The sequence below is a fragment of the Crocodylus siamensis genome, chromosome 4 (genome assembly GCF_052110815.1).
Source record: "Crocodylus siamensis isolate JL-2025a chromosome 4, ASM5211081v1, whole genome shotgun sequence".
NCBI classification, from domain to species: domain Eukaryota; kingdom Metazoa; phylum Chordata; order Crocodylia; family Crocodylidae; genus Crocodylus; species Crocodylus siamensis.
Genome location: NC_143398.1, coordinates 19,599,476 through 19,827,306, shown reverse-complemented (window position 1 = coordinate 19,827,306; position 227,831 = coordinate 19,599,476). Strand labels below are relative to the sequence as shown.

Here is a 227,831-nt window from a genome sequence, read left to right as displayed (position 1 = left end):
ATGGCTTCATTCAGATTCTTAGATTCATAGATGTTAGGGTTGGAAGGGACCTCAGTAGGTGATTAAGTCTGGCCCCCTGTCCTGGGCAGGAAAGTACACTGGGATCAGATGACCCCAGCTAAGTGCTTGTCCAGTCTCCCCTTGAAGACCCCCAAGGTAGGAGAGAGCACCACCTGCCTTGGAGCAACCCTTATCATAAGAAGTTCTTTCTAATGTCCAACCTAAATCTGCTGTCTGTCACTTGTGGCTATTGTTTCTAGTTACTCCGGGGTGCCCTAGTAAATAGAGAATATCCTATTCCCTGCTGCCTTCCCCTGATGAATTTTTGTTCAGGGCATTGGCAAAAATAGTAGCAGCAAAATTCGTGCCGCTAATTTTGCCACGGCGCACTTCCCCGTACACATGCTTTGTTGAGGGATGGATTGTCCCATTTTGGGGAAACTGCCCTTACTCAGCTCCTCCAGGCTCCTAGTGTTCTGGAGGATCTGGGGCACAACTGAAGAAATGGATGTGCTCTGGCCAGAAGGCAGAACATTTCCTTGGAGGACCAAGCCTCTGTGTCTTCTGGTGCATGCTCCTGCCACATGCTTTGTGCCGTGTTTTTTCTCCGTGCTTTTTTTTTTGCTACTAGGATGTCCTGGTTGGAAATGTTGGCCCTGTGCTGCAAATTTGTAATGCAGGGCACATTTTAACATTCCCCAAGTACAGATTGTGACACCACAAAGAAATAGTGGCACCCCTGCTTGTCTGGATGTGGCCAGTGTCTTCACATTTTCAGTAAGTATATCAGGATTAGCAGTACTGAAGACTTTGCAGTTACACTGAGGTAAAATTAGCATAAAAAGAAAATCAGGCCCCCAAAACTGCTGTTGTTATTGTTGTTCATAGAAGCATAGACGAGTAGGACTGGAAGAGGCCTCAAGAAATTATCTAGTTTAGTCCTTGTTTAAATATAAAAGATCTCCCAGAATTTTTTTTTCTAGCTTGCTTTTAAGCATCCAGTGATGCATATTCCATAACCTCAGAGGTAGGTTGGATATAACTTTTCTTGACAAGCAACCCCAGGGGCCCCCAGTGCAGTCCCCGGCTGACCCAGAAGTGGACCGGAAGTACTTCTGGTCCATTTCCAGATTCACCACCAAGCATGAGGGGGTCCCCCCGCACTCCTGTGGGATGCTCCATCTGCCCCAGCATTGCAGCATTCACAAGCTCTGCCTGGTACCTGGAGGTGTGTAGAAAAAACATTTAAAGCTGTGTCTATGGCTGAATTGCTGATTCTCTGAATCAGCATCGAAGCTTCAGATTTGGATTTGGTCAAATTGAATTGGGACAGTGATCCAAATCAACAAATCAAATCACTGTTCCTGATTTGGGCCAAATCCAAATCCAAATCCAAATTGAATAGGGCCCGTTTTGCATACCCCTAGTTCCCAGCACAGCCCCAGGTCTGCGAAAGCCCCACTGCCAGCCCCAGCTCTGTGGCTGTGCTTTCCCTACCTTCTCCCTGGCACCAGGCTATCTCTAGCTCCTCCATCCCCTCTCCTTCACCCCCCAGATGGATAACCTTCCCACCCCCAGCCCACCAAACTCCCCATCCCACAAGCCATTCCCAGTGCCAGATTTACCTGTGCTTGCCAGTGCCAGGAACTGAGCAAGTAAGTGCTCAGGTAGATGGGATTGGGGAGGGGGATGGGTTCTGTACCGTTCACACTTAGATCCACCTAACTAGTCTCAGGTCAGCACCTGGGGAAACTAAGTTAGATCAAGTGGCCATATTAAACCTGATCTAACTTCTCTATAGCTTCCCTGAATGTCTGTGTGCAGCCCAGATGTAACAAGAAGCTTTTCAAAATGAAATGCTTCCAAATAGTTGCTGTTACATCCATAGTTATACTCAGAATGCATTAGCCATTTTTGGAGCACTGCATAGGGCATGTCATTAAGCCTACTTGCCTTTAGACATGCTTCAAATGGTGTGTTGTTTATCCAGGGACAAAGAGAGGTAAACACCTTTGTGCACATCCACACATGCAAGCACATGCGCTTGCAGCAGCTCAAACAGAAGCAGTGCAAATTTAAGCTGGGGCTTTTTTCCTCAGTGCAGGTACCTAGACATGCACTTTGTTGTGGAGCAAATTGTGCCACTTGGGGCAATGCCTGGCTCCTTCTGGATCTGCAGCCAGGGGGAGCTAGAGTCCAGGGCCAGCACCTGTGCTGTCCCCATCAGTACAAAAAGCTGCCCTGCTAAGTAGCTCAGGGCTCCTAGCTCTCAGGAGCTTCTGGGGCCCATCCAACTGGTACCTGGGGACACTACCCCTTGTGCCAGCTGCACTGCTGAAGCAGCCCTGAGAGTTCCCTGCACCCTCTACCCACTGCAGCAGTCTGGCAGTGGGGGCTACTTCCTGGCTGTGACCTGCTGCGCATCTGCCAGACCCGGATGGCGACTGCACAGCCAGTAGCCAGTGGACTGTGGCTGCAAAGTTGGCCTTTGTCTGGCACTATTGCCAGATGTGCCCCCTGCCCAGCCATCTTGGCAGCTATCACACGGAAGATGTTCCCAGTGTGGTGGCCTGCTTTGAACTGTAAAAGGATTCCTCCTGACTCCAACTGGCCAGGAGGTCGGCCACAGCCAGCTGGGCCCAAGGTGCCAGCTCTGAGCAGACAGGGTCCTGCCACTATCTTCCCTAGCAGGAATTGTGGTGGTTCCTACTGGAAAACTGAAAAATCCCTGATAAAAAAATCCCAAAGTCACTCTACTCACTGTGGTAGCAGGGGCTGGGGGGGGGGGGGGGGGGGCTGGGATCTCCTGACAGAGCCCCCAGTGCAGCACGGGGTAGTGTGGTGCAGAAGGGTATGGGCTGGGGCTGCTGGGGCTGTCACCCAGCCCTGTGCTGTGCCCAGTGACCCTGACAGCAGCTGCTTCTGCTGGTGAGTGCTTGCGGGGGGGGGCTGTTTTTTTTCCCTCCTTGCTGAGATGCTGGGGGGGCAGAGATCGGGGGTCTCTGGAGGGCTGGGGGGGATGGGGCCTGGTGGGGAAGAGACTCAGGGGTCTCAGGGGATGGGGTCAGGCAGGGCAGGGATCGGGAGGTGGGGCTCAGGAGTGTCTGGGGCTGTGGGGAGCAAGGATCCAGGGGGCTGGGGGAGCAGGCAGGGCCAAAAGGGATGCCTTCCATGGTCCCCTCCCCACTCCTCCAGCCCCCCCACCTCTTACTTACCTGCAGTGGAGCCTGGGTCCAGCTCCCTGCAGCTGGCATGCTGCCTGCCCTGCATGAAGTCCTTGAGCACCAAGGTGAGAACTAACCATAAAGATGCTTTGGCTGCAACCAGACAGTCTCTGTGAAGGACGCAGCCTCCGGTTGCCTCCTGCCCGGCTTTTTTCCTCTGCAGGTTTTTTTGACCCCTGTATATCCAGGGGTCTAATTTTTCCTTGTGGGGAACATTTTCTCATTCCTGCATGTGCCTCTTGCAGCATCTCAAAGGAGTTAGAGATGCTGCAAGAGGCACACGTGGGCTTGTCTGGATATACCTTTTGAGTCTATCCTGTTCCTTTGCAAAGCTAAACCTTGAAGATTTTGGAAAGGAGAACAGAGATTAAAACTCTCTTGCATGCACCATCTTTTCCAAGGTTTCTTCATAAAAACAAAACATTGTGCTGATGAAATCCAAAGACCTTGGAATTTGTAAACTTTTTTGCTACTAGCATTCCATGATTAAGCTTTAATAAGCAGTTTATGCAGTGAGCACTAGATGGCAACACAAGATTTAAAGCTAAGATATGTGTTTCATTAAAAGCATATACAGGCAGGATTGCAGGATTGCTTCACTGCAATTCAGTTAGGGTGGAACCACTTGGAAATAGGCCCTGATTTTTTTTTGGAATTAACCCTAGTCCGTAAAAAAAATATTGCAACATCACCTCATACATAATAGTAATGTTGCAATAATTGCACAATTTGTCTGTATTTTCCTGTTAGTGTATACAGGCTACAAGATATAAAGGCTGTTTATTATTAGGAGTGTGTTTTACAGAATTGCATTTTGGCTTCTGACACATTATAAACTATTTGAATGCAGACAGATCTCATGTTTGCACATCCTAGGAGCTATATATAAGTTATCCCTGGCACCGCCTTATGCAATAATCCAAGAACTGAAAGCCAATTATACCCAACATCCATTCATCTATCTGTCTGTCTGTCTCTGTCTAGATTATCTATCTGTCCATTCATCCAATACACCTTATTTCACTGTCTTGGATGACTTCTGAGGAAAGACATCAATATAGAAATAACAATTTTAAAAATCACTTTTCCATTGCTACACCCAGTTGAATTTTTTCTAATAAAAAGGGTTTGTCTCCCTTAAAACAACTGCTTTTTGGTGAAAAAAATGTTGACATTTCTTTTTGTTTACAATATTTGTGTGTATATATGATGGTTTTCTACTTATTTGTCAGATCTAGGTCTAATACGTAAGAGGGGAAACACTCTGGTCACATAAATAAATCTTCTCTCATTGATATGCATCATAGAAGTATCTGCGATAGCATCAGGATTAGGGTGCTCATTCCTTCATATATTTACAAATAGGGACATAAATTTTTGTGGGGTTTGTTCCTCCCCCCAGCCCAAAAATAGATAACCAATTGCTGTGACACTTCAATTCTTATGCTTTTTGTTCAATGTAGTTTTTCATGGTTTTGTCTCCATAGATTTTGAATAGGAAAGCTAGACTTTAGGCTCTGGTTTTTCTTTGACAGTATTGCTTTTCATTGGAGAGTAATCTCTTTGCAAATGTTTTTTCCATATACATAGAACTTGGCATAGACGTGGCCCTTGCAAGAAAACTGCAAGAATTAAGTTTTTTTTAAAATTATTATTATAAATATTGAAGTTAGGATAATTATGATAATGAGTTTGAAATGTTTAATTGGTAGGAAGTTGTGAACACAGAAGTCTGGATTATCTGCTGAGAGCAAAGCACACTCAAGCTGTCTGGTTGATGGGCAGGAGACCAAACCCAATTAGATGAGACAAGCAAGCCTGACTGATGGATCTGGAAGATGGGGAGAGGAGCACATGCATATATTACTGAGCGCATATAACACACTCCATAAGGAGCTGAGACACAGAAGGCTCTTACTAAGTTACTGCTTGACTACTGACTCGTGAGGGACACACTCAACTTACGCTATATATAGCCTTTGACCTTGGTACATGTGGCCCCAAAAGCCTGCCTCATTCAGCAGTTACTGCCTCATCTTTCAACTAGGCATTAAAAACAAAGTCTTTTCTATCAAAACTTACAAGACTTCACTGTGACGACTATTACTAAGTGGACTTAGGCGCCTAAGCATGATCTATCCCAGACCCTGAAAATTAATACATTTCTTTTTTGTAACTTGATATCATCTTAGCCTTAACTCATTAAAAAGCACCTTTTGTATTAACAGTGTCTAGGGACCTGAGCTGGGTGAAATAGGAGCCACTATTTGAATTTAGGTCCACAATCCAAATCTATTTGGATTTAGATGTCCAAATCCACTTAGGTGGACTAATACGTGGCCCTAGGTATCTAGTTGTTATGGGCACTGATGGCCCTTGAAAATGTGACTTGGGTGTAACTGGGGTGAGATCTGCCAAGTTTGTTGGACTTGTAACAAAAGCTGAGAAAGTTTACCCAGAACTAAAGCAACGGGGTAGCGTGGTCTGTGTAAACAGTAGGCTCCACAGCTCTGCGTGAGTCATTGTTGTGTGTGTGCTTGACAGGTTTGCCTATGAATTTTTGGCAACAATGGAAGTCTTTCCAGTGACATTCGTAGGTACTGGCTCAGAAGAATTACTGACTGGAAATCTGACAGCACTCACAAACTATTGGAGAGCTCTTCTGCTCTCCTCTATCTGTTTGGTTCAAAGTTAAATGTTGGGAACTAATAGATCTGAACCTGTCATTTAGTAACATTTTGAATAAGGCTCCAGGAGAAAAACTGCTCTCGTGTGCCTGTTTTTCTCCTGGAGTATGCATTGGTATTTGGCTAAAAGTTAATAAATGTACCAGCTTTCAGCATCTGGAAGGAAGTTAGTCCAAAACAAATTGTACGCTTCACGTATTGTTTAGCTCTGCTGTAGTCATTTGATTCCTGAGAAATGAACACATTTTGCAGGACAAACCTTTCCCCTTAACAATCACAAGTTAGCAAACACCAGCTGTAAAGGGCTTAAGCCAATAGAGAAGGGGGTGGAAAGAGGGGGAGAAAGAGGATAGGAGAAGGTAGCCCACTATTTACAGCTGCATTAGCATTTACTAATATGATTTTTTTCAAATACAGAATAAAACTGGCCTGTAAGAGTAGCAAACTTGGTCCTCAAGCACTGAACATGGCCTGATTTCTGATTATGAAAAGCTGTGATATAAATCAGGTTTTACCCCTCCAATGCTCATCAGGCCTTTGGCCAGGAGCAGCAGCTCTGTTTGGTCACCATGCTTGCTCCAGCAGACCATAAATCTGTTCCTGTGAGGTTTGATATGACAGCAAAGCTTATGCATGTTTTCAGTGTACAGAAACGTGCCTCAGACCACCAGATTGTGTCATGGCTAAAGGAGCTCCGTTCCTTACTGCCTGGCTCATGACAACTCTTGGTGAGCTGAAACACTGCCAGCATATACAGATGCAGTCACTTATTGATTGGCTCTGCAGATTGTTACAGAAAATGGCATTTATATGCTTTCCTTCTTAATTACTTAATGAAATCCCCTTGGGTGGAAATAATTTCTGCACTGAAGTGGGTGAATCAGCTCTGGGTGTATTGCATGGAACTGAAGCAATCTCCCTAAAAGCTGTTATATGAAAGCTTGAGGCCAAGGGAAGTTTTGTGAGTGAATTGAATGATATTAAAAGCTATATGGAGGTTAGAGAGATGTGCTGAGTAGCTTGATTCACTGAGACAGGAGAAATGAAGCTAAGGCTATAATGACTGGGGACAGGAAAGATGAGGAAGATGATGGATGAAGAAGAACTGCAGGAAAGAAATAGTGAGGCTGTCTCACAGAAAGAGGCATCGTTAGCTGTGTTAGTCTGAAGTCAAGTACAAAGCGTGGGAAAGGCAAGTGAGGCAAGGGACTTGTGTTTGCAGTTCTGCCATGGACTTAATGTGAGACCTTAGGAAATCAATTCACTTCTGTTTCCCTTCCCCCTTGCCCTTACCTGCCTGGTTTATTTAAACTGTTAAGTCAGGCACTTTATCAGTGATTTTCATTTATAATACATTTGTACTGGCATGGCCTCAGTATTGTTTGGGGCTTCTAAGTGTTACTATAATACAAACAGTAATAAAGAGCTTGAAAGAGGATGCACTTTGTAAAGGGTCTTTTCTCTCTCTAGGCAGGTCCTTGGGTGGAGGGTCACAGTGATGCAGCCAGTGTCAGGGGCTGGGGCAGTCAGGATCCCAGCTCCTGGCAGTCTCTGGATGAGGTCCAGGAGCAGCCAGTGTGCTTCCCGAGGTGGTGTGTGGCATTGCAGGTTTGGCTCCACAGAGAGGTGAAGTCTTTGCTGTCTTGGCCAAACTCACCCTCCAGAGAGCCTCTCAGAAAGAAGGCTACATGGCAATCCTCCTGCAGATGGTCTCCATTAGGACACTGGCAGCAGTGCTGCTCACTGTCTCATCTGGGCAGGTCAGAAGGCAGAAGGCATGGGTGACCACCACGATGTCACAGAGGTTGCCCACGTGCAGATGTTGGCATTTTCCTGCTGGTAGAGGATGTGCAGGATCCTGTTGCAGGCCTGGAGCGGCAGGTGCATCCACGTCCTTAGCAGCTGCTTCAGATCATTGTCTACCTTCTCGGGCACTGCCAAGCCTCCCTGACAAATGAAATGTGGGAGATAAGGAAAATGTTTACTGCACTGACCAGGGGGCCAACAGGGATGAGGCCAGCTTGTGGGCATCCTTCACGATCCCACAGATGATTTCCTCCAGCGTCTGCTTTGCCTGGTGACCAGTGGGCATTTCCAGGTGGAGGTAGGTCTCGTTGCCCCTCAGATGCCTCACTTGCTTGCCCTAGATGGTAATGGTGGATGGTCCAAGACGGTGCTTTTCTTCCTGCAGTCTATGTGCAGAGAGGTGCACTTGGGGGCGTTGAAGCAGGGCTCCATTCACTCAGCTGCCTTGCAGATGATGTCCAGCATCTTCTGCAGCTGCTTGGGATCACTGTCAAGAAGAATGAGATCGTTAATATAGTCCAGGATGCTCAGTTTCCATCTAGGGCTGGGTCCTCCACGGCTTTCTGCCACCACTTGGAGGACCAGTTGCATTTGGTAAAGGATATTAAAGTAGTGACATAGCCAAAAGGGACAGGAGGGAGAGAAATAGAGTATGTGTGCATGCATGACTCAATTCCCTAGTGAAGTGGGAGAAGGAAAGACTAGAACTCCTCTCACAAAGTATTGTAACACCCAAATGCTTTCATAGTTAGCCCACAGTCCCCTTCTAGCCTTTGCTCCCACTGTCATATGAAAGAGTGAAAAAAATGGTCCTAAAATAATAAGCTAATAACTCCCAAATTCAAGTGACAATTTCTCATTGCAAAAGCTTGTGGGGCTTCTCATCCAGAATTAGCATTATAAGTTTATGTGAAATGATTTTTTCCAGAAGAGGTATTGCTTTCTCAGTTTAGTTGCCTATAAACAGCTGCATCAATCAATATTTATCTTAAAAGAGACTTGTTTACCCTGTATCATTTCTCCTCTTTGTTGACAATTGCTGGATTGACATCTGGAAAGAAAGGACTTTTGATTTCTTCGAATTTTGCATCTTATATAATTTGTTTTATTATAGATAGACACACAAACAGAGGAAAATAATACATAGGGGAACTACAAACAGGATTCTGTTTCTAATGTTTCAAAGTGATTGGGTGGATATTGCTGACTGTTTTTTTTATTGCAGAGGTCTAATGGGTATCTGACAAGTTTCTCATCCAGCCCAATCAAACAGTAACAGCAAGAAGTTTTCCTGCCTACAGAGACATTCAAGTTAAAAATCACTGTATTTGAAGGCACAAGCCTTACATGCTGCAACTTTTTTCTACCTGTTCTAAATGTCTTCTTTACCCGTGTGAAGTTATTAGTGAGCAATGCGAGGGGCAAGGGATACAAAGGAGGCAAACTATCTTATGCATCCTATGAAACTTGCTTTTTCACTTCAGCTATATCAGTGCTAGTGTCCATGGTACCTGTCAGAGTAACAAAGTATGAAGTCAGAGCTGCTTTACCCTCTAATTTATCTTGATTTGCTCCCGATTGCCTGACTGACTAAATGAAAAGCAATGACCCCAAACGTCGAGTACCTCTCCAGCTCTTTCATGTCATTCTTTTTAGTTTCTCTGTGTGGATGAGCACAATAATCAAAGAGGTGGTAAACTAACAGGAGAACCAAACTGTACAGTGATCCAGTGCAATTAGAATGCTTAGGACTGGTGACAACAGAGATTTCATTGATTTCATAGACATTAAGGCTGGAAGGGACCTCGTAAGATCATCGGGTTCAGCCCCTTGCCCAAAGGGCAGGAAGTCAGCTGCGGTCAAAAGATCCCAGCAAGAGAAATGTCCAAATGTTTCTTGAAAGTGTCCAGAGTAGTTGCTTGCACCATGTCTGGGAAGGCAGGACAGGAATCTACTCCAGGCCTTGGTGGCTTGGACAGTGAAGTTTTTCCTTATGTCCAACCTAAAACAATCTTGGAGGAGTTTGTGGCCGTTGGTCCTTATCTTCCCTTGGGGCGCTGTGGTGAACAAGCATTCCCCCAGATCCTGATGCACACCCCTAATATACTAATAGGCTGCCACGAAGTCACCCCTGAGCCTGCACTTCTCCAGGCTGAAGAGTCCCATGGCGCTCAACCTTTCTTCATTAGGCCCGTTCTCTTGTCCTCTAATCATGGCTCTCCTCTGGACTCTTTCACTTGATTAAATACTAGTAACAATGGAAATTCTTACGGTGAGAAATAAGCTATAAGATAGAGGAAAAAATGGTGGGATACAGCCAAGCAGCCTACCCATCACATTGAACTGAGGGTTTTTTTTAACCTTACATCCTTAAAACTGTCTTAATATTAATGTCGTCAAAAACTATTTGTAGCTGGAAAGAAGATGTGCAACAGGGAAGGCAAAGTTGATTAATAGGAGGGCAATTACTTTAAGAACTATGGGACATAGTGTAAGACACTGGTGCTCAATGTTTTGGCCCTGCGAGCTGAGGAGTGCCACAGGGCTGGTCCACAGCCCTCATGGGGTCAGTGTGCAGTGGGCCTTGCACGCCCAGAATGGGCACCATGACACCTTGGCTCTGCCCTACAATGTCCCAACACAGTGCATCCAATCTAGCTTGCAGGACTATGCTATCTGGCCCACCATGCTCTCCAGGGGCCCAGGAATTGCCATTGTTACCACTTCACCATTTCCAAATTTCTGGACCCATGGGGGATCAGCAGGTGAGATGAAATGAATCCATGGGCTGCATCTGGCCCATGAGCTGGGGGTCAAGTCCCCTGGTAGAGAAAAATGGAAAACACAGTTGTCTAACTGGCAGCCAGAAGGTTTGATCTGTGCTTCAGTGCAGAGATGCTTCAGTGCATGTCTGTTGTAGCACTGTTTAATCCAACTCTAGGAAAACCTTGCAGAAGCAAAGACGACCGAATTGACCCTTAACAGAAAAATCTGGTCACAGTGAATTCTTTCCCAAATAAAGAAAACTGTTCATGAGAGAGAACTTTTGCTAAAGTAAAAGAGGAATTGGGGAAGTTATGAACCATTTATTTGTAAAATCAAGTCTTTTGGAAGACAGAAAAGAGAAAATTGATTGTAGCGCATAGAATGACTACAGTTACAATCAAGACTTGTCAGAGGATCTCAGAAGTAGACATGTTTTAACTATTGGTTTGTTCCATGATCTCATCAAATTTTAACAATGTTAGAGAACAGGCTATGGTCTTGACCTCTGAATCTCACTTATGGGGGCCAATTTTGCTATAGTTAAGTGAAGAGGCAACTTATCCAACCATTTTTAGACCTTCTGTTTTTGTGATATCATGACTCCTGGAAAAAAGGATATGAAGAGAAGCTTTTCCATAGCCATCACACTTGCAACGAGTATAAAGCATTCCATTTCAGGTGTGAGAAGGAGCTGCAGGGTTTTAAAGGTGAAAACCTTGGCACAGAGAAAACGAGACTGAGACTCATGAGAATGTCATATCCTGATGATCTTACTGAGTGCTTACTCACACACTGGGATGCCAATGGGAGGTTTCACTAAGAATGGCAGAACCCAGCTTTAGAAATGGAAAATTGAAATGGGTAGGACAACACCTTTTTCAGTATTTTTCCAGTACAGCTGCCAGAAAAGTGTTGTAAATCATGAATGTCCGAATCAGAGTGAATTCCATTGTGCCGTGTACTTATTTAAGCTGCAGGTTGGGGTCTGAGGCTGTAGTGAGCAGAGCAGTGTTTTGTCTTGATCAAAAACTCAGAGTAACAGACCAGCTTCACTGGTGCCCTATGTCTACTTTGCACACTCTAGTGATGAAAAGCAGCTGTGAACCCAATTTAACCACCCAGTTAAATAGTGTTTATGGCTGCTTTGGGTTGCTAGAGCATCACAAATAGCTGGAGCATACCAAGAAATAAACTTATGGTCTCCAGATTGAGTGTGACTGCTTGGAAGCGTCTGTACTTTCACCCTGCTCTGAAGTAGCACATTTCTGAGGTTTAAGGGTAACAATATGCTCCTGCCTATGACAAGGAAGACAAAAGCTGGTCTCAGTCGGTAAACTCAGCATCTGGGCTGGCATGGCACCATTTGCTACAATCTGCTCTGCCTTCACCAGCAAGTAACAGCTCAGTCAACAGCAATTACTTCAGAAGGTTTCCCTCTGAGTGAGATTTATTCTTGGCATGCAACCGGTGTGCTCTCCACACAAAATGACTTGTACAGTTTCCAGGATTGCTTCTGGCTGACTTTAGAGTTGGCTGGAGGAAAGTTTCTGTTCAGCTTAAGGTTTTTTTTTTTTGCCATGGCATTGTTAGCTCCTTTCAAAATAACAGATTGCCTCCTTGATAGTAGAGGATAAACTGGCGAAGCAGATTTTTCTCTGTTATTCCCTAACCAATCTTCAGTTTTTCTAAGAGCCTCTTGGCCACAATACATATTGCATCACAACAGCTCTGGTGGCAGGAGTCAGGACCAGCTGATACTCCATAGTATCAGCTGGTCACCAAATGATGTCAAGCAATACTCCCTCCTACTATAGCACTGTGGAAATAACCAAGTGTTTCATTGTTTACTTTAGCCTTCTCCTGAAAGGTCAGCCACCACACATTGCTAAAGGCAGGGTGTGTAACTTGATGGACCAATATGGTCCCTGTGTCTGTGTGCCCCCCTAAATCCTAGAGGGGTAAAGGTTTTTTTTGCTACTTTAAAAGAGACAGTCAAAGGAGAAGCCTCTGCATATGTTGCTAGGGAGACAAATGAGGTAAGGTCTTAGGTTTTTGCAGTAAATAATCACAGCTGGTATATAGATAGTGCCAGAAGGTCCTAGGTACTTTTCCAGCTTGTTCAGTGAAAACTTTTTTATGATAAAGGCTGCATGGCTGCCTCTCAGAGATCTTGAGGGTTGACAGTGGTCTGCTGGGACCAGAGTTTTGGAAAGCACTGCTATAAGGAAAAGAGGCAGTAATCTGTGTGTGCATCATAGTTTAGACTATGTTTATTTGCAGTTTTGGATGCTTATCTGAATTGTGCCCATTCTGATTATCTAGCTATCCCTAGGAATCAGATTGGTCCAGTATAATTCACATAGTCTATTCTTAAATAGTTTAACTGGTCTGGTCTAATCTGTTTATATGCTTCCCCAGACACCACCACCACATTATCTAAAATGCCCAACAAAATCAACACAATCCATTTTGTGCTTTCTTCAGGAAACTTGTAACAGGCATGGAGCAAGTCATGCTCTGTAGCTCCAGTATAATACAATAAATGACAGCAATATTCTTGTGCTGAGGAAAACAGAACTGAATTTTGGTTCAAAAGGTCTTTTCACCAGGAAGGTATAAGAATACATTTAAGGCAATAACACAGCTTTGATATTTAATCACAGACCTGAAAGCTCCATGCTCCTTGAAAGTGGTTCCTTCAGCTTGTTGATAAAAAATGGCACAAAAAGGGTAATTTCAGTAAAGTAGGGAATATCCTCCCAGAGATGCAGCAGCTGTTCAAGTTATAATGGGCAACTGGGTTGAGAGTGGTATGATAACTTGGATATGTAATTAAAGTAAATTAGCACTGTTGGGATTAATAACTACCTGATTAGGAAGGAAAAGGGATTAAAGAAGGAAGCCTACAAGAAGGGAAGACCCTTAGAAAAAAAGAGAGCTATGGAAGGAAACAAGTAGAAACATTTACAACAGAAACAGAGAGAAGCATGAAAACTTCTCAAGAACAGGGAGAGAAAAGGGGAAACTTTCATTGTAGTCGGTGAACAGACATTTATTTCATTAAGATTTGGATTTACCCTTAGGGAGATGATTCAGGAGATCTAGAACTGTCAAAGAATGAAAAAATACAGTATTCAATACAAAATGCTCTAACCCTAGCAACATAAAATATTAGGACTTTTCTTCTAGAATATTGCATTGCACTTTCAGTCTGTTTGCATGGCTTTCTTCCTGTTTGTTTGCTTGTTTAAACCTGATGCAAGATTACTCTGCCAAGCACCATATAAATGCAGTGTTTTAGAAAGAGACTATAGAGAATGCTAATGTTATTTCTGTCAACACTGAGTTACGTCCAGAAGGACAAATGGTACCGTAGACAAAGGAGGAGATGCATAACTTTGGAAGCAAACATCGTACCTCTGTCTATGAGGGGCCTTTGAAAGGGGAAAAAATAGCGGGGTAATGGTGAAGAGAACTGGAGCAAAGGGTTCCAGCTCTCGGAAGACCGTCTGTCTGTGAGAGCTGCAGGCTTGAAGTTAAATGTGCTTGTTGTTTACTTTTGCGCATGCTGCACTTTGTTTGATCAAGGGAGGGGGAAGAGTCCAAGACACCTCCCAGAGACCGCGCTTGTCAAACTTTAATGTGCTTTTTACTTGTTCTGACCAGATCTCGTCAAGAACTTTTCGGGTATTCAAAAATGTCGGAAGCCTTCAAACTCTCCTGGCCTAACCTCCTCAGATACAAAGCTCCACAAACATTCGGTTTCATTTATGACCCTGGTGTTCAAATGAAATGTAATGAAGCTGATACAGTTCTGAGAAAATGTAAAACATTGTTTGCTCTGTGGGCTACAGATAGTGAACCCTGGACACAGAACAGTCTATCGCCCTAATGTAATTACATGTCGACTGCTGAACCAGCTGTGTTGAATTTGTCTCTTGGAGGAGCTCAGAGCTCCAAAGCATCCTTAAATCTCTGGCCTTTGTTTAGATTTAAGTTTGTTAAGTGATAGCACATTTTGATTTCTTATAGTGAGCTACAGTTGGCTAATAGTAGAAAAGAGTTCTTCATCTTCAGAAATTCACCAATTCCAAGGGGTATAGAAAAAATCAAAGTAGAAAGGCAACCGTGTAGAGGAAATGCTTAGTGGCCAGTTTACTTGGCTGCTTGAAATTCTTTCACTGAAGTTAATGGGTGCTCTGCCTGCTGAGCTGTTCAAGGTGTGGGACCTCAGACCTCGTTTCACTTCCATTAAAACAATGGAAAGATCCCCATTGCCAGCAGTAGAAGCAGGATCCCCTCTTTCCCACGCACCTATGCTCTTTCTAGTGCTATGAATCTTGCAGTCATTTCCACACAGTGGCCAAGACTCAAGACGTGAAGTGGTAGAATATGACACTGCATTGAGAAGTCGGTCTGGTGACTGGTTAACACTAGCCAGCACTTCTGGAGGGAAGTGAAATGTAGATGATGAACTGAAACTGGATCTATTGAGGTAATTGCCATTTATGCCAGACAGCTGCAGCTCAAAGCTGTGTCTGAGAGGCAAAAATCATATGATTTCAGTCCTGAGAGATGATGATTCAAATATCAGGTCCTGGAGTGGGGCACTTAAAAAGAGGCCAAAAGGGTCAGATGTATATTGAATTCAGAAGGTGCGATGCAAGGAATCTGAGGGGAGACTATAGATTTCAATTCAGCATGACTAAATCAACCAAGATCCCCTCAATTAAGGGTCAAATTCACTTGCATTGTTTTAGGTGATTTGGTGAACCCAATATGGTTCTTTTGCTTTGATAAGGCCACTGCTAACGGTATTTGGTACTATTGTATTGACATAAGAAACCTCCTTTTCCTTGCAACCACATAATGGTAGATTTTCTCTTTTTGTTTCTCCCTTGTGCAGCCTCTCTAGAAATGCAACTTCTGATGCATTTAAGGATGCAGTTTCTCTCTAGAAATGTTATTTTTGATGCATTTAAGGATACAGATTTAAGGATGCTTTGGACAGCAGGCTTGCTGGGATATCTATTCTCTCTACAACCTTACAAATAGGCAGGTATTGGGAGGAGAAGTATGAGCAGGGAATGTGAAGCTATCTAAGCTGAACAGCTGGTACAAGTCCCACTATAATTTGAGGTGTTTGTAGGGTATCATGCAGGTTTTCCTGTGTTTATTTTACTGATATGGTGTATGGTTTTCTTGAAAAGCCAATGTAATGCTGTATTCACTTTTGTCGCTTCTATCACTGTATGGATGAAGTTGTGGTATCTTTATACATCTGTATGATTTTGGATATGGTTTGGCCAAAGTAATAGAGGGATGAATACTTAAGGAGAAGGAAGCAGGCCAAACTGTGGAGTATCTCTTGCCATTGTGTTAAGGTAGTAATTGCCGCTCCCAATCGCAGGCAGAAGCAGCTGTTGTTAGGGTGGGTACCCAAGGTATTATCAGCCTGTAACGTGAAAATCAACCCTCAAAAAAATGAGCCAGTAGCCAGAGGAATTCCAGATGCACCAGGCAGGAAAGGCTGTCTATGAGATGGACTCTCTCAAAGCCTGGAAAAAATCTAAAGACCAGGTCTAATTCCCCGGAGGTCAGGGCTGGCAGGAGCATCAGAAAGGCTGATCTCTGTAAATACTGGCAGGGCTCTCAGAGGGCTAGGTCGTAAGAAAGGGTAAGCAACTTCACTTGAATTTGTGTTCTGTCTTCAGACTATATGGTCAGTTTCTCTTGTGCCATTATTTCTCCTATATAATACATCCTTTTGCTAATTTATGTCCTTACTGAGCGTCCGTGACAAAAAGAGATCTCAGGGCGATTGATACTCCAGGCTAATCCATTCTATGGAAAGGAGGATCTAAAATTCTTTCACGTCGAAGGGGAAGCCACTTGGAGCTGGCAGAGATTTCTCTGCTGCAGCTGTGAGGTCCAGTATAAGGGCAGTGGAGCTGAAGCTTGTGGGGATAAAGAGTTATCCCAGGATAAATGTGGTCTGTTTCTTGGGGCTTCTGCGGTATCCTGTTGATGGGTTTGTGACAGCCAGTGCTTACACAGAATGGAGAAATGAGTGTGCTAGAGGCGAGGGCCAGATTAGTTCACACTAGGCATGGAGATGTTGGAGTTCCAGTTCCAGGGCTGTGTCTTATGCAGAGCTGTTGAAAAATACTACATATATGATATGAAGAAATTCACACCAAATGAGGATACTAAAAAAAAAAATCCCATAGAAATGCTTACAGCTTTCCATTTAAATAAAAAGCAAACAAAACAACTTTTACCATCTGATTTTTGGCCTTTTGTTTTGATATCCTTTACTGCTAATTTTTTGTTGTTAAATCGGGATATTTGGAACAAACCAGAAATTTTCTATTCATTTAGACTTTCCATTGAAAAGTGTTTTTTTTTTTTGTTGTGAAAGAAAAATGTTCTAATAATAATAATAATAATAATAAAAAAGATCTAGGCTTTGGCACTCTGTGAGGGGGGCAAACGCTGGTGTGTTATAAAAACTGAAACCTCCCAAGCAATGTTTTTCACTGCAAAAATGAATGAAGTGGGTCTTCTTTTGAGAAACAATAAAGTTCCTGGTTTTATATAAATGAAAAAGCAAAACTGATTCTGAGATTGTTTCAACACACTTTTATTTTGTCAGGCAAATAATATTTTAGGTATCCAATTAAATAGTACTGTGTTAAACTACATTTTGTTCTTTCTTACCTAAGATATAATGAATATTCACTGTAATGACAGCTTCATCATGCTAGGAGCTATACACATACCTATACTTTTCAAAAAGTGTTTTCTTAATAAAACACGCATATCTACAGCACTAACAATTGCAAGGAATACAATGTTAAAACAGGGTTTCAGCGAACTTTACAAACTACACAAAATAAAAACAGCAACAAAAATTACACTGACAAAGAACTTGGGGAACTTTACATTTGGAGAAGTTAGGTCTAGAAGGTGTTTCTTTTTTCTTTTTTTCTTTAAGGAATAAAATTATATACATTATTTAGTAATCCTCAAAATAGAAAGGTATTAAATAAGACAAACAATATTACAGTCCTAAATATCTGTGTTACCTACAAGGAGGGGGGAGGACAACTTTTAACAAATAAAAATTGTATGTCTATTCTGTACATTTAGGGCCAAATTCTCAGCAAGTGCAAATCACTGAAGCATCATAGAAGTTACACTGACTTATCCCAGTTGAGAATCTGATCCCTAGCTAATCTATAGGGGGAGGTCTGCTAAAGCATAAAAGTTTGGACTAGTACACAATAACAGAAGCTTATATATATATGCTTTGTATGCAGAAAATGTTAGTTTAAGTGTAATCCCTTAAACAGTCATACCATAATAACTGGATATGAAGCAGCTTAAAAAATATTATTTTATGTCATAAGAAATTCAGAGAGGCTGATTTTTTTTAAAAACTGAATCCCATATTGCCAATATTCTGTTAGAAAATAACATAGCTATGATTTTTGAGGCCCAATGGGGGCATATTAAAATATTACTCTTTTCAACTATTCAAAGAAATAAACTGTACCCTTATATGCCCATTAATTGCCATGTTTCATCTGGAAGCAATTATGATGCTCACAAAAAAGACATTAACATTATACTAATTGTGCAAGTGAACGTGCTGGATAAACTAGGAAGAACAACTGCAGCATACAGAGTATATGCACTAATGTCAGTCTAGGAGGTAGCTTTATAGTGTGGAGCCCAAAATAACTTTTTGGTTTGTAACGTAAGTGCTGATTCTTCAGGAGTCTCCCATGGTCAGATACAGAGACTTGCTGCACTGAAAGACACCTGGGGAAAAAAACCTGATTTTTCATTTTTCATATTATTTTTATTTAATCTTTGTAGACTCTGCTCTGCCAGTTCTTGGGTGAATCGTCCCATTGGCCTCCATAGACTTCGTGTCAGGCCCTCAGATACCAGTATACACAGGTCATTAATACGCATATAGGCCTTGATTCAGAAAATCCCTTAAGTGACTGTTCACATGAGCAATCCCATCCCTTTCAAGCAAAGCCAGAACCAGTAAACAGCACTAAATATGCAGCTCAGTATGTGAGTGGTCCCATTGTAGTCAATGGGACTTAGACTCATATTTAAGTGACATGCTCAATCAGGGCCTATTTTCCCAGCTCTTCCTGCACTGAACAGCAAAAAAATCAATATGCCTGATACCACATGTATCAGCTTGAAATCAGTTTAAAACCACTGCACCCAAAATTCTGATTTCTATCACATTGGTGCCAATCTAAAGTAGATTCATTGCCCTCAGCACAGCTACTCCTGACTGAAACCAATGGAAGTGGGATCAGAATAATGCCCAAAGCACTTTGGCTAGCAACCTTAAAAGCAATAAAGTTAACATAACAATAAATAGATGCTGTATTTCAAATCCTCATCTTATTTAAATTTTATTTTATTCATTTAAAATTATTATCCTCATCTCTAGGTTCAGAAGTTATTTTTATTCAATCCTCATAATATTTTTTTTTTGCTAAGCTGAATATATTATTTATTTCATTAGCTTATTTTGTTTAAAAATTATTGTAAAATAAAATATTGTCATCCAAAATTTGACATTCTGTGGTACCGTACACAATTGTTCCTTTTTTGAATTATGTTAGATGAGCCATATCAGATCAATGGTAAGAGAAACCAGCAGATATTCACCATGTTTCTAACCATTTAGCATTGTATAGAGCCCAAATTTCAGTAGAGGCTTCCGGAAAAAATTGTTTTAAAAATGAAAATGTATATTAAAAATATCCTATATTTGGTAAAATATTGTTTTCATTTTCTTTTTTTCTCTCCTTCCTCTTTCCTTCCCTTTTCAATAACTTGATAGCAAAATAGACAAGGGTTAAAAACAAGTCAAAAAGAAGAATGGAGGTAAAAAGAAAAACAGAAAACTTTTGAAACCCAACACTTTTGTAAAGTGTTTAAAAATATAACTGTTCTGGAAAACGTTGAACATACCTTTTAAAAAAACAACCCTGAAATATTCTTGATTCCCTCCTCCACATGTTTTTTAATCAGCTCTAACTTTAATCATTTGGGACACCTTAAATGAAATCACTGGATGGAGTTTTTGAGTGTATATTGTACAGTACGTATTGTGGTCACTTGCAAGTCTTGGAAGGATAACATTTCAAAATTACCTAAGTGACTTAGATGTCTAACCAACATTCTCATGTTAGATTTGTACTGCTTGTAAAGTGGTATATTGTTACATAATATACTATTATAATATACTGTTATAATAATATACTATTTGAAGTCCATATGAGCATTAGGTTTTTGTAAATTAAATCCCAGAAACTTTTTAATTTATTACAATTTATACTGTGAACTATACTCAGTGTTTCTTGAATAAAATATAAAAACAAGCCCACTTTGCTTTTTGTCCTACTTTTTCCTTCATTGGACCTTCTGTATATTTCTGAATTAACCACTTCTTTTACTGTACTTTAATTTTGCCAGCACCTTTGCTGCATGCATTCACGCGACTTGTACAATGTGTAAAAGCTGTAAACCCAGTATTGAACAGTAAACAATTAGAAACTCGTATTTGCAAATGCGGTGCAAGGTGTTACCTTCATAACACTCTCATTGGAACATCTATCTTAACCCAAATTCTTTCTTTACTTTTCTGTTCTGCTCGGTTCCAGGGTTGCAAGTTAATGCATCAAGTTTTATTTTCTTTCCAAACGCATGTAAATGTCAAGATGTGACCACTGAATCTGGGTTAAGATATATATTCATACATGCTGCTAATATGCACAAAGAAATGCTCTTAACCTTTATCTTTAGATGTAACGTTACACTGCATTTTATTGGGAGAAACATCTTTTTCTCAGGCTTGCTTTACTAGTTTTACTTTTTTATCACGTTGTTTCCTCAAAATACGCTCTCAGCAGACATAAAAAAGCCCCCTACGGTGAAGACAAAGACATTTGATCCTCCAAAGCAAAAATTAAGATCCTGGTAACTGATTCCTTCTGTTCCTACTTTTCCTGCTATTGATGAGGGCCTTTAACTTGCCATAGTCCCCTTTCATCTTCTGGGATTCATCTCTCTGCTGCCCTTGCTGCCTACTGTCTTTGCAGTACTGGTTAATCATTTGCATTTCCGAGTGGCTGAAAGCTGCAACAAAGTCTTTTGGGTGGAACTGCAGGGCTCGTACAGAACTGGCCCATGTCCAGGGGGACCACTTATCAGTCATAAAGGCCACCATTTCTGAATCTAACACTTTCAAGTTGATCTTTGCCAAGGTTTGCTTGAAGCTGTTTTCTGTTGCAATGCAGTGGTAAAGTCCTCGATCACTGTCTTGGACGGAGCGAATGAGGAGTCCCTGCTCAGTCGCAATGATCCTTTCATTAAGTTTGACCTAGAGGAACAAAAGGCAAAATACACTTCCTAAAAAATGTGATGGAGCAGTACATTATATACAATAAGGCAAATGTAATACCCCTTAGCGATTCTCTTTTTTCTTCCAGGGAATGTCTTCTTTTAATAGTTTGCCTAAACATTTCTCTTTTTCACAAATCTCAAGAGTGACTGTCTGCATTTGAGAAGATCAAGCTACAGGCCCAAACGTAGGCTCCTTTCAGGAGCCACATAAGACAGAAGTCTCCATTACTTTCACGCAGGGGAGATGAGTAGAAGGAGACTTTCTCTGCTGTATCTATAAATGTAGAAGGTCCCCTATGACATTTGATAAAAAGAAAGTGCGGGAGATTGAGAACCAGGGGCTGTCTTTCACTGCACTTCCCATGTCATTTCTACATCTTGCTTGGGCTGTGGTACGGGAGGGGAATTTTGTACAGAATTATTTTCCTCAGGGGCCTTCCCACAGGACATGGGAAATCAAGAAAGAACATTCTGTGTTGAGTACTGGAGCAATTTAGAGAAATGTCACCAAAGACTAATACCTCATTGAATATCTGATTTCAGAGCTGTGATACTTGGAGAAAAATTTTCACCATGCTGTTATCAAGTGACTTGATAATTTGGTACTGCACTTTACATCATGCTTGACAAAAATCTGCTATAAGCAAGTTTTTTCTTGTGAAATTTCCAACCCAGATTTTCAAGCAAAGGCTTGCAGAATTTACAGAAGTTCGGCTAAGCTGAAATGAAACAAACTGAGTCTGATGTCCTCCCATCACTATTACAGCATATTCTATTTGTAGCATACTCTATCTCATATTGTATATTGTAGCATTTTGTTTGAGTGAGAAGTGATGCATTAAGATTTAATCCTTTACAAAGTGCATCTGAGAAATGGTATGTTTTACTTAATAAAAAGTTTATAAATTCTCCTTCTCATTTCAAAGGATTGCCTGTCATGAGGGTAAGGCTTTCTATTATTTATAACTAACATCAGGCACCGTTTTGCTGACATCCTTATAACAGAAGGTCCTTTTTCATAGTGTATTAGATCTGAAATGGAAATATAGTTTTCCCTTTTCATATCACTTAAGGAAGGCACGCTCCCCATAAACAATTTTCCTGAAAGAAGCCCTGGAGAATGCAGTAAAGGAAAATATGATTCCACCACTATGAAGAAAATGCTTGCCTCCATGTTTTTAGCTCAAATTAATATCTTGCTAATGAAAACTTCCATACCCCACTCCCCCCGCCCCCCCAAAAAAACACAATATAAGTTTATTTTGTACTTAGGCTTAGCTCCTGGATTTTAGTCAGCTCCCATTAAAAAGTCAGTAGGAGTGAGGTGCCTGTCTTATGACTCTAAAAAACCCCTCAAGGATAATTTATAATGAAAGCTGGCCTTCTCTATGCCCAAACACTAAGATGTGTTCATGATACTTTACCAAACTACATCATAACCATCGTGTCTGAGCCATTTGACTGAATGCAGTTTTCCTCATATATCAATTGGTACTTCAACATTGCAATACTTACCTCTTTCCTTCTGTCATTGTCTTTCTGTAAAAGCCATTTAATGGAAGCCTGGGGGGATTTCGGGGTGCACTCAAGGAAGGTGGTGTTGTTTTTCACTCCATATTGAATTATTTCTGCTGCATTTCTGTATGCTAGAAAGCAAGATAAGGTAGATGAAGCCACCATAGGATGGATGCTTGATTCTTCCTTAAAAAGCAAATATGTTTGCAAAACCGACAACAAAGCCTGAAGCACCACTCAGCTGAAGCACAGATGTTCAAGGATGCAAAGCCTGATGATGTCTATGAATCAGTAATTCAGGGCAAAGAGCATTATAAGAAAAGAAATAAAGTTTGGAGAAGGCTGTGAGCACAGTCTGTTCTGAGAAATTAGGACACGTGCCTGCTGAGTATATAGCAAATGTATCTGTATACATTTCTAAGGGGCAGGTCCTCCCCTGTTTGCACTCTATAATAGGAGATGACAGTTGATTTAGTGCTCCAAGACAGGAACAGAGCATGGCACCTTTCCAAGGGTTCCCAAACAAGGGTAAACTTATTTAGCAAGCCTCTTGCTGCTCCACAGCCACTGCTCTGCAGATGTGGCTAGGCTTACAGCTGTAAACTGCATGTGTGCTTAAATGTGCTATCTTCTCTTAGACTTCTTTCACTCTTATCCACCAAGAGCAGTTACTCACCTAGCAAGAGCAGGCCTTTGCCCTAAACTTAAAATGCAATGATCAGATTAGAGAGCAATGAAAATGCCCACCTTTCTAAAGACTCATGACTGATGAACAGCACTCCAGCAACACTTTGGCAGACATTGAGCATGCCTGATCACCCAGACTTGTACTGTTTTATAGTCTTCAGAGATGAATGATTGCTTGTTACAGTTAACAGGTGCTCAGACTGTTTTTTTAAATTAATTTGGTCATATAATAATATTGGCCAAACCTTTATATTTTAACATTACCTTACATATGAAATGCAATTTCTATTTTTGAGATAATAGTGGCCGTGTTTACATGTGTGCTTAACACTGAGTAGACTAATTTGCTGAGGAGTAAAGAGTAAAGCTGTGGTGTAAAGTGTACACATGCATCAATATTAGCCATAGTAAACTAATTAACACTGCCATAAAATAGTAGTGCTGGAGACAGTACTATCTTACAGTGGGGTAATTAACTGCAATTAAACAGATATGGAGACACTGACCTTGGGTGTAAATTGTGCCTGCCCATCTCTGGCAGCAGGGGGACACATGGCTTTGCACTTTCAGCTTTTTTGTGCCCCAGTCAGCCCCACCGCTGCCCAACACTGCCACTGAGAGCCCTGGCCTGACCCCCAACACCTCTGGCCAGCCTGGGCTAAGCAGGGCAGGAGTGGCCTGGGTGTAAACTGCTCCACCCTGGCTCAACATATTACTGTTCTGGGCTTACGTGTAGACGCTCCACCCAGGAGTAGTTTACCCCAACTCAAACTGCTCTGGATCTTATTGTTTCAAATGAATTGCATGTGTTGATGTGCCCAGTAAGAGTTAAAAAAGAGGGGAAAACCCTTTAAATTAAATCATAGATTATATGTACATTATAGATATGTACATGGTTAAATCATATAATCATATATTCATGTGATCATGCAACTGTAAGTCTGCTCCCAACTTTTATGCTAATTTACCAAGTCATACCTAAAATTGGAGTCTAAATCACTGAGGAAAGGATGAATGAATTTTCATTGGGTCTGTGAAGTACACTTTGTCAAATACTTCAGAGGTTGTATTGACAACAACAACAGTTGGACCAAATCTATAGTTTGGAGAGATTTGAGGAAAGCTTTCAGACACAAAGTGACCTGAGGAAGGCTCATTTTGTGTTTGAAAGCTTGTCTCCCTTCCCAATATACATTTGATCCAATAAAGAATATCACCAAAAATCATTGGCTAAGAATAATATTGTAATTTTTAGGGAAAGAGTGCTGAATTCAAAGGCTGATTAGGCAAAGATCTGTATGTGGGCAGGCCACAACACTCATTTGCATCTCATTGCAAGAGCGGAGTCAAAGAGTTTGGATTATATGTGCAACAGATCTTACAGGAATATCCCTCATGCAGTATGAGCATCTGTCTGTGTCTCTGTTTATCACCTGAAGACATACGTTTCCTATGGTTCTAAAGGTTTTCTATAGTTCCCAATCCTGTTAAATAGAAATGTTTCTATCCTTTTCTCAAACATTTATCTGTAGATCTAATGCATACTACTATTACTTTTTAAATGTGCTTTATATGAGAGAGAAAAAAACCAGAACAAATGCTTTTACATAATAGTCCTAAAAGCTAACATTAATTTAACAATGCTAAAAGCCTTTACAGATCATCTATAAAGTGATCGTAGAAACCTATTTGTGCTTCACACTCTGCTTCAAGAATAGCATTGTTTAAAAATGTTAATGCTTCACATATTAAGAATGCTGAGGCATGGAACATAGCAGGTATGATGCCTTTGTTTCAAAAATTTGGTTTGTTATAAATTTCAATGAATTTCTAATATGTCTGACTCACAGATCTTTTGTCTCTTTAATGGCAATTCATTGTTTTTTTTCACTGTGCTAATTTGTTATAAAGTGGCATAAATCCTGAATTATGTTTTGAGAGAGTCCAAATCATATCTTATTTATTATTTTTAATACAGTATGGAAAATGGCTGAATCATCATTTAGTTGTATCCTATATAAGACCTGCACCAAACTAACATTTACAGGGGCTGGCTGGAAAACATGAATTTTGTTTCATAAAACATTTCAAGGTTTCAAAATGTGTTTGTTTTCCATCAGACTGAAGATAAGATGTGTTAATATTTTTCAAGAAAATGTGGGAGATGCACATTAAATTAGCCAATAGTCCAAAGGGCACATCTCAGGTCAAATGCCCCTACTGTTTCATCCGGAGTATGGACCTGAATGTGAGTTCCTCACTACCCACATGAATGCCCCACTCATAATTATTAGCTTTTCAAACAGCTCTTCTTCCAAAGGCGCAGGGCATTTTTACATGTGTTCTGGGATGTGGCACCAGGCACATTAACTGACTAGCTGCCAGAGTGTGTCAATGTCCGTGCTCCAGCAGACGTGATCAATTGTGTCTGCTCTGACATGCTAGATTTCCAGCGCATCACAGCAGGCTCCCCACAAGTCTGTAGGAGCCCCCTATCCTGTTCCAAGAGAACATCTCAAAGAAGTTGTCATTGAAAACAATAGGTTTCTGCCAACATTTCTGGTTTTGAGAAACTGGTATTTTTTGCCAGAAAATAACTGAATAGATAAATTCCCAATCAGCTTTACTACAAAATCCCTGGTACTAAGTGAAGTATAGTTCAAAACAGCATAGAAATAAGGGGAAAATAGTTCTAATATAATCTGTCAATTTGTATGATTTCCAGAGAGCTCGTTTGTCACCATCCTTTTTCAGTCATACAGGATAGGAAAATTCCCAGCCTCTTTGGATTGTGACCCTGGCTATGATGAGCGATAAGGGAGTATTTAACTGATGTAGTACATGGGAAGGAGGCTGGGATTGGGAAGAGCCTTGGCTTCACTGTCTCACCTCACTGGTTAGACTAATAGAGCAGGAAATAATATACTCCCCCCTCAGTATGGGTATGTAGATAGAGGGGATTGTGCATTACAGGGGTATCACAGTCATGGGGCTTCTTGGGATTATGCCTACTGTGATGCAGATTATGCCCCACATAATTGTACAGGACTATACACAAAAGCACTGACCTGCCCCAAATGTTCAGCATTACTAGGCTCAAGGTCAGGGCAGATGAGTTAGGTGGCCTTGGCATTCATTTGGGGGAACAAATGAGCCAGCCCATGACTAGCCTACATCTAAGCTCAAGTCAGTGTTGTTAGCTTCTTGTTTTCATAAACATAGTCATTCATCCTATAAAGGCACATTTTATATCAAGTGCTAGGAAATTCTGCTAAAAAAAGTTAAGACAAGCTTGAAAAATGACCGCTTTCTGGGCTGCATTACCAGTAAATGACATACGTGGTATACAGGATGAGTTAAGTACTTTTTATAGAGTGTGTCTGTCTTTCAATTACAGTACCTTTCAGGTTAAATCCTCTGCACTGAGTCATAGGGTTTCCATGTCTCACATCCTGTCTCCGACTTCTCCTGAAATATTCGGGAAATACAGAATATAATCCAAGACGGCCACACACGGTAAATAAGCTTTTTACCAGATCAAATATCAGTAGCAGTTTTCATGAGTAGCTGTGAATATAGTTTACAGTTGGAAGAACACTAACGTCCAGATCGTCTTCCCATCTCTATCAATGGAGTGAGACTCCCTTTTTTACCAAGCCCAACACTGGGGTAGACAAGTTACAAGACAATGGCAGCAGTATTGTGGGAACAACAGGAACAGACCTGGGTGGTAAACCTGACCATATTTACAAACAAAAAGAAAAAAAGTCTAAACATTTTGAACCTCATGTTATTAAGCATGATTGCAGTTGATTGGCATATTATCCATAATTGTTCAGTATGAACTAGATGATCTCGCGAGGTCACTTCCAGCCCTAATGTGTATGAAATCTATGAAATTTATGAAGTATAATGCACAATATCCTTCCAACAAATATTTATTACATGAAAAGTGGAACAAGTTCAATAGGAGAAAATGACCCCCCTTCCTCATCATCTATCTGGTTGTTATAGACCTATTCTTGGAGGTGGAAAATAAGGATTCAAATCCCCTCAAGGAATTAAATCAGTGCTTCTCACATCCTGGATGGATATCGTAACCATTGAGATACTGGATGAAATACAGAGCTCCTACCTATTCTTCAAAGTGCTTTTTGTGTGCTCGGAGAACCCCTTTCTGGAAGTGAAATAGTATAAGAATGCCTACTTTGTGCATTTCCTCTGAGCTTAGTGCTAAGCAGATCAGTATTATCTAGAGCAAAGCACTTCTGAGCATGTACAGAAAACAACCTCTAGGGATTTTTTTACTCATGCAGGGGTTGGGGAAAGGTGGCGGGGGTGTTGAATTTGTATTGTTCTGACTTCCCAGTGCAGTGCTTGTATTATCATTTTGCACCTTAAGCATTATCTAGGCCTCTCTCTAGTACGCCTTTTCAGGCTGAACCACTGCACCTCCAGTCCACCCACCCCCACTCCAGCACAGGCTGGGCAAACCCTAGCCTGAGCTCCCTCCCCTTCCTTTCCCTCCCACTCCACACAGCACTGGAGCTGGCAGGCGGAGGGAGGGCAGGGCTAAGGGAGAGAAGCTGCAGGCACACAGCTCCCCCTGGATCATCTCCAAAGTAGAACTGATACCCCACTCTCCCAACCCAACATCAAACATCTATTGGGTCTAAGGAGTCAGTCTAACTCATGGTGCTTTCTATGAAGCACCATGAGTTAGACAGGGGAAGTACACATCTTTTAACACCCACATTTACTAGTTATTAGAGAAAATGAATGGATAAAAGTGCAATCAGAAAGCTTCCACTCCACTGAGAGCAAGTAACTAAGCTATGATATAGGGCTTACTCCCTTACAAGACAGTATCCATTTCACTGAGCCTGGCTTGTTCTCTTGCTCTTGGCTCCACATATGTCCCAATTCCAGGAGTTCAAGAGCCCAACTTCAAAAGGAGTGCTGGAGAAGCTTCTATATAATGCTTACCCTGCAGCCTGATATTTAGAGTAGTGTGCTAGGAAATCAAAAACCTGCAACCACACAAAGAAATCAAGAAAGTTGCTTGGAGGCCCATTAGAATCAGTACTTCAGTAGAATGTCTTGGTTTCAACTACACTTACAGTGTTTAATACATGAAGATTGCAAACCTGAACTGTTATTCTCCATGGAAAAGTCACACGTGCTTTGTAAAGATTCCAACCACTGAAGAGCAAAAGGCAATGCTATTATTTATTATAAGAAGGTGAGTGCAAAAATTCACTGCTAATAAACTCTCAGCCAGACAGATGTTGCTTGAATTTTTAACACTCATTTTTCAATTATGTGCTAATGACTAAATAGATTAGAAGCTCAATAGATCCCTGAGGCACCAGTTTTGCTGAGTGAAGTGTGGCTTACTCTAGAGAGAGTGCAAAGGGGATTTCATCAGCTTTTCCACATGACAGGGACTGGCTGAATTAGCGTTCCATATATAGGCTTAAAAGATTAACGGGTGAAGAGTATAAGCATAGTGTCAGAATTACACTGTCCCAAGTGGTTACAGGTATCTGTGCAAAATATGTACAAGGCTTGCAATAAGAGGCAATACAGGCAGTGATGTAGGAAATTTGGGTTCTAGTCCTGACTGTTATTGAGTTGCTGTGTGACACTGGGCAAATCACTTCTTTCTCTCATACAGTCTTTAGAAGTTGAGCTCTCCAGAGCAGCCTCTTACAAGGTGTTTGCATAGTATTAGCTGGATAAGATTGCACCCCTGCTGTGTCTACAAGACACTAATGAAACATTATTATTACTGATACAAAATACCACTAATGTCATCCTGTGGCCAGAGTTCCAATTTTGGGCTGTTTTCCCCCAGTTTTGGGGTAAAAGCGAGTCTTGAAGCACAAAATATTTAATTTAGAATAAGACAAAATGAAATATGACTAATACAAGCAGAGGGAGGCAAAATGTTTGGGTGACTGAAAACTGGTAAATTTTATCATCAATCCCATAGCTGTAGGACAACTGGAGTTGAACTCATTGGGAGAGAGAGCAATAATAATCAATCTAACCCTAGATAGTTCAGTTTTACAAAGTGCGGAGTAAGTACATGCATGCCAGTAATTTGACTGGGATATTAGAGCTTTCAGCCCTTCTAATCAGCATTAATACTTACGTATTAAAAGAAAAATCCTGGAGCCAAATTCTGCTCTCAGATACAGCATCCAAGCAACTCCTGCTATCCAATGGATGTTGGGGGCTCTTACTGTTATTATAAGAATATTAGGAAGCCTTAGCTGATTGTATTGTCTCATTATACCCCACGCTGTATAGATAAATATTGAAAGAGAACCCGATCCAAGTAACTTAGAAACTTGTATAATTTAATGCCTCTCTATTTTTGTTTTAAAAGAAACATTTTTGAAGGATAAATTTGTCAAATGTGGTGACTTCAGTTTTTAGAACTAATTTTTATACTTCACATTGCACACATAGCTGAAGCTATTTAACTTTTCCAACCTATTCCTACCTGAGAGGGAATATTATATGATTATTATATGAATATTATATGCTTTTCCTGTAGATTTTAGAAAATATCTGGTTGCATATCCCAATAAGGCATGATCTATTGTCCTCTCTGAGATGCTATGTACCTGCCCTACTAAAGGGAATGCATCCTCATCATTCATTATTTGTCCAGAATGGAGAAGTGGCAACATATATTTGAGGTGGTAGTATCTGTGGATGTATTCAGGCAATATGGACATGGGCAGGTGTTCTGAGGTTTTTCAGTGTGGGATGAGGCACCGCAATAATCCATAGGGCAGAGATGTGGTTATAGAAGAATTGAACAAATACCACGTAGAAAGATTTACTGTCTAGGCTTCAGGATTTGGTTCTGATTACTGATGTTTTCTCCACCATACTCTGTGTCTTTAGATAAAGGAAAAACTCATTTCCCTAATATATGAAAACCAGATTTTTGCATAGTCTTTTAGGTGTTTATTTTGCTCTGCCATATAAAATACATTACAAATAAAATGTCAGCACCACAGCAAATCCCAGTGGAGACAATGTGAATGTCCAGGATGGAAAAGGTAAAGAACTATACTATTTCATCATACAATTATACTTTTCAGCTATGCAATGCAAGAGCTGGAAACTGAGGGGGGCAGCACCAGATTGGCCTGTTTCCACCCTCCTATACTTGCTTGATGCAGGAAAATTATATGGCCCAAAGACCCTAGGTAAGAGGCTGAATATTGCAAACTGAAAGGAAACACAGTGAAGTATCTGCACCATGAATCTGGGGTGGAAGAGCTACAGCATAAAGCATCCTTTAATTGGTTAGGACTAGCTTGTATATATATTTAACTCCACCTAGGAGTAGCCTGTATCTACTTCACTTCAGCAGAAGCTGTTGTCTCCCGCAACTCGCAGGACAGTAATTAGTTTGCCGGTTCATTGGAGGATGGATCCAAGGCTCCATCCACTGGTCTCTCTTGCCTCCTTGTGTACAGGCACAGGGGGAAGTATTACATGCATGATCCTGAGTCTCTTCCTTTCAGCTGTGATGCAGGGAGATTGTATAGAGGAACGTGTGCTGTATTACCCAGCACACGTTAGGCTAACACCTAGCTTGTGAACAAAAGGTTTAACATGCCTGCGATAACACTCCACTCAATTTTTGTTAGCTATTCTTTAGACTTATTTGTGCAAGTTGTGAAATCCTAGTCACGTGAGACTGCACTGAAGCCTGCTGCTATTAACTGTTTCCCCAAGAAGTAAAAAAAAGGCTGCTTTTTTGTATAACAATTAGGGGTTGTGCTATTACCTCTGCTATAAACTAGGGGTAAATTGCCTGCCACATCTTCTTTAATAAACTCCACCTTGAAAATCCGAAGTTAGCAGGTATTATGTGATAATCAACTTGGCCTTAACTGTTCTGTTTCCCTAAAATTGGCCCTGTTCAGTTAGGAACAACAAGGAAGAAAACGATAAATGGTTTAATCTCTCAGATCTGCTCTCAGATACTTACTGGGCAAAGTGGATACTGCTATGGCTACAGCAAACAACCATATTTAAACAAGCGCAGCATTTGGTATGCTAGGTATCAACTTTTTTTCCTTATAGCAGGATTATCCTAATCCATTAACTTTGTTGTGAATAGCTGACATGAGAAAAAGTTTTAGGACTTTGTTAAAACCATAACAATAACTTTATTTAATAATACATAGGTCTAAATATTTAAAAAATGTGATTGCTTTAGCAGATGCTTTGAGGCTATATACAATGCCAAGTACAACAGGTACTTAGAAATTATTTTTAAAGAAGCTAGCACTGAAAAGCATCCCCTTCCGCTATCACATTACATAGCCCTTGATGGAATAACATGAGCAAAATCCTGTGCTCTCTTTGCAAATCTCATCAGATTTTCTCACCTTTTCCCCGTTGGGTAGAACCTGGAGCAGGAATTGCCATCCCAGGCACAGTAAGGATCTCTGGCCAGGCAGCAGTCAGCACAGGCTGTTCCATAGACATGGCAGCGATGCAAGGATACCTGGGTGACCCCTTCATCTGAGCTCACATATAACTGTTGCTGTAGAAGGAAATGGAAAGATTTATTTCAGTAGGGAGCTTAGAGGAGGAGTTTTGACCAGAACTCAGCTAAAAGACCCCAAAGCCCTTCAATTCATTTTGGAATTAACACAGTACCAAGAAGGGAAGCACTAATGGCTGCAAAGCCAAAATAAATAGAAATCTCTTAGGTTAATATACCTATAATATTACCACCTTCCTGATGGAAAACACTAAGTACACTATGGAGAATACTAATGCTCCTTTGAACATTGAGGCTCATTGTTCCATTCTGGGGAAACCAAATTGAGCTAACATTTCAGATTTAAAAGCCTTTGAACTAAGGAATTTCTCTGCATATAGTTTGTTAAAAAAATAAAGTGCAAATATTTTACTTGGATTTCTCTAGTGCAGACTTTCCAGAAGCACAAAACTGCGGATTCCATTACGGTAATCAAGGCAAAATTTTCATACCTTTACTAACCTTGAACAGTACCATATGCTAAGCCAATGGGATCAATGAAGTCCATGATCCCACATATGAAGCAATAATGAAAGAGTCTTAGAATCCACACCAAAATGACAGAATACCCAGAAAAGAGATCAAGTATATTATCTATAGCTGAAATGAACCCTGAAATTAAACCCTGAACTGGATTCAATAACTGTTTTTGGCCTCATCTCACCTCTGTTGTGAAGCTGACCAATTTCACTAAATTTAATTTGATAAATAGTAACTAATGCTAATGAAAATAATAAACAGCAAACAAGCACTTCTGTCCTAATGTAATGAAATTCAGTGGAGCTACCACATATTCTACCAGTTGGAGAGTCTGCTGTTCCTATTTTACATTTTGTCCTTAATCCTGTCTTCAGTTATTAACTGTTAAGTGAGTGTTCTAGTTTTCTTTACCTTTTTAGAAGAAATCTTCATTGTTGTTATGGGAGCATTATTCTGAAAGACAGAATTCCAGATCTTATTTGTATGTCCTCCTTTTGATTCATATAGTCACAGCACTCTGACTTTCTAAGTTCAGCCCTTTCTAAATAAACAGGGTTCCCCCGCCCCCCCCACCGGCAAAGATATCATTCACACTTAATTTTTTTTTTGCCACAGGTCAACATGTATGATAGATATCCAGGGTTTGACTCAGTAAGTATATTGGCTGCATGAACTTGTAGACTTGACTCTGTCATATTTCAGCATATATACTAACAAATTCTTGCACACTTGTAGCTGACTTGCATTTAAGAGCTGTCTCGCTACTACTGACAACTAGTATGCACTTTCAAACCATCATTCTCACATTCTTTGAAGATGATAGCATGCAGAAATCACTTTATAGCTCATATGTAATTAGTGCATGTTCAGGAGAAGAACATGTCATATTTCTTCTCCACTGTGTCTACAGTGAATAGACTTTGGTTACTGTCCAACACATGGTTTGTAGATTATCAAGAAGAAACTTCAGCATTAAAAATGAAGTGTTGTGGTACAAATTTTTTTTTTGTTTTTACTCAGATGATACCTCAAGTCATGGTAGGACATTTTTAGTCTTTTATCTGTGTCTGACTGAATGTCAAAGAATTCCCATAGGAGTTACTGTACCCATTGCCTTACATTAATGAAACAATCCATTATTCTTATCCAAATTATTGTATCAGTGATACCAATAATACTGACCATCATAACTTTGGAGATTGACCATTTTCTACTGCAATCATCAGAAAAATGCTGTTACAGTATACTATCAGACTGGAATAGCAGAGGGGCTACCATTTGGTTTGGCACTGTGTGGCTCCTAGTTTCCCACAGGAGCTAGGAGCCATGCAGCACCGTGACTGGGGAGCTCTCTGCTTCCCTGCTCAGCTGGGGGCTCCCCATCAGCTGTTCTGCTTGTGTGGCAGCTGCTACGAGCCCTGGGCAAGAGTTTTCTGCCCAGCAAGGAGCTGGCTGGGAGCTGTCCCAGCCCAGCCATGGGCTCACCAGCAGTTGCCCCACAAGCAGGACAGCTTCCAGCTAGGCCCCTGCTGTGTAAAAAATCCCTGCCCCACTGGAGGCTCACTGGCTGCTGCACCAGAGTGGGACAGCTTCCAGCCGGAGCCATCTGCTTGGCAGGGAGTCTTCACTGGGCACCTGGCTCCCTGGCAGCTGTGTCCCCCAATGTGCATGGGGCCAGGAGAGCTCTGCTGGCTGCAGTGACAGCTGTCTTCCAGTCCCATGCACATCAGGACCCCTCCCAATGTGCACAGGACCAGGAGACAGCTGCTGCTGTAGCTAGCATAGCTCCCCTGGCCATGTGCATTGGGACCAGCACCTGGGCTACCAACATAGAGGAGCCTGGAGCTCCCCTGGCTGTGGTCAGATTCATTCCCTACAAGGTGCACCTGTAGATGTGCTCCCGGGGAAAGCTTACTGAGCCATATTTTACTGTGCAGTATCTTACTTCCCAGTGAGCCTATATTGCAGCAATAACACAGAGGCACCCTGTAGGATTCATTTTAAATCTTTACTATTAGTAAGTCTGTGTATCCTTCTCTCTAAGTTTGAGGGTCATCAGGGTGAGCCCCAACTCAAACCTTGTAGCAGAGGTAAAGACCTTAAGGGCTCAAACTAGAATTCTGGGTCATTAGAATGCTATACACGGGACTGAGAGTTAGTATTTTTGACAAATACCGCCCATGAGAGCTTCCTATCCATACCAGTTTTCCCTTCTTCAAAGAATACTTCCAGTGAAAGGTTTAATGTACGTGTGTGTGTGTGTGTGTGTGTGTGTGTGTGTGTGTATAGCCTCAGTATTCACTCAAACTTAAGAAGAACATGCATGCTCACAAGGAACACAGCCTGGTGCATGGGAGGACTGCACAATATGGTTGGGCCATATTGCAGCGGATAACAGAACAGCATTGGTGGGGGATAACAGAGGCAACACTCCTTGCATTGCTTGCTCAAGGAACTATCACAGCTGTTGTCCAAACACAGAGCAGAATAGCGCCTGCTCTTTCTGTGCCCCGAAAGAAAAGGCTGAAAAGATGGGCCAGGACCTTCCTAATGTCACAGTTGCCATTCTGCCACCCCCAAAGACAGCAGGCTGGAGGACCTCTTTGTGCTGCAGGCTGAGCTTCCTTTGCAATGATATATCTAAGCACTGGTCCCTATTCAGGATTGCAGCTCAGTATCAGTAATTGCCTTGAATCTGTACAATAAATAGCAGTCTACTCAGAGAATTTAAAGGACCTTTTTAACTGCAGGGTGAACAATTGTTTGAAGTACTAATGTGCAGCTATGTGCTAAGTGTGCTTGACAGTGCCTGAATAATTATTTAAAAAATACATTTTTCCTGAATTGTTTATACTTCATGTCACCTTTAGGGTGATTTAAGTGTAAAGCTCTCTAACTCCCGTGTCATCTGGCATTGAGAAACTGGATGTAAGTATAAAAAAATCCTAATTTGCTTCAATCTGTAGTCAGAAATCAGAAAGCTTATCAAAAAAATCAAAGAAATAAAAAATCTCAGATTCCAGCTTCAAACAGGGCTTAGGACAGGGATTGGAGCAGTTTCAATATGATAAAAGCCTACACTTGGCAGTCATGATAACTGACCTCTTAAAATGTGATTATTTAAATACTTTGAGCAAGGATGACAACAAAAATGTGATTTAAATGCAACTCAAAGAAGATTTAAGTCTACCATGGCTCACAGTACATAACGCATCACCTACCCTTTGCTTAGAGGGTATAGTGCTCAAATGCATTTGATCATTTATCAAGTGCTAGCCCCCTTGCCAAAGTCTTTAAATCAAGGTATTTGTGTGAACACATATGGTGGAAGAGTGGAAAGCAAGGGAATCTAACCTGAAAAACTTCCAGTTCTTCTAAAATTAATTCTCCACTTGCTGAGAAGTTGGTGGGAAGGACGACAACTTTCTGCACAGTGCCCTGGTCTGAAAGAGAGCAAAAGAACAGATGAATTCTTAGTATCCAAGACAAATATTAAAGAAGAAAACCGCATTGGACAGAAAGTTCAAATGATTTTCATAGATCCATAGTATATAAGGCCAGATCTAGTATGGCCTGTATAACACATGGTATGAAATTTTATCCTGCTGTTCCTATAAGGAGTCCAGTAACTTATGTATACGATTTTAAATAACATCTAGTAATTTTAGCTGTGCAAGGCTTCAGACCCTGCTTCAGATCTGGAGAAGCTCTGGATGGTACTGCAGACCTGGCTGCTAAGCTACTGTGTTACCAGTTACCAACCAGTCATGATTCACTCAGGGACTAGTTCAATACACAGTTGCTAGCTAGTGTAACCAGTTAATTAGCAACAATTAACACCTAAAAAACCAGAGACAGACTAAGGAGAGGAAATAATCAATACAGACAATCAACTGCCCCAAGACAGACACAGTCTGTTGCACAAGCACCCTTGTCATGAGTTTTGTCTGTCAGCAGCCAGGGGTGCAGGGCCCCAGAACCCCGCTGCACCTATCTCCTCTACAGCTGGCAGGTGTCATGGCTGCTACAGGGGCTACCATCCCTGCAGCTTCCACCCTCCTGCACCTTAACACACACAGGGGCACCCATGGCATGAGTTTTGTGTTCACCCCCCTGTGGTGTAACACGTACACGTGACATTAGTTTTGCTTCCAAGAATTTAGGGTACAGTTCCTCCCAAACTCCTGCACCGATCTTCTTGAAACTTGGCATGCTTCACACTCTTAGCAGGGGCTACAATCCCTGTAAGTTTCATCCAAATCAGACAAAAAACAATAACGTTATATATATTCCATTGATTCCCCATTATACCTTATGGCCAGATCTCTGAGGCGGCTCCGAAGCTTCAGAGCCATTTTGGCTGGATCGAAGCAGAAACCTGGTCCAGAGCTCCAGATCAGATTGCTGGCATCTGATGTGGCTGTATCCAAAGCCAGTTCAAATAGCTGCCTACTTGCACAGGCCTACTAGTAATAACTTTCTTATTAAAAATCACAGCAGATATATCATTAGGTAGTATTTTCCCCCAATATTTTTCAGCCTTCATTTATACAGACTCTATTGACTCTGTATCAACTATCCATCACATGACATGACATGACAAGGCCATGTGATACCTTAAGGCTCATGAAAGAATCTAGCTTTTCCCTACTTGTTTGGTGAAGGTCTAAATGGAGGATGAGGAATGCAGATCAGTCACTTTTGAAGCCAACTGCTTAATGTTTTGGGTACTTTAAAGATTAGTTCAGGGATGGAAGTTCCTGTATAATGGGAAGCATAGAAAAGAAAGTATAGTGCAACACAGTGGATGCATCTACATGTTCACTAATAGGGCTGTCTGAAGCTTTGGGTGGTGATTCAATTTGGAGGAGATTTGGCCTCATTTGGTGGCTGAATCTCTGAATCCGAGTTGAATTAGGGGACCAGTTTAAAGGTTCAAATAGATTCAAAGCTCTCCAGATCTTCAGAAAAGATTCAAAGAGCTCTGCTGATGCGGGCAGTCCCCAGTGGCTGCGGCAGGGAGCTGCAGCTGATTCTGAAATGGTAAGTACTAGGGGCACAGGAGGGGTGGCTGGTGAGGGGAGCATGGGGGGACCCCTGCCAGCCCCCCGGACCCTCCCCACGTCTTTCCCCCACTGCATGGTGCTGCATAGGGAGCTCTCCCATGAGCCCCCCTTTCCCCCCCTTCCCCCAGCTTCCGCACGGGTGCCCCTCCTGAGCCAGCTCTGGCCCTTTAAGAAAAAAATAACTGAGAGAAGCCCTGGGGACTCATCACTCCTGCAATGGCCTTAGGGCTTCAGGGGCTCATGCAGAGAACCCCACAATGTGTAAGGTAGCGGGAGGCAGCAAGGATCACATCCCACTGGCAGGAGTGGTGAATCCCAGGGCTTTTTTTCTTAAAGGGCCAGAGCTGGCTCATGCTGGGCACCCAGCATGAAGGGGCTGGGGGAGCAAGGGGGGGGCATTGGGGGGCAACAGGGATTGCCCCTGCCCAGCAGCACCCAGTGAGCCAGGGATTTTTTTTTTTTTTAATAAGTGCCGGGAGCTGGGGCAGCCATTGCCAGGCTGGGAGAGGAGTGGGGGATGGGCCTGGTCTGGCTGATTCAGTGATTTGGAGATTCAGCAGGTGCCAAATCTCCGAATCAGATTTGGCTGAATTGAATCAGGACAGTGATTCGAATCACCAAATCAAATACTATCCTCTGAGTCGGCTGAATCCGAAGCAACTACTAGCTGCTTCACACAGGCCTATTCACTAATGCACCGTAGTTACTGCACATTAACTTTAGTACTTGGATAACCAAGTACTAAATCAATGCAGAGTAACGGGCACCTCTGCACAGTAGTGCAGATGCATGGGTTCTTACAGATGCTGACTGTGCAGCGGTCTGACGTGACTGTGCATATTAGTATGGGTTTGCCCAACATGATACTGCACAGTGTTATTATGCTACTGCAGCATTAGCATCTTGTGTAGATGCACCCAGAATGTATCAAGAATATGTGGGAAGTACTGTACTCCAAAAGGTCTTAAAGAGTAGGATAAAATTATTGTACTTGGTATGATAGAAAAGGCGAAGTCAGAGGAAAGGCAGAGAGGATGCTACGGGAATGGTAAGGAGGTCAGATCAAGATGATCTTGTGTGCTAGCGTTCTGCTGCTCCTCCAGTGGCTCTTTAGACACTTTGCAGTTGCTTTGGATGAAGAAAGGGGCTTGGCAGCAAGGACTGGGACTGGTTATAGTTACATTTTGATCTCTATTGGCCCAGAGGAATAAAACCACAGAATATGCATTCTCGTTCGGTGCGTCAAGAATTATTTTGAATTGTTCAGTGACTAAATGCTAGAATTACAGTGCCTGTGTAATTTCTGTGAATTTTTTACTTCAAGGAGCTTAACATCTGGCACTCTGTGATGCTGGCAGGGGAAACCAAAAAGTTGGAGTTTTCCGATTTTATTTTCAAGGTCAGTGACTAAATTCCATGGTTGGGGCTAAAAGGCAAGTTACTTACTATAAATAATTTAAATCCTTATTTTTCTTGAGAGTAAAGAGATAGGTAGGCATACTTTGACTTCAGAAGTAAAGGATTACAGTTGAGATACTCATGCAAGTTAACTGTAACACATACCTCAACCACATTGCGGTGTTTTTTGTTTTTTTTTATTTTAAAATAAAAGAAATTGAAAGCAGCTGAAAATATAACATTTATACAGGTATCAACTGTACGTGCTCAGCAAATATTAGCCTTGCATTTTTCATGAGGATTTGTTCTATGGATAACATTTATCCTTATTATTCATTGACATGATAAATCCATTCCTTCTGAAGAAATGTTATTGAAGCTAAATCCTATGACAACATTACTGTGGTCCGGACTGCCAAGATTAGCAAAGCTGTGAGGACCTGAAAAAGATATATTAGTTGCCAGGGCCTACACAAGTGCTGAACTGATTACTGCAGAATATCTCTCTATACTTCTTGGGAGAACAATGTGGGTATGTGGAGGAAGGATAACAGAGTAGGGGTATAATGCACAAAAAAGGACTTCTAACAAAGGAAATCAAAGGCTCACAGATAGGTACCACTTACAGTCAGCTTGCATCTACTTGCTTTCCTTCCTTTTACCAATGATCTACATTCCCCCAGTTTTAAACCAGACTGCATGATGTCCATGGCAGGCAATTCTGAAGGGATAGAGTTTCAACCGGCCATGATTTTTGCAGTAAAAAATCTCAACTTCTAGTAAATATTCTATCAGAGTCCTTTGAACCTCACTTACAGAATGTAAAGTATTCAGTTATGTTGTCTCATTATGGCATCAAGGAATTGGTCCCAGTCTCACTTCAGGCCTGCTCTAACAGCCGTTTCTGGTCAACTCGGCTATAAATGAATAGAGGACTCAAAGACAACATAGCTCCCTAGCATGCTGCTGGCTAAAGAGAATGGTGTGCATTAACCCCATTAGTCCAATGGGCTATCTAGTCTTGGTTGTCTTTCAGCCTGCTTGGCAACCTGGATATGCATCTGAGTCATGTAGCTGTAAGTCTATTTCAGCTATGTAGTAATGCACATTTAAAACTGGTAGTAGGTCAGCAGTGCACAAACGGACATTGGGCTGAAATTAGAACTCACACCAGAAACACTTTCCATCATCATCAATTGCTGATCTGGGTGCACAAGTGCCATCATCATTTCCAAACAGGTTACCCCCATCTGAAAAAAATGGGTTCTTGTCTCATTAGCAGTTACAATACCTTGAGAAAATGCAAGCAATTAAAGGAATGTGTTTATTGCTGTATTTATTTATTTCTTATTAAAAAATATTTTAACATTACAGGCCAGATTCTTGTCTCTGGATACATGGCTTCCATTGGGGAATCCCCTTTGGGTTACCATATTTACTAGTCCTGGTGTATTCTCAGGGTACATTTATGCAGGATGAAATATAATAATGGAAGACAGTTCATTAAAAAACACTTTAAAGATTCATAGACATTAGGGCTGGACAGGACCTTGGAAGATCATCGAGTCCAGCCCCCTGCCCCAGGGGCAGGAAGTCAGCAGGGATCATAGGATCCCAGCAAGATAAACATCCAAATGTCTCTTGAAGGCGTTGAAAGTAGGCGCTTGAACCGCTTCTGGTGGCAGTCTATTCCAATTAGGAGCTCAGACAGTAAAGAAGTTCTTTCTTATGTCCAGCGTAAAACAGTCCTGGAGGAGTTTGTGGCCATTCAATCTTGTCATCCTTTGGGGCACTCTGGTGAACATATGTTTCCCCAGATCCTGGTGAGCACCCCTGATAAACTTATAGGTGGCCACCAGATCACCCCTGAGCCTGCACTTTTCCAGGCTGAAAAGTCCCATGATCTCAGCCTCTCATCATAAGGTCTCTTTTCCTGACCTCTGATCATGCGTGTGGCTCTCCTCTGGATTCTCTCAAGCTTCTCCACATCCTTTTTGAATTGTGGAGCCCAAAATTGGATGCAGTACTCCAGCTGCGGCCTCACCAAGGCCGAGTGCAACAGGAGAATGAAATCCTGGGATTTACTTGAGAAGCATCTATGGATGGAGTCCAGTGTTTTGCTCACTTTACTAGCTGCAGCATCACATTGAAGGCTCGTGTTCATCTTGTGATCAGTCATGACCCCCAAGTCCATTTCGTCTGTAGTGCTAGCCAGTGTAGCACTGCTGAGCCTATAAGGATGCTGCAGGTTTTTCCTCCCAAGGTGAAGAACCTTGCATTTTTCAGTGTTAAACACCACCAGGTTCTCATTCGCCCATTTCCTGAGCCTGTCAAGGTCTGCCTATATCACCCTTCTGTCCTCAGGTGTGGATGATTTACCCCAAAGTTTGGTGTCATCAACAAACTTGGCCACTCCACTGCTGACACCAATGTCCACATCATTGATGAGGATGTTAACTAGTATAGGCCCAAGGACAGAGCCTTGAGGGACCCCACTGATCACAGCTCACCAAGACGATTGGCTCCTGTCAACCATCACCCTCTGGATCTTACCACAGAGCCAATTCCCCAGCCAGCAGATCGTGGTGACACTGAGGCCACAGTTGGTCAGTTTTGCCAAGAGGTGATCATGGGATACCAGGTTGAAACCTTTTTTAAAGTCAAGATATATGACATCAATCTCTTCTCCCTTGTTCAGGTGATAGGTCACCTGGTCATAAAAGGAAATGAGATTGGTCAATCAAGACCTACCTGCAACAAACCTGTGCTGGCTATCCCTCGGGATGTTGCCGTCAGACAGTGTGTTAAGGATGGCCTTTTTGAAAATCTTTTCCAGGACCTTCCCTGGGATAGAGGTCAGGCTGATGGACCTGTAGTTTGCTGCATCTACTTTCCTCCCTGTTTTGAAGATAGGTACCACATTGCCCTTTTTCCAGTCATCGGTCCCTTCACCAGAGCGCCAATGCAAAGTACCCATTTAGCAAGTTTGCTTTTTCCTGGATGTCAGTTGTCCCATCTGCTTTAGCAGGCAACCAATGTTGCCCTTGCTTTTCCTCTGGTTCCCCACATATCCAAAAAAAGGACTTTTTATTGTCCTTGATACTTGTAGCTAGCTGGAGCTCCGTCACAGCTTTGGTTATCCTGGTTTGCTCTCTGCAGGTCTGGACCAGCGGAGAGTATTTTTCCTTGGTGGTGGATCCAGTACTCCATCCTTTGTAGGTTTCCTTTTAAGATGCAGGAGGTCTGCTAGTTCCCTGGAGAGCCAGGGGGGCTGCTGTGCCCTTTTGCTGCCTTTCCTCTGAGACAGAATTGACTTTGCTTGTGCATCCAGGATTGCTCCCTTGAGAAGCAACCACTCATCCTGGACTCCCCTCCCCTTTGGGTTGTAGCTCTTTAGGGCCTTACTGACAAGCCTTCTCAGCTTGTCAAAGTCAGCTTCTCTATTACTGACTGACTTGCCAGCTTTATGGCAGATAGTGAAGGTGATCAGCTCATGGTCGCTGTCACTCAGCTTCCCTTTGATCATTAGGTCACTGATTAGGTCAATCCTGGTTGCCAGTACCAGGTCAAGCAGTGCTTTACCTCTTGCTGGCCCATAGGCTTCCTGTGTCATATAGACATCATCCATGCATGAGAGAAAGCTTTGCAACCACTTGGATTTGGCCCAGTGCTCTTCTCACAAGATGTCTGGGTAATTGAAATTTCCCATGATAACCATGCACTGGGAGCGTGTGGCCTTAGCCAATTTGCTGGCAAACTCCTGGTCAAGGTCTTGACCCTGGGTAGAGGGTCTGTAGTAGACTCCCCTGTAACGTGTTCCCCACGGATTTTCACCTAGAGAGTCCCAAGTCGTTCACCCTGGGCGCCAATGTCAGCTTGCGGGGATGCATAGCTTTCCTTGATATAGAGAGCTACACCCCCGCCCTTTTTGTCTGCTTTCTCTCTCCTGTACAGGGTATAGCCATCTATGCTAGGAAACAACTTGGTTTGGTGTATTCCCTACCAAAACATGGTATATGGACTTTACCCCAAAAGACTTAATAACAATAGTTTTCCTATTGTTATACCGTGTCTTTGTTGTAAATGAAGCACAAATAATTGTCCCAAAATTGATTTGCCCCTTCCTTTCTCTTTTATGTTCAACTCTGTAGACTATAAGTGCAGTAGCTGTCAAACCAAGTCATTTTTATATGTTCAACTTAGAAAAGTTACATCTGAGTTTCTTTGCAAATCTTATATTTTCACTTCCCTTAATGGTTAGGTAGTGCATTAAATTTATGGATCAAAGGGAAGGTTGGAAAGGATGCAGTAATGGATGCAAGATGTATGCAAAACTATACTTTCTGAGACATTTCCCAGTATATTTCACAATAAATATCTATTATATTGCAAGCCAGGTTTGCAAGGTCACAGAATGAGTATAAGTCACATTTGTTCAGGTTTAGGGCAAATGATTAAATTACTGAATCCTACAATGCTGAGATACACAGAGGGGATGGTTTCCTTCCTGATGTAGCTCCACTGAATTCAAGGGAGTGTCTCGAGGGACGCTTTTAGAATGCGACAGTTCTAAATCAGGAAACCAGCTACTGTGCCTGTAAATGAAAGCCCAGCCCCAAAATGTAGCCAGAAGGACAGTTTATGCTATCTATTGGCCTGACTCAACATAAAGCTATAGGTGGTTGAAACCTTGATTCAAACAGGTGATCTGTTATTACAGCTCTGGAGCAGATTAACTAAAATGACTCTCTCCCTTGCAGAAACAATAGAGCTATAATCTGTTAAGCATCTGACATGTAGAAGTAACCCTTTACAGCAAAAAATGAAGATAATTTAACTTCTAACTCACTGCTTCTTTCTTTTTTCCTCTACGTAGCTTCACATTTACTTATTCTTTTTCTCTGTAATTGTCATTTGGGTCCCCTGCTATGGCTCCTTAACCCTGAGATCTTCAGCTTCCCATCCAAACTGTTTTTGTTATTTATTTTTCTCCTCATCTTCTTCCTATTACATACATTTCTGAGAGGGGCTGAGCACCTGCAGCTTCCTTTGGAAGGATCTGACAGCTGTGTCCTCTCCTTAGCCCTTTTGTGCTACAACATGTATCTTATACTGTTACCTATTCTTACAAGGTCCAATCCTGAATACTAAATTATTTGGAGTTCAGGTAAAGCCCTCAGAATGATACATTTGAATAAGCCCCTAATCAATATTTCAACCTAATCAGTGCCTTAATTAGGTTTTTATTACTAATTACTGGCATTTACCTTTTCTTTAGCTGCTTCAGCTTATGAAGAAGACAGCTGTATTCACTCTCTGCACCATTATTAGTACGCTAACTATCAGCATTCATTAGTATTATACAACACACTGGTTAATGTGTTATATATACCCCCTTGAGACTGTTTCACAAAAAGTAAGAGTCTGTTCCAGCTGTGCTTATGGCACTTGGTTTTGTGCTCGTGTCATAGGGACTCAAGGTTTGCAAATGCATGATTTGGCAGATGCCTGGTTAACCAGTAGAGCTGCCAATATAATGGCAGTTCTGGGAAAAAGCACTTCCCAACATCAAGCACCATCCTTGCTTAGACAGTACATGCAGTTCTGAGTGAAACCTGCTGATTTTTAATGAAGTTTGCATTGCTCACTCCTGGGCACATCTATACATAAAATTAATGCAGACTAGTAAACTCCAGAGCTTATTGCTCCAGAGCTTTTTACTCTGGGGCAGACCTTATAAACATGTGCCCTGGAGCAAAAAACTCTGGAGTAAATTGCTCCAGAATTTATTTGTGTGCACCACATGGAGCCCAGTCATAATGGTCTGAGCTGACAAGGGGATTGAGGGCATCAGCCTGTCAGCCCAAGGCTGATCTGGCCAAGCTCCATGACCTGCAGGGGAGGTGGGTGCTGGCTGGAGCACAGGGTGCTTCAATGCAGGGCTAGTTGGCAGACAGCCCCCACGCTGAGGCACACTGCACCCCAGCTAGGCACAGAGTGGCACGTGGGGACAGGGGAGCAGGCAGCCCAGGGCCCTGTCTCCACATGGTGTGGAGTGGCTGGCTGAGGTGCGGGGTGCCTCTGTGCAGGGGCTGCCTGCTGGCTAGCCCTGTGCTCAGGCACCCCATACCCTAGCCAGCCTGGGTAGTGTCTACTCTGGGGCAGCATGAAAAAACTCCACAGCAGTATAGTACTTTTATGGTAGAAGATCACCCTGCTGTGGAATTTATTTGTTTTTTGTACCTTAATAGTCTCGTGTAGATGCTAGGACATTTACTGTGCCGGTAACTGGTCAACTATGCAGTAAACATCTCGTGTAGATGTGCTCCCTGAATCCTACTCTGAGTTTGGGTTTAAATTTGAAGCCAAAGTTATAAAATAAATTCTGAAATGATTTGGAACCATTTCCTGGTCCGTAGCCCACTGTAGTCAACGTAAAGACTTCAGCAGGCTTGGTAACAGGCCACTAACTAACCTACATAGTTGCATGATCTTGTACTGTTGAACTCATCACCCCATTCTGCTTCTCTCCCATTGTTTTTCACACTCACTTATGGTACAGATCATGGGGTTTTCTATCCTGACTGTATTTAGATGACTGTAGCTCAAATAACTAATCAGTGAATGCAATTTCTTTCATTTCAAACCTATTCAAACAATATGGTTTTTCCAGCTTGACTTGGAGTCAAATGTTATTGGGACCACATTTCTCCCATGAGTGACTGGAATGACCAAACAGTAAGAGGGGGAAGAGCAAACATCTAATAGGCTGAGAAATGGAGCGGAGAGTAGGCAGGGTGGAAAACAAATAAAGAGGGACTATGAAGCAAGGAAGTAAGTGAGAAAGGAATTAAAAAAATAACTAAATACAAAATAAACATTGTGCAGGATTCTCCATGCATATGAAGCAACGTAGCCCCTAGGAAGACATTTCAATTGTTCCTGCTTGCATCAGTCGATAATCTGGCCAAGAGCATATAATAGAGGAGGTGAGTAAAAACAGATCAAGAGCAATATAAGTTGCAAAGATATTTAGCTGAAATGCAGGCGCTTGAGCTTAACTCTCTCTTTCCAAATTTCTACTAACTACTGTGTTCCCAGCTCAAAGCAAACACTGTCCACTTCAAAGGAAGACTTTAAAAAAGAGACCCCACACAAAACAACAACTTCTCCAAGGGCTGGCTGTCCACATCATAAAAACCACCATCAGAGCAACACCAACAGCTGCCCTGCTGACAGTCTCACAGAGTGGTCTCCTGAGAAGTGGCCCTTTCTGTTTCTGCATAAGTGAAAGTGATGGAGCACATAAGAAAACGTGCACTGCTTTTGTCCACGTGGGACCTGAAATGACCTCAAATAGCACTTCAGGGTTCATGTTTTCAGGTTTCTGAATGGGCTTATTCTGTGGAGCTCTCAAATGCCTTGTGTGCAATGAATATATATAAAAAAAAGACAACGAAAGAAAAAAGGCTTTCCATTGTAACTAAATTTTGAGTGAATCGTTTTCTGTTACAGGAAGCCCATATAATTCAGAAGGGAGAGGGTCTGGAATGAAAGCAGCTAAAGCCAGGAACTTATAATCACGACTCCTGGACTTCATTTCTGACTCTGGCTATTTTACTCTAAAACCCCTGCCAAAGCCATGTTAATCATTCTGTGTATCAGTTTACCCAGCTTTCAAATGGGTAAAATGCTTCTAGGGTAGCTGTGAACCTTATTTTGTAAAATGCTCTGTGTAGACTGTAAAATATTGTAAAAGAACAGTTTGCCAGCACAAAGAACTGTTGTGCTGAATACCTTGGCCCACTCAGTCTTTGCTTAGGAAAGCTCCTAGTTTGCATGCATAGGGATCTCAGGAGCTTAGGGTAAACCTGCCACTCCTGGGGGCAGGAAAAACACCTCCCAAGATGTGTGTAGAAAAGCTCTGAAGGAGATGATCATTGTAGGGCTTAGAACAATTGCTTGAGAAGACCAGGGAAACTAGTCTGCCTGTTCTATCATTTCTGTGCAGCTCCAGCTTCTGCAGTATGGACACAAAGCACAAACTCGTGAAACCAAAGGGAAGTTTACTTTTTGGAACAGATAATTTAGCTGTTACGATCTGTAGCTCATTTCATGTTATTGGCCTTTCTGTTACTACTGTTGTCAGGAAGGGACAGACTTTTAAAAAGACAGTCATTCTGTAACACCACAAAAGCAGCAGTCCAGGGATTCAGTCGCTTACATGACACCCTATTACAACCTTATGCTCTGAAAACACTTAGAGCAACCAACCTTTCAAATGGAGGGTTCAAGCCATTGGACTGGAGAGGGAAAGATAATAAGATAGTAACACTGATCAAGCTTGCAGAACGTTTGATGCTGGAGACAAAACCAAACACATGAGACACACATGAGCCATATGAAATTGCATTAAATCATCCTGCAATGTGAAACACCCATCCACAATAGTAGCTCAGCTCCCTTTCTAAAAACCGTATAACATTATGACATGTAGGAGCTGAGGAAAAAAAAATCAGATAGCTAGTGGCTGCTGCACATGGTGAAACCTTATCCAGACACTCAAATATTTTCATAGCCCCAACAGCAATAAAGAAAACATGCATAGTCTCCAGATTGTGCAATTGGGGTGTGCTTTATCCAAAGGCTTGTACATTGCAAACAGTATGTGGCATGATTAAAAAATAAATATTAATCTCAGGAACATGCCTGCATGCTGCTTTATTGCTTTTCCTAAGACAAACATGGAAAACAACCTCTCAAAAGAGAATAGGGATTTTTTTTTTACTTAATTTCTTTAGGCCTAACTGATGAGAATTGTTATTAAAGTTCAAGGGAAATAAAATGCTTGATGATCCGCAAAGTTGTGGAGACTTACTATGGGGAATGTTGGGGGCGTGCAGGGCATGAAAAAGAGCCCTAAATTCAGGGTCCTGACCAGACCCATTCCACAGGGGGAGGGACATCAGCCTTCTTGTTATTCTCAAATGCAGAAATGGGTAATTACCATGTGCTTACCCAAATTACTCCTCTGGTTCCTATTGGGAAGATAAGGAATTCTTTACTTGTTTAGCATGGCTATCTACTGTTAAGCACTTGCTGCTTTTCACCCCAGAGGCAGCTCTATTTCAGTGGCACATGAAGAGATCCCTTTTGTGCTGAGTGCGGGTATCAGCCTGGCAAGTTTTGTAAAGTGTTTTGGGAGTCTTCAGGATGAAAGGCGTACAGTAAATGTGTGATTGTTATCACTTGAAAAGCTGGGCAGGAACAATGTCTGACTATGGGATTTATTTTGCTAGTTGTGCAGCCTAGAAAAAAAGAAGGGGCTGTGCTGATTTTAACTCTTGGCAAGGAACAGTCTCTGTGAGCTTGACACTTGGCTGGGGTTGCAAAGAAGATATTGCATTTATTTCACATTAAATATAAGGGGAAAAGAGAAAAAATAGAGGTGGCTGCCTGTGCCCTTTCTGTGCTGCGGCTATTTGATTAAAAACCCTGGGGTTCCTAGTGCCTTATACAAAGCCCTATATTGCTGTTTTTCTTCACTTGTATTCAGGAACTGATTTATTACAGAGGCTGCAGAAGAGGAGAGGGGAAGCTAAACATTTGTGTGTTCTGCATCTGGCAAGACATAAAACACTCCCATCTGAGGCATAAGACAGGTCACTGACAGTGACAGACATGGCTGGCAACATCTCAGTTTGGAAACAGTTGTTCATCATGAGAGGCTGACTGTAATTGTCACCAGGTGTCAAGTCCCATTCTCCATGGCTAGGGGTAACAGGCTCAAGGCTCCTGAGAAATTATCAAAAAACCCTCAGTCATACAGTGTGGTTTTGCATTCACCAGATTGAACCAGCACAAAAGCAATTCCCCTCTGAAATTCCTTTGACAGTTAATACCTTTGTTGAATGCTCTTGAGTCTAGCAGAAGGTACAGAGCAAAGGGAAAGGGTAAAGAATTCTTACAGTGACAGAAACTTGATCTCTTTTTTTTTTTTATAAGATCTGAGAAACACTGAGCCTATGATGCATCTATTTATTTTAAGCCTGGGCCTGGGAAGCTATTAGTATCTTACGATGACTATCAAACTGCACCCCCAAACTGTTCCCCGCAAATGCCCCAAGCTTCCATGGAGTAATAGAAATTATAAAAATTGTGTATCACAGCAATGGTTGCTTTGATAGCATAGCACCTAGGATGTTCTGCTATGGATCTTGAGCTTGTTGCGAGTTAAGCCTCTCTTCTCCTTGCTGTGCTGAAGGCCATCCCCAGTTAATCCACCTATAAATGCATACCTGGTTGTTCAGGTTGTAGGTCATAGGAGTGAATGCCAGTTGTACCACTTCCTTGTGTCCCTTTGACTACAGAAACCAATGTGTCTTCAACCAACCATGAACCAGTATAACAAAGTGGCAGGACCCCAAGAGGCTTCTACCCACAGGGGCAGCCCAACTTTCAGCTGTTGCTACTGCTGCAATCGCAATCACAATCACCATCACATGGCTTTAGCAAAGGCCTTTTTTCATTCCTCAGTTCTATCACCCACTCTTTGGGACTGAGCAGCAAATTGGACCTGACATATCTAAACAGATAAATGTGCCAAGTTCCTGTGCAATAAATGGTCTCATAATGGATCCTCTGCTGGTAGATCAGATCAGGTGTATAACACATATAACCAAGTAGACTACGTTAACATTGTGAATAAACCATGGGCTTATTGTGAGGTCAAGGATGTAACTTAACCTTTGTGTTATCTAAGCAACCAATTCAATGAGATTGCATATCCTCAATTACTCAGCATTTTTAATGCAGCTTTGTATGGAGTAATTTGTTAATATTTAATAGTTGACTGAGCCTTGAAACCTGATCCAACAAGCCAGTCTGGGGGGACTATTTCCATTAATTCTGGTAAGACTTAGAGTAGACATTAACTTATATAATATTTAGAAAAAATAGGCAACGGCATTAATAAGACTTAATACAGGGGTGGGCAAAATATGGACCACAGGCCACATCAAGCCCATCAGGCCATTCTATCCAGTCCACGGGTACCCTACAAAATTTAGAAAATTAATATTTATCTGCCTTTGGCTGCCTGTCAAAGATGACAAGACACCAGGGGCAGTAGGACGCAGGGGGAGCCAGCGGCAGGACCCAGCAGCCACAGCAGTAAAGCCCACCCACCCCGCACTGCACCCTGAGTCCCTTCCATCCCCAACTGGAAGCCTTTGCCTAGCAGAGCCTTCTGGCCTGGGACAATTGGGCTGTTCCTGCCTCCCTCTGCCAGAGACAGAAATTCAGATAAGGAGGATGGGGGGAGACAGGGGAGGACCGCGGGCAATCACCCCAGTCCTCAGGGCTAGGTTGACTCCTGCAGTCCTGGTGCTGCTAGGAACCATGTGGTACCAGGGCAGCAGGCAGGGGGGTGGAGAGCAGCAGCAGTGGTGGTAGGTAGGAAAGTGGGGAAATGGAGGTAGCAGGCAGAGGGGAAGTGGCAGTGAGTGGAAGTGAGACAGCTGGGTGGAAACGCAGGGCCCACATCAGTGCACCAGGGCCAGCAGTAGTGGGAGCCCAGAATGGGATGGCAGGAGTGCAGGGCCCAGGCTTGCAGCGGTTAGCGGTTGTATGGAATAAGGATGGCTCCCCTTCTCCCTGCTGGGACAGCACAGCCCAGCTCCATAGAGCCCCTACTGGCCCATGGCCCATGATCCTGCTGCCCCACTTTAGGCCCCTGCCAGCACTGGCCCCAGTGCACCAGCATGGGCCCTGTGCTCCTGCCCAGCTGTCACTGAACTCCTGCATGGCCACTCACTACCACTTCTCCACCACCTACTGCCATTTCCCCGCTTTACTGCCTGCTGCCGTCACTGTTCATCTCCACCCTCTCACCCGTTCCCCACACACCCATGTGCTCCCCTACCCCATATACACCTCCCACCCCCATGCCTATCCACACCCCACAAACCCCCCCCACACCCTACATACCCACACACCCACAGCTCCCAAGAAACTATATTCACCCATCCATACCTCCTACCCCCCATATACCTCAACAGCTTGCCAAAACTTGGTAGATGGCCCCCCACTTGAAATAATTACCTGCTCCTGGCTTAATATTTTTAGAAAACATTGGGATTTCTAAATGAAAATGCTAAAATGCAAAAAATTCACTGTTTTGTAGTGGAAGGAAAATATAAAGCTTTTAATAAGTACAGGGAATGTTGATATTTTTATACTCTGTAATTACTATAACAGGTACTCTGTGTTCATTGGCACATCTAGGATTTTGAAAAGAGGGGTGCAGATAGTGTGGTGCATCATCACATATAACACAATATATATTTTTTTCCAGTTTAAAAGCAACTAGAAGTTCTATTATATGCCAAGAGCCTCAGGCTATGTTGTTCAGTTTAAGAACAAAAAACACCATAAATTAGGCAAAAATAATCTAAAGATGCTGCTTCATTAGTCCTGTAGTCATTAAAATTAAAATGTACATCTCTTTTCTTTCAGGTTCATACAACAAATCTAGCCTTCATGAGTATCTTGATAGTGCATCCAATGCTTCACTGAAAGTTATCTCTACACCTGAGTTAACACATCTAGCTACACTTAAAAATGGTTTGCAGGTCTGTGAAATAGGAGCTCCATTACCAGGACCCACAAGGAGACAGCAGAATGGCAGAAGGAAAGATAGTTTTATTAGTGGACATTAAGACCATTAAAAAAGAGAGCGAGCAGGAATGTACAATGAAGGGTTTAGAAGGGACCAGGTAGCTTTCAATGAACCAGGAATTCAAGTGACCACCTCACTGCTGCCTGAATAGAAATGCTGTTGGCACTAACAGGCAGTTGTTATTAAGCTTTGGATGAGCCAAGACTCAAACTGCACCACTGCACCCCATTGGATCTGTCTCTGCCTATGTTAGCTGCAGAACTTGTTTGCCTTGTCTCCTTAGGGAATCTTTACTAGGCTTTTTCTCCATTTAAACTTACATGTATACAGAATCTTTGAACAGTGAAACCAAGACAAAATTATACTGACTTTAAAATATTTATTTGAAAGCTCTGTTCTTGCTTGCCAAGGTATCTGCATGGTTTAAGACAGTGAATTGGCAAGCAGAGAGAATGCTTGTTGGGAGAAAAAAAAAACTTTTTTTTTTTTATAGAGACACAGTAGTGGCAGAACAATGTTAGCTGGAAGTAGGGATGGAATGAACTAACACTGCTCCAGGGATTTGCACAGTAGCACACACATCATCTTTGTTTTTGCTGTAGAAGAGGAAAAACATGTTACCCATTGTGTCAGATTAAACTCTGACAGGTACAGATATCCAGATTTGTATCTGGAGTCTTTTAGACTTACAGTCACTTGCTGTAACTTCTGTAAATTACATTTAGTGTAGAGGTTGATAGCTTCTGATGACCTTATCAGTACAGTGAAAACAAAAAGGATATCAAGAAAATATAAAAACTAAACTTATCATCAGGCAGTCATGAAAAATAAAAATGTCCGGATCCGAAACTGACTAAATTCCTAATGTAATTCATTATCTAAAGATTTATGTATCGTCTATCATAACCATCTTATATTGATGTTTCTAGACACTGGCAAGACAGAATGTCACCCTAATGAATCAGAATATCATCAGTAGAGTCCATGGATAAACGTTTGCCATGGGAAAATAACAGAGCCCTTCTGTACTCTGATTTCCTTTGGTGGTTGGGGAGCTTGCTTTAAGAAAGTGAAGAGAGGTTCTTTTAATCCCAACAACATGAAAGCATAGTGTACTTGAAAGATTTTTAGCCTCAGCTTCCTGAGTCTCATGCAAGCATGGTTATTTCTGAGATCACATGACTAAAGTAGTAGTTTGCCAGGAGAAACAGTAATTCCACAGCTAGATGCTTCCAGAACCTTAGTATTAAATACGATGTGTGTAAGTCCTGCCTGATGTTCAAACTTTTGTTCAGGGGGCTACCTTATTTAGCTACAGGTTACACAACACTGGTAATAAACAAACTAAGGCTGGAGATACAGCCTACTGAGGCCCAAGTCCTCCATCGATACAACCCTACCTAAATCAATGAGAATTTTAGATGGTAAGGACTTGGGGAATCTAGCATAGGTCACCCACTCCAGCCAGTCTCCCTGTCATTGCTGGAATGTCTCATGCAGTCATCATGCAGCATAAATCATAACCCAGTAATTTTGAAAAGTAAATGTGATCGTTATTCTCAAAGTTGCCAGGTCTAGATGAAAATCATTAGATCTATTTAAATGTTACACAAGTGGAGTTATTTGTCTAATCCTGGGTAGATCCAACCTCATTTGAACCAGTTCAGATTCATATGAGTGGAGCTAGACAGACTTTGGTTCTTTTGGGCATCTGTACACACCATGGGGTTTAATCCTCATTAAATTAAATAGGTTTATAAAATTTAAACTTGTTTATTATGGAGCATCACATCAGTGTTTGCATGCACTAGGTTTTTGAATGAATTAAGCCCTGTCCCAAGCTGGTGCCACAGGACAGCAAAATTGTCCAGCCCTGCACCCCCACCCCCGGCCCAAGGCCCTCCACCCCATGACCTGCCACATAGCTATGGGAGCAGGGAGCCGGGAAGTAGTACAAGAAAAAAAAGTTGCAGTGACATCTGGTGGATAAAGAGGCTCACTATATGTCTTTGAGTGCCTTTTAGGGGTGTGCCAAATGGTCCTTATTCGATTCAGATTTGGATTTGGCCTGAATCAGGGAAAGTGATTCGATTAATTGATTCAGATCACTGTCCCTGATTCGATTCAGCCAAATCTGAATCTGAAGATTCAATGGTGATTCAGAGAATCAGCAATTTGGATGCAGACAGAGCTTTAAATGTTTTTTCTGTGTACCATGAAGTATCGGCGCGGCTTGTGAATGTGATGGTGGGGCAGATGGAGCATCCCGCAGGAGCATGGGGGTGGGGGGCCTTCACATGCTCAGCAGCGAACCCAGAAGTGGACCAGAAGTAGTTCTGGTCCACTTCTGGGTCTGTTGGGGAGTGTGCGCCCCCCCGCCCCAGCTCAGTGGTTGGCAGTGGGGGGACATTGGGTGCCCCCCCAGACACAGGAGGCATCAGTTGCTGAGGCGGGGGGGGTGCAGGGGCGGGACCCCCATACTCCTGGAAGTGGACCAGAAGTGCTTCTGGTCTACTTCCAGGTCTGCTGCTGAAGATACTGGAGAGCCCCCCACACTCCAGTGGGACGCTCCATGTACCCCAGCTTTTGTGTTTGCATGCAACACATCCATGGACACAATGCTTTAATTCATGGTGAGCCAAGTAAATTACATCAGAGGAGTTTTACTTTAATGCATTGGAAAGACTTTTAAACTGTTTGGAAAACATGCTCGTGCAAACAGTCATGTCATTGCAGTGCAAGAAAAGGCAAAAAGTATGGCGTGTACAAACACCTTTCAATTATAAAGAAAATATTTTTAAATGAACCGGTTAAAGAAATAAGTGTACTACGTGGTGGAGCTTGGACCTATAATAATTTCTTTCCCTCCCCTATTGCTACAATTACTTTGTATCTTTTTACTTCATACTGGCTACATCTACATGAGACACTGACTGTGCACTTATTACTGTGCAGTCTTTTGATACTTGCATACATAAGTACTAAATGACCATGCAATAACTGGTGTTACTGCACAGTAGTATCCCCAAAAGGCTTTCTGGTGATGCTGACTGTGCAGAAGCTCACTACTACCGTGCAGTAGCATAGCATCATGTTTTATGCCACATGACATTAGTGTTCAGTAGTAGTGAGCTACTGTGCAGTGGTAATGAGCTACTGTGCAGTCAGTATCTCGTGTAGTTGTGTCCACTGAAGCATTATTCTCATCCTGTAACTTCTTAGCTATGATACCAATCTCTTTTCTGGAAGCTTACATGAGAGACATTAACAAATATTAATCCTGCCAGGTGATAATGATATGAGCGAATGATAATACAAAGATGGATTGTAGTATTCTCCCTCACTTAGGCTGTAACTTGAGGGACTTAAGGTACCAGAATCACTCTTATTCTTGCAATAGGATGTTACTCAGTAAGAGTATCAGAATCTAGCTCAGAGTTCATATGTCAATGTCAGCATCTGTCTCTGATAACACACGTCAATACATTGCCCTTTTAAAAATAAATAATCATTTGCATATTTTCTCTGCATTGTACTATATAATGCAGTACAGGAACATTTCTGCAATAAATCATGTCTGATGTCAGGTATGGCTTACCCGTTCCAAGAAACAATACATGGTATCTCCCATCAGCTGCACTGACTCGATCCACGGCAATCTTTGTATACTTATAATTTGTTCCTGTCCGAATGATTAATGGCCTCTTATGTATAGGATAAATGGGATTAAACATCAAGGGATGATTCCGGATAAAGGTCACAACATCATCTGGGAACTCCTTGGTTGTCCGGATGTTCGGTGTGAATGCTCCTCCTGGACACTGTGAAGAAAAGTATTATTCATAATACTACTTAACAGTACTTTAGGCTATCAACAGCTTTTCATCATCAAACTGTTTACAAACACTGACTGAAGCAACCGAATCAAGCTTTTGAAGCCACACTTCATTCTCCATCTGAAAATGATTATATTGAAATAACAAAGAGCTCTACTGGAATAGTTTTGTCTACAAACTGCCCTTAATTGATACAAAACAAATGCAAACATTTGTGTGTTGTTAAATCTGGGCTGATGGCAAAGATCCATATTGTTTGGGCCTAATCTTGTGTTCCTTGTACTTCTTATTGCAAAGAATGTAAGTGATTGACATGGGAAAGATACAAAGAACTTTCCCTGATTAGTACAAATACATAGGCCAAAATATTGAGTTGGATGTCTAATTGCAGAAACCTATGTGGAATAGGCTGTCTGCACGCTCTATCATGCAGGGTGTATGTGCCTGCATTTGGACAAATCCAGTGCAAAAGCACAAGGAAAGGAGATGATACAAAGCAACTTTCCAGATCTCTTCAGACTCTACGCTGGTCTTATACAATCTCATTTCTTGTACTCTGATGGTATAACTTCACTGGAGGGTAATCAGAACACAGAATTTAGTACACAGGTTCAAGGTCCTCACTACTGCCATGCACATTCATTTGTTTTGCCAGAGCTTCTAGGCCCATATGCAAAGGTTCTCAGTGCAGCGATTTGCCAAGTCACTCAGGGAAAAATCCTACTTCATTTTATGTACCCAAATGGCAGTAACTCAGTTCTGTGACTGCCATTGTTGGCCCTTACGCATCGTTTATAATACTACTTTATGTGCAGCATGGACAGATAAGCATGCACAGTAGTACGCAGCTACACAAGAGCCTGCCCAAGGTGAATATAGGTCACAAAACTGTACTCAGCAAAAACCCAGGAAGGGTAGGCAGGCTAGATTTGCACCTTATTGGAGATCAGATTTAAGTTAGACACTGGGAAGAACTTGTTTACAGTAAGGGTTGCCAGAATCTGGAATGGGCTTCCAAGGGAAGTGGTTTTTTTCCCCTATCTTGGGGGTCTTTACAAGAAATGTAGACATGCTCTTAACCCTAGCACTTTTTCCTGCCCAGGGCAGGGGGTCAGACTCGATGTTCTACTGAAGTCCCTTCTGACCCTAGCATCTATGAATCTTATAGACTAATTAAACCAGAGACGGATAGCATAAAATGTTGTGAGTCTGAGCTAACCATGCAATATACATAGAGTGGGGCCCACCCATGTAGTAATTAAGACATTCACCCAGGAAATGAGATACCCAGGTTTTAGGGCCCCCCTCACCCAGCATGAATTTGAATCTACATCCCTTTGACTTTACAACACAGTGCTTGAGCTACTGCAGGTTAGGCACTACCAAGTTGCTCTGCAGCCCTCCTCTTGGAGCTAGGGTTGCCAACCCTGCAGGATTGCCCTGGAGTCTCCAGGAATTAGATATAATCTCCAGGAGAGAGCTGAGAGTCACCCAGGAGTTAAATGATCGGACATTCATTAAAATAAATATTAAATGTTGAATCCAATTTATACAGTAGTCCAATGGGTTTTTAAAATGTAATAATAATGTACATTTGCTTTCCTGATTACAGTACAGTAGATCAGTCATTAACGTCATTACATCTTGTTATGAAACCTCCTGGAATAGATTCAAACAGAGTTGTAACCCTACTTGGAGATGGTCCCATGGGCAGCTAGGAGAGAGAAATAAGTGGGGCCATGAAAAATAAAACATGGTTCAGTGAGACAGATACTTCTCTAGAAGGGTGACAGCCTTAGGTCGTAGCTGGGACCCTGTAACAGTACTGGGCCCCAAGGGTGGCCATAGTGCAGGTAGTTCCTGCTCAGCTGCTTACTACAAATTTTCCTTAAAGTAATAGAAGTCCCTGGCTCCCTGTTCAGACCCATTTTCCTGGTGGGGCAGAAACTTCCTCACTGCCCTCCACCCAATTTATCCAATTAATATTAAATACAAGGTACACCAGCTTAGCGTGTCCGCACTGCATATAGACTGGGATCGATGACTGCCATTTGGTTATGTAACGTGAAATAGGATTCTGCTCTCTGTGACTGCTGGTGAACTATGAGAGAACATGTCTATTCTGAGTAGAAATGGGGAATTATGAAAAGGCCATGGAGACATGGTATCAACATTCAACACTTAAGTGATTTAACTGGCACCTTTATGGCAAAGAGGGCAAGTTCGCACTCTAGAGAAACTGGCAGTCATACTCTAGCTTGTAACCTCAGCCAAACAGCTTTACTAGGCTTAAAGCAATACCAGACCTAAGTGAGAGAATTTTGTATATGAACAGGATGGGACTGGGTGGGTCAGATTAGAAGCGCTAGTCACCCAATTTAGAGTCCACGCTAATGCTGAAATAAAGACACAGTTGAGGGTGTATGACTGTAGAATCCATGTACAAACAGAGCTACTAAAAATGCTGGTAGGTTTGGGAGAGTAGATTCAGGGTCCCATCCTGAAACTGTCTGAGAACCATTGTGAACTTGCTCTTCCCCATACTTGTGTTTGGAGTCATTTATTTATGAAGGTCCTGGGACAAACATAATACTGTCTAGCTCTGGAGACTTTTGCTCATTGCATCTAGCTTAATTCTTAAAGTTTGGGCACATAAGCATGTTGCCATGAGGCAAAATAAGGTGTGACTTTATTGTATCCCCTACTCTGCAGTAACAGTCCAGGTTACTATGCCAAAGCAGTGTGCATGACCTGGCATTAGGCAATGCTGTACAAGTTGAAACCCCAACTTTCCTCTCAGTAACTTGTGCATGTGTCTATAATCTGAGCTGTCTAGCATCTAAAAGCAAAAGTGCTCATTCAAATGCCAAGCCACACTTTAAGCAGGTGCCATAGAGCGACAGCAGAGCTTCCTGCCTTGCAGAGTCATCCCTTAGATTGTGAGAAGATGAGAAAGTCCCAGAGGCAGGCAACGTATTTCAAATAAACTATATCTTAGGGTAGAAAAGGAAGATCTTTTACCAGTTGGAAAGCAAGTTCCTTTCGATACTTCCCCACATATATCGCAGTCAGGAATAATAGAGTCCCACGGTGTGACAGAGCACAGTTGGGGTGCTCGCCATGTGACTTGGACTGCAGTGGGCTGGAGAAGAGCCAGCAGGGAAGGCAGCTGGGAGATACCCCAAGTATCATTTGTTTAGTGGGGGAGGTGTGTGGTGGAGCACCAGTGGAGTGCTCACCACTCAGGAGCAGTAACGAGCTCTGTGAGAGCTTGCTTGCAGAGCAGCAGGGAAAAACTTCCCCCAAGAACCAGTTTAAGGAAGAAGGTAGGTGGCAGAACACATCGGGTGTCTGCCACTTTAGGAGCTGGTAGCAGGTGTTGCCCCTGCTCTGATGAGCAGCCATTTTAGATCCAGGCCAGCAAAGTGGGAGGCAGCAGGTTTGCTACCTGATGCTGAGGAAAGAATATCTCCCAGTGGAGCTGCTGATAGTGCTACAACTAGGAGTTAAGGGCAGAAGTTTATGGGGATGGCTAGAAGGCTTCTGATCCTGGGCACCCTGCCAGTGAAGGGTGCCCTGATGGGGCTCATAGTGGCATGGGAACCTCCAGGAAATGCCAGGCCAGTTACCTCATCAGTGAAAGGCAAAAAGGGGCACCTTAACTTCAGCCTCTGCCTTCAGGTGTGTTATTTAACATCAGAGGCAGTAGAGGGCGAGACATGGCTGTGGCCACCTGAGCCCGTGTGGGGTACAAGACCCCGGAGACTGAGAATTGTGGGCCAGGCATGCTGACGAGTGGCACCTGAGCCTGTGGGGGGTCTTTCGCCCCAAACCTCAGTGTGGGGGGCAAAGTATTTGCCTCAGTGGAGGTGGGGGTGCAAAATGGGGTGCAGAGGGGCACCAAATGCAGTTGGGAGGCCCTGGAGAGAGGGGTGACTAGAGAGTGGTAGTAGTGAGGCTGTGCGACACAGGGGCCTGAGATGAGACCCTGTGAGAAAGGGGTGTGAAGTAGGCCCCAGTGAGCAGGGGGCTTGAGGGTAGGTCCTGCTAACATGGGGGCCTAGTTAGGTCCAGGTAAGCCTTCGGGCACCTAAGGCCATTGGTGGGCTGGAAACCGATTGGGTGGGAAGGCTGAGGAAAAGCTGCAAGTAAACAATAGGGTGAGTCAGGAGCCCCTGATGGAGGGCAGTTGGGTGAGTGACATGGTGAGAGACCAGAGGTAGAGTGAGACCAGTGTTCTGCAAACTGCCCAGTGCTCACTCAGATTACTAGCAGTGGGAGGTGTCCAAAAGACTTGCTGGTCAGGGGGTGTAGGGAAACAAAGCCAAGGACCCTCCGGTGTGGTCCCACAAGGGGCAGTATAGAAGAGACTGTGTGAGAAGAGGTGGAGTAAGAGAGGCCTCAGTGAGAGGGAAACAGTGTGAGTGCAGCCCATAATAGGGCAGAACACAAGAGGCTTAACACTGTACTGAGCTGGGCCCGGACTCAGGCCGGAGGAGAGTACAGCTGTTAGGAACATCTGTGATGCTTGGGGTGCAGTACAGGGGTGGTTGGAGCTGCATACATAGGCCCGGGAGAATAGGGCATTCAATGGGCAGCCTTCTGCCTAATTAAGACCCTAATCATTTAATAGCACGGTGTCGCAGTCGAGAATGGTGGGTGGCATGCCCAGAGACATGTGGAAGGCTAGCACTGTGGCTGGTTGGGGAGTTCCCAGTTTGTCACCCACTCATAGCTATATATTATTCTGTATTTGGCAAGCAACCATACTTGTGACTGATCAGAAGATCTATCTGTCCCATTGGGTTCTCGTAAGGCAGCTACTCCAGCCTTAGAATACACAAGTGTACCCTACGTTGAAATGGGAAGAAGAAAGACATAGTGAGGAGAAATCAGGCCCAATATAGAGGGCTAAGCAGAAGACAATGCAACCCCATTACACCAGGTTAACTCACTTTTTCCTGGCTACTCCAAAGCACTGTTTTCTCCCTTTTCTGGACCTCATAGACCTTTCCCCTAGTTATTTCCAGGACTTAGTAAAAAGCAAGCAAACAAAAAATACAGTTCTTATGTATAAAAAGAAAATGATGTATCAGGGAAACTGATTTTTGTGTGTGTGTGCTCAGACATTCAGGTGTCAAAGGGAAGGATCTTTAGGATGAAGTTACATGTTACACATAGACCATGCTAAATCTGTGCAACGTTAAATGGTGCTAAAGTCAGAACACGCTTCAAGCGGTCACATATCAAGAGTTAATATCTTGTCTGACTTGTCACTGTGCTGTAAGCAGGGGTGTGACTAGGTGCCAGGATATCCCTGGGTGGTGGAGGGCCGGGAGTAGTACAGCCTGGGATGCTGGGGGACTGCAAATTGCTTGCTTTATCAGTTTTCAGCCCGCTGGTATTTACAGAATCTCTTGGAGCATGGTTTAGAGTTTGCCTGTAAAGTCTCACTTCTGAATCACACAAAGTTGAGGCTGGAATCTGGGCCTTCCATATCCCAACCACTGATTGACGATTCTGTTCTTTTTCATTTTTCATGAAACATTTTCCAAGGCTTCAGTCCCATTAGGATAAGAAATGAAATCAACTGGGGAAACCTCATCCTTTCCCAGAAAAAAGAATTCTTGTTTTCTTGCCAGTCCTACTGAATCCTACTGAATCCTTCTCTCTGTGGAGCCAACTTGTATGACCCTCCATGAAATCCACAGCTGGTAGCTGCAGAGATTTTTATACAGGAGTAAACAAGTTTGACTACAGGCTGTTGGTGGGCCAAGAAAGAGCTCTCTAGTTCTAAGTAACACTCCCAAATCAAGGTCAGAGCTCCAGCTCCATTTCTACCTGCCTCTTAGATCAAAGTCACACCATTCTTGCACCCCAGCTTTAGATAAATCACCCTCTTTCCTGTCTTCAGATTCCCTATCCTCTAAGTCAGTGTTTCTGAACTTTCTTTCTGTAATTCCCCACCCAAGAGATGGTTCAGTCACAATATGCACAGAACATACTGCACAGGTGGATATGCCATAAATTAGAGATGAAATAAGTAGGGGAAGAAAAATTTGATTTGCTGTATATTCTCCAACTTGCTGTAGGTAGAAAAGACTGTTTCCAGACAATCTGAAAAATGGGAACAACCTTAGACATCCTTGGATTTAGTTGGAGACTACCAATTATGTCATAAACACTTCTTCACCAGTAATTTTAGCTCATGAAAGAGTTATCACACTATCATCACATCATAGCAAACAGCAAAAGACTGCAGAGACTAGATGTAGCCAAGTAAATTTATTACTTTGCTGTGCTGGAGCCTTTGTGCAATATATGTTCCTTTACATTGAAATGTTTAATGCAAATTACTTTTTACACAGGTAGAACATAGCTGTTGCTATGCTGCATCTGACAGCTTTCCCCATGCAGGCTGGCCTTCTGGTAAAGGTCAGTAACTGATGTTCCATAAGAAAGAAACACCTGACCGCTGAGCTAGGGACAGGCATTACAGATAAACTGGTTTAAGTGATCGGAAACTGGTGTATACCTGTAACAGAACAGATGTTCAGTGTACATAAACCAGCTTGAAAATGGCTGAAACTGGTTTGAGATAAACCTAGTTGAATGTAGTACCAAACTTAACTGATTTGGTTCAAACCAGTTTATGCAATGCCTGTCCCAGACCCCTTGCTGGTTTAAGATATATCAGACTCCCCCAGCATCCCAGCATGCTCCCTGGGCTGGGTGGGGCTCTCTGATCCACAGCAGGGATGGCCCCACCCCTGTGCTCCCTGGCTGCAGCTCTAGCAGAGACTTGCAGGCACAGAGCATCTGCCTGGCTTCTCCCTGCTAATTAGGCATTATTCCCCCATCCCCTCTGCCTTATGCAGACACCTCAGCATTAGCTAGCAGACCACATGCTGGCTACAGTCCATGCTGTGGGGTAGACAGGCTTTTTGGAACTAATCAACAGGTAGTTTCATGTCCTTGTTTGGAAAAGCTGTTTAAGAAGAGGTCCATTAGTTAATGGAGAGAAGCTTTGTTTTCTTAATGGCTTGATGCACACTGAGTTTGGGGTGATAAATATTCCCTGCTGGGCTGGTCAGGAGGAAGGGAGGGGGCAGAATAAGCAGCGAGTGTCCTGCCAGGGCCTCTCCATGCCTCCCTCAGCTTAGGATTGTGGAAATGAAGGGAGGGCTGCTCTAGCACCCCACAGCTTCTAGCCTGAGCCACTGCAGGCATGTCCCTGCATTTATGGAATGAAAAGGTAATGTTTATCCACCTCCAAATTAGACTATCCTGCAAAGAATGAATCGATTTAGGCTTGGGCTTTTTTACTGCCTTTTTCTAGCCATAAGAAACTTTTATTCATAGTTTTCAAGTTTGAATGCCCCAAATTATGCATCTGAATATGCATTGAATCAGTTCATTGCAAACTGCTTTCTTTTTTAAAGTGCTGTATAAATACATTGGTATCAATAAGAAACATAATTACACCCTAATCATGCAAGAGGGAGGGAGGGAACCTTCAGACAGTTAAAAAAAAGCACAGCCAAGATGTAGAAATCTTATCTCAGAAGATATTTCTTAAGGGACTTGGGTGCAGCTGAGTGTTTTCTAAAGAAGCACTGGGAAATCAGGACATCATAGCCATAAAGCAGCTTTCAATTATATGAGTATAGAGGCAAGTTGGATGAAATCCTTGTTCTGATTTGGATTGGACTGGAATATGCAGAACAGTGAAGGGCTGGCTAGACCCATAGCTTGACAACTGGAGGTCAATGACACACTTATTTGTAAAGACTTTGCAAACAAGACTTTTGGGGAGAAGAATGTGAACTCTAATAATGTCTTCAGAATTCTCCAAATGATTTCTTTTCATAGATATTGGCAGCAATCATGCAAAAAAAATAGGCAGAACATACACTATGGGGTGATTTGGAGAGTTGTTTTTATGAAACTTTGGCCTTATCTGAAATGGTCTAGAAAAACAGGCCATTTAAGGATTTGAATGTGATCTTAGGAAAATAAAATTTAGCATGAGTTCCAGTCAGGAGACTTAGATCCAATTCTCTGTTTCATTTGGTGTTTTGGTTCCAGTCTTGAACTCTAACTAAATATTCCTTATATCAAGCTTTGTTAAAAAAAAATATTTCTATTTATGTACCAAACCATCTCATTGGCATTGTTTTTCAGCCATAATTTCACACTGAACTCAATTTTTGCTAAGGTGTTCTAGAAGATCCGTAAGAATAAGGGGTCAGCAACCTTCACCAGTATGGACTACCCTTTGTGACCTGGCCCCGACCACAGGACGCAAGTCTCCATGTGGCAGGAAACCTTTGGCTCCTGCCACTTTAAGAGACTTAAGCAGGCTGTGGAGCAGCCAGCAGATGTGATGCAGCCTAATGAGGCAGTCACATGACTGTGGGAGGGCTCCTGGATTAGTGGATAGGGCTGAGAAGCCACAATATAAATCCAGGCCCTCAGAGCTGAGCTGGCAGTTGCTGCAGGGAGCTTTGGGAAGAACATTGCCCAGCCAGAGCTGCTGCTCCCAAAACAGCTGGAGGTTCAGGGTACGAACTATGGAGGAGGTTCCTGGTCCTGGGGAATGACCTAACACTACACTCTGCTAGGGTAGGATAGTGTGGCAGGGCTGCCTGTGGCAGGGTGATCCCCAGGAAATGCCACATCAGTCCTTCACTAGTGAAAGGTGAGTATGGTGCTCCATATAGCCTCAGTCCTCGTGACCTGGTGGGTTACCCCATAGAGGGGACAGGCAAGGAGTCCCAGGCATCATCAGACCTGAGGCCCAAGGGGCGTAAGGCCTGAGAGCCCCAGTGAGGGTGCTGTAGTAGTCCCAGTGAGGGGGACTACTACTCCAGTATAGCCCCCAGTGAGGGAGCATGTTAGAGTGATTGACTGGGCTGCGTAGAGTCTGCATGGGAGGGCCTGAAGGACTGCACATAGGCTGGCCTGAGTAGAGTGAGATGTGTTAGGATGTGCCCTAGAAGGCAGACCCATATGGGAATGTGAGGGCAAGTAGCTCAGTACCTACTTGGAATAACCTTGCTGGCCCATGCTGGGACCAGGACCAGATGGGTTGAAGGGCCAGAGCACCCACAATGAGGAATGGCCAAGGCTAGAGGTTGGGGGTCCCAACTGGGGAGGCTGGGGTAGTGAAGCCAAAAGTCCTGGAGGGGGCCACAGCCATGAGGAAAAAAGGGCTTAGGAAGTTTGGCAGCCCAGTATGAGGGCAGAGATTAGACCACCTGAAGAAGAGGCATGCAGATGGGGTCCAAATGCCAGGCAGGCATAGAATGAGGTCTATTGTGGGGCCAGATCCACATAATGAAGCCATCTGCGACGCATGGGACATGGTATAAGGGGAGGTTTAGAACTGCGTATTACACCCTTGGCATCGGGCAGTAAATGGGCAGCCTCAAGGGCATAGCAGGCAAGGCAGGTGGGAGAACTGCCCTAGATAAGTGGGTGGGCCAATGGTTTGACTGGCCGTGAGACAGCACCCTGTCATACTCCACTGCTTGGAGTGGCCACCTGTCTGTATTTGCCCTTGCCACTCATCCCCATCCCCTTTGCTAGTAGGGTAATTGAAGACACAATAGAGAAGCAGGCTCATTAGGGGAAGCACATGGAGCAAGTAGGCAGCATGGCATAGATCTGCGCCATTGCTCCAGTGTCAGACTGGACCTTCTTGGGATGGAGCAGATCTTTTCATGGGCTGAATCTTGCCCACAGGCCTTAGGTCTGCAACCCCTATTCTAGATTTCTGAAGTACCTGTCCTTCAAACTGAAAGCTTACCATTTTTCTGAGAAGTGCAGACAACTTTTGCCACTGTGTTAAACAAAAGGATAAATTAATTTTTTCCTTCTTTTGTACTGTCAGGTCCCCTAGAGTGTTAAGATCCTTTTGGAATCCCTTATAAGCTTCAGTAAGGTGAACCAAGAATAACATGGCAGCAGTTGAAAAAACACATACAGATACAATGCACTGAAGCAGCAAGAGACAATGAAACATGACTAGTCACAAGAACATGAAACTTCCTTGCTAAATGAGATGTTTGTTTTATATTTTTTGTAAAGGTTAAACTTAAAGCAACAGTGAAGTCAGGAGATTAAGGCTGTCTGAATTAAGAACAAACAGGAATGCTTCCATTAGACCTCAGCAAAACATAAGGAATTTATTAATACATTCTGAAGAGATTTGGGGAGATGAGAGTACCAAATCTTAAAGCCAAAAAAACATAAGAAACTGAACTATAAAGAAACATATTTCATTTGTGCTTGGGACTCTTACCCTTTGCATGCCCTGTTTCCATTGGCTTATCCATTTCTGTTCATTGCCATCTTTATTATTACTCATGTGCTTCATTTCTAAGTTTTTTTCCCCTAACCAAATGATGGCATGTGTTGCTAAAACAGTTTCATTTGTCAATTTAGAAATAGTGAAGTATTGCTAGGGTGCTAATCTCTCAAAACTAGAATTTTCACAACACTACAAATATTATAATACTAACAAATGCTTTGGGAGTTATGAACAGATTTAGGATAGGGCAGAAACATGTTTTTTAGGTGGGGAAGAGGAGAATGAATACGTTTGGGGGACAACCATATATGCCTGTGACAGAGGAAAATAATGTCCCTTGGAAGGGACATTAAGGGACTCCCCTGTGTATAAGGAACAAGAGTGGGACTGGGTAGGGATGGGAGGAAATATGGTAAGAAAATATTTATCTTTCTTGGTAGTGAGTAGGGGTTGAGAAGCATTGCTGGCTTGAGCACAGGTGATGTTCTCTTAGGTTAGAGGCAAGAGGAAATTGGAGAGGGGGTGGAGTGGATTATTTTGAATGCTAGGTTATGGGGGGGGTTCTTTTGATATTTTAATATTTTATTATGTTTTTATAAGTAATTTTGTCTTATTGTAAGCCACCCAGAGCCTTTTTCTGGAACCATAGAAACCTAATAAATAAATATTTAAATAAATAAGTAAATAAATAAACATGAGCATTTATCCCATAGTACATAGTCTATGGAGGGGCCATAAGGTTCATCCCTATGGGAAGTCACCTGTCAAGGTATGGGAGTCTGTCTGATTTGCAACCCATGAAGAGCTCTGCAACTGACTGCAGGCTGCTCAAGACATGGGGGAACAATGAGACAGGGTGAGAAAATAAATCAGCAGAACAAAACAGGAAGTGCAAGGATGCTATGCTGTTATAAGATTAACAGGTTTTATATGGACCTGGATTTTTTTTTTAATTTAAAAAAGGTGATGGGAAGGCTTTGTGCACCTTTTGCTCCCTTGTGATGCATAGAAAGTATGTGAAAAAATTGTCAAAGTTAAAAAAAAAGAGCACAGCAAAAATGAAAGGGTGGTCTGCTTATTTTTATATTAGAAGTTCAGTCCTTGTTTAGCATGAAGAATTTCGCAATGACTGCGGGATTAGTGAAATGATGACAAGAGTCAGGAGATTAAATAAGAACCCTGAGAAGGGCAGGGATTTTTACTCAGATGGTTTAAAACTTTTGTGGACACTTATTTAACTAACATGACTAACAAACAGCTTAGAAAGAGACTCTCTTAGAAATGTCCCTCCATTGTCCCTTCTGTTCAGATGCCAGGGTTATGCATATACATCTCAGAAAACTTCCATAGATTCTCCATTAAAACCAGGGATCAAAGATTTGACCTTTTTTAACATTTCTAAAATTAAGAAAACCATTGTTATTTTAAAGTCAGGCCTTATCTTTACATCACAAAGGAACAACAACAAAAAGGCACACTCCAATTTTTATGAAAAATCTTTACAGACCACTCTTACAAGATTTGAGACAGGGCTGGCCACAATGATCCATACATTTAGGATGGTGGTTTTCAACCTTTTTTAGATTGAAGACACCCCTCGTTGGCTAATGGCACCTTTTGGGAAATGTTGCTCTTAGTTTTTGCTATATTTTTTTTAACTATAAAGTATAATAGAGCATTTTTTCTATTGTAAGTTAGACCACAACAACTCAGAATATTTGTGATAGTACTGAAATCTCTGGTTTTATCTTGTAAATCATGTCTGTGAATCACCCTAACGGTGCTACTATTATGTGGCACCCTTCAGCACCCTTGAAAGAATCTAAAGGCACCCCAGGGTGCCAGAGCATCCTGGTTGAGTCACTGATTTAGAGTCTTTGGGATACTTATTGCAAATTGTCACATTTTGGAAGGAAGCCCTGCAAAACCTTCAACTGGTGCAAAAGGAAGCAGCCCATCTGCTTAGCAACACAGGTTGCCACGACCAGGTCATCATGGTTTCCTGTCCAATGCATAGTACTTCTCAAGACTTCTGTCTCAATAGCCTTCATGGGGATAGATCCTAATCTGCTGAAAGAGTACTTCTCTCCTGGTAACCATGGCTGCTCACCAAAACTACCCAGCATTCCACTGACATGATGGAACTCTTGAGAACTGGGCAAGATTCACAAGTTTAGGAGACAGAAATTTGTATGGGACCTGGATCACGAATACAGAATTCAAGCAGTAAGCCAAAAAGATGAACAGAAATTAAAAAACAAAACAAAACAAAAAAGCCATCTTTGAACTGGTTTCCTTTAATAATCCCTGGGCACTTTGTCTCTGTCTCTCTTTGTCACTTCAGTTTCATTTTAACGAAAAGGCATCTCATCAAATAACTTACTTCTGAACAAAAAGGAAGTTATTTTATAATAATAATATTAATAATAGTTGGGAAATTCTCAAATACTGACTTGAGTTGGAGTGTACAGGCTGTGCTTCAGCACCGACTTGCTGATATTTTTTGTTACATTAAACAAGGACAATTAATTGCCAAGGCTGACTTGATTAAATATGTTTTGCACTTACTGTGCCAGGTCGTGGGTATGGAATCCGGCCCTGATACGGAATCAGCTGGTGGTTAGGTCCCTCCTTGTGTGCAAACGGACCATTGAACACTGTCTGGATGTCAGATAAATGATACACGCACACAGCTGAACCTTTAAATACAGAGCTGGAAGAAACAGGGAAAACATTTGCAATATTAGCTGCCTTTTTTATGTAACTTTCCCATCAGAGCAAATGGTTCAATGTGGAAAGATGCTCCTATCAATACTACATTTAACACACAACACCTTTCTAGTATCATCCATTTTGGGAATCTCAAAACACTTTACAATAAGTAATTAAGCCTCCCAAAACACATTTGCAGTCTGTGTGGTAAGGCAATGTGTTCCTCATAAAGACTGTCATCTTGCAAAGGGAAAGGGAAGCTCTTAACATCTCTTTCTTGTGTTTGAGAAAGTTATGGCAGAGATCAGCTATTCTCTTAAGAAAGTACAACATGGCCCAAATGAAATCTGTGTGACTTCAGAAAGACTGGGATATTGTTGGCTCTGTGCAGTCATGCACATCTCTTGACCCTCATTTCAAAACTTGAATCATAAAACTTCACTGATGACTTTTTAAACATATATGGCTAGAGCTTTAATCAGAAGAAAAAGAATAAATAATTCAGTGCAGTCAGAATAATAAAATAAGTGGTTGGAGTCTTAGGAGCCATAAGAGGCCAGATCATGACTTTGACAAAGACACTGCCAGAGAGAAAGTATGTCCCTTGTAGACTTTTATTTGTGTTTTTCCATTGGAGGTTTCACTCTCCAGTGAGGGAACCAAGAAAACAGTCATAAGGAGGCCAAGTCTCTTCCCTTTGTTCTGTGTCCACCTAGCTTGGACCCAGCTCCTCAGTGCGGTAGAGTCATGTTGCCAAGAACTCTGAAACCAGCAGGTGTCCTTGTTATTTTCCATTAAGGATGGGTCCCATTGTCAAGGGCCTCATTTCCAGTGTGAAGCTTAAGCATCCTGTTGTGGCCTCCCTCCTGTTGTGCCTCCACTGTGTAAAAGGGTTTAGGCTAAGAAAGGCTTAAAACTTTGTACTTCTTGCAAATCAAGTTGCATCTCTGAACTCTGTAAGATTTTCCCAGCAGTAAGTGTGAGACAAAGACAAACCAAATTATTGTTTGTTTTCAATTGAATGGGTAAAAAAAAAAATTAAAACATCATAGGATGTAGCTGAAAAAGTCTAGAACTGAGGAAATTGCTACAGGACATTGCCCAGAAATCAACTTTGCTCTGGGCTCTGCCTGTGCTAGTTTGAGATGGATCTCAGATGTATTGTAACTGGATTAGCTGTCTGAGATCCATCTTTTCATACATGGCTCAGAAAGTTTTTCTACGCATTTGTAGAACCCTAAGATAAGATTTCAAAGGTTACTTTATTCTTTACAGACAACATATATTTGTTAGTTTTATAATAGCTACTGCCATAAAAAATGATTCACTTTGGTCACATGCCTAGGCCAATATGGTTCAGTTAAAATTAATCATTATTTTCAGTACAGCAGACAAATGTAAAACCTTGACTAAAGTGAGAAAATGACTTGGGGGCCTAGAATAGACCAGGCATTGTATTTGTTACCACATTATGTGGTTCTTTGACTCAAACCCAATTTCCACTGCAGGAATACCATGAGTATTAGGTAAAAATGTTTCCAGCTAAGACGTGTCGAATCCATAACACAATCATAAATGTGGCTTTATTGTTAAACCTTGCCTCAGCATTTTCTCTGTTTGTATTGTAGGAGTCATTCAATACAGACAGCATCAGCTGTTTGCAAGCACTGGGGATGGATTTTTCCCCTCAACTAAATATTATGAAATTATATTTTCCTGGCTGATTTTACACATTTGAGAATATGGGTCCATGGATATTATTGTGATAGTAGAGCCTTTCCTCATTAAAAATAAAATATAGAACATTTCAGGATTTTGTAACAACCCCCCCTGAAAAAGTTTGGTTTTAATAATCTTCTAATTTTAAAAGATATATATTTTAAAATGTCAACGAGCTCCAAGGGATACAAAGGAATATGTATACCTACATGCAGCAGGGATACATGTATTAGAAATATATACACAGGGAGTAGCTTTACCATTGTCCATGGGGTTTGGGCAAAACAAGACAAATATCAAGATAGAATTAAAGTGAGAGATGGATAGATCCTGTTAGTCCAGTTTTCTTCTGTTTCAGCAACTCAGCAAGGCCACTTCAATGTGGTAAGAGGAAATCTTGAATTTTCCCAAATGACTATTCACTTTTTCCATGGTGAGCAATGCTGTGCACTCACATTTCCTATAGAAAAGGAGAAGCCTGAAGCCTCAGGTTGGGATTAAGGAAGGAGATGATAAAAGAGAAGTTGTTTTTTGGCAGCCAGAGTCCAATTGGCCTGCGTAGTAGTCTGCCAGCTGTGCAAATTGTCTGCTAGCTGAGAGCGTGAAAACTAGCAGCATGAATTTGGCTAAGAATCTGGTCTGGGTCTTTGCAGGTGATGAGCACCCTCCAGAGGTGCTGAGACTCTTCAGTTGTCACAGGCATTACATTCACAGATGTCCTTTGGCTTCTCCCCTATCTTGTAAAAGTGTAAACAGGTGGAGCCAGCTGGAAATGTTTTGTCAGAGCCAATCACAATAGCTTGAAAATAAAGCTGGGAGTGGAAGGCAAATTCATCCCAGGTGTGGTTTTACTGAGTAGACACTTGGGATCAATTTGGCATCCCTGCAGCTCTTATTCAGATAGCAATTACTTATGTTTCTAATAGATCAAAGCAAACAGAATTGAATGCATGTCTCGTAGAAAGCAAAGACAGTCAAAGAGTACATTTCAAATTGCCTTCACTCCCAATGCCCTGACGCACACAATCTCCTTCTGTATTTATACTGCAGCTGCTCACCAAAGGTACTTTGATAAATCTTCAAAATTACCTTGATGTGGTAAAAATTCCATACACGAGCGTTGTTCTGGGATTATCTGTTTCTAGGAGAAATACATCCTCTGCAAGAAAGAAAGGAAGAACACTTGTGAAGCAATTATTCTCGCTTGACTTTTCAACCTCAAAACATGAAGTCTGATCTCACTCTTCTTAAATCCAATGGGAATTGTGGCTCTGACTTTAATGGGAGGAGGGCCAGGCCTTTTGTATTTAAGAATGACAGTAATACAACTAGCACAGGAAAAGAAAGGTTAGTTTTTCAAATGAACCTAACACCCACTTACTCCTATTAAGATATATAAATACCAGAGTCAGAATTTTAAATGTCTCGGCATGTTCATCTCAGTTGGAGCTCATTTCAGCAAAGCCTTAGTTATTCCTTTAACTTTTGGAAAATGTTCAAATGGCACTGGAGTTTCATAGACTTACATAATTTAAAGTCAGAAGGGACAACCAGATCGGCTACTCTGACCTATGTTAACTCTCCCCTGGAAGTTCTGTATTGATCCCAATGACCTACGTTTCACAATAACTGATGCTAATAATTATTGTATATTGATGCATCAACATAATTTTAGACACCAAAATGAAGTCTCTAAGTCTCTAGTCCAAACGACCAACTGTATTACCAAAAAGAGTGGTACATATAAACCAGTACCTCACATACTCATGTGAAAACTGTTTCTAAGGTAACGTAAGGAAATCTTCATCATGATCATACCAATGACAACAAAATGCTTCTTTTCACAGGATGCTTCCCATGTGTCCATCACAAGCATTAGTTTGTTCACACACTATTACTTTGCATGTTAAACAGCATTATCCATGTTTTACAAATTAGGGTGCTGAAGTTTAGAGAGATTTATGATGAAAGCTTCCTGCCTTTCCTTTCCTCTACCCCCTTCCCCCACCCCCCAAAAAAAAATAGAAGCATAGAGTGGAATGGATAACCAATTTAACATGTTCAAAGTGACAGAAATGTTCAAACATTCACAAGCATGAAGACAACAAGATTTAGGCATGACTATAAAAGGATTACCCTATTTACCTAATTCATCAAAGTATGTTTCTGTTCCATCTTCATCCATTACTGAGCAAACAAGTCTTGCTTTTAAGAACGTTGTCCACTTGTTTACAAGACTTCGTTGTCCACCGGTGTCATTCTGACAAGAAAAATGAAATTTATAAAAAATAGCATACACACTTAAATAGTTATTGAATCCCTCCACGTAAGTATAATCCATCATCGTTTAAGTAAAGTACTTATGTAATAAAACTTGAACACAGGTTTTTAGCCAAGTGAGGCAGAAGGTGGTACATTAGAGATTAAATGGTTCAAAGGGGGGCATGAGGTTTTATAGGCAATAACCTACTTTATCACTCACCAATCTAAAAAAATGAGGTAAACCTTAACTTAAATCTTTGAGACCAAACAAAAAGACACTGGGGAAATTTATTGAAATTCAAATTTTCCTTGTGTTAGCAAATTAAAAATGAATGAAGTTTTAAGCTATAAAATGGCCTCAAGGTGATATCAGAAAATGACAACATTCATTCACAGATATGTGATATTAAAATTTCATGCTTCAGAGTCTAAAACTTTATCTAGTCCCTCGACCTGGAGGGATGTGGGCAGTGGGGTCTCCCAGGGCTCGGTCCTTAGGCCTGCACTGTTCAACATCTTCATCAATGACTTGGACAAGGAGATAAAAAGCACCCTGTTCAAATTTGCTGATGACACTAAGATGTGGGGGGATGTGGGCATGCTAGACAGGAGGAATAGGCTGCAATTGGACCTAGACATGTTACAAGGATGAGAACAGGATGGGTTTCAACACTGACAAGTGCAAGGTGCTACACCTGGGGAGGAAGAACCGGCACCATACCTACAGGCTGGGGAACTCCCTTCTCAGCAGTGCAGAGGCAGAAAAGGATCTTGGAGTCATCATTGAAGCCAAGATGAACATGGGCCGGCAGTGTGGGGATGCAGTCAGGAAGGCCAACCTTACCTTGTCATGCATCCACAGATGCATCTCAAGCAGATCCAAGGAGGCGATCCTCCCCCTCTATGCGGCACTGGTCAGGCCGCAGCTGGAGTACTGCGTCCAGTTCTGGACGCCGCACTTCAAGAGGGATGTGGACAGCATGGAGAGGGTCCAGAGGAGGCCACTCGCATGATCAGGGACAGCAGGGCAGGCCCTATGAGGAGAGGCTACGGGACCTGAACCTGTTCAGCCTCCACAAGAGAAGGCTGAGGGGGGATCTAGTGGCCTGTTACAAACTAGTCAGGGGGGATCATCAGGCATTGGGGGAGTCCCTGTTCCCCCGAGCACTGCCAGGAGCAAGTAGAAATATAACGGTCACAAGCTGGCAGAGGGTAGATTCAGATTAGACATCAGTAGATGCTACTTCACTGTCAGGGCGGCTAGGAGCTGGAACCAACTTCCAAGAGAAGTGGTGCTGGCTCCTACCCTGGGGGTCTTTAAGAGGAGGCTAGATGAACACCTTGCTGGGGTTGTTTGACCCCAGTACTTTTCCTGCCATGGCAGAGGGTTGGACTTGATGATCTGCTCAGGTCCCTTCTCACCCTGCCAACCAACTACGAACCTATTAAAAGAAGACCACATGCAAGGCTAATTGCACCCACCTCTGAGGCGTTGTGTCAGGGCCCCTGGATTTAGACCTCAATCCATGGTATCTACAGGCAGGGGACCAGGCTGTGGCACCATCGGGGGATTAGCCATACACCTGCTCAAGCTCAGGCTGGGCACTTCCACAAGGATCCTTAGCAGGGGATCAGGTGACCAATAAGGACCAATGGAGGCCACAGGCCTCCAAGTCTATAAGACCTTCCCACTTGTCACTGGTCCCTGAAATAATACTCTTACTATTCCTGCTGTGGACCTACTTGCCTGAGTCTTGTATTCCTCTTTCTGTGTTGGACTCCCCCGCTTTCATCCCTCACTACTGTCTTGATCCTGACTCTGCTGTTGAGCCCTTGACTTGTATCTCTAGCTCTGCCTTGCCTTGCTCCTGTTTTGCCTCTTCCTTGGACCCTCCTGCTCTGCTTCCAGCCTTATTCCTGCCTTTCCCGTACCTTGAACTGCAGTACCTTATTCCTGCTTATCCTACACCATGTATTGAATTCCCTGGCCTGGCTTTGACCATGGACCTACTTCAATCTCTGACACTCAGTATTGTGACCCTTGGCTTTGGTTTCTGAATTTCAGATATTGTTGACTCCTAACTTTTGAACCATGACTCGCCCGCCCTCCCCCCAAGTCTGGGTCATATGTGCGATGCATCTGGCCTTGGCTTTTGTCAAAGGTAAAGTCTTGGACTATGTGTACTATGGGTGTCAGCCAGTATGACGTTCCTATGTTACCTATGGTTATCCACAGAAAATCTTTTCTTACAAAGCTCCAAACAGCACTCAGACTAAACCAACAGGACTTCCTCTCTCTTTTGTTCTTCATATTCTTCAAGCTAGCATTCATACATTCCTCCCTTAAACAGTTAGGATCTATGCATTAAGGACTTGGTTTTCAAAAGTGTATACTTGCTAACTTTTGCATATATATGTGCATAATTGTGAATGCAGTCGATAAGCTTCAAATCAAAATCAGATGTGTCAATTCATGTCCATCTTTGCAAATCAAGAGATTAATTTTCGTATATATTTTCTATATAGGTTTAGGATCACAGTTTATTTTAGGAATACTTTATAATTATTTTTTTTTTAATTATTTTTAAAAGTTAAAAAAGGAGACTGATATTCAGCACCAAAGGAACATACCGGAAAGGTTACTCCTTAGTCTCCATTTCTCCAGTTTTTACTTAATGACCCCATAAAAATGAATTATTTAAATTAAAAAAACCTAAAACTAAAATGTGGCTTCAGTGAATGCACTGATGGAAATGTGTATTGAATTTAAAACAGTCATCAGTTGATAGGATTTATGATATCATACATGGGCAACAGTTTATGACTAGTAGTTTATGGCTCAGGTACCTAAAGGAAATTAGCTAGAATTCTAATTTCTAGGCCTTAAAAATCAATTTTATTTAAAATGCATTGAGAAGTGTAGCATAATTTTGTGAAAACTTGTAATCAAATTTGTGGGAATTTTTACCAGCTTTATTTTTACTCTGACTTTAGTATATGCAAGCAATAGAAATTCTGGCCATGCATGAAGGGGAGAAATGTTATCTATCTTTATAAACTGGAATGTTTTCTCTACAGTCGCCCTAGCCTTTGTTAAAGCTAAGCTAGCATGGCTAAGAGGCTCAAGAATAAACTTTTGTGTACCCCACAAAAAGTGTTTTGCTTTTAGGGCTCCTTAGCTAACCATAAAGTTATCAGAACTGAAGCATGCTGATGATAGAAGGCTTGTAACCTGGCACATTATCATTTCTACCCCACCTTTCCCCAGAAACCACCTGCTCTGCTCACTCATTAAAAGACAAGGACCTAAGCAAATTCACTTGATGTTACTGGGTCTTTCCACTCATCTCCCTCAACAGAATGATGCGTAGGGTAACGCAACTCAGGTGACTACGTGCTCAAGTCCGGATCAGTTGGGGGGCTGCTGGGTGCCCCCCTCAGGAGCTGCATTTGGAAGGACTGTAAACAGTCACATCAGTAACAGCTGCTTTAGCATCCAATTGATTTTGATAGCTTCTGCTAGAAGATGCAGATTGCAGCTGTACCATAGCTCCCTATGAAACAAGGGAAGGCAAAAGGCAAAAGGTGGAAGCTGTGAGAGTATAACTTAGCTGCAATGCAATGCAAGGATTTTTAAGAGACCCAAAGTTAGCATCTCTCTGGTCCCATGTTGTCCAGATCTACCTATGTCTCCCTGATGCAAAGTATTCATAAAGTTAATTCCTTGCAGAGGCTGTTATGATAAGTATTATAAAATTCAAGGGGCAATATTTGTTCCTGTTGATGTCTGTGAGAGTTTGCCACCGACATCAGCATAAGTATTACAGGGCCAAGGCCAGTCAAGGCTCTTCTGGCCTTCGTTGTAATAGCAATAGTAATGTTATAATTAAAGTATAATGTTTGCAAAACACTCAGAAATCTTTGGGCACCTTAACAAAAATGTAAAGAACAACACATCCAGGCCAGGTCCAGACATTACACTTTTACCAGTATAAGTGATTGGAAATTGGTCTACAACTGTAACGGAGTAGAAGTTTGACACACAGGCTAGTTTAAAAATGGCTGTACCCAGTCTAAGATGTGAGAGGTGCTCCCCCCACCAAAGGGCGAATGCGTGTTCTGTTTACTACTGATCTGAACTACCCCGCTTAGAAAACCCACGTAACTTAGATCAGTTCTGCCCCAGGCTTTTTGAAAGTCTCTACCTAGCCTAGGAGAACAGGCCACATGTCACATAGTACTGCCAAAGCAGGAGCTGAGCATACAACCTTGCAGTCATTTTCTGGCAAGCCATAGCATGAACCAGACAAATATTAAACTTGCAGGAAGGGGAAATTAAACAGCTCTTGACTACTTTAACTCTAGCAGTCTCTAAAGCAACGTGGAATGCTTAAGAAAAACAGACTATTTTTATAATTTTACTCTCCTGTTTTTACACATATTTATGTCTTCTAACAAAGAAGTTGCTCCAATCCTGTTACATGCAAAATTGACTATTATTAGAGAAAAAGAGAAATGGAAAATTCAACTAGAGCTTTGAACCTGTAGAGACTTATATGCTTATATGCTTCCCTTAACTTACTGAAATGAATACAACTGGTTTTATGCTTTAAATTAATCCCCATATAAATTTATGTAGAGCATACAAAAGCACCACTATTTCAACGATGAAAACAAGATTTAAAGTTAAAGGCAGCCTGTCTCAAAGTATAGATACTTTATCTATAGTATTTATACTTCTGTTAAAGGCAGCCTGTCTCAAAGTATAGATACTTTATCTATAGTATTTATACTTCTGTTAAAGGCAGCCTGTTTCAAAGTATAGATACTTCTGTAAAATATAGACTCTGAAATTCCCAATATCTTTCAATTGGATTTTTTTTTTCTGGGACACATGATACTTTTGTTATTTATTTGCATTAAGTAAAATTCAAATATGAAATACGTGAAGCAGAGTATGTTTAGAAAATCAGCATCACTAGCTGCACTACACCAAGCAGAAAGGTGCATATATATCAAGCTCTAATAGTCCTCATATAATTACAGACTTTTTCCAGATATACTTAAGATGGATAGTCTAGGCTGCATTTTTAAAAAGCCTATCTTAATTGACAGAGTGCAAGCAGGAGCAGGATATTTGTTGACAATAGGGATTACAGACTTTACAAATAATTTTTAATTAACTGTATTTGTTTTGCTTATCTGAACAAATCATAGAATTTGCCTATCAAGCAGAGACGTGAAATGGCTCTTACCGGGCATATTCTTGCAATCATTGAATTAATCTGCTTGGTGCTCCCACTGTTGTCTGTCAGTCTCTCTTTGAAGAAGAAGTATACTTTGGCATCGTTGGGGTCAGTACCATCTGGGATAAGATGAGCATCTACAAAAATAGGCTCTAAAAGGAGACGGATAGAGACCAAATAACACATGTCAATATAAGCAGCCAATATTAAGCCCTTGACACATACTGATCTCTTCATATAGAAAGTATCCTCTGCTGTTGCCAAATATTCTAGTTTTAATTCTAGACCCTGGTGTTACAAGTGTGTAAATGTAAGCATTAAGGTAAGCAGTCGGTGTGATAGAGGTGGTGCCTTTTATTAGACCAACTGGAGTTGCAAATTCCTTGCCCAGGAGACCCTTTCCATCACTAATTCTTCTATGAAATATGAAACACTGTAACAAGAAAGAAGCATAATTTAACATCCTGCTTGCCATCAGACACCTTTGAGGTAAGTAGTCTGCTCCAAATTTTATCCAAGCCTAATTTGCATATAATGCATTTTTCCGACAGGGAAAAATTACACCCCACTCGAGCTCTCCCATACAATATGAATTTTCATTTCTACCTGTGATAATTTTTACAATCTTTGCATTCTCCTATGCCTGAGGAAGGGCACATGTATTTTATTATTTTTATTATTTATTTGCTTGTTTGTTTGTTTGCAACTGTCAAGTTTAATAAAAGATGTTGCCTCTAGTACACTGCCTGCTTTTCACTTTAGACCAACACAGCTACAACCTTTATTCCTGAAGCATTAACATAAGTGTTTCCAGGGGGGCAGCTTCCTGTTGTTTCTATAGACACTGATTCTACATATTTGTGCCAGGTTTAAAAAAAGCTAGTCTGATGCAGGAATATTAGTGACAGTTTACTAAAGGGATCAAAAACCTCTGAGAGTAAAAAGATGGAAAAATCAGTAAGTTCCTATTAAGTATTGTAGAGTATCCTTTGAGGCAAAAATTGAGAAGAAATCCAAGAAACTGAAAAACCCATTAGAAAGAAAATGAACAAATTACTTTTAAATTCTAAAAAGGGAAAGATATTTGCAGCACCACTGAAAACTGAAGCAGGGGAATCCTTTAGGACACGAGGATGCCTGAATAGCAAGGATTCCTCAAAGATGCTCATGTTAGGAGAAAACAAACATATGGAAATAAATAGACCATATATTTTGAGTAAAAATAAGCTAAAGAACAAAAATAATCACTAATTTTTCCACATACAATTTTTCCTTTTAAAAAACTATAACAAGCAATTTGATGTTGTATAAAAACAATTCAAAATACCGGTGTTCCTACTGATATTCTAGTCTGAAACTTATATTATGATATTAAAAAATTATATTTTTTCACTGTAGACCACCTTTTGGCAGCCAGAGTTAGTGTTGGAGCATGTAGTACACTTGGTTACATTTAGCAATTTTTCTTACTAAAATCTAATGAATAGCATTGAAGACCTCAGATAACTTATTTCTCTAGTGTGAGGGCATGTACCTCCTAATAATAATGCCACATACTTGATATCAAATGAAGACCACTTCTGACTTTTTAGAAAGGTCACATTTTACTTTTGGGGATTTTTTTTTCTATATTCATTCTATTCTTGAATTTAATGTCATGAGTCTAACTCAGAAGGAATATAAAAGTGAACTGTATCTGTCACTCACTGTTCCCAGCATCTGCATTATATAGGTTTTCCAGCAATTAGTTTTTTTCAAGCAAGTCACTTCAGGGAATATAAATGAATAAAAGGAAAAATAATAAAAATCAAACTTTTTAAAAATAGAGAGTTTTTCTCTTTGGGTATATACACTTTATCCTGAGGAAAAAGTAGAGTTTGATATCTAGAATGTGATATGGATTAAAGGAATTGCTATGTTAAAATGTACCTTGTGAATTAAACTAAGTTTAAAAAGAGATGTATTACCTCCAGTGTGTCTGAACAGCTTTGGTAACAATAAATGCAAATCTTTTTCCAACCAGAAGCCTTATTTGGTACATTCCTAGGTTAGATATATGCCCTTAAAAGAGGACCAGAATAAAAGCTGTATCTCAGCTAAAGTCCCACTGTGGCCTCATAACGATGCATAATGGACAGATCGCGGGAAGAAACCGTCCCCAGAGAGGTCAACAGGAGTCTTTCCATTGATTTCAGTGATGGAAGGAGCCACGCTAGGACAACAGCATAGTTAACCAATCTAAATTTACTGTGGTTGATAATTTACTATAAATATTTAAGACAATAAGTATTAAAAGTGAAGAAGAGATTTCCTTAGGAGATAGCTTATCCCACCTCTATATATAACAGGGTTTTTTGCACTTTCCTCTGTAGATCTCATAACGTCTAGTGCTGAAGACAAGATTTCACATGGCTGACATGCTTTACTTTTATCATGTAGAAAGGCCATGGTCTTTGATGTGTTTTTATTCCTGTTTCTTCCTCATGGTTTCACTTAGTAGATTAACATGGCAAGATAGATAATAGAACGGTTTTAAAAATAGGTCAGACTTTCTATTAGATACATATCAAAAGCTTTGTGAAACAATCATCTTACCACTGAGCCACTTGGAATTGTGCTGGTCGGTGCGCACTGCATTCCGCTTGGTTAAACTGCGAAAAATAGCAGCATCCGTCCCCATGAAATCAATGTACATTCCTGAAAACAGCTCTTCATCTATAGAGAGTGGAAAAGGAAAAGAAAAAGAACAATTCAAAACATCTTTATTGGCTTTTGGGAAGTCCAAATTTAGCTACGTATTTACTTTTTTTTATAGTCTGATGGTTCTTTCTTTGCACAGTAGTCTGTACACATAAATATTGGGTGGGAGGGAGAGGAGTTTCCTCTGATTCATGAAGCTACAGTCTAACCCAAAAAGGGAGCATTAGATGTGTTGCTCAAGAATTTTTGGGAACCACATAATTAAATACAGCAGTGTAACCGCATGTGTGGTGACCCTTTCGATTGAAATGCAGCTTGGTGATTCAACTGTAGCAATGCACAGACAGTATAAGAGAATGCACCAAAAGTATCAAAGGGAATCAAAGTAAATATTTTTTTGTTTAAAGAATACTTGGAAAAATCGTTAGTGTAATGAAATTAGCAAAAAATATTGGGCCAAGTTTACTGCTGGTATAACTGGCAAAGGAACAACTGATATCAATCGAATTGTGTAGTTTATACCAACAGAGAATTTGTTCCACCCTTTTAAGGCCACCTACTGTCCAAAGCAGACTTCTGTGTTGAAGAACCTGCCTCAGGGTACTGTGTAGTAACTAATACATCACATTATACATGAGACAAAGTTCATGTCAGTGTTTTGTGAATGGAATTAAGCATGCAAGTCTCATTTACATGAATAAGATATTCCTTAAATTCCCAATGCAGGACTGAAAATTCAGCCTGCATGTCCAAGTTTATGTGTATGATGTTGTAATTTCTCCTTTGCATGAACAACAAAACAGCTTCCACTAGCTAACAGCAATGTACCCTTAGGTACAGAGCACAAACAGTAGCTAAAATAATTTTGAACTCTCTCAGTGGGAGAAATGGCTGAATGAACTCCAGTACAGCTGCGTCCTCCAATTTGATGGGGTTTTTTCTGAATCTCTGAACTGCTTGGAGAATGTGGTCATGGTGGAAAGGGTCAAATTTTCAGGTTCTTGGGAGATTTTTTTAACATGCTTTTCCCCCTCTTCTTGTGCAATATGAAAAAAGACAAGTCAGTCTGAGAGTGTGAAAACTCAGGAATTTTTTGTTTTTCTATTGCTTGCTAGGTCATGAACTGAACCCCTACTGATTAGCCAGGAGGTACAGCAGGCATTGTATGACTCTCACCTCCCTCAGCAAGAAAGGGCAGAGTGCAAGAGAAACCATTGTATAGCAACAAGGAATGCAAAGAGGCATTTCCATAAAGTGATCTGTGAAAATATTTGTATAATATTGCATAATACATATATGTTTATATATCTCTGAGTGTGTGTGTGTGTAATGCTGTTAGAAGAAGAGTAACTCATAACTCAGATTTCTATATCAACACAAGTACCCTCAAATCCACCTTAGGTCTTCTTCTGTACATATATTGACTATGACTCTCCCAGATGACTCATGTTCCTTTCCTTAAGAAAAAAAAGAATAGGGTATGCAGTTCTAATCCTATTGCATACCAGCTTTATTAGGCATTCCTGGAGCCTACTTGCTTAATCAGGTACCAAATGATATTTGTCAGCTCTACTTCCATGTGGTATAATTCTTAAATTCCTCAGAAGAATTTGCCTTTATAGGGTAACCACTGTTTCTCTTTGTTCATGGGGGAATTGCTGAATTGATGAGGTATGTCTGCTTTTGTAAATACCTAGAAGCATTGCTGGAGAAAAAGACAGGGCTTGCATATTAGTTGTGCCTTATACCCAAAGACCCATTTTTCATAGCTTTGCTGCTGAAGTGTTTTTGCAAAAGGGTAAAAATGTACTATGTTATAATTAGTTTTTCCTTTGCCATTTTCCTCTAAGAGTTGATTCAGTTCTTCTGTTATGCTCCAAGTTCATATTCTTTTCTTTTCTTTTTTTACAAGGAGGAAGGCAATGCCACAAATTGACAAAAAAACAGTGGCCAGGATCAAAAAAGTTTGTTCTATTTTGAAATATATTTCCAGATCTTGGGATGCTTCCCATTTTTAGAATAGGGAGGATGAAATTTCTTGTGGTTAGGACACTCAATTGGACCCAGGAGGGTGATCCACAGAAATAAAGTTAAGCACTTATGTTCCTTGCATAGACAATGGAGGGTTGGGAACCTGCCCATTCTTCTCTGAAGATATAGAACAGTTGGATTAGCTAATACAAGCTGGATTTCTCCAGCGACAAAGCCTTTTATTCTGGGATCCTACAGGCATACAAGCCCATTGTCCCACTTTGGGTTCAGACAGAAGTGCAGCTCCTCGCTGTAACAGAGAATGCTTTGCAGGAAGCATCAGGAGTTACAATGATCTGCTGGAACAAGGTGAAGTTCATGAGGAAGGGGAACGTAGATGTTGGTGGCAAGGCTGCAGCCAGTTTCCCCTAGCAATGCCCCCCTCGCCCTCCTCCCAGCTGTTTTCAGGGGGGGCAGGGGGGAAGGGAGCAGAGGGGGTTCATTCTAGGGGTTCCCTAGCCAGCACTGGAGGGTGGGGTGGGTGAATTGGAGCCATCCCATCTCCATGGGGCGGGGGGGGGTCCAACACACCCACTCCACTCCACTCCCCAGTGGTAGCTGAAAAAAACCCAGACCAAACTCTCCCATTCCCCTCTCCCGTTCTGAAAACAGCTTAAGGCTGGGAGGCAGCACAGACACAAGTTAGAGAAGACACTTTGTTTTGAAATGTCTTCACCTGACCCCTCATGCAACGAAGGTTCAGATTTTCACCCAACCAGCCATTTTTAAGTGGTTTTCAGCCATTTACTTGTGTTTGGTCACAGCTATAGGCTGCTTTCTGTGGCCAGATCAGGCAAAAATTGTCACTTCTGTCTGTGCCCTTCATGTACCTGTGTAGTACTCAAGACAATGCTTTTCCCTGGGACAATAGGGCTAATCCAATTTAAAATAGGGCTAATTGAAGTTAACTCACATTTAAGATGCATGTGGAAAGGAGCTATCCTGCTCCCAGGTTCTGATTAATCAGAATCGACTCAAACCAGGCCTTTGTTTTTCAGCCTGAGTATAATTATTTAACTGTGGTGGTTAGAGCACTCATCCATGACTCCTCAACCTACACAAGTGCCCCTACCAGTGCTTTATGCCATGATGCTCCCTTTTGCTCACTCTCTTTCTGGTACTATGGAGCTTGCGTTCCTATCTGCCCAGTGCCCTAGTTTCACAAAGAGTGGTGGAAAGCTTCCCTACCCAGGCTATTCTCCAGTACGATGGTGAAGACCTGCTCCTGAGAGGTGAAGATAGAGACTTCAATCCCCTCAAGACTCCCTCAGTTTAAACTTCAGCAAAGCAAATTTAAATTAAATCTGCAAAAAATGTCCTAAAAATGCCAGTAGGAAAATTGAACAGGCTGCTTAAGGAAGCTGTAGCATTGCCTTTATTAGAGGCTTCCAAGGCTGGAGAGGTATCTGTATGAGACAGGAAGAGTGAATCTTGCTTCTGTGCAGGGGCGTGTGACTAGATGACTCCTGAGGTCCCTTCCAGCCCTATAATTATATGATTATAACTGTGGCCAGTGGGCTATTGTATAAAATTGTGCACCTCCACCCTTCCCCTCCCTCCAAATGCTTTCTTTTTGGCTATGCTCTTGAGTGAAAGGGACCATGACAGAATTGAGGCACTTTGCTGGCCAGGGCAGACCACTTTCTTTCATGTGTGCAGCCTACCTTAAAGCCAGGTACAGACATTACACATAAACTGGAATAAGTGATTGGAAACTAGTCTAAACCTGTAACAGAACAGAAGTTCAGTGCACATAGACTGGTTTTAAAATGGCAGAACACAGTCTAAGATAGACCAGGATCAATTAGGTTTCAGACTGAACTGGTTTAGGTTAGATTGATCTATCAAACTTCTGTACCAGATCTCCTTCTGATTCAATTTAGGGCTTTTTCCTCCAGCATCCCAGGCTGCCTTGCAACCCCCCCCCCCCCCCCACTAGTCCCCCTCGCTTGCAGGGAAATGCACTGGAATTTGGCTCATGCCTAGCTCCTTCAGCCAAATGCTCAATGGGTCCCACCCCTGAGCTCTCTATCTGTCAGCCACAGGCAGGATAATGGGAGGAAGGAAGTGGGGCTCACAAGCTGCTGGGTGGAGGTGATGCTGACAGCACACACCACATTTCTTGCCTGGGGCTCTGGTCCATGGAGAGGCAGGAGGCAGCCATGCTCTTGCATTTGCAGGGGCAGTGGCTTCTGCTAGGAATTTGGTGCTGACTTTGGGGCAGGGGAAGGAAAATCCTTTGAGTCTTTCCCAGATCTGCTTCAGTGTACTGTCCCAGAGCTAGGATGCATCCAGGACAGGGGAAGGACAATCTGTGCCCCACTGACCCAGGCCAGGAATGCTGTTGGCAGTGCTGCAGCACTCTCGGATGAACATATGCACATGCAGCACATGTGGTTTGGGGCACTGCAAACCACACATGAATACTCATGGGGACATGCCCAGAGATTTTAAATAGCAATGTGTAGTGTTAAAGGCATTCTGATCAGTTGTGATCTTTTTTCTTTGCAACAGAAAAAAAAAATCTATTATTTTTCCATGGCCAAACAATGAGTGAAAACTAAAAGCTGACATTTTCATAGGGCCACCTTGAGTCTAATGAGGGAGCTTTGAGTCTAAAAAGATTGATAACCATTGGCTGAGACTTCAGTTGGGTAATCCTTATGGAATTCAGTGGGAGTAGGAGGGCTAAACCACCACTTGGCATATAACCTTATATTCCTGGAGCTCTGTATGCACTAGATAATACAAACAACAGAACAAAGAAAATCCTAAGTAAGTTTGATTTACCTGTACCACTACTGTTCTTTACCGTGGCTAAAACTGCAGTGTGTTTGTGCAGCTAACTAAGAGGTTAGAGATCAGATCCAGAATTCAAGAATCTGGAATCAGAAATCTCTGAGTATAGTGCAAACATGATGTCTGCAGTGTCCAGAGCTGTTCTTCTATTGAAGAACATGTGCTGTTTAAATGGCAGCTGCATGGGCTGGTGTTAAAATCTGGTGCTTGGTATAGTGCTGAGAACATACTGTGGACACTGAGTGAGCAGTGGGCAAACAAACAAAATATGACTGAACAGGCCAAATGAATTTAGGATACTATTCAATCATCTAAGTCCACATGCTGTAGCTCTGTCAGTCCCAAGTAAACTCTTTTCACATCTTGCTTTGGAAGCCATTGAGGACTGTGTCATGGAATTAGTCAGGCAATCTTATGGTTGAAGGATACTGTGTTATCATTTGCAAGATGTACATGCACTGGTACAGGCTGGGGGCTGACTGGCTGGGCACCAGCTGTGCAGAAAAGGACCTGGGGTTTACAGTGGGCAATAAGCTGAATATGAGCCAGCAGTGTGCCCTTGTTGCCAGAAGGCTAATGGCATACTGGGCTGTATTGGTAGGTGTGTTGCCAGTAGGTAAAGAAAAGTTATTATTCCCCTCTATTCAACAATGGTGAGGCCACATATGGAGTGCTGTGTTTAGTGTTGCTCCCTCCCCCCCACACACACACACACTACAAAAAGGAGGTGTACAAATTGGAGAGAGTCTAGTGGAGGACAACAAAAATGGTGAGGGGGGTTGGGGAACATGGTTTATTATAAGGAAAGACTGAGGGATTTGGTCTTATTTAGTCCAGAGAAGAGGAGACTAAGTGGAGACTTAATAGCAGTCTTCAACTACCTGAAGTGGGGTTCAAAAGAGGATGGAGTTAAGCTGTTCTCAGTGGTGGCAGATGACAGAACAAGGAGCAATGGTTTCAAGTTGCAGCAAGGGAAGTTTAGATTAGACATTAGGAAGAATTTTCTCACTAGGAAGGCTGTAAAACACTGGAACAGGTGACCCAGAGAGGTGGTAGAAAGTTTGTCCTTGGGGGTTTTCAAAACCTAGCTAGACAAAGCTTTGGCTGGGATGATCTAGTTGGGGCTGGTCCTGCTTTGAGCAGGGTTTTGGACTAGATGGTCTCCTAAGGTCCCTTTCAACCCTAATTTTTTATGATTCTATGTGAGGATTTTCCATCACCCATTATGCTATCATTTATATGGCAAAGTAAGTGTAAAATAGGGAGTAAAACAATGATGATAACTCAGAATTTAGAGTCTGATTTTCATTTATGCTATAGCCTCTTTATGTTATTCTATCCATTTTAAATCCTTTATGCTATTAAAATAGTGTCAAATGTCCTGCATCAATGAATAGCTGGCCCATAATGCTTTGCACCTACCTTACAAAATATAGTATGCAGGACAATGGGAAATCTAGCCTTTGGTGGCATGGCCTGTAATCTAGTTTGCTGGCCACTGGAGAATGGGTAGGTTGAAGTAAGTATTCACTCATTATGTACTCCAGGTGGCAAGTGTGTTCTGCTCCTTTCATTGACCTATAAGTGAAATTCAGCCCTTTGACTGGGCTCCAAAAGACCTATGATCCCTTATTTTTTGACTAAGACTATAAGTAGGTCTTAAGTGGGAAGCAGGTATTGTGCTGGGCCTTTAAGCAAGGGCAAAGAGTGAGTGCTGTACCAGACAACTCAATGTGCAAGGTACATTAGCTATTGTACTCACTGCCCTTCTATATGGAAATTAGTTGATAATGTCAAAGCCATTGTTCATGACAATTAAACAAAGGCAACCATAGATGGTGGCAATAATTGGTGGGCTCAATGGCAAAGGCAACAAAAATAAAATTCAAAATGACTGGAAGGATGCTGGGTTTAAGTGATTAAATGAGTTCCAAGAAATGGCCATAATGCACGAGCAGGTGTTAAAATCACAAAGTGTTTATACATGAAAATGTTGGATGAAGTGATAGGAAGTTGAACCTATTCCTGTAAAAATGTGCAAAATGGAAGGGGGGTGACCTCAAATTCTCTGGTCCTCCCTCTTCTGTGCTGGCCTCTGTATTTTCTTCACATATCCATGTGTAGCTTCAGGTAGACTTGCTAAAGAATTCTATCTGACAATATAAAGAAAGTGGTTTCCTTCTCATTTGCCTAGTTGGTTTTAGCATCATCATCATTTCATACCGTACAGGTTATTAATGATTTAAGCATCCAGAATCCTTGGCTATTTTTACTTACTGATCATAACAGATACTGTGTTCACATTAGGATTGAAAGAGCAGCGTCCTTTTCCCGATTCACACTTAGAGTCGATCTTGAAGACTTGCTCCTGTAATATAGACACATACATCATGTTGAATTCTAAGAAAGTTTTGGAAATTAAAATTCATTCCTCAAGGAGTTTTTGTTTTGACTTTTTCAACTAACAGTCTCAATAATGCTCAGCGTTGTTGTTGGATTTAATTCACACCATGTAATAAAACTGTTACGATTAGTTTTCATTACTATTTTAGAATATATATTTTTATTTATGCCTGATTAACTTTCACTCATTTCAAATTCTAGGACTTTCTTAGATGTAAGCAGTTTCTACCTACTTTTTTTGAGTTATGTTATCTGAAAAAACCAACACCAAGTTTATTTGTATGTAACAATGTCACAGTGGTTTTGTTCCTGTACTCATTGGACAAGTGCATTTATGCCAGCTGAAATTTACTGCACTGTTATTTACTGTGCAGTAAATGGAATGGGCTGGCATCTACATGTGCAGGCATTAAAGTACATTAATGCTGTGTGGTCTGAGTTGGGTCCAAAGTCAGTCCTAAGTCAACGCACACGCTATGCAGGTATCAAATCTTTGCTCAAGTTGGTGTAATTGCCATATTTACTGTGCAGTATGAGTGTGCATGTGTAGACGTGTGCCCACACTGTGCAGTAATTTTGGTTACTGCACAGTAAACGCACATGTGTAGACGTGTCTAGTGAATATCTGCTGATAATTAACTATATTTCAGCTAAACACATTTGCAATATAACTTCCCTCTGAATAACTCCCATAAAAATTTCACTATATCTTTGCAAGCCCCTCAGTCATACAAAAGAAATCCTAAAGTATGGTCATCCACTTGAGAGCATAATTTTTTGTTTTACACTCAACATCATAATATTAGATGTTTTCTCAATATAAAAAAAATGGTGGATGTCTCTTACTGTGGTAAGAGACTTAGGAAACATGATTAGATGATGTATGATTTTTGTATATGCTCCACACAATAGTTTAATTTAAAATGGGTGAGGTGCTTGGAAGACAGTGCCTTGAACAAAGACAGTCTGTTCTAGCCCCGCAATTTCTGATTCTATTACAGCATAAAACATAGTTCTCAAAAGCTCATAAGAAAACCAATACAAATGAGGTTTACATGATGTTGATCTCATTTCAGTGGAAACTAGATGGGGCCAGAAATTCATTACATCCTCTTTTGCTAATAAGACAAATCATCCTGTTACTGGTGTTTTCTCTTATTAGTGAGACAGGATGTAAAGAGGATGTTGTGGCAATACAAACCATTTATTGTTACTTTATGTTTATATTTTTTATTATTTTAATTCCATTTTAATTTAATTCTATACAGCTTTATCTATCCATCCCATTACTTATATCCACTAAATATTTAAATTATGGATGCATCTCTTTATTTTCACAGTGTTTTATTGAATATGCAGTTTGATATGTATTCCTATGTGCTATATATATGTGTGTGTGTGTGTGTGTGTGTGTGTATTTTTTTTTTTTGAAATAGGATATTGCTATTTTTCCTTATTGCATGTTCAATAATTACACATTTACGAATGTACTGGCAGAACCACTAGAACCATATTAATTTTGTATATTCATGAAACTAATTTTTGCTAATTTATAATTCATTCACATAACTGCTATTCGGTGCTTCTTGCAGATACTCTGGCACAAGGGCATACTTGGTTCAGTTAACAGTACTCAGATTGTGCAGTTCATTAACTGCTGTTCCTCGCTCACTTGAAGAGAAGAGCCCAAACAAGGTCTTTATTTTATGAAGTCAAGAGGAGCATTTTTTCCTGGTTTGCAAAGAGCAATTTCCATTAGTTCAGTTGCTAAGATACAGGATCAGAAGATGAAGCAAAAAAATTTTTTTTACAAACTTTACTTCAGAGAAGAGGATTTAACTAAAGATGGCAAAGTTGTGCTTCTCCACTATGGATGCCCTCTTAGTAAAATTGTGCGGCAGCCAAGAGAAAAAACAGATCTGCTAGGCTCTGGTTCTGACTGTCATGCTGAATGGTTCTTTATATAACCTCCAGGGACAAAACAGTCATGCTTCTTTAAAACAGCAATTTTACACCTGTGAAAATTGCATCACATTTGTAGGCAACACTGACATATTTGAGATGAAATAAGAACATCTACTGTTTTTGAAAAGTTAAAAAAAGCAATTTCTCACTAGTTCTCCCAGCACTTTATAATCCCTCACTCTCCTCTCCTAATTAGGCCTGCTTGCATATATGCAATAGACATGAAGGGATTTATTTTATTTGAGATCTGTACTCTGTGCTATTGTTGGTCTGTGCAGTAATAACTTTGCAAGCACAATGCCTACAGTCAAGTGTCTGACAGACTCCAGACATCGGAAACAGCAGTTTATTTAATCAATTGATCATAGGCATGCACTTACAAAGACAGGCTAAATGAAACCAATTTTGTTCTTCCCAGATACATGTCCCTATTTCTAACTTAAGAATCTTAACATCTTGCTTCATCTAGAACAGTCTTATTTCTCTTTAAAAGTTAAATCACAGCTATGACAAAATTTTAAAAAACCCAGTGACCTTCAAAATGGCTATAGGATATGGCCCTAGCACTCATGTTTTCTTTTTTATTGAAGGATGTTATATTGATTCTTTCCCAAATAAGAACATTTTCAACTTGGAATTTAATTTCCTGATAAAAATTAATGCAGATTAATATAATTAGGATAAAGTAACTGAGAGTTCCTGAGTTGAGAGCAGGGGAACAGAATGCTTCTAGTGTCGAGAGAAATGGATTACTCTGTGATGGGGGGGAGGACATACTCATTCCACTGCTCTGTGCGCCTGTGTTTCTGTATGCAGAGTCCAGAAACCCCAGTGATGAAAAACTCCACTATGAGTTGGACTGCAGTGATTCAGCCCGCAAGGGGCCCGAGACCTAGTTGGTGCTCTTTCCAAAATGGTTGGGATCTCTCCAAGTAGGGTGGCCAGGAGAGGCACTTATTTATCATCCTTCCTGGCAGTCCCTATTTCTAGGCTGGGCCCTGGCCAGAATGTACAATACAATCCTACTCCCATTAAAATCAGTGGTCAGGCTGATCATAGTCTTGAAACCTGAAGTCCTCCTGCTACAATCCGGATAATGCATTTCAAGCTACCTTCCCATGGCTGTAAAATTCCAGGTTAGCACCATCTGCTCTTCCTCTTCAACACAACTGCTTCCCCATGTTCTAAAAAACATGTGAACTTTATTGTGCCTGCAGACGTAAATCTGAGCCAGATACCACAGCAGAGTCAGAACTCAGACAAGTGCTTTCTTTTCTCATTCTGCCTGTCCAATTTATTACCTATTTGTATTTGCAACGAAACAAACATTTCATATATGAATCACGAACCCTGGAAAATATATTTATGAAACATCTGGGACTTTATATGTTTAGCCAACATAATGAAACAGAAGGCAGACAAAGTAGCTCAGGTAATAGTTCAAGAGGCTGCTCTTCTGAAGAAATGTTTTGGCCATTCACTATATTATACAGTAAGTGGTGAATGATTTCAATTGTGGGGCAAGTAATATCTAGTCAGCCAAGTGAGGCCTGTGATATGTAGTATCAGAGTTAACTGAATTAGGGCAAATCAGTTTATGGAATTTCTGTTCCAGACCCCTTCCTGGTTCAAGTTAATTCACAGTCCCCCAGCATCCCAGCATGTTTTGCAGCTCTGGGCTGGGCTGTGCTGTCTGCTCAAGAAGAGCAGGATTGGCCCCATCCCTCTTGTTTCTAGCCGGAGCTTTGAGAGGTAAAGAGACCCCATGACCCCCACCCCCTCCACTCCAATGGAGAAAAGTCTGGTAGGGGCTGCTCCACCTCACTAGGCAGATCAGGCTGCATCCCCAGATGGGTTTCCCACTCCACCCCCTTGCCAGCCAGATCTCAATGCTCCGGCTAGAAACCAAAGGGGCGGGGCCAATCCTGCTCTTCTTGAGCAGACAGCACAGCACAGCCCAGGGCTGCAAAGCATGCTGGGATGCTGAGGGACTGTGAGTTAACTTGAACCAGGAAGTGGTCTGGGACAGAAGTTCCATAAACTGGTTTGACCTAAATCAGTTAACTCTGATACTACATTCAATCAGGTTTATCTTAAACTAGTTTTGGCTATTTTGAAATGTGCACTGCTTTATGTGCACTGCACTTCTGTTCTGTTACAGGTTTAAATCCGTTTCTGATCATTTAAACTGCTTTATGTGTAACTCATGTCTATAGCCCAAATGAAAGTTTTACAGAAATAGGAATTGCAGCCTAAGGACTTTAGGTTTCAGACCCACAGATACCTACATCTGGCCTGACCTTCATGGGTAGTCAATCTCATCAAATAAGTGCTTGAACAACTGAGGCCTACATTCAAGCATTTCCCTCCCCACCTCAACTGGCTCCTTTTCTCTCCAAAGTTTTCCTAAAATTTTGTATCATTAACAAGAACTGAATTAACAAGTTTTAAAAAAATGCATGTTTGTTCTGTTTGTTTTTCTTTGAGACAAATTCTGTGAAAAGATTTTCCAACATTTTCACAGTTATGTTTCTTAGTAAGCACTGAAAATGGAAACAGAAGTGTCAGTAAACTATGAAAATGGCTGTATTTATGCTATATCTATGTTAAACCAATGCCAAAAGATCTCTAGTCCTGGTTTTACAGACTCAAAGATTGAAAGAAATTTGAGTAACTACATTTGTTCAACAACAATAACATCTACACAGAAATAATAGAAGAATAATTTACAAAACTTACTTCAGACCTGCGCCCTCTATTGACATATGTACATACTGGGCTGAAGGCACCACTGCCACATACATACAGATGTGTGCGATTGAAGGTCTGAATCACGCGCACAAAATTTCCACAGCCATGCTGTTGGGGGAGAAAAAGATTTACTAAACATTCAGACAACTCTTGTTAAATGTGAGTGTGCTAAGGGTTATGAATAGCTGGTAGTGTTCAACTTATTTGTTAAAATATGCTTGTTGTAGTTAGTCACGTTGATTAAGATAAAGTCCCTCATTTTATCTTTGTAATTCCTTGTACTAAGCCAAATCCTTGATTTCTTCCTAGGATTTTCCATCAAGAGCTTCATACAAAGGTTCTTGGTGGGCACTAGAGGAGGGACACAGTGCTCTTGTTCTCACCTGAGGATTGTCATAGCTTCTATGGACAGGGCATTTTAGCTAGCGGCCTTTTCCCCCAGCCTGGTCTACTCTTAGGATACCCATGACTGGGCCAGGAGAAGTATGCAGTGTGAAGAGATAAATCTTCCTATGCTGTTTTTCCATAGCTTGTCCCCCTTGCTCAGAGAGCCACAACATTTCAACAGTATTTGGGGTTATCCACTTAAGGAACCTGATCATTTACTATATAGGCTTTGGGGTAACTTCAATTGCTCTAGATAGGAGCCATCCATATGTTGCATGGGAAGAATGAGGCCCCTTTGAGAAGCAGGCATTTCTCCTTAGTCTTCAGTGCCTTCAACGAAGTCTCTGAAAAAATGCCTCTTCCCCTTTTACAGATTTTCTCTTAAACACCAGCAATTCTGAGATGGAGGAGGTTTGGGGGGGGAGGGGGGACGGCTCCCACAGGCCATATAATTTCTCTAGACAGTTTCCCTCCAAAATATTGAGTCTGAGTTGCTCATAACACAAGCAATCTCCCATGGATATGAAATGCTGCCACACACTGAAAACCTGCTTTTCCATTTTCAAAGCAGTGTACACAAAGAAAATGTAAACCAAAGGTCGATATTACTCAGTATTCACTCCCAATCTCCTCCTAACATGCCCTTCCCTTCAATCTTCCTTTCTTGACACTGATCAGCTGCTGCTTCATTTTAGGTTATACACACAGATGTTTCTTCTCTAGAATTTCACTTATCAGGAGCCTGGCCCTGCCTTCATGTTCAACCACACAATGTCCGCTAAAGTCAGTAAGAGTTGTATGTGTGTAATAAGCTCAGAGAAGCAACCGAGGCCATCCATCACTCGCCTTCCAGTCAATGGAGTTAATCCTTCCTCAATAAACTCTATGTTTTATTTATCTCTGCAGACATTCGCATTTTCTATTCAATCTATAATGGCACTGTGGTATGACACCTGTTTATAAAAGCACCTGAAAAGTGGCTATGCAACTGTCGGCAGTTCCACATTAGCAAAAAGATGCTTCCTCATTAAGAAACCTGGGCAGCATAGAAACGTGTTAACTCATCACATTAGATGGGCTATTTTCTGAGTGCCTGGTCAAAAATGCAGTATTTTCCTAGAGCTGAAGAGTTTTCCTGGAGTCCTTCTTTTTCTCTACATTCAGTAATCACTGTTGTGCTCAAAAACAGATTTGCTTCAGGGTAATACACTCAAAATCAAAGTCAGCTCCATGCAGGAAATGGTTATTTATCCTTTGGGCAGATAAAAAGTAAAGGACTAACCAAAGATGTACACCTAGCCCACACATACTATGTAACCTCAAGCCAGAGGGAAGAATGCTGCTTTTATGTCTACTCTGTGAGGTGACAGGAGGATTTTCTGGCTCAGGTTATAAAATTTGGCTTTGTATCAGTGTTCTTAGATGTTAATGCTTGTCTCACTGGCTGGGGCCAGCAAGATAGACGGAAACTTTCTTTTGATCCCCTGCCCATATCTAACGTTTTCCAGTGTTCTGCCACTGAACTCTCTATCGTTTGATAAATGATTAATTTGGCACTTCTTCAGTCCCAACCATACCAAGGCAGGGCATTGTAACTGCACACCTTTAAAAGAAATAGCTAAATAAATCAATAACGTTTTGCAATCTAAAGAAATTCACTGGCTTTTATCTTTCAATATCTTATTTGCCCTTTCCTGCTCTTGTGCTCCTTTTTTAAAAAATCAGACTTGTTTGAGATTAGACGATAGCACAAAAGACAGCACTAGGTAGGAATGCAAACAATCTGTTTGTCAAGGCTGATAATTGTTCAGCATCATCTCGTGTTCCTGAGCATGTCTCTGGCAGTTCATATCAGTAGTCAGACAATCAGAGTGAAGCTTTGGGACTCTTAATCTCCTTTGACAAGAATTACACTTGACTGTTTTCATCATACACAGCTGATTGTATGAAGTGCTACATTTTTCTAACATCTCCTTCTACATTTCTCTTTTGATCTTCAGTGTACTCGGCTAAGTGCAAACTTGTTTATCATTTACTTCCAGTGACATGAATTTGACTTTTATTCTAATATACCTGACAGAATATTTTTAATCACCAGTCTTAATTCTTCCTCCACTTCTACCAGATCATTAGGATTTAAATCATAACACAGGCTACTAAAATTGAATTATACATGGCAAATTCTAGTATTGTTTTTTCCCCCATTGGTTTTGATGATTGATTTTTAGAATAAACCCATCACTATCTTCAACAGAATGAAGATCTATCCCTTTAAATTGTTTTATTTAGCATTTTAAGACTTATTAACCCATAAGGATACATATTGTTAGGGTCAATGTTTCTAACTGTTCTGACACATTCACAGAAGTTTAGGGCTGGAAGGGACCTCGTGAAATCATTGGGTCCAGCCCCTTCGCTCTAGGCAGAAAAGACTGCTGGGGTCAAATAATGCCAGGATGATATGCATCCAGTCTCCCTTTGATGAGCTCCAGGGTAGGTGCCTGCACCACCCCACTGGAGGTCTATTCCAGCATCTGGTCACACGAACCATAAAGAAGTTTTTCCTTATATTCAGTCTGAACCCTTCTTCTAGGAGTTTATGACTTCCTCCTGGTTTTCTCCTGCAGTGCTTTGGTGAATAGTTGTTCACCTAGCCCCTGATGCTCTCCACTGAAATATTTGTAAGCTGCCACCAAATCCCCCTGAAGTCTTCTCTTTTCTAGGCTGAACAGTCCCATATCTGTCAGCCTTTCCTCATATGGCTTGCTCTTCAAGCCGCTAACCACATGGGTAGCTCTTCTCTGAACTCTCTCAAGCTTTTCCACATCCTTCTTGAAGTGTGGTGCCCAGAAGTGGACACAGTGCTCCAGCTGAGTTAAGTTTCTACTCTTGTGTCTGTTATTTTTTATGTACTCTGAACTTCAGGTACAAAAACGTAGCTGAAATTTTATCTGGGTGCAAATGGAAGTCTTAAAGTATTTAAGCTACAAGATTGAACCTGTAATTAAATACATCAACAAGTATTTTTAGGTGTAAAAAAGTGGCTATGCTTAGAAATGTGGCCCTCAGTGCTAAAGCACCTCAAGATGCTGCGGCTGAAGAAAAGCTATAGAAGTTTAACTCTTGAGAAATCAAATTTAAAGAAGCTTCTTGAGGAACAGGGCAGGGAGAGATTTATTAGGGTCCCCTCCCTCTTCCCCTTTAATACGGCACATATTTTAGATATTGCCACTTGGCCAAAGCTCCCACATTCAGATGTATTCTTGCTACAAAACGAACAAGCAAACAAACACCAACAACAATCACTGTATTTTTGGAGGCCTGAAAAAGACAGATGGGATTTCTATATTAAAAACTACAGTAAAACCCAGTACTTAAACCATCTTATAACCCTCAGTTCAAATGTGATCACCTACTACTCTCCATGTTGTATGTTCTATGTTTCATGCAATTTAACAAACTACTAGATCCAGGTTTTTACATGCTGTAGTACTAATGACATCAAGAAGTATTCTAGCATAGTTGGCTATACAGACTCCTTTAGAAAATCCACATTTTTCATTGTGATAACTGTCTGGAAAGGGAACTCGAATATGCTGCCATAACAACCTTAATTTAATTATTTTTAAAGAATCATTCTATTGTCATGGAGCACTGGATTAAATTATTTTCCAAGGTTTTATAGCAAAGTCTACATTATGCTTCAGCAGTCAAACATTGTGTTTTCCTTTTTGGTAAATCAAAATTACATTGAATGAGAGTAGATGTAGAAAAGACATAAATCTACTGTAATATGTATTTTGTTGACTTATTGTAATATGAAAGTACCTGAAACTAGAATTTCATGTCACTAGCCATGGATAACTGACTTGAAGAAATGGCCAGTTAATAAAATCAAATCACTGGGTCTGCTCCAGATCTCTTTGAAACAAAGGGAAGTTGTCTTACTTCATAAATGGATCATGCTTATTATTTCCAAAAGCATATTATGCTCATGGTTACATGTCTAGGTATGATCCTGGATGTACACAAGTATGATGGCATGACTTGAAGACCATTCCAATTACTGGAAAGGCTCCCTTTGATTTCACTTATCTTTGGATCAAAACCAGAATGAAAAGAAGAAATGACTAGCTTTCTCTGAAAGAGGGCTACTGAGAAAATTATAATGTTTCAGATTAGAAACTTTAATGCTTAAACATCTTTTTTCTGGGAAAACAATTGTGCCTGAAGACATGATATAATGGAAAACTGGATCATTTCATTTTAAAAGGGGTAAAAGGTATGGCGCTGCTCCATTGACTAACATTGATAAGAATAATAAATTTTGTTTACAAGTAAATACTCTATTTTTTACCACTTAAAATTTGTACATCTGTATGAAAAGTGCAAGTTTATGTAGACCTTGGTATCTGACCTTGTAATTCGATCATTCTGGGAGGCATCTCTATACAAACATTTCCCTACTGAAGCCAGGATCTGCACACACCTGACTGCAGAACTTCTGCCTTAGTTTACAACTGCTAAATATGGAACCGATGGAAGACCTATATATCATTGGTTTTAATTTACATATGTAATTATAGTGGCAAAGTACAAAGAGTCATAAAGCCTGAGGATGAATTGATTCAGTCTTTGCATGTTAATCTAAGCTGCAAAGATTGAATCAATAAGCAAATAAACAAACATTCACTTTTGATTCAGGAAATGCGGTCGCATGCCTCCAATGGCTTAAACAAGAAGATGGGGAGGAGGGTGCTAGAGCACGGTTCTCTGGCAGGGCAGCTCTGTACTTGGGGGAAGGGAAGTTTAACCCTGTCCCTGACCCCAGGTCCCTGGGTGGGGTTTGCCTGGTGGGGCAGTGAGCCAGCCCTCACTGCTCCAGCTAGGAAGCAGAGGGGTGGGGCCAGCCCTGCTCTCTGGAGCAGACAGCATAGCCCAGCCTATCACTGCAAAGCATATTGGGATACTGGGAGACTGTGATTTAATTTGAACCAGGAAGGGGACAGAAGTGTCATAAACTGGTTTGACCTAAATTAGTTAAGTCTGTTAATATATTCAACTGAGTTTATCTTAAACCAGTTTCAGCCATTTTGGAACTGGTTTATGTGCACTGAACATCTGTTCTGTTACCAGTTTAAACCAGTTTCTGATCACTTAAACTAGTTTATGTGTGGCTTCTGTCCCTAGCCAGTGTGTCACATTTACCTGGTTTAATGAAATAACGTTAATTCTCAGATTTTTTTACAGAAATCATAAAGAAAGTTTTATGGCCAATGTTGTGTGTGGCTGGAAAATGAGGATAATCACTACCAGTTTGCAAATAATCTTTCAAAGAGAAGACCATATACTGACAGCTGGTCCACACACTTCAATGATCATTAGTTTAGCAGTCCACAATATGCTTCTGAACAGACATATCCACTATTAATGAAATCCATCACTAAAAACATAAATCATAGATCAAGTAGTCAGAATAAGCAGTACATTTTTTCCAATTGTCACACACTGAACAATATACCATGCAAATATACTTATTTTTGAAATTTTCACTTTATCAAATTTTGCCTGAGGAACATTTAAAAAGAAAAACAAACACCCCTTGGATTTTGTTTTTGGCTGTTCTCAAGGTGCTCTGACTTAATTGCCAAATATCTAATTGTTGTGAGTGTTTGTATTTAACTTACTGTAGGATCTTTGCCAGCCATTTTGCACTCTTCAACTTTGTTTGCTGATGCTGGCCAGAAAATCTGTTTGGAAAATAAAATAAAATAATATTAGTTTCATAGTTTCATAGTTAGTAGGGTTGGAAGGGACCTGAGCAGATCATCTATCTGACCCTGCCATGGCAAGAAAGAGTACTGGGGTCAAATGACCCCAGCGAGGTGATTGTCCAGCCTTGTCTTAAAGACCCCCAGGGTAGGAGCCAGCCGCACTTCGCTTGGAAGTTGGTTCCAGATCCTAGCCGCCCTGACTGTGAAGTAGCGCCTCCTGATGTCTAATCTGAATTTACCCTCTGCCAGCTTGTGACCATTATTTCTAGTCACTCCTGGCAGTGCTCAGGGGAACAGTGACTCCCCCACTGCCTGCTGATCCCCTCTGACTAGTTTGTAACAGGCCACTAGATCCCCCCTCAGCCTTCTCTTGTGGAGGCTGAACAGGTTCAGGTCCCGTAGCCTGTCCTCATAGGGCCTGCCCCGCTGCCCCCTGATCATGCGAGTGGCCCTCCTCTGGACCCTCTCCATGCTGTCCACATCCCTCCTGAAGTGCAGCGCCCAGAACTGGACGCAGTACTCCAGCTGTGGCCTGACCAGTGCCGCATAGAGGGGGAGGATCACCTCCTTGGACCTGCTCAAGATACATCTGTGGATGCATGACAAGGTGCGGTTGGCCTTCCTGACTGCCTCCCCACACTGCCAGCCCATGTTCATCTTGGCATCAATGACGACTCCAAGATCCTTTTCTGCTTCTGCACTGCTGAGAAGGGAGTTCCCCATCCTGTAGGTATGGTGCCGGTTGTTCCTCCCCAGATGCATCACTTTGCACTTGTCTGTGTTGAATCCCATCCTATTCTCATCCGCCCACCCTTGTAACCTGTCTAGGTCTGATTGTAGCCTATTGCTTCCTTCTTGTGTGCCCACATCTTAGTGTCATCAGCAAATTTGAACAGGGTGCTTTTTACCCCCTCGGCCAAGTCACTAATGAAGATGTTGAATGGTGCGGACCTGAGGATCGAGCCCTGGGGGACCCCACTGCCCACATCCCTCCAGGTTGAAAATAACCCGTCCACTACCACTCTCCGGGTGTGACCCTCTTGCCATGTAATAATTATATATTATATAATTTTATTTGAATAAGAAAACAGATTTCTTTTAAGTGTGTCTGACCTCACAAAAATCAACATCTGTACCACTGTTATGCCTTTTAATTGGGCAGCAATTTTGTTAAGGGTTTTCCTATCAAATTGAAGTTAAAGTATTTCTAACATCATCCCACCTGTCTTATGAAGTAGTTGCATATCAGTTTAAATCAACTGTTCTAGAAGAGACATTTTTAGTTTTAAAGCAATAGTAAGTGAGTATTTTGTATTTTAAAATGCAATAGATAAAACTGTGGATGCAATCCTTGTCTGCTATGAATAAGCAAGTTCCCTTCAAGTTCCCTTGAAGTCAATGAAGACAAGCCAACTAATAGCACCAGAAGATGTGATCCAATTCTCTTTTCTCTCATTGAAAGTAAATTAAACAATGTGGCCAAAATATAAACCTCCCTGAGTGTTTACACTTTTTTGGAATTAATCCCGAATCAAACCTTCCAGAGATGTGAAATGTCTGGACAAAAGACACATTTTTGTTAAAAATAAAAAAGCCTTGCCCACCAGAGGCCCATCTGGGGAGCGTTCACTGTTTGTTTTTTAGAAGCAGAGGCTTCAGTGCTACATATTTCATGATAAAGATTGTTCTTGTGTGATTTCCAGATGAATTTAGCAGACTTTGAAGGTAAGCACCTTAACCTCCACATACTCATCTAGACCAGTCTCTAAACTTTCAATATTTTTAGGTTCATCCATTCTGAACTCTGAACTGGTAACAGGAAAGTCACTAACAGGAAATCACACTCTCAGGTAGCTTAGCTTGATACGGCAAAGCTTGTGACAATCGGGTTCACATTTATGCATCTTTGCTAGACATGGATATGATTTCAATAGGTGTTTTAGTAGTAAAGAAGCAAGTGAATATCAACAAGAGATTTTGTGCGGTATCACAGTGGGGAGTAATAGAAAAAAATAAATAAATGGCAATTCAATGTTTCTTATGTCCTGGGCAGCCTACTAAGTGAAACGAGATGGAAGCAGGTAGTGATGACAATGGAGATGGGACTTCAGAATGCGTTGTCTGAGAACAGAAATGAGGACTGTCTCACCTCACAGAAGCAAAAGCACAGAAAATTATAAAGCAAACATAATGGACGGTGAAAACAGAATAGTTCAGAGGACTGGATTCAGCTAGGGGACTTCCTTCATAGGAGAAAATAAAAGAAACTTAATCCAAGGTCAGATTCACCGAACTAATTTCTTCCTCACAGAGGTGAAATTCAAAAATCCTCATGCCATTTACAGGTTTCTTTTTAAGAAGCAATTGGTTTCTTTCAAATCTTTGTGAGGGGTGGAAAATTTCAGGCCAGTTGCCTCATACAGACTGCTCCTTGTGTTACTAAACCATGCAGATCACTGCAAAACAAGTAGACAGGTCAACCAAAGTGCTCTGAATGGCAGTCCTTTGACTGTGTTTTTCATCTTAGGTTACACATAAAACAAGTACTAACTGTACGATAAGGTGTGGAGCTGGACTTCTGCCGACTGCTGGGTTAATGCAACACACTTTTTTTTTCCCCTTAAAAAGAAAGGCAGGCTGTAAAAAGACCTTGGATTCTTGAAGTATCCATTTTTAAAACTTACAGTCAGAGGATCCTGGCTTATATTATTAATATTCAAAGACAGAATATGATCTTTGCTGCCCACATAGATCCGGTCCTGATCTTCATCCATTAATAATATCCTGTAGTCCAGGGGATTGTGGGATATTCTGTAATATTCTGAGGTCCTGGTTTCCTGCAGCTCTGTAAGAGTAAGTACCACAAGTTAGTAAATTATTTCAATTGCTTTCCCTTAAACTGTACCTTATTTGTAATAAAAGACCCTTTGAATACAACTCTGTCTAATAATAGCAGAAAAAAAAAGCCTCCAAGTAAACCTGTTTGGAAAAAAAAGGCAATTGTTGAGTTAAAATCAATTTCCTTTTCCAAGTTTGAGTGCATTGTTCTTGCAAGTTAGTTAACAAGTCACAAGCCATAAAGAGTCAAATATTGCTTTAGTCATTCATCTAATGAAGTCTATTCTTTTAATGGATATAATTATTTACAGCTTTGGCTTTTAAGGAAGACTGTATATTAAGTTAATCAATAGACTTGATACTTGACAAAGTTTATGACAGTACAAGATAAATAAAAATTACATAAACACTTTTTACTAATTTTTATTAATACAGGGCTTCGCTGAAAATGGATCCCTATATATTTTCAAGGTGAAACCTTTTTTTTTGATGGGAAATATTTTCCTAATTCCTTTTAGTGAATGTTAGCTCCTTATCACAAATTATATTTAGTTTTAAAGAAAATCTAATTATGAAATCAAGCTTATATAGGTAATTTTTCATTTTTAGTTTATGGCTATTGAACAGTGCTATCAGATTTGTTGATTAAATTCAGCTGCTTAGTCATATAAACCCTGCTGCTGTTGGAGTGAATGGCCCAGCTCCAATGACTTCTGTGGTGCAGAGCAATACCCATTACACGACCAGAACAAGCATTTTTCATGTAAGCAACCAAACACCATCTCACCAAAGCCCTTTAGTTTTGTTCTTTTCTGAAGAGAAAACCAATATAACAGATTAATGCCATCCTTCTTGTTTAGCCAATATTTGGCCTCCACTCAGATTATTCTATTTGCAGCAACCAAGAAGGGAATATTCTCTGTAGTTGAGAATAGAAAGCCAAAGCTTAAAGCAGAAAATCTCATTCAAAAAATGTAAATAATGTTATGCATTGTTCATTGTAGGGCTTTGTTTTCACATGCGTTGAATTCAATTCCAAATGAAGTCAGTGATGGCTGCAAAGCAAAACAACTTTGAAAATTAAGCCTACTCATCCCAGTCCTATAGTCTTTATGCATCCAAATAGGCACAAACTTTTTAGATGCCATGCAAAGTAAGATTTTCATCTGGGATAAAGTTGTTTAACTCCACTGTCTTTATTGGGTCTACACCTGTTTCTCCAAGATAAAGATCTATTCCACAGACCAGCATTTATGCAATCGACTACAGGCTGTAACAAAAGTAAGTAAAAATTAAATAAATCTCTGTGATGCAACCAGTCATAGTGAAGCCTATGAGACCTTGAAAAGGCTGGTCTGGAAGTAGGAACTCATATTCTCCTGGAGAACTGTTTTGACAGAAAGTTTTCATCAGCTGTAGACTTACCAGCTGTGTCCGCCACATGTGTATTGCTGATAAAAGGAAAGGGAATAAACTTTGCAATGCTGTCTTGACTTTGACATGTCAGTTTAATTTTCCTCATGTTTAATAAGTAACTTTGGAGAAGATGCAGCTGGCATAGACTGTCATAGCTCCATTGTCTTTACCAGAGCTGTAACAGCTTACCAATGTATATTAGCCTAATGTATATCCTGAAATATTTTATATATACATACATATACGTATATATATACACATACATACATGCACATACACACACACACACACACTTTACATGTATATATGTTAATATATACATAAAATCCAATAGTGTTTTATTCAAAAGATATATTAATAAACAAGGCTCATATTCCTCATTTGAGAGTTTAAAAAGTTGGGGTCCTCATTAAAGGAGTATTAGAATTTGTTCATCTCACTTGTGGATTCTATAAATTAATTTTGCATTCCCTTAAAAAATTCATTCTTTTTCTTTTCTTTGGAAAAAATATTAAGGCTGGGATTTTTCAAAGGTAACTACTAGGGCTGTGTGAAGCTTCAGCTGCTGATTCAATTTGGCAGAGATTCGGGCTGATTTGGCAGCCAAATCTCCAAATCTGAATTGAATCAGGAGACTCTTTAAACTCTCTGAATTGAATTAAAACCCTCTGATTCAATTCAGAGAGACTCAATGATTCAGACATAGACACAGCTTTATATGTTTTTTCTACATACATCAAGGTACCAGGCAGCTCGTGAACACTGAGATGGTGGGGCGGATGGAGCATCACACAGGAGCATGGGGCAGCCCCCAGCATACTTGGTGACAGACTCGGAAATGAACCAGAAGCACTTCTGGTCCACTTCTGGGTCCACTGGGGAGTGCATGGGGGACCCCCCCCCATGCCCCCCCAGCTCAGCAATTGGTGCATCCTGACTCTGGGGATGCACCCCGGGTTCCCCTGTGGCCGATCATTGAGCCAAGTGGATGGCGGGGGGGGGAAGAGCCCAGCGTGCTCAGTGGTGGACCTGGAAGTGGACCAGAAATACTTTCAATCCATTCTGGCTTCACCACTGAGCACACGGGTGGCGCCTCATCTGCCCCAGCATCACAGCATTCACAAGCTGTGCCTGGTATCTCAAGGTATGTAGAAAAAACATTTAAAGCTGTGTCTATGGCCATATCACTGATTCTCCGAATCAGCACTGAATCTTCAGATTTGGATTCAGCTGAATCAAATTGGGACAGTGATCCAAATCAACTAATTGAATCACTGTCCCCGATTTGCACTGAATCCTAATAAAATATGGCCCGTTTTGCACACCCCTAGTAACTAAGGCAATTAGATACCAAATCCCATTAAAATCAGCTGCCTTAGTCTCCTTTGAAATTTCTTAGGGTGTACTGAAAGTAAAGATTCTGGAAGTTACGCTCTCATTAAGCTTTTCTGTAATCTTAATCATTTTAGTAAATTACTTAGCTGCAGTAAGATGAAATTCAGTCATCTTACTAATCACACACTTGCTGTATTAACCTGGTTAAACTAGAGCTGAAAAACTGAGGATTACTATAAAATAGCATGCCGCAAGGACGTCAGATTATCCAGAAGTGAAAAATAGAAGTCCTTCTTGTACCAGAACTCAGAGAATATAATCCCACACAACATTTTTATTTACATTTTTTCTGGACTGAACCCAAGAACATGGGCCTCAGCCCATGTCAGGTAGGGGATATCCCCCAAAATTGCAAACAAGCCTTCTTTTGAGATAACACATTTTACCACAGAACCACCCAAAAAATCTGATTTAATGAAGTCCTACAATTTGGAAATCATTACATTGGGGATGGAAATATACTCAACTTTCTCCAGCTTTCCCTTTCCACCCCCCTAGATTTTCATTAATAAAAAGTATTTTAGGTGTATAGGATTTTTTTCTGAAATTATCAGATCAGTAAGCTTACTGACCTTCAAGATAAATCCTACTGATTGCTTTTGTAACTCAACCAATTACCATGAAGCAGTAAACTCCATGTAGAATGGGCTTCCAGCAAATTAAACTTCTGAGCACATTGCATTTGATAGTCTTATGGCAATCAGAATAAAACTGATAATGTATTTTGTATGCAAACAACTGCTGGCCATAGGCATACAAGAGCAACCTTTGCTTTCCCTGTTAAATAGGTCAGTGAATTTGGTCTTGGCTTTCCTAGTGATTAAGTCAATACTAATTTGATTCAGGCACATAGAAACCTAATTTTAAAGGCCAGATTATTCTGTCTTTCTTTAACAAAACCCAAAAGCTTCACAAAACTCTCTTTCATAAAACATATGCCATTCCCCTGATCTTTTATAGACTTCAAATGTTAAAGGAGTTCTCCTATTTAAATACTAGCATCTGATGAAGTGAGCTGTGAAACCTATATATCTCTGATTCTGTTAGCCATAAGGTGCACCTCTACCCTGCCTTCTGTCTGTTTAAATACTGTATGACTTCTAAATTGCACTACAGGTATCACCTAAATGACTCTTTCCAAAGTAAATCCTCTATTAAAAATACACAAAGTAAAGGATAGTAAATGAACATGAGGGATAGGTATATGCATTTTGGCATTTTGTATTTCAGGATATGTACTGAATAATATATATATATATATATATATATATTCAGAACTAGTTGACTTGAAAAGGCACCTGTCTGAGAAGAAATAGAGCACTTTGGATTCTAACAATTGAATTAATCCTAGATGATCTATCTATCCACAGACAGGCAGACAGGTTCCCTTCCATGGGAGGGTGGAAACAGGCTTCTCTTTAAGGCTCCATTAGGAGATCTCTGCCCTAATATAGGTTCAGGAGAGTTTTGAGGTCATCTTAGCATCCCTGTGAAGCTATTAATATGGGACCCTTTTGAAGTAAGGCACAGGAGTGAATTAGTGACTTCCTCTTCTGTCCCATTCTTCCTTCTCTCTCTGACCCCTCTTCAACCCCTCCCACCATGATAGTTCAGTCTCAGCAGGTTTGTTATGGAAAAGCCTAAAACATGTTAAACCTGGTATATCTGTTTGTCTGTGAATGATATTATGGGATGGATGGAATAAAATGAAACCTATAACATTTCCTATCCACGGCCACAGTGTAGGACAGAAATGCTAACTGAGTACAGACAGTCAAAAAGCCTGAGGCTGAATTGATTCAATCTTCACAGCTTAGTTGAAACTACACAGACTGAACTGATAAGCAAGCGAACAAATATTTACTTTTGATTCCGGTAATGCAGTCACATATCTGAAGAGGCCCTGCTTGGATGATGCAGACAACTTGGGCCAAATCTAGCCCAACCACCCTGCTAAGGGAAGTTTGCAGGGGAGCTGCAAAGCATCCCGAGATACTTGGGCACTGAGTGTCAACTTGAATCTGGAGGGGATTTGGGACAGAAGTTCAATAAACTGATTGAACCTAAATCAGTTAAGTCAGCTACGACATCCATCCAAGGCTTGTCTTACACTGGTTTTGGCCATTTTGAAAGCTGTTCATATGCACTGAACTTCTGTTGTGTTACAGATTTGAACTGGTTTCTGATCAATTATGTGTAATTTCTGCCCCTGCCCCAGAGGGCTAATTTTGTCATCCAAACAGGCTACTCTTTCAGTCACAATCTGTGTGTTCTCCCTCCGGTTCTCAAGACTTGGCAAGCAGCAGGACAAACAAGTCAACTCAACACTTATAGGCTATAACTCTCCATTGGCCATAAGTCCCCCAAAATTTACCACCTGTAGTAAAAAACTGCAAGTTTGGCAACATTTTCTGAATAACCCCCACATGAAGGAAGAGCCTGTAAAATGTATATCTCATTTAACCCTTGTTCTGTGCCAATGAAAATGCCAGTATCAAAAGTATTTTTTATGGTGCGAACACTATTCTTCTAGGAAGCTGAGTGAGAACAACTTGCTTTTTTTTCTTGACATGTCTATTTTATTATTGTGATGTCTCCACACACAAAATACAGTAGTAATGCTTCCATTCAACTTAGTGAGTGAATGGAAATATAGATGAAAAATACAGTCTTGAAATATCTGCATCTACATCTATATTTGTTTCTTAAATTTCACTGTATTGACTTATCATATATTTTAGAAGTATAAGTAGAATCTGAAATGTTACCCCAAGTATCATTTCTATGAAATCTGCAAACAATTTTGATCTCACAAAGAAACCTGTATTTTTATATCTTCATCCCTTTGTGGTTTGCAGCAAGTAGCAGGTGACAAAATGATCTAATTGATGAGACTGAATGGAGTTGTAAGATAACAGGCTTCAGAAGAGAAGAAAAATCAATACATTTTCCTATTGTTTCCTTGACCTTCTTCCCCATTTTTTAATAGAAAGACATGAGCAAAAAACATCAATACATTATTTTTATAATTCATGCTATGTATTGCATTTAATGGAGAATCTACAATTTATATTACTGATTATATCAAGTATGATTATATATATATATTTTTATCAGTGGCTAGATACATTCTGAATAGTAATTTAATTTGTATGTCTTTGCAAAGACAAAACAGAACAAATAATGTTTGAATATATCATTCTGGGTGGATTTTTTATCTCTTTCCTTTTTCCTATGCCAGAGAAAGGTCAACATCTCTTTGTCAATATAACATAGACTTAGGAAGGCTGAGCTAGACACCTCTACAAATCAAGGTTTTCCTAGATTATCTATTTATTTTTTACAGTTAGAATGAAATATTGATTTTCAGCAGCAGTGTAATAGATTTGTAAGAATTCAAAAATCACAAAATAAGCAGTCCAGTCAGTTTGCGAATCCCTTGAAAAAGGTCTTATATAACCCAGTTCAAAAAGAGAGAAGAGATAACACAACTATAGATTTATCAGTGGTCAAGAAATTGTAAGTTAACTTATTAATATGGTCAGCTGAATAAGGGAGTTTACTGTCAGTGTAGGGTGAGAGAGTTACTACCTTTGCCACAGGATTAAAGGTATGTCTATAAATTTGCTTGAAGGAAAATATGTTTGGCATAAAGGGTAAATGGCATAAAGGTAAATGCAATGGATATATAAACATGACCTGATTCACTGCTTTGAATAACCATTTTTACTTGGGCTAAATGAGTGCACAATGGATTCAAAACATCACCAAATCAGTGTGGGATGGCCATGCACATGTATAAATGGAGTAAGCAATCACCGCTGGTACAGACAGGTTGTTGGTCAATTGTCATCATTTTTAAATCTACCAAGACCCTGCTTGCCTGGGTTTAGTTTTAAAAGATACAGAATCGGAGGTGTGTCACGGACCTGGACTACTGTCAATCTGTCAAGAAGAGCAAGCATTGCAAGGTATGGAAAGAAGCAAGTACCTTTTCCTTGTAATGTATAACGGAGTGCTTCGGTGGCACATCTTTCAAGTCAAACTACCCACAAAGGTTACGTGCATTTTACTTCAGCTCTGCAGTATGAGGAATGGACATTATTAAAATGCCTAACATAAATGCTTGATATACAGAGATATCATTATGGTGAGATCATGCTGCAAAAATTCAGTGTACAGGCCCTGGGACTGCTCTGAGACAAAGGGCGAAATATGTTAGCCCCTCCCTAATTGCAGGAACACAAGTATCCCGTATCCTGCCAAAGATTCCAGCTTTAAGATTCCTTCGTTCCAAATTCTGCTGGACCACCCACATCTTCCAGGCAAGCTGTCTAGCTAGAGCTCACCCATTTCTAACCATAATTGTCCAATCATTCCTTTATATAAATCAGGAGGACTCTCCCACCAACATCTATGGATTTACCCAAATATTAAAAAAAAAGGTGTGAGAAGCATGGTTCTTATTTTCATGCTGGTTTCTGTGAGTAGTTTTAATCTTAATGGAGAAAACAATCATATACTTTGTCCCAGAAGATCACTTGATTTGTATACCTTAGAAAAGCGTGGGTCAACCTGCATATTTACCTGCATGCCAAAGTGGCATGGACAACCTCTGTGTCATCACATGGCAGATTAAGGAGGGACAAGCTGCACGGACAGACCAGGCCAGGAGCATAAAGCAGAACAGCAGCTCAGGCAGGGGAAGGAGATTATAGTGGCACTCAGGGAAGATGCAAGGCTAATTTGTGACAGGATTGCCAAAAAAAGTCAGCTGCCTCTGCTTTAGATCAAAGATATCACCAGACCAGGTATTCTATGGGAACCCATTATTCAATCAATACTTTCCCACTCCCTACTTAATGTTATCCTCAGGTTTGGTTTTTTTTTAAGCATTGCCCCCCGCCAAAAGAAAAAAGATGAGGTGAAGACATATTCATTTGGTTTCAGAGTATATCAATTTAACTCATTAGTCATTTCATATAAAGAATTCTTGTTGATTTGTCCCCCGTTCCTTCTCACTGTCTGGGACACAAGGTCAATAACCCTGTAGCATTACGCTGCTCTGGAACAAATTCATTGGAGTATGTCTGTACATAGTAATAGAGTCCCCTTTCATTATTTTCAAAAGAGACGTAGAGTGGCCTTACCACATCTCCTGGGGCTTTGAGAGCCAGAGCAGTCTCAGCCACTAGTCTGCATGTACACAGTGGCTTTTCAATCAGAGTTCAAGACATGTTTTCTTTTCATATGTAGGAATGAGAAGCTCTTTTCTTGCCAAATATGACATTATTTTTGAGATGTAGGAAGAAGAAAAAAAGACACACCCAGGAGAAATCTGACGTACTCTACATTACTTAACTCAGTCTAGGAACAGAGTTTCTGTTCATTATGATCTCTTGCTTTCTGTCTCATCTCCTTCTATTAAATGAACAATCATGCCTTAAAGAGAAAAATGGCAGTGCTTCCTCTCTTGAAGTCCATTCACATACCAACGTGTCGCAAACAGCTACGAGGCAAACTTTGGACAATTGAGCCCTTTTTTGTACACACAAAACAAAACGTTGATCAAAACTAAAAGGAAGATGATGAAGTAAAAGAACCAGATTATGCCAATTTTCTCCATGTGAAAATGGATCAAAAAACTACAGTTAATGTAGAAGGACTGTGTTCTATGTTATGCTGGGAGCCACATGGGGACATAGGAGTTTTCTTCTCTAAAGTCATGATCCCATGTCACCGTTAACAGCAGTTTAACCACGGCGACCTCGATCAAAATCTGAAGGGTGAACTTCCCTTCTTGTCAGTTCTGAATGTTGTTCAGTTTATTCTGGAGACAAAAAAGCCTACAAGGCTTGGGGTTTTAGGACCCAAGAGATATCCCTATGTACTGCCATGGCAACTGATATAAACAGGAGTGTTTTTCCAAATGGTCTCCATATTTGCACATCAGCACAGTGGGATGAGGGAGGTGAAGGAAACAAGGACAGGACATTTTCAGAGGAGGGTCCTTATTGCAGGATTCTCCCTCTTTTGACCCGTTGTTTAGTGTGTTCAAATCTTCAAGTCATGTTGCAAGAATTTATGCAGAGAGTTTTCTGTGATGAGCTAGTTTGGGGCTGACACTGCATTAGTGTGTATTAGTTTGACACTGCAAGAGAAGTTACTGTAAAAGTGCAATACATTTCCACACCCAAAGAAAGGAGGAGAGAATACTGCAAAGTAGCAGGGATATTAAGTATTGCTGAAATGAGATTATTAATTTGGCCAAATAAAAGACTTTTTAAACACTGCTGCTGCATTTATCCCTCTCTATTCTCCGTTCTTCCATCAAACTGCTAAGATACAGCTAAGTCTGCATCTATCCCTGCTATTTCCAACCCAAGAGCATGGCAACAGAACCTCACTGAGCTGAAGGTCCAAGGAAGCACAGCTATTGAAATCATGGCATTCTCAAAGACAGCTACCACTGTGTTATAGGTACAGATACCCGCTGCTTAAAACTAATCTTGGATTATCAGTTAGAATATTGTAGTACAAAATGCTGCTAGTTTCCATATTAGTTTGGCTGTGACCCTTAACTTGTTAACATTCACTAAGCATATAGAAGACAAGGGTTGGATTGTTTCCCAAGGTCTGATTAAGTTGGGCTTCACACTCCTGGATAATTTTGCTCAGCTGACCTTGCCAGAGATAACTTATTGCCAGGGCTCATAAAAATACTCCCGGAAAGAAAATCTTAAGCTTTGGAATGTAACAGTGTTAGGTATTTCTAACAAAACTTTGGAGAATACTCTCAGCGTATCTACAGTCAACCTTTTAAACTACCATCTACTTTATGGTACCATTATGGAATTAGGAAAGTAGGGCTCTAAGGAACCTTAGGAGGTCATCTAGTCCAACATCCTGCCGGATAGGGACCCAGCACTGTCCCTATCTAAATCATCACTCCGGGCAAGTGTTTGACTAATCTATTTTTAAGAAACTTCAGGAACAACCCTTATGCACAACTACCAGAACCAATGCCCTAAACATCAAAAACACCCTTTAACTTGCCACCGGTAATGTGTTAGGTGTTGCCATACATAAAAGAAAATCACACTCCCTGTCACAAAGAGTTCACAATAGAACCCTATTGTTTATTATAGAGGCATAGCAGGACAGCCCTGGTCCCTGGTCCAGCACTGACTAGATGTAGTGGCAGCTATTTTTGTGTCCCCTCCCCTCCCAAGCAGCACCCTGGGCTGCTACCCTGCCCACTCCTCCTCTTGCCTCACTGTAGTTTTGAGACATTAATACATTTTCTTTTTAGTAATGACTATACCACCAACATTCAATCCACACCAGGGTGTATGTGTGGTATGAGAAGTAGATAAACACTGTAATATATTTATAGCTGTTAAAAGGATAACAGCATGCTTTAAGGTTTAAGTGTAGACTATTGAGTTTACATTTTTTTCAGACATAGAAATTTCTTCCTGTTCTTCCTCTTCTGCCTTCAACACAGTGCCCTCCCTCCCATAAAACCATAGTCACTTAAATATAGAATGACCTTCACTGCCAGTGCTAATAAATACTGGCAATGCTAATTGACAAAAGCACAACTCAGGTGTTGAGATATTTCATTAGGCTCTCTGAAATACAACTAGAAGCAACACTATTGTGGTGAGACAGAAGAATCCCTTTCATTATATTATTTTCCTTCTCAAAAAGTAAACTCTCTGGAGACTCAACCAGTCTCTGTATAGTGAGGATTGGTATTACTGCTCATGCTTCAGTTTAATCCCTGTTCTTATTGAAGTTACCAATGTCAGCTGCATTTCTGTCCTTTTGGCTGTGTCACTTTACCCACAAATCTCTTTAAAACACAATGGCTTTTCTGGCCCCTTGACTGTACTAACAAAAGAGAAACCTCATGTTTGCAGGCCAGAGTTGCCATTCTATTCATTTATGTTTTTAATCAAGTAAGGATTAGTTAATCTTCCATCAAGTCCCCAGGCTGTAGGTTTCTATTCATTCACTGAAGGAATGGGAGGTTTCGATGGGTAAGGACTGAGTAAAAAAAAAATTTGACTAAAGATACCTAGGATATGAAGGGCAGCACTTAATGGGTCTTTTCAATAAGGGTTCCCCATATGGAGGGAAAGCTTGAAAGAGATGTGGAAATGTTTGTAGGAGATGTATCCAAACAGCGATTTGCAGGTGGCTGTGGGGCAAGGAGATGAAAATGGCTGTAACCGGGTGCATCTGCACATGCATTAACATGCTTTAGTTAATGCACACTAAATCAAGTACCTCCATTGTGAGGTACCAGGAAAAAGTGCATTAGCCTGTCTATAAATGAATATTAATTAAACAGCATGGTGTTTAAGTGATGATTAACGTGCATTTGCCTATTTTAATGTGCATTAACTAAAAAGCACATTTTTGACACTTTAATGTGCATTAAAGTGTGTATGTAGATATGCCCACTGTGAGTAAGTGGTGTAGAGCAATGGTATGAAGTGTTCAGAAAGAGAAGACTTAAGTTTGAAACTTGCTGAAGAATAAAATAGTGAAGGGTCTCAAACAGCTTATCACTGAGCAATGGCTGTATATTATATGGAAAGCCCAGGAGAAGGATATTAGTATTTTGGAAGGCAAAAAAAATGAGGCCATGGAAAGTCAATATTAAAACCTTCTTCTTCCCTTCTCTAATTCAGGGCCATGAATTTGACAGCAGCACACTGAAATGCAGGTTGCGTTCAGCATGTCAGGGTCTTCCTTCTGGTAGATGAATAGCACAGAGACTGAAATAGTGGAAATAACTAGCTTCTTTTATTTTTTTACATCATTTGCTGGATCCTGCTGGCATTAATGCAGGTCATCATATAGCATCTGTAGCCAAGTAAAAAGATTTGTTTTCCATAATCCAAATTAGAGGTGCCAATCTTTACTGATACTGGAGAAACAGAGGACCAAGTAAATATTTTCTCTTCAATTTATATAACATTTGTAATCAAAGCTGGTGGGTATTAGGTAAGCTTTTTTCCCCATATTTGTATTGACCCAGTACCACAGCATGATGCCAGGAGGAAGACAAGGTCACTTCTGAAGTGAGTAGTAGTCACTAGTGATTTTTAATGGTACCTGTCTAAATGATGACAATTTCACCTGGATATGACAATCTTCACTTCCTGTGCAATACTTTTGTCTTGCTTTGTACTCCTAAGTTATCCTTTGTAGTTCTAATTTGGGTACTTTGGTTCAGTTTGACTTAGCAACCAAAGGAAGGCCACCCAGCCCCTGCCATTAGAAGTAAGCAGGCTGTTGTCTGTGTGTGAGTGTGCAAGATACTTTCTGAAGCCAAAGAACATATGGTTTGGGGGATCAGCAAAGTTTGGGTCTGTGCTTTTTTGTTTTGTTTTTCTGCTTTTTTTTCAAATGTATTTTTGTGGTAGACAAAAAATGCAACCACTCCCATAAGACGGATAGGAATGTGGTTACTTCTATGCAAGGTCTTCTGCTAATCAGTTTGCCTATGGTAGAGGAAACAATTTTAAAACCGTTCTGATGTCATAGCTTGCTTCAGTGGACAGAGCCTAAAGTTTTTCTGTTACTTCAGTTCTTACTGAATTTCACAAATTAGAAGTAACTTTAAAGATGTACTACATATTGAATGAACAATTTTTATTTTATGACTTTGCTTAATTGACAGCCCCAGGACTAAGATAAACTTGCATTATCACAATGATAAAAAGTTTAGTTATGCTAACTGTCAAATGCCAACATATTGGAAAGTATTTATGCCTTCCTCATATAATTTGTTAAAGTTATGTAACAATGGGTTTGGAACTTGTGGCAAGTTTACTTTATTATTTATAGTTGTTCCCATTACTGACCCAGTCATTTGTTAGCTCCTCAAACTTATTTAAAGATGCTAAGAAGTGTTGCAACCAGAGCCCTTGGTGAAGGGATATACATTCTGTGGGTGACATGATTACTTTTAAAACACATATGGAATAACTATATTTCACTCTAGATTTATCCAGTGAAGAGTGACAAAATGGGTGATTTTAAGTGTGCGTTCCACAGCTGGAAGCTACTATCAATCTTCACATTCAAGTAATCACCAGGTGTCACGGAGTCACGTAAGTGCCCCGTGACTGTGAGTGTGATTGGCAGAGCTGCCAATCACCCGGGCAGCTCAGGTGCCGGTTACCAGGGTGACCAGGCGGGTCACATGGCCAGAAGGGGGCAGGGCTGGGCCTTTATAAACAGCTTAGGCCACAGCCTGCTTTACAGTTCCCTTCTGGCTGCTGCAGGAGCAGGAGCAGGAGCTTTGCGGCTGAGCTGAGTGGCCTGAGTTAGTGGTCACAGCCTTACCACACTAACCGGCTGCGATGATGTGGGGAACAAGAACACCCTGAAGGGACGTAGGATTGAGAGCCCTGGTGGGGCTTGGAGTTTATGGTTTGGAGTATGGAGCCTCTGTGTTTATGTTACAGCCAGATGGCTTGAGCTTATGTTACAGTTTGCACCGGAGGACCGGGTGAGGCTGTAGGGGAGCGAGGAGGCCTCACGGGGGCTCCCCAGCAGCTTGGGGGTTCCCGGTGCCCAATACGGGCACAGTGCCAGCAGGGCACTATTGTCGGTGCCAGAGAGGCACCGTATTGCGCCAGGGAGGCGCGGTGTGCGGGGTCGCAGACCCCAGCCCATAAGGGTGGTGTTTTGCCCAGTGGGGCAGCTGGACCCAGAGAAGGGTCAAGGGGACAGGCACGGTGGCAATCGCCTGTGCCCCTAGCATGCGGAGCGCAGTAAAGGCCCCAGAGAGGGCAAGGCCCCAGAGTGGGGCAGGGACAGGGCACGCGGCGTCGGCCCTAGAGAGGGCAAGGCCCCAGAGCGGGGCGGAGAAAGGGCGCGAGGCGCGCGGCGGCGGCCCTAGAGAGGGCAAGGCCCCAGAGCGGGGCGGAGAAAGGGCGCGAGGCGCGCGGCGGCGGCCCTAGAGAGGGCAAGGCCCCAGAGCGGGGCGGAGAAAGGGCGCGAGGCACATGGCGGCGGCCCTAGAGAGGGCAAGGCCCCAGAGCGGGGCAGAGACGGCGCGAGGCGCGTGGCGGTGGCCCTAGAGAGGGCAAGGCCCCAGAGCGGGGCAGAACAAGCGAGGTAACGAGCCAGAACCAAGGGCGCCGGGATTAGGGCGGCGGTAGCGAGCCGGACCCAGGGGGCGCCAGCGATTAGCCGGACGTCGGCGAGAGCCAGGCCCAAGGGCGCCAGTATTGGGGCGGCAGTAGCGAGCCAGGCCCAAGGGGCGCCAGCGACTAGCCGGGCGCCGGGGAGACAGGAGCCCGGCCCAAGGGGGCGCCGGGTGGGCGAGGAGCCCAGGGTGCCCGAGAGAGAGAACGAGGGCACCCGAGGGGCGAGGGACCATACAAACGTCCCCCAGAACAGCTGCGAGGCTTGGGGCATGCTGGAGGGGAGGTTTGGAGGCACGCATAGCCCTTAAGGCGGGGCGCATAGAGATACCCCACTTAAGAGTAGGGGCAGGAACATCGGTATCGTCAACTAGGGAAACAGAGGCAGCCTCCCATACAACTTATTGGTCATCAAAGTCGTGACGGGCGAGATTCTGAGGGTGCTAAGTTCACCCTAACGTGATGGTAGGAGGTGCTAGGGAGTTCACGGCCGCCCCTAGGCCCCACTCCCTCACACCAGGGCTAGGGACAGAAGTTACACATAAAATGGCTTAAGTCAGGGGTGGGCAAAATACATCCTGTGGGCCAGATGCAGCCCACCAGGCCATTCTCCTAGGCCCACAACGCCCCTAAAAATGTTAATAAATTTAATATTTATTACCTCGGGGCTCTGTGTGAAAGCAGACAGGAGCCAGGGACAGTAAGACCCAGAGGGAGCCTCAGCAGACAAGTAGACATGTCCCATAAACTCTCTTCCTTAAGGTGCAGAAACCTGGCATCTTTATGATAGTATAACTTTACACTGACGCAAAGGGAGAGTAATTACATGATGTGCAGCCCTAAAATATTCTATTCCAAGGTAAAATTGTAGGTCAGGTGTAACTACACATTGATGTAGGTTACACTGATATATGGGTTCCTGTTGGCAGCTCTAGTCAGTTCCATCCCAGGGCAAGAGTTTCCTCCATGCAACCAAGTTACTATTGGCTCCTCTACCTAGTGGCAAGGCTCTATAATAGCACCTATTGCAGGAAGTGGCCTCCAGAGACCTAGTCCAGACACCCATGTATAAAACTAAGTTTCCTCAGAAGTAAAGTGAAGATGTTAGTGAATTACCCAACTCACTGGACTACTATAAACCTGTTAGGCAATATCTAAAAAGCCTTTTGAGATGGAAATGACAGGAATGGCTGTAGGAAGTTATTTCAAGTGCATGTCTCATAAAAGCAGGGCTTTTTTTTCCTTGTTTGTCTTAAGTCCAGAGCCTTCAGACTTAAAAAGTTCAGCCAAAACTCTGGCTTGGATTTAGGAGATAACTTTTATGCTTTTCTGTTTAGATTTAATCTGAATGGGAAGCTATTTAAATAAATAAACGTTCTGCAGTCAGTCACTCCATGTTTAAACTAGAGTTGCCATATTTATTCAGTATCAGTATCATCCAGTATTTGGCCAAAAAAAAAGGGTAGTATAATTTCATACTTCTTTTGTGTTACTAGATAAAAAATGAAAATGTTTAGATAAAAGCTACATGTTTAAATGTCAAACTCTAGGAGTTTAGTGTCTTGTGATTCCTGCACAATCACTTTTAAATAAAATTAGCCCTTAATGTTCAAGAGCTCTTAGACCCCATAAGATGTGGAGCATGTCAAAAGAGAAATGGGAAAGATAAATTATTCTTTTCAGGTAGAAGTAATAATAGCCAAGAAAAGTTTTAAATTCAGTTAAACAAAAGAAGCACATAGATGTCTAATAGGCTAAATATTGATACAGAAGATTCAAGGCAGTGCTAGGGTGTCTTATCCAAAAAAATGATGACTCACTGCTGTTGAAATTCCTGCACCAACAGCCAGATTGTGATTCACAGAATGAAGAAAAGAAACACAAAGCCAAACACAGCTCTGAAAATACGGGTCCTATGCCCACCCCTCTAAAAGGGTGGGGACAATCATGGGCATGATTCTCCTCTTTCTCTACTGATAAGGAAAGTTGGGAAGACGCCAGCAAGGGAACATGCTCCATCATGGAAACACATTCTCTAAATGGTATTCATCATCGGTTTTTAGTAAGTGAGTTTAGGCTACATAGTGTGGCCCTTAAGCTAATATGTTATTGGGGGTCATATGACATTTTTCATGGGTGTGATCTACTTCCATTGAAATCTGCAGCGGAAATCCCATTTCCATCAATGGTTCAGGGTAGGGCAAACGTTCTACATGGAAAATGCTCTCTGTGTATGACTTGATTCTTGAGAAAAGGTACTGTGATACCTAAAACCTCACATAAATCTATCCCATATATACTGTTGGTCCAATAAAATATATCACCCACAAAAAATCTTGCTTCTCACATTTCCTGGCCCATCAGGGCTTCAAGATCACTAACGGTCGGGGCAATTTTGTTTGTCAGGGCTGCATGACTGTGACCTTCGTAATACTCGTTGTACACACCGTTTCCATTTGCCCCCTCATTTCACTCTTCCTGCTCCAAAAAGCACAAGCAGAATAATCTTATCATTCATTTAAAACTAAAATTTAAAACTATTTAGAACAATGAAGGGCATTTCATGATCAGAAGGACTCAGACTCTGTGGGCACTTGTTATGTTTTTTAACATGAGCATGTGTCGGTTTAACCATTTGTCACACGTGTAGAGCACTGCATTCTTAGCTCTCAGGCCTACCAATAAAATCAGGTAATAAATGTTTATAGAGAGCACAGATTCATTTAGATGGAAGGCATTATGTAGGATAATGTATTATTCTAATCCCCATTCCCATTAAACCATCTAAGCCTTTTATATAGTACATTTAATCGCTCCATTTTCTATGGGCATTTTTTTTACTGTTTTACTTGCCATGTAAGAAATAATGTTTAATTCACAATTCATTCCATGTCCATTAAATAGATAATGTCAAATTCCATTATGGAAAAAAATCGAGATAGAACTGTGTGACTTGCAGTAAAGTAAATGGAGACTGCTCTGAATAGCTTTTAATCTGAGAAACTGTTTATCCAAGGTGTGTTAACCTTGCTATATTTTCACACGAGGGAGTTCCAAACAGTGTCCTTTTGAACTCATAGCCTGACATACAAAAATATTTTTAATAAACTCATTCTTTGAGCTAGTATTTTTTTAATAAGCCGTGGCTGCTTTATACTGTATGTTATGGCTAGATCTAGTGCATAAGGAAAGCATGCATTTCAATGAGGGAGCTAATTATTTAGCCTATATTATGTAACTGAACACAAGTATCATGATTTCTACCTTTCTTTCACTCAGCCTATACCTGGATTCTTGCTTGTTATTCCTTGTTCTCTTATTCTATGTTACATCTAAGACATGGAAAATTATTCAGAAATCTTTCCCAGTCATATGTAATGCACGGTGTATACTTTGGGTGTAACATAAATGATAACACACATATTTTTTGTTTATTTTTATCTAGTTGATTATAGAATATTTATTCGCAATGTCTAAATATGGCATTACTGAAACCAGTGCAATCTCAGATCTGTTTTGCCTGGTGAAATACAAGATGTCAAGTCTAGTCCTTATTTAGGAATTGCATCTGCTTTGGACAGCAAAACTTTGCATAAACTAGGACTTTATCGTTAAAATAACAGGACTCTAGTCCTGTTTCCAATGCTTTACTCCAGTTCTTTCAGTTGGCTAACAGCAGAATAAATGCAATGGCTGAGATGACATCATTGTCGTAAGGGAGAAAAACCAAGATTTTAGACTCTTGAGTTTCCTTCCAGGCTCCATTTTTAACTAATAATAATGTAGCTTTGAGTACATGACACCTACTGTACCTCAGTTTTTCCTTCTAAAATCCATACAATAATTCATGTATGTCTCCCAAGGATGAAGAGGTCAGCAATCATGAAATGAAAGTCACTTTATAGTAAAAAACATTGGGCCCACACTGTTCAACATCTTCATCAGTGACTTGGCCGAAGGGGTAGAAAGCACCCTGTTCAAATTTGCAGATGACACTAAGATGTGAGGGGATGTGGGCATGCTAGAAGGAAGGAATAGGCTGCAATCAGACCTAGACAGGTTACAAGGGTGGGCGGATGAGAATAGGATGGGATTCAACACAGACAAGTGCAAAGTGATGCATCTGGGGAGGAACAACCGGCACCATACCTACAGGTTAGGGAACTCCCTTCTTGTCAGTACAGAGGCAGAAAAGGATCTTGGAGTCATCACTAAAGCCAAGATGAACATGGGCCGGCAGTGTAGGGATGCAGTCAGGAAGGCCAACCGTACCTTGTCATGCATCCACAGACACATCTCGAGCAGGTCCAAGGAGGTAATCCTCCCCCTCTATGCGGCACTGGTCAGGCCACAGCTGGAGTACTGCGTCCAGTTCTGGGCGCCGCACTTCAAGAGGGATGTGGACAGCATGGCGAGGGTCCAGAGGAGAGCCACTCACATGATCAGGGGGCAGGAAGGCAGACCCTATGAGAAAAGGCTATGGGCCCTGAACCTGTTCAGCCTCCAGAAGAGAAGGCTGAGCGGGGATCTAGTGGCCTGTTACAAACTAGTCAGGGGGGATCAGCAGGCACTGGGGAAGTCCCTGTTCCCCCGAGCACTACCAGGAGTGACTAGGAATAACGATCTTATGCTGGCTAAGGGTAGATTTAGGCTAGATATCAGGAGGCATTACTTCATGGTCAGGGTGGCTAGGATCTGGAACCAACTTCCAAGAGAAGTGGTGCTGGCTGATACCCTGGGGGTCTTTAAGAGGAGGCTAGATGTACACCTTGCTGAGGTTGTTTGACCCCAGTACTCTTTCCTGCCATGGCAGGGGGTCAGACTCAATGATCTGCTCAGGTCCCTTCCAACTCTACCAACTATGAAACATTGTTAGTATTATCAAAGTTGCTGATTTTACAATTGGGAAGGCTGTTCTGAGCACAGGCCCTGCAGGGACATGCTGTCATTCATGCATTGTGAGAGCTGCTATTTCATATGCACTGTATTACCAGGCAGATTTGATATCATTAGTGTAAATCTTATTTCTGAATCTAGTTCTGTGATACTGGACAGGCAGTCTTTTGGGGTGCAAGCAGATATGGATCACCCCTCCCCTCCTTACCCCCAAATACAACACTTTACTGGAAGCGAAATCATGTCAGTTTGACCTAGCTCCCCAGCATCTGTATAGCTTGTGCACTTCAGTAGGCCTTTCTGGCACTTTTATCTAATAGCTGATTGAACCACCTATTAGATAAAAGCACTGAAATGCCCCACTGAAAAGCACAAGCTATATAGACATTGCGTGAGCCTGGTCAAACTGGTATGATGCCTCTTCTGGGCATGCTCTGGGTTCAATGCGGGGATGCACCAAGCTGAAAATAAAGCACTGTTTTGTCTTGTTTTTTCCACATCCGTAAGCAGCGTAGGAGTTCAAACATCACACATCACTTTACAGCTTGAGATCACTGAATGGGAAGCATTGCAGTTCAAAAGTAATAAATGACAGGTTTATGACCCTTGAAACCTCAGTAGTTTATCAGCAGAATGATTAGTGATTTGCAACTGGTCAAATAAAGCACATACAAAAATGAGGTTAGTTGGTGCACACGATGCTCAACATAGCAGTTAATTAATAAAATTATACAATAACAGAGACGACACTTCACTTCCTGGGGCTTTAGCAATGACAAGACAACCACAATAATGCTATTTTAAGCCCTGATTTGAGAAAATCTGTTCAAATTCTTAGTGTCGTGGGGTATGGAACTGTATGGTAGGAAGGTTAGACAAACCAAGATAAATGATCCATTACGTAGTGTATTCTGACAGTAAAGGATAACACAAGCTAGCTCATGTTGAAGTGAATAGGAGTTTTGCTGCTGATGTTGCTGAGTGCAGGATAATTTCTGCAATATTTTAAATGTTTGGATGAAGCATCGAAATACAAAAAAACACTAGAAACCACTTTCTAGAGGACTGTGAGGAATTGTTTATTGGGGTAGTCTCCATCTACTGACCACATTATTATCTCTGGACCATGAAGGAACTTAGAGTCCCATGATCATCACTGCAATTATTCAGTAATTGAAACATGACTTGAATGTACTTTTTCCCCCCAAAATCCCCACTGTGTACATGAACACAGAGGTGGTTAGTAGGGCTGCGTGAAATTTTGCCAGCTGTTTGACTGTTTCATTTGGACACTGTTTTGACTTGTTTCAAGCTCAAAACACTGACATCAAAACAAAACGAAGGCCTTTGAAACAGCCTTGAAATGAAACGAGGGCAGTCGAAACATTTTTAAAGTTTCAAAACTTTTCAAGTTTCAAAGCTGAAGCTGGGCTTGCCAGCAGAGAAACAGAAAGTAAGGAGAGGGAGGGAGAAGAGGGGGGAAGGACTGCTCTGATATTGGCTGTGACAGTTTGGCTTCCTGAGATGCTGCTGGTGCTACTGTGCTGCTTACTAAGTTATTACCTGTTGTCATTTAAAGTGGTGGACCAGGAAGAGGGTGTAGGGGAGGAGGAGACCTCATTGGGGCACACTACCGTGTCATGTAGAGGCCCCAGTGCCAGTGAGGGTGCGCCTTAACACACATACAGTGTCACACATGTAACAAGTTTTGCTTGTGAGCAGCTTGAGATGTAGTTTCCCAGAAACCCCTGCACCCATCTCCTTGAAACCTGGCAGTCTTTCTGGCCTCAGCAGGGGCTGCCATGTCTGCAGTTTTCACCCTTCACACTTACAAGTGACATGAATGTTGCTTTCAAGATTTCAGGTGCAGATTCCTAGAAACCCCTACACCTATCGCATTGAAACGACAGGCTTCATGCCTTTAGAAGGGTCTACTATTCTCTTTTCATCCAAATCTGCCCCAAAATGACAAAGTTATAGGCAGTTTTGTGCTTCCCCATTATGGCCTATGGGCAAAACGCCAAAACAGCATTGAAACAGCAAAACAGTTTTGAAGAAACAAAACGGATCAGCGCTTTCAAAATTAACTCAAAATGAAACACGGTCCTGTCAAAATGGTGAAATGGAAGTAAAAACGAAACAGTTTTGTTTTGCACAGCCCTACTGGTTAGCCTCTAACCTCGAGCCAGAGGCTATATAAGTAACCAGTTAGGGTATGTACAGCAGTTAGATTTAGATTGACTTACCTAGAGTTAGGTCAATCTAAATGCCCATCTGTGCAAGTGTTCAGGGGAGTTAAATGGGGGGGCGGGGGGAGGAAGGCAGCCCAATCCAAGTTAATTCACCTGAGGAGGTAAATTAAAATAGATTGGGAAAGAGTTAACCTGAACTATTGAAAACCTACACATCCAGTGTCCAGCCACAGAGCTGTGAACTCACCCCAGTCCCAGGGCTGTGCTTTTACCTACCCCTCCCTGAGCCTGCCTGACTGGACTATTTTTAACTCCCCTGCCTGTGCCTGGATGGACAACTCCCCCTCCCCCCCCCCCCCCAACCCCACCCCTATGTCTGTTTATGTCACCCCTTGTTTAATTGATTTGTATGATATTTCAGTAGATGAGGGTAATGACATTACCAATACTTTGAAACACTGAACTAAGTATTTCCAAAACAGCTACTTCATGGTTCAGTACAATTTGGGGCTCAGACCTGCAAGAAGTCTAATTCTTTATAAAGTTATTTTACACTAGGCTCCAGCAGGCCTAGCCAAATTGTGCAGGGAGAAGGAGAAACCCATGAAAACATGTGGTTGCAAGAATTCATAGACTCAGATGGCAGGGCACATGAACAGGGAAGGAAAAGGAATTTGTATATGTAATTCTTTTCCTGATAATAATAAGTCTAGGGTATATGCCAGCTAATACCTTTCTTCCCTTCAGGTCATTGTTACGAGTCTGGTTTCTTATACCTGCAAATCCAGGGTCCTACAAACACATATTTATGACATTATTCACCTTATTTTCATATAGACATTGTTTGAATAGGATTATTCACACGCGCAGAGGTTTGCAGAAGTAGGCAGGCTATACCTTACTGAACCCTAGCAAATATACAGACATGATTCATTAAGTTCATTCGGCTGGTTATATAAATACCACTACCATGCTATTTTCTACCTTTCCACCCTGTATCCATAACAGGTACCAGGTCCTTAGCTTGTGCAAACAGATGTAGCAGTATATCCGTCTGTACCAGCGGAGAATCCAGCTCCAAACATGATACCTGGCAATCCCCCACCTACCCTTTCATCAATGTTTTTCCTTTTCAGCTATGGTGCATAACTACTTAAGGCCAACTTCCCTGCTCAGAACTATGCAGTGTTCAGCAAAACCACCTCTGATCAAAGTAAATTATACCAAGAATGCATGCAATTGTTCAAACATCATATTTTAAATACCCAACAGTGTTATTTATATAACTCCAGTATGGTTCTAATTTAAATAAGGCTTATCAATTACAGTCAATTAATAGCAGTAGCACATGTGTGTGTAACCACTGAATGTATGCTGTAATATATTTGAACTATTTCCTGTGTTGTAATGATACTGCCACTCTGGAGACATTATTACTTAGCTAGATTTGTCTGAACAAAGGAAACTATGTCAATAGCCTTGGGAAAAACACTCTATCAGAAATGAGCAAGTGTTTAGACAAGATTACCTACATACAAAAGGCCTACAATAATTGCTTATGTCAGTTGGGTTATGGGGATGTAGGACAAAGGTGTTGCCAGCAATTCTGGAATGAACAAATCAAATAACCGTCCTCAGAAAGTTCTCTCTGATGCTCCAGAGGGGATGGTGTAGAACCCGTACTTTAAATATACCTGGTAATACAACATTGGACTATTGAGAGGGAACAGTTATTTTGGTAAGGTTTTAAATTTTCTTGGGGATAATACCCACGTGTGCTTCTTCTTATAGGTCTGATGATAGACTGAGGCACAAAACGCTGAGATGAGTGTTACTGACCTGCTGTGCAACTTCACCTCTCTCCATCTCTTTCCCTTCCACCTTTTTTTTTTTTTTTTCCATCTGTACATACATGTACAGATTAAGTTTTGCAGGCAGTGGCTCACATAAATGTCCAGTCCTTTGATTTATTTATTAATGTAACATCTACATTATTTGCTGATTGATTTAGCTTCCTAATTTGCTCTCTTTGAACAAGTTTGGAATGGCTTCCCCATGTAAAACCTACGTCAGCTTGCCTCTTGCTAACACATACTGCCTCTTGGCCCGCTCCTCTCTATAGGAGAGAAGGATCACTATTGCCAACATTAATTAGTGGCTCAGCTTCACAGTCCTTCAGCCAATTCTCATGTAATGTTCTGTACTCCAAGCAACAGCACAATCATCTTTCTTTTTTTTTTTCCAAGGAGAACTGAGGAGGGGCTGAGAGTTATGGGGAAGTGGTGTGCAGCAAGGCTTCACAGAAGCCAATCCTGGGAAAGGTCAGCGCTGCTGCTGAACACTGCAGAGCCACAATTGGGAATTTTGATCCCCTGGGTTTGAGGGAGGGGGGTTACTGTTAGGGTTTGTGGGGGTGAAGAGGGGAGGACATGAGCAGAGGAATGTCTTACCAGAGACTCAAAAGCCCCCAGCTGCTGCTACTGATGCTGACACTTCACAGGCTCCCCACACACCAGCAGCTGTTCCTACTGCTGCTGCTGGGTGGCCATGACCTTCAAATTGGCGTCCAGGGCTGGCGCTCTATTTCTCCACCCTTAGCCATGATACTGGAACAATGTACACCCAATCTTAGGCCTGTCACAGAAGGACCTTGAGAGACCAGCAAACCCAAAGCTTTTACCAGTGTGAGCCCAGCCATCTCATACACAGACAAGCAAGAAGGGGTGGGAGGAGGAACTGAGCAACCCTGAATTAGGAGTATCCAAGCATCCTGCTGGACCGTCTGTTCCCAGTTGGTTACAGAATGTCAGCAAGGGATGAGTGTTGCTCTTTCACAAGTCACAGGCTGAGGCTCAGAGCATATGGGATGTTCACTTGCTTGCAAACAAGATATTCTGCAATGCTTCAGAAATGCCTGCTTAGTACTGCTTTAGTCCTTTAGGCTTTCGTCCTTTTTTCCCTCCATCTTTGTTTTTCAGTGTAACACTCTTGGTCATATCTGTTGCAGACTGCTGTATGAACTGGGTGATTTCTTCTGTATTGCTTTCATGCCCTTTCAGTGGAACCACTGTGCCAGTATGTTCTTTGGTCGTTAACCTACAAGGTGATCTGTGGCCCCTTACACTTGTGCTGACTCCTTTTGGAATTGGCTGGACTCTGTGCTATCATCCAGGGGTCTAACATTCAGGCACAAGATTCATTCCCAAGGTCTGTGGCCCTTTTCAATCGTTGACAGGAATAAAATCAGCATAAGCAGTGGGATTTTTGAGTCTAAGTATAAGGGGCACATAAATAGAACAATTTTCAAGGAAGGAAAACAAAAGCTAGTGAGACTAAGATTTCAAAATCAAATACTATGTAAGTCTCCACCCTAAAAAGTCAGACAAGTTTCTTTGGGTAAATCGGATATCTTTTATTAGACCAACTCAAATGGCTGGTAAAATTCTTTGCAAGTTTCCGGGTACAGATACCCTTCAACATGCTGAGGAAGGATCTTTCTGGACTTCCGGAAGGCTTTCGACACTGTCTCTCACCCTGTCCTCATCAAAAAGCTGGGAGACTGTGGTGTCGATGCCCACACGGTCAAATGGGTCGCCAACTGGTTAGAGGGCCGCACCCAGAGGGTGGTAGTGGATGGGTTCTTCTCGACCTGGAAGGACGTGGGCAGTGGGGTCCCGCAGGGCTCGGTCCTCGGGCCCGCACTGTTCAACATCTTCATCAGTGACTTGGATGAGGGGGTAGAAAGCACCCTGTTCAAGTTTGCTGATGACACTAAGATGTGGGGGGATGTGGGTGCACTAGAAGGGTGCAATAGGATACAAGCTGACCTTGACAGGTTGCAACGGTGGGCGGATGAGAATAGGATGGGGTTTAACACTGATAAGTGCAAGGTGTTGCACATGGGGAGGAAGAACCGGCACCACACTTACAGGTTGGGGAACTCCCCTCTTGCCAGCACGGAGACGGAAAAGGATCTTGGAGTCGTCATTGACTCCACGATGAACATGGGCCGGCAGTGTGGGGAGGCAGTCAAGAAGGCCAACCGTACCCTGTCATGCATCCACAGATGCATCTCGAGCAGGTCCAGGGAGGTGATCCTCCCCCTCTATGCGGCACTGGTCAGGCCGCAGCTGGAGTACTGCGTCCAGTTCTGGGCGCCACACTTCAAGAGGGACGTGGACGATATGGAAAGAGTTCAGAGGAGGGCCACTCGTATGATCAGGGGTCAGCAGGGCAGGCCTTATGAGGAGAGGCTACGGGACCTGAACCTGTTTAGCCTCCACAAGAGAAGGTTAAGGGGGGACCTTGTGGCCTGCTACAAACTGGTCAGGGGGGATCAGCGGGTATTGGGGGAGTCCCTGTTCCCCCGTGCACTGCCAGGAGTGACCAGGAATAACGGTCACAAGCTGGCGGAGGGTAAGTTTTTAGATTAGATATTAGGAGGCGCTACTTCACAGTCAGGGCGGCTAGGGCCTGGAACCGGCTTCCAGGGGAAGTGGTGCAGGCTCCTAGCCTGGGGATTTTTAAAAGGAAGTTAGATAAGCACCTTGCCGGGGTCATCTGACCCCGGTGCTCTTTCCTGCCAAGGCAGGGGGTCGGACTAGATGATCTACCTAGGTCCCTTCCGACTCTAGCTACTATGATACTATGATCTGTAGTTGGCCTGTGCTCTTCCTGGATGGAAAAGTAAAGCAGCCAGAGGCCAGTATATATGCAAGAAAGCCAGTCAGTGAAAATGTAAATGGAGGTAGTCAATGGGTGAAAGACAGGGGGAGGGGTGGGAACAAATGGAGAGGTTACCTGGGGAGTCAGTTGTTAGGCAGGTTATCTTTTCTTGGCAGTTCTTCACAGATGAAGATGTTAGGAAGGTAACTGCCCAAACCGGTTGTAGGCCCACTGGTTGTTGGCTTAGAAATGGTATTTAAAGTTCTCGGGTTTTTTGGGGAATTGACTTTCAAGTATAGATATATGCATTATAAGGGGTCAAGATGGGCAGCAGGGGTTAACTGGATTCTGAAGAGCCTGGGTCTCACACACAGAGTTCCTGGAGGCGGACAAGCTGTCTAGCACAAGACCAGTGCATGGACACAGCCTGAGAGTTGAGGGGGGCATGCCATAACATGAGATCACAGCCTTCAAGGCAGACAGATTGTTTAACACAACAAGGATACACAGCCTGGGAACTGAGGAAGTATGTACCATACTGTCCCATAACACAAGTGACACCAGCTACAAGGCCACAGAACTTCAGTCTTCCTCAAGCTGATGGTAAGTCCAAAGAGTTGTGCTGCAGTAGCAAAGCAGGTAGTCATGTGCTACAGGTCATGTTGGGTTTGGGCCACAAGGCACAATTATCTGCAAACAGAAGTTCATGGATGAGATGTTGTAAGGTCTTTGTATGAGCCTGTAGCCATCTGAGGTTGAAGAGGTTTCTGTCTGCCTGGAAGCAGATGTAGACACCTCCCTCACCTTCCCCAAGACTGTCTGATGCTTCCTGCAGCACCCTGGTGAAGAAAATTGTGAACAAAGTAAGAGCGAGCACACACCCTTGCTTAACTCCATTGGAGATCAGAAAGGGCCTGAGAGGTTGGTTACTATTGTACTTGACTTGAGTCAGATGTTAGGCAGGTTATAATGTGTTATAAATCCAATATCTACATTTAATCTATGATTTTTTGTATCAAGGAGGTTCATGAAGTGAAAAGTCTGTGAAAGGTGCTTTGTAAATTCCTTTTGAGGATTAGAACTGAGAGCTTGGAGAAAGAGTAGTTTTCTTCTGAGAAATGTGCCCCCACGGGTAATTGGGTATTCTTGTCTTTGATAAGTTCGCAGTGTATGTTCATTCTGGTACGCAGTTGTTGTTTGGTTTCTCCTACATATTTTCCATAAGGTCATCTGGTGCACTGGATGAGATGTATTACATTTCTGAAAGTGCAGGTGTAAGATCCAGGAATGGTGCTGGTTCTGTTGTGGGGTATAGTAATTGTGGGAGGGGTGGAGATGTGTTGGCAGGTTTTATATTTCTTGACAAGGCATGTCCCATTTAGTGTGTTTTGGACTGTAGGAAGTTTGCTTCTGGTGAGAGGTTGATGAGGTTCAGTGCTGGTTTAAAGGCTAGGATGGGTGGTTCTGGGAAGATCTCTTTAAGACAGGGACGGGCTATTATTTTGGGCAGAGGGCTGCTTACTGAGTCTTAGCAAGCCATCGTGGGCCACATGACAGGCAGCCCAGGGCAGATAAATATTAATTTTCTAAATTTTTAAGGGCCCCACAGGCCAGACAGAATGGCCTGGAGGGCCACATCTGGCCTCCAGGCCGCATTTTGCCCACCCCTGTTTAAGAATTGGGTTTTCTTCCATATGGGTTGCAAACTGGTTGAATTTTCACTTACTGGCTTTCTTGCATGCGTACTGGCCTCTGATTGCTTTGCTGTACCATACAGGAAGGGCACAGACTAACTGTAGACATTACCCTTTGTCAGGGTAAGGAATCTATACCCAAAAGCTTGCAAACAAGATTTTTTTCCAACTATTTGAGTTGGCCTAATTAAAATATATTAGATTTACCCAAAGAACCTTGTCTGCCTATGTCCTTAGACCAACACGGCTATAACCTACACTCCAGTTTAAAAAGGCACTTAAGCATAAGCTGAAATATGTAAAAGCCCCATAGGGAATAATCAGGTACTTAAATTAAGCATGTGTTTAAATGATTTTCTGGACTAGGCCTCAAGTCAGAGGACAGGTGCAAGTAAAAACAGATGCTCTTACTTATGGGAAAGATTGAATCAGAGAGAAATAGTTTAGTTTATTACAAACAAGAAAAGAGATGTCTGTGAATCAAGACACACAACATTGTCTGACTGATACTATAAAAGAAAGCCATAGCTAGAAGCTGTAAATACACACTGGACTGCTACAGGTATGAATTAGTATCCCAGCAGCAGAAAACTTTAATGAATAATAAGAGGTTCATAAGGAAAAAAAAAGAACAAAGGAGAAGGAGTATAAATGTGAAAATCAGACTGCCTGTACAAGTGACTGCTGACTCCTGACTTCCTCTTCTGTCCTCCTTTTCCACCTCTGCCTAGGCTGGCCTGAATGTTGTTGAGACCCGCTATCCTTGGTCTGTCCTACTGCCCTCAGGACAGAGCTCTCATGAACGAGAGGAACATAGAGCTTCTCCCCACCCTATCAGGAAGCAGGCATTGTTATCTATTTGTATTGCAGCTGTATTTAACGGGCCTAGCAAACACCAAGGTACCCTGCCCTGGAATGAATAAATCAGAGAAAAGAAGCAGCAGCAGAGTGTGTGTATGTGCGTCCATGCACAAGAAAAAGTGACTTGCTTTAGGTCCCCTTCTAGGTGAGTGGCAGAGACGTTACACTTTATCCAATAAACAGGAGGTTACATTTTGGATCTTCCACACATGATGTGTAGGTGCCCCTCTGGAATGGGCATCCTGGTAATCTCCAGAGTGCCAGACTTAGACTGAATTCCTCATGGGAGCTTCAGGTGCAAGTGAGCTTCCCCTAACTTACTTAATGGTGCCAAAAAGCAATTCTTCCTTTGTATTTGTTATGGGCTGCATATGCTTGAGGAGAAAAATATGGAAAGTTTTTCTCCAAATGGTCATTAATGGTCTGTGGCTTAAACTAAAAATAACAATGGCCGGAAATGTGATTTAAAGTTGCTTTTCTTATAGGTTCAAGTTATGCTAGTTCAGTGACCACAAAATTTCAACCCACAGCAGTTCAGACTATGCTGTTCTAGAAGGGTGAGTTGGCAATGGGTCTTTATGAAACCTGTAGATCTTGGAACAAGTAGGAAGGCTGTGGCTTTTGCTGAATCCAGTACCAGCGCACACCATTTTTGGCCTCCCCAGTGCACGTACATCTCACTTGGGCAATGGTGAATAGTGATGGTTTTTGACAGACACCCTTGAAATATCTGATGGGCTGCCATAAAAACAAGGGAAAACACCCTTCTCTCTTGCTGTAGAGAGTAGGACATAGATCAATGGCTTGGAGTTGCAACAAAATAGGTTTAGATTGGATATGAGGAAAAACTTCCTAACGTGTAGAACAGTGAGGCAGTGGAATAGGCCACCTAGGGAAGTTGTGGACACTGGAAGTTTTAAAGAAGGAACTGGACAGGCATTGGTCTGGGATGATTTAGGAGTAGCTATGCCTATGCTTACCAGTGGATATTTGCCATGCTTCTGGGCTTTGCTGGTTGCCAGATGGGGCTGGGAAGGAATTTTTTCCCTCCTACTGCTACGTCAGGCATTTTTTTTAAAGCTTTCCTCAGAACCATTGGTGATGGCTACACTCAAGGCTGGAGATTTTGCCTGGGGTGTCTCAGTGCTCTTGCTGGGACTTACAGAAGTTCCTGTTAGAGGGTCTTGCCCATCCACTCAGGGGCAGACCAATTGCAATATTTGGGTCAGGAAGGAAATATATTCCACGGCCAGATTGGTACAGATTGAGGGAGCGGTGGCGGGGGTTGCCTTCCTCAGCAGCTAGGGGCATGGCGCTCTCTCTATTTTGGAGCTCTCTAGTGTATTTTAACAACTTTGAAGCAGCAGGTCATTGGCTTCTGTGGTCCCCCTGCATTACCTGTAGCAGGTTAGGGTATTCCCCTATTTACCCAAACCCAAGAAGACCATGAATTTAAGATGACCCCCCCAATACTTAGATTCAATACATAGAAAACATATAAATTTGTTATAACTTTCCACGTAGAGAGTCTAATTATTGGAGGGTAATCTTACATTAACCCTCCTATCACTACAGTGGGGAAAGCAGTAGCAGGAAGCAGGCAGAGGGGAGGCAGGCGGTAGAGGTGGGGATAAGCAGCTTGTCCTCTGCTTCCTGCCCCCCCCATCACCTGTTCTCTCCTGCAGCCTATGCCCACCCGCCCGCCCCTCCTGGTTACCTGCTGCTGCCCTGGGGCCAAGCTGAGGCCATGCTCCATGCCCCAGGCTGAAGCAAAGACAGAGTCTGACAGCAACAGAGCAAGGGGAAGTGGTGAGGTAGGGACAAGGTTGGGGAGGAGGGGTAGGCTTGGGACAGAGGCAGGAGGCAGGGGTGATGGGGAAGAGGTGATGGAGGGGGAAGGATGGGGAAGTAGAGGCAGGGGTAAGGCAGTAGTTGCAGCTCTGTTCATAATCCTAGGTTGAGGCCACAGCCACAGCCACAGCAGTTGCCTCATACTCGATTCCAAGATGAGGGGCTTCCTGCCCGCATGTTAAACTGAGAACAATGAAATCATCTTGGCATTGAGTAAATATTGTATAGCCTGTGCTTGCACCAGGGTTGACTGTGTAGTTTTGCTAAGAGGTAAATGATCCTGCCTCAGGCAGGGGTTGGACTAGATGACCTCTGGAGGTCCCTTCCAGCCCTACTTCTCTATGAACCATAGAGCAGAGGTTAGGAAACCAGGAGAAACATGATATGGAGGGGAAAAGCTCCACTTTTTACTTGTAACTGAAAAAACAAAACCTGACCTGGTGTCACCGAGATAAATAAATATGCAAACACCAAAATGACATTTTTAGAGTCACAGTTTAGAATACAATCACACTATAAGTGCAACCTTTGAATTGACAAACATTTGCTATTCCTACACCTTATCACTGAATTATAGAGCTGTTTGGTCTGCTCCAGAATCTGTCTGACAAGTGCTAACTCCTCTCATTTGCCTTATTTGACACCCCTTGCCTCATTTTTTGTGCTCAATGTGCATTACATCTAATGTGTACTAAGCAATTGCTTATTTCTGTTTCCCATTATCACAGGATTTATGTCACTGCATTGCAATGCATAAACTTACCACCACCCTAAAAACACAAACAACAGCAAAAAAAGAGGGGAGGAGAAGCAGAGAGAAAACCCAGATGCACATAGAGAAAGAAATTCTAACCTTTCTTAAAAAAATATATCTCTGAGACAGACATGTGTATCTTGGCAAGTAAACGTCCCTAATGTGAAAAGGAAATGCGCTGGCTCACCAAAAATGGAAGTTACTGACACAGTCACTGACATTGCCATTAGCAGAGATGGGCTTCAAAGAAAATTCTGGGGGAGTAAAAATGAGTAAATATTTGCCCCTCTAAGATCGGTGGCAATCAGTGGGTTCTGCTGATCTCTGCTTAACCCTGCTATCGTGTCTTCTTTCTTGAGACTGAGGTGCAAATATTTCTTGCCCTGATAAATGGCACCTCCTTTAGGAATATTTTCAAAGTCACAAGTTTGCAGAGTGCACTTCCTTATAATGAACAAGCAAATATTACAGGCTGAAAATCAGAGACAATTGGGTGAATAGAAAGAGTTCACTATGTATTCTCTATGGCCAACAGGATTTAGATGGAGAGAAGGGTGCTCACCAGTAGATGATGCTACAGTTAAAGACAGTTGAGGAGTACCCTCTCCCCAGTCCTGAATTCTTAATGCTACGAGGACCAGACCTACAATTTTATCTTCCCCTAAACTTCTGTGGTGTTTAGTATTGCCTGAGGTGTTTAGCTATTCCCTGTTTGCAAAAGTAGGTTATGAGTTCCAAACATCCTGGAAAGAGAAGATACTAGAGGTTAAATCTTGGGAGATCTTCTATTGATTTGAATGGAGCCATGAGTTCAGCCAAGGATAGCTGCAATGAGCACTGAATTCCTTACTTTATCCTACTGATGTCCATGGAAAAACTCACTGACTTGAAAACAGCAAGATTAAGCCTATACTTATTACCTGGATCCAGCTCAGACAAGCTGTCCTACGTTGAAGTCAGGTGATGGAAATAAGCATAAGAAAGGACTGAAAACAAACTGAATGAGTAAGAGCCACAAGATCTGGTCTCTAAATATTTGGAGAGTAAGAGCCACAAGATCTGGTCTCTAAATATTTGGAAGTGAGCCAAATCCAACTCCCCTCCTTCCCCCCCACCCTTTTTTTGAGGTTCTCCTAGTATTATAATGTCTGAGTTGTAAAAATAGGTCACATAATAATGAGTCCAGTGCAATTGTTTCATAGCAGTTAAATTTGTTACCTAACACTGAATATGACAATGGTAAATCCTACTTAAAATATATGGTTCTTTATGGACTCCTAATGACAAGGCTGTATGTACTGCAGCCAGGTTTGAGCTGTATATAGTCAAACCCACAGGCTATATAATAGCAGGTTTTAATTAATTTCTTAAAGCTGCAAAGCATTCAACATCTTAAGTACAACACTTCTATTAATTTCTCCTGGCTGCATTGTAATAACTGCCTGATAATGAGGTCCTGTACTAGACAATGCATGCATTCACCCAGAAAAAATACATGTAGCAATTAGCTAATATTGTAAGGCTAATAAAGAAACTGTTCACAGATCTAGGAACCAAAAAAAAGCAATTGAATTAATTTATCAAAGCAATAAAATGTACATGCTTATTGTGAGTGGTAAGTGTTCATTTATGGCATTCAATCAGAATACTTTTCCCCTAGAAACAATTTTTCTTGCAGGAAACAATACAATCTTATAGCTGCAGTTGAGAAAAATTTCTGTCCTTCCCTTCTGTTCCCTGCCCCCTACTCCCGAGTGAAAAACAGCACTGCCTAATTACCAGATGCATTTGGGAAAATTATTTTCTCATCCCTCATAACCAACATAACTAAACATCTCACAATTTTTAACATATTTTTTTTTTCACATAACAACCCTAGGAGAAAGGATAGTACCTCTACCTTCATTTTACAGATGAAGAAATATGAAAAAAGCCCAAATTCTCACGGTTCTTAGGCACTTGTCCTTATAATTGGATCAGGTAAGACACAGAGTTGCACCTACATCTCACATGCCTGATCAGTGCTAGAACAACTAGGCTATTGGTGCAGTTCTTGGATGTTGTTTAGACAACTAACTCCAGGAAATCAGATCTCAGTTCAAGATTGTTGGTGGAGGAATGTGCCGCTTTGACCTGATATAGTTGCCCAGTTTGCTGCTGAGGGCTGGATGCAGACATGCAGGCATGTGTGGTTTGTGGCAGTGCCAACCACTTTGCAGTGCCACAAGTTGCACATGTTGCATATTAAAGCATGGTGCTGCTAATTCCAGCACTGGGGCAAAATTTACTACTGGATTTCCCAGCAAAGAAAAAAAAATGGAAGGAAAAAGTGGTGCGAAGCACGCCAAAGTGGTATGTGCTAAGAGAAATGCAGTGACAGGGGTGCTCCCTGGCTGGCTGGGGTACAATGTGCCTGGAGACTGGGCTGGCTGCTCTCCTTTCTGCATGTGCCTCGGCACAAGGGCTTTGCTGTGGCTTCCCGGCACGAAGGCACCTTGCATCCCAGGTAGGTGCAGAGCAGGTGGCTGGGGTGCAGGGTGCCTCAGTGAGGGGAGTTCCCCAGTGTGCAGAGATGGGCTGCCTGCTCCCCCATCTTCACATGTCACTCCCCAGCTGGGTAGGGCACAGGGTGCCTCCACGTGGGGGCTGCCTGCTGGCTGCCCCTGCACCGAGGCACCCTGTACCCTGCCAGCCCCACCCTGCAGCAGATGGAGCAGCGGGACACATATCGCAGTGCAAAGGGCATGGGCAGGCATGTGCACTGTGGCACAAAGTAGAAGCACAAAGTTATGCTACTGTAAACACATGACCCTGCTCACGTGGACATGGCCTAGGAGTCTATGCTTATCCTTCGCTCTGCATTTCAGTCCTTCTTTCCGCTGGTATCTGAGGATCCTCTGCTTAGGTGTCCGATTCACTCAAATGCTATGAGCGGCTGTTGGGTGTCTAACTAGGGAGCAGTGAGTCCTAGCAGTGGGTATGGCACTACCTAAGGTCATACAGGTGGGCTGTGAGGAAGTAAGGGGCTCCTAATGCAGGGAGAGAGGGTTTTGATCTAGAATGTAAATAGTTAAGGGTGATATCATTGAGCATGTGCACTAAGCATTGGGTTCCAGAGAAAAGTAACCCTTTGACCTGCTGGCCTACTTTCCCAGCTTGAGCGCACACAGAAGTGAGAACATTTGCAGTCAGGGGGTGTGTGTGGGTTTGGTGTGTCTCGTGTGCGCAGAGATGTGTGTTCGGGCTTGTGTGATGGTGTCTCTGGTGGCGTTTTGTGGTGTGTGAGTTCAGTCTAAAAATTTGCATTTGACCATGCTGGAGTCTCGAGGAGTCTATGGCTAAAAGCCCAGTCCTTTAAGAGATTTTCCTGCCATCTATACTGGATCTTTCTTGACCCTTGGAGTGCTTATTGGAGTTGTTATTGGATTACCCTGATAACCTGTTTTGCCACCATTGGTGTTTGCCCCTGTATTTGCTGTTCCTGGTTTGCTATTTCTGCTGTCATCCTGTTGCTGTAGGATATACACTGGCAAAGTATCCATGTGTGTTCTTCGTTGTTACTGCCCCTTTCCCTTGTAAATATTCCCTTTTGTTAATTAGTTAGTTCAATAAATTCTGTTTGTATTTTTAACTTTAACTTTGACTCCCTGTGTGTGTGAACCCTATACCTAACAATCAACTTAGTAAAATCCAGGGCTGGCCATCCACCTCTCTACATTGAGAGTGAGCCCAGCACTAATCTGACCCTTACTGTCTACCAACTAGCAGGTCCCTTCCCAAAATGTATTTCTCCCCATTACACTAACATCCAGACCAATGCTCCAAACCCTGAAGCATGCATTCTCTATGTAATTCTGAATATTGTATTTACAACTTTCTGTATATGAGAATAGAATAGCACAGAGACCTTGTACCCACAAATCCAAGGGTATTAATATGGCATGCAATAAGAAAGCAAACAATTGTTAATGCTGCACCTTTCAACTATGCTTCGCTAAAGGCTCTCCAAACTTTAATTAATCTCAGAACACCCTGAGAGAAAATGAAGCTTTATTTGAGGATCATCTGTCTGAACAGCCAGCTCTGAGTTGAAATGAAGTCACTACTTCACAGTCCATAGTAAACAATACTGAGGACTCGGGACTGAGACTGGTGATGAGGGTATGAATCCAAACAAAACAGCAGGTGGCAAGTTAAGTATGAACCTCAAGGCTTTCTCTTGGTTTTGTTCACACAGGTTCATTCCCTATGTTGAGCTTCAAGTTTTCAGATTCTACTCAGCTGACCTCCGCTTAACATCTTACCCCAAAGATGACACCTCCAGTATCACAACCTAAATTAACCCCATCCTGGTGTCCTGGCTTAGGAGAGTCTCAACTAAATCAGGGCCACGAGCTGCTGCGCTGCCTGGGTGTGTCTTGCTTTCTGATTCAGCTTGGCTCTCTGCTGCTTGTGAGAGCTGGCAGACTTCTTACACAAACCAGAACAGCTGCAAAACAGAGGTGGGGAAAGTCTGAAGCTGTATGTAATGTACAGGGCCATCCAAAAGCATACTCCAGAGCATTTAAAGGTCTTGATTTTAGTGATAAGCAGTTAGTGTAGCTTTTCAGTGCTCATTTGGAAGCTTCTCAAATACACCAGTTCTACACTACGTCACATCCATCTGCTAGCCAGGTGAAAGGACAGGGAGAGAGTTGGCAGGTGTTTTCAGGACCATTTGGCAAGACTGAGAAGAAGCATGTCTAAGATTAGTGTTCACAATTAGTGCTAATTAGTTGGCAAAATGGTAATGAGAGTAGGGGTATTACAAGTAAGACAAAATGAGCTGTTGAAAATCCTTGTTGGAAGGGAAATAGAAATGGTTTAGATGCCAACAGATACATTCTGACATTTAAATTTTGAAAGGGTGTAAATTTTCCTCAGTAGCAGTAGGGGGTTGTTGTAGCCATGATGGTCCAGGAATTGTGTGAGAGGCAAGGATTTGGGGGGTGATATCTTTTATCCCAACTGTACAGTTGGTTCAATAAAGTAAGACAAGCCTTTGAATGCAAAGCAGTCTTCTTTAGGTCACCTGAAGGTGGGGATGACCTGAAGAAGAATGCTTTTCACTGGAAAGCTTGTTTAACTTTATCCCACCTTTATCCTTTACTGGTCAACAAAAGACAGGACGCTAAGAAACCCTTTCCTGTAGAGATTGTAGTTACGTTTTATAACTCAGTTCAGGTAACTACACTGTTATAAAGCTATTTAATAACTGTACTAATTGATGCCTTTTATTAAGAAGGAAAAGTTAACAATGGGGCTGAGGGTACAATGCAGTTAATGGACTGGATATTTAGAAATGTGTATTACATTTGAAAGCCAAAGAGATAGAAATAATAAGTAGGTCTGTAATGCTGTTTACCCCTTCTGGTCACAAGTCATTTATCATTATTTATGAAAACATAACTGCAGTGTAATTTCACTGAAATCAGTAACTAGACTGCAAAACGTAACTGGGACTGTTGTGTTAGTAACAAGAGGGTTTTAGCCGGTAGCTTAGCATTCTCTCACTGTTTAAGGTGGTGTAAAAATTGTAACAGTAAAATAGCACAATAAGCTTCTGCAGCTACTGAGCACAGAAAATCTGCAATTGCTCTCAGAGGCATTTTCTTATTTCTTCCTGTCAGCAAAAAAAGGGAAAACAAACAACAAGCAAACTGAAAAACAAAAGCTAAAAGAGCTATTGCAGCACGCTTGAAAGTCATATACAATAATTCTGCCTTTTTCTAAGCGATGCATTTTTTGAATATTTCAGCAAAAGTAGAGATTACAGAATGATTTAACAGGCTCTTAAATTTGCTCCATCATTCCTTTCTTTGCCACATACTTCTGTCCTGCTCCACAGTATAAATTGAATCCAGCATCCTCCATAGGACCAGATAGCCAAGAATTACCCATCAATTCTGATCATTGGCCAAGATGCTGAGTAATTAACTGTATAAAAAAGTTCAAGGAAAGAGGCATCAGAAATGAGATTCCTGTGGTGAGATCCTATGTACAACTAGTTTTGCCCAAAACAATTCACATCTGGACCACATTAGGACTTGAACCACAGATTCTTTGAACTCTGAGGTAGTGGCTGAAGTGGTTTTGATGCAAACATATATATGTATAAGATTCAAAAGCTTTCCAAGTAAGAATACAGAAGAGATAAATACTAGAGCATCTGAAAATTTGAGTGAGGACTGCCAATAGTATACTCCGCAAATTGACCACAACAAGAGAAACACCAAAAATGGCTAATTGGAAACTGAATATAGAGTTCACTATCCTTGCTGAAGGCCATTTTAAATGCTAAAGAGTATTGTGCTGCCAGATATACAACACATTGCTGAGGTTTTTGTGGTGATTTACAATATGGGAGGCTAGAATTGTAAAGACCTCCTGGCTGGACCAGCCAGATTAAACATTTACATTTTAAAATGGATTGCAATCCTGGTGCTAGTTATTAAGGACTCCTTGCTACCTTTGAACTCTGTTAACTTGAAATTCTGTAACCTCATGTGGATTGTTAGCCTTTTTCTATACACAAAGGTATACAAGTCAGTCATTTACATAAACCAATGAAGAACCCTGTGTGGATTCTCTTAAATTGACTTCAGATTTCATAAAATCGTAGAATCACAGAAATTAAGGGCTGGAAGGGACCTCAAAAGACCATTGAGTCCAACCCCCCTGGTCTGGGCAGGAGTACTGCTAAGATCAAATGATCCCAGCAAGGTCCAGTCTCCTCTTGAAGACTTCCAAGGTTGGGGACTGCACCACCTCCTGTATGAAGGAACACAGACGCAAAGCCTTTGTTAAAGAGTTCACCTTTCTCCTGACTGTCTGTTATCAGCTGTCCCATCCCATTTTGCAAGGGCTACACATTTTTCTCCATCTTCCTCTTGCTCTCTATATACCTGAAAAGGTCTTCTTATTGTCCCTGATTTCAGTCACCAGTCTGATCTCTCACTGGCCTTGCATTTCTTATCCTCTCCCTACAAATATGGGCTATACTTGTGTATTCTTCCATGGTGACTACCCCTTGCTTTCACTGTCTGTAACCCTCCTTTTTCTTTTTTGAGCATACTTTGACTCCTCTGGCAAGCCAAGAGGGCTTCCCAGCCCCATTCCCACCTTTCCTGCATATAGGAATGGACCTTTTCTGTGCTCTGAGGATCATTCCTTTGAGGAATGACCACCCTTCCTGAACTCCCTTACGCTCAAGTCCCTCTTCCCATAAGGTCTCTCCTATTATTTTCCTAAGCTCAGTGAAATCAGCCTTCCTGAAATCAAGAACCTCTGCCCTACTGGCTGACTTCCCTGCCCTACGAAGGAGAATTTTATCATCTCGTGATCACTATCATCCAGATTACCCTTAGTCCTCAGATCTCCCACAAGGTCGTCTCCCTTGGCTAGAACCAGATCCAACAAAGCCTTCCCCCTGGTCGGCCTGTTCACCTCTTGTACTAAATAAAGTTCTTCTACGCAGGTCAAAAACCTGCATGACTGGTCAGATCTGGCCGAGGGCTCCTCCCAGCAGATGTCAGGGTAATTGAGTTCACCCATGACAACCTTGTCCCTTAAACATGCAGCCTCCATCAGTTCTCTGAAAAATTCCAGATTCAGCTCCTCTTCCTGGTATGGGGGTCTGTAGTAGACACCTACCATCAAATCCCTTCTCCATGTCTGCCGCCCGCCCCCAATATCTTGACCCACAGAGTCTCAAGTCACCCTTCTCTTGAACAGTTTGGGTCTCCAAGGAGGCATACCGCTCCTTCACATAAAGAGTTACCCTTCTTCCCTGCCCATTCCCAGCTGTGCATCCTGTAGCCCTTTATGCATACAGCCCAGTCATGTCTGGTGTCCCACCAGGTTTCTATTATTCCAACAAGATCATATTCCCTATTTGGTATCAGGAGTGCCAGTTCTTCCTGCTTATTCCCCATACTCCTAGCATTTGTGTATAGACACTTAAATCCCCCATTAATAACCCCCAGTTCCCCGCTGCCCCAGTGTCATTCCAGGCTCTCAATACCTCCCCAACTGTCCTTTGTATGTACTTCCTGCTTGGCTGTCCCCTGACTTGCATACTTGTCTGCAAACCCATTCCCCAATACACCTAGTTTAAAGCCCTCTCCAGCAAGTCAGCCATCCTGGAAGAAAACAGTTTCTTCCCCCTTGGCATAAGATTTATATTGATTTACATTGATATTTGTATTTATATCAGATTTAAATTGATTGGCTAATGACATTAATAGCTTAATTCAGTAAGCATCAACTTTTATTAACTTGCATAAACTGGGTTTTATTTGATTTAAGAGTATTTACAAAGTGGCTTGCCCAGTTTAACTAAAGTTAATCTTTACTTGATTTTCATTCAACCTATGAGAGGGGAAAGATCTAAACTTCAGTTAAGTCCTAGCAATAAAAGACCACATTCTCTTGCCAGGCACAGTGGTGCAAATGCACCGTAATCTTGACATAAATGAGATCATATTCAGTGCAAACCAAGATCCTTTTTTAATCCAAAACCTTGCTTTGCCACCAGCAAAAGGCTTATTGTTAAGAAGTGTTAACACATTTGTCACTTCCCATATCAATGTGGGGAGAAAGGACATATGTGACAGTGCTCAAATTTCATATTTCCGTACCCTTTCTTGAAAAATATGCCACCAGCAGTATGATGCCAAGAGCCTCAAGGGTCACACTAGGCCTGCTGCATGGGTCTGCAATGATTATATTATAGTGGCATTGACACAACCATGTCCAGACAGCTGCTAAAGAGATGATGGGATACCATCTGTCACAAAACCATGCCCAGCTGCTGTCTAGTGTGAAGATTATTTCACTGACATGGTGCAGATGGCAGGAAAATCTTCATTACTAGTTTTGTTAACTGAAGTCAGAAGAAGCCAACTTACAATTAGAAGAGGACTTCCCCACCTTGAGGGAAGCATTGAGCCCTGCAGTAAATCTTGGCACAATGGAAGGCTGTACAGGCAGAAATACTATGCAACTTGCCGTAAGGCAGACACAAGACTAACAGGACACTAACATACCTAACAGCCTTCATTTTAAAGGGTTTCTGCATGCAAACAAGCTAATATCCTCCTCTCCCAACACAGTTTTTGGTGCATACTTCTTCTGTGTTGCTTTCACTGAGTTGTCATTCTCCCTGGTCCCTACCTGAGAGAGAGCTGGCTCCAGGGCACCTTCTGTATGGGAGCTGCAGAATAAGAAGAGGTTTCTTTATCCTACTGCTGCTTGCCTTGAACCAGGAAAAAAGATATCCATTTTTTAACATCTCCCCTCATTCCTCTCATATCTGATTACTTATCAGTTAGTTTGGATGTTGAGGAACCTGTTAAAACTCCCCTTCACTGTAAACAGGAGTCATGCTAACACTAACAGTCCTCCTATTAATTAAGTTCACGGGATTCAATGGAAATACTTTTGGAGGTTTGATTGTAAAAGGTTATTTAAGCATAAGCAAGTTAAAGATGTCCGCTTTAGTGTGTTTATTGCTTTAATTATTATGATTATGATGCCTTTTCATGATCCATATTGCTTCTATACAGAGCGAGATATATAGGTTTCACCTGCATGACCTGGAAACTATGGTTGGAATTTTCCAGTCAATTAAACAATTTAGCAACACAATTTCCAGTGACTTTCAATGGAACATATTTTTCTCAGTACTTTAGGTACTTTTGAAAATCCCACCCTATGTTAATGTTTCAGGAGAAAAAGTCAATAGCAAAAGCTTAAAAGATTTTAAATTTTTTTACCTCTAAAAATATAGGTATTTTGCATACTGTACTTCATGCAAAATAAATGGGGTCTTGCTGCCTGCCACAACTCAAATAATAAAATGTAAAAGTAAAGCCAAATCTTAAAAAGGAACCTTGTTTTAATCATGTAGTTAGTTTACAATTAGCAAATGTACTGATTCCATTTAAGGCTACAGTCTGTGGATGCAGTCCTCATAAAAAGGAAAGCAGCTAGTAAGGAAGCTGGATGAGTAATGTCTGTCTTCTTTTCTTTTTCCTTTTTTTATTTTTTCCCCTTTTTCTTTTTTTTTTCCTTTGGAGGGGAGTTTTTTTTACTTAAAAGTGGTTTGGGAACAATATCAGAACACTTAATGTTCACATACTCTACTTCACTTATTGGAACTTTTACTGATTATGCTTTTTAGAAGAGTTATATTGAACATTAGGAAGATCAATCTGAGAATTTCTCTCCTACACACAGTCCCTCGCTCAGTGATTCTCAGCTGGGTACTGCAGCATCCTGGGGCTCCATGAGACCCTTTGAGGGTGCTGTGGCACTGGCACTGCTGCTGCTGCTGCTGCCAGGTGGCTCTACCATGTGTGCTTGTTTCCAGTTGAGATCATAGGATACTAGGCAAATAGGGCTGGAAAGGGCCTCACAGAGCCATTTAGTCCGGCCCCCTGCTCAAGGCAGGAGTACCCTAGCTGAACCATCCCAGCTAGGTGGGCATCTAACCTGCTCTTAAACTTCCAAAGATGGAGATTCCACAATTTCTCTAGGTAGCCTGTCCCAAAGTTTGACTCCCTTCACAATCAGAAAGTCCCCCCTAATCTCCAGGCTTTTTCCCTATAGAAACTTGAGGCCTCCTAGTCCTGTCCCTTACAGTCACAGAAAAAAGCCCATCCCATCCTCTCTGCAATCACCCTGCAGGTACTTGGAGACTATTATCAAATCTCTCCACTGCAGTTTCCTCTTCTCCAGACTAAATTAACCTGTTTTTTTCAGCCTTTCCTCATAAATCTTGCCTCCCAAGACATAAGATAGAATAGGTAAGGTGAGATGTTAGAACAGAGATTCTAGCAGATGCCATCAGGTTCAGTAAAGTTATAAAAGAGGGTGGGGGAGAACACACTTTTGGCCTAAAAAAGGTGAGAATAACTGCCCTCAATTTTATACAACTGTATTTCTGTGTATGTAAGGAACAAATTAGTGATGGATGACACTAGGGTTCAGGGTTTAGATTCAATTCAAATGACTATGCGAAGACTAACTTGAGATAACTTTAGCAGATGGCAAACCACTAAGACTTAAATCACTATTTCTAGCCCAGATACTTTACCTCTGCTGGCTTCATTATGACTCATTCTATGCATTCATTGCTCTTTCCTGCTCTGGAGACTCAGACCCTGAGATGTAGTAATAAGGATGGCTACTGTTTCAAATGCTTAAAAGATAGTAGAAGCTCACAAATGTTAATCTATTTAATTTTCATAATAGTCTAGGTAAATATAGAAGTGTTTCTGTTCCTGTTAGTAGTGTAACCTTGGGGGGGAGAGGGAGGAGGTAGGAAGGCAGAACCTACCGCAGAGGAGCAATTCAAGAGAGTGCCAACATGCAGCCCCCACCACTATTGCTGCAGAAACCCATGCTCAGGGAACTTGTGATGGGAAAGCTGCAGCCCGCACCACTGCCACAACTATGGCAGTCCCTATGTGGGGAGGTTAAGTACTCAATTCCCATCACTTTATGCTGCCCAGGATTCCAATTTTTTTAAGTTATGCCTCTGGTTCATGTTTAAACAATGAGGACCCCGGGACGATATGTGACTTGCCCCAAGTTAAGGTTGTGCCTAAGAATGCCTCTGTGCCTCAGTTTGCCCTTTTCCCTTGTCCTCTTCTTGCAACTCATTTTGAGATCCCTTGTCCAAAATACATATTGTGTTTTGGAACATTGCTACAGCTATCTGAGTTGGTCAGCAAAACTGGGCTGGTAATCTCACACGAATACGTTTTGTGTGGAAATTCTCTACATACTTTTCTTACAGAGGCTAGATAAATGACTGTAAACTATATATTTTTAAATAGCTTGGCAACACTTTTGTTCTAGAAACTGGCCAATTTTGGTTGTTAGTTATCAGCTTTTTCTGTTCTAAAACAGTATTTACATCTTCTGGGTAAATGTTAAACCATACAACATGAGAGCTTTCCCTCTTCAGCTTCCACAAAAGCAAGAACTATTATTTCATTCTCACATTCAGTGCTTAATAACAAGTGTTCTACTTTTTACATCCCTTCTTCTGTGTTTAATGCTTCTACATGAATAGCAAAATGTGCTACTAGTGAGAAACCACAACTGCCCACACACCACTTGCTGCAGTGAAGTTCAGACAGTGTTGGTCATTGTCTCTCCAATTTTGTAAGCTCAGTAGTGAAAAGCTGCCAGAAGCCATTCCTCTGTCAAGAGCCTTTCTGTAAAGGAGCAACAGCTCCAAGAACAACTCTCTGGCTGGGTGCTGTACATGTGGACTTGGAAACTCATATCTGATTCTAATCCAAGCCAGCAGGCTGTGAAGGAAACCATAGTCTCTCAAATGAAGTAAACATTTTTCCGTCACCAGCTGCCTTCTGAGACATTGTGTCATTGAAGATTTTATGATCTCAGCAGGTGGGGGTACTATTATGATGTACCTGGCAGACATTGACCGTTTCAATAATAATTCCAACACAGATGCACTGCTCTTTGCAGAGGGGTCATGCCCTCCTATTCCGTGTAAAATGATGGCACTAAAAAAAGCTGAAACACTACAGTGATGAGCATGATGGTCAGTAGACAGACAGATGGACAAAACTTCCATCTACAATGACAACTGCACTGTCAGCACTTCTCCCTGCTGCCATAGCAAGGAACTACCTTGCAATCAAACACCACAAGCCATTTGTTTTGGACCCAACTCTGACTGAAACAATTATGAGAGACAATATTATTGCTACACTATACTACCTATCCTCAGAGTATTTACAGCATCCAGCCATAGGATCAGCCTTGGTTCTGGAGCAAGCTAGGAGGTGACCCAGGCACATTGTTCCAAAGGAACCTTATGGAGGCTTTCTCCACACTACATCCAAATGTCACAAGGGTAGGAGATATTTTCTACCTCTTCCCCAAAGTATTGGAGAGCCATCATCTCTAACTTTTTTTTTTTAAGTACAAATTTAACATTTGAGCTGGCAGTGTCCAAAAGTGTGTCTCTGTATATATCTCTGGCTAGCTTTAGTAGTACTGCATGCATGGGGCATGAGTTATAAGTTGAACTGGCTGCAATACCAAAAATGGAGCTTTTTTTCTAGCATGTCATTCTCCAAAAAGAAGGTATGATTTGTTAGTACACAGACAGGCTAGTATGATTTTATCATACTGTCCCTAGCTCTGACCAATGGAGAAGGGAGAAGAGGTTGCCATCATATATCTGGACTTTTAAAAAGCTGGTGTCTGCGGGAACATCTATTCACCAGAGTGCCCCAAGGGATAACAAGGACCAATGGTCATAAACTCCTCCATGACCATTTTAAGCTGGACATAAGGAAAAATTTCCTTATGGTCTGAGCTCCCAAAACCTTCAATAGACTCCTTCCAGATATGGTGCAGGCACCTACTCTGGACTCATTCAAGAAACTTTTGGATGTTTATCTTGCTGGGAACCTTTGATCCTAACTGACTTTCTGCCCCTGGGGCAGGGGCTGGACTTGATGATATTCGAGGTCCCTTCTAGCCGTAATGTCTATGAAAAGAATCAATGGAAGTGCATAGATACAGTACTCTTCTCCAACACAGCCCTACATCTGCACATTATTACATTTAAAATACAGCAAAAGTGCCATTATCCAGCACCCATAGGAAATGGGGAGTGTCGGATAACCAAATGTGCCAGTTATCTGAGAGGCATCTTTGCCTGGTTGGGCAAAGACACCCCTCTCACCCTATCCGGTGCGTCCACAACTCAGATTAACCGTGCTGCCCCTCCCGCCCCTCCCCTGGTGTCAGTGTGCTGTGGGAAAGGGGGGGAGGTGAGCTTCACGCAGGCTGCTTTACCCTGCACAAGCTGCTTTCCCCTGGGCTGTGGGATTCGACAAAACCAGAAGTCCCACTTCCAGTTTCCCTTTTGCCACGTTGACCAGCGCCAGCTGGCATACCAGTTGATAGAGCATGCTGGTTAATGAAGTGCTGGTTAACGCGGCTTTACTGTAGTTAGAGATGGACTCAGGTGATGGACTTGAACTATGAACTTGGACCCAATCCTAAATCCAGAGTTTTGCTTAAAGCTCATCTCAAAGTGGAACCTTATGAATTAAAGTCAGTGAAGTCACCAACTTTAAGGCCTTCAGAGTAGCTGTGCCAGTTTCAGAGAATCAAAAACCTTCTCCTTATGTTCCAGATCTTTTAATCATGGAAGCAATTACCTGATTTTACACTTGGATTCACAGTAACAATTGGACACTGGCTGCATTTGTCACCTTGAGGTTGTAGTTTTCATTGTGGTTGGAACTGATAAGAAAGACAATCAGGTGATACTGGGTGGTGACAGTATGAAGGAAATGTTGACCTTTGTAAAAAGCCTGTTACTTTTACAGTTCCCAATGGGGATGCCTCACCCTTCTGCAAGCCCTGCAGGCTCTGTACATCATTAACATTGTACCAGAGTCAGCATTTACCTCACTCTTTTGCCAGTCAACCCACCTGCTTATTAGCTCCCCATGGCCTTGCTTATCACTTATCCACACAATAAATCATGCAGGTCTAGCATGCCAGTTGCTGCTATTTTTACTTCTGCTAATGACAGCCTTTACAGACTAGCTCAGATAATATATTTGTATTGCCTGGTGATATTCTAAAGCAGAAAATGGTCCCTAGCTACAAATCCATTTGGACCAAATCCACGGCCTCACCCAGCCCCCTCTATACACCATCCCCCATCTAGACAGAGCCACTGTGGCTGTCTGGAAGGCAAGATATCACACAGGCTCCTTCCCCCATAGCTCTTCAGAGGGGAGAACTGCTGATCTCCTCTCTACCGCTACACAAGACTCAGCTTAGTCAGGCCACTGTTTTGTCAATGAGAAAAGCAGCTTGCCTAAGAAAACATTGTGTATACTTAGGTTTAGGAGGATCACATTACAATTCATTTTGCAGTTTAGTTAAGAAGTGAACACTACTGTTAGCTCAACTGTAACACTTGTAACAGATATGAGTGAAGTCACCAGTTTTTCAGTAAAATCAGCGATGTAATTCTAGATGCTCCACAGGTCTGAGGCCCACTGAAGACCTCTGGTACTTCTTCTGGTCCAGTTATAGGATTCACTAACAACAACATTGTGGGTTAGCTATTAGGTTGGTGGAAAGGTTCAGGCACAAATTAACATTTGGGAGATGGTGGGTGCAGAGGGGTCCATAGCTGAGACAAATCTAATATATTAAGGTCTCTTAAAGGACACCATGGTACAACCATAAAATTTTGGCCTGGTCCAAAAAGTGTTTGACTGTTGCTCTACATAGATAGTCCAATAGGATGTAGGTTGCTGTAGTCCTACAGGTGATAATTTTTATCATAAATGATAGCAATAGTTTTATTTTTTTTGGTAACTCACTATTTTCTATTAACAAAAATATGAATAATTTCAATTATGCTATGATTGCTGAGCATAGGAAAAGAAAGAGATAGTACATCATGTAAGATATTTGTTTTAGGGTTTCAGCTAAAACTTTTTAGTAATATAATAGTGGTGGAAAATTATGATATCCCCATCTAATAAAATCATAAGGTATACACCCAAAAAAGAAGTGAATTTTGCCATTTCCTAGCATCTGGGTGAATTTGTGTTTTAGCATTATTTGAATGTAATTTTAAAAATTAAATTGACTAGAATTTTTAAGAGAAAAAACAAAACAAAACAGTTTAATTTTATGTATCTTTATTGGACAAATATGAAATGTTGCTGGCCCCATTCTCTGTATACTTTAGGCAAACTTACATATTTAGTATACAGTAAGTTCTGTCACCCAGGAGCTGACTTTAGAGGCTATTTGCATTCAAAACTAGTTGAGAATATTGAAAAAAAAATGTGTATACTATGCAAGGGTCTATTTCTTACTCCTGTTGGATAGGACCCCATTCCACAAATAGCGTCCAAGTTCAGTATGAATCAGTGGCCACACGAGATGCTTTCTGCACAGTAGCATCATGGGGCATGAACCATGCACAGCAGTAATGAGCTGCACAGCAGTAATGAGCTACTGTGCAGTAGTAACAAGCTACTGTGCAGTCAGCATCACCCGGGAGCCATGCAGAGATGCTACTGCATGGTGACGCTGGCTACCACACAGTCATTTAGTACTTGGGTATAGGGTATGTAAATACTAAATGACCATGCTGTAACAACTGTGCAGTCAGCATCTCGTGTAGACGTGGCCACTGTGTCAGAATTTACTTTTAATAAAACTGGAACATGTATCGTACTTTCCTCTACTGAATGTATGTGTTCAGAAGTCACTGTTTTGACATTTCATTAATGAAATTGTGGCCAACCTTTTTTGGAAGTAGTTGTAAGCATATAGTAAAGGTGAACAAGCCAGTGCAAGTCTGGGTTCACAGCGAGTGCTGTCTGCTGTATGAGTAAGGCCTGGAATAGACAAGTCTAGTGAATTATACTGGCAACTCATATTGGCAATCACAGTGACCTTAAGTTTCACTTTACATTTTTCTCTTTTGTATGTATAGTCAATTCAAATGGCTCTGATTAGTAAAGTATACCCAAAGCAAATACACTCTGTTGGAATTTCTGGCTCAGTTAAAGTTAGTCCAAGAATGTGGGACATCTCAAGAGAGATTCCAGAAATGTATTCAGGCTTCCTCGATACAGGAAACTTAAATCAGCATACTTGGAGCTTGAGAAGAACATAAATGTGTGAAGCTGAATGAAAATTGTGAGAAAATGGCAGGCTTCTAATACTTCCTACCATACCATGAGTGATGGCATCACTTGCAGATGGCAGTGGTCCCAGACCTATACCAGAAAGCATGTACTTTTGCAAAAGCAGCTGAAAACCAAATTTTGGAGCCACCTTTTGCTCATTAAAAATCTCAACCTTATTCTTACTGAAGTCAATGGCAAAAATGCCTACACACTTCAATGCACTAAGACTCTGGCCTTAGGATTGTTTATTTTCATTCAGAAATTGGCTCATTTTCATTAGAAAAATGGTCCATATTAGCCAAAAAAAAATTAAACTGATTTTTTTTGGGGGGGAGGGCAGAGGAGGAACATTTGCAAATTTATGAAGCAGATTTTGATTTTTGTGACTACCTCTACCTTTTATGTGTAATTAAAATATAGATGTAGAATATATTTAATAACATACTTAAAATGTATGGCTCTACAGTGCCAAATTATGAGAGAGGGTCATAGGAAAGTAAGGCTAGAAGGGACCTCATGGGAAGGCAGAATTGATTCACACCTTATAGACTAAACAAAGTAGGTAGATATCTATCTATTTATATATCTATAGTCACAAGCTTCCAAGGAACCACACACAGGCATTTAGTTCAGCCCCCTGCTCAAGGCAGGATCACCCCTGATTAGTGCCTGTCTAACCTGGTTTTGAAAATGTCCAGGGATGGAGATTCCACAACTTCTCTAAATAGCCTGTTCAAAAGTTTAATCACCCTCATATCCAAATTCGAAGCAGAGGTATTGCATTTGCTTATTGAGAGTGGCCCCCTCGTTTCTATGTTTCATAGTTTCATAGTTGTTAGGGGCTGGAAGGGACCTTACAGGTCATCGGGTCCAGCCCCCCTGCACTTAGGCAGGAAAGACTGCTGGGATCAGATGTCCCAGCAAAATGGGCATCAAGGTACATTTTGAAGATTGCCAGGGTGGATGACTGTACCACTGTACAGTCGTGTGTTGGATCTTATCCATTCTTCGGTGGATTTTCAGTTGAGGAGGGTGTTTTCAGACCACAAGAAGATTCTAACAGGCGTACGTGTGAGGAACTGTGCTTCAAAATGCTACTGTCCTAGCAGAGTGGCTAATTTCAGCCTTTTAAAAAGATACTGTGATATGGAAAGAACAGAAAAGGTTCTAATACAGTGATATTAACATGCATTTTACACTGTGAGTAGAAGTGTTTGCTATTCTCTCCTAAATTAGGTAATCATATACCTTTAATAGCTCAGTGGCTAGAAATGTCAATCCCTCTATAACATACCATATAATTACAATGGAACTTACTTCCTGGCCTATTATTAAAATTGCCAACTCCTACCATTTATAAGACCCTTTTTCAGTTGCTTTTAACTCAGCCGAGTGTTAGCTGCTGGAGTTGAACTTCACAGGCAGAGCCAGCCTCAGGGAAAATGGTGCCCTGGGCAAAATTGTATTTTAGTGCCCCCCTAGTGCCCTCCCAGGGCCTTCCCCCAGCACCCCCAGTGCCCCCCCCAGTCACAATGCTGTATGTGTGGGGTATCTGCATGGGGTGTGTGTATGGAGGGGGCATGGGGGTACATATGTATGGGTGTGTGTGTGTGGGAAGGAAATGAGGCAGTATATGGGGAGTGTGGTGTGCAGTGCCCCACTGGCCCCTGATCATGGTCCTGGGTGGTCACCCACACCACCTACCCCTAAGGCCAGCTCTGTTCACAGGGCTGGCTGTTTGCCTTCAACTGATATTTTTTTCAGAAAATTTCCAGGCACGTTGGCCTTGAAAATAATATTCTCAGGAAGATAGCTGGACCAGTAAAAGACCTGGCAAGGGTAAAATGGAGGCAAAGAAATAATAAAGAACTACAAAGTATCATGGAATAGCCCCTCATCCCCAGTGTGGCACATGTACAGTGGTCAGTGCGGATTAGCCATGCGGTAAGAGTGACACAATTGAGAAACTTCAACATTGTCCATTAACATCAACCAATAAGACAGTGTCCTTAAAGTAGGCCTCACCAACAGTTGACGAACAACAAAAGAAGAGACCTGAAGGTACTTAATATAGATCAGGACTGGGAGGAGACAGTTCACGGTGAACAAGAATAAAGGTGCATCAAGGAGGCAAAAATGCTACAAGTGCTGGTCAGCCATTGGAAGTAAGTATGCAACTTTAGTTTAAACCCCCTTTGTCCATGTGAGGATACGCATGCTCTACATGTAGAATGAAAGGTGCTTATTTAGAGAGCAGCGGTTTCATATCTCCTTGTATTGCCATTATTCATATGTGGACCTGGACTGCAAAGAGAGAATAACGGATTCACTAATGGAATTTTCTGTAGGGCTCATTATTATAGTACCCAACTGCCTGAATAAATTCATTTATTTGTACAACACTCATCAGGTGAAGGGGTGATCTTATTCTTGTTTTGAGAGAAGCATTTGATTAAGACAGATTTAAAAAACAGAATTGTTCTAATTTCAATTGTACTGATTTTGAGAGTTTGGCGTAAGAAATCAGTATCGGTATTTAGCATGATATAAAATTTTATACATTCAAGGTACAGCTTTCACTGACTTCTATTGCAACTGTAAACATATTCAGCACTTTTGCAAATGCTCAAGGGCATCAAGTGTAGCATGCAGAAAATAAGGACTATCCAGTGCAGACATCCCTGAAAATTTCTAATATTGGCCCAGCATTATATTGAAGCTTTGTAGCAGACAGGGATAGGATCCAGTTCCCCAAAGCAGCACTCAAAGCCTAATCCTTAAGACCAGGCTCTTTCTTCCTGCAGTATCTTATTCATCACACACCTTCTAACTGCTGCAACAAATAAAGCAGGGGCTCAACATGAAACAAGTCTCCCTTAGTACACAACTCTGATCAATTTTCGGAGTACATTTGAGGTTGTGCACTGAATGAGGCAGGGGTCTTCTGGGCAAAAAAAAGAGTGGTATGCCAAAGGTTTCACTTTTCTGTACACCAACTGCTGTACTTGCTGATCTTTGATAATAATGTTTGGCAGCTTTCCATTTCTTGTACAAAGCAGGGCTCTGACAAAACCCCCTAGAGGCCTTTCTAGGAGACAGAACCACTCAGTTCATAGGAATCTTTTAATGGACTTCAGTGGGCTGTGGATCGGGCTCTAGAAGAGCTGTCAAAAGCGTATGCTTCCTTGCCTTTCACAGTGCAGGGAATATCACAGATCAGCATGTACAAAAGATAATGCTGGGGAATAATCTTTTACACCAAATCGTAATAAGCATTGGGTTTAGTCTGCAAAACTGTTACGTAGAGATGTAAGAGGTCCTGACCTGGGTATGCTCTGGCACAATACATCACCAATCCAGACCTAAGGTAACCCAGGCCTTTGATGTAAACTGCAAACACATGTACAGCAGAAATTGTACAGTGGTTTTATTTCCTGCTAGAGGAAGTTCTCAATGTCTTTATAGTATCCTTTAATATTTGTTGTAAAATTGCAAACAAGTCCTTTCGATAAAATATCAGATGTGAAAATAATATGTAAAACAAACTACTGAAAGCGTGGTGGAACGAATACATGGAGAGTGTGGCACATGCGTCACCAGAAACGTGAGTTACTTACTTTTGAAAAACTCACAGGGATCTTTGATTCCCACAAATCAGAAAGGACAATTCTGAGAGGGTGAAAAGCTCTTTAAAACCAGTTACTTAAACTGAACACTACATGCTTGAGCAGACTGGAAGTGAAAATACACACTGTATCTCAAAATGAAAAATACCTCAGGCTGTCCACATTACAGTTAAACAGATGGGAATGGATTGGAGGAGGAGGGGGGAGGGAGGAATGGCTGCCCAAATGTTTCACTCACTTCAAGGGCTCAAACTGAACTTATTTTGGGATTCCTAGGTAGTCAGATGGCTTGTTTGGACCACCAGTTTCCAAACAGGACCAGGACAAGATGTACCAAGTCTTCTTCTTATTGTATTGTCTTCTCTAGCTGGATGGGAACTGCAGGAGAAAATCTAGGGAGGCAATCTGTTCTGATAGGAACTCTTGGACATCTTATCAGGCGGTTCAATAAATACAGATACATGGTACGTTCTAGGTAAGTGTTTAAATAAAAAATCTTGAAAGCCTGCAAGCAAATATATGAGTCACCAAATCATCATTAGCATTTTGCATGATTTGCTTAGTTCAACTCACACACACTGAGACGCAACTTGACTTGCCAAACCATATGCCCTGGTTTTAACCCCGTTACAGTAATTGTGGCATTCAAAGGAAATACATAGTTACACCAAGAAACAGGAAACCAGCAAATGTGATTAAATATCATCTTTCTGCACACGATAGCAGCTCAGACTGCCAAACTGGGTGCGTCTTCAACCTTGAATCCACAGCTCGCTCTGGTCACAGGCCTGGAGTCCAGCTTTTTGAAATATGGCACGTAAGCAACAGTCTAGAGTCATCCCTATGAGTTGTGTGAGCAAGTGTGATGCCTCAAGGGTCATTAAGAAAGCAGCTTTCCAAAGGTGTAGGGTACCCATTTTTATACCTGGTTGTCCTTTGATATCTGACCTGGTCAGTGGTCCCACCAACGAGATAAAAGCAAAAGCAGTTTATCAGGCAGGACAGGATCCATCCAGTAACACTGTTGTCTCATCTTCTCTTTTCAGATGAGACAAAAAACTGATCCTGACTGTGGATATTTGTCTACATAAGGCTGTCCTGGGGAAATTCAGTTTGCATATTCCCCACACAAGCTTTATGCAGGGAAAACATAAAACCTGTCCCGTTACAGCTAACATAAACATAAAGGGCCCGATTCTCCGGTGGTATAAGAAAGCACAGCCTCACTTCAGTGGGAGCGGTTTCATATGAGCTATAGGGGTGTTTTACACTGCTTCTTTATTCTATACATATTAAAACAGATTGCAAAAGGAAAAGCCAGAATACACTGAAATCATTCCTTGATGGTGACTCCAGTGTGGCCAACAATAGACCAGCGTCATCTGCAATGAACAAATTACCATTTTGATTAGCTTTTGCAAACATTCATCTTTTGCTGCCTTTAACATTTGATTCAGGCAAGGCAGCCCTTTCATCTAAATGAGTTGCTGATGTACAGTGTACCATTAGCTTATATAAACCTGCTGCTGTAAGCATCCATTAGCACAAGGCTGCTAGTGACATATTGATTTTCAAGCTGGAGCTGCTTCCCTTGAGACTTCACAGCATATGGCCATTTGTTAGAGCTGCTGGGTAAAGCATGTTGATGGTAGAAAAGGAAAAAAAGAAGATCCTTTTTGTAGGTGTAACTTTTTTTGGGGGGGGGGGTTCTTTAAATAATGAAACACTGCAAATTCTCTTTTTAGACTGAATGTTCTTCAGTGAAGAGGACCAGGGCAACTTTGATAGTTGTGCGACAGTTAGCAAGCCACAGCCACTACTGCTATCGCCAATAATAAAAGCAAGTTAAACACATTAGAATTCAAAGCCAAAAGCAAAGTACTGAAAATCAGCATTAGGCTCCATCTATTTACAGTAATTGGATTCAGATTTGAGTAAAGATGCCCTGTCAACACGTGACTTGAATCAAAGCCATTAGAGTCAATAGGAGTTATATTCATAGTGGAAAGAACACCGGGGAAAGAGGTTCTGTGTTTGTCTTAAAATACCCCTTCATTTTCATATACCTGTATATTGACATGTTATTTGAATATGTTTAATCTATGGCAAATGTGGTTTATTTGAGGTTTTGAATAGTAGCACACAAAAATTTAAATGTAGAACAACACAAGACTTGGCAGGGGAAGGGAAGCTGTTAAATTGCCTTTATGCTTCCTGTAACTGATCATTCTGACACTTGAAAGCCACCGCTATATTGAATACCTGCATACATTCCAGCCTCGTCTGAGCAGTAGGTAGCCTGCTGCTCAATGCAGAGAGAAGAAACATATGAAGCAAATACCAAATTCAAAGAGTTAGCTCAATGTCACACAAATGATAATACTTAAAGAATAGTGCAGCCTAGAGGCAAAGGTCAAAGGTGTCATCATTCAATCTCTCAAACCCTTTATTGGCCCTATGAATACAGATTCCAATCTTCTCAGAGATAATTACAATGGTGATAAACCATGCCAGCAAAAATACAGCTGACTACGGGGGTTCAGGATCCCAGTAATCAATACAAAACAAAACGTGCAGAAATGCTCTTGTTAGGCAGCAGATATGAAGAGCCAGACCCTGAGTGGCTGTAAATAGGTAGAACTCCATTGACTGTACTGGAAGCCTATGGTAAGATAGAAGAAGTGTATTGCCATATACTCCTATGGCAGAAGAATTGCTTAAAAATTTCAGAACCAAGTTACAATACTGATGAAGAATGAATATGCCTATGGGTAAATCCCTTAAAGATTCTTGCTAGGTGTTGGGAAACTATCAAGGTTTTAATTCCAAAGATGCTCACTGAAAAATGACTGACTGGATGCGACTATGAAGGGAAGGGTATCTTCTTCAACTTAGATTTTTCAGCACAGGAGATTCTTGCATCAAACTGTTTGGCTTCCTCTCATTATTTCAGGCATTAAACATGAAGCCTTCTGGACCAGCTGCAATCCAATCTGGTCTCACTAATACTTCTAATACAATATTTATAACAAACTGAGAACTGCTTTTGCCTGTAAAGTCCCCAAACTTTCTACTTCTGTTTCATTCCTATATAAAGATATAGTCACATCAGAGAAGGAAATATGCTAAGGAAAGGAAACTGGGGGCATCTGTAAACTTTAGAGAACCCAAATTGATGGTTTTTAAATACAAGTATTACAAGTAGCTATTCAAATATGTTTTAAAAATACTCCATTTGTAAGTGGTTACTATAGCAGTGTTCAGCATCATCAATTTAGCTAAAGAAGCAGGAGCCAACAAAACAGAATCCCTATTAACATATTTTAGCTATATTATAGGTCCCCCAAAATAGATACTCAGTATTACAGAGGTTATGTCACCAGCCAACTAATGTATGCATACATTTGTACATGTACAAGTGAGGGAGACAGATTTCTCCTGATTTTTCTCCAGGGACCATGCAGCACAGTGAAGGAGAGAGACAGTTTGTGAGTTGAGAATGATTCCTCAAGTCCTCTTCCACCTCCCCCTTTAAAAACACTTAAGACTTTGTTGGAGAAAATTAAACTTCTCAACATATATCAGGATGTTATTCTATTCACCTAGGAACCAAATGTGACCCTTGTGGCAGAAGGTGATGTTATTGCTGGGCTTCCAGGATGTTGCAGAGAGAACAGGTATAAAACAATGCCTGCTGCTCTGCAGGTGGGTTTTGCGTCCTTAGGAGCCCTTCTGACAGTCCAAACAATAGTCCGTAAATGGACTTAAGTGCCTGCAGCTTGGATGTCTGCCTTTACTCCCTTGGGAGCCCATCAACCAGTCCTTGTAACTCAAAATAAACAATCCTAATTCAAACAAGCAAGTAAAGCAAATCTTCAGCTTTTCTCCAGGTGGCAAAGATTGATTGTCAGCAAAGAATAGGGAGTTTCTGAAGACAGAAGCAACCTCTGAACAGGATGCTATACATGTTGCATAGTGGCCGTCTCCCCCCAAAATGGACTCAGTCTAATTCAGCTCATGTTTGCCTGAACAGTATTTATTAGTGAACTTTTTGAAGCAGTTGGACACAAGGTGAATACTCAAGCTATGGGCATATGAGCAATTGACTGTGAGGTAAAAGAAAGCTTTTTTATCGTGTGTCAGGGGCTCACGTGCACATGCTTATCCCATGGGAAGTGGGAGCTAACCTGCAGTAGCTTTGGCTTTAGTGAAAAATGGGAAAAATTACTGCATTTTCTTGTTCTCTTATGCCTGAGCATGGGCAGCTGAGGCACAGTAATACCTTGCCCCTCTTGCCCCATAAAAATTGTTCATATGTCTGTAACCCCAGATAGTCTTGTGCCTCCTGAACTAGCTTGGCACATCTTAAATTGTAAAGTTCACGGACTTCCAAAAATACACCACGTGAGATCAAGTCTGGTATCAGTTGCAGTTCTCTCTACCAAAGTAGTCTCATCATTTCACAGGCTGCAGTCACCAGCGGGACAGAACGTGGCAATGTGTCAGCTCCTCGGTAGCACTCACATTTCTAGGTGAAAGGTTAAGAAACATCTAGCCTCACATCTTATCCCCAGTACTGAGGTTATAGCGCCATGTTTTGGAAGGCGTCCTGTCAGACAGCCCATCTTGTGCACTAAATTACTATGATTTCTGCTTCTGTGTGGAAATTAAAAAGCCAATGACATTTTTCCAAATGTTTAGAGAGTAATCCTAGCCTGTTGGCTTACTTTTCCCCACAGCTGTCCAAAACTGCTCATAAGGCATTGCACCATGAACCAGTAGGCTAATTTTAAAGGTACTGAGTGTAAGAGCACCAACAGGTCCCCTGAAGATCAACACCTCTAAAATATCAGACTGTAAATGAACAACTGCTGTCAGATTTGCCTACCTGTTCACCACACAACTAAAACATTGTTAGGATATTGGGACATCTCAATGCAAGAGACTCAGCATCAGACCAGATTTGGGGGTTTTTAATAGGGAGAGTTGTTTTTACAAGCACGTGTAGAAGCCTAATGCAAAGTGACATAGTCGGGATGGAATTCTACTTCCCTTTGCACATCTACATGGCAGATTTCTAACTTTGTAAGTGGTGTTTTGGGGCCCATGTCACTTGTCTGGGACTTACGTTCAAGTTTGTACACATGTACCCACATACATACCTGGTAGTGTGCAGCCCTAGAGTGCTCGGTCTATGTACGTGTGCTTATGCATTAGTAGTGTAGAGCCAGGGCCAAAAAAGGCAATGTAGCTAGACAACAGCCCTTTGGACACACAAAGGGGAATACATTTCTACCCTACTGGCCGATATGACAAAGTAGTGAAACGCCAATGAATAAATAATAAAGGAATGTGAAGAAAGTAAAAAAGGGGAAAGATAAATCAGCATATAAATAGTCCTATTGGACTAATGAATGAAAAGACATGACTTAATGTAGCTTCCTTCAGTTTTCCTTTCTAGGATGTATTTTAATAATACCAAAAGCTGCTAGTGTCATAACGTTACTGGCTTATAGTTCTTGGTCTCACATATATGTTATTCTGCAGATAAACTGTCACATGGAGCAGTGATCTCATCTAAGAATTTTGGCCTCTGTTTCAGTCTTTCTCTAGAGTAGGTAATAAAAAACTGCTTTAAAAGTCCAGATGACAAATTTTCAAGTTGCCAATGCAACTTCACTGACTTCAGTACAATGTGTCTTTGGCCTTAGGTTTCTAATCTGAGCATTCTGGGTTCCTTTACATAGGCCCAGGACAAGCATTATAAATCAGCTTAAGTGGTCAGAAACTGGTTTAAACCTGTAACAGAACATAAATTCAATTCCAAAATGGCTGAAACTGGTTTAAGTTAAACCTGGTTAAATGTTTCAAATCAGGCTTAACTGATTTGGATCAAACTGGTTTATGCAATATCTGCTCCAGACCCTTTCCTAGTTTAAGTTAAACCAGAGTTCCCCAGGGTCCCAGATGCTTTGAAGTCCTGGGCTGGGCTGGACTCTCTGCTCCAGAAAACAGGGCTGGCCCCATCCCTCTGCTCCCTAGCTGGTGCTCTAGCAGAAACTACAGGCACAACAGGGTCTGAGTGCCTGGCTTCCCCCCACCTCCCCCCACCCCCGTGCAACTGCCCCCTCCACCCCTGCCACTCCCTGCTCAAGACAGGAGTCTAATCTCCCTCCCTCCCATATTCCACAACACGGACCCCAGCCCCATGAACCCTAGGTAAGTGGTATTCTAGCGAATGCTGAGAGATGCCTGTATGTGTGTGTCTCTTATTTCACTGGGACTGGGGGAAAGCAGACAGGACAGTGTCCACTTAGGGCTATTTGGAGCTAATCAACAGGTCAGCTGGCAATGCCCCTCTATTCCTTCCTTTGAAAGCTGTTTAAGAACTTGAACTAAAGAGAGAGAGTTTTGTTTTGTTGATGCATTGACAATGCTACTTGCTGGCTCCCTCACTGTCAGGTTTGCAAACAGTATGAAGAAGCAGGGAGGGAGATCGAAAAACTCAGTATCATCAACAGATGCATGTACTGCATGCCCCCCCACAAACACACACCTTGCCTCAGAGTGCTACCCGGGGGCTGGCAACATTCCCATACCTTGAGCAGGGAGTGGGGAAAAGCCTGGGACTGTGCAGGCAGGAGGTGGGGGTTCAAACCCCTCCTTAATCAAAGCATCCTGCTGGGACCTGGCCACACACCCCCCACCTTCAGCTCAGCACTGTGGAAGAGAGGGAGTGCTGCTCTAATGCCCCCCTGCTTCTAGCCTGAGCCACTGCAGGCATGTGACTGCATTTCCTCAGTCCAGAGGGAATGTCTGTACGGCTGCAAACTGATTCAATCTAGGTAGGTTAGATTAACCTGCACAGAATGAATCAATTCAAGCTCATGGTTTTTAATTGTCTGTCCCTAGCTATACTGACAGAGACAGAGACATTACTGGCCAGTACTTAGACCTGGCCAGTGGAAGCATAGAGTACGCAGGGAGCAGCTGGAGGTTCATTGCTGCATGGGGCGGGTTCAACACCTTTATTTTGCTGCCAAGATATTTGTTGTGTGGCCAAAAAGCATCATTTTTTTGGCAGCCAAAAAAGTAGGTGAAATTTATTTTTCTCCTACAGCTACTGCCTTGCTATTTGCTGTCACTACTGCTGCTCTGCTCTGCTCTCCTTGCAGCCAGAGTCACTGCAAGAAAGATGAAGGGTGTGGAGAGGTGCTTCCCAGCTCCATTCTGGTACTTCCCCATTAGACAGCACCCACAGCTGATGCCCTTCACACCCAGCTGTCATTAAACTACTGGATAGAGCAGTGATTCTCAACAACGGTTCAGTGGCACCCTGGGGTGCTATGAGATAGATACCTTAAATCATGCCATGGGGTACCATGGAATATCAGCACTTTTGGTGTGCTAACACCTCCACATGATTCACAGGGTAAAACCAGAGATTTCAAATAGGAATCCATAGTGGCAAAAGCATTCTGGTTTGTTGTGGTCTTTCTCAATTCATTGCAACAAAAGAATTGAAGAATTGCTCTATCATTTTTCCAACAAAAAAAAAAATGAGTCGAAGAGCTGGCCTTGAAGTCTATCAAGGGATACTCCTCTGAGGAGTTCCTTGAGTCTAACAAAGGATACCTTGGATCCACTGGGATAGAGGGTCACCTGCTTTCAAAATTTTGCCTGCTTTCAACTGAGTGATGCAACTCATATTCTCACACTATATACCTGTTTACAGTATTATGTAAAGGTGAAATTAGTGTAAATGAGCACGATCACCAAATTCATTAGGCATCATTTTTCTGATTGTTAGTGTGAAAAAAATCTATTGTATTCTATGGGCACATCTACACGTGTGCATTTACTGCACAATAACCAAAATTACTGCACAGTATGGGTGCTGTACATGTGCAGACCTATACTGTACAGTAAATATGGTGACTTATGCCAACTTGAGTGTAAATTTAGTTACTGTGATTACTAGTTACACACTAGATTTAGATACACCTGATTAGTTACTCCATAGTAATGCATGTGTAGACATATTACTGCACAGTGACCCAGGGGACCTCCCTGCTGGATCTACCCATCCACTAGGGGGCCAGCCTGAGCCCAGCCCTAGGGCTCCTGGCTGACAACCTCTCCTGGCTTCAGATTGAGATTAAAGTTAGTCCCGAATTCTGGCAGCTGGCTCTGGCTTCAATTTGGGACTAAAGTTAATCCCAAGGGCTGGTAGCCATGTGGCCAGAGGCTGGAGCTCCCCCAAGTAGCCACAGGGGTACATTGCAGGCTGCTCTGACCTGGGACTACATTTAGTTCCAGGTTGCCACATTTGTAGATGCTGGCCTATTCCCTTTGACTGTGCAATAATTTACTGTGCAGTAAATTTAAACCAGCATAAATGAACGTGTAGACACACCCTATAAATCTGATGTGTTTGGACAGACACAATTACCCACAGGAGAAGGAACTAAATTCTTGTCATATGTTATTTACTATGTGCCTGTTTTTTTAAATCTTTGGAAACTTGTGCAATTTAAAACTGCCTCCAGGCATTTTGTGCAACCAGTGTATAAGTGAGCTACACAGGTCTCAATGATCTTGGCAGCGTTACCTGGATCACATTTTACATGGATGAACTCTTCTTGGATATTTTCTCTTCCTTGGTCTTTATTGTTCCTTAACAGAGCCCCATTCATTCTCTTCAAATGCTTTTTCTATTTATCCTTTTTAACCATAGTTCAAAGAATTGATGGATCAGCTGAACTTTTTCTTTGTGAGGTTGAACCTAGATTGGAAATTCTTAAGTGGAGCTTTTGCTTTTGCTGTTGTCATTATTTTACAAACTACTCTGCACAATGAGTAGGCTATTAGATAATACATAATAATAGTAAATACCACCAACACAAAATATTTAATATTGATTTCCATGCCTAGCATGGAATATTCCATTCCATCCTAGCATTAACATTATTTTGTTTAGGGAGTGAGAACAAATAAGTGATGAGATCGATTATTCACAGTGCTTGTCTTGCCTTTGAAGAAAGCATCTTGAAACCAAGCTAAAGGCCAAGGAAGCAGCAGCTTTTGGAGACGTGAGATAAGAAATGTCACTATCAGTGACAATAGCCTATACACTTATACAGACAATACTGACACAGCTATTCCTTCTCTTTCCTAAGAATAAGAGAGAGCCCCTCAGCCAAATCTCAGATCTAAACACTCCTTTATTTTGGGAAAATGTGAAACGGATTTAAATCAAATCTACTTCTACAGGCCAAAACAAGACCTTGCAGACCAATACCCCTAAACCTGGAGAACACAGAGCAAGAAGTGCAAGAACTGTAGCAGGCATCACTCTAGCAGGTTGCTCCAGTGGCATAACAGGGCAGTTTGGTGGTCAGGACAGCAACAACGCCCAGAGCAGCGGTGATTCCTGGGTGCCAGTATTGATGCTATGTCTCTCTCGCAGCAGTGGCAGCTGTTATTTTGAAGGGCAGATAGATATACACCTTTGTAGACTAACTAAGCACAATACATATAGAGAGATAGAGAACATAAACTTTTGTGAGTCCAAGTTCACTTCATCAGTTTTTTCCATTTCCTTTTCCCCTAAATTGGCACACCGAGCTGCTGCCCCAATCACCTCACCTTAGTTACCCTGCTGATTTGCTCACAATGCTCTGGTAGAATTATAGCAGAATTGTTCCCTTGTATAAATAAAATAGGAAGCTGTGTTTGCAGGCACAAATGGTGTGCAAAAAATAAGTATTCTGGAGGTCTTTGGAACAAAATACCTTGCAGCAAATATACCTGCTCTACTGTATAGGGTATAGGGACAGACACTTGTCTGTGTACATCAAAGACCCGGAGTGAAGCCCACAGTATTTGTAGTATTTGTACAGCTGTGCAGCTCATGTCAAAAGTGACAAGTTTCAAGTAACAGTATATAAACTGGCTTGTAAGAAGAGTGGGCCAGCTTCTTAGTTCTGTTGCTTTACTGCTGCTGGGATTTTACTGTAAGAATAGTATTTATTAGGGCACCTAGAACCTTAGATAAATGCCTTTATATTATTTTGAATACAAATAAGTCATATATAAAATAAATACATAGGTAATACACAGATAAATCCAGAGTCATTTTCCTGACTGTGCTGAGGTTATGCTGCATTTACACTCATGCAATTGAGATCAAAATAGGAGAGAGATTCTTGCAAACAGAAGGACAGTAAAAAATGTATTGCAGGCAGTGCAGCTCTAAGCTTCACACAAAAAGGCATTATCTCACAGGAACTGAAGACTGTATTTTCCATCTCTGTAGCTTTGCTGAGACTGTACCTGGAAAAGTACATTCTCTTTAGAGATCTTTCTCCACCATAAATACACAGGCAACCCCAAGTCACTTCAGAAGTGTAAAAGTAACCAGAAGGGAATGATTTATGGGGGGCAAGATTAAAAAAGCTAAATATGCACAGTTTAGCTAAGAAATTATTCAGAAGGAACATGATAACAGACCTCCTGTATCTGAGCAATGTAAACTCTAAGGGAGAGGAATTAGGATGGTGCATGTGAATATAGCATCAGCTGAGAACAAGAAAACATAGGCATTATATTTAGAAAATAGTCCCTGTGTTGGTATAACTGCTCCAAGGAAACTTCAGTGACTTTCACTGATGTTCTGCATAAAACACTGGAAAAATGTTTTGCGATTCCAATGGTCTTCTGGAACTCGTTAGAAGGAAGCTCTTTTAAATTAGTAGGGAGATGGATGAGAGGATGGATGAGTGATCACTAACATTTTCAATACTCTAACATAAAATATTTTGTTTAACAGTAATCTGGTCTATTTTTATAAACACATGCCTTGAACATATACATATATATATATATATATATATATATATATAATCTATGTCATATATGCTATGCCAGTATTTCTCAAACTGGATATTCATGCCTTAGGAGCTTGCAGTAAACTTTTAGAAGTTTTGTTAGAAGAAGGGATGCAAACATGAAGAAGGGAAAGGGAAAATACAAATGGAGGAAAAGAAAGAAAATGGAGAAAAAAAAAGAACTACATTATCTCTTAGAGGGTTGGAGAGGTTACAGGGTGCTTGTAGTGACACATAGCATTTCTTTTCTTCATTGCTCATTACACAGACTCATAGGGGTACATGCCAGTACAATTGTTCTCTACCTTTTTAGCCTCAAGGCACCCTTGTTAGCCTCAAGGCACCCCTTCACAACTCTTGCTAACTGAGTAACACCCCATTTCAAAAGGTATTTATTACAGTGCTTACTTCCTTGCAAAAAAACTATGCAGTGGGAGCTGGGGAATGGTGAGGGAATAAACATGAGCCTAATCCTGTGCCTATCTGCTTATCTCCTCATGCTCTGGGAGAAACCCTACAAAGGATATCACAGCACCCTGGTTGAGACTTATTGGGTGCATCTACATGTGCCAATTTAAGTCATTTAACCCTTATTTAAGGTCTATTAATGGTGCACATCTACGTACACATGGCCTTAATGATCCTTAAAAATGGAAGGTTACCAAAAGCAGATATCAAATTTAGGTATGTATATCTAAAGTGCTTTAATGCACATGTAGACACATTAAGCCGCATTAACTCTGTGTATGGACTGACTTGGGACTAACTTTAGTCCCACATCAGACTGAGCACATGACATTAATGTGCTTTAACGCACATGTAGACATGAGCCTAAATTGCCTTAATGCACATTAAGCTAATGTGCATTAAATTTAGGTGTGCCTACATGCTCATGTAGACATGCCCACTGTGCTTGTTTAATGCACTTAATGTGGGGTATGCAACCCAAACAAACTTGATAACTAGTTGCCTAGGTTAATTAGAGATATTTGGGTATCTTACATGCATGTGTTAAAAGTTATATTCTCACTTCAATTCTATATTATTTACTCTCCCTGAAGATATAAAAGCCTTAAGAGTGACTGTAAAGATCATAACATAAGATGAAATCCTCTGCTAACATAAAATGAACAACTTCATAAGAAGTTAGGTTCTGGGACCACACTGTGCCCCCGCCACCCCGAAGCCTCCCAGAGACTCCCCAGCAGCCGTGGAGCCCCCTGCCAACCCCCAGCACAGCCCGAGGTAAGCGGGGCCTGTTGTGGGAGGGGGTTAACCCCTAGAAAGTGGGAGGAGGTGGCTGAGTGGGAGCTGGGCCGGGTCTCGCCCCGCCCTGGCCCCTACTTGGCCCAGCCCCCAGGGAAGACAGAGAGGAAGGGGGAGGGTGTTTACCAGTCCCTCTCCAGTGTGGCAGGGCCCCCCAAATCCCGGGCAGGGCCACCCCCCAGCCTGAGAGCAGCTTCCCCAATGGTAGGCCCACTGGCATGCATGTAGTTTAAAAGGGCCCGCCAACAGCAAAAAAACTTAGTCAGGCTCCAGGAGCAGTGAGAGATTCATGGGTGAAATCCTGCTGTGCCCCTGCTCCCCTGAAGCCCTCCAGAGACCCACATCAGCTGCGGAGCCCCCCATTGACCCCCAGCTCAGCTGGAGGTAAGCAGGACCTGTGGTGGGAGGTGGTTAACCCCTAAAGACTGGGAGGAGCTGGCTGAGTGGGAGCCAGCTTGGGTCTCACCCCGCCCAGGCCCCTACTTTGCCTAGCACCCCAGGGAGCCATGCGACCAGAGCTGTGCGAACAGGCTGCACAAACAGACATGCTTGTCTGCTGGCATGTGAGTTAGTGGAGAGTTCATGCAGGAGGGCAAGCGGGAAGACCCCAGACCCTTTCTGCAAGCGCCCCTAGGGTAGACAGTCCCAGCTGTAGCTGGTCTACCAGCGGCCTGATGCAGATGGGCACACACCTCACCCCTTGGATCCCCTAGGGCTCTGCAGCCCCCCCCCCCCCCCCCCGGCACCTCAGAGACGGCCACCCAAATGGAGCCCATGGTTCTGGGCTTAATGCAGACAGAGCCTCTGGCTCTGGGTGCAGATTGTCAGGGCCAGCTGACTTGAAGTTATCCAGCCTCTCAAGGTGTTCCTTCACAAGGTCAGCATTAATGGAGGGCAGGGGATCTCCCTCACCTGGACCACCCTGTCCTGTGGTGGGAATGGGTGTCCCATGGGACTGATGAAAGACCAATGGAAAGTACCCATTTAATAGGTTGGCTTTTTCCTGGGTGTCAATTGTCAGTTGTCCCATCTGGTTTAGCAGGGGTCCAATGTTGTGCTTGCTTTTCGTCCAGCTCCCCACGTATCTGAAAAGGGACCTTTTATTGTCCTTGATGCTCAAAGCTAGTTAGAGTTCAGTTACAGCCTTGGCTTTCCTGGTTTGCTCCCTGCAGGACCGGACCAGTGCAGAATAATTCTCCTTGGAGGTGAATCCTGCCCTCCAACCTTTGTAGGCCTTTCTTTTCAGCCTCAGGAGGTCTGCTAGGTCCCTGGAGAGGCAGGGGGGCTGCTGTGCCCTCTTGCTGCCGTTCCTCCGAGACGGAATAGAATTAGCTTGTACATTGAGGATCGCTCCCGTAAGGAGCAACCACTCTTCTTGAACTCCCCTCTCCCTGGGGTCATGGTTCCTTAGGGCCTCACTGACAAGCCTCCTGAGCTTGTCAGAGTCAGCTTTCCTTAAGTCAAGGACTTCTGTGTTGCTGACTGACTTGCCAGCTTTACAGCAGATGGTGAAGGTGATCATCTCATGGTTGCTGTCACCCAGCTGCCCATCAATCACTAGGTCGCTGATTAGATCATCCCCTGTAGCCAGTACCAGCTCAAGCAGCACTTCACCTCTCATTGGCCCGTAGACTTCTTGAGTCAGGTAGAGGTCATCCACACATGATGGACATAAGGAAGCTTTGTGACTGCTCAGATTTTGCTGAGTGATCCTCCCATGAGATGTCTGGGTAATTGAAGTCACCCATGATAACCATGGTCCTGGAACATGCAGCCTCAGCCAGTTCCTGGGAGAACTCCTTGTCAAGCTCTTGACTTTGGGTGGGAGGTCTGTAGTAGACTCCCACTGTTGTGTCCCCTATGCCATGTTCCCCACGGATTTTAACCCAGAGGGTCTCCAGTCATCCACCCTGGTCACCAACATCAGCTTGCAGGGGCACTTAGCCAACATCCAGGGTACTCAAGGAGCTGGTGAGCATCATAGCCCAGCCTCTGGCATGGATCTTTGAAAACTCCTGGCACTCTGGTGTAGTGCCTGAAGACTAGAAGAAGGCCAATCTTCATGCCTATCTTCAAGAAAGGAAGGAAAGTGGATCTGGCTAATTATATGCCCATCAGCCTGACTTCTATCCCAGGGAAAATCTTAGAAAAGTTTATTAAAGAGGCCATCCTTAATGGACTGGCTGATGCCAACATCCTGAGGGATAGCCACCACAGGTTTGTTGTGGGTAGGTCTTTCTTGACCAATCTCATTTCCTTTTATGACTAGGTGATCTATCACCTGGACAAGGGAGAAGAGATTGATGTCATATATCTTGACTTCAAAAAAGCCTTAGATCTGGTATCCCATGCTCACCTCTTGGTGAAACTTGCCAATTGTGTCCTTGGGTCCACCACAATCTGCTGGCTGGGAAATTGGCTCTATGGTCAGACCCAGAGGGTAGTAACTGATGGAAGTCAATCATCATGGTGACCTGCAACCAGTGGGGTCCCCAAAGCTCTGTCCTTGGACCCATATTGTTCAACATCTTCATTAATGATGTGGACATTGGAGTCAAAAGCAGACTGGCCAAGTTTGCTGATGACACCTAACTTTGGGGCAAAGTCTCCACACCAGAAGATAGGCGGGTGATCCAGGCTGACCTGGACAGGCTCAGCAAATGGGCGAATGAGAACCTGATGGTGTTGAACACTAAAAAATGCAAGGTTCTCCACCTTGGGAGGCAAAACTTGCAGCATCCTTATAGGCTCGGCAGTGCTACGCTACCTAGCACTGTGGAAGAAAGAGACTTGGGGGTCATCATTGACCACAAGATGAACACAAGCCTGCACTGCAATGCTGCAGCTAGTAAAGTGACCAAAACACTAGCTTGCATCCATAGATGCTTCTCAAGCAAGTCCCGGGACGCCATTCTCCCCTTTGTACTCGGCCTTGGTGAGGCCGCAGCTGGAGTACTGCGTCCAGTTTTGGGCTCCACAATTCAAAAAGGATGTGGGGAAGCTTGAGAGAGTCCAGAGAAGAGCCACGCGCATGATCAGAGGTCAGGAAAACAGACCTTACAACAACAGGCTGAGAAAAGCGCAGGCTCAGGGGAGATCTGCTAGCCACCTATAAGTTTATTGGGGTGACCACCAGTATCTGGGGGAATGTTTGTTCACCAGAACGCCCCAAGGGATGATAAGGTCAAACGGTTATAAACTACTGCAAGACCATTTCAGGCTGGACATAAGGAAGAATTTCTTTACTGTCCAAGCCCCCAAGGTCTGGAACAGCCTGCCATCAGAGGTCATTCAAGCACCTACATTGAACATGTTCAAGAGTAAATTGAATGCTTATCTTGCTGGGATCCTATGACCCCAGCTGACTTCCTGCCCTTAGGGTAGGGGGCTTGACTCGATGATCTTCCGAGGTCCCTTCTAGCCCTGATGTCTATGAAATCTATGACAGTAAATAGATTTGCACCAATTTATATCAGCAAAGAATTTTGACTTGTAGGCTTCTCCGTTATGAAATCAAAAGAGAGGTGTTGCTTGAGTAACTTTAGAGGAAGCTGAGACTAAAAATGCATTTTAAAAATAATAGTTTTAGGATTGTAAAAAAAGATAATATCAATAATGATCCACTTTACTTTTGGCATCACTGTGACAGTCATGAGGGGGTGCATCTACACAAACTGCTAACTGCACAGTAGCCTAATACTACTGAGTGCTAGTGTGTCATGGCAAAAACTATGCTAATATGCTACTGCACAGTAGTAGTAGGTTACTGCACAGTTACGATCATTAAAAAGCCATGCAATGGTGTGACTGTGCAGTAGTGCCAATTACTGCACATTGATTTAGTACTTGGTTATACAAGTACCAAACTTAATGCGCTGGAACTAGGGCATTTTAATGAACATGGATGTGCTCGTTTGTGAGCAGTACTGTCTCTCAAGGTACATACAAGCGTACTGCTGGACCTGGAATTTCTTTAATGGGGGGAAGCAGGTAATGTGTTGCATCATCACATGTAACAAAACATACATTTTTTCCCAGGTAAAAAGAAACAAAAGCTTTACTAATATGCTAGAGGCCTAGGGCTATATGATTCAGTTTAAGATTGAAGCAAAAACAAATATAACTTTATTAGAATGTTCATTAATTTGCTATATCATATATTCTGAGTTAAAAAAACCCACAACAGACTAGGCAAAAAATAATCCAAAGATGTTGTTTCTTTAGTCCTGCTGCCATTAGAATTGAGATTCACAAACCAAATCTAGCTTTTTTTGACTTCTTGACAGTGCATCTAATGCTTCCCTGAAAGTTATGTCCACACCAAGTTGATATTCATCTGAGTTAATGTTTCCACATGAGCTGCTTTTTTTAGCTAGAATTAAAAACAGTATGTGAAATACTAGCTATAGTAAGAGGAAAAGCGAATGGACAGAAGAATTGCACAAGGAAGGTTTGCTTGATTAGGGGAACATCAATGCCACTAAAAAGGAGAGATGGTTTTTGTTGACACCTGTGGGATGAAGAGTTTAGAAGGAATCAGGTAGATTACAATGAGCCATTAAGTCAATTGATTACTTCACTGCTGCTTGAACAGAAATGCTTCTGCGGCTGCCAGGCAGTTGGCTTTAAACTTTGGGTGGACCAACGGAGGGGGTGCAACTGTATCACTACACCCTCCCTAGGTATACCCCTGTACATGCTATGAAAGAGCTATGAAACACTCTGTCCTTGCTAGCTTGGTGTCCCAGAAAGAAGAATCACTTCCCTTGATTTGCAAGAGAAACTCCTGTATGCTGTTGGCAGTTTTGTAATAAGAACACACTGCTGGCTTATATTCAGTTTTATGGTTCGCGATAACCCCCAGTCCTTCTCTGAAGTTCTGCAGCCTAGCCAGTCATTCCCCGGTGAGTGTGTCATTTTTACAAAGATCCCTTGGAAGCATGTGTTTTTAGATTTGTCATCTAATCTTTCCCATGGATTGTATAGGGATCCTGGGTACCTAACACTGGATTCTGGATCCTACTCTAAGACACCAGAACGTGCCTTGCAGTGCTTACATTTGGACCCATAATTCCTTTACTGGTCTATCCTTAGTTTTAATTGTTTCTTGTTGTGGAGTCTATTTTTTCTACCTTGCATATCCGCAAACTTTATGACATGATAATGCTTAAGAAGAAGTAAATAGGAGCTATAAATGTTGAGTTTACCTGCTTTTAACTTGTCAGAGCTTTCCAGGTGGAGGGATTAATATTTATCATGATATGTAGTCCACTAGAGACTTGGGAAACTGGCCCATTTATTTAAAGCCCTATATATAGTACATACAAGAACATGAATGAAACATAGGGTAAACTCAGGCTTCTAAAAATCACACCTGATCAGTTTATATCTGCCACTCCCCTGAAAGCACTCCTCCATCATCTAGGAGATAAGAAGGGCTTGGGAAAGTGGGTAAATAACATGCCTTCACCCTTGGAGAGGTGTGTAAAATAATGTTAACGTGGCTGCAGAAAGCAAGTCAAAACTATCCGTTGTTTATTCCCATTGCTCCTTTTGTTCAGTTGGCACCTCTTTTGCCTGGGAATACTGAGAACTAAGACTTGTTTTATTTCCAGCTTCTTGCTTTAAGGTAAATATTTTATGGGCATATTATTATTTATTTAATGAGATGTGTGTGCATGTCTACCAGGAACATATGTGTTTTATAAGAAACCCCTGGTCCTTGGCTATCTGATTTATAAACCATCTAAGCAGCATTATGAAAAGTAACTTTATTCATAAATTTCTAATCATTATCAACAAAAAAGAGCCATGGGAGCTTGATCTTTCCTTTCTTTCTTAGCCTTTGACTAAAAATAAAACAAACTCACATTCTTTTTTTGCTAAATCGCCATCTATTATAGTTTGAAATTTTCTTAAGCCTTGCTCTACTAATGAAGTTTAATCCACATGTGGCTTGAAGCAACAAGAAAGAGAGCTATGTGTGGGGTGTGAATGTGGTTTTGTGGAAGAGGAAGTCTTCTGAATGTAAAGGCCAGAAAGTAATGGAAAATGGAAGTCAGCCTATTGCCCCCTGCTTTTCCAGATGTCTGACTGGTAAAATTTTACTCTAATAAAATAGATAGTATTTCTTTACAATCTCATTAGTTTTTTTGCTGGGTAAACTGACAATACCATTCACTGTTCTATGAACCAAATCTCCATAATTTATGCTATTCTTCAGTATGAAACAGCCTGAATACTTCTGAGCAGAAAAAGGAACCTTTCAACAGTGTGCTCAGAGGCCCAAAGATTTTTATTTTTTTGCCTGGGGGGCTCATGTATCAACTGGGGGGAGACATTTCGTGCAAAGCGTTGTCAGACCAATGCATATTTTAACTTTGCAAAATAGCGGGCAATCTCCTAAAGAGCTTAGAAAGAAACAACAGTGTGTTTTAGTAGAAAGGGACATTAAAGAAATCAGTCAAATGAAATCCTTCTATAATTATACTGTTTGAAAGACAGCCAAATTGGAGAGAAAAAAATAAAAGGTCTCGATTCACTGTGAGAGGCAATCTGTGATTTTAGGTAGGAGCTCTTCCATCGAAACAGGCTTTATAAATCCTTCTTTAGCTTCTGAATCTGTGCTTTTATGTGGCATGAAAAACTGTTGACTACCTTACATAATTTGGTGAAGATTCAGCAGGCTTTTAATAGTCGAAAAATGTTGAGTAAAAAGTAATTTCTTTTGGGTTCTGAATAAATCATTTGCATTTGTACCGGCCACAGTTCTGAAAATTTCAAAATTGTTAATGGATTTTGTGCTAGCACCATAAATGTGAGGTTGGGGACTATTCATAGATGGCCCCTTTTCATAGATGGCCTTGCATGTAATAGTAGTATTGAAAATCATTTAAGCATCGCATGGAGATATATATATAAAAATATAAGAAAATATATTTTATCTTCCTTCAAAAGATTGTCTAAGATATTCCAGTAAATGGGAGTCTGGTTTCCCTTTGTTGACATGGAGTTTAATTTCATGATGTGCAAAACTGAGGATGGTTTTGTTTTTGCTAAGTCTCCTCAAGCTGATTTGGTTCTGCACAACTAAAACTGAAACCAAAAAATGGCTGACACTTCCACTGTCTGTTCCATCTAAATATTTAGGGATGCTTGGATAAATGGTCTCCATTTTAAACCATTTAAAGAAGAGCTCATTATTCTGATCAAGCAGAAGAGTGAACCATTTCTTCAATCAGTCTGCCTTGAAACAAACTTAAGTAAGTATACTATTACTTCTTTCTTTCCATTGCCACATTTTCCTAACTGATTTGTCACAGACTATGGTGCTGCATAGGCAAAACAGAGATAGTATGTTGTACTTGGTTTTTCTGAATTACAGTATACCATTCTTTTGATTAGGAAAATTAAACAGAATAAATGTGGAAATAGCTAAGTATATGCGACAGCGCGATTACAGAGGAGCACTATTTCTCTAACCTTTGCCTGAACTTATAAATTACTGATTTCTTTTTGCGGTAGTTGCTTGACATACCTCACTTTAGCCACTGCAAGTTGTCGTAAGTCGGAAAAACACACAAGAATCCTTAGTTTAGTTTGAACAAGACAAACCTCAAAAAAGTTTGAGAGCAGCTGTGAGGACTGGTGGGTAAAAAGAGAAGAAGAACAAAATGCAAACCTTCAAACTGATCCTCTGTGTCTAGGAGGAATGTAAAGTAGCATTTACTGACACACGCACTGAGAACACTGTTAGAGTGTGACTTTTTATTTCCAAGAGGACAATTAGGACATTACTGAGATTATGTAAGTGTCATCCTATTAATGTCTCCTGAATCCTAGGGCACAACCAAATGAATCCACAAGTTTGCAAACTCTGGATAAAATCCAAGTGAATTCTGCACACTGCAATTGGGAGCTAGGTCAGATCTGACAGAAGTTAAAGTTTACCAAGTTTATTTGGAAGTTTACCAAGTTTCCAAATGAAAAGAATGACATGCTTCTATGTTCTAATTTCCATTGATTAGCCTGATTCTGCCTTAGAGCAGGAAAACATTCTCTTGAGACCATCCTAAATCCGGCACATCTTTTATTTAAATGAATTTCTGGGATGACACCTTGGTTCCACTGAAGTCTAATTATTTAAGCTTGCCATGACTTCAGTGGGGGTCCAGAACTTCATTCCCTTTTGTTTCATCCTGTCCATAGGCCTCATCCAAAGGCCAGAGGTATTAATGGGCTTTAGAAGTCTCTCTATATTTTCATTAAGAGACTCCTTTTCTATTTTCTCCTTTTGGACTAGGATCTGAGATCTGTACTAGGACATGCATTGGTGGCTCCATATGTATAGCACAGTTATATGTGCTTTCTAGAGCTTGCATGGGTGTTTCTGTGTGTATATACAAACACATATAAACATATACATATATGTATGCACACACACACATATATACAGCCTCATGTATATATACACATGAGGTTGTATATATGTATATACATATATATGTGTGTGTGTGTTTGTGCACATATACATACACATATATTAAGAAAATGATTGTATAAAATACAGGCAGTCCTCAACTTACAATGTTTCAAGTTACAATGTTTCACACTTACAACATTTATAAATTGACACCCTGTTTCAATTTTATAATGCCAGTTTTGGCTTTACAACACCTGATCCGATGCCATGCCATGCCAGCAAACAAGGTTGCTATGTCGCTCATAATCTTAGAGAACATCTGACCAAACTTCCTTGGATAATTCTTTAAGGAAGCAGACAAGACTCCAGAAGAGCCTGCAGCCAAGACTCCTGAGAAGACTCCAGCCAAGAACCCTTCAACCAAGAGCCTTTCAAAAAGTCCAGTGAAGTCACCTCAAAGAAGTCCTTCCAAATCAATACGATTGCTATTTACAATATAAATGCATTAATGTAGCTATTTGACTCATCTATAATTGACTGAGTACAAAATTCTGGAGTATTTCTGGTGAAAATAGGGTAATGGGCATTGGTTCAGGAACCAATCCCTCATTTATAACATTGTTTTTTATGAGAAAATTGGTTCCAAGTTACAACATTTCAACTGAAGATGCAGTTTTCAGGAACCAATTGTGTCGTAAGTCTGAGGATTGCCTGTATACAGAACTATATACACCAGCAATGGACGTTGTTTTCTTCCTCCTTCTAATTCACACAAAATACTGTACACTTGGGATTAACTTATTTATGAAATAATTTGCCACTGTGGTTTAATTCACTATTTTCTTCAGCATACCTGCTTCTCCAATTATCAACTCCTGATAATTGGTTAGTACTAAATATTTGGGCATTGTCTGCATTATCCTTAGAGTGGCAAATTAACCAGAGTTTCCTGTACCTGGAAAGGCTGACCTGAAAATAAATGGGGATGGGGGAGGTGTTTCTGTGTACTTTCCACTCCTTAACAATATGACAGTTCTGCTAGAACAACAGTTTCCAACTTTTACCATGCCATGGCTCTAAACTACGACAGCAAAACAAGGTCAAGTTTCTACTCCAATAGATCCAAGCCTACATTTCCATGTTCCCCTCCACCCCGCAGCCCCCCTCCCACCCAAAGCCCTTCCTTCATTCAGCTGTGATGAAAATGAGTTGTGCATCTGCGCACAGCAATGTCCTAACTTTCGTGATTTGTTTGGTCATGTGAATGAAAACAGAAGCGCTTTCTTCTACAACAAGTGCTCACACTAATTAAGTTTTAAAGACAGGGTAGCAATAAATCTATTCTTTCTGCTTTGCCTGTAAGTTCAGCTTCATTTTCCCACATGTAGCAGGAGACAGGCAAGAGAAGGTGTGGCAGCTGGGAAAACAGAGGCAGCATATTTGGCTATGAACTGAGACACCAAAAATGTCATGTTTTAATCATCGGAAAAGAACAACTGTTCTCTCCAAGAGGAACCCTAGGTCTGATATTTTTTGCAGAGAAATAAAACTCTCAAGGGATTTTTTTATTCTTTCATTTTAAAAAGTGATAACTGCATTTGTTCTTCCAAAAGTACCTTCATCTTACCCACAATTTCTCTTTTTCCCTGGTATTTACTACAGTAGATAACACCTGCTGAGAGTATTCTATCTCAAAGCCTTTGAAGGCAGATAGTGGCATCATGCTAATAACTTTTGATAGCCCAGGGATTTAAACCCATATCCTTAGGATTAAGTAAGATCAACTGAAGGTAAATAACTCTGTATAGCCAATATGTCTGTATTCTTCACCAGACAGACAGTGAATCTGTTTATACGGTAGAGTCTAAACGTGTCAGTCCACCCAGATACTAGCTTCCAGATAATAAAGTAGTTTATTATCCATTTTTATATATACTATTTTCCTTTTATTTCACCACTGCAAAGTGGCACAATATTGAGAGTGCTTTTTGCTGACCATAGCTAATGCTTAATACTGTTAGTAAGCCAATACTTGCTATTTTATTCACATTTTTCCAGGCAGTATGGCTCCTTAAAGACTAACTAGTTCAGAGAGGTATAAGCTTTCATAGGTAACAGTCCGCTTCATCACATGCTAAAAAAAAGACTTGCAGAAAGGAAAGGTTCTAAAAAAATGGAATTTAAATATAAAGGATTGGGGAGGGGGCACTACTGAGAGAGGTGAAAGTGGGTTGAATGGGTCAGTAGAGATAAACTAAGCAATTAACCCATTGAGGGACACAGAAGTAATACAAAAAGCTAGTTCAAGTAATGGGATAGGAATCCACAGTCTTTCTCTAGATCATAGTTAACACAACCCAGTGTGTGAATGGTTTCTTATTCAGCAGTTTCACTTCCAAGTTGGTTTTTCAAGTTTTATTTGTCTAAGAACAATTCCTCTGAGGTCAGTGATGAAATGTCCGGAGAGGGTAAAGTGGTCTGCTACACTCTTTGTGTCCCTCTGGAATTGATGACAAATCTGTCTGTTAATTCTAATAAATAGGGATTGCCCCATCTGTCCAATGTAGACAGTAAAGGAACACTGCAAGCAGGTTAGTATGTATAGGGCATTGGTAGAGGAGCAAGTGAATGAACCCTGGATGTTTCTGTGTTGATGAGGGGACACAGCTGGTATCTGGGTCTGTAGGAAAGCATAGTGGCTTGGGGAGAATTAGAGTTGGATAGCATGTTGCTAAACAGAAGTTGTTTGCGGTTGAGGAAGTCACCTGTAATCTAGGACAGGTTTGTCAGCCAGGGCTACCTTGAGATGGTTGCAGTTTTCTAAGAGCAGTTGGATGTCATTAATGATGTGTGCAAGGTGTCTAGGATCATGGCTGTAGGTGATAACCAGAGGGATTTTCTTGTCCTAGTCATGCGGTTAGTGTTGCTATAGGTCAGAATGGGGTCTGAGTGGCTATGTTGATCTGAGTTGCTACATTCTTGGGATTGTAGTATAAGTGTAGGAAGTCCTGCTTCCCTGAGGTGTTCATCCTGGTTGGTGAGATCAGAACAGATACAAGTGTACTAGGGTTATGGCTGTAGATGATGGATCTAGTGGTTTGCTTTTGCATGAAAGCTGGTGGCGTGGAGATAGCTGTAATTGCTGGTTGGTTTGTGATAAAACGTGGTGGTGATGGATGATGTGGCCACTGCTAAGATTTTCAGTCCCCCCCCCCCCCCGGAGGGCAATGGGACATTAAAGCTGTTACTTCTGGATTGCTGATATGAATCCAATCGTAAGTAACACTGAAAGTTCCCAAGTGAAGTCTATTGAATGGCTTCTAAAAAATGCAGTGCCAATCCAATTCCTAGTCATCCTTTAAAAAAGACAGCCACAGTATTAGAGGAGAAATCAAACCAGTGGAAAACTCCCATTACTGAAACAAGACTTGGTTTATTGATAACGCTGGAAGGCAAGGCAGCACCTGAGAAAGCAACTGGTTCAGAGAAGTATAAACTTTTGTAAATGACAACCTACTTATCAGATGCATGTCTTTTCATAGGCAACAAAATATTTTGTTAGAAGATATAAAAGGAAATAGTACCTGATGAAGTAGATTGTTGCCTAAAAAAAGTTCATGTCTCTGAACCAGCCTCTAGGGTGCCACCCTGCCCTAACTGCTGCCTGACTTAAGATAGATTGGAATCAAGAAAGCCTACAGATTTGTCACAGAGGTAGTAAACCAAGCCTTTCTCACTTAAATATTAAACTGCTCTATCTCTGTTTACCAGTGTATACTGGTATAGTCAGAACAGACTAGGTAGTTCTTGGGAAATATAAATTTGCTTTGTTGACTGATCATATATTTGCATGTTACAGGAATTTGCCTAATACTGTGAAGCAAGTGACTTATATGGTGAAGCAGTAGTGAACAACAGTCCCATTGAAACCCAGTGTTCATCTATTATAATGAAGTATTTACAATTTGACCTTAAAAGGTAAAAAGAAGAGTAGTGAAAGATAACACCTTCTTTGACACTAACTATTAGAAGGAGACCATACATTCTTGGTAGGGATTATAATTTGATTTTACACCAGGGGATCTGACACAGCATTAACAACAAGATACTTTTAATGAGGATTTGCTTTTTGAAAATCTCATAGGTAGCAATCTATTCACAGTCACGTGGCAAGAATACGTTTGGAAGAAAGTGTCACATTACCGAACTTGTGTTTGTGTACAAATGCATGCAAAAAGTATATTAAAGGAACATTCTTAATGTTGTAAATGTGAGGAAAATGCTAGAACTAAAAGTGAGGAAATGCTAGAACTAAATGTAATTTTAGATTTCCCCCATTGTGCATGTGTATTCTGGTATATTCAGAAAAACAAACAAACAAATGTATTATCAGGCCGTATCATAATCGGTATGGAAAAGGAGGCTGAATGTAGAACCTTAATTTCCGAATTTTCTAACTTTGGAGTCATTTGATTTTGCAATGTTCGTATCATTTGCTCATAATTTTATCCATACTCATTGACTGTATAAGTCACATAATATAAAACGTGCTCTCAAGCACACATGCCTGCTGTACACGGCACAAGCCTGTGCTATCTCTTGTATATAACATTACACACACATACAGACACGCACTTTGAAACTGGTGAAATAGAAATAAACGTTAACCAGATGTTGCTATAAGCAATGGTCTAATGTCTCTCTTGAGACCCAGTGTTTATTATGAAATTTGGCCACAAACACTGTTTATTTAATTTAAAAGTAATTTTGCCCGACTGCTGAAGGAAGTCAATAGAATTTTCAGAAATAAATAAATAAACTCCAGTTCTACACCTGACGAGGGGGAATTTAATTCCACTCACTCTGAGCACTCGATTAAACCCTGCACACTGATTTATTCATCGTTTTATGAATAAGTGCAGTGTATCGGCAAGGAGACAATCTCTTTTTTTCACTCCAATGAGACAGCTAAAGAGATTATGTGCAGAAAATTAAGGCAGGATTGGCTGACAGATTGCTTTTGTGTTGCTTCATGTCATGCTTCACATATACGATTTCTACCATTTCCAAAAAGAGTTCTCTTTGAAACATAATAGATTTGGGACAGACAGACAAGACAGGCACAGCTTCTTTCATTCTGGGGTCGGAGCACTGTACGGGGTGAAAGTGCAACACAGTAACTTGCACAAAATCCAAATCTTTCAAATTTGTGTGCCAGCAATTTGGTGCTGGGAACCTTCAGCTCCCATGGCAGACATAAGGTTTGCAGCTCATTTGGGTCAGATTTCTGTTCCTTTTAGGAAACGATTCTCCTCTTTTGCACTGTGTCATGCCCTGGAGCCACTACTAGACGCAAGTGATGCTGACGCTTGAAGACCCACTTAGACTTGACCCTGCTGAGCATCAAATGGCAGCGGAGTCCAGAGCTTGACTAGTCAGGCAAGAATGCCCCATCAGGTCAGAACCGTGCACCAGCTAACTGTGTACTTTGTCTCCTAACTAATCCCAGAGAGCATACTTACCTGTCCCTACGCTGCAGTGTGACATGGCACTAAGGACAATCCACAGCAGCCATGGCTGGGTGTGCTTGTATAATATAAGTAGGGGATGAAAAGCACAGCTCAGTGAGTTCATTTAAAATCTCAGGGCTTGGGAACAAATGTTCTCATTTCCATTTATTAGTGCGTACTATCCAGAATCAGTATGGCCCCAAGCGGACCCTTTTGGGGGATTGCAATTCTGCTTTCCAAATCACTAACTGCCTGACAGTAAGAGCATTTCAGAGTAAGAAATGTGTAGTCTGCCACTTCTTTTTGTTACAAGGCTATGTGAGAGTCACAACTTTAAGTTTCTTTTTGATCTGAGCCTACAGCTACTTAGCACACAGGATGGGGCAGTCACAGCAACAGAGTTGGAAGAATAAGCAGATGGAATGGTAAATATTGACTCCTTACTACTGTGTATTAAAGTCATGCACAATCTCATGTTTACCTGATGCTAGACATTTTCTCCAGTGCTCAAGCTGATTTGAAGGCAAGCTTTCTTCAGCAGACCTTGGGGAATACTTCCCCAGACATGTCCCAAGCAGTAACACCAAGATGTTATCAATGTTTCTCCAAATGAAGGAATTTTCTTCATAGTTACTTTCTAAGGCCCAAGTAAAGAATTAAAAAGAAACTACGTATGTCAAGAGACTGCCCCGGTCGGTTGAGACAGGAATTTTCTGTGCAAGAATAGGGTAAGTGAAGGAATAAGGAGAAAGTGAATCTATATCAGGAGAGAAATGATTGCTATTAGCTCATTTTAATGAGACATTTGCAGTGCCTAAAATTCTTCAAGCTTTTCCTATGAGGCAGTCTAGTCTGCAAGAGCACTCTATAAGGAAGTACTTTGGGAAAAACAGCTTAAGAATTTAGGATGAAATGTACCACTTTTAAGCAGCAAATGGGAATTAAAGTACAATCTCTAACTCGATTGCTATATTTGCAAACAGACCAAGTTCAGGGAGAAAAAGGCATTTTAAATGTCAAAGTATCCATTAGAACACCTCCCCCCCTCCCCCAAATTCACCGTGACTGTAGAGAAACAGTATACTGCCACAACAGTTTAGTAGTGACTCCTCTGGCACAAACACCCTTCATAACCCAGTTAGATACACAAACACTAGTCTTACATTGCTCTGTTTCTGACCACACAATCCTCAGTGTTTGTGCATTCGAAGAACAAATAGGCTTGAAGTGGTTTTGGAAAATTCCTAAAAGTTCTTACCTACCAATTTAGACAAAAATCACTTATCCTTAGGAGATGAGGCAGCATGTCCCTGAATTTGGATTTAAGTGCCTTAGTTTGGGTACCTCAAAGAAGTGTTTGAAAGGTATTAAAAAAATGAAAGTCACTGGGACTTGTGCTTCTAATCTCTATGACTTTTGTGAAAATCTCCATGTTTGAAAACTGTTGTCCTATATTCCCAAGCACCTGTATCAACAATATAGCTATTATCTTGGTGTGGCAAGAAAATCACATTCATTTTGCAAATAGAGTTATACTAATCACCATCAAAAGTGCATAGGGTGCTAATACAGGGCGATGTTGGCTCTCTAGACACATAACTTTATATTCAAGTATACAGGACTACGCTTGCGGAATATAAAGCACAGCAACATTCTTGCTGAAGGTTTTAGACCTTCTCATCTTTGCTGTAGGTTATGTGCACTAAAGAAATCTTGTAGCTGATGCAATTATTCTGAACAGTGGCAGGAAGTGGGTTTTTAACAGAATCAGCTTAAAAAATTCCAGCTGTGTTCACATAAACCCACCAAAAAAATCTAAGCCCCGGATCAGCTCTCCATGCCAACTAAAACCTTCTTAGGCCTCTAAAAGTAAAGTTTTGAAGATATGCCAGCCCTTTCCTTGAAAACAACATCTTAATTGGTTCGTACTAAAAAACTCAGAAAATGTCATTTGGGGGATGACAAGAGTATGTATTTTATGCCTATTTAATATTCTGGTGTCTGAGAATACGCTACATATTACCTTGCAGGCAACTTCTTATGAAACTGGAATCAGAAGGATGCAATAGGAAGATTAAAATAGGAGAACTTCAAAAGATCTATGTATTTTGAACAATGTTTTGATTTGCAAATGCAGATGCTCAAAGATTGATATTATTTTCAATGTACTGCAAAAAACAGTGGTGGAGATTCAGTAAGTGAATCTCTTTGCTTAATTTAAATGAAGGGAATGCCCCATGATCATGTTAGGAGGCAGTGGGTGCATCCACATGAGATGTTTCACTGCACAGTATAGCTAATTACTGCAAAGTAAGTGTCACCATCTCTACATGTGGTGAGCCTTACTGTGCAGTATTTTTTTTTTACTTGGCATTTAATTTGCTCCCTGCAAATGCTAGTAGCAAATTAATTGCCAAATAATTACTGAGGAGTACAGTATGTGTAGATGGCCAACCAGGAGCAAATTTGCTCCTGGTCAGCTGGCCAGCAGCGGGTGGGAGATTGTTCCCTGCTGCTAGGAGCTGCCTGCTGCTGGGGTGGGCTCTGCCACCAGTGCCCGAGCAGGGACAATGTCCCCTTCACCCAGCAGCAGGGAGCTCCCAGCACCAGTTCAATGATCACTCATTGCTAGCTGCCTCACTGGTTATTGGGGAAGGGGGATAGGACTTTCATCTTCCTCACAGCACTTTCCAAATTCCCTAACCCTGCCTTCAGGGCAGGGGGGCATTGTCTATGCCTGGGCTCCACTACTGGAGTCTGCTCTGGGAGCAGGCAGCTCCTGGGGGCAGGGAGCAGTCTCTCAGCTTATGCCAGGAGACAGCTGTCTCCTGACCCCATAGTCCCTGCCTGCCCCTAGATTAGCACCCTGGGGGAGCCAGAGCTCCTCCTGGCTGCTGCAGGGGCTGATGCAAGCCCAGAGGGGGTGGGAGCAGACTGCTGCCATGAACAGAAAATCTGCTCCTGAGTCCCCACACATGTAGATGCCTGCCCAGGGTGGATTTACTCTTGAGTAGTTTCCTCCAAAGTAAACCCACCCTACTACATTTGCATATGTAGATGTGCCCAGTGTGTTATTAAGAGTAGCATCCTTCTGATAAGGCATTAAATTGAGTCCCAATTTAGGAGTACATATAAGCATTACATTTAGATCAGCCTCACCAGGGTTAGGTTGATCTACTAAATGAGCACTCATAAAGCCAATCATAGGGTTTTAAAAATGCCAAAAAACGGCATGGCCAATCAAAGTGGGATCACCCTGGGAGGTGAACTAACTGAAAATGAGGACAGGTTAACTTGATTTAGGAAGGGGTTAACCCAATCAAGTGAATCCCTGGACACATTAGCAGCACAGCCCCAGGGCTGGGAAAGTCCATCCACTTGTCCCACCCCAATGCTGTTATTCCTACTCCTCTGATCCATACCAGGCTATTTTTAGCCTCCCAACATTTCCCCTCCAGACTAGAGATCCCCCCTTAGGGACTCACCAACCCCTTCCCCTTTGCCTCCAGCTCCATCAGCCCTGGCCTGTGGACCTGCCAGCCCCTCCCCACAAGTTACAAACCTCAGGCTGCCTGCCCCACTCCTGCCACTGGTAAATGCCTACACATGCTGCCTCCAGTATAGGTGTAGGTGGTTTAAAGTAAGCAGTCTTACATACACATGGAAGAAATAAAACTGAGCATGTTTTCTATATTCATGTGACATTTTCTATCTCTGTTAAATGAGGTAATTGGAGACTTCCCAGCACATTTATCCCATTATCCTCTCTTCATTGCCTTGATGTGCTATCTAAATATTGCAGGAATATTCAATTATCTACCTTCCAACTTTATTTTATTTCTCTTCCACATAGAACTTGGTAGCTGTGGTGAGGCAGTGCTGAGATGAGAAAAAATATTCTGTGACAATCGTTTCTAGAAATAAAATAGTGATCAAGCATTTGTCTCACATGACCTATTCCCATTAACCTTGTAAATCCAGTTCCCTGGTTCATTCTGGATGAGCTGTATGGAGCAATAGCATGATTTATACAAAGCATCAAAATATTTCCCAAATGCAATCCCCATAAATCAATTTATTCTTCAAAAAAATGCTACTTGTGAAAGTTGAATACAAATTTTTCATTAATGAATTGCGAAGGACAATAGAAGTATTAAGCAATAGGAAGTAACAGAGATCTCAGAGAAAAGGAGTTCAATAAAGCCCATTTTTTCCTCAGGGGAGAGTTGCTGGAGCATGCAGGAAGCTCTAGAATTGTATATGGCCTGACCAGGAAAGGCAGATAATTGTGAATGTTAATGTGACACATTTACATTTACTATGTGCCCATAAAGGAAAGTTCTTGTTCTATATCTTCAGAATATCAAACTGTCTGGCTAAGAGGTGAAAGTAATGCCTTTAATTAAATAAGGTGGCTCCCACCCTGCGTTGGCTATTAATTTTTGTGAAAATCAAATTAACACACAATTTTTCCATGAGGCAACTTGGCAACTCAAGGGCAGTTGTGATGTCTGATCATCTGCTTGCTAGAAGGTAATTATAGAGAGGTAGTCATTTAGACCAACAGTTATGAGCTGAATTACATAGAGCAGTTCAAAATTGTGTGTATAAGTTCCAAATTACTTCTCAATGTTATATTTCATATAATTAAAATAAGACAAATACTAAAAATTTGAAGATGACATACATGTTTCATAGAGAAAACATAAAGTTGACAGTGCTTCCTTTCCAAGATTCGTGTGATCATTAAAAATCACATGGCACTCAGAATAACAAAGAAGTATAATGTCCTGGCATCCCAGCCAAACTATTTTGAAAGATCATTAAGATCTCAGTCCTTTGAAGAGCTGAAAAACTGTCATATATTGTTGCTGTTGGCTAGATGGAACTCAAAACCTCATAGAAAGTACTCAATAACTGACAAGTTGATTAACATGATTAATTTAAATGCATCTACAGTTTTGAATGGGTTTTTATTTCTTTTTTGGCCCTGATATGAATTTGCTATGGCTGTGCATTGGTGAACAGAAGCAGTGATTTGCTCCCAATACATTTTAATGAGGAGCTCCTGTTCCATTTCGACCATGACAAACTCTCTGTAACAGAGTTTCATGTAGATAGGATGTATGGAATAAAAATAAAATAAAAATAATGATCGTGGTATCTTCTCTACAAGTTGCTGGCTTATATCTATCCCCAAAGAAGGGTGTTGTATGGCTTCTCAAATACATTTATATTAAGTTTGTAACAGAAAAGAAATATCTATAGCGTGTGTTCTTGAAAATATCCTGGATATCACTCATCATTCAATGTGTGTAATGAGAGAAAATGGACATTTTTTTTCATGGCCCCAGTATAGACTCATAGAAAATGAGGGTTGGAAGGATGCTCAGGAGGTCACATCTAGTCCAACCCCCTGCTCAGAGCAGGACCAGCCCCAACTAGATCATCCCAGCCAAAGCTTTGTCTAGCCAGGTTTTGAAAACCTCCAAGGAAGGAGATTCCACCACCGCTCTGGGTAACCTGTTCCATGTTTTACTGCCCTCCAGTAATATCTACCTCCGAGATTCCTTCTATAGCACTGAAGCCTCTGTGGGACATAAAGCTGGGGGCTGAGTCCTGTGCATGGAACCTACTCAAGTAAGAGGGTTGGCTCAAACCTTAAACTATATCCCTAGACCACTTCCTATTCTGATCTATCAGTGTCCATAGTGTGCGTTTTCCAATCCCTGTTACATGCCCAAGTTGTGGACTCTAAGATACAGGATGCTGCATAAACAGGGGTCTCAGTCAATCTAGTCCATTCAAAAGGCAAACCATTTTGTTTCCAGAAATATTTTCACAAACCGCAGGAAAAAATTGGCAGGAGTACTAAACCCTTGTCGGCGACTGAGAGGTGGGCGTCCTATCATCACTCTCAGTCATATCCTCCCTCCAGTATAATGACAGAATTTTAGCAAAGGGCAAATCAGTAAGCATTTTAACCCTATCAAATGGCCATGTGAATAGTGGATGAAGAATTCATCTAAATCTACCAGATGCATTCCGATGTTATAAAAGAAACATCACTACATTAATGTAAGATATGATAGGAAGACAGAACAAGCCTCAGCAAATTATAGCCTTATCAGAAAAGCACCACAAGTAAAAAAGAAGGGCCACTGTGTCCCGAGAGTACACATTCCTTTATTAAAGAATGCTAATAGAGACAAAGAGAAACTACCTTGAAAAGAGCAAAGCATACATGTTAAAAGTGGAAATAACTGATCCAAAAAAACAAAAATAAGGGAGGAATAGCATCCTAATTCATGTAGCTATTTACTACAGACTTTCATTCAATATGCTTCAATAAAAATGAGTAATTATTGTGAGTCATGTGGCATTAATTATCTCTGATGCACACAGAGGCTTGTGGAGCATCACATATCAAAGTGCACTGTGAGCTCTTCTAGCACATACTAGCTTTTATGAAAAATGTGTATAGTACTGGTCATGATTCTAGCAATAGTGGGCTATCAAGAATATTCCCGCTGTACTTTTCTCATTAAAAAAGGACAGAATGAGAAACATGTTATCATATTTTTAGCCACATTCTCCTTTATTTTTCACCTCATGAAGCCATATATACCTGTGTATTGTTCTTCCCATAATGGTTTTAGGCAATAGTGAATGAAACAAACTGACCCAGACTTGTAGGGACATCTGGCCTCTTTCCCGGACTCATTTTAGGGTAGTTTTCATAACTTTGCACAACACCTGGCACACCCAATCTAGCTTTGAATATGGAAACAAGTAGGCCTAGTTGTCTTCTCAACTGCACTGATATCAGTCAAGTGTATGGTAATTCCTGTGGAGTTAACTGAATAGCATTGGTACCAATCAAGAGTCTGTGAGAGAATAATCAGACACAATGTTATGTCATCTCTGAGCATGAGACACTTGATTAAAGTACAGTGTTCCTTTATGTGATAGCATATCTTTTCTACTTTAGATTTTTATTTTTAAAGTCAGTCTGTGTCCTTCTCAAATAGTTAACTTATTGTGTAGTCATATCTTTACCTGCATTACATCCATCTGTGGGTAGCTTTGTTTCAGTTGTATTAAAACTGCAAGTTAAATTAAAGAACTGAAAATAGTATTCCCTATACACACCAAAGGCTAACTACATTAAAAAGTATGCACATGTATTTGTGCTTCCACACACAAGAGGGATTTTTGGTTCCTGATTCCATCAAATAAAAAGGTACATTTCTAATAAAATATACAGTGTAATGCTGAGATTGAAATATAGGTTTATGTCTTCAAAAGCAACTTGATATTTTAGGTGCCTAGTTTGACATATCCTATAGAGGCCTGATCTTCCAAAGCTAAGTACTTAAACATTTTTGGGAATCAACCTACCATAAGGTCCCTGAAGTTAAGAAGGACTATTACTAATTATTTTGCAAATCTGACCCCATTTGATTCCCTGACTAGGATGTTACTATAATAGACTTTGAAAGAAACTTAATGAATTTTAGATTGATTGGGGGGGTTGTTTTGTGTATAAATAGACTTCTACTCTATAACCTCTCTCTTCCTTTTGAAACTAGCTTTCACTGCGTGAACAACACCAAAGATCCCCACAACTATATAAGCACAAAATTATTGGCTACTGGACTGTCATCAGCACAAAGTGGCCTAAATAATAAATGAACTTTTTATTAACTGTGGTATCATTAGCATTACAATGAGGGATTGTTTGAAAACAATCTGTATTGCTGCTACTCAAGAGCTCAAAGAAAGTGGTTCTCAGTTTCTTTATTTCTCCTAGAGGGGAACCACAGGGGTTGTATTAAATCTTTTAAAATATGTTGGCAGTTGAAAAAGTGCTGCTGTTGCTCTGGTGACATTTTATGCTTTTTAATTGCTGTTAATGAAGTTGGCTGATACGTTCGTAAATGTTTTTACTTGTTCTAGTAATTTTAAGGCTTGAAGAGAGACAAAACTGTCTGTGGATATGTAAAAGCTTGGTCCTGATCCATTATTTACATGAAATTTCCATTGAGAGCTATGGGGGATCTTCATGGGAAACTTCTATTTAAGCAAGATATTATGTGCTGCCAGAAGTACCCACAGCAAAACCTGCAATCTGTAAAAGTGTAACGTTAGAAAAAGTTTCTACTTCTCTTTAGCCTCATTTTGTATTCCTCACCTGGACAAAACTTCCACGGCCTTCAATAATTTTTTTTATCCAAAGAAAGACTGGCAAAAGAAAGACCGGAAAAGTTAGACTGCTTTAACTTTTATCTGAGCCTAGATGGCACAAAATGAAGTTTCCCAATCAGGAGATCTTACAACACCTTCAGCTCTCCTGTGAAATATGAATTTTCATTTCTACCTAGGAGAAATTTTACAATCTTTGCATTCTTCTATGCCTGAAGAAGGGTGTGTGCGCCCAAAAGCTTTCAAATAAAGAGGTTTTTTTGCAAGTATTTAGTTGGTCTACCTCAAGTTCTAATTCCTTTTGCCTGTAGACCAATACAGCTACAACCTGTACCCCTGAACCCTGGAAACTCATTTACACACATGGAGTAGCAAGGAAGCAGCACTTACATTGGTGGGTTAAGAACTAACAGCAGTTATTCTTGGTAGTTTACAAACCAACAGTGTTGGTCTTTCACTAAAGAGAAACTAAACTGTATAGATTTAAGGTGCTCTAAAATATGGGGTGTTTTCACATCTCTTCCCTCCACCCCCACAACTTCAGAATCAGGGGAACTTAGACCCACCATTTTCCCTCTTCTTAGATGGATCAAAGGCAGATGCTGAGGGTCTGGGCCCTTGCCACCATGACCACCAGCTGATAAGAAGAATGCCTGGGGAAGTCTAGAGACTTCTGGAGCCTGCTTGTCCATAGACTTGTGCCATATCTAGGCACTTGAATCTGAGTAAAGTGAGTGTTTTGATTCATGGCTGCAATTGCCTTAAATCAATGTAGATGCCTGTGCAAGGCAATGGAAATTCAGCCTATAAACCACATACAACATTTAAATAGTTTAGTTATGTGAGACACAAAAATCATAACTTTCACAGTTATATTAAGTATTATTATTATTATTTAGATTTATATCCTGATCTACACAGAAAGTTTCAAATAAACATTAAGCAATCTCAAATAAGTCACAATCTCCTTTTTCATTTGAAAAGGGGATACAATCTTTATTTTAAGAATAGAAATGAAGTTTGAAATCCTCTGCTCATGGAAGTTACTTGCAAATTCCCCAATATTAGGTCCTCCAGGGTTTAATTTTTAATTGCATTTCTGCCGCAATGCCATAGATGACAAGGAATTGATGCAGCCAATGATTCAACCTGTTCAGATCTTTATCTTCCCAAAGAAGAATGGAATGGATTAAAATGATGACTGTAGTCTCACATTTCAAGTGCTTGCAAGCAAATAAATTCAAAGGATTTGAACCAAAAAAGGATCAGACAAGCTTTAAAGCACACCACATTTTTCTCCTGAATTCATTTTATTTTTTCTCCCATCTATATATAGCTATATAATACCAATTCAAATTCACTCTTAAACATGAATAATATCACACCAGAATCCTAACAGGGGAATTAGTTGTCTTAATGTTATGATTTCATTATGTTTAAAACATAAAGACATTTTTTTTAATTGAAACAACTTCAGGAAAAAACAACAACATACTATGGAGTAATATAGAATGAAAAAAAATAAATTATGTGTGGACAAGACCTCAGGAGATCGAGTCCAATCCCCAACTAGATCATCCCAGCCAAGACCTTGTCTAGCCAGGTCTTTAAAAATTCCAAGGATGGAGATTTCACCACCTCTCTGGGTAACATGTTCCAGTGTTTTATTACTTTCCTAGTGAGAAAATTTTCCTGATATCTAACCCAAACTTACCTTGCTGGAATTTGAGACCATTGCTCCTTGTTCTGTCATCTGTCACCACTGAGAACAGTCCAGCTTCGTCCTCTTTGGAACCATCCTTCAGGTAGTTGAAGGTAGTTGTGAAATCCTCCCTCGGTCTTCTCTTCTCCAAAGTAAATAAGCCAAGTTTCCTCCATTGCTCTTCATAAGTCATGTTCCCCAGACATCTAATAATGTTCATTGCCCTCCACTGGACTCTGTCCAGTTTGTCCATATGCTTTCTGTAGTTGGGGGCCCAAAAACAGGACACAGTACTCCAGATGTAACTTCACCAGTGCCAAACAGAAGGGAATAATCACTTTAGTCAATCCACTGGCAATACTCCTACTAATGCCATTAGCCTTCTTTGCAACAAAGGCATACTTATGGCTCAGATGTCGCTTATTGTCAACTGTGATACCCAGATCATTTTTGCAGAACTACTGCTTAGCCAGTTGGTCCCAAGCCTGTAGCGGTGCACAGGATCTTTCCATCCTAAGTGCAGGACTTTGCACTTGTCCTTACTGACCCTCATGAGGTTTCTTTCAGCCCAATACTCCAATTAGTCTAGATCACTCTGAATCCTAGCCTTACCCTCCAGCCTATCTTGTACTTGCTTCAGCTTGGTGCCATCTTCAAATTTGTTGAGGAAGCACTCCATCCCTTCTTCCAGATCATTAGTGAAGATATTGAACAGAACTGGCCCCAGGACTAGCCTCCGGGGAACTCCACTTGACACCAGCTGCCAACTAGACATTGAGTCATTGACTATTACCCTCTGTGCCTGCTAACCGACCCAGTTTTCTGTCCATCTTACAGTCCCTTCATCCAACCCGTACTTTCTTAGCTTGTTTGCACGAATGCTGTGGGAGACCATATCGAAAGCCTTGCTAAAGTCAAGGTATATCACATCCACTGTTCTCCCTGCATCAACAGAGCCAGTGATCTAATCATAGAAGTCAATCAGGATGGTCAGGTCTGACTTGCCCTTGGTCAATCCATGTTGATTGATCCTGATCACTTTCTTCTTCTCCAAGTGCTTAGAAATGGATTTCTTGAAGACCTGCTCCATGATTTTTCTGGGAACTGAGTTGAAGCTGACTGGTCTGTAGTTCTCCAGAGCCACCTTCTTTTCTTTCTTAAACATGAGCACTATATATGCCCTTTCCCAATCATCCAGGACCACTCCAGATAACCACAAGTTTTCAAAGGTAATGGCCAGTGGCTCTGCCATCCTATTGGTCAACTCCCTCAGCAATTTTGGGTACATCATGTCCTACCCATGAAGTCATATGCATCCAGGTTTTCTAAATAGTCCCTAGCCTGTTTATTCACCACTGTTCACTGCTCACCTCCTCCCCAAACTGTGCTGCCAGGTGCAGTAGACTGGGAGCGTACCTTGTCTGTGAAGATAGAGGTAAGAAAAGGCACTGGATACTTTAGACTTTTTTGTATCATCTGTCACTAGGGGTGCCTCCCTCATTCAGTAATGGACCCACGCTTTCCCCGGTCTTCCTTTTGCTGCTGACATACTTGTAGAGACCTTTCTTGTTACCCTTCACATCCCTTGCTAGCTGCAAATCCAATTGTACTTTAGTCTTCCTGATTTTATCCCTGCAGGCCTAAGCAATACTCTGAACCTCATTCCTAGTCATTTGTCCAAGTGTCCACCTCCTGTAATCTTCCTTGTTGTGTTTTAGCTTACTGAGGTGTTCTCTGCTAACCCAAGCTGGTCTTCTGCCATACTTACTTGTCTTCCTGAACATCAAGATGGTTCATTTGTGTGCCCTTAGTAAAGTTTCTTTAAAGTACAATGAGCTCTCCTGGACTCCTCTCCCCCTTAGGCTGGCTTCTCAGTCAGGATCCTACTCATCCCCTGAGTCAGTTGAAGTCTGCTTTTCTGAAGTCCAGAGTCCTTACTCTGCTGCTCTCCTTCTCTCAGGATCCTGAACTCAATCATCTTGTGGTTGCTGCTGCCCAAGTTGCCATCTACTTCTATGTTCCCCACTAATTATTCCCTGTTTGTGAGCAGTAGGTCAAGAAGAGCATGGCCTCTGGTTGGTCTCTCTAGCACTTATATGAGGAAGTTGTCCCCAGTACTCTCCAAAAACATCCTGGACTGCCTGCACACTGCTCCCAGAAGATGTCAGCGTGATTGAAGTCCCCCATGAAAACCAGGGCCTGTGATCTGGTAATTTCTGCTAGCTATTTGAAGAAAGCCTCATCAACCTCATCCATCTGGTCTGGTGGTCCAGAGCAGACACCTACTATACCATCCAGTTGCTTGCCCCTCTAACCTTAACCCAGAGACTTTCAACAGGCCTATCTCCAGTTACAGATCTTTTACATAAAGAGTAACTCCTCCTCTTCCCCCCTGCCTGAACTGCTTATACTCATCCATGATCACACTCCAGTCATGTGAACTATCCCACCAAGTCTCGGTTATTCCAATCAAATCACAGTTCTGTGACTGTGCAAGGGCTTCCAATTCTTCCTGCTTCTTTCCCTGGCTTCATGCTTTCTTGTACAGACACCTGAGGTAACTAGCTCATCACCCTACTATCTCAGGAAGAATGAGAAGGTCTCCCTGTTGCGCCCTCCTGCCTGTGCTTCCTCCAGGTCATCTGCTTTCCCACTTACCTCAGGGCTTTGGTCTTCATCCCTTGGTGAACCTAGTTTAATACCCTCCTCATTAAGTTAGCAAGCCTGTCTATGAAGATGCACTTCCCTCTCTTTGTCAGATAGATCCCATTTCTTCCTACTAATGCTTCTTGGAATGATAGCCCATGGTCAAAAGACCCATATCCCTGCTGATTACACCATTTATCTGAAGGATGTGTCTGCTCCTGCCTGGGCCCTTCCCTCAGACCTCCACAGCAGTATCATTGGTACCCACAGGGATGAGCACCATGGGACAGTAGTCAGAGGGCTGACTTAGACTCAGTAATCCTTCTGTGACATCTTGGATATGGGCTGTGGCCAAGCAGCAGACTTCCCAAGATAACAGATCAGGCTGGCAGATGGATGCTTCTGTCACCCACAGAAGGGAGTCACCAACCCATTGCTTCCTCTTGGTGGAAATAGTCTTGATCCTCCTACCTTTGGGGGGCCTGGCATAGCCTCTCCCACTGATGAAACATGTTCCTCCTCTTTATAAGGGCTCTATACCTGTTTTCCAGCCAAACTGCTGCAAGTGGGAATGAAGACTTCTGTTTGCTGCCAGAGGTCTCAAGCTTCCAGCTTCCACTTTCCTGGGAGTCCATGTCCTCTTCCTTCTCCAGCACCACCTCTGGCAGTCTTTCTTCCACAGTCCTAGAGGTTTCCTTCAATACTAAATTGAACTCCTCATGGCTGAAGATGTTTTTGAGTCTCATCACCTTCTTTAGCTCTCTTATCTGCCCCCGAGGGACACCACCAGGAGGCACCACTCACATCACAGGCACTCCCCCCACCTGGCTGTCACGGAAAGGAACCTGAAAGCCACAGCCCCCACAGCACCAAACCAGGACCTAAGTGCTCAACAGTGAGCAGTCCTACCTAGATAGACACCTCACAGGTGTAAGCAGTGGCAGTGGCAGTGGTTCTGGCATTGCAGTGTCCTCCAGCCCAGGTCTCTTAAAGCCATTGCCTACCTCTTCCTGCCCCTCTCTCCAGCAGACCTTTCCTAGCAGACTCCCCTTCAAGCTGGCCCATTTTCTGCTCCTTAGTCCTAAAATGTTACCTTTCTTTTGCTAACCTGCTTCCTCTCACCAAGCTTACAATGAAGGAAGGTGAAAAAGAGAGTTTCCAGGCAAATTCTGTAGCAAACTCCCCACTCACTCTGGTCTGTAGTTAAACAAGGGACTTAAGTATTCATCTGACTCCCAAGTTTTAGCTACTTATGCTGAACATCTAGGTTAGTTACACTTAATTAAAGAACTTACCTTAAAGGCTCCCTGTCAAAGCAGAGGCAGCAAACTGACCTGCAGACTGACTTGCAAACTGTTTGCAAACTTCCCTGTTTGCTGTCCCTGTGCACTTGCACATGTCATACTATAGGCAGCCAATAATTTAATATTTTCATGTAAATTTAAGGCAGCAAACACAGAAGTTAATGAATGCTGAAAGGCTCTATTATCACCTTGAAAAAAGAATGGTATAAAGTTGCACCTTCTTTTAACAGAAGAATACACATAGTAGAATGTAAAATTTTCCAAAAAATTATTTTGTACTGTAGGTGGGGCAGTTATCCTATTGCATACAGCAAGCTATGAAGTCCCTTTCACATTAAAAAAACTCTTTTTAGCATCTGGAAATCAAACTAAGGAAAAATGTGTACTATTTCTATTTTATACAAAAAACTCACCCCTTCACATTTCGTATAACACTGGACATACTATAAAATACGTATTAATTGTTTGCTTCAGGGACTTGCAAACACCTGTTAAAAGCAAGGAACTGAATATGCATACTTTATTGAAAAACAGCCAAAAAATTGCTTGAGCTGGACATTTTGACATGCAAAACTCAGATCATATTCAGCAAAAATCTGTCAATATGACTAATAGCTGCATTCACTTACTAAGTGCAAAAATGAAATTAGTTGGAACTCAGTCCATTTTAACATAATTGCAACATTGCAAGCCTGAGGAGGCACCAAGGCTTCCTCTTCATTATATTGAGAGCCAGAGACTACCACTATTACTTGTATTGAATTGCACCTTGCAATTGGTGCGACTCCTCTGGGAGACGGAACTGACTGTGTGACTGACTGGTGAAACCTAATCTTAAAAAAAAAATAAATTTGAACTATATTAACTAAACCTAAAATTTACATTCAATTCACCAGTATTGTATCCTGACTTAACTGGTGGCAGAGTTCCTTGTGGGTGGGAACTTCACCAAAAAATGTTTTATGTACCAGCCCTGAAAGTAGTAAAGCAGTGCTAGCCAAAACTATGGTTGCCGTTGTGACCCATGTACTTCTTCACTTATGTAGCCCAGGCTACCATACTAATTAAGCACTTCATAATTTCTTAATGTGTATACACACACTGCCCTGTGAAGTACTATTAGTTGAAACACTACTATTCTCACTTCATAGACGTGGCGTCAGAGTTGGAAAGAAACCAAATAATTACACAAGGTTGTTGTTGGTGGTGAAATAAGGTCTACTGAAGCTCAGGCTAACACTAAGACCATTCTTTCATCTCCTGTCCAATACACTGGAAAGTTGGATCCTTTAAAAGAGACCGTCTGTTTAAACTAAGAAATCCATAGTCTCTGTTCCCAGTAATTAGGGACAGCCAGGTTTGTTCTCTGTTCTACTTAATATTAAAAGGGTGAAATCTGTTTTGAAAAACCAGCTCTGTCCACATTGGGCTTCGGATTATGTTTCCTATGCTTTGGCAGTATGGGGAGTTTAACTCATTATCCAGGAAAATAAATTCCTAGCTTAAAGATCTTCATCTCTTCATGTGGCCACCTATACATGGCAAAACAAGAGTTACCTTTACTTCAGTGAAGCTACGCCAATATACACCTATTATTGTGGCTTCAGGATTCAGCCTGTTGTGTCAAGTGCCTATCACACAACCCACAATACAGGACAAACATTCCCCCTTGTAAAGGTTTGTTTCACTAATACTTTCATTGATATACTGTAATCTCCACGGTAAAATCTCTGAATCATATAAAGTAGTGCTGGAAACTACCAATTAAGTCATCTAATCTGCTGCTCATTAAGTACATAATTTACCTCTTTGGAAATGTTATAGAATATTTGCAAAGCAGAAATAGGCAGTTAGAGACATAAAAGAGGCAATCAATATACCTACCACAGGCCCACATGTTTTTTCTGGAATCTTTTGGGACATGGTATATAAGGGAAAAGGCAGTAAATGAAATGGAAAATCCCAGTGGAGCTCCTTCTCCACCTTCCCTGAAGGACTGAAAGGAAGATTAGGACCACATGGCTAGATCCTTTGGTCTACTTTCTGTGCAAGTTGCCCTGCCTATAAGAGGGAGGAAGTTAAAGGTAATTTAAAGTCCATTCTCCAGCCAAGTAACTGGATATGAGATCACTGGGCTACAGCCAGGCAGCAGCTTAAAATCAACTAGAAGTTGCTTCATTTGGTGCTAGCTTCAGAGAGCCCCAAATAAATGTTCCAGAAGCTTGACATGTTATTGCTAGAGGCAGTGTCATGCTACTTTCCTCCTGCCATAGCGGTCAGTGGATAGAATGACATATGGGGATTTCTCCTGTACACCTTATGGAAAAATTAGGACGCAGATGGTGCCTCTTCAATCCCCTGTTTTGTGTCCTTGAGCAAAGATGGTGCAGAGGGGCACCCCAGAGTTTCCAGTCAGACGAGGAGCAGTTAAAGTTGTAACCTATAGTCACTCAGGACTTTCTATTATACTGACTGGACTTTCTCTGCCCTCTGCTTACTGCTATTTCATGCAATCCTCTTTCTTCCCAAATCTTTTCGTCACATCTTCACTCTACACTCCCTCCTCTTACTCCCTCCTCCCCCATCCATTCCTACCGGCTCCCTTGGCTACCCTTTTCTATTTAGCTTATTTAATGACAAACAAACCCTCTTCCCCAAAAATGCAGAGTACGGGTGGAGCTAACATAATTTTTACATCACAGCTTTTTTCTTTTTTTTTGTATGTTTACCCCTTCTGTATACGTATCTTATCTATTTGGTCACAAGATCATCAAGGAAGCTATCATACATTTGTACAAATCCCACCAAAACAGTCATTCTTGGCTGGACCTTATACACTCCACTTTTTGGCAGGTAATTAGCACTTATGTGGCTAGAGTGGTGGCATTTTAGGAAGTTTTGTGATTCCATGAAAGTCAGAAAAATGAAGGCAGGTCCTCCCATGTGTTAGCCCTATAAATTAGTGGTTGGGAAACGTGCTCAGGTAATGGGAGACCAAGGTTTTAAGTTCCCCATCACTGAGGGTACTTGACTCTGTACTTCCTATTTCCTAACAACATGCTGTAGTGACCAGGCCATGGGCTGGACAGGTCCAAAAGCAACTTTTACCCTTCCTGCTGAAACTGGCCTAGTGGGAGCCAAGAGGGGAAGATCCATGGCTGGAAGCTCAGTGAGGTGGACATTGCCCTGAAAAGAAATGTGCCTTGGATCCTGCCTCTCGGTGCTGCTTCTGCATTATGTGTTTTAGTTAAGATAACAATGCAAAAAGGCAGTGGAGCAGGGTTTCTATTCTGCCGGGGAAACGGGGCAGAACCAGGAAGCCGGAAAGATGCCTGGAACAGATCCCTTGAAGGCTACTTACTCAACTAACTCTAATCAAACAAATGCTGTTTAACTATCCTAAGGGGAGTTTAATTTTGGCCTACCAGAATAAGTATGATTATTAATATCAATAATAATAATACCAGTAATCATAACAATAGCCACTAAACTGGCAGTTCCAAGGCTTGCTCTGCATGTGGGCAAAATTCAAGTGGTGGACACACAGCAGCCTTGCTGCAGGGAAGGAGTGCAAAATTTTCCTAATTAGGCCTAGGATCTAGCCCGGGTGTTACAAAGACAGACCAAAGCCCATCTGGGTTGGTAGAAGGCTGCAGGGTTTGAGTGTGCTGCATATGAAGTGACAATCAGTTACTAATTTAATTAGTATGGAAGATAAGCTGAGAAGACACACATATTCTGCAGAAGCAGCTGGAAGCAGAATTTTAGGGGAAGAATAATAAAGGACTGCAAGATTTCCTGACATTTGGATGATTGAAGCAATAATAAAGTAAATGGAGTCAGTTATACAAATATAAATAGCCTTTGACTAGGTCAGCGGCCTTTCCCATTTATTCCTCTTATGTTCTTTATTATGAACTAGATGATTCAGTTACACTTTGCATGTGGTTTGGACTGTGAGCAGCACAAGCTAAGTTTGGCAAAATAATTTGAGCTGAAGCTTGAATTCTAAATTTCCTGAAATATGTAAGCTCCCAAATTTCCATACATCTCCTGGAAATTGCATATATAGAAAACATCAATCAAAAGCATATTTTCCTTCCCTAGATTCTTTTTATTTCAGCAGAGTTTGTCAAAACCTCAAGGAATTCTCATGCAAATACGAAGAAGGGAAAAATCATTAAAATAACATAGAGTCACCAGATGAAACACTAATAGCTGACATGCAACGAGGCCCTGTATCACAATTAAGTGGAGGTTGTTAAAGCAATTGCATTGCTATTAAAGAAACACTGCATGGGCTTTTAAGGAAAAGAAGTTTTAGAGGTGAACCACATCAGGATTTTGAAAGCAAGCATTTTTACTGTCTACAGTAGATGGATATCAATAATTTGATGCAATGATCATTTAAAATTCACAGATGGGATCACTAGATGATGTGAAACACATAACAAGCAACCGTGCAAAACAATGGATGATCCTTGATACCCAAAGTACATTCAAGGGGCCTGATTTTTCACAGGGGGGAGGGTACCTAATTTAGACAGCAGACAGAGACAACTCCGAATGCAAACTTCTTGCTATCACTGACCACATAATCATACATTCAAATATACATTGTAGTAATACCCTTTCCAAAACAAACAAACAAAAAACATAGAAGAAATACAAGTCTTCAGTCTTGCTAATCTGTAAGCACAACATTAAATGCAAAATTAAAGAGCTCCGCCTGTGCATGCGATTGCAATTCCCGGGACTCTAGCCTCTGTACAGAAGTTCACCTTGAGCGCCCGAGTATGGTGGCAATATGAATAGATATCAATAATTGTGGACACCCATCAAGAAGCCTGCTCCTTATTTATTGCTCAGCTATTGAGCCGAATGTTGTACACTAACATTTGCAGGAGGGACGTTTATCGCCTGTCTTACCGTTGAATGTTAAGAACACCCTGGCCTGAGGCAGTGCCGATCCTTTCACGCTGCCAGAGTAAATAAACATCCCAAGCACCATGTGGAGGGCTAGAAATGCCATTTCTTCCGATTTGCAAGTTAATATCCAAGAAATGAAACCTACAAGGAAAAAAGAGCCCGTTACTGACTTTACCTCGTATAAACTGCCGGAGACAAAAAGAACCGTTCAGAGCAGCAGGTGTCCCAGAGCTTTGCCAGACCAAAGCTGTAATGTATGACAGAGTGAAGGAGACACTGCTCTTCTGCTTTTGCTTTATACATCTGAAAACATTTTGTTTGGCTATGTTCTTTGCTGGCACAAAAAGAGCTATAAGCCTGTTAGGTGGAACCAATATACAGTTTTTAGCTCAGTCAAACTACAGGATTTAGACCTTTTTCTTATTTTTTTAAAGGGCAATTCCACCTGCTGGAAAAATAGTTAGGCTAAATGTCAAGGCAGAGCAAAGCAATGACAGGAGATAGTGTTCCATGAACAAAAACTGGCTGATATTTTTAGATCTCTCTCCCTACTGTACTTCATAGTTAGTATACTATTTTTTAAACTTAAGGCAGGTTCCTAACAGCCCTCAACTCCCTTTTTATTCAAGCTTTATCCAGTGTAAAATAAATTACAAAAAATAGATTGAAATGCTGGAAATAATGGCCAGCTTAGTGCAAAGCACAGGCAGAATATCATCATTGTACTCTTTATACTTAGCATCCCTCATTTTCTGCTTAGGATAGGGACTTTAGCTGGCTTCCCAAATTTTCATATTATAAGAATACTTGATACATAAACACCATGGTCACTTCATTATACCATTCCTTTTAGACAGTTCAGGTGAATGAAATTTGTACATGCCAATACTCCCCTTTACGGTTAGCCTATCCATAAGAAAGAATATTAAGAACATATAAAAAAGCACATATGTATGTGCCAAACTGGTACTGACCACAAGTTGACCCAGCCCAGTGTCCTGTATTTCACAATGGCAATGACAATCTTTCACAGCACAGAGTATAGGTCTTAAATTAGGGTCAGCATCCTAATCACCAGGCACGGTACAAGGAGGGAGGGAGAATATGATGCTGGAAGTACTACAACATGTCTTATTTTCTAATGGCAGTGTAACTCATTCAAGACTCAACCTGTTGGAGTCAACAGGAGCTTTTCCCTTGACTTCAATGCATTTTGGATCAAGCCCATAAAACAAAATGTCATTCAGAGCTAAATTGCCATTTAGCACCTTGATAAGATTTCTTATTTGAATATCTCAAACTGCTTCCCATAGGTTAATATAGCTGCACAAAAGCAGGTGAGTATAAGTAGCCAAGTCTGAAGCTTCAGAAATGGAGGATAAGTGGTGTGAATGGTCATCCCAAGATGCCACTAACAGCCTGAACATCTATTTTCACCAGTTTAACTCTGTCAGTATCAATGGGTTTACACTGGTTTAAAAACAGGTATAATGTAGCAAGAAATCAGTTTCCTAGTCAGCGACCTTGCTAGAAATAATTCCCACATATTCTAATTCTCAGCTCTTATCCTTGTTCCTCCATTCTGGATATGCTTTCTTATACAAGTGTAATATCTAGGGCTCAGTGGTTCTGTAAGGTAAAATGTATTTGATTCAATCAGAATTAAGGGCACTCAGTGCTTTTCAGTATATGATCCTTTGTGTAGGGAAATTTACTCAGAATGGTAACATTAGGCTTTTGCTTCACCTGAGTACTGATACTATCTAGACTTGGCCTGCACACTGTGCTCCACAAAGGCCACTGCCAAGAGCCCTGAAATATTGAAGACAGTATTTCAGAATCTGTGTTTTTTCAGTTCCTAGCATCCATCCAACCCTAGCATCTCTGAATCCTAAGACTAACACTTGTCCTAAAAAAACCTGGCTCCGACCAGCAAATCATGTCATATAAGGCAGTGAGCAGCTGTCAGCTATTGATGACTAGGTCAGGACCAATTTGGGCAGGATTCACACTATTGACTTAGAGGTAGAAAGTGCAGTGTCTTATTACTAAGCCTCTCAGTCATCCAATATCCACTTACTGTAAATCATTTGAAAAGAGCTACAATCTGCATTAGAATTATGCAGTAAATCAAGGGCTGGAAGGAGGGAAAGACAGCTTCAGCAACAGTCTGATTGTGCTGGAAATCTAAACCTTTTCCGTCTGATCTGTAGTGTAGAGAAACACATGGAGATCAGAAACACCGTGTTTCTTCATTAACTGGCAATGATCACTAGTGCCAGGAAGTCCCAAATACAGATCTGAACTGCAAAAGGTAACTACCCATTCGGGAACAGTTCCAGTTTGCTTTTAAGAGTTTGATAGCTAATAACATACTTGTTGTAAAGCCTTTGCCAATAATTTGAAGCAAGCTAAATCCAATATTAACACCACTGTGAGGATTTTAAATTTCAAACCCTCCCACTAGCCCATGAAGTATCCTTTTACTTAACCTTCTTCAAAGAGTAAAATGCCATTAAATCCTGATAAGATTGCTTTCTCAGGCTAAAACAAATGGCCAATCACACAGAGCATGTGATTTTAACAGATGCAATGGGATTACAGCAGTAGTATTATGCCGCCTTTGCCATACAGATAGAAAGTGAAGGAGGAGAAACTGTTGGATTGTGCCTGTTCTACTAAATAAAACTGGAAAAAATAGTGAAACAAGTTTTTGTTAACACTTCCCCCCTCCTCCTCCTCTTCCTCCTGCAAATTCTAATTAAATCGAATTTCAGAGTGAAATCTGAGTGAAACACTTCACTGCTTGAATTGCAGCTTTTCACTCTTGCAACACAGTGACAGGCAGTATAAGTTCCTAAATATAAGCAGCATGTTCCCTGCCCTGTTGTTAGATACACAAATAATATGGGCACAGAGTTGCCATAAAGGTATCTAAGGGCTTTGTTATCACAGCTTTCACTGACATGCAAGTTAGAGAATGGAAACTGTTTGGAACTGAAAGCTTTACATATCTTGCAGTGCACTGGCAATTAAACCCAAACTTGTTTTGGTTTAGGATCTTAGTTTGGACCTCTATCCCAGTTCTGTATTCATCTCCAGAAAGTCACTAAAATCAATGTGTCCTGTACACATGATCTGTACTGGCAACCAACAGCACTATAATCTTAAAAGTACACTGGTTAGGCACTGACACCATAAATGCAATGACTAAGTTTCATTTCTCACTGTTCTTCCAATTCTGTCAATGTGGGAAAAAAAAATTAAAATAAAGCAAAGAAAACTGTAGAGCTAAGAGTTAAAGTTGCATTCACATGGACTTTCCCTTTAAACATGCTACACTGTTAGAAAAAAACATGTTCTGGCCTCGCCGTAAAGTGCTGTGCAGGTGTCATATGTTAAAGGCTTAATTCTCACAGTATTCTCTGCAATTAAAATTATTCACTGGAAGAAAACAAAGAAGAAAAATAAAAAAAATATGCTAATGTGAAAAACCCCATATATTAATTATCTCCAAGAATCAATCACATTTCACATCTATTACATTGCTAAAAACAAACTTCAGTTATGCTTACCCAGCTACTGATAGCTATCTGTTTTCTATCAGTTTATGGACTCCACTCCTTTTACCAGAGCACTTTAATTCCAAACCTGGTTCATTTTTGGGGGGCAGGAAAAGACTCTTTCCTCCTGCTGGTTGCAAATGTACTCCCAGTTTCTCTGTACAATAATCCTTATTGCTATAGTCCTAAGGCACCAGGAACTCTTCTCCCTATTCCTCAATTAAGCACCTAAGAGTGAATGGAAAGTAGCTGAGCTCTGACCGGGAAAGCTTTGGTTTCCAATTACAGCCACCACTCATTCTGGTCCTCCTGCCCTCCCAGCAACCGCCTTCGAGAGGCAGCTGAACTCCAGGCTTGAATACATCATTAGGCTGAGCAAATAGGGCTGTATCTCATAAATAATGTATGCGCCACACCCATAAGGAAGAGAGTGAGAATGAAATGCAGAAGGGAAGATACGGGGAGAGCGAGAACAGGAACAGGAGTAAAAAGGCAGAGAGATGAAGGGTGAAATCAGGCGACGGATGCCAGGACTGGTTTGCTCCACACAGAGATGCCAGCTCTTCAGCTGTTTGCTTAGCAGCCTGGAAGAGAAGGCAGGGTCTTGAAGGGTGGGCTGAGAGGATCTTATGCAGCACTTGGAAAGCAGACAGGCCCAGTTTGGCCATAAATATCCAACTGCACTGCACTTTTAAATGGAAAAACTGATTAAATCCTTTTAAGGGAAAGAGTTTTTTCCCCTCTGAAGTACAGTTCCATGGCTGATCTCTGTGACGCGTCTCATACACTCACTCTAAGTGCAGCCAAGCCGAGTTTCCACAGCATGCCAATGATCTGAGCTACCTTTGAATTACAAAACAATCCTGCTGGATTTATGAGTGCTATGACTCCTTATTACTGTTTCCTTTCCTCTGTGAAGTATGTATTCTCTGTAACCCTGTACAGTCAGATGTCTTGCTCTCCTTCCATTGATAAATAAATAAATGCTCTGGTTTGAACCTACCTGTCTCAAAGGAGTGTGGTCCACAGTCTTATGGGCAAAGGCATTTGAAAGTTCAGAGCCCACAAACAGACATGTTTCTCAACTAAAGGCATATTATAATGCCAAAGACTGAACTCGGAGCAACAGTGCTCTACTTAGGAGTCGTAAGGCACGCTTTGATGTTCATGGTAAAACTGCTGCTCTCTCGCGAGCCAGATGTTTAAACTCTAGGCAACTGGCAGACAGCACTAAGATTAACAGGCACTGGAAGACATATAGGAATTATATTTGCCCAGTAGATGTCGCTATACAGAGGGGAAAATAAAAATGAAGTAGGAGAAATAATTAACCTTAAAACTGAGTTCGGAGTATGAAGGCTGTTTGCTGTTTTTATTCAATTTAATTTTTTCCTCTTTAAATCCTTAAAAATCACATGAAAAATGGAAATTATAAGAAGGACTGATAATATCTCTGGTTAAAACTAGATCTCAGAATTATTAGAATTTGTGCAGAAAACCCCCAGAATGTAAGAAAAGGTGAACATGTCAAAAGTACCTACATGATGAGGGGATCTCAGTCTCATTTCTGGTGGGAGACTCCCACTTCCTAAGTCACTTAGGTACTTTTGCAAATTTTAAATAAAACGCTTGAAAAACATAGATTAATACAAAATAATAGTTTTAGATCAGCATGGTTTCTTTACAGGCAGTGGAGCAATGCCAATGTATAAAACAGGACCTATGTAGACCAGCTCTGGGAGGAGTTCTCCTAAATTCTCTTATAAATGTACTGTTATTGGTTCGCCCCACAACATACAACAATGCGGTAGTCAACAAGGCAAGCTTACAATAACAAGGAAGCAGCAGGACAGTTCTGTAAACTGAATACAGCTTCCTGACTGAAGAATTTGACTTAATGAAACTCTCTTGGTACCTACGTGGCTCACATGGATAAGTACTCACATGACTAAGAGCTGCACAAATCCAGCCCCAAATAAATTGAATTTTATATGTATGTATGTATGTATGTATATATACGTGTGTGTATGTGCGTATATATGTATGTATGTTTGTGCATGTATGTATATATGCATGTATTTTACATATATGTATGTCTGTTTGTGTGTGCGTATATACATATGTATATATATGTATGTGTATGTCTATGTGTATATATATGTATGTATATATATGTATGTGTGTGTGTGTGTGTGTATACACACTACTTCAGCACCTCTGTCTTTACAAGTGCTCCATCCCATCCCTAATGGGTAAACTAATATTATCTTCAAATGTAAAATAGCCATACAAATTGCAAGTAGATCCAGAGAAATCTGCCCACGGACCATCAACTGAACAAAAGCCACTGGGAGTTTTGCCAGTGACCTTAGTAGCAACAGAACTGGACTAGACTTTAGCAAACCTGATCTGCTACGATTCCACTCTGGGGTGAGATGTCCTGATACCATCTGCCAGTTTGGACTGTCTGCAGTAAAGCTGATCAAAGGCTTTGTGTGCTCAAAGGCTGGCTGCCGCCCCAACTTTACATGTAAGCATAGTAGTGTTTGGACTAATTCAGACAGTGATAAACAGCTATATGCTTATGTTCAACAAAGAAGAGAACATTTTATAAAATTTGAACCAAGGAACAGTTTGAAGCATGAGTCTGTCAGCATTCACTGAAATCACTCACACTCCTCTGTATTTTCATGTGTATGAACACTGGGGAGCCATTTGGTTACCTGCATTCATCTTTCATGTATGTCAGCTAAATCTGGGATCCAAAAGTAAAATCGAACACTCAGGAAAATTATGTGGATTTTGGACACTCTCTTGAGAACCATGGGTTCATAAAAAAACAAATGAACTACAAGAAGCTATATATACACAGAGCTTTAATCTGAGAGACATAATAATGCACATCTTACTGCTATGAAAGGAAAACTAAGCACATTTCAGAAGCTGAAAAACAAATCCAGACATGAATAAACATGCAGTATTTACTTGCTTTATTTGTCATATGTATCTGTGTGGGAAAGAGATAATTAATTTTATACCATATAAAACTTCACATATCTGCTCTAAGTGAAATAGTTAAAGATTTAGTCTAAATGTTTTGCAATAGCATGCTCTAGCTTCAAGCAATGACAGTGGAATGGAAATTACTTTTCCAAACACTAAGGTGTGGTTGCAGTATTTACTGGCATGAATCATTCATATGAGTGAAATGAAAAGTATGTGAGACTTGCTTTCCTCGCTGTGGCTGTAAAAGACAACAGAGATTGAGAGAAAAATGAACTAACAGAGGACCAGTTTTGCAAATCGTTAGTAATTATTTATGTAGTAGACAAAGTATCTTAAGTACTTTATAGCCCAATTCAGATCTCCCATACACCAGATTTACAGTGGTATAAGGTCAGTGAATTCAGTGGAGTTATACCTGATAGATTCATGTATATTAGAACAGAATCATGCCTGTGTTCCTACCTCTAATTTTTCACATCCTAAATCCTGCAAAATGATTTGCATCTTCAAACTCTCATAGTCACATCAAATATCCTTAGGAGATGTGACATTGTTCTGTGATTTGGATGCATATTTCCACCCACTGATCAACTCCCTGTATCAAGACCTAACTTCAGACACAAGTACAATGGGCCAGCAGGGTGGAGACAAGTGGACCGAGAGGTCAAGGACTAGGACTAGCATATGCTAAGACTTTCTCTTACATTCTTTCTGTCCTTTCTGTTTAGATCATCAGCTTTTTAGGGCTTGGGCTTTCTTTCATTTTATGTGTACAGTTCACAGTGAAATGAGCTCTCTCGTCCTTTGGTCACTATTCAGAATGTTTTATTACATGTTCAGAATTCAGTAAGGAAATGGAAAAGTTAAAGAAAGCAGGGAGAACAGGTCAAGGAACAAAGGTTTTAGAAAAGGAAGGGTTATCAAGAAGCTGAAAGATAGTGATGGATAAAAAAAGGCCTAGCAGGAGGAAGGTGAATGAATGAAAGCAGTGAGTGAGAGGAAGATTTGATTGGGTGTTAGTAATATGCCAGTAAAACAATCAAGAATTTCAGCAATCAATTTTCACTTTAAACACAAAGACAGATCAAAGAGATCAAATGAAGCTATGATAAAAAGTGCAATAAAGACTGTGACAGGAGTCCTACTCTCGGAGCCCCTCTGGACGTGAGGCTCTACCCTCCTGCAATGGGCCAACCGCCCACTTACTCGCCTGCCACACCTTGATCTTACTTTTGAGTAATAGATGGTTGGAATCAGCGGGAGGCTGCCCATTTTTATGCGCCCTGATGACAGGGGGCACTGTCTGCAGCTCCTTTTCCTCCCCTACACCGCAGCCCAAGCCTCGCAGATGGTGTTGGTATGATCTGACTTGGGCCTTCTTATTATGTCTCGGCCCTTCGTTTGTTCTCGGGGCTCCTCACCGCCCCTCCTCACTCTCGGGGCTCCTCGTCGCCCCTCCTCAATCTCAGGGCTTCTTGCTGCCCCCTAGCTCCGGGGTTTCCCGCTGCCCCCCTAGCTCCGGGGCTTCCCGCTGCCCCCTCTAGTTCCGGGGCTTCTCGCTGCCCCCCTAGCTCTGGGGCTTCTCGCTGCCCCCTAGCTCCAGGGCTTCCCACTGGCCCCCTAGCTCCGGGCTGGGCCAATGCGCCCCCAAACAAACCTGTGCCCTCTCTGGCACCAGGAGACCCCACGCTATCATGGAGCTCCTATGAGGCCTCCTCCAACCCCTTATAGCCTCACCCAATCTTCCAGTGTAGGAAGGGTAGGAGCCTGCACCACTTCTCTTGGAAGTTGGTTCCAGACCCTAGCCGCCCTGACTGTGAAGTAGCGCCTCCTGATATCTAACCTAAACCTACCCTCTGCCAGCTTGTGACTGTTATTCCTGGTCACTCCTGGCGGTGCTCGGGGGAACAGTGACTCCCCCAATGCCTGCTGGTCCCCCCGACTAGTTTATAACAGGCCACAAGATCCCCCCTCAGCCTTCTCTTTTGGAAGCTGAACAGGTTCAGGTCCCATAGCCTCTCCTCATAGGGCCTACCCTGTTGTCCCCTGATCATACAAGTGGCCCTCCTCTGAACCCTCTCCATGCTGTCCACATCCCTCTTGAAGTGTGGCGCCCAGAACTGGACGCAGTACTCCAACTGCGGCCTGACCAGTGCCGCATAGAGGGGGAGGATCACCTCTTTGGACCTGCTTGAGATGCATCTGTGGATGCATGACAAGGTGTGGTTAGCCTTCCTAACTGCCTCCCCACACTGCCGGCCCATGTTCATCTTGGAGTCAATGATGACCCCAAGATCCTTTTCTGCCTCCATGCTGACAAGAGGGGAGTTCCCTAACCTGTAGGTATGGTGCCGGTTGTTCCTCCCCAGGTGCATCACCTTGCACTTATCTGTGTTGAATCCCATCCTATTCATATCTGCCCACCCTTGTAACCTGTCTAGGTCTGATTGTAGCCTGTTGCATCCTTCCAGTGTGTCCACATCCCCCCACATCTTAGTGTCATCAGCAAATTTGAACAGGGTGCTTTTTAACCCCTCGTTCAAATCACTGATGAACATGTTGAACAGCGCGGGCCTGAGGTCCCAGCCCTGTGGAACCCCACTGCCCACGTCCTTCCAGGTTGAGAAGGACCCACCCACTACCATCCTCTGGGTGCGGCCCTCCAGCCAGTTGGCGACCCATTTGACTGTGCGGGTGTCTACACCACAGCCTCCCCAGTTTCTTAATGAGAACGGGGTGAGAGGCAGTGTCAAAAGCCTTCCAGAAGTCCAGGAAGTCTGTCAGAGTTCTCCCCTTTGTTCTGGCTGAGTTCCTCCTCCCTCAGCCGCCGGAGGGGAACTGCCCTCCTGGCCTTCTGCCTGGGCTTAAGAAGGGCTAAGCTCTGCCCCTTCCTGCCTCTAGGTTTCCCTGGTTGCTAGGGCAACCAGCACCTGCGCAGTCCTGGTGACTGGCGGCTGCGCTTCCCCCTCCCTGCCACTAGGGGTCTCTCCCAAGCCATTTCTGCTCTCAGTCACAGGGCACCTGAGAGCTCTGCAACAAGACACAATAAACTCAATATCAACTACAACCCATTTCTGGCTGTAAAATAATTATGCAAACTACAATTTTGCACCAGAACTGTTCATAGACATAAAAGGTCATCAGAGGGTCTAATCAGAAGGTCTTTGGTTCTTTTCCTCCTTCTTTATTTTTTAATTATAATGGATGGGCAGACTGTTGGATTTGTTTGTTGTTGAGAAAAAAACCATGACAACAGCATTTTATCCTGAAAATGCCAAGATGCATTTTCTAATTCATAGTGAGTGGTCCAAAACTGTAGGAGATGGTCAAAATGTGGCTGGTGATAGTGGAAGAGCCTCTGTGAACAAGAGCTGGTCGATGGGTTGATTTACAGATGTCTGTAATGGCTAAGCATGATTGAAGGCGTTTTGTAAAAAAGAAAAAGAAAGGAATCGAAAGAAAACAAAAAAGCCCTGGCCACCTACTCATGTGAAACTGATAATAAACCTAATTGTTGCTACCTCCCATTTCAAGCACTGTGAGATTATATCTGTTGACCAAAGCATGTGTTTTGCTCGTAACATTATGGCAATGAGCAGAAAGAACAGGTTCGACTTGGCCATGATTACCCTATAGTGGGAGTACAGTGCAATGGTCACCCCCTTGTCAAAGGGAAGCATAACAGGCCTAATTATGCAAAGTTCCAATCACTTCAAAGACAATAGTGAATGGATTCAACCCCTATCCGCTTTAATGGCAGTTAAGGGAATCCAGCACAGCACAGGATTGGGCCCTATACTAAACAGATTAATATTTCTCCAGGAGAAACAGGCTACTACTTTACTTGTGTACATCCCTGGAAATAATCTATGTGTATCCTGTGGTTTGTGAGGAAAACAAGGCATGGAAATTTGTCCATGGTGATTTTACAGGTTAGTATCGATCTCAGATTTAAAGCTTTCAAGTCCCAGTCTCATGCCTAGTCCATTAGATCATAATGGAGGAGGCTGAGCCAACCCAAAGGTGATACTACTCAAAATCCAGAAGGAAGGGACTTTCTGTGAAAAGCAAGGGACTTTTTCTAGCAATTTTTAAACAGTATTTTCCTATCATCAATATTTACAGAACAGTGCTAACCACCACTTTATAAAAGAAGGCTTTGGGGGTTTTTTCATTCACTTGTGGCTTGAAACACAATCCTAAAAGCTTCAATGCATAATGCTTTTGTTACAGTTAATGTAACAAACCCTGAGTACTCATACCTTGACCCAATTCTCCATCTCCCTTAATATTTTAATGGGAAAATAAGTCAAGTCTTGCACTCTTTGGTTCATTTCACTATCTGTGCAACAGGATTAAGCACTATATGATTGTTCCTTGCAGATTTGGGTGAAGTTTATAAGCTTGGGTTTCGTTTCTTGAAGGAATGGAGAGTATATTTAGGTTAGACGTTAGGAAGAATTTTTTTACAGTAAGGGTGTCCAGAGTCTGGAATGGCCTTCCAAGAGAGGTGGTGCTATCACCTAACTTGGAGGTGTTCAAGAGGAGGCTTGGCAATCACCTGGCTGGGGTCATCTGAGCTTGGTCCTCTTTCTTGTCAGGGGCAGGGGTTTGCACACGATGATCCATTGGGTCCCTTCCAACTCTATAATCCATGAATCTATGAGTTCAATCAAATGAATGGATAAAATAGCCAAAATCTCCACCACCACCCCCAGCCCCATTCATGCAAATCTCAAATACTTCAAAAAGGAAATGATGCAAAGATTATTGTGGCATTATCTTGTTACACCAATAGGCCAGTTAGCCCCTCACCTCTATCTTTGGGAAAACCTTTGAAAAAATTATTAAGGATCACATTTGTGGAAGTGCAGCAAGAAAAATAATTCTGAAGAACAACCAGCATGGATTCATAGCAGGTAGATCCTGCCTGCTTAACCTTGTTTCTTTTTATGACCAGGTCACACAATGCTTAGATGCAGGAAACGAGGTAGTTGTCATCTACCTGGATTTTAAGAAAACCTTCAGTACAGTATCTCATGCTATTATCATAAATAAACTGAGTGGCTGTGATGTAGAGGATTCCACAGTCAGGTGAGTGGTGAATTGGGTAATGGGATGTACCCAGAGAGTGGTGGTGGACAGGTTGGCATTGATCTGGAAAGATGTGGGCACTAGATTCCCCAAACTTCGGTCCTTGGACCTATGCTGTTCAGTGTCTTCACCAGTGACTTGAATGAGGGCATGGAGAGCACTCTGTCCAAATTTGCTGATGACACCAGATTATGGGGTAAACACACCAGTGGGAAGGGAACAAATCCAGGTGGATCTGGCCAGGTTGGAGAAGTGGGCAGAACAGAATAGGATGCAATTCAGCAAGGACAAATGCAAAGTGCTGCATCTAGGGAGAAGGAACCATCAGCATACTTACATGGTGGGGGATAACCATCCCAGCACCACTGTAGCAGAAAGGGATCTCGGAGTCATAGCTGACTCCAAGATGAACATGAATCACCAATGTGATGAAGTGATCCGTAAAGCTAACCGCACTTTATCATGCATTATTATGTACATCACAAACAGGTCCAGGGAGGTGATATTTTCCCTCTATGCGGTGCTGGTGAGGCTGCAGCTGAAGTACTGCATCCAGTTTTGGGCACCATACTTCAAGAGGGATGTGGATAACCTCGAGAGTGTCCAGAGGAGGGCCACTGGTATGGTTAGGTGCTTGCGGGTAACTCCCTTTGAGGAGATATTGAGTACCCTGAATCTCTTAAGCCTCCACAAGAGAAGGCTGAGAGGTGATCTTGTGTCCATCTACAAATTCATCGGGGGAAGGGGGACAGAAAGGAACAGGAGATGCTCTGTTTACCAGGGCACCCCTTGGAGTAACTAGAAATAACAGCCACAAAGTGATAGAGATCAGGTTCAGGTTAGACATGAGGAGGAACTTCTTTATGGTAAGGGTTGCCAGAATCTGGAATGGGTTTCCAAGGGAGGTGATGCTCTCCCCTATCTTGGGGGTCTTCAAGAGGAGGTGATACAAGCACCTGGCTGGGTTCATCTGACCCCAGCTCTCTTTGCTGCCCGGGGCAGGGGGTTGAACTTGATGATCTGCTGAGGTCCCTTCTGACCCTAATATCTATGAATCTGAGATTGTGATAAATGAATCTAGCTGAATATTTAAAAAATATACTTTTCAATCTCAGCAATATGTCCTCATATATTCCTTAAGAAGTCTGTTTGGGTGCCTGCTGTCAATCATTGGTTGCCTAAGATTATACAAATTGCATTTGAGGCCTGTTACAGTTGGAGATTGATCTCTTTACTGCCGTACGGTTTTGGAACTACTTCATTCTTCCAAGGCACTACACTTCAAATTCTGTATGCATTGTATATTTCTGTGAACTTTCTTCTCTCCTTATATATATACTTATAAAATGTCTTTGAATGCTGATGACAGTCAATTCCTTTATTCTACTGTACTCTTGGTGTGATAGATATTTGGAACTCCTTACTTATTTGATTTAGCCCTATTCTGCAAGTGGACCTTCTTGCATGGCTAAAATGCTAGAAGCAAGAAGGATTTCTTCGTGATATCTTTTATTGAACCAATATCACTACATAGGATGGCATCTTTTTCCTCTGTCTTATGGATTTTCCACTGAAGATGGTGAATTATAAAATCGTCTTTGCTGTAATAAGGTTTTTTCCCCATGAACTTTTCTTTTCTTTTTTTGTAGGGTGGAGGAGAGAGGTCTAATACAGCTTGGAGAACATAAAAAAATGCTGTCTACAATGGAAAATCCACAACATGCAGGAAAAAAGAATGCAAAGTACTAAGTGATTTTTCTCTAATAAAATATATCACCCCAAATCCCCTTGCTTCTTTATATTTCCTGGATCATCACAGTTACAACAGCACTCCAACTCTGCTACATAAATCAAAGGCACAGACTTGGATTCTGTACAATGCAACCGGTTAGGATTCAATCCAGAGCCCAATAAAGTTGATGGGAGTCTCCCTATTGACCCCAGTATTCATTATATTGGGCTAACAATGTAGATAAAGATAGGATAAGTAGGGTGTAGACTAATACAGTATTATCTTGCATGAACACACCCTGGAATATAATATGAACCTTGTTGTTTGAAAGACAGACTCAAGAACAAAAGATCTTTCCTTGTAGGAAGCGGCTGAGTAGCAGCATCCAGGCAGCACAGCCTGTTTGTTTTGCTCTCATGTGAGCCTGCTGCAGATTTTACTTTCAGTTTTGCCTGTAACTGGCAGAAACTGCTCTTACCATATTTCTCACATATAATGCTCACTCCAATTTCCAGCAGCTGTTTCCTGGTGGGGAAAAACATGCTGTATGTAAGAAAATATGGCAAATCATTTATTTCTCTTAGTGTGGGTTTTATTAACCAAAAAAGACTGAGTAAGGCCTATATAAGAGAAATACCATTTACTAGGTCAGATCAAGGTATAGCTAGCCTACTATTCTGTCTCACAGAGACAGAGAATTAATGCTGATGGGGAGGAGGAGCAAGGCATGTCCAGTATCTTTCACCTCTTGCCCTTTTATCATGATGTTTATCATACTCTGGGTACATCTACATGAGCTTTAATGAGGCGTTGACTAATTAGCTCTGAAGTAAAGTGTCACTTTCTACACATGTGCCGGTATTAGGGCACAGTGAATTAATTAATGGAGTACTAACAGAGTCAGAGACAGTACTATCTTATGGTGGAGTAAGTAAGCATTACAGTGGCAGGGGCTGGCTGGGCCACAAGGGTGTTAGACTGTGGGGGCTGCCTGCTGCACGGCTCAGCACTGTAGCGCTCGTTGCCCAGACAGCCCCTCCACCACCGCCCAGAGCCCAGGGCTGATCCCCTGAGCCTGCTGTCAGGCCAGGGCTGCTCCACCCCTCAAACTGCTGCTGTCCTGACCACATGTGTAGTGGCTGTGTATATATACTGTCATTATGGTTTTCAATTTCTGAATTTTCTATTATAATGAAAAAATTCTATTGCTTGGCTTTCTGTTGAAAAAAACACAATTAAAAATGAGCCTATACTTAATTTTTTCTCCCAGAACATAAACAATCCACTAAATATTTCTCTCTCTCCCCGCATCGCTCTTTCTTCAGAACAGCTGTTAATTGAACATTTAATTGAATTTATTAGCAGCGGGTTGATTAAAGCCAAATAGAAAGACAAAAAAATCTATATGGTGGATGGCAGCTAGGGCACAATATCCTTTCCACAACTGCACCTTCATCATTTAGGATCAATTATTCAATGTCACTGGAAAAATTTTTAAAAAGAGAGACAAACACAGATGAGATAAAAGTATTTTTTTGTGTAATATAAATGTTTATAAGAGATTTTTATGTGTTATGAACATTTTAAAAGATTAAAATATGGTTGTGATACTCTAAGATATTGTAACTTCCTATAGGAAAAGTAAAGTTTGAGGTAAATATATTTTTATTAGCCTTCCTCCACAATTCTGACTGTCTACTCCTTGTAGTTTGTTGATGTTATGTCTCAAGAAATTGCTAATCATAGCTTGTTTTCAAGAAGCATTAATTTCTTTATAACTTCCTTCCTATCTGCTTTATACAAACAAATCTTGTTTTATTTACCCACTAGTAGTGGATTCTGATCAACAAACTGTAGACAATTTCTTTTCCTATATATGCAAGAAGCTGTGTTAAGACCCTGGGTTTTCTCCACAAAGCTCAATGTGTGGCAGGAAATAAGCAGGGAATGTTACTGCTATTAGTTGTGACTTAGATTGTATGCAGCATGTTTCACTTTTTCCCCTGTATTTTTAATTTCAAAATTAGGGAAATTACGGATTTTAGAATATATATTATTTCAGACCAGCTGATTTCAGGAAAACCATATATTTTGCCATAAGAGGGCATTGTTTATGCACTTGGAATAGACTATGTCCTTTCCCTTATTTGCATACATTTTAAAGAATGAGAGTTCTTTTTACTCCCTGGTAACCAGGAGAAAAGGGTTAAAAAATTGGAGATTTCAGTCCTAATCCCACTCTTCATGTTCATCGGTAAATTGGGAGCCTTGTTGAATAAATAGGGTAGATATGGCTTATCCTGTATTTGCTTCCTAGACGTATTGAAAACATATGGAAAAGTCAAGGAAGAGGAAAGATACGTGTTCTGAAACCAAGAAATCACCACTGGAGAAATCAACATCAAAACTTGATGTTTTGAATTATACCTTTGATTCTGGCAGGCTGCTTAAGAAGACAGTGGGAGTGTCTATACAACACTTTACTGCACAGTAACATAGTTTACTGTGTAGTAAGAACACTTGCCTACATGCGTGCATGCTTACTGCACAGTAAATGACACTACTCATGAGTAAATTCGCTACCTGCAAATGCAAGTAGCATATTTATTTGAGATTAGTTAGTACACAGTAATGCACATGTGGACACCAACTGGGAGCAGATTTGCTCCCAGCCAGCCTTGTCACTAAGGGCTCTGGGGTTGGGGGCCTCTCCTGCCCTGGGGCTGGGCCACTTCTATGGCAAGACCAACCTCAGGCCCTTAAAAGCCTGTAGGCATTTTGAGCCCTGGGGCACAAATGCAGAGGCAGCCTGAGGAGACTCCAGGTCCCTGTTCTCCTGGGCAAGCTGCAGGCCAGCTGCACTGCCTGGCACCACAGTACCATGTGGCTGTCAGGCCCACAACATCCTGCCAGGCCTACCAGCACCCAGGCCCAGCTGCTGGCTGCTACTGGCTGCAGCCGACCCTAGAAGCTTGCCCAGAGCTTGCAGTGTCTTGCCATGTGGCTCCCAATCCCATCCCATCCCATGCCCCTGTACTGGGTGTTGTCTGGCAGCACAGCAACAGCCACATGGAGGCCAGGAGAGCTGTTGTGGGAGCCCTGATAGCCTCATCATTGCCCACAATTGATCCATGGGGGGAGACTGGTGACCTTATGCTACTATGGGGCAAGGTGGAGGTGGCTTGGCAACCACGGTGCTGTGGCACCCACGGTGCTGTGGCGCCAGGGGAAGGGCCCCTTTGGGCATCCAGCAGCCCATCCTACCAAGCTTCCTGGCTGCAGTAGCTTGGGAAGCCTGGGCCAGTACCTGCCTAGACAGCTCTGCAGCCTCAGCCCCAGCCATGAGGCACAGCTGATCATGTCATCACCAGCTGCCAACAGTGCCAGCTTCTCCCGGGGGGGGGGGGCAGGCACTGCCCAGGTGCCCAGGTGCTGTGCCCTGCCATCCAAGACCACTGCCTGGAGCTGCACACCATGACTGTTAGCCAGACTGAGTGGAGCCACCAGACATGCCAGCCCTGGTCACATGGTAAGCCCCATAGTGTGGGGAGGGCCCTCCCTGCCCCTGTCCCCGCCCCTGCCCCTGCCCCTGGCACCTCTTCCCATGTGGCCTGCCCACACTTCCTTGGCCCTTGGGTTCCCACCCCACCACAACATGCAGGGAGGTGGGAGACAGTGCAAAGATTTATTGAGCAGCCTGTGCCCCCACAGCTAGGTGGGCATAGGTCTCTTACACACTTAGAAATGTGTCAATGCCAGCAGTGATGTGTAGTGCAGCCACAGGTAGCCCTCTAGGTGGTGACAGAGGTTGTGAGGCAGCCCAGGCTTGCCTATCATGCTGTTGAAGATCAGGGTCATGTGCTAGTTGCCCAGGTCCAGCCTGAGAATCATGTCAATCAGCAGCAGCAGAATGTAGTGGGTTGGGCACCCCTTGGTATAGCGGGGTGGGGGGTTGACTGGTAGCCGTCTGGGACTGGGCCTGCCCTGTTAAACACTGGACTCTTAATTAAACAAATGAGGGTGTTACTCCTCTGAGGACTCAGCCCAGGGAAAGGATTTTTAAGCTGGCAGGTGGACTAGAGCAAAATGCAGACCTTTGGTCTGAGAGCAGTAATGCTGTAAATTACACTAGCACATACATAAAGATCTTGGCTGTTACAGGCTCTCAGGCCCTACACTTACAATGAGAACAGTACCTATCTCCCACCTTCCCAAGAGATTTTCCTCTTCCTACGGTTCTCTCTCTCCTTCAATCTAGGGAATGGGTGATATGTGAATATAAAAGTATTGTCCCACTGGCACTGGTCCTAGTCTACAGTTGCACTCCCAGAGAAACCACCAGGGAGTCCTGCTCTACCTGGGATACATACTCACCTCTATTCACTCCACAGACATTAGACACTTATCAAACATCCCTAATTTCATCCGGTCTCAGACTCACTAGACCTAAGAAGTCTTTTTTCAGATGCAAGGACGCAAACTCACACGTCTGCTCCTCAGAGACACCAAACTCACACAAACAAAATGAAGCTCAGGCCCTTTTTAACCCTCAAAATCACATCCCATCTGCAATCCACTCACATTTCCAGGGCACCTGCCACTCAAACACTCATCCAAATGGTGAAAGAAACATAACACTCTTTACACTTCTGACCAGTCATGAACTATTCTACCTCAGGGAATAGTGGTCACCACTTTTGGAGCCAAAATCCCTGTTCCTGGGTCTCTTTTATGCATGTTAATATATGTATTTAGGTCAGCCCATCCTCAGAAGTGAAAAGTTCACTGAAGATCCTTGACCTACTGCACATACGCAGAACTTGAGCTTTTAACAGTATATCATCACCTACAGATTAGTTAGGCCAGTGAATGTGACAACACTATGTACTCTACATGCCCCGCCAACTTACCAGGGTCCATGGGCACCCATGCATGCCTGACCCCCGGTCTGAGGCTGGGCAATGCATGCCCTTACCCCCTAGTACAGAGCATCTTATCTCAGAAATGTTGCAAACTCTCAACAAAACAAATTCTTTCTCATGGCTCTGCAGGTCCTGCAGCTGCACATGGGAGAGAGGCCACAGCTGGCAGCCAGGATGTGGTCCACAGTCATGACCTTAGGGATGTGCCAGCTCTTCCAGAGGAGGACCACACTGTCCTTCTGGACTAGCTGGTGATGGCATAGGAGGCCTGGCAGGCAGACTTATGGGCCTAGTGGGTGGAGAACATGGCCTGCAAGGACGCATAGGACTGGGAAGACCAGGAGTTCTGAGTGCAGCTCCTGGCCCTGGATCACGAGCAGGTGAAGGCCCTATGGGAGCAGACTGCAGCCTTGCACAGGGTAGTGAAGGCCACAGATGATGGCCACCAGATACTGGTCACCATCCTGGCTCTAGTGCTAATCTTTGTGCCACCCACTGCCTGGCCCCTGACCCTAGCCCCACCTACCTCCTGGCAGCCTCCCACCACCCAGCAACAGGGCACCCCCTCCGCAGGCCTGGTTGGAGATGCAGTGCCATCTCCACCAGCCAGGAGCCACTGCTCCATGTCCCCTGCCACCCAGCCCGCCAACCTGGGCCAAGGCCTGCCATTTGCCCTGGCTTCATGCAGATGCAAAGCCAGAGCTGCCTGCAGTGGGGCTAGGACAGCTTGCTAGTCCTGCTGGCCATGGACACCGGCTACCAGAGGGAGATTCACACATGCCAGGGTACCACTGGCCACCCTCGCCCCTGGGTGACCCCTGCACACCAGACTACTACAGTGTGTGCACTGAAGGGGTAACAGCCAGAGGCCAAGGTGCTGGCCACCTATCCCTGGGCTCTGCACCCTAGATGCTCCCACCCCATGTATACCCACCCTGGGATAGCACACAAAACACATTGCAAATAGTTTGCATGGGGAATAATGTGTTTTACTATGTGGGGTGGGTGGTGGAGGGGCTATGTTTTTGGGGAAAGGGAAGGGGGGCTCTGTTTGTTGGGGAGGGAGGGAGATCATACCTGGGGAGGGAGGGAAAAGGGGGTCTGTTTGATGTGAGGAGAATAAAGACTGATGTTCTTCTGAGATGTGTAGGCAGTAAGCATGGTGCCAGGGGTTGGCAGGGGTTGGGGAGGGTCTGTGGGCTAAAAAAGAGAGTGCAGGAGGAAGTGGCTGTCCAGTGCCTCTTGCACCTGGTGCCCTGGACCCTGGAGTTGGGTGTGTACCTTGCACTGAGCCATGGCGGTGGGGGCCCACTGCTGTTTCTGTCTTCACCACTGCAGTTGGTGCTGGCCCACTGCTGGCCTACTGCTATGCATCCTCTGTCTGCTGTACCTCCTCTATCCAGGTCTCACAAAGAGTACCCCCTGGGCCTCACAAAAGTGCTGCAGCATGCAGGCTGTGATGATGACCTGAAGTACGTTGTCCTCAATGAACTCGAGGTGGGCAGTAAGGGTGCACCAGCATCTCCTGAGGTGGCCAAAGGTGTACTTCACCAGGGCACAGGTCTGGCTGAAGCAGCAGTTAAAGTGGGCCTAGTGGGAGTCCAGGTGTCTGGTGTAGGGCTGAATAAGCCAGGACAGGAGCAGGTAGGCAGGGTCCCCTATAAGGAGGGGTGGGACCACCATGTCTCCAGCTGCAGGTACAACACCTTCAGCATGAAGCAGCCACAATTCACCAGGGCTGGCAGGGAGTTGTGGAAGATGTGGGCATTGTGAGCACTGCTCACCCAGCTGGTACTTATGTTCATGAAGGTGTTGCAGTGGTCCATGACAGCCTGGAGCACAACTGAGTAAAAGCCCCTTCAGCTATGGTAGTGGTAGTTGCCATGGGGCAGCCAGGTGATGGGGATGTGGGTCTCATCCAGGGCCCTGATGCACAGAACCCCCCCACCACCAGGGGGTTGTGCACGGTGTTCCCCAGTACATCCTGGAGGGCACTGCACACCTCCAGGATAGCCTCCCCAGCAGTGGCCTTGTCCACCCCAAAGAAATGGCCCACATAACAGAGGCTGGTGGGTGTGGCCAGGTTGAGCAAGGCAAGAGCCAGCTGGGTGTCTGTGAGGAGGGACAACTGTATGTTGGTGTCCTGCTGCTCCAGGTGTGGCTGGAGCTGCTTCAGGACATCCCAGAAGATGGTTCGGGTCATCTGGAATGCCTCCAGCCATTGCCTGTTGTCCCAGGTCTGCTGGACAATGTTCAGTCACCTGTCCTGGCTGGTCTTATGGGTCCAGAAGTGGCAGGACTGGAAGCCTAGGAGGGCAATGGCAACCCTGGTGGTGGTGTAAAGCAGCCTGTTGTTGGCATCCCTTCCAGGGTTCAGCCAGTTGGACAGGGTCCGGGCATCAGATAGATGCATGACAGCGGTGCACCTTGGGATGGTGTGCTGCAGCCAGGCATGCAGTCAGTGCTCATAGGGGAACAGAGAGGGCCCAGACCATGATGGCCCAGCAGGCCAGCCAGGCCACTGGGTGACCAGCAGGAGCCTGCGGTGCTGGTTGTCATTGCCAGGGGCAGGGGCTGGAGCAGCCATTATGTGGGGAGGCAGAGGTGGTGAGGAGAGTGATGCTCCTTACTGCCCCTGTGCTTTGTATGCTGCTCCTGGCCATGAAAGTGGGAACTGAGATTATTCAAAATGATCCAGTTCACCCACCTAGTACCGTTTACCCACCTAACTACCTCGAATGAAGCTTTCTGCTGCCATGGCAAAATGCTTTCAGCAGTCAACTTAGCCTGGGTATTTTTATACAGCTTGGAAGTATAACATGTTACTATTAATATTAGTCAAGAGCACTGCTTCAATCCTTCTTTTCAGGCAATGCTAAAGTCTAATTTAAATCAACCCTGGTTTCTGCAACATATAATGCATTGTTTCAAGTATTACAAATATGTCTGAATGCACCACTCGGCATGCATTATCCTGTAGCAGTGCGATGCTAGTGTTGATTTAAATCTAAAAATCCCAAGATGTTTATTATTTACTACAGACCAGCTTTGCATTTTTGCTCTTTCCTCAAATTCTTTAATTTACTATTTGTTTCTTCCCTCTGAATCATTTTGGTAAGCAAGTGTCTGGTAAAACAATTTGACAGTCAGAACATAAATTGCTTTAAGATATGCTCTGGATTTTGACCAGCTTGTCAGAGCTCTTTGTCCAAGGACAATTCACATTGTGAAACCCCAGTTGGCAGATAATTAGGAAACAAAGAAAATCAAATTCATCCCATCACTTATTGATGACAATCAGGCACACCGAAGTTGAATTTGGTCACTTTGGTCTAAGAACAGTCCACTTCTATTAAAAATTATCTATTAAGTTTTCAAAAACTCACCCAGAAAACATAGGATCTCAGTGGGATGTTTGAATTTCAGCATTATTACATGTTTTCATTTTCCAATCATTATATATGGAGTGGAGAGACCAGTGCTTTAACTGACATAAGACGTCATGGTTTATTTTGAAGGCAATGGATTTGCCTTCATTGCCTACATTGATTTAAAATAGTTGAGAACTGGTTTGAAGAGAGCTATTAGATTATTAAGTACAGATCTATGCAAGATCTGGACACAGCATATCCATTGATATGCTCACCCCTGTCTGCAAATTCCCAGAATGAAAAATATTTTAAGATCAATGAAATCCTGCATCATAATCCCATTGCTTTTGTTCTTCCTTCAGTGTAGGATGAAGGACAGGATTTCAATGCAATTTATCACATAACAAAGATAGAAAATGACAGGCCCAACTCCAACATGCAGATTCATCAACAAGAGTGTAGCATGCTTATTTACGCTGGATTCAAATCAGAAAGGTTCTGCTCATTCACACTTCTATAATGGCCACAGAGGCCAGAAAGATATTGGATCTTGCCTTCAACTGACATCTTTCCTACGTATTAAATTCACTCCTACTCTGGGCTCCCTCATACTCAGAGACAACCATACCACCTTTGCCCACCAGTCACACCAAGCAGTAAAGTTAGTGCTCCTCTTGAAAACGAGAGCAGCAGTTGTGCTTCTCCAAGCATTTTCCCCTTTATTGGAAAGAAAGAAATCTTTGATAACTTTATTGTGCAGGTAGTAGTTGAAGGCCACTTGTGAAGGTTTTCAAAATCACGGCAGAAACTTCATTACACTTTTATAATACATGGAAACCTCTATCAATAGATAGCAAGGGAAATGTTGCAATCATCTGTAGTAGGCTGTCAAATAAAATTACCCAGCAGCAAGTGGCTTCATTGTGCTTATTGGGTTCTGTTCTACATAGAGGCTATGCCACCAAGGTGAGATAAGTTCTTGTGGGTAGAGCATTCACTTTATGCAGAGAACTAAGTTTGCTAACTGCTGCAAAGAAAGGATCTTCCCTCTAAATCATAGATTCATAGATTCATAGATGCTAGGGTCGGAAGGGACCTCAATAGATCATCGAGTCTGACCCCCTGCATAAGCAGGAAAGAGTGCTGGGCCTACATTACCCCAGCTAGATGCACATCTAGCCTTCGCTTGAAGACCCCCAGGGTAGGGGAGAGCACCACCTCCCTTGGGAGCCCGTTCCAGACCTTGGCCACTCGAACTGTGAAGAAGTTCCTCCTAATATCCAATCTAAATCTGCTCTCTTCTAGCTTGTGGCCATTATTTCTTGTAACCCCCGGGGGGGCCTTGGTGAACAAATACTCACCAATTCCCTTCTGTGCCCCCCTGACGAACTTATAGGCAGCCACCAGGTCGCCTCTCAACCTTCTCTTGTGGAGGCTGAAAAGGTCCAGTTTCTCTAGTCTCTCCTCGTAGGGCTTGGCCTGCAGGCCCTTAACCATACGAGTGGCCCTTCTCTGGACCCTCTCCAGGTTATCCGCATCCTTCTTGAAGTGCGGCGCCCAGAATTGCACGCAGTACTCCAGCTGCGGTCTGACCAGCTCCCGATAGAGGGGAAGTATCACCTCCTTGGACCTATTTGTCATGCATCTGCTGATGCATGATAAAGTGCCATTGGCTTTTCTGATGGTTTCGTCACACTGCCAACTCATGTTCATCTTGGAGTCCACTAGGACTCCAAGATCCCTTTCCACTTCCGTGCCACCCAGTAGGTCATTTCCTAGGCTGTAGGTGTGCTGGACATTTTTCCTCCCTAGATGCAGCACTTTGCATTTTTCCTTGTTGAACTGCATTCTGTTGTTTTCTGCCCACTTGTCTAACTTGTCCAGGTCTGCTTGCAGCTGCTCCCTGCCCTCCGGCGTGTCCAGTTCACCCCATAGCTTAGTGTACATGTAGTACATTCTTAATGTTCAGGTGAGTACAAGGATGTAATGTTGTCAAGACAGACATTTTGGGAGCAAGCATGTCAGTATGCTTCTTTGTTCCATCTCCTCTATGCTGGGTCCTTACATGGTTTACCTCTTTATTAATTGATATTTCCTTTCTGTAGTCACTCCAATTCTCTCTGGCACATGCATCCTTCAGCAATGGATTAAATACATTAACATCAACTTCATGGGGCCAGTCATGTTGTCTGTCTGGATGTCTGACTCGAGACTCCCCAAGCAAGTTTTATTCAATCAGCTTAGCCAAGGTGTATGCTTAAAAGGAAAGCAGAGAAAGTGCTTCAGAAATGTCGTCAAGGCCAACTTAAAAAAATACAACATCAGTCTCAACTCAGGGAAGACTATCGCCCAGGAACACCCTAAACAGAGGAAAAGTCCACTTCAGTGATCCCAGTACTTTGAACCTCATTACAAACAACAGAACATGGAAAAGCAGGTGCAGCAGAAATAGCGTGTCATGGACCAACTCAAGAATTTAGCACCAGCCACCCCACATGGAAACACACAGCCAATTTGCAGTAAAGTCTTTTGATCCTGGATAGGCCTCATCGGCCATCTTAGGACACAGATAAGACAGTCATGAAAGACAATCGTCTTTGACCATGAGGGATTGCTGAAGAAGAAGTTACAGGTCTCAGAAATTATGTTCAGTATTGTGTCACCCTTTTACACACTGTCAGCGGGTCATGAAATATTCACTTGGTCAATGGTGACCTTACTTTGAAAGTTAGTTGGGTGATCAGGTATGGGGAACTATTATTTATCCTCTCTCAAGGGCAAATATCTACTTGAATCATGGGTTTCCTTGTGCTCACCTTTCCATCCCTTTTTTGGAATCATTCTGGAGGTATTATATTCTATGGCCTCCCACAAGCTTCTGGCATATACAAAAGTTTTCTATTCTTCTTCTCTTCTTCAGTAATTACTTGTAGTCAAGGATAATTGTTTTACATATTCCACACATTTGGTCAATAGGAGGATGCCACTGATGTTGATTTTTCCTACTCCTTCCTTGCCAATGTTTCCAATCAAGAAGTTAGAGTCCCTTCCGACTCTGGTGTTGAAAACACTGAGAAGAATAAGTCTGTTTCCCTCTGGAACATCAGAAAGGATTTGTCAAAGTTGTCATAGAATTCCTTCTTGGGTTCATTGGTGGTGTCAAAAATCAGGGGACATGCACTAATGACAGTGGCATGTTTGCTTCCCACCAACTTAAGATGGACAATCGTGAGACACTCAGTAATTCTGATAGAGAATTCATTGAGTTGGTTTATCAGTTCATCCTTAAGTCAAAACCAACTTTGTGAAATACGTATTCTCCTTCCCATTTACCTTTCCAGAAGAAGGTATAGCTGCCTCCATGTTCTGTGAGCAAATTGCCGGATGTTGCTCAGTGCAGCTACATCGATGTTGCATTGCCTGAGTTCTCAGGCTATGATTGCATTTTGGCATTGAGTGTTCACTATTAGCATTGTCCATGAGGGTCCTGATGGGCAGTGGGGTTCCGCAGGGCTCGGTCCTTGGGCCCGCACTGTTCAACATCTTCATCAGTGACTTGGATGAGGGGGTAGAAAGCACCCTGTTCAAGTTTGCTGATGACACTAAGATGTGGGGGGATGTGGGTGCACTAGAAGGGTGCAATAGGCTACAAGCTGACCTTGACAGGTTGCAACGGTGGGCGGATGAGAATAGGATGGGGTTTAACACTGATAAGTGCAAGGTGTTGCACATGGGGAGGAAGAACCGGCACCACACTTACAGGTTGGGGAACTCCCCTCTTGCCAGCACGGAGACGGAAAAGGATCTTAGGAGTCGTCATTGACTCCACGATGAACATGGGCCGGCAGTGTGGGGAGGCAGTCAAGAAGGCCAACCGTACCCTGTCATGCATCCACAGATGCATCTCGAGCAGGTCCAGGGAGGTGATCCTCCCCCTCTATGCGGCACTGGTCAGGCCGCAGCTGGAGTACTGCATCCAGTTCTGGGTGCCACACTTCAAGAGGGACGTGGACGATATGGAAAGAGTCCAGAGGAGGGCCACTCGTATGATCAGGGGTCAGCAGGGCAGGCCTTATGAGGAGAGGCTACGGGACCTGAACCTGTTTAGCCTCCACAAGAGAAGGTTAAGGGGGGACCTTGTGGCCTGCTACAAACTGGTCAGGGGGGATCAGCAGGTATTGGAGGAGTCCCTGTTCCCCCGTGTGCTGCCAGGAGTGACCAGGAATAATGGTCACAAGCTGGCGGAGGGTAGGTTTAGATTAGATATTAGGAGGCGCTACTTCACAGTCAGGGCGGCTAGGGCCTGGAACCGGCTTCCAGGGGAAGTGGTGCAGGCTCCTAGCCTGGGGATTTTTAAAAGGAAGTTAGATGAGCACCTTGCCGGGGTCATCTGACCCCGGTGCTCTTTCCTGCCAAGGCAGGGGGTCGGACTAGATGATCTACCTAGGTCCCTTCCGACTCTAGCTACTATGAAACTATGAAACTATGATGTTCCAGGTCCCGAAAATGATGGTTTGTCTTCACTGGCATTTTCAACTGTAGTATAGATGATCGCCCCTCGATGTGGTTATCCAGTCAGGAAGAAATACTGAATACCGTATGAGGCCATTTTTAGGGTGCCTTTTCTAGCTCCCTCCACATATGGGGTGAGCAGAGCAGATCCTGAAAAGGGCTGCTCAGTCACAGTTACAGTCACAATCCTGCTCCCATAGCCATTAGCTGGTCCCCAAAGGGCACAAGGAATGTGCTGAAAAATCTGTTTTCACAGAAGACGCCTGTGTGTGACTTCTTTTATCATGCCAAAGCTGCTGCACATCAGCTTCCACATGGCTCTTGATAGAACAGGACCTTGATCCAATGGCAAAGAGGCCAAGACAATTGGGGATCTCATTCCAATGTAACCTCCATCCACCTTTGCAGCCACTGACATTCTGACATCATCTTTCACTTGATCTGCCACTGAGAACTTTTAGACCCATGTCTGGGCACTGGGAAGGCTTATTATAGTAGCAACCTGTACTCACCATGTCACAGCATCGTCAAAGGATATATATGGTTTTTCACGAGGGAAACCATTGCCATCTGCTGTCCTTACCACATCCTGGTAGTACTGCCACTGATTGGTCCATGACTGCTTATTCATCAGAGTTACCCATGCTTATTTCACTACTAACCTTCCCTGAAGGTCATTCCACTATCTACCACCTGTGGACGTACAGCTCTATCCCACAGGGTTTTCCATTATCCTGTGTCTGATACTCATAAGAACAGGAGTTCTATTCAATTTGGACCTCACTGAAGTTATGGGAAGTCTTTCCAGTTACTGTAGTGGATATTGGATCAAGTATTTTAAGGTACCACTGAGTAATTTCTCTAGATACCATTGCCGCAGTCCTCCTCAATTGCTCAATTTCTATGTACAGGTAGTGCAGCATACATGGTGATAACAGCACTTCTTTTCTCCCACCATTTAGACAATTTAGACTGCAAACTCATGAGGTAGAGTCTATCTCTAATATGTGTGTTGTGGCTGTAATACAAGGGTCTTACAATGTGACCGTAAAACAAAGAACAGATAGTTTCAAACAACTGAGAATGAAGACTATGAAGAATTCCTTCAAGCCACCCTAGGCAAAATTCCAGAATTTCATAAAAATACTTTGTTTTTAATGCTGTACAAATCTGTCTGGCCCAAGACAAGTGTGTTGCAGATGCAGTCTATTTGTCTGAGGCATCTATTTTGAGCAAGAATAGATTTGAGCCTGGCAAACATACTTGCAACAGGAGCTCAGTGATTCTTGCAAAGGAGCAGTCACCAACTTTTACCCTGATGATTCTTCCATCTTATTCACAACCCTCTTTCTCTGCTTCCTGGAAGCATTCGTAAGAGGAATTCTCATTTGCTAAAAAAGTTTCATGAATATTTGCAAGATTCTGGGATTGGAGCTGAGGCATTTCCACAGCCATTCTGAAACAAAGTTTAAGATTTATTTAATTCAACCTGTTCTCCATTTATAAAAGCCAGACAATCAAAGAACAAAACAATATCACATGATTTAGGTAACCAGTTCCTGAGTTCAAATAGTGAATTATACAGAATTAATCCTAGATGCAATCGTCTAAAGAACCATGCATAGGCTAAAACATATTTGCACTAAAAAACTGAATAGCTCTCAATAATGAAAACTTCATAAAAATCAAGGTCTATTCACAAAGATGCACAAACTTAAAATGAAGATCAATTTGTTGAATACATTTTGCATTCTGAATAGTTTTTCAGGTTCTATTTATGTCTTTAAAAGATGTTGATTTTGTGGCATGGTGTTGAAAACACATTAGCTTGAAGTTTCAAGATGTTAATTTCCTTCTTTGCTTCTTAGAAAATTTATATTAATAACAGTGGATTATAACACATTTTTTAACTTTCTTTGCTCCTGACAATTTGCTGCCCTATACTTTGCACAGTAGCTGACACCTCTGCACAGGAGATATAAAATGTGAACAAACCAAAAATGTTACATTTATATTCCTGCTTTGTACTACTGAAATCAGTTCACAGGATGCAAGACACTGAGAAGGGGAGAAAGTAGTAAGGCCCATTGTTTTCACGTTTCTGATTCCTTCGGTTCCCCGTCTTGGGAAAATAAGCTTCTCCCATACATTTCTATTAGTGCGTCTTTTATTGTGCTGCACATTTTTTGTTGTGTAGGTACACGGAGTATTTTCACATATCACCCTCTAGTTTTTCTGCTATTGCTACATTATACTTTTAATCTGGCACAGATACCCCTATACAAATGTTCCCCAAAAAGTGGATTTTTTTAACCATAAAATAGGATGATACTAAGAAAACTCTAAAGTGAATCTTTGAGTCTCCTTGTATGAGAGAGAACATTAGCTTTATCTAGTATCAAATTTATATTACTAACATTTGTTCATGTTTCAGAACCATCAATCTAAGTTAATATCTGACAAAAATGTACAAGTCGAAGGCAGGGTAGATTTACACTTATAGAGCAGGGATGGGCAAAATACAGCCTGCAGACAGGATCAAGCCCACCACCAGATTCAATCTGGTCTGCAGGTGGACAGCCACCAACTCATTTGATCTGGCCTGCGGGTGGCTGGTGGCTCTGGCTGCCATGTGGTGTGAGCAGGTGGGCAGGACTGCTTCTGCCCAGCAGCATCAGGCATCAGCTGTGGACCCAGGCAGGTCTTCCATCTTAGTGGCAGCATCAGCTGTGGATGCCATGGGCAGGTTCAGGAGCCTGGATGCAGAGCCTGCTGGTGGCATCCACAGCTGACCAACTGCCCTCCCAATGCAGTACAAGTTCCTGCCTGGATCCACAACCTGGAACCTGCTGGTGCAGGGGTTTTCAAACTTTTTTAATAAGTGTACCCCCGGCAGTTACCTTTTTAATAAGTGCAATAGAAAGACCAGAGAGAGAATGAGAACAGAAAAGAGAAAGAGAGAGAGAAAGGGAGAGGAGAAGAGAGGGAGGAGAGAGACAGATGGAGACGAGAGAGAGAGAGAGATGGATGTAGCTTTCAACAGGTCCCCAAAACTCATTAAGTGGCCTTCCAGCTGAAATAATTGCCCACCTTGTTATAGATTAATCAAAGTGTGTGTATGTGTGTGTGTGTATATATATACATTTTCATGAACTGAAGCTCACTTCATCAGGTGCTAAGAAAGGATGTGCAATAGGCAACGTATAAGGAGAGAGAAATCTAGTTACTACCATGAAGTAATAAGTATAAAAGATATTTTAGTGGTATTACAGGCTTAAGAAATGAAACCAGATAAACATTATAACTAATGAAACAGCTTACTCTTTTAATTGTTAGTATCAAAAGAAATGCAAAATATTTATTAGTTAATGCTTGCAGGCAATCCCACCTACTGAAATAGGATGGCTTAGTAATACTGCTGCACAAATCACCTCTATTCAAAACATACACTTTAGCTATAACACTCTCTCTGATGAGACAACAAAATCTGATCTAACAGAGCTTGCTGTGCTAGTTTTAAGTGCCCCTGTTTAGTGTTGAATAACTTATATAATTTTCTCATTGTTGCATATTTCTTGGGTGAGAATTTAATGTACTTCTAGAGCATTTCTGACCCTAGCATCTATAAGAGGTGCACTTGCTGTATGTAATGTATTATCAGGAAATGTAAAGGAAAATGCATCAGGGTAGTCTATCAATACCACATCATAAATCTCATCATTCCTGCTTAAGCAGAACAAGTAGAAGAATGTGGGACATAAGTGTAGCTGGTGTAAGGAGAAGCAATTTCACTGACTGGTGGAGAGCTACCCAGCTGGCGGTGGGTCTGGCCCAGTGCATCCAATTTGAAGTGCAATAAATTGAGATTTCAGCATTATCAAGGCTCATGTATTTTTTGGTTACTTTTTTAAAAAGAAGTCGGCTGGCCCACCAGCATGGATTTGGCAGCATTGTGCTACACTGCTGTCTGAGAAGAGGCAGAGGCTTGGAAATAAACGTGGTGTTCTTGAGCCTTTGCAAAGGACAAAAGTTCATGCATTCTGACTATATGAAAGGCATATCTATGCAAGACACTATGGCACAGTAGCAATGAGCTATTGCGCTATAGTGTCTAAAAAAACTCTGTGTGATGATGGTACTGTGCAGTAATGCTGACTACTGAGCAGTCATTTAGTACTTGCATAAGCACAACAACAACTGCACAGTGGGTGGCTCGTATAGACACCTCGGAAGAGTACTATTGTGGTCATTGGCAGAGCAGGCAGGGAGAAGCCAAAAAGGGAAAAGTGGCAATCTGAAACAATAGTGTGGGCTCTGGCAGGAAAACATATATGCTCAAACACCATACACATGAGACCAAAACATAAAAGGCAGTAAAATGATAGATATAGCCCAGGC

At 42.1% G+C, this 227,831-nt stretch overlaps 1 protein-coding gene across 1 annotated transcript; it reads right to left on the bottom strand.

Annotated features, from left to right (window-relative positions):
- Positions 1-17,102: 17,102 nt before the first annotated feature.
- Positions 17,103-201,355, bottom strand: SEMA3C (semaphorin 3C). The gene is made up of 18 exons (XM_090041896.1): positions 200,809-201,355; positions 197,234-197,374; positions 100,920-101,080; positions 98,149-98,211; positions 92,063-92,182; positions 87,233-87,323; positions 80,021-80,140; positions 77,435-77,577; positions 72,063-72,177; positions 71,007-71,076; positions 68,055-68,199; positions 54,934-55,156; positions 35,547-35,635; positions 32,604-32,645; positions 31,555-31,712; positions 26,532-26,599; positions 22,445-22,575; positions 17,103-20,906 (listed from the first exon to the last, which is right to left on the bottom strand). The coding sequence occupies exons 2-18, from the start codon at positions 197,334-197,336 to the stop codon at positions 20,493-20,495; spliced, it is 2,256 nt and encodes a 751-aa protein (XP_089898022.1). The 5' UTR covers positions 197,337-197,374; positions 200,809-201,355; the 3' UTR covers positions 17,103-20,492.
- Between the last annotated feature and the right edge of the window lie 26,476 nt (positions 201,356-227,831).

Bases quoted from the DNA above. Each gene is read 5' to 3' on its own strand.
- SEMA3C (XM_090041896.1), bottom strand. From the start codon at position 197,336: ATGGCATTTCTAGCCCTCCACATGGTGCTTGGGATGTTTATTTACTCT. The intron at 31,713-32,603 runs GTAAAGAAAACT...TTCCTTCTACAG, and splicing joins TGAAGATTTCTTCTAAAAAG to CAACAGTTATATGTGAGCTC. The intron at 22,576-26,531 runs GTACTGTAATTG...CTTGCTTTCTAG, and splicing joins CAGAGGATTTAACCTGAAAG to CATACAGAAATGCAGCAGAA.